General features: G+C 51.7%; 17 protein-coding genes across 33 annotated transcripts in view; 9 read left to right on the forward strand and 8 right to left on the reverse strand.

The window, feature by feature from the left end:
• Nucleotides 1–32,849: 32,849 nt before the first annotated feature.
• Nucleotides 32,850–39,430, forward strand: CSF3R (colony stimulating factor 3 receptor). Of its 4 annotated transcripts, XM_030464532.1 has the most exons (17): nt 32,931–32,942; nt 33,115–33,201; nt 33,736–33,831; nt 34,123–34,422; nt 34,565–34,688; nt 34,812–34,981; nt 35,917–36,071; nt 36,174–36,327; nt 36,441–36,523; nt 36,609–36,822; nt 37,020–37,208; nt 37,432–37,533; nt 37,825–37,971; nt 38,146–38,286; nt 38,414–38,504; nt 38,689–38,770; nt 38,935–39,430. In XM_030464532.1, the coding sequence occupies exons 2-17, from the start codon at nt 33,159–33,161 to the stop codon at nt 39,379–39,381; spliced, it is 2,538 nt and encodes an 845-aa protein (XP_030320392.1). In that variant the 5' UTR covers nt 32,931–32,942; nt 33,115–33,158; the 3' UTR covers nt 39,382–39,430. The 4 variants fall into 4 exon arrangements, with proteins under 4 accessions (XP_030320393.1, XP_030320395.1, XP_030320394.1 ...); XM_030464533.1 differs by lacking the exon at nt 33,115–33,201 and having other exon boundaries at nt 32,850–32,942; nt 33,641–33,831; XM_030464535.1 differs by lacking the exon at nt 33,115–33,201 and having other exon boundaries at nt 32,851–32,942.
• Nucleotides 39,431–39,602: 172 nt separating this feature from the next.
• On the forward strand, nt 39,603–44,168 carry MRPS15 (mitochondrial ribosomal protein S15). Its single transcript, XM_030464536.1, has 8 exons — nt 39,603–39,795; nt 40,375–40,437; nt 40,925–41,000; nt 41,825–41,873; nt 42,379–42,463; nt 42,989–43,047; nt 43,582–43,773; nt 44,001–44,168. The coding sequence occupies exons 1-8, from the start codon at nt 39,708–39,710 to the stop codon at nt 44,121–44,123; spliced, it is 735 nt and encodes a 244-aa protein (XP_030320396.1). The 5' UTR covers nt 39,603–39,707; the 3' UTR covers nt 44,124–44,168.
• A 671-nt stretch (nt 44,169–44,839) lies between these two features.
• OSCP1 (organic solute carrier partner 1) lies at nt 44,840–55,350 on the forward strand. The gene is made up of 12 exons (XM_030464578.1): nt 44,840–45,016; nt 46,462–46,491; nt 49,786–49,940; nt 50,789–50,956; nt 51,561–51,641; nt 51,998–52,101; nt 52,447–52,575; nt 53,112–53,181; nt 53,844–53,983; nt 54,394–54,457; nt 54,867–55,011; nt 55,320–55,350. Exons 1-11 carry the CDS (start codon nt 44,905–44,907, stop codon nt 54,981–54,983), a joined length of 1,170 nt encoding a protein of 389 aa, XP_030320438.1. The 5' UTR covers nt 44,840–44,904; the 3' UTR covers nt 54,984–55,011; nt 55,320–55,350.
• On the forward strand, nt 54,992–55,873 carry LSM10 (LSM10, U7 small nuclear RNA associated). 3 transcript variants are annotated; one of them, XM_030464577.1, is made up of 2 exons: nt 54,992–55,011; nt 55,320–55,873. In XM_030464577.1, exon 2 carries the CDS (start codon nt 55,327–55,329, stop codon nt 55,696–55,698), a length of 372 nt encoding a protein of 123 aa, XP_030320437.1. In that variant the 5' UTR covers nt 54,992–55,011; nt 55,320–55,326; the 3' UTR covers nt 55,699–55,873. The 3 variants fall into 3 exon arrangements, with proteins under 3 accessions (XP_030320437.1, XP_030320435.1, XP_030320436.1); XM_030464575.1 differs by lacking the exon at nt 54,992–55,011 and adding an exon at nt 55,087–55,115; XM_030464576.1 differs by lacking the exon at nt 54,992–55,011 and adding an exon at nt 55,088–55,108.
• Nucleotides 55,874–56,973: 1,100 nt separating this feature from the next.
• On the forward strand, nt 56,974–75,451 carry STK40 (serine/threonine kinase 40). 2 transcript variants are annotated; one of them, XM_030464362.1, is made up of 12 exons: nt 56,974–57,048; nt 62,318–62,430; nt 63,842–63,961; nt 64,925–65,010; nt 65,405–65,548; nt 66,432–66,659; nt 67,378–67,430; nt 69,836–69,951; nt 71,796–71,940; nt 72,041–72,160; nt 72,583–72,667; nt 73,412–75,451. In XM_030464362.1, exons 3-12 carry the CDS (start codon nt 63,850–63,852, stop codon nt 73,628–73,630), a joined length of 1,308 nt encoding a protein of 435 aa, XP_030320222.1. In that variant the 5' UTR covers nt 56,974–57,048; nt 62,318–62,430; nt 63,842–63,849; the 3' UTR covers nt 73,631–75,451. The 2 variants fall into 2 exon arrangements, with proteins under 2 accessions (XP_030320222.1, XP_008491083.2); XM_008492861.2 differs by lacking the exons at nt 56,974–57,048; nt 62,318–62,430 and adding an exon at nt 63,120–63,134.
• A 546-nt stretch (nt 75,452–75,997) lies between these two features.
• On the forward strand, nt 75,998–80,435 carry EVA1B (eva-1 homolog B). The gene is made up of 3 exons (XM_008492859.2): nt 75,998–76,319; nt 77,616–77,722; nt 77,834–80,435. Exons 2-3 carry the CDS (start codon nt 77,656–77,658, stop codon nt 78,235–78,237), a joined length of 471 nt encoding a protein of 156 aa, XP_008491081.1. The 5' UTR covers nt 75,998–76,319; nt 77,616–77,655; the 3' UTR covers nt 78,238–80,435.
• A 5-nt stretch (nt 80,436–80,440) lies between these two features.
• On the reverse strand, nt 80,441–106,614 carry THRAP3 (thyroid hormone receptor associated protein 3). Of its 3 annotated transcripts, none has more exons than XM_030464589.1 (13): nt 106,539–106,614; nt 101,840–101,905; nt 99,494–99,579; nt 94,610–94,771; nt 90,599–91,513; nt 88,616–89,356; nt 87,566–87,738; nt 87,341–87,452; nt 87,078–87,162; nt 84,551–84,735; nt 83,845–84,037; nt 82,812–82,961; nt 80,441–81,944 (listed from the first exon to the last, which is right to left on the reverse strand). In XM_030464589.1, the coding sequence occupies exons 4-13, from the start codon at nt 94,744–94,746 to the stop codon at nt 81,723–81,725; spliced, it is 2,913 nt and encodes a 970-aa protein (XP_030320449.1). In that variant the 5' UTR covers nt 94,747–94,771; nt 99,494–99,579; nt 101,840–101,905; nt 106,539–106,614; the 3' UTR covers nt 80,441–81,722. The 3 variants fall into 3 exon arrangements, with proteins under 3 accessions (XP_030320449.1, XP_030320450.1, XP_008491080.1); XM_030464590.1 differs by lacking the exon at nt 106,539–106,614 and adding an exon at nt 105,662–106,054 and having other exon boundaries at nt 81,723–81,944; XM_008492858.2 differs by lacking the exon at nt 106,539–106,614 and adding an exon at nt 102,051–102,075 and having other exon boundaries at nt 81,723–81,944.
• A 1,561-nt stretch (nt 106,615–108,175) lies between these two features.
• On the reverse strand, nt 108,176–119,997 carry MAP7D1 (MAP7 domain containing 1). Its single transcript, XM_030464360.1, has 15 exons — nt 119,829–119,997; nt 114,884–115,609; nt 114,697–114,765; nt 113,873–114,036; nt 113,475–113,589; nt 111,827–111,937; nt 110,388–110,510; nt 110,114–110,262; nt 109,854–109,987; nt 109,502–109,761; nt 109,216–109,426; nt 108,990–109,149; nt 108,713–108,817; nt 108,387–108,587; nt 108,176–108,266 (listed from the first exon to the last, which is right to left on the reverse strand). Exons 1-14 carry the CDS (start codon nt 119,980–119,982, stop codon nt 108,420–108,422), a joined length of 2,649 nt encoding a protein of 882 aa, XP_030320220.1. The 5' UTR covers nt 119,983–119,997; the 3' UTR covers nt 108,176–108,266; nt 108,387–108,419.
• A 4,769-nt stretch (nt 119,998–124,766) lies between these two features.
• Nucleotides 124,767–128,870, reverse strand: LOC103527671 (beta-xylosidase/alpha-L-arabinofuranosidase 2). Its single transcript, XM_008492907.2, has 14 exons — nt 128,524–128,870; nt 128,296–128,456; nt 127,841–128,000; nt 127,539–127,709; nt 127,360–127,451; nt 127,103–127,260; nt 126,919–127,022; nt 126,600–126,824; nt 126,398–126,483; nt 126,147–126,283; nt 125,906–125,995; nt 125,547–125,755; nt 125,219–125,425; nt 124,767–125,139 (listed from the first exon to the last, which is right to left on the reverse strand). The coding sequence occupies exons 1-14, from the start codon at nt 128,752–128,754 to the stop codon at nt 124,852–124,854; spliced, it is 2,319 nt and encodes a 772-aa protein (XP_008491129.2). The 5' UTR covers nt 128,755–128,870; the 3' UTR covers nt 124,767–124,851.
• Nucleotides 128,871–131,113: 2,243 nt separating this feature from the next.
• On the forward strand, nt 131,114–136,495 carry TRAPPC3 (trafficking protein particle complex 3). Its single transcript, XM_030464475.1, has 5 exons — nt 131,114–131,206; nt 133,976–134,073; nt 134,171–134,270; nt 134,515–134,697; nt 134,939–136,495. The coding sequence occupies exons 1-5, from the start codon at nt 131,165–131,167 to the stop codon at nt 135,056–135,058; spliced, it is 543 nt and encodes a 180-aa protein (XP_030320335.1). The 5' UTR covers nt 131,114–131,164; the 3' UTR covers nt 135,059–136,495.
• A 12,460-nt stretch (nt 136,496–148,955) lies between these two features.
• On the forward strand, nt 148,956–173,477 carry COL8A2 (collagen type VIII alpha 2 chain). Its single transcript, XM_030464369.1, has 3 exons — nt 148,956–148,997; nt 165,335–165,514; nt 169,840–173,477. Exons 2-3 carry the CDS (start codon nt 165,352–165,354, stop codon nt 171,759–171,761), a joined length of 2,085 nt encoding a protein of 694 aa, XP_030320229.1. The 5' UTR covers nt 148,956–148,997; nt 165,335–165,351; the 3' UTR covers nt 171,762–173,477.
• Nucleotides 173,478–174,272: 795 nt separating this feature from the next.
• On the reverse strand, nt 174,273–180,690 carry ADPRHL2 (ADP-ribosylhydrolase like 2). 2 transcript variants are annotated; one of them, XM_030464373.1, is made up of 7 exons: nt 180,620–180,651; nt 180,413–180,517; nt 179,748–179,844; nt 178,696–178,903; nt 178,081–178,265; nt 177,895–177,995; nt 174,273–177,413 (listed from the first exon to the last, which is right to left on the reverse strand). In XM_030464373.1, exons 1-7 carry the CDS (start codon nt 180,633–180,635, stop codon nt 177,121–177,123), a joined length of 1,005 nt encoding a protein of 334 aa, XP_030320233.1. In that variant the 5' UTR covers nt 180,636–180,651; the 3' UTR covers nt 174,273–177,120. The 2 variants fall into 2 exon arrangements, with proteins under 2 accessions (XP_030320233.1, XP_030320230.1); XM_030464370.1 differs by having other exon boundaries at nt 180,413–180,690.
• Nucleotides 180,691–180,951: 261 nt separating this feature from the next.
• TEKT2 (tektin 2) lies at nt 180,952–185,773 on the reverse strand. Its single transcript, XM_008492854.2, has 9 exons — nt 185,589–185,773; nt 185,147–185,272; nt 184,369–184,574; nt 183,672–183,815; nt 183,031–183,145; nt 182,591–182,698; nt 182,111–182,254; nt 181,796–181,875; nt 180,952–181,320 (listed from the first exon to the last, which is right to left on the reverse strand). The coding sequence occupies exons 1-9, from the start codon at nt 185,742–185,744 to the stop codon at nt 181,107–181,109; spliced, it is 1,293 nt and encodes a 430-aa protein (XP_008491076.1). The 5' UTR covers nt 185,745–185,773; the 3' UTR covers nt 180,952–181,106.
• Nucleotides 185,774–200,083: 14,310 nt separating this feature from the next.
• LOC103527617 (argonaute RISC catalytic component 3) lies at nt 200,084–221,862 on the reverse strand. 2 transcript variants are annotated; one of them, XM_030464264.1, is made up of 19 exons: nt 221,786–221,862; nt 215,387–215,558; nt 212,633–212,753; nt 212,116–212,324; nt 210,810–210,946; nt 208,363–208,497; nt 206,663–206,750; nt 206,373–206,520; nt 205,955–206,074; nt 205,416–205,538; nt 205,092–205,225; nt 204,455–204,639; nt 204,114–204,273; nt 203,483–203,573; nt 202,996–203,190; nt 202,518–202,652; nt 201,790–201,891; nt 201,082–201,281; nt 200,084–200,475 (listed from the first exon to the last, which is right to left on the reverse strand). In XM_030464264.1, exons 1-19 carry the CDS (start codon nt 221,802–221,804, stop codon nt 200,367–200,369), a joined length of 2,583 nt encoding a protein of 860 aa, XP_030320124.1. In that variant the 5' UTR covers nt 221,805–221,862; the 3' UTR covers nt 200,084–200,366. The 2 variants fall into 2 exon arrangements, with proteins under 2 accessions (XP_030320124.1, XP_030320125.1); XM_030464265.1 differs by lacking the exon at nt 221,786–221,862 and adding an exon at nt 220,466–220,482.
• Nucleotides 221,863–225,468: 3,606 nt separating this feature from the next.
• Nucleotides 225,469–246,266, reverse strand: LOC103527615 (argonaute RISC component 1). Of its 3 annotated transcripts, XM_030464267.1 has the most exons (20): nt 246,134–246,214; nt 242,301–242,390; nt 240,838–241,021; nt 240,156–240,276; nt 239,858–240,039; nt 239,459–239,595; nt 239,191–239,325; nt 238,882–238,969; nt 237,095–237,242; nt 236,824–236,943; nt 236,362–236,484; nt 235,784–235,917; nt 234,336–234,520; nt 234,002–234,161; nt 233,641–233,731; nt 232,247–232,441; nt 232,022–232,156; nt 231,051–231,152; nt 230,054–230,253; nt 225,469–229,651 (listed from the first exon to the last, which is right to left on the reverse strand). In XM_030464267.1, exons 2-20 carry the CDS (start codon nt 242,311–242,313, stop codon nt 229,543–229,545), a joined length of 2,562 nt encoding a protein of 853 aa, XP_030320127.1. In that variant the 5' UTR covers nt 242,314–242,390; nt 246,134–246,214; the 3' UTR covers nt 225,469–229,542. The 3 variants fall into 3 exon arrangements, with proteins under 3 accessions (XP_030320127.1, XP_030320126.1, XP_030320129.1); XM_030464266.1 differs by lacking the exon at nt 242,301–242,390 and having other exon boundaries at nt 246,134–246,266; XM_030464269.1 differs by lacking the exons at nt 242,301–242,390; nt 246,134–246,214 and having other exon boundaries at nt 240,833–240,947.
• A 1,178-nt stretch (nt 246,267–247,444) lies between these two features.
• Nucleotides 247,445–264,069, reverse strand: AGO4 (argonaute RISC component 4). 5 transcript variants are annotated; one of them, XR_003988500.1, is made up of 19 exons: nt 261,981–262,052; nt 259,309–259,474; nt 258,729–258,849; nt 257,601–257,782; nt 257,055–257,191; nt 256,840–256,974; nt 256,583–256,670; nt 256,012–256,159; nt 255,814–255,933; nt 255,459–255,587; nt 255,169–255,302; nt 254,375–254,559; nt 253,946–254,105; nt 253,032–253,347; nt 252,633–252,767; nt 251,755–251,856; nt 251,341–251,540; nt 250,745–251,253; nt 247,445–248,310 (listed from the first exon to the last, which is right to left on the reverse strand). XR_003988500.1 is itself a non-coding variant. In XM_030464271.1 (19 exons), the coding sequence occupies exons 2-19, from the start codon at nt 261,997–261,999 to the stop codon at nt 251,145–251,147; spliced, it is 2,586 nt and encodes an 861-aa protein (XP_030320131.1). In that variant the 5' UTR covers nt 262,000–262,006; nt 262,087–262,262; the 3' UTR covers nt 250,374–251,144. The 5 variants fall into 5 exon arrangements, 4 of the variants coding, with proteins under 4 accessions (XP_030320131.1, XP_030320133.1, XP_030320130.1 ...); XM_030464271.1 differs by lacking the exon at nt 247,445–248,310 and adding an exon at nt 262,087–262,262 and having other exon boundaries at nt 250,374–251,253; nt 261,981–262,006; XM_030464273.1 differs by lacking the exons at nt 247,445–248,310; nt 261,981–262,052 and adding an exon at nt 263,992–264,069 and having other exon boundaries at nt 250,374–251,253.
• Nucleotides 264,070–264,538: 469 nt separating this feature from the next.
• The window catches only part of CLSPN (claspin), a 12,577-nt gene continuing 3,036 nt past the window's right edge, over nt 264,539–274,079 (forward strand). Inside the window, exons 1-17 of the mRNA XM_030464244.1 lie at nt 264,539–264,571; nt 265,324–265,453; nt 266,497–266,960; nt 267,108–267,272; nt 267,624–267,713; nt 267,937–268,009; nt 268,182–268,290; nt 268,913–269,460; nt 269,851–270,042; nt 270,630–270,814; nt 271,018–271,220; nt 271,516–271,580; nt 272,009–272,214; nt 272,438–272,598; nt 272,695–272,921; nt 273,157–273,271; nt 273,945–274,026. Coding sequence (XP_030320104.1) covers nt 264,539–264,571; nt 265,324–265,453; nt 266,497–266,960; nt 267,108–267,272; nt 267,624–267,713; nt 267,937–268,009; nt 268,182–268,290; nt 268,913–269,460; nt 269,851–270,042; nt 270,630–270,814; nt 271,018–271,220; nt 271,516–271,580; nt 272,009–272,214; nt 272,438–272,598; nt 272,695–272,921; nt 273,157–273,271; nt 273,945–274,026 — 3,048 coding nt within the window. The remainder of the gene's footprint in view (nt 264,572–265,323; nt 265,454–266,496; nt 266,961–267,107; nt 267,273–267,623; nt 267,714–267,936; nt 268,010–268,181; nt 268,291–268,912; nt 269,461–269,850; nt 270,043–270,629; nt 270,815–271,017; nt 271,221–271,515; nt 271,581–272,008; nt 272,215–272,437; nt 272,599–272,694; nt 272,922–273,156; nt 273,272–273,944; nt 274,027–274,079) is intronic.

Here is a 274,079-nt window from a genome sequence, read left to right on the forward strand (position 1 = left end):
AATCTGCAGGCAGTGCAAAGCTGGACCCCCTGCCCTTCCCTGAACTGCCCCAGAGCCTCAGGACAGGGCACAGAGGTGAGCAGGGCAATCAGCCTTTCTCTGCCCCTGCAGAACCACTTTAAGGGGGCTAAGCTCAAAGCTTCATTAACATTCAGATAATGAATCATTTCCAAAGCTTCCTCCTGCCTCCCTCCTCCCTTCTTCTAGTTCCTCACAGACAGATGTGCCAGATTATCACTTGTGACAATGATGAACCAGATATTTAGATAATCACTTTCCAGGAGGGACTTTTCCTGACACCCTGACTGACTTCAGAACCTGAACCTTAAACATCCTGCCCTCCAGTCACCCACCTACCAGCAAGCTTTGGGCAAAGCTGGGGCACGATTTGTCCTGTATTTAAAAGGAATTATTAAAACTATCACATTTGGAGTCAAAATCTAGGAAAGATATTCTCCACAGCAGGTTGACCAGCAATAAATATCCAGAATTCTGGAACTTGCTTTGTAGCAGTAAGTATTTGCTGCAGACCTCCGTAAAATAAAATTTAAAAAAGCTCATTTTCCAGTGAAACTGTCACAGTAATATTCTAACCAGCCCAAACCCTGAGCCTCAGAGAAAGAACAGCAGGATGGGAGGCAGCAAGGGATGGGCTGGGGTGACCCTTCCCAGCCATATGTGCAGAATCATGAAGGAGATGCAGAAAAGGCCAAATTTGGCTGGGGAGCTGCATGCTCCTGGCCTTGCCAGCTGGGGAAAACATTTGTTATGCCTCCTAAAGCTCCCACCTTTGCAGAAAAGTCTTCCCAATCCACACAGGGGTTGGGCAGAGGGGAGAAGTCCTGCTTCTATTTCTGAGGCAGGATCTGTCGTGCTGCTTCCCCTGGTTGGTACCAATCTGCTCAGCTCCACTTGCTGAAAGCAGATGCCATGCCCAGATTTTTTCTGCTGTTGAATCTCAGCTGTAGTTTGGCAGCTCCACATTGATTTAGTGTTTCTCTCTCTCTCTCTGTCATGCCATCCCTCCTCTAAGGTGAGCTGGCCACATTTTCCATCAGCTGTTCACTCACCCTGATGTTTGCATTCCTGTCTCCTTCCAAAGCACCACAAATCTTCCTCCTCCTGCAAGCATCATCCTCCCAAGGGGAGAGGGAAAGATGCACAAAAGCATCCTGGAGAAGGAATTTCAGTTTTCTGCCTGCTTCAAAAAGAAATAATTCTAAAATAGGGAAATCTCTCACGATATTCATCAATTATTTGAATATTTGCTGTGCTTGAAGCACTAACTTGCTTTTCAGGAAATATCACAGGGATTTTGACTGAGGAAAGGGCACACGCACCCCCCCACCACCCCACGTTCCCCCCAGCTACTGACGGCTCCCAGTGCTGGTGCTGGCCAGGCATTCCTACCCTGGCAAATGACTGCAATATTTTAAAAGCTGGGGAGCTGCATTGTGTGTCAGAAGTGGTCAAATTAAGTTAATTTGACCTTTAAACTCCATTTTTTAATCCCTTGCTTTGGCATCGGGTATGATTTGCATTCCGCTACACTGACACTCAGACTAACAAATGACTTTCTTTCCCAACTGCCTTTGAAGTAGCTGAACTTAATGGACTATAACATTTATGAACATCTGAGTTCTTCTCTCAGCAGCTGCACTGGGTTATTGATGATCTAATTGAAATGCTGGCAAATATATCCCAGCAGTGTATGGGGAGCAACAGAGTCCTCGGCAAGACCCAAGAGTCCTGGGAGCGTCAGGTTTTCAGGCTCTTCAGTAGAAGCAGGCAGGATATTTCTAGCTCTGTAAAAACAACAACAAAGAGCAGAGTAAAGACACCAGAAGAAGAAAAAAAAATCCTCAGGCAAGAAGGATAAAATCTGCTGGTCCTCTGTGGCTCCCTTGGCAGCTGGGCTCAGCCTTCACCAGTTGGGTGCCTTGTGGAACCTGTGCTTTAGGTACAGCAAGTAGCTAAGGGCAGCTCAAGTAATTCAGGGTATGGTCACCTTCCTCCCTGCATGGTGTAAAAGTACATTGAAAAGCTGAAAACAAGAGAACTGGGTACCAAAAAAGTGTCTTTTCTTGTTACTAGGTCCAAAAACCTTCGTCCTCTCTTCTAAGCTCCATGGGGCTTTATCTAAGATGGAAATGTCCTAATTGGACATGGGAGCCCTTAAGCTGCCTCTGTTGCTCTGCAGAAAGACTGCTGGCACATGATTCCCCTGAGAGTTAAATAATGTGAAGTTTGGAAATGCCCATTTGCTCAGTAATGTCTGATCTCATTGCACTCAGTGTTTATCCAGCACCCAGCTGATAGCTCTGCTTTGCTCTATGCTGATTGGCACATAATTAAGCAAGGGAAAGAAAGTTGTAATGTTTAGCAGCAGCATCACTTGAGTATTCAACAATAACAGGAAAGATATGAACAGTACACTGCTGAAAACAAATAGCAAATGTCTTATTAGGAGGTGTATTTAGTTCCCATGCAGTGAATAGCTTCAGGCAGTCCATTCCCTTCCATTTCATTTGATTTGATAGCATCCCGTTTACACCAGGGATAAAAGGGGAAGAAAAAGGGATATTGAAAAAGAAAAAAAAATTTAACATGAAAATAAAGATGAGGGGAAATAAAATTTGTATCTTCGAGCAGATGGAGGCTGAGCAGCTCTTGGCACCATCCACACAGCTGGATTCCCTCTCCTGGTCCAGGCTGGCTAAAGGATAGTGATAAAAATGAAAAATGCAAATGAATTCTCTACACCTTACTGGACATACAGAAATGGAGGGTGCCACTCAAAAGGCAATCTCCCCAAAACATTTAAAAACATTGTGCAATTTATATCTTGTGCTTGACGGAGCATCCAAAAGTAATTTCAACACTTGTGTAGCAGTGGCACAGCTCTCTGCCGAGGTGCCAGTCACTGCTGTGGCTCTGGAGCTGCTGGATAATTTCCCTTTCCTCTCCAAGCTGCAGTGCTTTAAAATGTATTTCGAGTTGGCTGCTGGCCACTCATTTCTGCTGGAAAATCTGGCTGTGCCAGCATGTGTAAGGTCAACAGCACAAAGCCTGCTTATTAGCTGGAAATTTGGGGGAGTCTGGGCCAGGAAAATGGCTTTCAGCCTTTGTGAAAAAGAATAAAGGGGTTTCAGGGCAGTGGTTTGCTACAGAGGAATATCAGGCTTGAGCATATTTCATTGACTGCCCACTGCATATATTTGCCTCTCTTCCAGAGTATCAGGAATTATGACTTATCCTCCTGGGATGCTCAATTAGGCCTTTTTAATCCAAGCATAAAGCTCTTCCCACTCCCATTACATTACCCAAAATCTTAGCAACTGAGCTGCAATCCAGGAAGGTTTGTAAGTGCATCCCAAACACAGGAGCATGGTTACCTCCCCTGGATGTCACAGTGACACTCGGGGGCTCAGGTTTCTTATCCACAAGCCCTGGGAATCTCACTTTTGGATGAGAGGGGTTAAAAGCAATAAGGTTTTCAGTGTGAAAGCTGGATGGAAATGGTCCCACCTGTTCACCATTTTAGTTTGAAACTTGTTTTAAGAAAGAGGTAGAAATGAGTGCTAACATGGTGTTGTAGTCTGGTGCACAAAAAAAAAAATTAAAAAAATCTTAGTTTCTCCATCATTGGAGCAGACATTGGGTTTGGGTGGATGCAGAGTCAGGGTTAGGCCTTGGATTTCTCTGCACTCACCCAGCAGATCCAGATGGTTTAAGCAGCAGGAGAAGACAACCAGTGGTTTGTCTGACACAGATGTATGAGCAGCTTTCTAAGGCTAAAAATGCCTCATTTTTTTTAAATATATGGATTTTTTCACCTGCTCCTGCTGCAGTGATGTTTTGGGATACAGACAAAAGTTCACAAAATTAATTTTTCCAGTTCCCAGCAGAAGGAAAGGATTTACACTTTTGATGGCAAGAAAAGGGCATTAAAGCAACAGTATTCCACTCATTTGGCAGAGATTTTGGATAGAAAGATTAACATTCCTACTCCTGGCTAATGTATCATGTAAATTCTCTTGGTAACAAAGTCCCCCTCTCTCTTGAGCTGTTAAATGATTTCCTGAAGCTCCTACAAAATTCAGGCTTCATTTAAATCCCCTCTCTTCTCTCCCAAATAATGAACGCCAGAATCATTCCCTGTATTTGTGACTTAAAATTTCTATTAAGAAAGGGAGTTTTATGTTAAAAGCATAAGAATCTGGGGGCAGTAAGCACAGGCAAGCACTTGGTTGGTTCTGTTGCCATTCTAAGGAGTTACTGAGACTTTCAGCATAATTAACTTCCCTTTGTGAGAAGAGGGGCTGGAAACAAAAGCATCCTCTGATCAGGGATTTGGATGCATTTGGGCAAGGAAATGAGCAGACTGAAGAGATAAGGCAGATGAATAATGCTGAGGGATTTCTGCAGACCCTTCTGTCAGTCTCACTTTGCACGTTTCTGTGGGCTGAAATTTTATTCTGATTTGAAGTTATGCAAAAACTGAATGGTATAAATCACGGTCTAAATCAACCGATGGAGCTCTGTCTAGGTCAAAGCCAGAGGGAGCCTGGGAGCCTGGCTTCTTTCCAAACATATAAATCATCCTAAAGAGATTCCAAACTTGCTGGGATGCTTTGTGAAACTTGGGGATGTTTCCAGCAGATCCAGCCTAGAGTAAAAGTTCCTTGAAATTAGATAGATTTCACCTGAAATTTCACCTGGTTTAAGGTTTTACCTACAAACTTGTTGACCACATCTGAGTATGGCACAGCATCCAGCTAGAAAAGGGCAGAAATAATACAAATTCCAGTTTTCCTCACCAAGGTAGAACCCCAGAACCTCCAGCAGCATCTCCAGCTGCTTCCAAGGAGCCCGTCACTGCTCCAGGGGTTACATTCTGGTTTCATGTACTGGTGGATCAGACAATTTTTTTTTTTTTACAACGTTTTTTCGTTCCTAAGTGAACACAGCATGTTTTCTGATCTGCATTTGCCTGCTTTGATCATCTGTTCTGCAGATCAGTTTTCATGTTTAGAGGTACAGCAGGATATGTAATGAATGCAAATGGAATGCGTTCAGAGATAAATGTCTAGACTTCAGAGCCTAATCTTCACAAATCTCACACCCTGATACAATGTTTTCATATTTAATACATTCTGAGGGATTTCACTTTTATAAATAATGAACTAATCTCATCTTCAAGGCATCACTTTGCAGTTTAGGTGTATTAAAAAAAAAAAAAAAAAAAAAAGCGCAATACCCCATGCTCAGAAAAATCTATTTTAACCAATATTAACTGATATCTCCCCTCAGATAAAGGCTTTTTGCTGGTTTGGAAGGTAATTCTCTTTTGAATGGAAGTGAACTGGAAAAAATTGCATTGCAGGGGGCCAGGGCAAGAGTTGGGGTAAGGAGGCAGCAGGGAGGAGGTGGTGTCTGCAGGCAGGGATCCCAAAGCTCAGCCCTGGTGGAGGGTTTGTACCCTGCCACCCTGGGATGGAGAAAAGGGGCACAGGCAGGCAGGAGCCATGGGTTGGTTTCCAGAATGTCCCAAATGTCAGGTGCCTCGGCAGGAAAATGTCCTTATTTACCCTCATTAGAGTGAACATGTGCAGAACTGCTCTGGAAACCACAGTGACCCCAAGACAAAGCCTTGGGGGATGTGCTGATGTCCTGGGCAGCCAGGGAAAGGCACAACTCCCAGGAATATCCAGCTTTCCACAGGGAATAGAGCTGCCCCCACTGCAGGAGCCATGTGGAGGAGTTGTCCTGAATTATTCCATAATCATGTGCTGTCTGCCGTGTTGCAATGGCTCATAATTAGCAGCCCTAAACTTAATGCTGGAATCATCACACAGGTTGCAAAAGAAATGAGGCAGAAAGTGGCCTTGATTGTTCAAGACCAGATGGCTCTGCACACCACAGAACCAGGAGAAGGTGCAGGGAGGAGGATGGGTGGTGTGGGAAACCACCAGCATCCCCTCTGCTCCTGTGGGACCAGGCAGGCACAGACACCAACACACTGTGAGCAGAATTATTCCAGCAAGTGTGTCCATGAGCTCTGCCTCCCAGCCCTGACAGAGCCCCTCTGTTTCCCTTGGATAATGGGATGGATTTTCCTGCTTTCTGTTGAAAGAGGAAGACAGTGTTCTGGAAGGTGTGTGCAAGTGATTCCTGGAGATGTGCCCTTGTTCTGCCTTTCTAAAAGAAACCCAAAAATTAACATTTAGCAATGGAGTTCTGGTGATTTCCCTTGGTGGAAGGAAGCAGAGAGCATCACAGTGTCCTGTGTGACTCCTCTTGGTCCCTCACTCTCCCCACTGTGGCCTCAAGGTGTCCAAGCAGCAGTGAATGCCACTCCTGGTGAAAACCTTTGCCCTCCCCAGCCTCCCTTGAATCCTTGAATCCTTTTCTACTTCCCATCAGCACAAACATGCAAATTCCTGAAAACTTAAGAATGAACTAATTTAAATATTTTTTGTTCAACAAGGAAAGAGCAGCATTAATATTGTTTAGAAGGCATCTTTGCATAATATTTTAAATTTATGAATATGTTGTAATTAGTTTTTCCAGGGAGCCTGAATCCCAGGGCTGGATGTTTTGTTCCAGGTTTTTACATTTCCTCCAAGCTTAATGGCATTTCAGTGATTCACAAGAAATGGGAGGCACTGAGCCTGCATTGCAATGAGGATGAGAACTCCCTGCAGGGGGCACACAGGACCCTGGGTACCCCCCAAGTTTGGGGGAGCCCTCTCTGCCAGGGGCACAGGGCAGAGACAGCCCTGAGCAAACTCAGGAGCAAAAATTTTTTAAAAAAATGCATCTTTTGGAAGACAAATGTCTCATTTAGTGTTTGTCATCCAGGTGGCAGGAACACAAGGTTCCCTTTCTCACAGGGAGCCCCCAAATCTATCTACAGCTGTGGAGAGGAGAGTTGGAAGTGGGAATGTTTGTGGAGAAACTGCTGGGAGCAGAATCACTGCAATTCCATCCCTGCACAGAGATCCCACCTAATGGCATCCCCAGAGAGGAGCAGGGACCTGTGGCTTCCCCCAGCAGCTCCTGCTCCTGCCAGCTCCTTGAGCAGAGCACAGCCCGTGGAGAGGATTTAAAATTGACCATGGCAAGAGAATGTTTTTAAATTGGGAGCAGAAGTAAACCTGGGTTGTTTCCAGGTCAGAGAGAAAAACAGGTTTCTCCCAAGCATGGATCTGCTTTTCTTCCAAGATCTTCTCCTGCTGCCTCTGGAGAGAGGACCAGCTCCACCACCACATCCTTGGCCACTCAGACCATGAGAACAGGGTCTGAGTGAAGGTGGAGGAGGGAGAAGGGCAGCTGGGTGCTCCTGAGGAGTGGGGCAGCTCTGAGACCAGCCAGACATTGGAGCCTGGTCACTCCATCCCTGGAGCAAGGCAGAAGGTGCCAGCTGAAGGAAAAAGGGTGGGCTGGGCAGGCAGTGGTACAGAGTCTACGGTGATACCTATTCTACCAGATCACTAGAAAAACAAGGTGCCTTGTCCTGTTCTTACTCTGTTCTTCTGCTGGTGGCCTCAGGTGAGGCCAATCAATTAGCTGATAAGAGGGCTGCACCCAGCCCTGCCGAGACACATATAAAGGGCTGGAAGAGCTGCCTCATCTTGTGCTGGTGGCCTCAGGTGAGGTGAATCAATTAGCTGATTGATAAGGGAGTGGCACCCAGCCCTGCCCAGAGGGATAGAAAGGGCTGTGAGGAGCATGGTGAACAGGCGCAGGCAAACAGGGAGGTGTCATGGCAGTTCGGGAGGCAGTTCAGGCAAGCAGGAGGGCACAGCCACCTCCCAGCTCTCTTGAAGGAGCAATGGTCTCCAAAAAGGCAAACCTGGTGCTGTTAAGACGCAGGGTGTGTTCACACAGATGGAACCCCTGAAGAGGGACAGCAAGAGGGACATAGCTGTTCAGGCCTCAGGGTGTGTGGAGTGTCTGAGCCTGGTGTGAGCACCAGAGCACAGTGTGAGTGGGGTCTGTGTGTGGTGCCAGCAGGTGAAGGACTTGCTGTGCCTGGTGGCAGAGCTCAGGGAGGAGGTGGAGAGACTAAGAAGTATTAGGGACAGTGAATGGGAAATTGACTGGTGGAGTCACACCCTTTCTAACCCAAAAGAAGCCCAGAAGGAGATGGTGAAGCCCTGCCCCTCCTGCCATCAGGAGGGGAGCATCAGTTGGAGCAAACCAGGTGGATGGGAGGGAATGGAAACAGATCCCTCACTGGAGAGGCAAAAGAATCCCCTCCCAACCCCCACCATCCCGCCGGGTGCCCTTCGAGAACAGAGATGAGGCCCTGGACTCAGAGAATCAGGCAGAGGACAGACAAGGGGAAGATCTGTCTGGAAGGTCTCCTGTTCACCCCCCATCTACCAGATGGGTTAAACTACAGCAACAAAGAAGAAAAGAAGGGTAGTTGTAGTTGGTAACTCCCTTCTGAGGGGAACTGAGGGTGGGCCCAGTTCTGTTTAGTATCTTTATTCATGATTTAGATGAGGGGATTGAGACCATCATCAGCAAATTCACAGATGACACCAAGCTGGGGGGGAGTGTGGATCAGCTGGAAGGCAGGAGGGCTCTGCAGAGGGACCTGGAGAGACTGGCGAGTTGGGATGATTCCAACGGGATGAGGTTCAACATTCCAAGTGCCGGGTCCTGCACTTTGGCCACAACAACCCCATGGGGAGCTCCAGGCTGGGCACAGAGTGGCAGAAAGGGAGCTGGGAGTCTGGATTGCCAGGAAGCTGAACAGGAGCCAGCAGTGTGCTCAGGTGGCCAAGAAGGCCAATGGCATCCTGGGCTGGCTCAGGAACAGCGTGGCCAGCAGGTCCAGGGAAGGGATTCTGCCCCTGTGCTCAGCCCTGGTGAGGCCACAGCTTGAGTCCTGTGTCCAGTTCTGGGCCCCTCAGCTCAGGAAGGAGATTGAGGTGCTGGAGCAGGTCCAGAGAAGAGCAAGGAGGCTGTGAAGGGATCCAGCAGAATTCCTGTGAGGAGAGGCTGAGGGAGCTGGGGGTGTTGAGGCTGGAGAAGAGGAGGCTCAGGGGAGACCTCATCACTCTCTCCAACTCCCTGAAAGGAGGTTGGAGCCAGGGGGGGTTGGGCTCTTTTCCCAGGCAACTCTCAGCAAGACAAGAGGGCAGGGTCTCAAGTTGTGCCAGGGGAGGTTTAGGTTGGAGATTAGAAAGAATTTCTTTCTGGAGAGGGTGATCAGGCATTGGAATGGGCTGCCCAGGGAAGTAGTGGATTCTCCGTGTCTGGAGAGATTTCCAAAGAGCCTGGATGTGGCACTGAGTGCCATGGGCTGGGAACCACGGGGGGAGTGGATCAAGGGTTGGACTTGATGATCTCTGAGGTCCCTTCCAACCCACCCAATTCTATTGATTCTATGGTTCCATTATTCTATGATACTCCAGAGCTCTTTGGTGGCAAGACAACAGGAGAAACCAAGGCTCTGAAAATGTGGGTCCCTTCCAGGGATTGCTGGGTCTCTTGGCAGCCAACCAGGATCCCTGCAAGTGCAAACTCCCCAGTAGGCACCCATCAGAAACCCCAGCATCCTCTTTTCTGGGCTTCAATGTGCTCTTCAACAGCATTCAACAAATGGAGTTCAAAGGCACCGAGGCTCCTATTTAAGTGCTTTCCTGTGTGGAAGAGTGCTAACACACATTACTCCTGAGCAGCCCCCTGCACTCTGCCAGGCTGCTCCCAGGAGTCACTGTTTGCACAGTTAAGCCATAATTACTTTCTCCTCTTTCTCCAGTCAGCCTCCAAGCACTTCTTTGCCAGGGGAGTTGCTATTCCCTTGTCAGGAGATGGGATGCTGCTGTAATTGAGAGAGCAGCAGCCTCAGCCTCTGACCGAGGCCCCTTCCTCCCCCCTGCCTCCCACTCACTATTGTATGGGAGGGAGAAGCCCTCAAGATATGCTGGACAGACTCTTGGAAATAACCTTTTTCATCTCAAAGATCCTGCTGAATTTTAGATTAAAAAGGAAGCTTTTCTTCCAATAATGTATTTCCCCCTTGGCTTCCTGGCTATCAAGTAACTTTCCCTGAACAGAAAGCTCAAAAGTTGAAGCTTCCCAAATTCAGATTCATTAACTGAATTTTTTCCCTCCCAGAAGCCTGGCTGGAGATACCAAAGGCAATCAGGGCATGAATTTCGTATTAAGAATAATAAATAAAGCAGAACCTCTTTTATTTCATTCCTTCTGCCCGTGCAGGTGAGGTGAGTTTATTAACCATCATTTTAAATTAGCACCTCTGGCAGTGGAGTCTCACCCAGCCCCAGAGCTGCTGCCTCCTCCTGTGGACAGGATTCCTGAGCCCCCAGCCCACCAGGAGGGGCTTAAAATACAGCACTGTGGGGCCAAACAAATAATTTGTGTGATCCTGCCCTTTGGCAGTGCCCTTTCTACACTTTAAATCTTTGAAGAGCCCTGGCTGGAGTGGTTGGGCTGAGCCAGCCCATCCCAAGGGTTTTGATCCAAACATCCCTGGCAACAAAGGAGACTCCACACCCCATCCAACAGGTAGAGGGCAAAATGTCCCTGAGAACTCCTGGAAGAGCTTCACAAGATAGGAAACTATGAAGAATTTTTCCAAAAGTGGAGCTCTTCACAGTCATCACTTTCAGGAGGAAATTCCAGGCTGTTCTGGGGAATCCTGGCTGTCACTCACAGGAGCTGAGCAGGGAGGACAATGGTCCCGTGGGTCACCTTGGCAACGGCACAAATCCTGCCCAAAGCCCACTCCAGACCTTTTCTGAGACACTGTGGGTTTGCTTGTTGTATTTCTCAGGCTGAATATTGTACAAGCACCTTGAAAACTCCTTCTGCAGCTGCTGGGGCACTGGGGCTGCACCCGAGAGTCTGCAGGCAGGGTGTGCAGGTCTGTGTGTGTGTGTCTGGGTGTGTGTCTGTGTTTGGGTGTGTGTGTCTGTGTGTGTGTGTGTGTGTGTGTGAGTTTGTGTGTTTGTGTTTGTGTCTGTGTCTGTGTTTGTGTGTGTTTGTGTGTCTGTGTGTGTGTGTTTGCGTGTGTCTGTGTTTGTGTTTGTATGTGTCTGTGTGTGTGTGTTTGTCTGTGTTTCTGTGTGTGTGTCTGTTTGTGTGTGTCTGTGTCTGCGTGTCTGTGTGTTTGTGTGTCTGTGTGTGCCTGTGTTTGTGTGTCTGTGTGTGTTTCTGTGTCTGTGTGTGTGTGTCTATGTGTGTGTCTGTGTTTGTCTGTGTGTGCACGTGGGGCACCAGGACACACGCCTCTCGTGGGGCAGCTGCACCATGGGAAATGTACAATAAAATAAAACCTCCTCAGAATAAATTAATTGCTCCGAGCTGCCTCTCAGTGAATGATTTAGCATCCTAACCATAGCCCCAGCGTGTTACTCAGCCCTCTCATGACTAAGTGCATCCAGTGTGGGCTGAACTGAATTAGAATCGAAGCCTTTAATGAGCCAAGTGCTACATGGTTGTGACAGGGACCTTTCCTGCATAAACAGATTTATCCCAGCTAAAGTGTGCTGCTTCCAGCAGGTACTAAAGGTGGGTGTTTTTTTTTTCTTAGGACACATTACTTCTATGGCATTGTATTTGTGTTTGTTCATAATTCTTTTTGACTGCCTAGATGACTCCCTGGGTGACCCCAGCCGTGCTGCCACCCTGAGCCGTGGGGACATCTTCCACCCGACAGATCCAGGACTTGTGTCTGCTCCAGCCATCCCATCCCTTGCCATGTGCCCAAGCACAAAGCTTCCTGTGAGCCATGAGCAGCCCAGGGCTTGCCTGGGATCTGCTGTCAATTGTGAAGTGCCTGGAAATCCCACCCAGGCTTAAAGCCTCGGGTCAGGCTGCAAGACAACGAGTGGCACCGGGGCTAATGATGGCAGCGCTCAGCTGAACCCATTCCTGCTGTAATTCCCCCAGGAACTATTGTTTTGTTTTGGTTTTTTCCTATCGTTACAGCTGTGTAATGATTACCTGTGAACCACAAGTAACACCCCAGCCTTTTATTTCCCTGTTAACAGCATCCAGGTAGCAGTGGCAGTCTCAGGAAGAACTAGCAGGACTCTCTTTCTGGACTCAGGAATAATGGGAAGCTCCTGGGGTGCTGATCCAACCTGCAATAAGGAGCTCCAGCAGCACGGACACCCGCAGAGAATATTGATGGCTTGATCTCATTTCAGGGGCTGTATTCCTGCACTTGGACACAGGTAACAAAAAGGCTGTGATCAATAGATGCCTCGGAGGTTGGTTTCCAGGGCACTAATAGAGTATTCAGGGCTTGTCTTCAGACTATGTTAACATGCAAGCATGCTGATGGCTTTGTTTTTACAAGCAGAAAAAAAAAAAAAAATAAAAAAACCAGATAATCCCTTTTGCTTTTCATACTGCCTAACCCTAAAGTGTCCAGACTTCATCTGCGGAGGGCAGACTATACAGACAAAAATCATGTTTCATTCTTGGCACAGTGTATTTTTGACATAATGGCAGCAGCTGACAATTTGCAACTCCATAAACTGAATGCATGATTCTAATTTATGTATAGAGTTAATGGATCGTTGCTCCTGTAATAAACTGCTCAGAGTGGGTAGGATTTATCAGCAAGCGGGTTGCCCTTTACACATTTTTATTTAATTTTGCCTTTTTCCATGAGGTGCCAAGTCAACAAATGATTAAATATGAGCAAATATTTCTCCACTGGAGTTTTATCAAGTTACCTAATCCAGTTAAGAGATGGAATGTAATTGCTTCGGGAAGCAAAGCTTGTTTTCCACCAGGGTTCTCAATTAAAATAAATAAATAAATAAAGGTCTTTCCCTCTGAGGAAAACAGGAGGCTCTGTGGAGTATTGTGGCTGGAAAACACATGGAAGATTTGTTGAGATAATGGAGGCTGTGGATGGGATCTCCCATGCCTTTATCCTCACAGCTGATGGGTTTTTACCCTTCCCAAGCACAGGAATCTGCCCCTGCCTGTTGCTGTTCCCCCCCGTGGGATAGGGATTGGAGACCCTGCTCCCCCAGAGCATCTCCTCGGCCCCTTTGCCCCCTGAGAAGCTCGTGGAGCTGGAGAGCATCCTCACCAGTCTGGCAGGATCTGCTCCAGCACAGCCACTGCTGGGCCACGGTTCTGCACCACGATGCCATAACTGGAAAAGTGCTGCCGAGCAGCCCATTGCCTGCCCAGCTGCCCTTCTCCGTAGTTTTCCCCAGCAGAAGGGCAGCAAGAACAAGAAAACATCGCAGAAAGGGTGGGGACAGGGGACAGGGGGTCTCATTGGGGGACACAAAGCATCCCAAGCTCTGCTAGCAGCACCAGGCAGTTCACTGAGTGCTCCCCGGAGCCAGGCAGGAGGTGAAAGGATTTCAGCTGGATTGTGTGATTTATGGGTTCAGGTTCAGCGGGGTGAATCACAAACGATGTTTGAGTTACCAGGGGTCTCTATAAACACCGGAGGTGGGAGAGCTTGGGAAAACCGATCCCGGAGAGCTCCCCATCTCCCTCTGGTCTCACCCTCTGTGCAGCTGCCAGCCATCTCACCCAGTGCTGCCTCTTGGCAGGAATTCGGGCGATAAAACCTTCCGGGGGGGAGGCAGAGACCCAGCCCTGGGGGTGCAGATGGGTGGGTGCCGGGCCCCGCCGTGGAGGGCAGCTCTGCTCCGGTGGTACAGCCACAGCGAGGGAAGAGCTTGTGCTGGGATTACCGAGATGATATTTTCTGTTGTATTTTGTGTATTAATTATCTCAGTAAACCCAGCGGAGGAGCTGCAGCCTCTGGCTCGTCAATGCTGCCATCTACGGACTGCAGCTCGCTCCGGGCCAGCGCCGCGGTGGGGACACCGCGGGGATGTCCCCATCGAGGGGCAGAGGCACCTGAGGAGCCTCCAGGGAGGATGTACCAGGAATTTCAGAGACAGGAGTGATCCTGAGGCCCTGCTCCTTCGTCCCATCACTCTGAAGGCAGAGCTCACCCTCCCCACCCGCCTGGCCCGGAGCACCGGGATGCCCTCGGGAATTCGGCAGGAAGAAAGCAGAGGTCAGTCCCTGGGGAGAGACAGAAAGAAACAAGAGGAAAACTCATCCTGAGCAAGGAGTGGGCTGCCGGGGGTCAGCAGAGAGGGGAGGTGGATCCGTGGGGGTGAGGAGAGTGGCTGCACTGGGATGGAACCGGCATCCTCTGAGCTCAGACTGAGCCAGGGATGGGGAAGTCCTGGGGGTCTCTGTACTTCTGCTCCTTCCTCCCGGGGCCATCTCTGCTGCACACTGCTGGCACTGGAGCTACCAGACATCATGTGCTCCTCTCAGATTTACAGCACATGCAGAGCAGCCCATAAATATTGTAGCTTTTTTTTATTTTAATTTGAAGCTGTCTTACAAACTGAGCTATCTAATCCTTGGAACATCTGCTCGGAGCAGGCAGCAATCTCTTAAATGCCATTGTGCACTAAAGAACTTCTCCTCTTCTCTGTGGGAGCCCCTGAAAGAATTTCATTGCTATAAGGCACCTCCCACAGCTCAGGCTAATGATCACAATACAAATGGCATTTGCATGCTATGATATTCCTTTTGTGCAGAAGACAACCTGCACACTAACAGCTATTCATGCCTGACAGCTTGTTTGCCCTCCCTCTGACAAGGGGTCACAGCCAGACTCTGATCACACCCAGCCCCAGGGGATGCCCAAACCCCCTCTGCCCCTCAGCTTCCTTCCCAGGGAGGATTCTGGGGACACCTTTTGGGGAGGAACATTGTGCAGTGGTCCCATGCCAGGGCCAGACAATGGGAATGGGTGTTCCCCAGGGCCGTGGTGATGCTGGCACCAAGACCAGGCCCATCCTGACCCAAACTGCTGGTGCTGAGCTGCTGCCAGGCACCACCAAAACCTGGGGAAAGGGAGAGGCATCAGAGCTGCTCTGGAGCTTCCTGCCATGGTCCTCGGTGGCATTAGCAGCTCTCTTCAGTCTGTGCCTTTCTCCCTAATATTTTTCCACTCTTAATTTTAATTGATTGGACACTCCTGTGGTGTAACAGCTTATTGAAAAGGAAGGCCATTCAGACACTAAAAAAAAACCCCAGCACTAATATTTACTCATTTGCCTTGCAGCTCCACTGCCCCAATCCTTAATGACAGAAACCAATATGTTCAAGCTATTGAAGTCCAAGTGACTCAAAATCAATGGCATGATATTGGAATTCCGGAAGACTTTGTTAAATATTTCGTTTCTTATTGTTTGCTCGCTGAAAATCCAGACAGTCTCACCAGAGCTAAACCCAGTTAATGAATTAAAAGCTCCCAGCCGACAGCAGCTTGATAATGGCATTAACACTGTAAAATGCATCATTAGGTCAGTGTCTGTCAGCATTACAAGGCACGGGGGAGGTGAGCAGAATGGCAGAAAGTCAGGCTGATGCTTAGAGGCAGATTTAGGAAAAAAGTTTTAAAAGGCTGCATTTTCTTGACTCCTCCGTGTCCCACTGCTCCTGAGATGCTTCTGAAGCAGCTCAGAGGTGGCTCCTTTCCCCTCAGTGTCCTCTCAGGTGGTTTCAAACAGTTCAGGTGCCAGCAGGTGGGTCCCCTCCAGCATCACTGCAGGGAGCATTGCTGCAAAAAGTGGTTTGTTTTTTAATCCTGGAAGAATAACTTCTGGTATCTCCTTCTGGAAAATAAACTGCTCCCACAGAGATAAAAACTGAGAGAATTCCAGGTCAGTTTGGGTTTGTACTCCACCAGGCAGGGTCTGGAACTGTTACCCTGTTCCCTTTGTATTTAGGGGCTGTGCTTTGGGTTTCAGAGCACCCACAGTTTGGGGATATTACCACAGGTCCTGGGGGTGCAGGGAGCTCAGCAGTGGCAGGAGGGCTTTGGCAGGAGCAGGATGGATCCCCCATCACACACACATTCCCAACAGCCCTTTTATCTTCTCAGGAAAATCCACATCTTGTTTTACAGAAGGGACTAAACACAGTAACACTCCTTTAATTTTGCAGCTCTCTCTGACCTCAGAACTGCAGTGAGAGCAGGAATCTTTCTTTTCCTCTTGTTTACTCAAAGAAATGAAAGAAAATACAACAGAAGTAGCTTAGAAATAGCAACGGGTTAACTGGCTTTGAGTCAGGACAGACCTTCAGAAGAGAAATACCTGAAATTCCTCTCCCCTGCCTGCCACTGCTGGGTTCTCACAAAGCAGCCAACAAGACAGATTTTAATGTGACTTACAACTAGGAAGACAAAAGGAGGGAAAAATGGAGAAACTGAATTAAAAATGCTTCCAGAGCTGAGACGCCAGACAAGATAAATTGGGATCATCATTCCTCCTCTAAGGGAAGGTGCTGCCACAGCGCTATTCACCTGATGAAGGCAAAGCCAAAATTAATGCTGGTTAGGGGATTAATGCCACTTACTCCCTGTCCCATTTGTCTCCTGCCACCCGGGCTCCAGGCACAGACCCAACACCTCCCTGTGCTGCTGGCAGCTTTGCCAGATGGGATTTTGCTCTCTGCTCCTTCTCAGCCTTTGCTGCTGGATCCAGAACCCTGGGAGAGGCACGGTGAGAATGGCCAAAATCCTTCCCCCCAGCTGCCCCTTGTGTCCTTCTGCAGAGAGTCCTCCAAGTGACATTTCAGGAGACCTGGGAGCTGTGAAATTTAAGCATGGGGAGCTCAATCCATTAGCATCCTGACGAGCTTTTCAGAGATTTACAATAGGTTTTACCATCTGCTGGAGGTGCGGAAACAAATTTCCATCTCTAACTCCTTCTTGGAGGAAGATTTACAGCTGCCATCAGCCCCGTGCTGTCAGTCAGTCCCTTCCAGCCAGGTGGGGAAAGGTCACTTTTTAGAGACAGAAATGATAAGGCTGTGACCAAGCCACCTGCTCCCATCCCAGCTCTTGGCCCCCAGACCTGCATTCAGCCTCTGTCCCCAGAGGAGAAACAATCACCAAAACTTCATCTGAGGGGACAGTGAGCTCCTGCACACCATGAGATACTTTCAGAAACTCGGGGGGGTTGTGCCACTGTTTGCACCTTCCAGGGGCTCCCTCATCCACCAAGGGAGGAATCACCTCCTGCCAGCTTCCCACACTCTGCAATTGATCAGTTCTGCCCAGATATTACAATTGCAGCACAACAGCCCTGGGCTTTAGAAACCCCTTGTGGCTCCCCCTGTTATCACATTTCCCTGCTGTTTGGTGTAAATCCCATCTCTTCATTTCCCTCTCTTCCTCCTTCAGATAAATCTCTTCCCCTCCTTCGTGCCCACTCCTTTCCAGGAGCTGCCAGGAGGAATTGCATCCTCCCTTTACACACTGTTCTTTTTTTTTTTTTTTTTTTTCTTTTTGGATGCTAAAGTAGAACACACTTACCCCCAGAAAATAAAATAAACCTTTTCATAACTTACAAGAACAGCAATTGAACATGAGTGGGAGTTTATAAAAAGGAAAGAAATAAAAGATGAATTTCCTCCTTCTATTTTGCACTGCCACATTTCATATTTGGCAGTGGTGATTCCTGTTGCCTTCGGAGTAGCTAAGCAGTAGTAAACAACCTTCCCTGTACACAGTGTACCCTGTGCAGGGAGCTGGAGTGGCTTGGAAACTCAGGGGCCACTGACATTACCTCTAACCCAACATAAAATCACAGCCCTTGACAATAGCAGGGGGGGAGGAAGGAAAGTGCAGACACCCCAGTTTTTTCCTTCGCTTGCACCAAATGGATTCAGTGCAGGTGATGGGCAGCAGGAGGAATTCAGACCCCAAAGTGTCTCTGTGTGTTCCTGGACATGCCAAGTCATGGGTTTGGTTGCCCAGCTGATGGGAGGTGTCCTCTGTGCCCCTGCTTGGGGCTGCCAGGGCAGGAGGCACTGAGGGCTGTGCCAGCAAGGCAAAGTCTGGACACTCAGCCTGCCTGGATGCCCCATCCATCTTCCCATGGGATTTTGGGCTCCTTTCCCTCCTGTCTCCACCACTCCAGTGTTACCCACAGCAGCAATGCGTGAAAAATGCTGAGGGAGGTGATTTGTGCATTGACACTGTCCTTCTAATGCACGTGGGGAAATTAACTTAAAGCCTGGGTTATGAAGAGAGCTAATTAGTTAATCCATGTAAAGTGCTTTAAGACTCTCAGATGAGGAGAAAGAATAGCTAATGGGGAGCTCAGACAGGGCTCTCTTGATGCAAAGTGAATTTCAGACAAGAAATCCTTACTTGTACAGAAAGAAATTAAATTCAAGGGCTTGTCTAAAAGACAAACCTCAGAATTGATCACATCCCAGTGAATAAAGACAGTCCATCAGGTCAAGGGCATCTTACACGGATATCCATGGCCACTAATTATTCTGCTTGAAACCAGCCTTGCTGGCAGATTCCCAGAGTCGATGCATTGAGGACCTCAGTGTCAACATCAGCTGTACAGCAGACGGATAATTGGTGGTAAGTACCCAGAACTGGACTGCACTGGACAACATAATGGCAAAAATTAAATTCTTGCAACAAAACAGCTATTTGCAAGCACACTCAGGCAAAAAAACAGGCTTCAGAGAGAGCTACTCTGCAGAGGCAGAACAATTACAGAACAATTAGAGGGGTGAACTTTACCATCTCACCTGCTCAACACCGATTTTCGTCTCTGCAATCCTCTCTGTCAAAGCTTCAGACATTTCCTTTGTTCCCCACACTGGTCTCATGCTGAATTTCCCTTGGTGAGAAGGCTGCACAGCCAGCAGGAACAGGAATGGTGTCTCCTGTCCCACCTAATGCTCCCACCAACCCATTTCTGGGTGAACCCTGCACACTTCACCCCCTCAGGCTGCCCCATTGCTTCCCAGGGAACAGAAAATCATCTTTCCCCTGCGCTGGGCACTGCCGGCCCTGAAAAACTGGGATAAAATCTCTCCATATTTATTTTAACACTTTTCCTCCTTCCCCTTGGCTCTCACTGGGCTTTAGATGGTGATGACCAAGATGCCATCACTGTGGACAAGGAGCTGCTGCCCTGATGCTGTCCCTGTCACCATGCTGGACTGTGCCATGCCATGCCATGCCAAACCATGCCAAACAATGCCAAACCATGCCAAACCATGCCATGCCATGCCATGTCATGCCAAACAATGTCAAACCATGCCATGCCATGCCATGCCTTACTGTGCAAGGCCCACTGGCTGGCCCTGGCCCTAAGTGGCCTGGGAAGAGGAGGTGACAATGTCACAAACATTGGGGTCACCCCGGCTGTGCTGTCTCAGGAGCAGCATAAATTGGGTGATGTTGGGAAGTTTCCTGTGAGGGCAGCCTGGCTGCTGGAGTGGCATTTCCATATTCTGCCGAGCAACCCACATGCCCATAAAATCTGATAAGTTTTCTCGGTCATCACTTTGTGTGTTTTTATGAGTCTATTAAAATGTGATTTACATTTTTTCAATTTCCCCCCACCCCCTTTTCCCTTCCATATGCCCAAGGGACAGGTGAATTAGATTGGTGGGAGCCCAGAACCATATGGCCAATTGGATTAGGCTCTCCTAAGTGTTCAGCAGAAAGCAATAGGGGTTTTAAAGCTGTATCCCAAAGTCCACATGCCTGGTTTGTCTCAAGTGACAAACAGCTCCATTTTTTAAGGCTCTGGCAGAGTGCTGAAGCCAGCAGCATGGTGCCAGGGGTGCCCAAGCTCTGTCCTGCCAACCCACCCAGTGCCAAAGACCTCGTGCTGGTCCCAGCATCAGTCAAGGCACCTGGCTTCAGCTCCAGAGGGCTCAGCCACCTCCACCCCCCTTTTTTCCAAGTCTGAAATTAATTACCAGATCGTTGTTGTTCGTTTTTAGTCAGAAAGAATTCTTTCTGTTCGAGGCAGCAGAAGCATCAGTTATGCTTCCTGCATGCTGAAGGCAAATGCTGCAGCATTCCCAGGACAGGAGCACAAAGGAGCTGCCAGTGCTGCTGGGTGAAAACTCGCTTTCAGATTCGAGAGAATATTTGTAGAAATTCCTTTCTCTGCTATTTGCTCAATTCTGCTAACAACGGGTTGCCAGCCAGGTTCAAGGACAGATGAGCAAGTGGGCCTCTGAGCAGCCTCTGTAATTCTCTTTTCTCTGAAGAGTCTGAGGGAGATTAATAGAAAAAGGGGCAGCAGGAGGATTTGTCAAGAAAAATAATCATTTTCAGATCAAGGAGGCATGTTATCCTGTAGTGAGCAAATGGCAGGAGCAAAAGGACTCCTGAGCCTGCTCCCTGTTACCCAAAGAAGCAAATTAAGGCAATTGCAGTCAAACACTAAACTAACATTTGGCTTCCTTCCTCCTTCTCTCCTCCTCTTCCTCCTGAGGCCCCCCATCCCCAGTGCCAGGAGCCATTTTGCAGCCCGGGTTTTGCACCCTCAGGGCCAGAAGCAGCAGCAGCAGAGTTTGGTTCCAGTCTCACGGAGCTGCTGCGGGAGGAGCGGTGGGAATGGGGGGGATCCGGGGAAGGGGAGGGAGGCCCCGGCAGGGTTGGTACCAGGGGATAAGGGGGATCGGGCAGGGGAGGAGAGGGAGGACCCGGCAGGGTTGGTACCAGGAGATGAGGGGGATCGGGCAGGGGAGGAGAGAGAGGACCCGGCAGGGTTGGTACCAGGACACGGCGAGATGGGCAAAGAGGCAGCACAGGGGAGATGCTCCGGGTTCGGTCAGCCACGGCCCCCTCCTCTCCATCGCCCAGGGACCAATTTACACTGATTAAGAGGCGAAACCAAAGCGGGTTCGGTTCCACCTCCGTGTGCACAACATGCGGCTGCAGTTTGTTTGTTTTGCTTCTCCAGCAGCCTTTGTATCCCCTGACAGTTTACTCATTGTAAACAGTCGAGGATCACATTCCCTCTGTGGAAAACAAGGTCGGCAAAAACCTGAAATCCGCTTTTTCTTTTTTTCCCCTTTTCTCGCAGCCGTGCTGCAGTTTCAATTAACATATGCCTTGGTTTGCCCCCGGGGACTGGCGGTGAGAAGATGAGGAATAGGGGAAGTGTGGCAGGTAATGAAAGACATGTACTCATTTCTGCTCCAGCAGATAGTGCAAGCGCCCATTAAATGCGGGAATTAATTGTTTAAATTGTTCTGAGCAGCATTTACAAAAATCGCCTTGTCGGTGCAGCTGGGCATTTGGTTTCTAAAGCTCTCCCCGTGCTATCTGCATCTGAGTGCTCTCACTTCAGGCTTCTTCACCACAAACTAATTTGTTCTACACACATTTATTTTCTCCCTGCACAACACTTACAAAAATACGTGGAAAAATGCAGATAATTTTTTTTTCCTCTTGTTCTCATGCAGTTCCAGAGACAAATCCCTCCAATCCAACATCCCAAGCTGAGTTCCTCTCCCACCCTGCTCAGGGTGTGAGGGAAAATACCTGAGCTGGAAGTGAGAGCAGCTCCATAGTCCATCCCAGAGCCATTCTCCTCTCTGGTTTTTTATGAACTGCAGCTATCAGTGAGCTCCTCAGACCAGCCCACCAACTTTATTCACATTATCCTCATTTTCAGTGCTGTGTTTGCTGCTCCGTGTGCTGGGAGGCTCCCAGATCCACATCTCAGGAGGGGGCTTGGTCCTTTCTACCACCCCAGGGAAAGGGCAGGAACCCTCTGGCACCCCCAGGGGGGGACTGAGCACCCTGTGCTGAGCCTGTCCAGATTTTGCGTCTCAACCTTGTCTTGCGTGGGCTGACTTTGGGCATGAAGCTTGCAGCCAAGAGGAGCTTTGCAGGGATGATGTCTCCTCCCAGGCAATGCCTCTGCCCCAGAGGTGGCAGTGAAGCTCTACTCTGCTCCAGGTGTCCAACACTGGAGCTGTTCACCCACTGCACCAATGCAGCCATCTCAGAGGGGACACGGAATCACTGATGTGACCATGAATATTGTATAGCTGCTTAGAAATTAAAATGAATTTTGAGCTGTGTAGCGTTTATATGCACTCCTAATGTCTATTTGAACAGCAGAGGAACTCGAAATCCAGGCTTAATTTTTATCTTTATTATCCTTAGAGCTTAGTGAATAATTAATTCTTTTTCTTTCTACTTTTTGTTGGCTTTGAAGCAAAATTAATTCAACCAAGGCTTTGTTGTCGTTGACTTTCAGGAGGCTGTGGATATCCCCAGGCAGCTGAGGCCACAAAATGAGATGAGTATGGGGACAAAGAACTTGATCCCCTGCAAGGAGGAGCTGGGGGAGCAGGCAGGAGCTCAGCATGGGGTGGGAGATTTGGGGGAGCCCGGGGCTCCCTGCCCATGGAGGGACTTTCTCCTCCTGCTGCTGGGGTAGTTCAAGATGAAGGATTTTCCTGCTCACCCCAAACCCTCGGGCAGATTTTAGTTCAATTCTACTTTTCATGCTGATACATGCGCAAAAATTTCCTACCACTGCTCAGGCAGAAAGACTTTGAGGCTGTTAATTGAAAATTAACCAGGAAAATAAGTGTGTGATAGCCAGGCAGGCGTGCAGGCCGGGAAGAGGTGGACAGGATTAGGAAGGGAAATTGGGCTTGTCGGGTTTTATAGCAACGAGCACACTCCCAGACAGTGAAACCTCCACCACAAACCCCAGTCAGGTTGACACAGCCCAGGCTCTGGTGAGAGAGGGGTCCCCCAGCCCTGGGGGCTCTGTCCTGGTCTCCCCCTGGCACCAGGGACCCCCAGTAGCCCCCAGGCACTGCCGGGCTTGCCCATGTCCAGCTGCTGCAGTGAAAAGTGTGCTGGCTCCTCAAGGTGTGGCTGCACAGGAATTAAAGTGGAAAAAATATGGGGTTTGTTGTGTCAGTGGGAGGAAGAGCCTGTGCCCTCGGCAGCAACCCTTCACACCAAGAATCGATGGTCACAAACTAAACAGGGTGCTTCAGGGGGCTGCTTGGTGTCAGTGCAGCAGCCAGAGGGTCTCTGATCCATCTGAGTGAACCCAACACTTCCCTTGGGCAGGGCAATGCCCTCTGCCAGCTGCCTGGCATTTTTCTTCTAACAACTGCCTTGTTTCCTGGTTTTCCAGTGTTTTGTTGGTTTCTCTCCAAGCCAGGTACCTTCACCTGCCTTACCAGCACCCAGGGCCTGACTCTGCCCCATCCTCTCCTGTCTCAGGGGTGTCCCTGGATGTGTTTCTGTGTTTTGGTATCAGGGTTGATGCATTCCCTCCTGTGAAGCATGGGCCAAAATCCCTCTGCCAGCACTGCCATCTCTCGTGGGTTTACTGCAACTGTTGGAGGTTTTTGTGTTTTCTTTGGTGTCTCAGAGCCTGGGTAGAAGGAGAACCCCGGGTCTGGGATGGCTCCAATGCCACGGCTCACAGAAAATGGAGGGAAATGTCCTGCACCCCCCCTGCCCTGAGATAACTTCTCCTGATACCAGACTTCCAAGAGTTATTTAGAGGAGGGAGTCAAGCTGGCTGTATCTCAGCATTGATTTTCTGCCAGCTGCTGAACTTTCTGTAGTGCAAATGTGACTGATCCCCCCCCAACCTCTCCCCTGGGCTGGGGGCTCCCTGGCTGCGGGGCCAGGACCACTCCAGGTGCTCCTAACACAGAGACTGAGGAGCTTAAGCACTGACACCAGGCAAAAAAAAAATGTTTAAACAGGAAGATTTTCGAAGTTTTTTCTAAGAGCTTTGGAGTCTTTTCAAACAACTTTATCTCCTAATTCAAAAGTCTGTTTGAATAACCCAAAATGAGATCAGTGTGAAGGACTGGGAGATCATCTCTTTACTGCTAACAAAGAGCAGCAATCCCTCCCCATGCAGCTCAATTATCCCTGGCTCAGGCTTGGGGAAAGGGCCACGATTCCCTTTCTGCCAGCTCTTGGCTGGCAAATTAATAACATCGAGCCCTGTGCTTGATGGATTTTGCAATTACTCATGGAGAATTTCCCTGGGACGGGCTGGGAAGGGGCACGGGGTTGTCAGGAGGTGAGATGCCTTCTCCTGCACCCTCCTTTTCCCTGGGACACTGCTCGAGCCCTCCTTTATTCCCAGTATGGGGCTGTGGCTGTGCCAGCAGGACACTGTCCCCTGCTCAGGCACCAGATCCCCTCAAATCCAGACCAGGAACAGGGGAGGGGGTACGGGACCACCAACCACCTGGGTCTGGAGCCACTTGGGGCAGCTCTGCCCACAGCTCCTGCAGTCCCAGCTCTGGTTCCATCCCCTGCTGGAGGTCAGCAGGCAGACACCTGGGGTATCAGCTGGGGGAGCTAAATAAATTAACAGATAAAATAAAATCAAGAGAGAAATGTAAATAAACAAATTAGGCAATGGATAGGAACATGTAAACAAACAATTAAATGAACAAATAAACCGTAAGTGTCAGTGTAAGGAGTGTTTCTGGCTTCCCTGACTGCTGGGGAAGGGGCAGCCCAGACCAAGAGCTCCCAGGCCCCAAGGCAAGGGACAAGGCAAGGGTTACAGGTTCAGCTGGGACCCAAGGCTGCCACTGCAGAGCCACATTGTCACCATGGGCACCACGACCACCGTGAGGGAGTTCTGCTTCATCCACTGCAGCCCAGGGTTCTCACCACGTACTTCAGAGGAGCAAGCCCAAACCCATGGGGTTTGCAGCTCCCTTTGCCCACCAGTTTCAAAGCAATGCCCAGTACAACCTGCCATGGCTGTGTCAGTGTGACAGGGACCCCAGCAGCAGGATGCTCACTTCCAGCCATCAGTTTTTCACATGTGTGTGGAGCTGTGGCTCTCACCACTGAAATACCCAAATGGATGGGAGGGTAAAACCCTTAAATCAGCCCCTGAGGAGCAGAGGGTTTCTCTCCTGCTCTGCTGGTTGCTGCCTCCTCTTCCTCCTCCCCCTGGGAGCTGCCAGCCCCTTCCAAGGGTGTCCAACAACGCTGGGACCAGGAGGTTCCTCCCGAGGTAGGTGCCTGGGTTGGGGTCTGTCGGGAGCTCCCTCCTTGCCCCCTCCCCTGGCACTGGCAGTGACTGCTCAGAGCTGGTACCTTTTAATTCCCGAAATTATTAACTTGCCGCGGATTAGAGCTGGAATGGCCATTTAATTAACAGACACGTCAAGCTTGCTTCTGAGTCATTAAAAAAAAAAAAAAAAAAAAAAAAAAAAAAAAAAAAAAAAACCACCCCAGTGATCGACTTCTTCATACGGAAGAAATCAATTAGATTAATTTTCTTTCCCCTCCTCTGAATTTTTTGGCCCCAGGCAAATGGATGGAGGGAGAAAAGGAACTGGTTGGAGGCAGGATCAGTTCAGCCCGGGGGCTACACTGATTTTTGGGAAGAAAAGAAAGCGTGGGGGTGATCAGGGGGGCTGCAAAAAGGGGCTGGGGGTGACTTCGGTGCCGGGGGCAGGGGCAGCAGCACCGGGGCGGTGCTCGGAGGAGGTTCAGGGGTTTTCCTGCATCTCACTGGTGCCGAGGGGTGTCCGGGCAGCAGCCCCAAGGAGTTCAACGCCGTTCTTGTACTGAGTTACAGGTTGCTGTCTGCAGAGTCTGACTTTCTGCCCATAAACTCTGATTGCACGAGTTGTAGATTGCCTCTTGACATTAATTATTATGTAAATCGGGCAGATTAACGTTGTCAGCTGATAAGTGGCAAGTTTCACTCGCAGCCAGTCTCCCAGGAGCTCGGCTGTTGCAGAAGTTGCCATAGCAATTTTATTTATTTTTTTTTTCCCCTCTTGGAAAAACGATCAAACCAAAACAAACCGGTGCTCCCACCCAGCTCTGGAGCTTCCCCTGCTGCCTCCAGGTTCCTCGGTCAGATCCCGTTGGAGCAGATGAAGTTGCAGTTTTGACCAGTCAGTGGATTTAAAGCTCTTTTAAGTGCTTGTCTGGCTCTTCTTTGCATAAATGACGATGATGGGGAAGCTCATCCCCGCTCGGCACAGGGCAGAGCCCGGGTCCTGCTCTCTCGGGGTCACGGAGGGCGATCCACGCGGTGATTTGGGGTAGAAGAGCTGTGGCTGCCTCTCTGTCCTCTTGGGGAGGAGTTTGGAATTTGTTGTCTCGGTCTCTGAAACCAAACAGAAAAGAGAAATGAAAAGGAAAAAAAAAAAAAAAAAAAAAAAAAAAAAAAAAAAAAAAAGTTCATTTTTCACTTGGGATTAAAGATGCATGAGCAGAATTAAGCAGGGCTGCTGGCTGCAGAATTGAGAGGCTTTGAAGGTGAGTTACAGAGCTCACTAAATAAATTGATAAACTGCCTCTGAACTCGGGTCAGCTGCAGAACAGGCAGACAGCTCCAAAACTTACTAAATCTGAGGGTTTGATTTGAACTAACCCCGAGCTCTGTGCCCCTGGCATGTGTCAGGCAGGTCCTGGTACTCTGAGCTGTGTTCGTGCTGGTCCGAGATGCCCACAGCAGGGCTCCCAGTGTGCCCTCCCATGGGGTAACCAGTCCCTTGGGGACTGAAGTGGGGATGTGAAAGGGGGGGTACTGGGATCAGGGACCTCCAGACCCGGAGCCTTGTCCCCATGTCCTGGCTGAGGGGTGGTGGGCACCAACCCTGGTGGCACCTGGTGTCCCCTGCGAGCTTCTGACCCCTTGAGCAACATCTTTGGGGCCACGGACCTCCCTGGGGAGCAACAGGGCTGTTTCAGCCCTGACTCCAGCATCACCTGGACCTCTCCAGAGATTCCTCCTCTTCTGGGCCCAGAGATCTTTCCCTGCCAGGGATGGAGCCCAGGGCCTCTTCCTGGGGCTGGGTGAGTTCTGCAGCACCGGTCACCTCCCTGTTCCCTGAGGCATATCGTAGGACAGAGGTGGATTATTGCCTTTGAAAGGCAAGAATCTGCTTATCATCCATGTCATACTTCTAAAAATACCCAAAGCGTCTCCCCGGCTTTCCTCTTGTGCGCTAATGACAGCTGAGGAGCGACATCTGTATCCTAATAGACGAGAAACAAATTCCTCCTCACCCCCAGAGCAGGCTGATTATTTTACTGGCAAGACACATTAAAAAAAATGCCTTGTGACACAAAGTAACATTAATGTCAGGAAACTGCAGCGCGGAGCCTCCGGGGAGTCCCGCTCCTGTCACCCTGATTAAATTAGAGTGTGTCTGCCCCCCCCCCGGCATTATTCATTCCGGAGCCGCTCCTGGGGCTGCTGCTGCCAGGCAGAGGCTGTCGCTGCTTGGTTGCGGTGATAAAAATCGTTCTCAGCTCCGGGTGCGGGAGCAGAACCGGGGGGGCTGCAGGAAGAGGAGCGGGAGCAGCCCGGGCTCTAGCCTCGGGGCGGGGATGCTGCCGGGTCCGCGCTCCGCAGGGGACTCCTGCTCCAAAACCAGCTTGCAGGGTGGGCTGAAAAGATGCCAGACCCCATAGGGCTGATTCTGCCTGCCCCAAAGCCCGGGGGAATTCTCTGGAGATCTCTGGCTGGAGCTGGAATCTGCCTACCCTGTGCCCGAGGTTCCCGTCTGGGGCGAGGCGATGATTCTGCTCTGCTGGGGGTTGCAAAATCCAGACCTATAAATTTCGCTCAGGGAAGGAGGTTCTGTCACTCAGAAAATGCCGAAAGGCCGGGAAGAGCCTTGTCCCCATCAACCAGTGTCCCAGGTGACCCCAGCTCCATCCTGGAGTTAGGTCTTACTTGCAAGAGGGTGAAGTAACATTTTATTTCAGGGTTTTCCCCATTCCGTGCAAGCCTCCCTCTAGGTCAGTGCTGTTCTGGAGATTTATCTAGGCTGGCAACATGTTCAAGATGCAGTGCACTGGTTTCCAGACTGGTGTTGCCCCTAATTCCTATCAGCCCCCCCAGCTCAGGGTGGGTCAGCTCCCACCAGCCCAGCGGTCAGAGTAGTTAACAGCCTTTTTAAAGATTAACTCCCCGGGAACATGTTTTTGCAGGATTCCAGCCATTAAGAGCTTGTTAATATTTATGAAATAATTAATTGATGCACCTATGTTCTTTAATAACTCGTTTAAAATTGTGCTTGGAAGGAGATGTAGTCCAGAGGTGGTGATGGGTGCTGAGCACGGAGTGCAGCACCAGAGGGGCTGTTAATTATGTATTAAACACACACACACACACACACACATATATATATATTACACAAAGTTATGAAAAAAATACAGGCATTTAATTTAAGAAATAACGAGGCTAATTCTGCTGCCTGCAGACTTGTTTTTAAACAGCCAACCAGCTTTGGAGCTTTGTTCAAAGGGGGATCTGGCCCTGTGGCCGTGGGGTTTTTCTTGTGGGTGGGCTCAGCGTCGTTGGGAGGGCAGGCATGGCTGAGGCTGCTGCTGTGGTTCACTCACAGGAAGCTTTTAGGGACCTTTTCCAGTCTCTGCTCTCCTTTGCTGGCCCGAGATGCTGCTTTGCTGCAGGCCCCAGGTGCAGCCATCCCCACGCATGAGTTGGGGGGCTCAGGACCCTGGTGTCGGGCTGGGGGCACCAGCAGGGAGCACACCCACCCTCCTACCCACACAGTGATCTTTATTTTCAATTTTCCAGTAGATTGTTTTCATCTCAAAAGACGTCGTCTCTTGCTTTCTGATCAGAATGAAATGAAATATCATAGAATTCAGATTAAATCTCTGCCTGCATTAATCTTACACGGATGGAGCCTTCTCTGGGGTTCCATGAGCTGCAGCAGGAGTGGAACTGGTACCACCTGTCCCAGCTCTGGCCTCCTTCACTGGCTGGAGAGGGAGAAATTGGATTCAGAGGCAGCAAATGCAGCTCCCCAGAATGGATGTACATTTTCATTATACTTATACGCTGAGTAATTGGAGCTAATACAAGAGATATGGGCAGTATCATTATAGACCAGGCTGTGCTGGAGATGTATTATCATCATCTGTCATTATCTGGGCTTCCTTGTGGCTGCTAAAATTGTAGAACATGATTTTAATAACCCTGGAAGGCAAGAATCATTTTTCTTTTGTCACTTAACAACTTGGCCTCATTCACTGATACCTTTAAATATGAAGGGGAAGGAAGAGGGGGGGGGGGGGAAGAATTAATTTCTAGTGGGGCAAATGCAAACCTGGTTGTTTTCTTCTCTCTTCATTTGCAAACGTGCCCCAGCAAAGCCTGAAAGCTTTCAAGGAAATTGCAGATAATGGGGAGAGGACGGCAGTGATGTGCAGGAGGAGCCCCCCGGGAGGTTTTCCTGGAGATCCGCCCTTCCCCAGCCCAGAGACAGCTCCATCCCGCAGCCTGGAGCTGGGAATCGGTGTCAGAGCCCCCGTGTGCTGACCCCCCGGGGACCACCAGCAAAGGAAGGGGCGAGAACGCTGAGGGCTGCAGGGAAACCGACCCTAAATCACCTGCACCGCAGCCTCAGAGGATCGAAGGGGAAAGACCTTCATCTATCTCGCCAGGAAAACCTAGGGAGATGAATTGGAATTCGCAGAGAAGAAGCCAGCCCGGGATCGCTATCCCAGAGGTGAGGTCCCTGGGATGCTGCTCCCGGGACACGGCCCTGCCTGTCCCCTGCCTGGTTTGGAGCTCTGGGCTCTGTCTTTGTGCCCGGAGCACTCGGCTGTGGTGACAAGGAAAGGGTGACACCCCCTGCCAGGGGTTGTGTTCCCTCTACGAGGGCACAAAAAGCCACTTTTTGGGAGCAGGAGGAGCCGCATCCCTCCTGACCCACGTGGACACCATCACAAGTTTGAGGGCCTTTAATTTGTTTCCTCTCAGCCATGGAAAAAGCCAGCAGCAGGAGAGGGACAAATCAAATTACAAGCAGCTAATGAAAATAATGGGGAACAAAGTACTTTTGGAGGCCGCTTGGTTGGATTCCTATTTCCATGTGTCACTGGATTTAAATCGGTGATGTTTATAGCCCTCGAAAAGCAGTCATTTAATTGCCCTTTGTGATTAGCTGCAATGCAATTGACCATGAATTTCTTGCTCTCACAGCAGCTCTGTGCTGGGCTCCAGCCCCCAGTTGCTCCCACCCCCATGGCTGGGGACCCCAAAGGGGTCTGGGCCTTGCTTCTCATCCTAGGGTAAAAGGGATTGGGGGTGCTGAGGGTCCTCCTGTGTTCCAGACCCTGTATTTATTTGGTGGAGGTCTGCTGGGGAGGGTTTTGCCCTGTTTCCATGCAATGGTCTGACAGTAAGCAGCTGTCAGTGCCCGCCTGGGCTGACAGCCTCTGTTTGCAGCTATTGACTCTGAGTAAATAATCTCCAGATATTTTTTTCTTTTTCTCCCGATAAAAGCTGATTTTTTTTCTATTATTGTCCAGGGTGTTTATTAGAGCAGAAAAAGAATAGCGCTGTGCTTGCAGCCTGATTGCCAGGAAGGGTCAGAATTCAGTAGTGCAGCCCTGGCAGCTGGGATCAAATGTGCTGCCTGGCACCATGGGCATAGGGGATGAGGGTGCAGGAGGGCACAAAAATCCCCCTGCCCGGCTGGTTTGAGTGGCAACACCAAAGGGAAATTTCTTTCCAGCAATGGCAGAGGCAGAAGATGTTTTGTGTGTCTGAGCTCTGGAGTGTCCCAGCAAAACAGGGAGTTCCAGGAGCCTCAAGGGATAAGGGGCTGGCATGGGGCTCGGCCATCAGACATGGGGACATTCCTCTGCCATGGATGGGTGGGCAGCAGAGCCAGGGGATAAGGGGTGTGCAGCATCGAGGGGTGCTGTGGCAGGTCTCTCCCCCAGCCTTTGGGCATCTTGCAGATGAGAGAATGAACGATGGCAGCAGTGCTCAGCCCTCGCCCCATCCTCCCCCCTGCCCACTACGGACTCTCAGATCCCTGCCACGCAGAAAATTAATCCCCCTGCCTCATTAATTACAGTAATGTGTCAGGAGCCTTGTTCAAGGTCTCCCTCTCTGCCCCCCTGTAATCAATCCTCTGGCTGTGCTTGGGAGGAGCTGAGCAGTGGCAAGGGGGGGGGACAAGCACCATGGGTGTCCCCCCAGCTTGGGGATTGGGTACCCAGAGCCTGCAGACACAGGAGGGTCCTGCCTGGGCTCCCCCCACACTCAGGGCAGGTCTGGCCCCTTGTGTCCCCCCGTGCTGCTGTCCCAAGGCAAGGGTCTCCTCCCTGCCACCTCCACAGGGGTTTGGCCAGGAGGCCTCTGCTCCATCCCTGTTGCTGGCAGCTGAACAGGGTGATTTGCTTGAATTAATTGTGCTGGGTTCTGCACGTAGGTCCTGAATCTTACATGACTGGCAATGTTTTAATTTTTTAGGGAATGAAAAGAAGAAAAGGAAAATCTCTTTAGGGAGGCTGGTTCTTGCTGACAGCTGAGCTGATACAAGCTGGTAACGTTCTTTGCTCTGCTTAATAGCCATGATCCACCCAGCAGGGAATAAACCAGAGGCACTGGTACCAGGCCCAAGGAACAGAGGCAGCTGCCAGCACCTCCCCTGGGGGGAGCACGATGCTGGCTGGCAGGAATCGTGGCTCCAACAGGCACACTGCCTCCTGTCCCTCTGCCCCATCCCTGGGACAGGAGCCCTGGGCTCGTGAGAGTGACTCAGAGTCAAAGAGGAACCGAGAGCAGCATCTGAGGAAACGTCTCAGACTGCAGCCCCGGGCACAGGGAGTTCTGATGGAAGCTGAGCCCTGACAGGCTGGCACTCCTGGAGCTTTCCTGGGAAGAAATCCTTCCCTGCAGAGCATGGGGGAGGAGAGCCCAGGGGCAGGGATGTGCTGGGTGGGATGCATGGACCCTCAGGAGGGCACAGCAGGACATGGGGAGGGAATTGTGTCCAGCCAAGTGTTTATGGGTCTTTGTGTGTCCAGCTGGGTGTCTGTGTGTCCAGCTGGGTGTTTGCAGCTCTGCTCACCCTCTGGTTCCCACAGAGATGCCCAGGTCACCATGGATACCTGTGGATATTCCTGCTCAGGTTGGTAAACAACCTGTGAGCTGCTCACTTCTGTCCCCAGACACTGGGGTTGCTACACACCAGGGAAATGTTGCAAGGGCCACGGCTGCAGGACTTAACCTGGGCAGCCACCCCCCCATCACCCCTGCCAGCAGCCCAGCCTGCTCTGGGTGGGAAATTTGAGGGGAAAAAAGCCTTTTCTTGGACTGCTGGGGCTGGCTGCAGCCCTGAGCCACCTCCCTGTGGCCAGCGTTCCCCCAGACTGCCTCCCCCAGGCCACCCTCCCTCTGGGGACATTGGGGGACATGGGGGTGGGAGCTGTGCTGCCCTCCCCCTTGTTTGCAGCGTGGGTGATGGTGCTGCTGGGGTGCAACGTGTGGTACGAATCTCGTAGTAAACAGCAGTTTGCACAACAGCCACCCCATTGCGCAGGCAGTGAGTGTTGCGGGTTGGGCAATCCCCTGTTTGTCCCAGGGCCCTGGTCCCATCCCACAGGACAGGGATCCCTATCCCAGGGGTGATGCCAGCCCAGAGTGGGTGGGCAGAGCTGCCCCAAGTCCAGCAATGAGACCCCCTGGGGTGAGCACAGCCCTGCGAGGGAGCAGGGGAAAAAAAAACATTAAATGGTCAACGTGGGGAGGCAGCAGTGGGTTGGTTGGGTCTTGGCTTGTTTTTGGGGCATCTCATAGGTTCCCTCACTCTGAAGTGAGCTGGACTGGGTGGTGGGAATATGGACAACGTGGGTCAAATGGTCTTCATAGGACCTCTCCCTGGGACCAGGCAGAGGGATGGGATCTGTGCTGGCAGCCATAGCTTTGCCTCCTGCCCCCTGAGTCCCATGCCCCCTGCCTTGTCCCCAGGACACCCACAGTAAGGCTCTGGCTGTGCCCTGTCCTGGGTGGCTGGGTGGGAGTCTGGGTGCTGCTCCTGGATGTGTGTGTGTTGCGGGGCTTTTCCTTCCTGCAGCCAGTGGGGCGGTCACAGCCTTCAGGGAAGTGTTTTGCAATCACCTTTTTCAGAGAGTCACAGCAATTAACGGCGCTGGGTTTGAGGAACTATCGGTGAAAGCAGCATGAGAGGGAGCAGGCAGAGCACGGGGAGCAGCCAGCAGCCCGGGGCTGGAGCGTGAAGCAGGCAGTGAGCAGCAGACAGACAGACAGACAGAAAGAGACCCCAGGCACCGAGAGGTAGGGATGGAGAGGAGGTGGGATGGGGCACAGGGTGCTTGGGTCCAGCTGAGGACCGTGCCTGTGGCTGCACGAGCTGCTCTGCCCTGTCCCCTGCCTGGCACTGCAGGGTGCTGGGGGGTGGCTGCTCCCTCTACCCACATTTGGGTCCTTTGTCTCCCTTGGACATCAGCTGGGGGAGGAAAGTGGCAGCTGGCACCCAGAGGTGGGAGCAGCATGGGCAGACCCCTGGGGACAAGTGCCTGGCACCACCAAGGAGGTGATGGGGACTGAGGTGGGACAGAGGGTAACTGGTGGCTGGGCAGAGGCAGCTGCTGCTTGGGGCTGGGTGCTGGGGGGTGTTCAGGAAGGACCCTGGGGCCCCACTGCTCTGCCCAGCCCCGCTGTGCTGGGTGCTGCTGCCATTCGTTTCCCTCTCTCAGCTTATCAGCCCCCTGGGATCACAAATCTCTGCCCAGCCCAGTCAGAAGGTACCTGAGATACCATCAGCCTGTGGCCAGGTGTGGGGTGTCACACCCCAGAATGGGGTGTCAGACCCTGGGATTGGGTACATGTGGCCAAGTGCTGTGGTGGGCTGTGGCAGAGGGACCCTCCCCACCATGTTTCTCTGTGCTGGCACCTGCCAAGGCTGGGGCAGAGGGGTCACCAGGGCTGCTGGCAGAGGCTGCCCCTGATGGCACAAGAACATTGTTCTCCAGGAAGCCTCAGTGATGGTGCCAACACTGCTCTTCCAGCCTGCCTCGTCCCCAGCCCTTTCCTAACCCACCAGGACAAGCTGCCCTCCCCGTTTCAGGTGATGCCAAAGCCACGGAGGAGCCCATGGCCAGGCAAGGTGCTGGGACACTCTTTCTGCTGTGGCTCTCCCTGCTCCAGCCTGTCTACCCCAGTGGTGAGTGGGGTCTGTCTATCTGTCCCATCCCACAGCCATGTGCCCCATCCTCCCCCGTGCATCCTGTCCCAGTCCTGACTGGCTGCCTGGCCGGTGGCCCAGTGGGCACGGGCAGGATGGGGCCCGGTGGTGCTGGCAGCCTTGCCCAACGCCCAGCTCTTCCTCTCCAGCAGCTGGGGGGCCCGTCGAAGGGAAGAGGCATCCGTCCCTCTGTCCTGCCTGGGCACTGAGGAGCTGACATGGCTTCATCATAGCCATTCTCTGAATGTGAGGTGTTTTTCCTGCCTCCAGGGACCCTGCACTGTGCCTCAGTGGCCGTAGACCCACCTGTGGTGGCCCTGGGCTCAGCTGTCACAGCATCCTGCACCATCCGGAGGGAGCTCTGCCACGGCTTGGAGCAGGGGAAGGTCCGGATCACCTGGATGCTGGACAATGAGCCTGTGACTGGGAACCAGCATCGGGACCCGGAGGGGATGGATGTGTCCACCCTCACCCTGCCCCAGTTCAACCGCACGCAGGCCAAGCTGTGGTGCTGGCTGGAGTGGAACGGGGCCAAGCAGCGCGTGGGCATGGCCGAGATCAGGGCGGGCTGTAAGTCTGCTGCCACCACGGGCCACTCCTGTGTCCCCACGGCAGAGGTGCAGCCTGGCATGAGGGCTCGCTGGTGGCACGGCAGTGGGGGCTCTGTGCAGCTCTGTGCTCAGGCTCTGCCTCTGCTGACCCTCTCTTCCAGACCCTCCATCCAAGCCCTTCAACCTCAGCTGCATCCTGAACCTCAGTGACTATGGGCTGACCTGCCGGTGGGAGCAGGGTGCTGACAGCCTCCTGCCCACCAATGTCACCCTCCAGTGCTCCCAGTAAGCCTCGGGGGCTGAGGGCCCACAACCGCCTCCCCTGGCCCTCACCCCCCACCAAACCACACGGCAAGGCTCGTCCTCAGCTGGAGGCTCCCCCCGAGCCCACCCCTCTCCCTGCCGCAGGAACAGAGCCCGGGAGGTGACGGGCTGCATCCCGCAAGGTCCCCGCAGCCACTGCACGGTGCCGCGGCGGCTGCTGCAGCTCTACGGGCAGATGGAGCTCTGGGTGACGGCCACAAACGCGCTGGGCAGCACCGAGTCCCAGCGGCTCCGCATCGACCCCATGGATGTGGGTGAGTGAGGGATGGAGAGCTCCTGGGCAGGGAGAGGAGAGGGAGAGGGAGAGGGAGAGGGAGATGAGGGAGATGAGGGGAAGAGGAGAGGGAGGAGGAAAGGGAGAGGGAGAGGGAGAGAAGGGGGAGAGGAGGGGGAGAAGAGGAGAGGGAGGAGGAGAAGAGAGAGGAGAGGAGAGGAGAGGAGAGGAGAGGAGAGGAGAGGAGAGGAGAGGAGAGGAGAGGAGAGGAGAGGAGAGGAGAGGAGAGGAGAGGAGAGGAGAGGAGAGGAGAGGAGAGGAGAGGAGAGGAGAGGAGAGGAGCAGCAGTGCCTGAGGGGTCGTGCTCCCGGGGCAGAACCCTGTGACAAACGGGCTGTGGAGATGGGTGGGTGCCAGAGTTATGTTACAGACTGAGCAGCAGGTTATGAGCTGCCGATTGACCCGCTGCACTCTACAACTCTGCAGCAATTGATTACCCATTTGTTCAGGAGGTCTATTAATAATATATCCAGCGCCCATAAACTATTTATAAAAAGAACCTTCCCAGACAGTCCAGCTTCTCCTCCTGCTCTGCAGTCAGGGAAGGGCTGCCCATGAACTCCCCAAGCCCTCCCACAGCCCCTCTAGCCTCCAGCCCCCTGGAGACCCAAACATGCAGCTTGGATCCTGTTGGATATGTTTTTCTTGTGTTGGTGTTAATTCTACCTGGAGCCCCAGCTGCAGACCAATGCAGGTTCTGTGCTCCAGAACATCATCCTGGCCAAGGGCAAGCAGTGACACCCATCCCATGCCACAAGCTGTTCTCATTAAGGTTTCAGGGTGGTTTCTCACCATCCTCACCCTTGGAGTCTTGGCTGCACCTCATGGCATCAACAGCAGCCCCATGGGAGGCCATGGCCCCGTGCAGTGCCTGTTGTGGCATTGCTCCAGCTCTCTCCCTGGCTCTTCCTCCAGCCAAGCCAGACCCACCTGCCCTGCAGAGCATCCAGTCCATCCCTTCCCAGACCGACTGTGTCACCCTGGCCTGGGAGGTGGCTCGCAGCACTGCACACATGGAGCTGGAGTGTGAGCTGCGCTACCGGGCACCCGAGGATCCCACCTGGGCTCTGGTGAGTGACACCGGGACCAGGGAGGGTGAGACAGCAGAGTCCCTGTGCTCTGAGCTCTGCCAGGCTTCCTCCCCACACAGCCCTCACTCTGGCTGCCAACAGGTCCATGGCATTGCTGGGCAGCCCAGCACCCTGCAGAGCTGTGGGTTCCTCTTCGGCACCCGGTACCACTTCCAGATGCGGTGCCGGCGGAGCTCGGCACAGAGCTACTGGAGTGTGTGGAGCCCGGGCAGGAACTACACCACCCATGAGAAAGGTGGGTGTGGAGCCCCCCCCGAGGGTCCCCTCTGCACAGCCAGGTGGCACAGCTGTGGTGGCACAGCCATGCTGTCCCCTCTCAGCTCTGTGCCCACCCTTCTCCTATCACAGCCCCCACAGGGAAGCTGAGCGTGTGGTGGAGCACCCGGCTGGATGGGGCAGGGGGGCAGCTGGAGGTGCAGCTGCACTGGAAGGTGAGCAGGGGGTGGGTGGTGGGGACACGGGAGCTGCCAGGGCATCACCTTGGGCACTGAGCACCCCCAAAAACCCTGAACCCAGGCCCTGCACCCGAGGGAGGCAAACGGGCAAGTGCTGGGGTACCATGTCACCCTGAGCCCCAGGAGGAAGGGCAGGGACCCCCACACTGTCTGCAACACCACCCACACCCAGTGCAACTTCTCTGCTCCGGGGGGGACCCGCAGGATCTACCTCTCAGCCTACAATGCTGCTGGCGAGTCAGCAGCCACCGAGGTTGCCCTCCTGGAGAGGAAAGGTGAGGGCAAAGCAAACTCCCTGCCCTCCAAAACCTCTGTCTGCCCCCCCTGAGATCCTCCCAACACAAACACCTCCCCCAAACACCCCGGTAGTGTCTGTCTGGGGGTCCCAGAACTGTCTGGAGCCTGGGACAGGGCTGGGGGCACAGGGGGGTGACGGGGCAGGGATGTTCCCTGGTTGGTTGTCCCCATGCAGGTCAGCCCCTGGCCAGGCTGTGGGCCGTGCCTGAGGGTGAACGCAGCCTCCGGATGCGCTGGGAGGTCCCACCAGCTCCCCCCGCTGCCTACATCCTGGAGTGGCACCGGGTGTCCTCGGAGCCTGGGGAATGCAGCCCCTGCTGGAAGATGGAGCGGAACGGGACGGCCACCACCACCCTCATCCAGGGTAAACTGGAGGGTCCCTGCCCTCCTGATACAGGGGGGGTGTGCCAGGGGGCTGGCACCCCTTTCGTGCCCACTGTCAGAGCTTACAGACCCCAAGTTCTGCCCCATGCCGAGCCCACGCCTTCCCTCCTTGCTTTGGGCACAGCATGGGGCAGGGGGGCTGGCACGGCGGGGCAGAAGGGCTCAGCAACAAACCCCTCAGCCTCCCCTGCTCTCTGTTGCAGAGGGTATTGAGCCTTTACAGAGGTACAACATCTCAGTGTACCCCCTCTACAAGGATGCTGTAGGTGTGCCCATCCACACTGCAGCCTACTCCAAGCAGAAGGGTACGTCTGCCCTTGGGGCCAGGGCCTCACCCCACACCACCAAGCCTTTGCCTTTCAAAAGGGAACAACCCTCCCTACCTCATGCCCATAATCTGGGGACTGCACAGAGGAGCTCAGCCCACTGGGCTGGGTCTCTGCTCACCTCTGAAATGCTCTCAGCTGGCCTGAGCCCCACGGGAGCACAATGTGGGGCAGGGCTGGACACCCACACCTCAGGAGTGCGACTTGCCCCCCAGTACATCCCCACGCCCTGAGGCTGCACAGCACCAGGTCTCTCCTGCCCTTTTTCAGCACCATCCCGTGCCCCAAAGCTCCACCTGAAGAGTATCAGCAAGTCCAGTGCTGAGCTTTGCTGGGACCCAGTGCCAGTTGAGATGCAGAATGGCTTCATCACCAGCTACACCATCTTCTGGGCCAGCAGCAACGCAGAAGTGGCCAGTGAGTCCTGCCTGCATCCCCACCAGCCCTGCCCTCCACCCATCCCCATCTGTCTGTGGCCTCATCAGAGAAGGCTGGGGGGAGCGTGGGTTCTGCAGAGACCCGAGGGGCCATGCAGGTGAGGGGCACCCCCAGAACAGCCCTCACCACACTGATCCCCCCGTGTTTCCCCAGGTGCTGCTGTGAATCCCACTCTCAGCTCCTTTGTCATCCAGGAGCTGAAGCCATCGACCCTGTATAAAGTGCACATCATGGCATCCACCACTGCGGGCAGCACCAACAGCACCAGCCTGACCCTGGTGACCATGGTGCTTGGTGAGGGGGTGTGGGGACAGGAGGGGACCCACCAGACCCCGTGTCCTGCCCCAGCCTGGTGGCACAGTGTGGCCAGAGGGGCCCCACCACGGTTCCCCTGTGATTCTCTGCCCTGCCCTCTTTCCAGATGACACTGAAATCCAGTTCCTTTTCCTGACCCTGGGGCTGATCTTTGTCCTGCTCATACTTCTGCTCATCTGCTTGCAGAAGAACGGGCGGTGAGTACCGAGAGCCCACACAGGCTGGGCTGGGCTACCCTGGCAGTCCCTGTGGTGGCCACAGCCTGTGAACACGGGGAGTGGACACAGAGTGGACACAGGGAACAGTGACAGGAGCAAGGCCAGCCCAAAGGCCACTGCTTCCAGGCCTCCTGGCTGAGTCCCCTCATCCTGTGGTCACCAGAGTGAAGCAGCAGTTCTGGCCCAGTGTTCCCGACCCTGCCAACAGCAGCCTGGGCAAGTGGGTGCCAGCGGAGCTGCAGCAGGTGAGACCCTGGAGCTCCCCACCCGGGCACCACTCGTGGGGGCAGCCCCAGGTTTCCGAGGGCATGGAGGCCACGCTGGGGTGGGCAGCAGGGATGCAGGAGCATCCCAAAATGGGGCAAAAATGGGAATGTTGCCTGCAAACCATCCCTGAACATTCTCCCAGGAGCCTCCTCCCGTCCCCGGCGTGAAGGACCCCGGCCCGGCCACCATCTCTACTGTCACCGTGCTCGAAAGGGTGGTGGGGAAGCAGCCCTCCGCCGAGACCACCGTGCCCGTCGTGCCCCAGCCCTACGTGCGGCAGGAAAGCCTCGGCAAACCGGGCCAGAGCTGGGCAGCCCCGGAACCGCATCGGGGCCCCGGGGACACCGTGCAGTACGCGCGGGTGATGGGCGAGGGGTACAAGGGGCAGCAGCAGGGCCCGCCCCGCCTCTACCTGCGCTCCAGCTCCACGCAGCCCCTGCTCGCCGACCACAGCCCCGAACCCTACGGGAACCTCTGGTTCCACCGGGGGGACCGGGGCTGCCCCGAGGAACCTCCCGCCACCTTCCCCCTGCTGCAGGGCCTGCGCATCAGCGGGGCCGAGGAGCTCCACGACTGCGGGATGTTTTAGTGTCGGGGCCCGGGCAGCACCGGCGGACCCAGCCCCGGGTCCCGGCTCTCTCCGCCGGTGCTGTGTGCGTGTCCTCCCGCCCCTCCTCTCCCCTCCCGCAATAAACGGGGACGCGCTGAACACAGCCCGGGACACGTCTGGGACGGGACGGGGAGTACGGAGCCTCCGCTGCGATGGGGCCGGGACCAGAACCGGGTCCGGGTCCGGGTCCGGGATAGGGGCGGGGCAGCCCGGGCCATCGAGGCGCTCGGCGCTCGTCTGGGGGTGCCTGGGCAAGATGGCGCCGCCCGTGTCTGTGGGGCGCTGAGGCGGGAGCGGGGCGGGCGATGCTGGCGCTGCCGAGGGCTCTGGGCCGCTCCCTGGCGGGGCCGCTCCGCTGCGGGACCGCGGTCCTGGGCAGCGGCGGAGGGGCCGGTGAGGCGGGAGGGGGGAGGAGAGGGCAGGGGAGTGCGGGCGGGGGCCGCGGAGGGGACGGAACGGGACAATGTCGGGGCGTGAGGAGGGGGAAGGAGCCTGAGGAGGTTCTGAGGGTCTTGGGGGGGGCAGGGGCGGCCCGGGGGTCCCTCTAAGGGCCGGGGTGGCGGGGCTGAGCCCCCCGTGTGTGGCGGGCAGGGGAAGGGCCGGGCCAGGCCCGTCTGGTTTACCCCTGAGGAAACGGAATTAGCTGAAGGGTTTGAAGCTTTCAGACGGACACAGCTCGGCTGAGGAGCCCCGGTGCTCCCTGCTCGGGCTCTGGGATCTGCTCTCAGCTTTTGGGTGCAGAACACCCCGCAGCAGCACAGCCTCCCCGGGGGTTTTAACACCCATGTGAGAGCCACACCAAAGCTGTTCCTCATTTGGGACAAAAAACCTGGCTGGCCACTGCTCCCTTGGAGTCCAAGTGCTTTGACCAGTTTTCTTGTACAGTCCGAGCAGTATTTAGTACATATATTTAGTACATGTAAGGTTGTAAGTGTCCATAAATCTGATAAATCTGTGTTTTCTTCCATCAAGCTCGCAGCCCCTTTGTTCAGACAGCCAGATGTTACGCCACGCCTGTGAGAAGGAAGAGGAAAGGTACATCAGGACTAATGGGGCCACGGGCAAGATGTTTTACTGTTAACAGGGTTGTTACTATAATGCCACAGGAAGAGAAGGTATTTGCAGAAATTAATGGGTTTCACTGTAAAGATGCAGAGTTTGTCATGAGGAGAGGAAATATAATCCTTACTGTAGGATTCTAGAGTCCTGTAGCTTCTAGAAATAATTCCTTGAAGAGTCAGGAGTTATTCAGAAAGTTCAGCAGCTCATTAATGCATGGGAAATGAGCAATTGTCATCAGCAAGAGATTGCTGATCTAGGTGGACTCAGCACTGTGTGGTAGCTCCAGAGTGCTGGAGGCAAGAGGCTGGAGCTGATTTTATTCCCTCAGCTCCTGCCATCTCAGTTTGATCTCTTAAGCTCTTGTTTGGAGCATACAGTCTATTTTCTTTGCAGTTTGTTTCCTTTGCAAGTGTGTTCAGAGCTCTGACACCTTCCTCACACGTTCACCTTCTCTTCTTAGACATCCCCAGCCAGCTGGATGATCTCCCTCCCACAGTGCTGAAGAAAGACTATGCTGATGTCCCCATAATGGATAGGTATGGGACTGGGAAAGGGACTGAGTGTTCTCCTCAGAGTTTTGTATCTTGCACACACACAACCACAATTCATGGAAGCTCAGGCATCAGTAATGCTCTGTGGGCACTGCTGTGCAATTTAGCACAGAAACTACAAGGTCATTTCAAAAGTCAAATTACAAAAGCAGCACTGATCAGGGTTGTGTGAGGGTTTATTTTGTTAAGACAAGATGAATCGCTGGTCTGTGGACTTTGTAGCCCATAGAAAAAGAAAATAATCTTGAAATACTAGAAATAATCATCTCAGAAATAGTCTGTCTTGAACCCAGGTGCCAGGAGTGTGTAGTTAAACAACTCCCAATGAGTGGCTGCTGCTGACAGCTGGAGCTGCAGTCAGGAGCTGTCATGCTCTGGTTCCAGAAATGCTCAAATGTGGTGCATGGAGAGCCTCCAGTGGTGTAACAGAGACTTTCACAGATCTCTGAACCAGCTGGTCTTAAAATTAATTATTTTGTCCTTGTGCACTTACTTGGAGGTTAATCTTCAGCACCCAGTTTGCATGTAATGTTTTTGGAATTGAAAAGACTTAATTGTGACTTGAATTCACCATGCTGCCCACAGCAGCAAAACTGCTCAATGCTTCTGTAATCTCAGCCATGATTTTTCTTTGGAATTTAAGGAACAGTTTTTGGCTAACAGGTCTGGGAGGGGAGGAGAACTGCTGTAAATTTGTAGAGTAAATTCAAAGCTGAGAAAAGTCAACTTGTTCTGAAAACCCCTCCTGGTATCTGTTGTGAAATATACTTTGTTTCTAGCTTGTAAACTGATCTGTGGTCTCTTTGCAGTGTTGATGATGTGGTGAGAAGGCTTTTGTCACTGGAGATGGCAAGCCAGGTGAGTTCCATTCTGCTGGCATAAAAAACTAGAAGATGTGGTGAGCACATTTGTGTAAGACATGTCTGTGGTGTTAAATGCCCTTCACTTACTCTATTTTTAAGTGTTCCTCTGTGACTGCAAATGTGGGGCTATTAAATACATGAAAGTGATCAGTCTTGTATGCCCTTAAAAGTTGTTGTGCATTCTTCTTTATGGTAATGATTGTTCACTAAAATGAGAGAAGATGTTAGACAGTCCCAGGGGAGCTGAGCTGTCTTGTGTTACTGCTGGTGGTTGGCTTCTGTTCCAGAAAATAGTGCACAGGACACCAGATGTTCTTCAAATTACTTTGACATCTTGCATGCCCAGGTAGCACAAAGCTCTTTCCATTTCTACATGTTTTGTGATGGCCATTGAGTAAAGCTGTTAATTATACAGTCTTTGGGCACAGGGGAGCAGACTGGGGCATCTCAGACCTTTAGTGTTCCTGAGCAAGCAACAAGCTCTTTTCCATTATCTGCAGAAGGAGAAGATGAAAGTAAAGACTCAGCAGCTGGTGGAGAAGGTCAGGAGGTCTCCCAATGACAACGGCTCCTTTGAGGTGCAGGGTAAGTTAAAAAAGTAGGATATTGTTGTCAGATGATAATTCAGCTGTTCCCACCCCAGCCCTCTGAGGCCACACTGCCACTGACCAAGTCAAACCCCTTTATCACTGATAAAATCTCTCAGTGTCTCAGGATGCCACCAACCTCTCTGCAAAGCCTGCAGTCACCCAGGGCTGGCTGCTGCTTACAAAGAATTTGTGTCTGTTCCTCCAGAACTTAAACCAAGTGAAGGGAAATGAATGTCAAATCACCAGTAACTGAGCGAGAGGTGTTTTACAGATAATTCATATCACCAGCTGCTAAAACTTTAACTTGTAATGAATCAGCTTCATGACAGGACTGGTTCTGACTCACAGGCTGTATTTTTGGTGGTGTGCTTTGTGCTGATTCCAAGGGCTGTGCCGTGGTGCAGTGGGTACCCATGAGAACAGCAGTCCTCAGCTGGCAGTTTGAAGGGAATGCAGATGATGCTGCCTTTTCCTGGGAAGCTGCTGCTCTCACATGGTTTCTCATGTCTCTTTTTTCCAGTTGCTATATTGACTGCCAAGATCCGCAGCTACGAGGAACATCTCCAGAAGCATCCCAAGGTAACCATCAGTAATCCAAGCCCACACGTCTGGGGTAGCAGCTGTTCAGCTTGTTTTCTCAGTTTAGAACAAAAGCATTTTAATTCTGAGGATTATGGCCTTACTAAGAAGGTTTATAAAATAGTTTGAAGTGTTCCCTGCTGCCAGGCTGGGAAACTGCTGGCTCAGTCCTAGTGACATTGCTGCTGACTGACTGACAGGTGTTGTTCTTATCGCTGGCTTGCTGGAAATGGCTGAGCAGATACCTTTGAACACCATGTAGCCAAATTGATTCTTGCTGCAGGTGTGCCTTTGCCACTGTGTTTTCAATGTCATTACTGCTGGCACTTCAGCAGCTGGGCTCTCTTTCTTCTGCCTGTGGAAATGTTCAGTGGAGGGCACATGGCAGAGTGACACTTCCCAGCGCGGGCTCAGAGCCAAATGCAAAGGATACTGTGTTTAACCTGACTGTTCTCTTTTAGCCCTAATCTGTTGCAATTTATTGGGGTGGAAGGCTGCTTGCCTGCAGCCTGGTGAGCTCTCAGTCCTTTGCAGGACAAGGACAACCGCCGGCGCATGCTGATGGACATGGACCGACGCAAGAAGCTCCTCTCCTACCTGCGCCGCGTCCGCTACGACACCTTTGAGAACACCTGCAAGCAGCTCAACATCCAGTACACCCTGCCACCCCCCTACACCCGCAGGGTCACCAAACGCTGGATGGTGAAGAAGGCTTTCTGCCTGAAGGTATGGCCTGGGCTGCAGGGAGACAGGTTCCCCGGGGTAGGGACGAATCCCCTGGGAGAAGGGCAGAGCTGTGACTGTGAGGGAGGAGCAACAGGGCAGCACTTGGGCTTTGAGGAGGTTGTGTTTGTAGAGGAGTGGCAAAGAGCTCCACTGAAGGTTGTTGTGTAGTGGAGAAGCTCAGCTCCAGCTCTTCTCATCTCTCACCTCCTCATCCTCCCCCTCTGCAGGTTTTCCAGGAGGCACAGAAGCTGAAAAAAGCAGAGAGGCTGAAGCAGCGCAGAGAGTGGAGCCAGAGCCAGAGCTGCCAGGGAGAAGGAGGCACAAAGGGGACAGAGGGGACACCCGTGTAGCTGTGACACAGCCCTGCTCCTCAGCAATAAAGAACTACCTAGAGACCTGCTGCCTCTGCCTGGTCCGTGCCGTGGAAGGGTGCAGGCAGTCAATTAATGGTTTAATAAGTTTAATTGGAGGGTGGTGTATGGGATCACACTGTGAGCAGTTGGATCTGTGGGAGAGGGCAGGGCAGGGCAAGGCAGGGGTGGGCATCTCTGAGCTGTGTCCCTGGGCAGCCATCACCCAGCCAGTCCCTGGAGTTGTGCTGCCCGGTGGGATGGCAAAGGGAGAGAGAGAATGGGGCAAAACGCTGCTTGTTTGGCACCTCAAAGCAGGAAAATGGGGGTGGATCGGGAGCTCTGCAGCTGTGGGAATCACGTTAACTGAGCCTGTGATTTCCAGAGCATTTTTCAGGTTCCACATGAGCATTCCCTCTGTGGCAGTCGCCCCTCTGTCGCTCTCAAACTTGGCGATTCGGTGTTTTGCACCCAGAATCCGCTGAGAGTGATGAGAAGAACCGGGGGGGTCCCGGGGGCGCCCGTTCACCCCTTCCCTCTGCCCCCGGACCCTCGCTCCCTCTCCGCTCCCCACTGCGGTCCTTCCCACGGGACCGGTCCGGTTCCTCTCACCCACTGTGCGGGATCTCCCGGTGCGGGACCCCGCGGGGACACCCTCCACTCTGCGCACGCGTCCTTGCCCCTACCCGCCAAGAAGACGCCTTCCGATTGGCCCCGCGGTTGCCCGGCAACGGCAGCGGTCTGTCTGTCTGTCTGTCTGTCTCTCTGTCTGTCGGTCGCAATGTCGCTGCGGTCGCTGCCGCTGCTCTTCCTCAACCTGGGCGGGGAGATGCTCTACATCCTGGACCAGCGGCTCCGCGCCCAGAGCATCCCCAGCGAGAAGGCCCGAAAAGGTGAGCGGGAGCGCTCGGGGTCCCGCGGAAGGCCCGGGGGATCGGAGTGCCGGGGGGACGGGGACCCTTTGGGTCGGGTTCTGCTGTCCCGCGGGCACCGGACCCCTCGCTGCGTCCCCCGAGGTGTGGCAGGGATGGAGGTGGCGGTGCCGCCCCGGGCCGGGTGACGGGCGGGACAGCGGCTGCCGGGAGAGCCCTCCCTATCCCGGTTAACAGCCCCGTGTCGTTACCGTGTGTGTGTTTCTTGTCACATCCCCGGGGGGTTCTCAGCTCTCCTGGGGTGTCTGTGGCTGCCCGGAGCTGCTGCTGAGGCTGATTCGTACCCACCCTGCAGAGAAGGTGGAACCTGGGATGCTTTGCGGTGTTTCCGGGCTTGTCTCAGAGGTTAGCTGTTGGGAATAGCCTTTTGGAATAAAAAAAATAGTTGGAATTTGGGCGTCTCGGTCCAGGTCCTGAGTTGTTGTTTCAGGGAGATGGGATTGCTTTGCAATCAGAAGTAATTTCCAGGGATAATGCTGCAAAGCCCACGCAGAAGTGTGCACAATTAAGAAAAACTTCAAGTCACTTACACATGGCTCCTGAAACCCCTGTCTGGCTCTTATACAAATCTGTCAGCCTAAAAGTTTGTCAAAATTACTGTAAAATAGAGCCCTGTGCATTCATATGCCTGCACTGAGGCTCCAGCTCAGGGCTCAGCTCCTCCGTGTTTGCCACTTGTAAATTAAAACTGCTTTGCTTTTAGAAATTCTCGCAGCATCCTGTCCTGGGATGAGGAATGCTCCCCGGGAAGCTTCGTTATTTTGTAATAAAAAATCAACTCAATATTAAGGCAGCAATGAAGAGGTTGTTACGGGTTTTTCTTTCTCTTGCCTACCCCATCTGCAGAAGGGCAGAGCCAAGGTGTCCCCACAGGGGCTGAGTTGCTCATTTGTGTCTTCGGACACTTTTGTGTTACAAAGTTTAGAGCTTAAATGAAATTAGCTGTACTTGGTGGAATGTCTCAGCAGGAGAACTAGAGCTGAACTCCTTTATCCACACATATATTTTACCTTCCAAAAACCAGGCATTAATTTTACTGAGAGGTGATTTCATCCGTTTTGTTATCACTTAGAAGTGTTCACTCAAATATTGTTTACTTGTAAGTGCAAAGAAAACCAACTGAAATTTTTCCAAGATAAATGCAAAACATGCTGAGAGTCCATCAAGGGTAAAGTTTTATCTCTGTTGAGGCAACAATGGATTTTTTCCAAAGTTTCCTCCACTGTCTGCTTGTTTGGTGAAAGATCCACTCACGGCCAAGCCAAGTGCTGAGTGCTGATGAGAGACACCAAAATCCATTAGTTAGGTTTTTTTTATTTTTAGTTCAGTTTATTTCTTTTATTCTCCTTGAAGCTCTTGTTCTTACTTCTTGAACTGATGTTTTTTGTTTTATATGCTTCGTGTAGATGAATGGACAGATGGGGACAGGAAACGAGGTACAGTAATCTGCTGCATGCAGTAGACAACACCACTACATGCACACATGAGGCTCATCGTATGTGAACACACCCTGCACTCTGCCTGCAGCCTTCTAGTCATAGTGTCACAGATGAAAAAACAATATCCACATGTTCATTAAAATGTACTTTATAGATTTGGGGAAAAAAACCCAAGCAATCTCTCAAAATCCCACGGCTTCAAAAATCCATTGCTAATTTATCCAAGGCTGTAAAGAGATTAAAGGTTTTTATCATAGTCCTTCTAGCCAAAATTATATTTGTATTTCTCTAGTGTCGTATTAATGCAAGCATATAATCATGTGAGCATTGTCAAGGTTGTTTTTCTGCTTAAATTCAGGATTATGTATGTTGCATTTTTCTAGTTGATCACTTAGGGTTTGGACAGGTGAACTCCAGGAAAGATTTAATCTCTCAAACTGTCTCAGGTTTGTTGCTAGGTGAACAGGAGTAGAACTTCCAGTGTCTTTTTGAGCAGCTCTCTTTTAAGATCAGGGTTATGGTTCAGGGTTTTTTCAAAATAAGCATAATTTGTAGGCTATGAGTATTTGAAAGTAAATACTGATATCCTAGCATTTTGTTTTTTGGTTTGGTTTGGTTTTGTTTTTTTACTATTGCAGACTTCTGCAGGTTTAAGTATCTCAGAAGCCTAAAAGATTCCATATTCCTCTCTTATTACATCCCAATGATGACAGTTGCATGAGATCCCACTCTATCATGTTCAGATGTAGTGGCACAGATGCAGACCCCACGCTGACCGAGCAGCTTCTCTGGTGAGAGAAAAAAGTTCCCCTGTGAGCAGTGCCTTTGGGGCCATCTCAGATGGGTTACACAGAGTCACCAGCCACGAAGCCATCACCATGGGCTTCTCCTGCCCTTCACCTTCTTACAGATGATAAATCTGCTGCCAGGAAAACGTGTGACTTGTCTGGGACTCGTAACATTCCCTCTGCTGCCTTGAATGTCCTCTGAGAAGCATGGGCATAATCCAGGCACAAAGCCTCGTGGCATGCACCCCAGCCATGTGACATGACACACAGCAGATGTTGGGACACGTCTGTCACCAGTGACATGGCACGTGTAGGCAAAACCCACTGTAAATCCTCAGCTTCTCTTCTGTCCATCCCATCGTCTACACTCGGTTTCCCTCTCCTCATCCCAGTTGATGAAACCCCTCTCTGCTAAACTGCTTTGGTGCTCTGTTGCTTGGCGTGCCATTTTCCCTGAGCTAATGCTCCTTCCTTTGTTATTTTCTGTTGTTAGAATGGTGTCAGTGCCTCCCCAGGGACTCCCTGTGCCCTGAGATCTCTTTGCTGTGTCATTATCAAACATACTGTGTGAGATTTGCCCTTTGCCGTGAGTTTTTTAATGTCTTTCTCAGTTCTTTTTATAGCCAGTTCAAGAGGTTTTAATTTCAGAAGATAATTTATGTAAGGTTGGGTGTGTGCTTACCACAGATCTGCTGATTCCATGTGAATATCTGCCTGCTACAGTCAGTACACTGGGACACTGGCTGTCTCCTGACAGTCCTGGTTATCAGTGACTCTCCAGGGATGCAGAAGAAGCTTTTGTGCAGACAACAAACACAATCAACTTTAAAATATTTTTCTTGATAGCAATATAGAGCAAAAGTTCTTATTTTTGCCCTAATTAATTACTTACAAAATTAAATATACACTAATACACTGCATTTGATTTTTCTCCACTGAAAAAATAAAAAAAGAGGATTTTTGCCTGCAAGCCAGGATTGTTCTAAGGGCAGTTTGTCTGAAAAGAAGCAAGGAAGAGGAAGGATTGATTTATTATTTATTTTTCCCTCATTTGCAATTGCAAAATGTATTTGTAATCTGTGCTGCACAGAACCTGAGCTGAGACCTCTCTGTGTTTTTTTGGTACTTACACCAGGAAAGAGTGAGCCCTGTTAGGAAATGTGTGTGTCACCAGGGGGGGAGAAAACCTCCCAGCACAGAGTTGTCCAGGCTCTGCCCAGCAGTGTTCCCACAGTTCCCAGTGTTCCCAGTGCTCCCAGACACAACTGGGACATGAACTTTCTTTGGGCTGTTTATGGAGCCTCAGAACCCCAGCTGAGAAAAGCCAGGTTTTTACCCACCAATGAGTAGTTACTTCAAGGAGTTCTGATCCCTGCCTCTAGCTTTAGAGTCACTTTTTGTTTGTTTGTTTATTTATTTTTTTTACTACCACTTTTTTTTGTTTTGGTTTGGTTTTTTTTGTTTTTGTTTACTACCACTGATTTTTTCCTAATCTGTAAGAATCTGGCATTATGAGTAGCAGTCATCTGCTAAGGAAAATTCCTCCATCTATGAGTTGGAATTTCTATTAAACATTTTTTAAATAGAGAAATGAATGCTTGTTTATAATAAATCTGTAGAATATATCAGGCATGTGGTAAAAGCCTCATATCCAGCACAAAACCTAAGATATCCTGAATTTGCTTGAGCCAATGCAGAACATTTTCTTTGCATTAAAAGCTTGGTAAGCAGAGCACAGCCCTGATCAGCACCCCTGATCTCTACGTTCTCATGAGGAAGTCACAGAACAATTCCATGTCTAAACTTATGCATAAAATCCTGAAGCACAAGTGAGGAAATTGAGAGTTCTGCACTTTTGGAGTGCTCCTGTGTCAGCAAATGTTGCTGTGGGAGAGCCCTGGATAGCCTGACATAGATCCCAGCCTGACAAACACTTCCTTAAATACTTGTCAAGTGTTAATCCCTTTAACACAAATACTGCAAGCAGCCTGGAATCATTCAGGAGCTTCTGTTTAGAAGGAAAAACAGACTAATAGTGTCAAAGGCTAAGGAGAGAGAGCAGGCAGACAGCTGGCTATAGCTGCAAAACCCAGAGTGATGCACAATATGCTTCTTGGGAAACATAGCTTTAGCTTTTACAGATAAAACATGCCAGAGCAGCCTATAAAAACTTATTTTTAAAGGGGAAAAGTGCTAACCACTGCTGTAAAAAACCAGGCAACAACAATTCAGTCTTATTCCCACTGGCAAGGAGGGTTTGTTGTCTGCAGCTCAAGCAGTGTTGCTGCCCCTGGGGACAGGCAGTGGGCTCAAGCTGCTCACTTGGACCACTGTGGGCTTGAGGAAAGTGCTGGTGTGAGGCAGTGAGGTTCCTCCTCTGGGTTGGTTTCCTGGCTGTAGCTGGATCTGACAGCTCAGTGTGCATGGCAGCCCTCACCACTGGCAGTGTGAAGGTGAATGTGCTGTTTCTGAAGCAAAAACCAGAGACTCTTTGTCTTTGCAGTTATGAATGACATCATCACAACCATGTTCAATAAAAAATTCATGGAAGAGCTGTTTAAACCACAGGAACTCTACTCCAAGAAAGCTCTGAGGACGGTGTACGACCGGCTGGCTCATGCTTCCATCATGAGACTCAACCAGGCCAGCATGGACAAGGTAAAGGAATTCCTGGTGGGCACTGGGACCCCCTGCAGCTGCTCACAAGTGTCTGGTGACAAGAATTAGTACAAGGCTTTACACAAGTGCAGTTGTGAAGCATTCACAGCCCTCTTCCCATTTGCTTTCTTTGTTAAAACGCTTCTCAGCCAAGGAAGCTTTGGGGAAATCCATGGTAGTATCAGACACAACTAAATATTTCTGCTTTAATAATTAAAAATTCTAAGTATGTTTAAGAGGTTGGATAAGCTTTCTTTAAGCTTATTGGATTTTGTAATATGTATTAAAAATATATACCTATGTGGCATGTATAAATACATATATTTCTGTAGGGACACTCACTGCTTTGCAGTTCTGGTTTTAGGGTTTTTTGCCTGCACCAGGATAACCAGCAGACACTTTAGGAACTGGGCTACCTGGGAGAGCTCTGCCAGAGCTGTTGGTGTGGTTGGAATTGGGAGTTTTCAAGTCAGCAGGAGAGCAGACAGTGTGATTGCAGAGGATTTATTTTCTTAGGAAAGAAAGCTAAAATGGTTCTCTTGACCCAGGCAGCTGCTGGCCTGAGTGTCCAGAGCCCTTTTCTACATCAACATGAGATGATCTTCTTTACAGAGAGAGTGATCAGCCATTGGAATGGGCTGCCCAGGGAAGTAGTGGAGATATTTCCAAAGAGCCTGGATGTGGCACTGAGTGCCATGGGCTGGGAACCACGGGGGGAGTGGATCAAGGGTTGGACTTGATGATCTCTGAGGTCCCTTCCAACCCAGCCAGTTCTATGATTCTATGATCTGAGCCACGTTGCTCTTAGTGCTGTGACAGAACCAAGATTCCCCTGTGTTGCTTTGCAGCTGTATGACCTCATGACTATGGCTTTCAAATACCAAGTGCTGCTGTGCCCCCGGCCCAAGGACATCCTGCTGGTCACCTTCAACCACCTGGATGCAATCAAGGATTTTGTACACGATGCTCCTGGCATCCTGAACCAGGTGGATGAAACTGTCCGACAGCTGATTGAAGTAAGAATCCTCTAGGAAAACGGTGGGACACACTGTGGGTTAAGGTTTTTTACATTTGTTTCAAGATAATTGGGGAGACTCAACGTGGTACCAGTAAGTGCCATGTTAGGTGTGGATATTGAAACATTCAGAGATCCATCCAAACTTTTTTTGGATCCATCCATTCTTTTTAACCTGAGGGGGGAAAATTACCCCCATTAGCAGCTTTTGCTCGTGTAACTCCTGTAGTTCCCTGGAGTGTCCCAGTGGAAGGGAAGCAGTTCCATAAAATGTTAGAAAGCCTGGGAAGCCACAAAATGTTTCCAGAGGATTTATGTGTACAAGCCAAGTGTTATTTTTCTACTGGCCCAGTTTAAATGGATACATTGCTTTTTCAGCCTGGGCAAGGTCACCACTGACTTCAGCACAGAAATTAAATCAGTCTCTTAGTCATGGATGATAATTACTGGTAATGACCTGCAGCCTGCCTGTATCATTTCCCCTCCCCCTGCCATGCAGGTACCAGTTTTGCCCAGCAGCACTCTGATGTTCTTGTTTCCCCGTTGACCTGGGAGGGACGTGTTCTGCTTGCAGAGCCTCATGTGATGGTTTTTTTCTTTTCCAGACATACAGCTCGCTCTCTGCTGGTGAATTTCAGCTCATCAGGCAAACACTCCTCATTTTTTTTCAAGACATGCACATAAGGGTAAGCAGCTCTTGTAAGCATGAAAGGGAGTTTGTGGCTAGAATATGTCGGTGTCTCATTATCATTACATTTAGGTTTGGGTTTGGTACTTGTGCTTTTCAGTCATCTTGCTGTGCTTGTGATTTCATTCTTCAAAATTTCACAGATTTGAGCAGATGTACTAAAGTAATACTCAACAACTCTAAAATGTTATGAAAAAAAAGGAAGCCTACGAGTATGGGTTTGATAGTTGATAAATACAGCTCTAGGAAACCAATCCCAGTGTAGGTGGAAGACTGCAAGGTCAGATGTCAAAGAATTTGGATCAGGAGATGCATAATTGATTTTTTTTTTAGAGGTGGAATATTCTTTTGCAGGTCTCTATCTTTCTGAAGGATAAAGTGCAGAACTCCAATGGTCGCTTTGTGCTGCCAATATCAGGCCCTGTTCCTTGGGGTACTGAAGTTCCAGGACTCATCAGGTGAGTTCTGACCCACTCTGACACTCTTTGCAGTGCCCTGGGGCTGTGGTGCTCACCAGGAAGGGTCCATCCTGGAGGTCTGATGAGAGTCAAGCTGAGGCTGATGCTCAGGTGGCTGAACCACCAGTGGGTGCTATTGAAAAGGCAGAAGTCACCCAACAGTGAAATACTAAGCTGTTTGTTCTAGTAAACCAACTATTAATAATTTATCCTTTAAAATAGGCATTTCTCAACATAAAGGATAGGGATTTATTCCCTTTTTCTTATGCAGTAAGCAGAGGAATTCAGTACTGAAAATCATTACTAGAACTACTAAATACGTTTCCATAATGACTTCTTTTTAAGGATGTTTAATCACAATGGAGATGAAGTTAAAAGAATTGAGTTCACCACTGAAGGAAATTATTTTACTCCACAAAGGGAGGGATCTTTTGATCTTTATGGAGACAGAGTCCTCAAACTTGGAACAAATATGTAAGTAATTTTTTGTCCTACACAGAAACATGGAGTAAATGTCAATGGTTATGGATGTGTTCAGAAGCACCTCTTCAGCCTTGTGCATTTTTGCCTCTTTCACTATTACCAGCCTGACTTAGTTTATGAAGTGATGTCCTGAAGCAGAACGTGTGGGGGCTGATGTGTATAAAGAGCTGTGGGAAAGAGCAAATTTTGATTTAGGTCTGCAGGAAAGACTGTTTTGACCTGGTGCTGCATACTCTGTGAAAGTGACTGTAACTGCATTCAAGAAATCCTTTCTTTTCTCCATGTTTGTCTGAATGTAACTTTTCCATTCACAGAACGAGGCAGGGCAGTGTTCTTCATCACAGCTTTGTCACTCATGTATTTTAATTCCTTAACACGCCATAAAACTGAACTGCAGCTTCTTTCAGTTACTTACAGTCATCAGAAAAATATCCTAAAATCCTATTTAGATCCTGTGTGGCTTCCTCCTGTTCCTGTATCTCCCACAAGTGACAGGTTGCTCTTCCTCATGGGTTTTTTTCTTTTAGGTACAGTGTTAGTCGGCCAGTGGAGACCCACATGTCAGGATCATCCAAAAACCTGGCATCCCATGCAAAGGTCAGTGGTTACCTGCCTAACCAGTCTGTGTCAGCAAGTCCTGCAGCCACCACTTGTGCTTTCCTCTCAGCAGCTTCACCACATTCACCAGATTTTCCACTCTGCATCCCTTGTCTCCTCACAGATGGGGTCACTGAAGGAGATTCCCACATCTCCAAATCCTTTACTCTGCAGCTGCATAATCTTCCCCTTTCTTCAGCTCCTTTCCCAGGGAAACAGTGACCACTTTCCCAGTCTGCAGTTACAGACTTCAGGGGAACCTCTTGTGTTGTTCTCCTCAGAGCCCTCTCCAAGTCTCCACAGTCCCTTCTGAGCCAGGGGAAGGAAATTTTCCCAAAAAAATCTTACACACAGGCTTATGCTGGGGGGTACTTTCTTCCTATTTTAATCCTTCCAGAAAGCAGAAATCTGGTTTTATAGATTTCCCAGCTGTTCAATTTAGCTGGAAAATTATCTTGTCCTGAGCCTATAAATTCAAGCAACCATTGTAAACATATTGCTGATAATTACTAGTTATCTGCACAATCTGTACCAATAACAATACAGAAATGTATTTATATCACTCTGAGGAACATCTGGGTCACATCAGAAAACACAAAAGATTATTGCAGCCCTCATCTCCCCAGCCACCTGATCCACAAAGCCACGGGTGTTTTCTACAGGAGAACAGAACCCCAAACCCTCTTGCTAAAGAAGAACTCAACTTTCTGGCCAGGCTGCTGGGAGGTATGGACATCAAGAAACCTGCTGGGAGTGAAACGGGATTTCGGCTGAACTTGTTCACAAACGACGAGGAGGAAGAGTATGGTCTGGTTGTTTGGGGTTTGGGGGGTATGAGCAGCCCTGGAGATGAGAGCTGACCCTTCAGAGCCTCAGGGACAGAACAGCAAGGATGAGACTTTTTTGTTTCTGCTGGATGTTTTTACCTGCTTTTAATCTCAGCTACAGAAGTCTACCCACTGATCTGCACTTAGCTTAAAAAAAAAAATCTTTAGACAGGGTGAAGTCTCCAGATTGGGTCAATGGCAATGACTAATGGCATTAATCAATGGATTCAATAGTCATTAATTAATGGCATTAATCAATGGCATTAATTTGCCTAGTAGGAGTAGGGACATTGCCCCAGCTACAGGGGGCTCATGAAATCTGATTTTTATAATTTACTTGGGTGCCTTTATGAGATTAAGCATTTTTTTCATGTTTTTCCCCAAGACATGCTGCACTGACCAGACCAGAGGAGTTATCCTACAAGGTTGTTGACATAGAAGCCACACAGGTATGTCCAATCTTTCAGATCTTTGACTTCTCACTTCTGCCTCCCCGAGCTTCACCCAGAGCAGCAGCTTAAAAACCCCTCAACTATTGCCCATTTCAGTTAAACTCACAAATAACCCACGGCAGTGTTTTCTGCTAAGCCCAGGGATTTGGTGACCATTTCATAAGAGAACTCGAAACCTGACAAATACCAGAGCAGGATTTTAGCTGCAGAGGAGGGAGTTCTGTTACCGACCGTCTGCCTGCTGCGGGGCACAGCCCGGGGTGCGGGGGTCTGCGGGCATCAGGAGGCAGCCGGGCACGGCCCGGTACAGCCCAGGTTATCGGGGAGGGGGGGAACGGGACGCACATTCCCGTCCCTCCCAGTAAAGCCGGGTTTGTCCGGGGCCTGACCGCGGTGTCTCCCGCAGGAGCCGGGCCGGCAGGCCGAGCTCTCACGCATCCTGGGGGAGCTGGAGGTGGCGGAGCCGAGCACGGAGAGCGCGGAGAAGGGCGAGGACCTGCTGGCGCTGATGGACGGGCTCTGAGCCGGGCACGGACAGACTGCGGGGCGGGGTCGGGCTCCGGCACCGGGGCGGGACCGGGGCGGGACCGGGGCGGGTGGGCTCAGTGCGCAGGCGGGGCCGCCCCTTCCTGCCGGCGGCGAGTGCGGGTGCGCGGTGAGCGTGCGTGAGTGTGCGGGTGTGAGTGTGCGCGGGGAGAGGTGCTTTGCACACGCGTGCAAAGGGGGCACGTGGAGGACGCGAGTGGGTGGTAGGGGAGGTTGTTGTGGAAGGGGAAGGGGCAGCGATCCCCCCCAGTGTGCGTGGGGCGGTACCTGAGCACGGGAGCGTGCGGGGTGAGGCGGGGTGTCCCTGCCGCAGCCTTGCCATGGAGGTCAGCCACTCGCTGAAGGAACGCACCATCGCGGAGAACAGCCTGGTCATCCTGCTGCAGGGCCTGCGCGGCCGCGTCACCACCGTGGACCTCCGCGACGAGAGCACGGCCACGGGGCGCGTCACCAGCGTGGACGCTTTCATGAACGTGCGGCTGTCCGAGGTGAGCTTCACGGACAGGCAGGGCACGGTGTCCCGGCTGGAGGAGCTCTTCGTGACCGGCAGGAACATCCGATACGTCCACATCCCCGACGAGGTGGACATCAGGGCCACCATCGAGCAGCAGCTGCAAGCCATCCACAGGGTCCGCTACTTCGGGGGCCGTGACAAGGGCAGGAGGGAGTTCCCTTGCACCAAGCACAAGTGACAAGTGACCAGCACTGCCCGCAGCTGGGCCAGGACAGAACCCCCCCTCTGACCCAACTGCTGAGCCGTGTCCTCACCTTACCCTGGACACCCAACCCCAGGACTGGGGGCTCTGCTGCTCCCCTGCAATGCCCAAGGGGGTGGAGGGTTGGGGTTTTGTAATTAATAACCCCATTTTAAAGACTCTCTGATCTCTTGGCTCATTTAACGTCTTGTTGGCAGCTGCTCATGTCCCTCCTCGGATGGCCACACAATCCCTGCTCAGCCCAAGCCACAGCTCTCCTGCTGCTGCAGCTTTGCCTTCTGCTCACCATGTCCTGGCCCCTGCTGCTGCCTGACACAGGCAGGTCCTGGTCCTGGTCCTAGTCCTGGTCCTGGTCCATCCAACCTGTCAGCTTCCTGCTGGACGGCCACCATTCTGCAAGTGGGCAGAGGAGCAGCTGAAGATCCATCCAGAGCGGAGCGTGGAGGGGACAGAGCAGCACCGTGTGCTCTGCCCGGGACATGGGGAGCGCTGCTGCTGTCAGCTGCTCTGCTGCCCCTCTCCTCTGTCCCCTCTGTCCCCTCCGAGCTCCGCAGCAGATCCTCAGCCCGTGCACCCAGGAGGTGACTCGATGCAGCTCGGTGCCTCTGCCCTGGGAGCCGCGCTGTCCCCGCCGGGTCCTTCCGGGGGCTGAGGTGATTTCGGGAGCTGCTGTGGTGCGTGGAGAGGAACCACGCGTCCCTCCCGCAGCCGGGGCGGCTCGGGGTGCCACGGGCGCTGGGTGACACCGAGCCCCGGGGGTGCTGCGCGGGCCGGGGTTTCACAGAGCCCGTCCTGCTCTCGCTTCCCGCAGGGGTGCGGAGCGCGGGGTCGCTGTGCGGCGGGATCGGTACCGGGGTGCGGGCAGGTGGGGGGGCCCCGGGTTGGGGGCGGAGCTTAGCCGGACCGCGCCCGCCTCTCCGCCAATCGGCGCGTTCGAATCTCCCGCGTGCCCCCCAACCCCTTTCCCGTCCAGTGCCGGCCCGAGCGGGAGCCAATCAGCGGCGGAGTCGTCGTTCCTCAGCCAATCAGCTGTCGTTCCTGCCTCCCTCTCCTCTACGCGCCTCAACCAATCAGACGCTGCCGCAAACCTCCCCTCCCGTCCTCCGCACTCTCCACCAATCACAGCCGGCGCTGCCTCTGCCGGCCAATCAGCGCCGCCCGTTCCCCGCAGCGGCCGCCAGGAGGCGGATGACGGCGGCGGCGGCGGGGGGCGGTGGCGCGTGCGTCACTTCCGCTGTCAGGTGGCCGCCGCGGAGCGGAGCGGAGGCCGCGCCGGGCGTGGGGCTGCGGGAGGCGGCGGCGGCCGCGCCGGCCCCGGGGCCATGGGTGAGCGGGGACGGGACGGACCGGGCGCGTCCGGATGTGTGCGGGTGGTACGGGCGGTACGGGAGGCATTACCGGCGGCATTACTGGCGGCATTACCGACAGCCCCGGCCGAGCCGGGTCGGGCGCTGTGGGAAGCGGCGTCGTTCTGCGCCGGGTCCGGTGTAGGCTTGGCCGCCACGTCCCGGCCCGGCAATCTCGGGACCTCCGGGGCAGCGTCCTCCCGGCAGCCTGTCCTCCCGGTGGGGCCCGCACGCTGCCGGCCGGTGGGGAGGGGCCCGGCCGAGGCCTCCGGAGGTCCCTGTGGTGCCCTCCCGGCCGGTCGGGGAAGCCTTGCCCGGGAGCGGCCCGGGCGGTGTCGGTGGTGCCGGGGATGTCACCGGGTCCGGCGGGATTGTGCAGCGGGGTTTAAACGCATCCCCGAGAAGAAGCGCGGGGTGTGCGGGGGTCCGGGCTGTGCTGTGCTGGGCTGGCAGCGCCCCAGGCTCCTTGGGTGCTGATCTCGCTGTCAGCCTGGGCAGGAGTTTCCTAATGTGGGGATTCGGGAGCTCCGATCCGAGGAGGAGCCCCGGGTGTCTCAGCGGGGAGGGAGCAGCCGAGGCCGAACCTCTCCGGGAGGGTGAGTAAACCCCCGAGCCATCCCAGCTGCTCCAGAACCGGCACCGTCCTTCCCGCCGAGCTCACCGGGAGGAGATCAGGAGGCAGCCGGGGGGTGCCCTGCACTCCCATCCTCTTCCTGTCCCCTCCTTTGGCCGTGGCCTTCGGGAGCTTCCCTGCTGCCACCCGTGAGAGTGTGAAAGGTTCTGGTGCTGGTCCAGCCCCGGGTGGTGGGGGGTGCTGGGCACCTCGGGCTCCATCCTGGGGCTGGCACCCCGTGAATTGAGGGAGATGCTGGAGGAGAGGGCAGTGGGGGGGTCAGCTGGGGCCCTGGGGGGCAGAAGGGACAGAGAGGGGTACAGGGGGTGGTGGGAAGGTGGCTGGGTCGGGGCAGGGTCAGGATGTGTTCCCCCAGCCCCAAAGCTTCATCCCTGTGTTGTTTGTCTGTCACCTTTGGGCTCTTTTAAATCTCAGCCATGTGGGACCCCACTTGCTGCTTATTTGCCCTCTGCTCACCATGTGTGAGGGGGAAATCCTTGTGCAGTGATCCTCTGTGTATTCTGTGCCATTTGCTGAAGTTTCTCTGTTCAAGTCCAGATGCAGATGGTCTGGTCACATATTTATGAGTTAAATGCACCCTCCTCTTCAGCTGCTTTCATCCTCGGGCTGTTACAGAATCCTCTCCTTCTGCAGCCACACAGAGGGAAGCCTCACCAGCACTTAGCTGCTCTTTGATTAAGGACAACCCCATTGATTTTGCCTCAAAGTTCCCACTGTGCTTAGCCCAGAGAAGGGCTGTTAGCTGTCTGCAGAGGCTCTGGGCTCCTACAGTGTGTGTTGGGAGCTCTCCAGCTGGGAGCACTTGCTAGACTGGAGGAGGTTCTGTGCCCATCCATGTTTTCTGTGTGAAAAAGTATTTTTTTTTGCCACTCAGATACCCATTTGTGAACAGGCAGTGCCTGTCTGTGTGTGCTTTCATGTCACAGAGCTCAGAAGGTTAGAGTGGCAGTGCCCACAGATAACTTAAATGTGTTTCTTTCTATCTAGTTAGGGCTAGAGGAGCTGATCATTGTTAAAAACGGCAGCCACACCTCACTGTAAAGAAAGTGTCAGCACGTGTGTGAGTCATGAGATAATCTCTGTGCGCATGAGGAAAGTCCTTCTGTGGTGGATTTATGGAATATTAAGTGTGCACAGTAACAGAAGCTGTAAGGAAGAAATAAAAACCCTGTCAGGTGATACACATCTCACCTGGTGGGGGCTTTACAGGTAGTGACCATGGGGGAACCATCACGCTGCTGGGGGAGTGAGGTGATTTCAGGTGCTGTCCCTGGATTTCCAGGCTCTTTTCCTGCCCCATTCCCTGCTGCAGGAGCCCCTGCTGTGGGGATGTTGGGCTGGAGCTGGGATGTTTTTTCCCTGTGGATGTGGCCTGTGTTTCAGCGTGAAGGAGTTAAGCTGAAGTTGGTATTTATGTAACCAAGGAGGGAACTCCCAGAGATGAGTCCTTGGATATCTCACGTGTTGATGCATCAGAAGGGTTTAAAGAAAGCCCAGCTTGTTGCTTGCTTGCACTGTAATTATGTTTCTGGAATCCTGTGCTTCACAGTTTCCTCGGCTGCCTGGAGGGGGCTAGGAAGGAATTTGCTTTCCCTGATGTCTGACTTGGACATTTTTGTCCCTGAGAAGTTGGAGTTTGGCCACAGCTGCATGTGGGACATCTGCAAGGTATACTGGGGTGCCTCTCAGCCTCTGCAGTGCTGCTGGGCCCTGCTCACATAAACCAGGGGTTAACCTAACAGGCAGGTTGGGCTGAGGAAGGAGATTTTCTGGTGGGTGGGTTCAGCAGGAGCTGTTTCTGTCCTGTGGCTCCCTTGCTGAGTTTTGTGCTTTACCTGGTGCCTTCTGACAACCCCAGTGCCCCGGGGTTCTTCCTTCCCTTTTGTCCAGAGGAACCCTGTGCCTGGTTTTGAGCAAACTTCTGACTTAGGGAAGAAGATTGAATGATTCTCCCTGCGTTTCCAAGAAATCTCTGAGTCAGGGCTCTGCTGTTTCTGGAGGTTTCCCTTCCCGGAAGGGCTCACGCAGCGGTACATGGGTTGCAGTGGTGGCTCTGAGTCATCTGATGGGCATTTCTTTTTTTATTGTGTGTGTGTGTGTGTAGTTACTTCTCTTACAGAACAGTTAAAATTCCAGAGCTTTTGCTAAAGTTGATTTTCCTGTATTGTGAATCTGCCCCTGGTGCTTTGCAGCATGAGGGGACCTCACCCTGGGGGCTGCTCCTTGCTTGGCTTGGGATCTGCCTGGCAAATGTTCCCTCTCATCCCCCAGCCAGGATTCCTCAGCTGATCCCAACTCTGCCTCTTCTCGGGGAACCTTTTCCAATGGGAATTGGGCCTCTGTCCCTGGGAGTGCTGATGACTCGGGTCTGAGCTGTCCCCAGCTGGGTTTGCCCAGGGAAGGTGTGTGGCAACACTTTGGGATTGCTGCTCCTCACAGCAACACCAACCTGCTTGTTCCTCTGCTGGGAGCAGAACCATGCTCCAGGTTTTCCTCATTTAATGGTAGCATTTATGTAGATTTTCAGGTCAGGTCCAACATTGCTTCTCAAGAACTGGAATTTGCCGTGAGCCAGGCTCAGATGTGAACTTTGATCCATCATCACTGATCAATACTGCCCAGTGTGCCATTTAGGTGGTGCAGGGTGCAGCCTGGCAGTGCTCGTTTTTGCAAATGCTGAGGAGAGTGGGACAGAAACCTTTGGATGGGCTCCCCAGCTTCACCCCAAATGCTGCAGCCAGTGTTTGGCTCCCAGAAGAGCAGTGCTGCTGGGATGGGTGGCAGCTCCTCTGCTTCTTGGGGTGGGAGGTGGGGAACTGAGGAGTACTGAGCCCCCCAGCCTGCCCACGGTGCTGCCTCTGGTGCTGCCACTGCACCGTGGGGGTGTTGAGATGGAGGAGGTGATCTGCAGCCTGCCTGCCACCCCCACCCAGCCCCAGCTCCTTCCCACCCAGGTTGGGAGCCACGGGCAGGTTTCAGGTGCCCGGAGCTGCTCCTGCCATGTCCAGGCTCCCAGGGGCAGATTGGCTTTAGCTCCCTGAAGGAGCTGATCCTCCCCGGCCATCAGCTCCAGCAGGCACTGGTGGGCTCCATCATCTCCAGCTGGCTCCCAGCTCATCCCACTGATATCAGGGATCAGCTCCTTGTGGCAGGAGGAGGTCAGACACCTCCGGGGTTGCCCTGGGAAGTGTAAATACCAACTAACCCATCCCCCTCCTGCTGCAAGATAAAGCAACAGAAAGTGTTGTGGAGGTTGTATCAGCTGCTCCAGTGTCTTAACCAGTTTCTGTGCTGCTGAGTAATCCTGTTAACGCCCCAGAGGTACTTTCTGGTTCCTGCTCCAGCTATTAGGACCTGCTGCTTCTTTAATCAGAGATGAAAAGCTCTGTTTCCTCCTCTCTTGCTTTCCTTTGCTCTTGTGCTGGGCACTGGAACATCATGTGGTAATTTGGGAATTGGACAGTTTCCTTAAGCTGCATAATTAAAAGACATTACATCCAGGTCTCCAAATTATGGTATTAATAATTCTGTTAAAACCAGAGCTAGCACAGGAAGAAGCTTCAGACACTTCACCAGTCAGATGTTGGATATATCACATGCATTGCATTAAAATGTTAAATAATTAATATTTTTGCTAGACTTGGAAGTTTTTCTGTGAGAGAGACCATTTTTGTTACAGATGGTAGGACAAGGAGTGGGGGTGGTTTGATTCACTTTTTACAGTCTGCTTTTAGGAGGAGGGGGTGGTGGTGAACCCAGCACATCAATATCTAATGGTCCTGTCCCTAGGATGGAGTGTTTTAAGGGATGAGTGGTTTTATTCTGGTTCCTTGCTGATTGCCTTCTCTTCAGACTGATCCTGCTGGTAAAATGATTTTATTTTTTTTCAGAAATGATTTTATTTTTTTTCAGTCTTGAGCACTGGGCAGTCTTGGCTGTCTGCTGGGCTGCCTGTGGGCAGAGGCTTTGCTGCAGGGGCTGGGGGATGCTCTGTGCATCTCAGAGCCTCTCATGGGAATGTCCTAGATTCACCTCTGGGCTCTTTTAAATCTCAGCCATGTGGGACCCCACTTGCTGCTTGTTTGCCCTCTGCTCACCATGTGTGAGGGGGAAATCCTTGGGCATTGATCCTCTGTGTATTCTTTTGTGCCATTTGCTGAAATTTCTGTGTTCAGGTCCAGACTTGGAGCATTAACTCTTACGGTGATAAAAAACTAGCTTCCAGTCCTGAAGGTTCTGTTGTGGCACTGTGGTTAACTTGGGTGTATTTACACTGCTGTTGAAAAGAGGCAGGCTGGTTCTGTGTGGGGGAGGTTGATGTGCAGAAGGTGTTGCTTCTGCTCTGAAGTCTGTCTCCCACCACAAAATGCCTTTGGAGATTGGTGACACTTTTATTTGTCTGGCTGTGCAGGACTCATGCTCCTGTGACCCTTTGGGGGCCGAATTCCAGGAGCCCTTTTAATCTCTCACCTGATATCCTGAGCTTTTGGGCCTTTCCTAAACCAAACCAAGCACAGAAGTTGTCAAACCACCCAGGTCCTGGTGCGTCCCACGTTATCGGAATCAAGAATAATCCAGAACCACAGCATCAAGTGTGTCTCATTTCACATTACAGAGTCCTCGACCTTTCGACCATCCAGCCTTCTCCAAGGTGATGACTCCTGTCTCCTGAGACGTTGGAAAACCTAGTTTGGAAGAAGAGTAAAGATACAGTTGATGCTGAACTACGTGAGTCCTCAGATTGTTTTGTTTACGATAACGCCGTTGGCACCAGTGAGCCCAGTGATCCCAGTGAGCCCTCTCCTGCTTGATTGCACAAAGGGCATTATCTCAGAGTTTCTGTGCAGTGGGGTTTCTCCAGTGGAAGTCTTACTCATACATTTCCAGCAGGGAGAGTGATAATGATGTTGCAAGGAGGGGAGGATTTTAGAATCCAGTGTTAGGTCAGGAATTAGCAGAACAAGGATCAGGACTTGATTCTGTTCATCTGTCAGAGCTGGAAGTCAGCAGTGCAGGGATGCAAAGGCTGCTGTAAGGCTTCTCACCTTATCTCTTTTGCTATCTCTGATCTTGGTGACAGGTACTGTTGGATGAATTAATGCAATGAGATCACTCTTGTGTCCACAGAAAGGGTGGGACTGCCAGAGGGTGAACTTCATTCAGAGAGTGGTGATTTATCAGTCTCTAACCTGGTGAAACACTGGGACTTTCTGAAAACAAATAAGTACAACCAAAAAAGGTTTTCCCAGTCTGCTGTCATAACCTCTGGGGGAAGGCTGCTGGGGCTCAGTTTTGACTTGCTCAAACTAAAAAAATGGATTGTGCTTCATTACTCCTCTCTCCCACCCCTCTCAAAAAAGTCAAAACCTCTGCAATGCTAGAGCATGATAGCCTGGATAGTTATGAAAGTCTCTGAAACTGTTTTCCAAGAAGTGAAGACAAGGAGGAGGTGTCCTGGGAACAAACCAGCAGCTTGATGGAGCTGTCTGTGTTTGCAGGTGGAGCTGGCCTGGCAGCAGTGCCAGAGGGGCTTTTCCTGCCCTGCTGAAACCAGACTTTCCTTTGGGGAAGTAGTGTTTTAGTCACAGAGGTTGAGTTTATTTGATTCTGCAATGCCACCCCAGATTCTCTTTCGTTTTTATGATCAGTTTTGTGCATTTTTGGCTGTTTGAGGAACAGAATTGAGCCTTTGGAGTTACTTGGTCAGTCGTGCTGGGTGTGAAGTCCCCAGTGAAGGAAGCCCCAGCAGTTCATAGACTGAACCAGAAGTAGATGCTCATACAGGGAGATAATTTTGGCATTTCCTTACAGAATTTTTTGGAATAGGTTAATTTGAAAACTTGTTTTTGCTGTAAAACAAGCTTTAATTATTTTGACTTGTTCCCACTGTGTCTCTCAAACAACTGTTGTAGGAAATGTTGCTTTGAATAATGAGGCTGATTTATGCCTTCAAAAATGCACTGAGCCTCCAACCCACAAGTGGTCTATCAGTAATGAGCCAGAGCTTTTTCTGCAGAAACACAAGTAGGCAGAGACATGAGTGCGTCAGGAGGTGAAAGCCTTCCAGTGCAAAATAAGGGAAGAGCATAAGAAATGAACTCAGTTGCTCATCAGATGTGATTTTTCTTTCTCTTTCAAGAGCCAAGGATGAAGCGACGAGCATCAGACAGAGGAGCTGGGGAAACATCCACCAAGGCAAAAGCTCTTTGTGCAGGGATTTCTGGAAATAATGCCAAGCGAGCAGGCCCTTTTATTCTAGGTAAGCAGGGAGGGTTTTCTTTTTCAGTTTTCAAGGTAGCTGCTGATTGCAAAACCAAAATAAAAGGTGCTATAAAGGGAGGAAAAGCAGGTGTGTAATTTAGTGTCCTGCCTCAGAATGTAATTCCTTTGCTGTAGCAGAGCAGGAGCCTTTTGCAGCTAGCCAAGCTGAGGAGCCCTGTGATACTAACCCAGCAAGGCAGGCATGGCATTTAAGAAAACTGTGTACCTTTTAATTTAATCTTCTTTCTTATAACTCTATTCTTAAACTTTGTTAAAGAACAAACTCTTTCAGGGGAGAAGTTCAGCCCTGCTTGCCTGAAATTCACTGTGAAATCAGCACGTGGTTACTTAGCAGTGCAGTTGTGGTCATGATGAGCAGTGTGTACCAGAGCAGGACCACTCTGCTACCACCTGGGGGATGCTAGAACAGTTCTTATTTCTGAACTAGTTACCTAAACTGTCAAAACCATAATGGACTTCACATGGAAGCCAATGGATACTCAGTTGGAAGCTGATTGATTTAAAAGAGTGGAGGCTACATGTTACCTGGAAATTTGGGCTGCTCTGCATACCTGAGCCATCCCTGCCGAGGTGGCAGTTGGGTTCAGAGGTGTGGTAATAGCAGTTGCCATGGGTGTTGCTAGTAAATGTAAAAGCTGTGTGGTTCAGGCATGCAGAAATTTGAATTTCTGAAATCAGCTGTGCCATGTGTGGGCTTTTGTTAAACGTTTCTCCAGTGAACAAATGAAATATTGTCCAAAAAGGCTTCAGAGTTCAGGATCTTTTTTTTTTTTTCTTTAGGTTGTAATTTGTGGAAACACATTTAGTCTCCTGGAAAAAAAAAAAAAAGGAACTTAGTTTAAACTAATGTAAACTGCATGACACTTGCACACTGATGTAACCCTGAATTAGTCATTGCTGCTTAGAGGAAAACAAGTCTGTTTTTGCTTTGTGCTGTTAGGTCCACGTTTAGGTAACTCCCCTGTGCCAAGTATTGTTCAGTGTTTGGCAAGAAAGGATGGGACAGATGACTTTTATCAGCTAAAGGTAAGCAAACTTCAGGGCTTCCAGGTCTTCAGAGCTCTTCAGCTGTCAGGATATGAAGGTGCTTGTGGTTGTGGAGGTGCTTGTGGAGCTTCTCCTCAGCAGCACTGCTTCCAGGCACAGATCTGGTGTTAAGATTAGCCCCATGGCAAAGCATCTCCTTCTGCCTGAAGTGGAGGTGGCTCCAGTGGGGACAAATCACTTGGGATAAGAGCAGAAAGCTGCCTGAGCTGCTCTTTGGTCTTCATCAAACACGTGCTGTGCTCTGCTAGGGCAAGTTTGCAAACACTGGCACAGTTACATCAGCTGTGAAACACGTGTGAATGCCTCAAATGTAAAGTTTGGGGGCCTTTGGGTTTTTCTGGGAGCTGTAAAGATCTTTTCCCTTTTCCTGAAGATTCTCACCTTAGAAGAAAGGGGTGATAAAGGAATAGAAACCCAGGAGGAGCGCCAGGGCAAGATGCTGCTGCACACAGAGTATTCTCTCCTTTCCCTGCTCCACAACCAGGAGGGAGTGGTTCATCACCACGGGCTCTTCCAGGTACTGCTGGTCACCATCCAGGTTGGAGTGCCAGTAATTGCCATTGGCTTGAGCTGCTTTTGTTTAATGTCCCATTGCTCTGTGTGTGCAGGATTCCCAGCACACTGCTGAGGTTAACCACTGCTGGGGCTTTTGGGAGTTATGTGGGGCTTGGGATTTGGGAAATGGGAGAACATGCAAAATGGGACAGGTACTCAGTAGTGTCCTCAAGTGGGAACAGAGCTGCTCCACTGGCTAATTAATCTGTGCCCACAGAGCACCCTCTAGAACTGAACTCGTGCTTTCCTCTCTGTGCTGTTTTGTGATGACTTGTAAGAGGGGACAAATTGCCAAGAAATGATTTCAGCAAGTCCAACTAGTCAGTGTGCTGCTTGGTGTCTCTGTGAGTGAGCTGTGTTGCTGTTAACACCATCAGAGCTCTTCACAGATGTGATGGGTGAGAGAATTTACTTGGTTTGGGTGTTGGTGTTTCTGTGCTTGCTGGTCAGATTTTGTGAACAGACTTTTTGACTTGAGGCTGTCTGTGCTCTACCTTAAATAAGCCAAATGTCCAACTGTGTCCTGTGGAATGCTACAGAAGAACTGCTACTTGTGTCATAAGATTTCTGCTCTCATTAATAATGTGTGTGGGACCCCTCCTAATTCTGTGCCCCGGTGGAGTTTTTCTAGGCTGTGTCTGTGAACAGCACAGGCTCCCTCTGGCCTCTTTAAGCAGAGATCATGTATTGTCTTTTTGAAATCTCAGCTAGGGCAAAGATCAAGCACAGTGCTTGCATTTGCTTATTTTGGGATCACCAGGGAGTTATTTATTCTCTAGTGCTCTGCATGGGAGTCCATATCCCCAGGTAGCTTCCCTTGAACTCCTTGGTTTGCCTCCCTGTAGGACCGAGCTTGTGAAATCATAGAAGATCTGGAAGCCAACAGAATGGTCAGAAAAATGAAGAAGCGTATTTGTCTTGTGTTGGACTGCCTCTGTGCTCATGATTTCAGTGACAAAACAGCAGATTTGATCAATCTGCAGCATTATGTCATTAAGGAGAAGAGACTCAGTGAGCGGGAGACAGTTGTGATATTTTATGATGTGGTACGAGTGGTGGAAGCATTACATAAGGTAAGATCTTTGTTATCCCTTCAGTGCTGGGAGGCTTGGCTTTCCCATCTGTGTGTAATAGGTGCTTTAAACCTTAGGTGGTGACAAGGTGACAGAGGATGGGTGTTTCAGCTATTTCCCTGTAACAGTGTCCTGTGCCCCGAACCATAAAAGAGCATTCCCTGCCTCTCCCCTCCAGTTTCTTGATGATAACAAAGTGTTTGTTGACTGTGGAGCAGGGCCAGCTGGACTGGCTGCAGATCAGGTGAAGGGCAGTGTCAGGAACCTCAGAGAGGGGAGGTGGAAGAGGGGAGCAGAGGCTAAGCAAATGCAGGAAACACTTCAGGCTGTTTCCTGTTGAAGCAAAATAAATCACAGTGTAAGAATTGATTTCTGAGATCAGAACCTCAGGCTACAAGCTTGAGATCAATGAGCTAGAAATTATTTTAACAAAAATAGACTCTGCCAATGTAACAGAGGGCACCCATCCTTCCTTGGCAGGGCAGGGAAACATGGATCCTTTGAGGGAATGTTTATCATATTGGTCTGTCCAGAATGGCAAAAGAAGTGCCCAAGGCACCCGGGGTGCAGCCTGACTTTGAAACCTTGATCAAGGTTATTTCTGAGAATGAAGTTGACAGAATTTCAAAAGATACTTACTGCTTTTGTCCAAGGATCAGTTTTATGTTACTATAACAAATACACTTCTGCTCATGTTATATTATTATATATTTTACAGAAAAATATAGTGCACAGAGACTTGAAACTAGGAAACATGGTGCTAAACAAAAGGTAAGTGTGCTGGAAAGCTGCTGTTCTGGCAGTTGTCTCATGTTTCTTCCCCATGCAGATTTCTATTAAAAACACAATCAAAGGCAGCACTTGGTGAGAGTGCTCTCATGTGAGAAGGGAGGGGGAAGTGGAAGCAGGCTGAGCAAAAATACAAATCTAGTTCAAAGTTACATGAGTTCATCTCCAAAACTGAACTGAGCCCAGCCCTGATAGTTCACTCTTCCACCAAGCTTCGTGACCCCTTGTCTGCACTTCTGTTTTTTTGGATTCTAACTACTGAAAACCGAGTTCTGTAGTAATTCAGAAACCTGCTAGAGAAATACTGCATTTAGTGATTCAGTTCACATTCACTTTCCAATGTGCTAAAGGAATTCCCAGCACTGCAGTCTGTACTATAATCCCAGCAGTGTTAAATCTTTGACTGTTGCACTGCTGTGTTTTCACTAGCAGTAAAATATTTACTTATCTAAACAAAAGTTCTTCTGTCTAGTCTATGTTTGTGCTTGAAATAGCTTCCTTGTTCCCATGAGCTGGTTTGATGGAAGCCTCTGTTCACAAGGCCCTGATGTCCCCTGTGCCATGGGGGCTGTGCAGGAAGGGGGGGTGGGAGCAGAGTCAGCAGCAGCCCTGGGGCCCGAGCACCACTCGAGCCAAGAGCAGCTGGAGCAGTGTGTGCTGTGCTTGGTGGCTCCTTGGAGCTGCTTTGTTGTCCTGTGTTATGCAGTGATTTAGTTGGCAAGCTAATTCCAGTCCAGATACTCTGCTCTTGTCCTGCAGTGTTACATTACTGGCTAAATATTTTGTACTGACTTTAAGAATGAGTGGAATTTGTTCTTTTCACACTGTCTGGTTTTCTGTGGAATGAATAAAGAACTGGAAGGCTTTAGGTCTGCAGGCTTCCAGAGTCTGTACAGTGCACACTTGCAGTCACAGCTTGCTTTTTTCTCCTCCCTAACACTGTTTGAAAGCAAATGGATTTTACCTGCTGAGGCTGAATGCCTTGGTTCCCCACACACAGCAGCTGGTGCATTTCAGGGCCACCTGTAAATTGCTTTAAGTCATTTCTATAGGGCTGCTTGAAGATAAATCTGTTCTGTTTGCTTCTTTGACTCGCCTCACAATGAAGGGGCAGACAAAGATTATTGCCTTAAAGGATCCACCCTGAGCTTCCCTTCTGTTTTGGGCAAAGTGTGCAGTGGAGCATCCCACTGCTCCTGCTGCACACAGGGGCCCTGCTCACAGGAAGGGGGAGGCATTGGAAGCTTTGTGAACACCTCCTGCCAAAGTCATTCTTTGCATTACATGCTGTGTTTTTGCTTTCTACTAGCAGAGACCATCAGCTTGAGTGAGGAAAAGCTGTAGCCTCTAGAGCAGTGAGTCATCTGAAAGGGTGGGTGAGGTGTAAGAATAGATCACCATGGAGAGGAGCAGTCACTTGGGCTGATCAGAAATGTTTGTTCTGTTCCAGCCGTGCTACAGAGGAGCCAGGTCCTATCCCTGCAGGGTCCTGGTCTGGCCTGTGACACCCTGGGCTAATGAAGGTCCCTCTTACCTTGTCCCCTGCAAGATGTGGATGTTAAAGCCTCTCAAGTTTTCCAGTTAAGCAGTGCAGTGGTTGGGTGATTACAGATTAGATCAAATTTCAGTGACTAAATAAAACCAAGCAATCCTGAATGTCTGAGTGTCCTTTAGAACATCCAGTCTTTTAAATCCTTAACAAATCCTGCAGATTGTTACTCAGCCAGGGAGGTCTCTTGACAGTTGAAGCTAACACTTGTTAAACACAAGCCTGTCTTTCTTAATAATCAACTCTCCATTGCCAACCCACACTTGGTTTAATTTCACTTGTCTCTTAGACTTGCTGGAAATATTTGCTGGGTATTGTGACTGACTGAATTCATTCTCTCAGGCTATACTTGGGTAATACTTCTCAAGAATATAGAAATCTTCTAGACAGTGTTTCTCTACTAAGTCCTTTAAGTTGTACATTAAAATTCAAATTATCTGAGTGACATGGAGGATTTCATGTAATAGTAGTTTTGCACTGAGCTCATTTTCCCTGGAAAAAAATCCTCAATTGGAGCTGGCAGTAGTGTAGGGAAGTAAGAGCTATCTCACTGGAGAAACTGCCAGAACTGCAGGTACCTGCCTTTTCTGTAGGAGGTTTTTTTGGATGTTGATTAAACTTTCTCTGTTCCACTTGTGAAGAGCAGTCCTGCAGATTAGGGAAAACTGAAAACACAAAAGTGGTTGTACAGAACCTGTATCCCCTCTGCTGGCCACACAGAAGCAAGAGGTGCAGGGGGACAGGCATGGGACTGTCCTGCTGGGGGGTGGGGACACTGTGCCATCAGGCTCATGCACTGTGGTCCTATGGTTCACTGCTGCCTTCTGATCCTTCCCAGGACTCACCGGATAACCATAACAAACTTCTGTCTGGGGAAGCACCTGGTGAGTGAGGATGACCTGCTGAAGGACCAGCGGGGGAGCCCAGCCTACATCAGCCCCGACGTGCTCAGCGGTAGGAACCCCCCCAGCACCAGCTCACAGCCCCCCAGCTGGCACCCACTTCCTTTATCTGTGCCTCCTGATAACAGATGAGAGGCATGGGTGTTACCTGCCCTCTGTCACAGCCTCATCAGTAGGGTCCAACTCTGAGACTTTGTTTTTCCAAGTGAGCAAATACGGAGGGAAAGAGCAAGAGTAACTTTTCTTAAGGCTGGTCTGAACTTCAAAGTGGATTAAAAATTCCCTGTCTGTTCCTGAGTAAGTCCAACTGCAGACAAGATGTTCCGTTTCCCAGGACTGAATCTTGTTCCTGAGGCTTTGCTTCAGCTGTGGGTTAATCCCTGGGTCTAAGAGGCCATTGGTCCAAATCCCACCGTGATGTCAATTTACAGGCAGCAGCGCTTCCGATGGGATCTGCCAGGCAGGTTGGAGGCTGCTTCCCTCCTGGGCAGGACTGAGCCAGGAAGGAGCAGAGGCAGGCAGGGAGGTGGAACGTGTGTTTTTTGCAGGCCTTTCCTGTTCTGCAGGATATCCTGAGGCCTCTGGAACCAGATGGATGATACGAGCCAAGTGCTCGGCAGGAGCTCTGAGCAGTTGCAGCACAAGTGGCTGCTGTCTGGGAGAGGTTGTCTAGAGCTGCTCATCTAGGTGCTGCTCTGTCCTGGATTTCAGCCCTGTCACCCCCCTGCCAGCAGAGCTGCCAGCCCCTGCATTTCCTCTGATGTCTGGGTTGAGTGGACACACACAGCAAGCTGCCTGCTGACCTCCCTGACAGCTGAGCCTGCTCAGGACCCTGCGCGGGCCTTCGTAAATACCAACTCTGTGTCTCACGACCTGGCCTGACCCTCGGGTGTAATCACCCTGCACTCGAGCATCCCTGTGGAGAGCACTTCCCCACAGCCTGTGCTTCTGAAAAGGCTGTTCCAAAGTGGCTCAGTCTGCAGCTCTCCCCAGGCATCCAGGGAAAAGTTACTTGAGGACGTTGGAGGCTTCACCGCCCCCCCAGCCCCTGAGCCCCTCCGTCTGTGCTGCCAGAGGAAGCTGAAACGCCTGAAGAATTAATCATTGTTTTAGGTCTCCAGGAGAAGCTGTCTTCTGCTAGGAGATGCCTTGTGTTTTATGGCTGCTGAAATGTCACCGCAGGAAAAGCTGGAGGAGGGAGGGAGAGGTGCCTTTTTTTGAGCATATAAAGCAAAGAATAATTAGTCCAAATAACAAATGCTGCAGCCATGACTCACTGTGTGAGTCAGAGGAAGTCATTCCCTCAGTCCTGTGCTGTGCTACAAGTGTTGGAATTGAGTTTCTTGACCCTCATGCACTCTGCTGTCTGCTGATTTACTGTGTGACCGAGGGGGCTCTGCAGCCCCAATCCCCCCAGTGGGTCCTGGGTGTGCTGGGGACACCTGGCTGGTGAGGCTGGTGCTGATCATGGCCACTCTGCACCTGAGAAGCACTCTTCTCAGACTTCCTTCCCTGCCTCCCTGTGCTCGATGGGCCTGATGTTCCCTTCTCCTTTGTCCTGGATTTGCAGCATCCTTGGAGCCCTTGAGATTCAGGGATTCTGCTGGGACAGCGAAGGGGATTGAGGGGGGACTTCCAGCAGTGCTCAGGGTTTCTGGTCCATGGATGTCAGATCACATCAAGGCTGTTGGGCAGGGAAGGACATCTGTGTGGAGCTGAACAATTTGCTTTTTGTCAGATGTGCTTTTGGAGGTTCTTGGTGTCTCACCATAGGAAGCCTTGAGTGTTCTGGTGAACGCTGAGGTAAAAAGAGTCCCATGCAGAGGTTATCTCGGTGCCTTTGAGGTGAGCTGTGTTGCAAAGCCTCTTGCTTTTGTGTCTCCTTGCTCCCTGCAGGACGGCCGTACCGTGGCAAACCCAGTGACATGTGGGCTCTGGGTGTGGTGCTTTTCACCATGCTCTATGGGCAGTTCCCCTTCTACGACAGCATACCTCAGGAGCTCTTCCGAAAAATCAAGGCTGCCGAGTACACCATCCCCGAGTGAGTACAGAGCTGGGCAGGGCCTTGGTGGCTCCTCCAGTCCCTGATGGCTGCTCCCAGCAGCTGTCCTGCACAGGACTCACCACCTTCTCTCTGCCAGGGATGGACGGGTCTCAGAGAACACTGTGTGCTTGATCAGAAAACTGTTGGTCCTGGACCCGCAGCAGCGCCTGACAGCTTCTGAAGTGCTGGATTCTCTCAGCTCCATCATCGCATCCTGGTAGGTGTGAGGAGAGAAGGGAACGTGGTGTCTCTGGGCACGGGCTGTGCTATCCCAGCTCTGGCCAGCAGGAGACCAGAGGAAGGGCTCCTGGGAACTGTAAAAAGTCTTTAAATCCCATCGTGTCTCAGCCATCGGTGTCTGCTGATGGGTACAGCCGGGGTGGCCTGTATGATGCTGATTGTTGTGCCCAAGGCTGGAGTCTGTAAAGCCACAACACTGCATGACAGACCCGGGGGGCAGCAGGGCCTTTGCTGCTGGGCCCCCCTTGTGCTCCCCAGATCTGATTTTTTTGGTTTTTTTTTTTTTTAAAGGAGGTCTACTGGTCAGGGGTCTCTTACATGCACAAACAGATGCAGCCAAATGCAGACACTGCCTGCAGGGCTGTGCTCCCTGTCCCTAACACTCTGCTCTCCCCCCAGGCAGTCCATGTCCTCACTGAGTGGCCCTTTGCAAGTGGTGCCAGACATAGACGACCAAGTGGCAAATCCTGAAAACCCCCAGGAGGTGGGTGTTCCCCCTGCCCTTCTCACACAACCCCTCTCCTGGGTCTGCCTGTGATGGAACGAGGGGGCAGCCCCCAAACTGGGGATGGTGATGAGGTCCTGGCTGTGCCTGTCACAGTCCTGTGCAGTGGGAGGGAGGATGGTGCTGCGGGGCTGGGGGTCCATCCAGCTGGCTCAGGGGGAGCTGGCAGCCCCCTCCTCCTCCTGAGCAATGCTCCCACCCTCACACAGCTGGGGGAGCAGGGAAGAGGCTCAGGCTCTTGGGTGAGCTCTGCCATGGCAGCAAATGTCCTGTTTTCTTGCCAGTTTATTATTGTGTTGGAAGTGGCAGTGAGGTCACTCACTGCTGGGGACAGCCTCCTAGAAGCCTTTGCCTGTGAGCCCTGTCCAGTGCTGCTGTCACAAATCCCTCTGCTGGGCTGGGAGGGTGTGAGGATGGGGGTCAGGCAGCTGCAGCCTCAGAATATCTGGCAGGGTGGGCTGAGCTGTGTCAGGGCAGAGCTGCTGAGGTTTCCATCCCTCTGGATGTTCCTGGTGGCACTGGTGGCTCGGGGACTGTCCTGCAGCAGGTCCAGTCCCTGTGTCAGGGCTCTGGTTATCCTGAGGTGGCACTGGTGGCTCAGGGACTGTCCTGCAGCAGGTCCTGTCCCTGTGTCAGGGCTCTGGTTATCCTGAGGCAGCACGGGGCCATCAGAGGGGTGTAGTGGGACTGTTGCTGTGTCTCTGATGGGTGGTTCTCCTGCAGGTGAAGGTGACAGAGGAGTGCTCACAGTACGAGTTTGAGAACTACATGAGGCAGCAGCTGCTCTTGGCTGAGGAGAAGAACACCTTGCATGAGGCCAAGAGCTTCCTACAGAAGAGGCAGTTTGGGAACATCCCCCCAGTGCGACGCTTGGGCCACGATGCTCAGCCCATGAACCCTTTGGATGCAGCTATCCTGGCCCAGAGGTACCTTCGGAAGTAGCTTCCCACCCACGGAGAGCACAAGCACCACCCTGCAGTCTGCCTTTCACATCGCCTACTACAGCTCAACAGCAATACTGGTGTCCCATGATGGAGAATAATGTAGCAATTCTTCTGAGCTCTGTTCAGGGACACACACTCACACTCGCTCTGGAGGGAGAAGACTTTTTGACAAAGATAGTTTTGGAAGCAGCAACCTCTTGGCATCTTCTGGAATCTGGTTTTTTTTTTTTTTTTTTTTTTGGTGGTTTTTTTTTTTTAAATCGAAGCCTAGATGACTAATCTGCTTTTAATCATGACTGTAATCTACCTCTCTTGTCTTTTTAACCATGCTGTTCTCTGGATCGAGCAAAGCCTGTGGGAAAGGAGAAGACTACCCAGGGTGAAGCTGGTTTGCTGGCACAAGAGTGGCAGCTGTGCAGCTCAGAGTCGGCTGCCCGCGTTCGCTCCACACGGTTTGAATAAGCTTGGATTTATGGGGGACAGGGGGTTTGGCAAGGAAGAATTCCTGGAAACCTCCCACTTCATCTGCATCAAATCTTTTTCTGTCCTTAATGTGCCACCTGGTTTGGCTCTTGTCTGACCCTGGGTGGCCGTGCTGGGGCTGCAGTGTCCCGAGGAGCCGGGGGTGTGAGCAGAGCCCGGTGCCTCCGCAGGGATTGATCCCGGGATTGCTCCCTGCAGGTGATCCGTGGATCCTGTCTGTAATTCAGAGGTTTTGCAGGACTTGGGCCCAGCGTGGCCTCAGACCTCTTTCCCACCTTTCACTGGTTCTTTTAGTTTCATAAGGGTATATGATTTAATCTTATTTTTCAGTAGCAGTTAAAGTTGCATTAATTCTGACTTAGCGTTTTTCACACTTCAGTTGTGGTACAGATATAATATATGAGTTACAATGTGAAAAAGCTTCCCAAAATAATCTGCCTAGAATTAGGAAGGGGCTGGCTGAAGTCTCTACTGTATTTGTTCCCCAGTTTATCTTGCCATCCCAGCCTCACCACGCAGACCCAGGGCGCTGAGGCAGGGGAAGGACGTCCTGATTTGTCACAGAGTGCCACTGGAGGAGCCATGTCCTGTGCTGAGAACAGGAACGATTGTTTCTGAGCCTCATTTCCTGAACTGGATGCCTGTCTTGCCAGATGAACTGTTCTCACACAGAGATCCAGGGCTCCCTCTGCCTCCTGCCCCTGCTCCATCACCCTCCCCTGCCAACCTCGGGCCGGGCACAGGGAGCTGTGTGAGCAGGGATGGGAAAAGCTGCTGTGGGCTCAGCTCAGAGATGCCCAGGTGAGCAGGGGCAGGGGGTGTGCAGTGGAGCTGTGTGTAGTGTGTTGCCTTCTCTTGCCTGGGCTGGGGATGGGGACAGTGTCTAGCCTGGGCCAACCTCCAGGTGTCTTTGTGGGGACATAGGGATTGACCTGAAACTTCTTGGCAGCGTTGGGCATTATCTCATGCCTGGGAACTCGCCGAAACCGTGTGGCAGCAGCGAGCAGGCAGGGAATTGTGAACACTAACACAGCCCAGAGCAGTCACGCCCACCCCAGCCAGCTGAGCCAGTAGCCTGAAGTCTTTGCCTTATTTATTGTTACCATGGTTGGTCTGTCCTGGCACCTCTGGCGTGTGCCCATCACCCCCTGTGCCACCAGCACCAGAGCAGGGACCCCCCTCCCCTCAGTCCTGAGCATCCCTGGGGCCCTGACCCCCCAGCCCCTGCGGCCCTGCTCTCTCTATCTGGATTTTTTTCACCTCTTTATTTTGTTTTTCCCCAAAGTTAAAGCAATATTGTGGGGACTCTGCAAGGCTGTATCATACCCTGTATTCCTGTGCCCTGGTCATCACCAGTAAATCACACTTGTATTAAAGCAAACTGGAAGAGGGGGTGGTGCAGGGAGGGCTGGAGCAGCGGGGGGTGCGGGCAGAGGGGCAGCACTGTGGGAAAGAGCCTGTTGTAAGGAGAAAAAAAAAAAAAAAAAAAAAAAAAAGGAAAAAAAATTTGTATAAAGACATTATTTTTGTACTACATCAAAACTACTCCTGCATGTCGGCAATAAAACTTCATACCCAGAGCTCAGTGCTCAGCGACCCTGCAGGGAGAGGGATGGGGAGGGGGGGGGAGTGGGAGTGGGATGGAGGACTGGGGGGGGACGGGGATGGAGGACTTGGGGGGCTGCTGGGCTGGGGAGGTGGGTGACAGGGTGCAGGAGGGGCCAGCCCAGAGTTGCCATGAATGTCCCCATGGGGATGTGGTGCCGAGTCCAGGACTGGAGCAGTTCCCTGGGGGTCAGAGCTTCAGGTTCTGGGCTTCCCCAGCAACAACTGAGGCTTCTCCCAGGTGAGGCCACAGCCCAGCTCTGCCAGCCCAGGGTCCGGCACTGCCGAGCAGCCTGGGTGCAGGGAGGCTCCATCTGATCCCGCCGGGACGGTGCTGGAGCTTCCCGCGGCCCCGCACCCCACTCCAGGGCGGCTCCGCAGCTGTGTCCAACGCAGCGTCCCGGGGGAGCGGGATGAACCCCGGCCCCGCGCCCCTCTCGGCGTTGGGACGGGGCTGCCATTGGCTCCAGCGCAGCGCTGACCGCCACCCGCCTCCAAACTATTTCCTGTTGCTGCAGCGCTAATGCTGAACAGACCTCGCTCCCATTCCCGCTCCCAACCGGAGTGCACCGGGCTCCTGCCGCCGATCCCCGCAACCCGTGAGTACCAGCGCCCCGGCACCGGGCTTAGGGCCACAGGGGACCAGGGGATGGATGGGGCATCCCAAGGGACCTCAGCACCCCGCGGCCACATCATCGGGGATGGCCACAGAGGGTGTCACGGATCTGTCCCCTGCTCGAGGTGTTCGGGTGTTGTGCTGGGGGTCGTGGGGCTTGGGGACGCGGGGCCCAGTCCCTGAGGACAGGGGGTTTGGGGTGTGAAGCTCTCTGCTTGGGGATGAAGAGTTCGGGGCTTGGGGACGCAGTGGGTGGGGATGCAGGGGTGGGTGCTTGGGGATTTGGGGACGCAAAACTTGGGACTCATGGATACAGGGCTCAGGGATGCAGAGCTTAGAGCTTGGGGATGCAGGGCTTGGGGACACAGAGCTCGGCTCCCGGGTGCCCACCGTGGGCTCTGTCTCTCCAGCCCCACAGTGGGGCTGTGCAGCTCCCAGCCGGCCCATTGCCAGGCAGGGGCTTGTAGTGGGGCTGCTCCACAAGGGAGGCATAGGGGCCCTCCTGGTGATGCTGGTGGCCACGTTTTGGGGTGTCCCATTGTGAGGGGCTGCCCAGTCCTGGGACGTGCAGCAGCCCCGCGGTACTGGACTGTCCGGGACAGTTCTGCTGATGTGTCACATTTTCTGCATTTCTTTCCTCATTCCTCTCTCCCTGGAGCCGTTTCTGGGAAATGAGCTCGTCCCCTGCCAGGTCCTGCCTGCTCCTCTGCCCCACTCCTTGGGGTCCCACAGCACCCCACAGCACCCCACAGCTGTGGGTGACCTGGGCCCCATGGAGGGCAGTGGGGACAGGCTGCTGGGGCTGGTGTTGGGCTGCTTGGGGCCAGGCGGGTCCCAGGGCACAAGAGGTGGGTGCTGACCCCAACACCCTTGTGAGGCTCGTGGACCCTGACCCCCCGGGGCTGTCATGGAGGAGATGGCACAGGGCATCCATGTCCCCTTCTCAGGTCCCAGGGCAGGTTCCAGTGGGACCCAGGGCTGGCTCTGCTGTCAGGGCACAGGCAGATTTTCTCCCTACAGAGGGGCAAGCACCTCCCCCAGGGACACAGCAGGAACTTGGAGGGTGTGTGAGGGGTGTTAGCCCGAGCTCAGTGTGTTCCCTGCAGACCCAGTGGCCTTTGCACCATGTCCTGGTCCTTGTCCCCGTGACCTGGGGCCCTGTGGCAAAGAGCTGAGCTGCCCTGGCTCGAGGCTTGGTCACAGGCAGGAATAACACCAGAGGGGACAGGGGGCTTTGTGGGTGGGGTCTGCCCTAGCAGCACCTTGCTGTGTCCCACAGATGTGTAGCACGTGCTGTCCCCAGGGGCTCTGAGCACAGGATGGAGAGCCGCAAGCGGGACATGGAGCTGCTGAGCAACAGCATGGCTGCCTACGCACACATCCGAGGTGAGCCCACGGCAGGGACGTGGTCCCCCCACGGGGGGGACCCTGGGGACACCACAGTCCCCACAGCAGCCACGGCGAGCCAGTCCTTCATCCCCTCTTCTCTCCCTGCAGCCAACCCCGAAAGCTTCGGGCTCTACTTTGTGCTGGGAGTCTGCTTTGGGCTGCTGCTGACCCTGTGCCTCTTGGTGCTGCGGCTCTCCTGCCAGAGCCCCGCACGACCCCTGCCCCGCCCACGGGACCTCAGTGAGGACGAGGAGGATGAAGACGAGGATGATGAAGAGGAGGACACTGTTGACCGTGCAGCATCAGAGTCATTGCTGCCAGTGACCGAGATCCCTCTGGAGAGCCACAGCCCCGGGGACGGGGCCTTGGCCGTCAATGTCTTCACCTCAGCGGAGGAGCTGGAGCGGGCGCAGCGGCTGGAGGAGCGGGAACGAATCATCCGCGAGATCTGGCGCAACGGGCAGCCTGACCTCCTGGGCACCGGCACCATGGGCCGCGTCCACTACTACTGAGCCCCAGCACGGGGGCAGCTGCCCCAGAACTCTGCCTGCCTGCCCCCAACAGCTCAGTGATACCGTGACACCTTCAGGAGCTGCCTGGGATGAGGAGATGGGGGGCTGCTGGCTGCCCCTGGGGTGGAGGAGCTGCCCCAAAGCATCTCTGCACCACTGCCAGCTGGACCTGGTGCTGTGGGTCCAGCCTTGCCCCCCCCACTTTGGGTCATGATGCACTTTGAGCCATTGGTACGACTGCTGGCCCAGCCCCGGGACCCTGCAGAGACAAGGACAGGGCAGAACATGCCGGGCTCAGGGCTGGAGGGAGGCCGGTTCTGTTGGGCTCCAGTGGGGCTGTAGGTTCGTGTAAGCTGTGGGGTTCCTGCCCCAGAAACATGGTGCTGTCAGACACTACCTAGAGCCTGCATGGAGGGGCCCTGTGTGTTGGGCACAAGATGTGCTGGGGCAGGGAAGGTCCGGAGGAGCAGCTTCCCAGGCCAATTCCTTCCCTTCGGCCCCACTAAAATTAGCCGGGTCCTTTCCGGCACCGCCCAGCTCTGACCCGGCGGGGCCGGGGCCGGGCCGCGTGTTTCCCATCGGGCTCTCGGGGCGGTGGGAGCTCCCCAGGGACCCCAGGCTGCTCCCCGCAGGGCTGAGCCACATCCTGACCACGCTCCTGGCACCAGCACAGCCTCGCGGGGCGTGGGGACCCTGCTGTCCCTTCCCCAGCCCCCTCCTCGGAAGTTTTATAAAAATAGCTCCTTCCCAGGCCGTTTTCCCGTGCCAGCAGGATCCAGATGTTTTCCAGATGTTTCCCCACGCCTGTGGCTTGAGGCCAGGATGTGCTGGGGCTGGGCTGGGAAATGATGCGGAGGAGGAGGAGGAGGATGCAGCACTGCCCCAGCCTCACCGTGAGCCCCGGCTGAGAAAAGGGGCACAGGATGGTGAGGGGCACTTGCTCACCCTGGGACCAAATGGCAGAGGCTGCAGCCAGACCTGTGACTGCCACCACCTCATCCTGGCCCCTGGAGCTGAGCATCACGGGCTCCTCCACGGGGCAACCTTGCTTCTGCACTGAGCCAGCTCTGCTGGGACCCCCTGTGCAATAACGGGACCCCCTGTGCCCAGTGGGACCAACCCAGCCCTGCCCAACCCAAGGGGAGGTGGCAGCTCACTGCAGAGCACGAAGCTGTACCCAAAATAGTTTATTTTAAACATTTACACACCCACAGGCTGTCACATAGCCTTGGGGTGACACGGGAGGGCAGGGAGCAGTGCCCAAGGGATGGGGGGTTGTGACCAGGTTGGTGCAGACCCCAGCTGGGGGGAAGGGGGGTGGCACTGGTACAGTTCATCAGCCAGAACTGCAGCCAGCAGGGGTGTGGGGATGAGGGTGCCTCACTAGCCCCTGCTCCTCCTCAGCTTCCCCACCTCCCAGGAGCAGCACAGCCCTGAGCAGGTGCTGGACCTGGGACTATCTCCAGGTGTGGGACCCCCATGGTCAGTCACTCCATCCTACCTGCCCACAAGGCTGCCCACGAGGCTGTGGTGCTGTGCCAGGCTCCTCTGCCACCGACCCTCACCATGCAGGTGGCACTGGAGGAAACCATCTCCGTGCTGGGAAGAAGTCAAAGCTGAGCACATCTCTCATGCACACTCCACCCTTGCACCACACAGGGCTCCTCCTGACCCCTGACTGGGCCCAGCCCTGGGTCCCTAAACCACCACACCCACCCATGGGGTCACCTGTGGCCAGTGCCTACTCTGACAGCACTGAGGCTCCTTCAGAGCAACTGCATGGGATGTGGTGACACCAAACCCCAGATGGAGCAGAGGATCCACGCGGGGCAGACGAGGCTGAATTCACCCAGGAACAAACTGCCTTTGAGGGGCAGCAATGGAAAAGCATTTACTGCCTGGCACTAGCAAGGGACACAGACCCTTGTCTGGGTGGCAGCTGACTGGTGGAAAACCCCCTGGAGCCATGACCCTCAGCAAGGAGCTGAGGATGGAGCTGGGCATGGATGGAGCTGGGTGACTCAATCCCTACAGCAGCAGTGCTGGGGCTCTTCCCCCAACACTACAATTACAGGGAACACAAAGGGGCTCAAAGTAACACCAGCACCCCCACTGCCTGGTTCCCTGCTCACCCACTGCTTCAGCAGGCAAGTGTCTCCCCAGCTCAGAACACCAAACAAAGCAGAGTTACACCTACTACTTCTTTTATTCTATTTTATTTGCATAAACAAACTTCAGGGCTTTGCTAAACAGGAATTGTTCAAGTCAAAACAAACCAAACTCTAGTTGGTGTGTGTGGGGAAACAGCGCAGCAATCCTGGGGAGGGGGAGGCGGGAGAGAGGTGTCTGTACAGCGCCTGCACACGGAGCTGCTCCTGCTGGGGGGGCTCAGCCCAAGAACCACCTGCAAACTGCTTCAGAATGTTGGAAAGTAGAAGATAAAAGATAAGAAGAAACACATCATAGCGGCTGTCCTTAACCAGCACAGGAGGGATTTGCCTTTTTGTTTTTATAAAAAGATTAATAAAAAATATTGAAAAATTCTCGTCTCCTTTTTTATATTTTAACCTAGAAGAATTCTGAAGTTTCTTAGAAAACTATGTTACCTTGGAAAGAGCACTCAAGTTCACAACCAGCTGCACAGAAGATACACAAAATGCCTACAAGCAGTTTGGGACTCCAGCACACACCAGGCCTAACACTGTACACACACAGTGGTGAGAAGTAGGGTGGTTGTTTTTGTTTTTGTTTTTAACCATGCTAATTTTGTTAACTTTCAACATAAAAGGAAAACAATTTTTAAAAGGCCCTAAACTCAACTGTTACATAAAAAAAAAGTTCTTTAAAAAATAATAATCATAGCAGTTTGGTCCCAATGAGTTAACATTTAGATGTTTATTCACATGCTTCATTGCCTTCTTATTTATAAGAACCAAAAACAGTTTCCAAAATTATCATTTAATTGATGTTACTACATACGTAAAGGCCTAAAATAAGCAGAATATGAATTTAAAAAATTGAATACACAATAGGGGAGAAAAAACTTGAACTGGCGAGTTAGTCCCGACCTTTACTATTTCAAATTATAAAAGAGAAACAAAAATATCAAGACTACCAGGTTCAGAGGGGGGCACAAACCAAAATCCACATTGTCTTCAAAGCCTGTTACCAAAAAAAAATAACCGACCATTCAATAAGGTCACAGACAAGAGAAAATCTAGCATCTCACCCTTTCCTTGACCTCACTCAGTCCAGAAGGTGAGTCTTTGGGAAGATGAACTCCATGAGCGGATCCAAGCATAAATGATTGATCAGTTCTAGTCCACGCTGAGGGAGGCTGTGCTCTGGAAATGCAGTTGAGTTGGGGCTGTTCCAGAAACTCCTCTCTGGGGCTCTGCTCAGCACTTGGGGATCACCCTGACAATCTCCAGCACCAGCCTGGTGCTGGACCCCTTCCCCCTGCCAGGGACTCGGCGGCACGGCGGCTACTCGGCTGTCGTCTGCATGGTGTCCTTCTCCTCTCTGTTCTCTGCTCCGCTTTCGTCATCCTCGATTTCTCCTTCTTCTCCACTGAATTTGTCATGGGCCCACTTGGGGCTGGTGCTCGACTTCCTGAACATGAAACGACCCCTTCCCCGGGGGAAGGCACCCCGGCCCCGGCCTCTGCTCACCCACTTCTCCGCACCTTCGCCCTCCCGGTCGTCGTGCTGCACGGGAGGAACCAAGGACAGAGGTGACACAGACTTACAGGAGAGCTGGAAACCTGACTGGTGGCAGGCAGCCCTGCAGCACCAACCAGGATGCTGCCTCTGCTGCCATCTAAAGAGTAACACTGCCTGGCTCCGGGGAGGAGCAGCAGCAGATGCAGAACACACACCCACTGCACGGACTCCTCCTGGCTAACAGAGTACTGAGGGGACAGATGCCAAGGCCTGCAGCACCAGTGCTGGTTCTGAAGCTCCACAACTTAAGATATTCTACACATTTCCCCTTTATTTTCTTGCCACTCAAACCACTAGGGCAGCTTCAGTTCTTACTGCTGGGTACTCAGTTTACTAACACGTGCTGCTTTGCGTGAGCTACAGCAGATGCATCTGGTGCATGGACCATGTCACTAGGCCCAAACTGATCCAGTTCTGCACCTAAAGTGAAGCATAGAGCCTGGATACCCCCAAAAAATGACAATTCTGACTGCAATAAGATCAGAGAAAAATGCAGTAAAATAAATAAACTAGGCTTTCTTGTTTGAGGTACAAGGCTGAACTACTGGATTACTTAACAAGAAGACTGGGGAACTCAAGTACCTCAAATCAGAAAAAACAAATTGTCTGTTTAAAATTCCTCTTCTTCACAGAGGGCAGTAAATCACCCAGGACTCTCCTAGATTAATGCCTGCTAGCACAGCAAACTTTCACCAGAAAGAAAACAGAACAGCAATAACCTGCCCAAGGAGCAGGGTGCTCCACAGGGGCTAGAAGAACCAAGAAATGCAAACTACAACACAGACTAACACTTTTAGTCCATGTTTTCAAGACACAGGGGTGCAGACATATTTCAGCACTTCACACACATACCAAGTAGTACTTCTTGCTCTTGGGTGTGTACTCTGGATCCCACTCCTCATCTCTGGTTCGCTTCTGGAAGTCATTGTTGCCACCACTGTTGCTGTTATTGTTGCCTGAAAAGTTGCCTCTGCCCCATCCTCTCCCTCTTGCTCTGAACTGCTGCAATAGCAAAACAGGGGAGAAAATTAAAATTGTTGCAGTGGCATTGCCCTCCCACCCCGGACAGCTTCCAGAGGATGTAAGATCACTTCCCTAATTATCCAGCACCTTTAACCTACCATGAAAACAACAGCTCAGTACACTTTAGAGTGAGCTGATCACAACCCAGTTTCTCTACAGCTGTTTAAGAACATCCAGAGGCACTTCAGGAGCACCCAGACCTGACAAACACCATGTGCACATAAGACATCTCTGTAACTAAGGCACAACAACTGCAAACAGTAAGTGTGGTTGTGACCAGATGAGTCACTTTGGTGGCCTAACCCAAGCTGACTGACACACAGCACACTGCCCATAGAATCATAGAATCATAGAATTAGCCGGGTTGGAAGGGACCTCAGAGATCATCTAGTCCAACCCTTGACCCACCGGAGCAGTTGCTAGACCATGGCACTGAGTGCCACATCCAGTCTTTTTTTAAATGTCTCCAGGGACGGAGAATCTACCACCTCACCGGGCAGTCCATTCCATAGCCTGATCACCCTCTCCGTGAAGAAATTCTATTTAATATCTAACCTAAACCTCCCCTGGCACAACTTAAGACTGTGTCCTCTTGTCTTGTTGAAGGTCGTCTGTGAAAAGCCATCGGGGTGGCTCAGCAACTGCTGAAGCACAAAAGCTTCCAGGCTTGGTTCTGCTCCACACATCTGGAGTTCAACTGCCCAGAATGTTTTCTCAGCACCCTGGTTTGTGCTCCAGATCTGGCTCATCATCCACACCCAATGTCTTTGGGGTTTCTCCTTTACATCATGCTTTCACTGGGAAAGAGCAACACACAGCGGCCACTTCAGGACCTGCCAGGCTGGGGGAGAAGAACACTTACAAAAGTCCCTCTAGCTCTTCCTCTCTCGTTTGGACCAGTGAATTCTTTAGTCCCAAGTCGGGACTTGTCAAAGCCTGTGTTGCTTTCCTCCCTCTCCTCAGTCTCCTCTGGATACTCCTCTGCTTTGGCTGAATGAGAAGACCGTGAAGATGATGAACTGGATCTGGATCTCTCACGCACCCTTCGGTGTTTCCTGTTTCAGTGAGAGGAAAGGGAGGTGAGGGGGACAGCAACAGGTTAACAGCTCAGCTGTGAATTGTTTGCATAGTTAGAGCTTGTGATCAGCAACCACATGCAGATATAGCACAGGTCCCAAGCCTTCTCCAGAAAGACCTTGTTGCTTCTTTCTAAGGTGTTTACATCCTCTTCTATGAGATAAGGATGTACCTACAGAGTTTCAGCCAAACAGAAAATTAAGCTAAGAGAAAAGAATTATCATTAAAAGTCATTACAACATGGCTGCTCTCTAGTACACAACAGGAACAAGAAGGAAAGGTGACTCACCCATTCTGACACATGGAGCCTTCTCATTTACCTTTAACAATTATTTAGTGTTTCAGATATAATGCTATCAAGAAGACACGCAGAGGAATAACTGATGCCACTGGAGCTGTCCTGTACAACTCTGTGTACACGATGTCACCTCCAGCCTTAACAGCAGAAACATGAAAGGCAGAAGGAAATGGCTATTAGGTTTCCTACATACTTTTTCTTTGAGCTTTTGTGACTTTTTTCCGTTTTCTCAGTCGATCTTTCCCTTGAGTGGCTTGAATCCCTTGAGTCCACGGATTCTCTGGATTTATCACGTTTAAGATCTCTTTCCTTATGTTTTTTACGGCGTTCAATATCAAGGCGCAGGTCAACAGGGTCCTCTTTATATTTTCCCTCAGCCTACAAATGCAGCAAAGAGGGGGAGAGTTCAACACCCATGTTTACAGGGCACCAGTTCAGCACCATTACTTTCCTACTCACTGCACAGACTTCTGGGGAACAGAAGCTGATCTGAATGCTAATCAATGATCCATTTTAAGATGTATAATAATACGCTATTAAAATAAGGGTTTATTTGTCAAAATTCAATTTTCCTACTGCTTTTTAAGATCACTGCTTCTTAACTTTTATTCTCCTCTCTTAAACAGCACTAGAATAAACAGCCTGGTAATAGGGGAGGGAGAAACACGGAAGCAGACACTTATTGTACAACACAGCCAGTGAGAGATGATAACAGCGTGGAAATCCAGTCCCACTGATCATGTTTCAGAACTACAGCATGCCAGAAACATCCAACAGCCCGTGGAGGTTTGTTACTGAGCAGCAGCATGCTTGCTATCTAGCTGACAGGCATCAGCTAGCAGGCTGGAGGAATTTTAAGCACCAGGTCTGAAAAAAGCACTTAAGGAGAAGCAGCTTGTAGCTGTTCAATGCTTGGAGCTACCCAAGATAGTGATGACTGATGAAAGAGATGGAGGCCATAGAAATGCAGCAATCAAGTGCCTCTGGGAGAATGCCAACATCCCACTGGTATGTGGCCTTTCAGACATCTGGAAAGATTTACTCTGTGGCAGACGTCACCTACAGCACCCTTTCCCCCTCTGTGTGAAAGGTGCCAAGAAGTGGCCACAGACTGAAGAATATGTTCCTCCTTCTGATGCTGCTAGTGCAAGCTGAGCCCCATTTCACAAAGCAAAACCCAACCAGCTATATGGAAAACACTCAAAGACTAACCTTCTTTTGTTTGTTTGTTAATTTAAAAAATTTCTGTATCTAGTAATGCTTTAGTTTTATTTAAATTACTACTTAACTAACAAAAATGAGGTAGTTCTTTGGAAAAGGGGAACTTGTGTTACCTGTGTATGCTTTAAGACCAGTGGTACCTGGATGAGGTTCTGCTGACTGCACACAGAGCAGCAGCTAAGTGACAGTGGCTGTGACAAACAGTGACCTGAGCAGCAGTATGTCTGTGGGGAGCCTGTACACCATGTTTCTAGCAACAACACAGCCTCCACGGCTACTTTATTTACACAATCCTAACCTTGGGCACTGCATGACTTGGTATGCAACATACATCATATTAATCGTCTTGAATTAAATACAAAAGGATTAGTAATTCTCTAGCTGTTAAATTTTTTACTTACATGAGTTTCTAACCACTTTTTTTGTTTAAATAAATATGTCAAATAACGCAGGAGTGAGAGCGGGCGTTTTGTTTTTGGTATTTTGCTCTTCTACTTTCCCCAGGCAAAGAGCTTTAATTTCTACTCTGAGAATAAAACTGCTCCCAACACGATGGATGACAGATAAGTGACAAAATCAGCAGCAGCTCCCTTATGTGGTACAGCAAACACCTATTTGGGTTTGTGAGGGCACGTCTGTTTCACGGAAGGCTGGCGAGCTGTTTGGAAACCACGTTTATAATACACTCTGCCAAGCTGATGCTCAGAGTTCAGGCCCATCAAATCCATCTCACCATCGTCCATGTCAAGCCACAAGTGTGTTTGGAAAAAATCGGAAACAAATATGAAACAAGTAAGGTTTCAGCAGGACTGTTTTAAAATCTCTTCAACGTTCAAACGTAAATATGTATGAAGGTGAATAAACAAAGGTTAAAACCCCAAACATTTTAAGCTAAGCCATTTTTATGATTGTTTACAGTGAGTGCAATGGCTTAACACTCGTCTACTCAGAAAAGCTAAAACACTAAATTCCAAATGGTCTGGATCTACTAAAACAAGTGCTGAATGTTAAAGTAACAGCAATCAACAGAAACGGTACAGTAAGTTGTTAGAGCAAAATTTATCATCTGCTTAATAGTGTATTTGGTTTAGATAAGTATTTAGTTTTACTTTCCTCTTTTTGACATGCATGTCTTTTTGAAAACATGGTTGGAAATATTGCACGTATACAATTGATTTAATCATACTTACAAGCAGAAAAATATCACAAAAAGTCTCTTCTCTCATCATGGGCACTTGTTCCAAAAATCCTCTCTTTTTTCTCAAGCTCACCTCAATTGACTTTGGGGTCATTTACCATAGTCTAACCACTTCACAAAGGTTGTTGATACATTTTTTTAATAAAAATTAACCCTTTGTAGTTCATTTTTAGAATTATGCCCATCCTTAAAAGAAAAACACAAACTTAAGTAGAGAGTAATTTAAACAAAAACATCACTGTTAAGTTCATGCCCAATACACTCATTTTGCAGAATTAAACTAATCAGAGTAACAGTTCACCTTGAAGCCAGGATCTCTGGAACTTTTTGTTTCCTCTTGAGAGAATCCATGTTTTCTAAAAGTACTGGGAGATATATCAATCCTCCTAAAAGTAAAGAAAGTACACAGATATAATCTTGCTCATAAGAAGAATCTGAAGGTTTTAGATCATAAAGCAGATCAATATTTCCAAAGGTACTTGGAATTCTGGAATTACTTCAGAGTTTACAAGGAGGAAATCTGAAATACACCCAAAATGCCAGACAGCATCTAACAGCACCAACCTGTGGATTTCAGGGCTCTTTTTGTTTTTAGCTGCATCTTGTTCCATTCCTTTCTTTAGATATTTGGTAAAGCGTTCATTCAGTGTCATTCCTGAAGACCCAAAGTGATGCTCTGTTGGGGGTTTGAGGAAACAAAGCCGAAATATTAACAACATTTTGCTAAAAAGGCACAGCCCATCAGTGCTCCAGCTTGGTCAAACTCAGATGAGGGCAGACCTGACCTACCTCTTACATGATGGACTATAGTCACTATGTGTTGAGCAAAGAGTTCTGAGGGACTTCGTTGTGACTGAGCAGACTGAATGTGATGGAAAATGGAACGGAATTCTTGCTCCTTTTTGTTGCTGTGCACAAGGTCACGACACAGCTTGCGTTCCTGAGCCAGTATGCCACTTGGACTAGAAAAAAACAGCACATGAAACAGAGGAACAGGGTGAAGGGAAGGAGTTTAAAGATCACCAGTGTTTCAGAAGGTGGAAACTAACTGTATTTCTGTAGCATTATTAAGAAGGCACCAAAGAACACTCAATGGCATGAGCAGGACATTTGTTTCAGCATCTCAAATACACTGATCTGTGTTGCTGTATTAATTTAAGTATCTGGAGGGCTGTGCAGGTATTAAACCCTGACACTTTCCTGTTCTTACATCATTCACTGCCTGTGATCTTCTGCTACTGCTCCTAAACTCTGAATGAACCTGTAACATCCCACAGAAGGTGTTAACACTTACTGGCTACTGCTGTACAATGTATCTGCTGGAATAACTTTTTACCGTTTAAAGATTTCTTGAAGCAATGCAGAAGTGACTCTCAGAGCTTCCTAGAGGTTCAGTAATGCTACGTTGAGAATAAGAGTAGTTAAATACACTCCAGAGAATCAAATGTCATTTAAACACCACTGTAACTATACAGTACCACTGAAAAGTGAGCAGCAAGAAGCCATGGAGCCCAGTGTAGCCTGGAACCTGATGCAGAAGCATTTACATTCTGAACTATTCTTACATCTAGTCATAGAAAAAGATTAAGAAAAGTTATTTAACCTTTGTGCTGTGCTTTCATCATCTGCAAACTGGAAACACCTCTAGCCTCCCACCACAAAGAACACAGTCACACAAGTATTGCAATGCCAGAAAAAATGTAAACCCCATCTCTAAAAAAAATGCAACTTGTGATGTATTATTTAGCCTTCTGCAACCTTGGCAAGCTCATGAGGATCTCATGAAGAGGAAGAAGCAAAAAACACTACTTAGATTTCTCAAAAAAGGTAAATATTTACCGTGCAAGATCTTCATCAAAGGAATCCATTCGGATATTGACCTGGGCCTCACGAGTAATGGAAAAGGAGGATTTGCCAGGAGCTATCCCCTCTCCTTTGGTGCCTGGTTTCTCCTTTACCTCAGAAGTCTTCCTTGGTGGGGGGGAAGAACTTTTTTCCTGGCTTGATTTATAAGCGGTCACTCTGAAATTTTTTTCAGGAACAAACCCCCTGTGACCTGGCTCAGCTCTCTTGGAAGTTGGTCTCTCTTCTTTTTTTGACCTTTCAGAATAGCTTTCCTCCTCCATTTCATCAGATTTCCTTTGTTTCTCTTTTCCAGGTGGCAAGAACACCACGCCTTCCCACTTTCCTGATCTATCCTCTTCTTGACTTTTACTTGAAGTTGCTATGACTTTAGACATGAATTTGGGCTCATCATCAAACTCGGAATCCTTACGGCCCTTTGCCTTGTCTTTCTTTTCCTGCTCATCTGTTTCCTCTTTGACATAATGACTTTCCTTGTGGAATTCTGGCACCTTTAACTTGTCAAAGTCATCCCGGAACTTGTAGCGCTTGGGTGACTGGCTGCCACGATATCCCTTCTCCGAGTCAGCTTTGGGTGTATAGGTCTCAGATTTTGCCTTTCCATCTGTTGATCCCAGCTCAGAGAAATTCCCTTTTTCTTTATTTTTTTCTTTTTCAACATTTGTTACTTTCTGTTCTTTGTCTTTCCCATTCTCAGGCTTCTGCTCTTCCAGGTACCTATTTGTAAGGCAGACATTACAGGGGTTCTCTTATTAAAAACCAAAGATGTTAATAATTCAGCTGAAAGCAGTTGTGTTTTTGAGAATACTAAGCTATGTATGCACAGAAAGCTGTCCCTAAGCCCTAAAATACTTTACATGTAAAGCAGATTACTCAGCCTGGCTTTGAACTTTTAGTTCTCAATAGATTCAGCAAATGTAGAAGAAAATGGATATGCAGAACTGATGAAATGAGGTTTAAGAACAAATGAAAAACAACTTACCCACAGATTTGTGTTAAGGAAAATAGTAACATCTTACCCAGTTGGTTTATTTACTTACAAACCTGGTTCAGGAGAACAACACATCAAAACTTTCAAACTGGGCTGTTCTGCTTTAAACAACACACTGGAAATAAAAGCCTCAAAAGCTACTTCAAATTTTGGATGCAAGTTTCATAGGTAAGCTAAATATTTCATGACCGACTGTGAATACAAATAAAAGCAAAAAGGTTAACAGAGGAGAATATTTATTGTGCTGGGAGAAGAGAAAATACTTCTAGTGAGAACAACAATTTATGGTAACCTAGTTTAAAGCATCAGCACTAAGCATTCATTAAGCAAAACTCAGCAGCAAAGCCTAAGGACATTAGTTCAGTGCTTTGAAAAGCTCAAACAAAATTTACAGCTTTTTCAGTTTTCCTTTTAAATTTTCAGACATCCTTGATATAGAATCATAAATAGCAGATAAATAATAAAAAGCAGATTTAAAATCAGAATGAAGAATGTCTTCATTTTAGTGATGATGTAGGTGTTTTAAGTTTCTCATACTACCCACATACATAGGCACTGTGACCACACCTGCCTGAGGCTGCTTGCAGCAGGACATGCAAGAAGCTTTAATTAAAATTTCCTAACTTGTAATACCTAATATAATTCCGGAATGCAATATTTAAAAGTGTCTTTAACTGGCAAGTAACTAACTTGGAACTGCAATCTCCTGGTGTGTCAGTCAATCTCATCAGGTACATCTTCACTGCAAAGTGTCTACCCAAGTTTTATTGCAGGGAATCTACACAAAATTTAGAACTCTCCTAGTCAGAAAACTACCTCCAGCCTCCTGCAAGGCAAGCCAGGCATGCCTTTTGGCCAGTTCTGGCCCCAAACAGCTAGCTAGCATGTCAGGCAGCACCCACTGAGAGCCCCTTCACCCCCACCCTGCTGTGTCAAGGTACTGCAGCTCAGGGGAACACAGCACTTGCCTTTTTGAGAAGGTTCCTCCTCCTCCTCCAGGAGCTGGTGTTTCCTCTTTCTGAGATGCCCCATACATGGAACTGACTGGTGTTGGACTTTTGCACACAGGGCTCTTCCTGGTTGGGCTCATCCCTGCCGGGCCGTGGTCGAAGGGGCTCTGGTGGGAGCCGGCGGGGAAGGAGGCGGTGCCGCTGCTCTGGGCGGCGGAGCTGATGGGAGAGGGGCTGGAGAGTGGGGGGCTCGACTTCTGCAAGGGGCTGGGCCGAGGGGAACGTCTCCGGACCACCACTGACTGCAGAGGGCTCTTCAGGGCCGGGCTGCGCTCCCGGGGGCTGAGCTCAGACACAGAAGCTCTGGATGCTGAACTCGTGCCATAGGTGCCCATCTCTTGCCACAGTTTTGATCCCTCGGAAGCTTTGACCTCTGGAGCCGCCGTTCCCGAGAACGGTTGCTCCTTAGACTCATCTCCTTGGTTCTCTCCTGCAGCCTGGGATGGCCGGGTATCCTTGGAAGATGACTTTTTCTCCTTTCCAGATTTACGTTTGGAAGACTCAACTCGGCTGTGATTTGAGGAAGACCGGGACGAGGAAGATCTCCTTGACCGATCAGAAGATGATTTATCGGAATTTCTAGAATGGCTCCTAGACCTTGGGGAAGGAGACCTCCTCTTGGGTGAACGAGAGCGTGACCTCCCCCTCCGAGGGCTGTAGGCCTGGCGGTAATTCTGCCAGTTTGACCTGTAATTCCCATAGCCCCCACGGTTGTACTGGCCCCAGGGGTAAAAACCTCGATTTCGGCCACGAAAATAATAGGGTCTCCTGTATCCCCTGTTATGGCCTCTGAAATCCCGGTTCTGATAGACTCTGGGATGGTTCCTTTCTCTGTTATGAGATGGGGAATAAGATCTTGAACGAGATCTAGAACTGATAAAATAAAAAAAAAAAAAATCACACAAATATTATAAACTTTATCTTCTGTCACAACTTTAACCAAAGCCTTATAAAAAAAGGAACAGAAAATTAATTTCTAAGCTTTTAAAAGTAATTTCTCTGGTTTCCCCAGTCCAACTGAGGTACTTCACTATGCCCTCACACTGCAATAGAAATAACTTCTGCCTGTGATACTGCCAAACAAATATTTGACTTCATGATCAATGCAGAGGCCATGGTAAGTCCACACTGCTCTTCATTTTTCTACCATGAATGTGGCTGCTGTCCAGCTTCAGGAAACAAGGACAACCTCAAGGACAAGGTTATATCTCACCTTGGATCTCTTTAACAAACAAGTATTTTTTCATGCAGGTCATGCTCCCATTATTGGAACAGATTAAAAAAAACAAATCTTCCTGTCTTGTCCCTCAGTTATCTCATGTGCCTTTGAAATTCTGGTAAGATAAAATCCCACTCCTTTGCCAGGTGAGTTAATAAATTGCTAGACCTCAAGCAGAGCAGTGCTGGGTGAACAGAACACTGCTCTGGAGAGCTGGAGCTCCACCATCCAGGCAGGAAAACATAGGGATGTGCTTGCTGCCTGGCCTGAGACCACGAGATGGCACTGCTCAGAGTGTGTCCCTCACTGCTCAGTGTGTGTCCCTCATCTGCTCAGTGTCCCTCAGCTCCCTCCACCCACCCAAGAACACCAGAGGGAAGAGGATATATATATATATATATATATATATTATTATATTATTATATATATAAGCCTGTAAGGATACAGAGTTAAGTATCCTTACACAGTCCCTTCCCATTACACTACTGGAGATGCAGTTGTTTAAAAGCCCCACTGCAGCACAGGATTAAACACCAACTTTATTTACAGTAAGTGTTTAATGGCTGTTGGAAAACACAAACTACCAATGAAAGTCAGAGATTTTAACAATTTTGCATCAGTAAAACAGATGAAGTGTCCAAACTAGTAAGGGTATACAGGAAGGAGATTTTTCCAAATGGAATTTTAGTGAGTTATATTAAAACCAATCCCACAGTCCCTTCTTACATTGAGATAGAACCAGTTGGCTCCAAAACACTCCTGGGCTGTACTCTAACAGACACCAACTTCTTTCACACACCTCCCTGCTGCCCCTCTCTGCTCACACCTCAACCCTCATTACACCCAAGCAGACAAAAACTTTAGTTCTGTTTTTACTTTTCCCACCTGTCAAGCACATCACAGTTTAGGAGGAAACTAACTGCTCATACTGTAGTCATTGCTAGCAAACAGATTAATAACAACTTTAACACATGCTTCATTCTTTACAGACAACCAAAAAAACCTACACAACTTATCTAAAACATTCCCTCATTCAAAGGAGGAGAAGGCAGAGCACAGAGGCAGAAGGCAAGAATTAAGTTGTAAGGAGCCCCCAACAAAAGAACCAAGAACACATTTTCAGACTGCTGCATTTGTGATCAATTACCATTTCTTTTTAGAAAAAACACAGTAAACTTTATGCAACAGAATGACCAGAAGTAATAAAACTCCCAATGACACCCCCCTGGTAGCTAGCTAGCTAACACACACTGCTCTAGTTCCAGAGCATCTACCATTTTACAACAGGCAAAAATGAAAAATAAAGTCATAAGGAAAGCAAGAAGTATCAGGCAGACTCCAACGTGGCAACACAACCATTCTGTGGTGCATGCTGAAGCACACAGTGCTGGATTTATATGTGAAGGCACCATGAGACCTACCTCACAGAATATCCTAATGCCATACAAGATGGTCTGTCTGGACTAATCTCCATTTTCATTCTTTTTTTTTTTTCAAAAGGAGTTATTTACAAAGCACAGGTAGATTCAGCAGCAGCACAGAAGAAAGGATCATGTTTGCAGAGAGTGCTTTTGTTTTCAGCTGTCAAAGTCCCTTCACAGCTAGGTAGATATTCCCAAATGACCAAGTATCTTCCAGCATTCCAGGTTCCTTCTGCAAAGAACTCTGTTTGACTCAAGTCTCCAGCTGTACATTTATTGGAATCTCTGCCTTTTAAAAATCTCTTTGTTACCAGTTGCATGTGTTCATTGCCTGATGATTTTCAGAATATGTGTTATTAATTTAAGATCAGCAAAAAAGCAGATGAACATCATTATTCTCAGTCCAAATGGAATGTATTTGCCAGATACAAAATGCTTGGCCAAAAGAAAATGAAACTGCAATGAAATTAACTTTATCTATTTTATCCACCCAGAACTATTTTGTCTGTTCCCTGTTGAGGGCAGGGAAACAACCATAAAAATTGTCCCTACCTTTCACTGCAGTATCTTACACTGACATTAAAACTTAAGTTCATTTTTAGAGAGGAAGAGCATGCAACATCTGCAAAGGCTGCTGAAGTCTGGGATCAATTAAATGAAAAGCTTCAAGAAAGCCAAAGATGCTTAACAAACCAAAGCAGGACATTTTGCTATGGACCTTCCCCACTCTACAGAGCATGCACTGATCTTTCACTTATGGCCATAAAGCAAATGTCTGATCAAAAGCATTTCCAATCTTACCAAATTATCTCAGGTCAGGATGAAAAAACCTTCCTTTTTTTTTTTCCCCTCTTTGTCCTGCTTTGGCAATTTCAAACACCATCATTAACCATGAGTACCTTTAGTACAGGAAACTGGATCTGAGAGCTGGGGTGTAGTTAGCACTAGGAGAAGCACAACAGGCTATCTTGTTACAGGCAGCAGCAATTAACAACTGCAGAACGCGGGGGAAAAAAACCACACACATTTTGAGGTGCTTCTATTAATAATTTGAGGAAAAATAAAGCAGAGAGGTCTCCTCTACGAGCCCAGTCTAAAAAAGCTGTAAGAAATCTCTTGACAATACTGAGAAACTCACAATTTATTCTCCTAGCTCATTGGAAATGCTTCAGAACAGCTCAGGTTGGCAGGAAACAGCCTCAGACAAAGGTTCCTATCTGCCTTAGAATCTAACCGAAGCCTTTCCCTGGAAAAGAGCTAAGTGACAAACCATCTGAACAAGCCAGAGAGGAAAAACCCAGCTACACCCTTTGGCTTCAGAACACTTACCTAAGTCTGCGTTTCCTTGACCGTGAGATGGATCGGGACCGGGAACGGGATTTGGAGAAGGAGCGGGAGCGGGACCTGGAACCCGACCTGGAGCGGGAGGAACGGGACCCAGACTTGGATTTGTTGGTTTTAGACATCTCTGCAAACACCTGTCAGTTGTACCTGAAGAAAACAGGGAATGAAAAGCATCTGAGGAATGAAGTCATGTGGCAGATGTAAGCGAATGGGCCACACCTGGCAGGCTGACAAAGGACAGAGTGACACCAAGGGAAGGGGAGCAGGAACGTCTGGAGTGGCTGTCTAATAACAGAGACAGGGTGCTGGGCTGGGGACAGAAGGATTGTTTCAGTCAAGGAACAAGTCTGCAGAAAGAATAAATGGCTTTCAAGCCAGAGCAGTTCCAAAGTTGAGTGCTAGAGCTGAAAGCAGCAAGTTAATGCAAACCCCAGGCCCAGGCAGGGGCCGTGCTGGCAGCTGGAGCAAGAATTGATTTCAAGAGAGAAACCAGTTCAGACACTGCCAGCTCCCACCAGTTTAAAAAAAGGCTGACCACCAAACCAAACCCCACCCCCTAATGTCTTCTCTACATTTTCAGAAGGACACGTGAACAAAAAATGATAATCCAAGATACAAGACTTATATAAGCCCATTTGCAGAGCTCTGCTTTGCCATGAATGCTCAAGGGTAGGTCCTGGAGGGCCCTGTCCTGTCTGCTGTGCAGTTGCTGTGATCAGTTACAAGCATGTGGCACCCAGTGAGGAGCTCTGCTCCAGCCAAAATAATCCACATGTCCTTCCAAACACAGAGTCACTCAAATGCCAAAGACAGAAAAGATTACACCGCAGCATTAAATGAGGCAGAATATCTGTAATAATGAACTGCCTGGGCTGTTTTTGGGTAAAGACTCCCTAAAAGATGCTTCAGGAAATATATTCTGAACAAATAACTCTTTCACTTAGACCACTAACTGATCTGTTCTCTTGTAAGCATCAACTCTGTATCAGTGAGCAAGATTTTCTGAAGGATTTTCACTAATATTTAGGAATATTAATTTAAGAGGGGAATGTCACATTTACCTTTGAAGTTGTAACTTATTTGAGCAGAAAAAAAATAAAAATACAAGCGACCTGGTAGATTTACAGTTCTGTTTGCACTTAGGCATACTGACCAGCAAAACTCTAGTTATGGAAAAGTCTCTTGCCCTACTGACTCACCACTCCACATGGATCTGTACACAGTGTAACTGATGTTTTGGGATTTTACATAAAATGACACTATAAGCAGAGAACAGGCCAGCCACATGGGTTCCAGATTACAGCTGAATATATTGTTTACTTGTCAATGTTAGGCTCAGTGTTAGCTAACAAGAACACTGGAACAATATTCCTAATTCTGCAGAGCTTCTTTCAGAGCTGGAAAGGTTTCAGTGCAGCCTGGATTGGGGCTGATGGATTTCTCTGCAGTTCTGTCCATTTGCACTCAGAACCCTCAGGCAATGCACTGTGAGCAGACCTGACCTTCACTGTCACCAGGGCACTGAGAAGGCAACTTGCTATTATATTCTTTTATCCTCTTATTCAGGATTTGTGGACCTCACCCACATCCTTCCCAAAACATCACTGACAAGTCACTAAGACTTCTGTAACACGAATCACTGGCCTGCTGCATCATCTTGGATTTTCCCAAACACCCACCACTAAGTTGTCCCAGCTCCAGGCAGAGATGGCATGCCCAGAAATACTTCAGATTTGATTTTGTGTTTCCAGGGACACGTCCAGGGACTCCAGAAAGAGAATTTCAGGTGCTTCCAGTCAAGGAAGACACTTCAGCTGTAGTGGTGTTAATAAAAACCTGTTTCTGGATAAACACAGCCTGAGCATTTTTAACAAAGAGCTGGGTTTTTATTAATGTCTATTTATTTCTACTTTGTAATCATCAGCTACTCTCTCTCAAGTTACTTAAGCTAAAAATACATAAGGGCCACAAAGGACCATACAGTAAAAAACTGATTAATGTTTTTAACATATACATCAGCCTGCAACTGTCTGTGGCTTTGAGACCCTGTAAGAATCTGCTCTAGTTAGGAAAGCCAAGTCCTGAGAAGAGTGAGCAGCAGTAATTGCTGTGATGGTCCAGAGATTACATACTGTAAGTTATCTTAATTATTTAAATGGCAAGAAAAGCTTCTCACATCCTGAAATGAACAGAGGCATTCTGATGACAAACTGCCAAAACCTGAGTGCCTGTGAAACAAACACTCTGCAATGGTCACCAGACACATTCTAGGGGAAGAGGGAACAAAGATTGCTCTTGGAATTAGGAAAAGGATTGCAGAGACAAAAATCTGCATGAACTGAGTATTGCATAAAAGTTAGCAACAAACTTTTCATCAGAAGTGACAAATGAGTAAGAGCCAGAATGAAAAAGAAGGAACTACATTAGCACAAGCTTATCTTTTTTCCACCTACTGAATAAAAATAGAGACATTTCAGTATATAAACACAGCCAACTGAGTACTGCTGCTGCTGTGTCCATTTTAAGCAAATTCCAGCAGGCTCAGTTGCAACGTCTTCACTTTCAGTTGCTCTCCAAAGCCAAATTACATATATGGTTACCAAATATTCCAGCTAGTGCCAGGGCAATTTCAGGAACAGCACAACACTGTCACAGGAGCAACTGCTGGGAAAGTGGGTCAGTCTTCATCAGGAGAGCTGGTATTTTCCAGAAATGGGAAGCTGGGTTTGATTTTAAAAATTCTGTTCCTGTTCTTCCCTTTCACTACACTAAAGTTGCTGTATCAATTCAATTGAAGTACTTCAATATATTCCACATTAGAAATGATGTAAGGAAGAAAGTTTTTAAGGTTTTTAATTCTACTAAGAAAAAATAAACCACAGCAGGGATGAAAATCAAAAAGCATTACCACTGAAAAAGCAAACTTTATTCTTATGCATTGTCCTTTAATAGGAAAGAATGTATGAAAGAACATTTATACAAGTATGGTATTAGGAGCTACTAGAAGATACAGGAAGATGATCTAAATTGCCTGTCCTGAGGGGCAGGCACTACCACCTGGAAGATCCCTTCATTAACACTGAACTCTATACAGACCAAAATAGTTTAAAACAATTAGAACATCTTCCACCACAGCTCTTCTGCTGTGTCTCTCCTCAAATAATAATTTTCAAATAAAACCACACAGCTGACTGACCAAGTAGAGGTAAAAGTGGCAGGAACTCTCAGTAAGCCCTGAGAAGGTTCAAAACAAGATTTTAAAAGTGCCACTTGCTTTGAGCTGTTTAAGAGTCTTTGTATTTTACTATGATCCACAGCACTTATGGCCAGACATGAGACTGGTATGTGTGATGTGTGCCAAAACCTCTCTCCTCTTAGCAGGCTTTTTTATCTTTGTCAATATTTTTGAAGTTGATTCATTCCTAACATGTGAGGTAACTCCTCCTAGAATAGCAACCAAGTTGCTATGCTCTGTCAGCACTCAAAAGGTTAAACAAACTCAGGATGGGAGTCATTTCAGCTCCCTGGTGTTAAGACTGAAGTTGTAAACTTACTGCAATATACATGTAATTGTCCTCAGAACTCAGGTCTGACTCAGAAAAAATGGGTTCAGCTGGTAAGCACAAAGAGCTGGTCTGAAGGAATCTGTTCTTAGAAAAGGATTACTCTGATTTTAAAGGAGATGCCAGTAAACAAAGCAAAGGCAGACAGTGGCAGCAGTGCTGGCTGCTCACTTCCTCCTCATTTAGATTTTGATGCCCCAAAGCCCACACAGGCACACAGCTCATGGGGGAGTGCTGCTGCTTTTGAAACACTGCAAGGTAAAACATGAGTGGGGTCAGCAGCAGAAACATTTACACACTGCCATGGAGACCTCTTAGAAATCTGCCCTACCAGAGCTCCCATCTCCCTCCTGCTGACAGCTACACAGCTGCCTCCCCACCACTGTTCTACCCCTTTCTTGTGAAGGTTGGTCAGTCCTGCATCTGGTTTGAGTAACTTTTATACAAGCTACTTCACTCTGGAAGTTCCTAAGCTGCTTTAACACTTTTTGGTTTGGTTTTTTTGTTGTTTTTTTGCCACCATACAAACGTGTCATTCAGAAAGGCAAGACTCTTGCAAAGAAAGCCAGCAATGTAGAGAGTGAGTCAAGAACTACAGTACTTTTGTCTCTACAAAACAGTTGTGAATCTTTAACCTCTACAAAGGGACAGCAATAACAGCCTGGTCTCTAAGGATCTTATCCAAACAGGACCCACACTGGGAACTGTGGGCACCTCAAGTATTCTACCAAGTGAAGACAAAAGTCTGACAAGCCCACGTGGAAAGTTCCCATCCTGCCAACACATTCACCCATCTACACTCTAACCTTAACCCAGGTCATGACAGAGGTTACAAACCTTCTGTTTTACAAGAATATTTTTAATCTGAACCAACTCTGTGCACCCATTCATACAAATCCTGCTGAGAAATAAGAGAGGGGTTGAGATGGAAAACCAACAGCCTGCAAGCCTCTCACTCTCAAAATACTTTGGAGGTTATTTCAAGAAGCAAAGTTTGCCTTCTCCATTTCCAAACCCTCATGGCAATCCATGTACCACTCAGGGGGGTGAAAACAATGGCAGTGAATGCTCCCACTAAGCCACCACAATGGACTTTGTCCAGAAGACAAACTTTTGCCATGACACAGTGACAGCAAAGTTAATATTTTACTTGTTTGAAGCCTCCTGACAGAACTCAATGAAAAAAGAATCCAACTGACACAATTTACCTTGCAGCATGCCCAGCACAGAGGGGACAGAAGGTATATTACAAATCCCAGGGCAGTTTTAACCCTCCTGAAGATGTTATTTCCTACAGTGTGCCTACCTGCTTCAGCAGGTCCACACCTGGCACTCTTCAGCAGTCAGATCTCACTGTCTCAGCTCTGTAAATTAGGAAATCAGGAAATGAACCTGAAATGAGAAGAAAACACCTTGAAGCATCTTTGTGTGTGAACTGTTGTACCTACAGCAACCAGTGAGCACCAGAACAACCCACTGCACACAGGTGTCACCCCAATCAAAAGCTGGCTGAGTGCTCTTCTGTAGGAGAATGCTGCTTCTGAATTTAGAGCACAGCTACAAAAAAAAAAAAATACACATATATATATATATATATATATATATAAAATGAACCAAGACAACACACAACAAGCAAGAACAGCCAACCTCTGTTCCAGATATGGAAAGGAAAGTGGGAAATATGCTCAACACTCTGTGCTGGAGCAAAAATTACAGTCCAGGAGTTCTGTATTCCAGAACACTGCAAAGAACATTCTATATGCCAAGATAAGGGTCAAATGAAGAACATGTCTAGTTTCACAATGCCTTTTCCCAGGAATGTTTCACTATTTCCAACTGGCCCATATTACTTTAATGACCACCTCTTTCCATCCTCCATCTCTCTAAGTCTTTCAAGCAGTACTTGTTATTTCACAGATGTTGAAGCAAAACAGAACCAGCAGGGCCCATCACAGAAAAACCATCTAACCAAATGTTACAGCTGAAATCACTCCAGCTCAACATGTCACTGAGGACTGCTACACCACGTAGCACCACAATTTCCCATCTTAGAGAGGAAACCACAGCAGATATGTCCCTACCAAAAACACAGTTTATTTATCTCCATCTGTCTGTAACACACTGAGAATAAACAGGATGAACATTTGGAAACAAGTGAAAGAGTTTATGTCCAAAACAAGTGAAATAGTTTATGTACAAACCTTCAAAGCTACACAGATGCAAAACTTGTTAAAATAGTTGCCAGTTGCTGCACAGACTTTACAAAACATTAACCTGCAAATACTAAATATGTTGCAAAAGAATTTGTAGAAAGCTCTATGTAATTGTGGTAGGAAAACAAAAACTTACTTGTTCCTTTCTGGAAAGCATTTAATGAAACTGCTATGGTTTACTTGACTGCAGGACCCGAAGTAAAAGGTAGCACCTCATTAGAGAAATCATTTCTGCCTGGGTGTCCTGTCATGCATTTAGTGTTTGCTAGCACAAACATCCCTTTTGGGAAGAAATAGCTGAATTGCTACTTTATTTGCCATCATTATAAGGAAACAAAAAAATTCATCTCCTTCAGCAAACTGCCATTCATAGCTCCAAAACCCAAAGAAGATTACTTAATTCTTAAAAAAAAACAAAACCAGAATGTCTTAGGAAGTACATTCTGGTTTATTACAAAGGCACAGCAATCACTACAGAAACATATTTATAGAGTCACAGAACTAGATGGTAAAATAAGAGAGATTAATCTCTCACAAAACAAGCTTTTCAGCACTTGGATAAGATACCCAAAAGGCTTCCAGCTATTTGAATTGTGGCAGCCTTTGTCCCAGCCAAGCTCCCAGATCGATCACTTTTACCAAGAGGGAATCACAATATTGCCTGCAGCAGTGACTGTCACAAATTCCTCTGTTAGATTAAAAATGTGGCAACAATACTCTTAAAGCAGTGAGGTCTGACAGCCGCCAGCATGCTGCAGTGAACTGAAGCTCCTCTTCTGAACCAGCAGCCCAGAGTGTGACCAATTAACCTTGCTGTGCATGACAGATGTGTAAAATCTACTTCCCATCAAGCTTGGTGCTGCAGCTGCACCACATTTTGCAGTGAACTTGAAGTGGAGCAAAAGTTGCATCTCTCTCCATGTCAGAGCAGCCCTAGAGAGCCAGCAGTAACACAGAGAGCACAGGGAGCACACACAGGCTTGGCTGGGTCAGAAATAAATCTCACCATCTCACTTTCTATTTGATTCTTCTTTTCCAAGCACCAAAAATTAAACAGACTCCTGGTATCAACAGACCACCTCAGGGGAAGAAACAGGAGCCACCTACAAAGCTCCTACTGCCAATTAAAATGTTATTTCTATTAATCCAGTTCAAGTTTTATTTGGTTAACAAAAAGCAGAACAATTCCTCTCTCTAGAAGAAGCATCCAGCGTATGTTTTTCAGGAGGTTAATGACACAAGTTCAGCTAGAGCCTACAACTACACTGACCAACCTCCTCAACAAAAACTTTTCCTGGACAACACTGCTAAGACCAAAACCAACCAAAAACCCAGTCCAAACCAGGCTATGCAACAGAACAAATGCTTGTCGACAGGAGTTTTGTATGTATGCAATAAACTCATTAAAACAGATAGTTTTCAGTGCTGCATTTACATACCTTGTATAAGTCTCCCATCAATTATGTTTCTGAATACTGTTTTATCTGAAGTGATGAAGCTCTCACCTGTGTAAAAAAAGGGAAAACCATATTTAAACCAATCAAGATACTGGCACACCCTCACATTTTACAAGCAGAGGAAAGGATTCTGATTTTAGCCATTCATCCCAGCACAATTCCCCAGTAAAAACAGACTGCCAGAATTACTTACTCCCATCAGAGTGTGCATACACAGATTCCCACCTCAAGGAAACCGATCCCAGCCACAGCCCTACAGGAGCAATTACCTGTAATAATTTACCCAGGCACTGTGTAAATGACCTGATCTACTCAGGTACACAACCCACACAAACGAGTGTGTGTACAGCCCTCTGTTAGGGCACAATCAGTAGTACTGAGCCAAATTCCCTTGAGTACAGAATTTCAGCTGAACGTCCCCCAACACCCCCTCCCCCCAAGCCACCACCTCCTGTGCTCTCAGAGCACAGAAACCCAAGGAGTCACTGCCTGGGTTTTCCTTTCCCTCCACCCGGGATGGAAGTGCGCAGCGTACAGCACCCCCGGGATGACAGCAGGAGCTTTTCTGGGGTTTTTACCTTACACTGTAAATCATGAGAGGCTAAAAATGGCTGGATGACGAATTTGGAGATTAACTTATGGTCAGTCTACTCGCTGTCCTACCAAAGGAGTAGCTGTGAGCAGGGCACACAGAGAGGCCTCATTCTCACTCAGGTGCAACAGGGGGGAAACATACGAACTACTTTGTTAAGTGACAGGAAAAAAGGGCACTGACAGAACACTCTTCCTTGGGTAGGAAACTCTACACCCCTTTGACCGGGACCTAGCAGCCCAGTGACCCCTCAGCCAGGCTTGGTGACATCTCTGTGTGCCATTATTATTTTTTTTACTGGAGGCAGCAGCTTCCGGTTACCATGGAGTGCAGCGGCGCAAACACCGTTCTCAGTTGGCATGAAACATAATCCCGTGATTTTACTATTCATAGCTCTGACACAATAAAGCTAAATTAAGCAGGAACTCTTTAACTTTCTCAAACCTAATAGGAGTAGTTTACCCTCTGCTAATGCTCTGTCTGACTGGGGAGAGGGAAGCAGAGGATATTTCCCTTTGCAGCGAGAGAGACTCCAGGCCCGGCCCACCCGGTACAAAATGGCACCGACTCCAGCAGGAACACAGCAGACAAGAAGAGTTCTTGTGCCAAATCCAACACCTTCTCCTCATCCTAGGACCCATCACAGAAACCAGCCAGGCTCCCCACTGTGCCCAGTAGTGTTTGCTGAACAAGAGCCACCTAACCAGGGAAGGGGGTGGTCAGCCCAAGCACCCCCAGTGCCCCCCGCAGCTGCTGCACAGCCCGGCAGAGCCCCCAGGGAGCCAGAGCAGCTTTACAGGTAACAGCTTTGTTCCTCTCTCTCTCAATGCCCACGGCTTAAACTCTTCAGCTGCAGATCCAGCAGGAATCCCACCACTCAGGGAAGTCTCTGTACATTCACAGTTCTGAGGAAGCCACAGGAGCCAAAGCCCACGTCACGCAGCCATTACACACAGCTCACTGCACTGGCAAGGTTTCCAGATATGGAAAAAAGTTCAAGGGCCACGAGGCTGCTGAAACAATTAGCAAGTTTTGTACAATGAGAAATGTCATTTTGTAAAGAGAAAGCCCAGTGAGATACAAGAAAAAAAAAAAAAAAGGTAATAAAATCAAGCTTCAGGCAAAACTTCACTGTGATTTTAAGAAGCCTGGGACACAACCACAAAGGGAACACCAGAATTTACCAATGAGGAGCATCAACCACTCCACCTCTGTGCTGCCAAGGCCTCTCAGCAAGATTTCCTTCCTAGTAACGAAAGCAGGAGCAAAAACTGAAATTTAGATCTGCTGACTTGCAGGGATTCTCACCTATTTTATACCTTGGTGGTCATACATGTAATAATTTTGCTTTCTAAGGGCAACAACCATGTCAGAAAGCACCCACCAGCTTTTCTGCAGTGTGCCAGTCTCCAACACCTCACCCATGAGACCAGAGGACATGGGCTTAGCTTGACCCAAATGAGCCTAGCTTGACCCAAATGACTCTTTTCTTTAATAGCTTACAAAGACTCCTGGAGCAACCAGCAGACTGCTAAATTACATTCTCACAACCCTAACAGCAGAACATCTGTTTATTTTACAAAACACCTAACAAAATTCTACTTCTGTTGAAGCAGAACTGGAAGTTCAGTTCCGGCCAGAGACACAAGGATCCCAGCACACAGGGAAAATGTTTCTGCACAGCACTGAGTGAAGCTCTAGGAGCAGAACTGCAGGCAAAGGAGGAGGAGATGCAGAACATGAGCAGGGATCCATCACCAGGGCCTCCTGGCACTGCCCAGACACAAGGAAACACAGTGGGGCAGAGAGCTGATGCTCCAGGTGGGCTCCTCACAGCCAACAGCCAGGTGAAAGGTTTCACCTCTAGATCCCTGGGTGAAAAAGGATGAAAAACATGGGCACTGGAGCTGGCAGGCACCCTGCCCTCTGCCTGCCCACCCCCCAGGAATCCCTGCAGATGGGGAGCAGTGCGATGCTGCAGCTGTGTCCTCTGCAGCCCCCATGCTGAGGGCACTGCTTACAGCTCACACACCCTCATGGACCATTAGCACCAGTTCTGAAGTGGTCTGAGAACACCAGGGCCTCAGGAGCAGTGTTTGGAACCAGCAGTGTCAGCTTCCAAAGGAGTTCAGAGAGAACTCTGCAACTGACTGATCACTCGTGCCCCTCCCTGCTCCTGCTGAAATGGGAGCTAAGTCACAGCAGGGATGATGTGAAACAAAAACATACAGCAAGGTCCAGAGAAAACTGAGATATAATCACAGGGCCCCAGACTTTACAGAGGCTCCTGCTTCACAAGAATGTGTATTTCAGACAGCTCTTTACAACGACTGACTTATTTTATCTCCTTAGCTGCTGCTGGATTTTGCAACCAACAATGCAATCCACAAAGTCTGCCTCTTCCTCACTCTGTGCTGGGCACCTGCAAAGTGCCAGGAAAAGTGCACAATCCCCTGACTGCCCCAGGAGAAGGCACTGCTGTGTCCAGACTCTGCCTTTTTCTGCCTGCACAATGCACTCCCTTCCAGGCAACCTGAGAGAGCCTCAGCTCCAGAACCTCTCTGCAAAGGAATGGGCACTGGCTATGCAATGCAAACCCAAGGCTCAGCCACAGCACCCGAGGGCACCCCTGCACAAAAGGCACATTAAAAACACACCTAAAAGGTCCCAGCAGCCTCACCATAAACACTGACATCACCACCAGCCTCCACTCCCAGGGGGAAGGGATGCTGCAGGATCCTTTGCAGAGGATAATTGGATGATTTAATGGTCTGTGAGACTCGAAAAAAGCACCCTGGAAATGTCCATTTGCTGATGTGACCCTGCAGCCTCCTGCCCAGGCACCGTGTGCTGACTCTGCCACAGAGCAGCAGGTAAAGGCTCCTCTCTGTCCATCCCTCAGCTGTAACACAACCTACAATGTTTTCCAAACAGTTTTGCAGGTTTTTTACTTCGATGATCAAACCTGTCCCTGTGCCACGACATCGGACACATCACTCAAACAAACAAGGAGATAAATCCTGAGGAAAAGCTGCTGCTTTTCCCACCTCACCCACCCCCCAGCTGCTGAGTCCTCAGAGAGGAGCAGACAGAAGGAATCTGCACTTCCACGACTCCTACACGGAGCACTGCTTATTCCAAACTCAGCACTTCAACTTCTGGTACATATATGCACTCCAATAGCTACTCAGGAGGCAATTAGTGACAATTACCTTGTGGAGACTTTGAAATGCATTCACAGAACCCTCAAACACACGAATCTCCTCTAAAAGCAAGAACTGGGGAAACAAAAGCACGGCCAGCCTGATGAAAATGAAGATCCAGGGCTCACACCTATCTCTGGGGCACAGAAAAGCCCATTCCACTGCACACAGCAGCCTCTACAGAACTTCCCCTTTCAACAAGCAGCTGCAGAGCGGGAACCGCGAGTGAACGAATCCGTCCTGCTGCAGAGACACGCACGGTGCTGAGCGCCGGTGCTGGACCCCCGTGAAAGCCATACAGGGCCGGGGATCACCCCCGTTCTCGGTGTGACCCTACGGGAACCCAGGCAGCGCCCCAAGTACCGCACGAGCATGGGGGGCCCGGCACAGAGACCTCCGGGGACAGGCCCAAGGCCCAAAGCTGGGAAGAGGGGGGAGCTCTCCGGGGACGGGGCCCTGACGCCTGGGCGGAGGAAGGGAATCCCCGGGAAGGGACTGGGCCGGGGTGTGAGTCTCCGGGGCAAGCCGGGACACGGGCGGCCTCCGGGGAGAGGCCTGGGCCGGCCCCAAACGGACACGGGGCCGCGAGGAGGCGGCGCGAGGCCCGGCCCGGCCCAGCCACGAGGCCCCACTCGGGCCGGGACCTGAGAACGTCCCGAGCCCCATCCGATCCCTCCCGGGGGTCCGCGGGGCCACGCCCGGCACGTGGCGGCCGCCGGGGATGGGGGGAGGGATAGCGCCGCGCCGAGGCACAAGGAGGGGGCGCAAGGCTCGGGCGGGGCGGACGGCGAGGCCACGAAGGGCCCTCGGTACGAGCCGGGAGGAGGGAAGGGGAAAGGGGAAGCGGCCGGAGGCGGAGGGCCGGGCCGGGCCTGCTCGCACTCACCGGACCCCGCTCCGCCGCGGCCTCCTCAGCAGCCCGCGGCCTCCACCTCCTCCTGACGCACTTCCGCTTCGCGCCCGCCCGCTGCCCGCCCGCGGGGGCTGCCGGGAGCCGCAGTCCCGGCCCCACCGCGCTCTTTGACTGCCGGCGCCTGGCGAACTACTACTCCCAGCGGCCTCAGCGGTGGGATTTACGTCATTTCCGCTTCCTCTCTGGCACTGGGCAGAGGGTGCGGCTACCGGCGGGGCGGGCGACCAGAAAATGGCGGCGGAGGCGGGGAGAGCTGCGACGGGCGGGGATCGGGCGGGGCTGGGATCAGGGCGGGGCTTAGGGCGGGGCTTAGGGCGGGGCTTAGGGCGGGGCTTAGGGCGGGGCTTAGGGCGGGTCTGGATCCCACCCCGCCGCTCACTGGCGGGGTCCCGGAGCCCTCAGCAACCGGAGACCCCGCTCTTCCCCGCTCTTCCCCCCTCTTCCATGGGCGGGGCGGTTGGAGCTCCGGCGGCCGCCCCCTGCCCCGAGACCGGGAGGGAGCGGGCAGCTGGCAGAGCAATGGTGTCGGGGCCGAGCCCTGCTGTAGGGGCACAGCTGCCCCAGCAGCCAGGAGAGCTGCCCGCAGTGCCGAGCCGTTCCCGCCCCCCTTCCCTGGACACAGAGAGGCGAGGTGAGGGCAGTTGTCCGCTTTTATTGTTCGCCAAGGTTGTCCGGATGCATAACACTGTCACAACGGCACGGGGAGCAGCGTGGTGCCAGCCCGGGGGCACCCAGTGCACACACGAGAGGTGCACGGGGAGGTGAGGACGGGGGGTGCCCTGCCCTCCTCCTTGCAGCCCCGCAGCCCCCCGCCCACAGCGTCCCCCGTGCCTGGCCGAGCTCTATTTACAGTATTCACATACATTGTACCCAGCAAGTTAAATAACTACATTATTACACCACACGTCTGGGGCGGCTCCGGCAGGCTGCTAGGGTGAGGGTGTCAGTCTGATAAGGTGCGTATTTTAAAAATAAAACGAAATAAAAACAAGAACGAAGAGAGAAACCAGGCGTCCCCACGGTGGGCAGGGGGCTGGTGATCACCTCGCTGGGGTCCCACGCTGCCCGGGCCCCCCCACAGCAGGGCTGGGCACACGTGGCAGGCAGGGGGGAGCAGCGAGGTTTTTCTGACAACAGCTACAGTTCTGCGTGGGCGCCCAGAGTCAGGACGTGTGCGGTGACCCCGTGGGGACATCTGCCAGGGCCTGGCCCTCACAGCACCTCTGCGGGAGGAGAGAGGGTGTGGGGGTGAGCCAGGCAGCCGTGGCATTGCTGTGGCCCCCTGTGCACCCCCTGACTCTCACCTGTCACCTGGGGGGGCTTGACCACGGCCTGCTTGAGGAAAGGCTCTTTGTCACCAAAGGGGATGATGCTGCCAGGGCTGCTGCCATGGTGAGAGAGCTCCAGCAGCTCCTGTGACCCTTCCGTGCCTGAGAAGCCGTTCTCATGCTTGCCTGGCTGCACACCGTTCACCAGGGATGCCGGAGATGCTACCTCCTTGGCTGGGGAGCTGTGGGGAGGGAGGGCTGGGGTCAGCCAGGGCCCCCTTGTCCCCCAGCCCCCTAGGATGCCCCCGCGTTCACCTTGGCTGCAGCCCTTCGCCTGTCAGGCCCTTCGTCCCCCCTGGAGTCCCTGCACTCAATGTCTCTGTCTCGGGGAGTTCCTCCTCCTTTGGCATCGGCCCCGCACGCTTCTCCCGGCCTGGGGGTGTCAGCAGAGCCCCCGCTCAGCCATGGTCCTGGGCAGGAGCACGGCAAGGGGGGGACAGGAAGAAGTGGGAGTTCTGCAGAGTGCAGCAGGCTGTGGGAAGGGACCACATACCTGGAGCATCCTCCTGCTCAGCTGCTTTCCCATTCACCACCTTCTTGTCTTCTTTTTTCTGCATGGAGATGAGAGGTGTGAAGAGGTTTGGAGGCTGTGGGCAAGAGTGTCCCCCATGTCCACAGAGGACAGAGGACAGGCACCCACCTTGGCATCCGCTGTGTCTGATTTCCGTGTCCTCTTCATGATCTCCTCCAGGCGCTGTGGAGCAGAGAGCAGCTTGTACACAGCCCTTGTCAGCAGCACCTGCCCTGGGTGCTGGGCAGGACCCCTTGCAGGGGAAGCCCCTGCAGTGCCACCCAACCAGGGGTGCTCCCTGTCCTCACCTTCTTCCTCTCCAGCCGCTCCTGCTCCTCACGCTGGAAGTGCTTCTCCCGCTCCAGGCGCTGCCTCTCAGCCTCCTCGCGCGCCTTCGCCTCAGCCTCTTCCCTCTGCGGCACAGCAGGGATGGATCGGGCAGGGACAGGGACAGGGAGGACAGGCTGCCCAGTCAGCTCAGCACAGCCCTGCCCCAAATCTCCTCCCTCCATCCTGGCAGCACAGGAGAGCATCCCAGCCTTCCTCCCACCCCCCACCTTCCCTGCAGCCCCTCAGCCCCCAGACCTGTCTCTGCAGCCGCTCCGTCTCCTCACGCTCAGCCCGTGCTCTCTCCTGAGCTTCCCGCTCCTCCTGCAGCCTCCGTTCCTCCTCCTGCTGCCGTGCCAGGGCCTCCCTGCGGGATTGCTCCTCCGCTGCCCGCTGTGCCCGCTCCTCCTGCAGCCGCCTGTGGGGAGAGGGCCCTCAGCAAGGTGGGGGGGCTGGGCCCGGGGGCCAGGGGGGCAGCACCCACCTCTCCCGCTCCTCCTGCTCCCGGCGTTCCCGCTCCTCACGCTCCCGCTGCTCACGGGCCTGGCGCCGCTTCTCCGCCAGCAGCCGAGAAGCCTCCTCCCGGTCCGTGGTGCCAGCTGGGGGTCTGCTTGGGGGGGTGGCTGGCACAGGGGTGGGGGCTGCAGGGGCTGAGGGAGCTGCAGGGACCAAGGGGGCTGCAGGGGCTGAGGGGGCTGCAAGGTAAACGCAGTGTAAGGGCTGCTGCCGCTCCTCCCAGCCCCTCTGCCCCTCAGGCCCCCATTACTCACCTGCTGTTGGCTCTGCAGGCACCCTGGGGGGCTCGGGGAGGGCCGGGGGGGCCGGACCCCGCTCCTCCTCCTTCTTCTCGCGTGTCTTTGCCTGTCCCTCCTGCCCCCCCTGCTCCTCCCGAGCCCTGGCCCGCACCTTGGGTGAGGAGTGGGCGCTGCGGGGCAGGGGCGGCTTGTGAGGAGAGCCGAGGGCCAGGCTGGGGGACGCCGGGCGGGGTTTTGGGGTGGCAGGGGATGAGGGACGGGTCTTGGGGCCCGGGCTGCAAAGGGAGCAAGAGATGGTGTTACCAGGGCCGGGGCAGCCTCCATGGTGGCACGGAGGGTCCAGTCAGCCCCCACGGCAGTTCCTGACCTGCTGTCCGCTGCGGGCCGGAGCCGGGGCTGTGCCGCTGGCAGTGACGGACGCTTCTTGAGGCTGCGCTCGCGGGACATGGCGCTGCGCTCCTTGGCGTTCTCCCGCTCCTTCTCCTTCTTCTCCTTCTTCTTCTGCTCCAGGCAGGGAAAGAGAGAAACAGCATCAGCACCAGGGGCTCTGGCCTGGCCAGGAGCTGAGCAGTGAGTGCCCCACAGCCACCCTGGCACCCAGGGGTCCCCAGAGGAGGTCGCACTCACAGGCGAGGACTCAGTCCTGCGGCGCGGCGTCACATCGGGGCTGCTGGTGGCCCCGGCTCCCTTCCGCCTCTCCCAGCAGCGGTGTGGCAGGCGGTGGTTGTGGCAAGGGCTGAGGGGGCTGACGGAGGCTGAGCGGGGGCACACAGGCACTGGGGGTAGGGGTGACCACACCGTCAGGACAGAGCCATCATGGCACCAGCACTCTGCTGACTTCATGCTCTCTCACCCCAGTCCCAGGAGCCATATGGCCCCATCCCCGCCCTCGGGTGCTCACCCTGCTCCTTTCCATTCCCAGCCAGTGTCACGGCACTCCGGCTGCGTGCCAGGAAGGACAGGGTGGGTGTCATCAGCCGGTCCACAATGCTGCTCTCCCACGGGCTCAGCTGCAAGCTCCGGTCTGTGGAGGGGGAGAGGAGCCCTTAGTGCACCCCAAGCCCCAGGCATCAGCCCCAGTCCCGTGGCTGCCCACTGGGATGGAACAGCCTGCGGCAAGGCTGGGGCAAGTGTCTGGCCCCGGGTGAACCCAAAGCTGTGGTGGGAGCTCCCCGCTGCCTGACATGTCCACATGACAACAGCTTGTGTAGGTACAGGTGGGCACCCACAGGACAGGACTGGCACAATGACAATGCTGTCCCCGTGCCACATAGACACCCCAGCTGTGGCACACCTGCAGCACCTAGGTGCCATTCCGCTGAGAGCAGCCCCTTCCATCCCAGCCCCCTCCTCACATCCAGCATGGGCCTGCACCATCCCTGTGTCTCTGCACCAATGCGAGTGAGCTGCAGGGACACTGCAGAGTGCCCTTGCCCTGAGGGAGAAGTACCAAAGTCATCAGGCACATTGTGGGAGCCAGGCCAGGCTCACAGCACCAGAAGAACACAGTCCCCAGCCACACTGGGCACTGGGCTGCCACTGGCTGCCCTCCAGTTCAGGCCTCCAGCACCCAACACCCCACAGGGACCACCCATTGCGACAGGGCCTCTCGGCCCCCCTCCACTGGGACCACCAGCAGCAGGAGGTAATAAAACAACCACAGGAGCAGCATAGGGACAGGGTGCTGGGTCAGGCACCATCCCAGGGAGATGCTGCTCTTCCCAAGTGGTGCTGACAGCCCCTGGGTGCCTCTCCCCAGGCTGAGCCCCCGGTGTGGGGCCGGAGGGAGCCGCCTGTGTCAGCTGCTCTGGTTATTTATACCCCTGCGGGAAGGCGCGCGCTCATCACCAAGCAACCTCGAAACACAACAGCAGCCCCAGTGCTGGACGCACCCCTCCAGCATGGGCAGCTCGCCCGGGGCCAGGACAACCTGGCAGCCCCTGATGCTGCACTGTGCCCGCCCGGCTCCAGGTGTCCGTGGGGACAAGGCAGCAGAAACACTGTGCCCAGATCCACAGACGAGCAGACCCACTCTGCGGCTGCATCTGCACCCACTGGAGCTGCCTCGGGGAGCCAGGGCTCCCACTCCCTGTCCTGGTGCCCCAAGGGTCTCCTCCTCCTCCTCTCCTCCTTCTCCTCTCAGCAGGGGAAGCCTCAGGGAGCTGCCAGCCAGCTCCAGCCTCCTCCCACAAACAACAGCAAACGGCTTCTCCTCTCTCCGCGGGCACCGTGCTGCAAGGCAGGGCCTGGGGATGGGGGACCCTGTCCTCGGGGGTCCCCAGCGCTGGGCAGGGGCTGGGCTGTGCCCCCTGCGCTGGGGAAAAGGCAAAGGACTCTTACTTCTACTGGGAGAGTTCCAGAGGGTGGCGGAGGATTTGGAGAGCCGCTTGTTGATTATAGAGTCGACGTGTTTGGGGAGGTTTACAGCGGACACTGAGCAGCGGCTCGCACCTGGAGGAGGGAAAAGACACAAGGGCATTAAAGTCCCGGGGCAGGGGCTGAGCCCCCACATGCAGCATGCACGGTTGTGCTGGGGCACTGGGGCAGGAGGACACGGCACAGAGAGTGGGACCAGGAGATGCTGGTGTTTGGGGGCATGACGCAGGATTCTGGCATCCGGCACGGCATGGTGCCCAAGCCCTGAGGAGTCATGCTGGGATCATGCAGGGATCTGATCCTTGAGGAGAGAGGTCGGCTCCCAGGCCTCGCCATGCCAGTGTCCCCATGGGCAGTCCTGGGAACAGAGAGCTATGTGGCTGGGGACCTCAGCAGCTCTGGGCGAGCACCCAGCCTGGGGGAGAGGGCAGCAGGGCCAGACAGACACGAGACAAGGCTCAAACAAGTGTCAGGTCACTACTGCAGAGCAGGAGGGTGCTGGTGGCTGGTAGCACCTCCAGCAGGTGCTGGGATCCCTCCAGCCCAGCCAGACTCCTCTGGAGAAGCTGGTGGCAGCTCCGGCAGCACGTCCCTGCCAGAAGTGGCAGAGGAAGGTGTCCCCTTGTCTGACCCTGCCAGGTGTTGCACCATGGCCACACAGTCTGTCCCTAAGAGTGCCGCAAGGCACAGCCAGACACATGGCACCCGGACACACAGCCCAGACCGGTGTAACCAGAACATGGTACCTGCACACACAGCCCAGCCAACACCACACGGTGCCCTACAATCACTACTGGGCACACACGGTGCCAGTACAACCGGCCGGGCACCCACACACAAGACCAGCCAGGCACAGCCAGGGCTGCCACAGCCACCTCACAGCACAAGTGGGGCAGACCCAGGTCCCAGCAGTGCCCCCCGTGCCATGGCCTGCCAAATGTGCCAGGCAGTGCCAGTGCTGCCAGCACAGCCCTGTCCCCTTGGTGGTCATGGGACGAGGGAGACCTCCACATGCCCAATCCCAGTGCCAAACCCTGTAGGGGTCCCTGAGGACCCCCCAAAGAGAGACACCAGCTGGACTCAGTGCTCCAGCTGTGGGGCAGTGGGCACAGCAAGGCACAGCACAGCCATGCACAACCAGGAACAACACATAGACACGGTCACCCCCATCTTGGAGCTGGAGGGGCCAAGCTTTGCCCTCACCCAGCTAGGGGACAAGGACACAGACCCCAACAAGAGCCAGTAACACCCTGGAACAGCTCCACACCACACGCCCGACTCCTGCCAGCTGAGGGACACCTGGGCAGCATGGACACGGCATCCCAGCAGCCAGCCAGGACTGTCCCCAAGAACATCCCTGCACAGAATGGCGACTGCAACACAGCCTCCTGTTTACATCCACCTCCAGCAGAGCAGGAAAAAGCTGGGGGACCCCATCGGGCTCCAGCACAGCCTGGAGTGATGGCAGCACGACCCTAGAGTACAGTTGGGCTGAGCTGGGTCAGTGGGGTCTCACTCTCCTTGCACAGAGCACGGCAGAGCCATGTCCAGCTGTCCCCACCACCAGCAGAGCTGGGAGTCCCCAGGTGCCCTCTCCCAGCCCGACACTCACCATCCTTGTGCCCAGGGGAGCCGTGGTGCAGGGCCCCAGCCCAGGACCACCGCTGCTGCCGGATCTCTGCCCACGTCTTCTTGGCTGACCGCTGGATTGCTGCCTCATAACGCTCCTGCCCGAGGGAGAGGGACAGGGTGAGGCTGGTGGATGGGAGCAGCCAGAGCCTTCCGGCATGAGGCTGTCAGGGTGACAGGGATGGCTGGAGGGGGACGGGGCAGTGACACCCACCCCGGCCAGGGCACGTGTGCCCAGAGCACTGTGGGGGCTTCCACACCACGCAGGAGGATGGACACTGCAGAGGACGGGCAGAGTGGAAAGCTCCAGAAGAGGTTCTGGAGTCACAATGAGTATCCCTGGCCTGCCACCCCAGCCCATGATCCCCCTCCCATCCTCACCTTGTTCTTCTCCAGCTTCTGCCTCTGCCGCTCCTCCAGGACCGCGCGGCGTTTCTCCGCCTTCAGCCGCTGCTCCTCCAGGCGCTTGCGTCGCTCCTCCAGCTGCTTCTCCCGCAGCAGCCTGGCCTTCTCCTCCTTCTCCAGCCACAGCACCCGCTTGGCGGCTGCAGGAGGGAGCAGGGGCCGTGGGGTCACACCCGAGGCACAGCACCAGCCCCCGTGGGCCCTGCCACCAGGATGTGTGCCCACAGCAGTGTCCCAGTGCTGAGGGACGGCTCCGGCCAGGGCACGCGGCCGGGCTCCCCGGGCAGGCAGCATTGCGGCTGGCCAGCGAGGGAGGGGTTTGGGCAAGGACAAAAGGGAGGCCGGGAGCCCGCCGAGCCGCGCCGGTGAACAATGGGGGAATGAGGGTGGAAAGAGCGCGGGGATGAGGAGGCCCCATGCGCGGGCAGGGGCCCCGCTTGCCCGCTGCCCCAAGCTGCTGCCTGCACATGAGAGAGCGCCGGGCACAGGGCTGGTGGCACCTGACCAGCTGGGGTCACCCATACATAGACAGTGGGGAGCAGCAGGGGCAGTGGCACACTGGGGGTCAGTGACATGCTAGGAGCTGGTGACATGCTGGGGGGGCAGTGATATGCTGGGGGGGCAGAGCTGCCGACACAGCAGGTCCTGCCCAGGCTCAGCTCATGGCAGCTAATGGGATTGGATTGCCCATGACCCAGCAAAGCTCCTTAGCTCCTTCCTCACCCCCATTCACTTTCCCTCCCGGTGTTCACCCATGGGCTCATCAGACCCGCATCCCCCCAGCTCCCCCAGCCCCATACCCAGGTACTTGGCCCGCTCCTCGCGCCGCTCCTTCGCCTGCCTGTGCCTTGCTTGGGCTTTCTGGGCATCTGCAGTGGGGAGAAACCATCAGAGCAGCACCCAGACCCCAGCACCAGCACCAGCCAGGCATGGCACCTGTGGGGTGCCAACAGCCCTGAAGCATCCCCAGGCCTCCCAGGCACCCACCTTGCTTGGGCCTGGGGCTGGCAGCAGAAGCCGGGGAGGCTGCAGCCTGGGTGGTGCGGTCACTTCGGGGAGGCACATCCTTGGAGGGCCTGGCTGTGCCACCCAGGGGGCTCTTGGCATTGGAGGGAGCCTCCTCGCTGGCAGCTGGGGCTGGGAGATCGCTCCCATGGGGCAATGTCTCTGCTGGGCAAGGGGCAGCAGCAGCGGGGACAGGGACCAGCTGGCTGGAAGCATGTGGAGATGCCTCTTCTTTGGGGTGCTCCTTTGCAGGGAGCTTGGGGGGCCCAGGAGCAGACTGGTCACACTGTGGGGGGATGCTCTCTGCCGAGGGAGCCACAGCTGTAGGGGTGGGGGGGACAGGCTGTCCCGATGGTGTCACGGCTGGAAGGATGGGTCGGTCATGCTGTGGGGTGCTGCTCTTAGGGGTGAGTGTCATGAGCAGGGGTCTGGGGCAGACGGGCTGTCCAGAAGGGGTGACAGCTGCAGGGATGGGTGAGATGGTCTTTTCCGAGGGGGTGACTACTGGAGGGATGGATGAGATGGGCTGTCCGGAGGGGGTGATGGCTGGGGGTCCAGGGCAGACAGGCTTTCTGGAAGGGGTGATGGCTGCAGGGACAGGCTGGTCCTGCTGCAGGGGAGTGTGCCCTCCCTGCTGGGCATCCCCAGGCAAGGGGGGTGGCAAGGTAGTGGGTGGCACGCTGTCTCCCATCGGGGTGGGTGGCTTCCCTGCAATGCAAGCAGAGCAGAATGGGTGGTCACTCAGTAGCCCTGTCCCCCTCAAGGAGCCCTCAGGAGCAAGGCTCTCCCTGGCCACTGGAGATGGTTCCCAGGACCCCCAGGGAAGGCAGCGGGACCCCCTGCCCAAGGCCCTATCTTGGGGTGCCCCACGCCAGTGCCAGGCACTGCCTGCACAATTCACAGAGGGACCATCCAGGGCTCCGCCAGGCACTGCCACCACAAAGCCACCCTTCTTCCTGCCTCAGCTGCCACCCGGGAACACGGGGACAGACCCCCTGCAGCCACAGGGACCCCCTGGAGGACACGGGGCCGCTTCCGCCGGCAGTCGCTCGCAGCAGGGCCGGAGGCAGGATGGGCGCGGACCCTGCGGCCTGACGTCACTGCTCCGGCCATGTCCCCCAGAGCCGCCGTTCCTGCGCAGCCATGAACTCATGGCCCAGGAATGCACACGAGGCCTGCACAGAGAGCAAACAGCCCCCTCCCCACAAGCAGCCCCCTCCCCATGGTAGGCCCAGCCTCACGCTGTGGGGTGGGCAGGGGACACAGTGCCTGCTCTGTGCCATTCCAGGGGATCGCCCCTCATCTCTGCCAGCCCCAGAGGAGCCCGGCAGTGGGGTTTCTGGGGACAGAGAGGCAATGCCAGCCAGCCTGCAAAGCCACAGGACATGTCCTCAGCAAAAGTGGATGCACTGGGACTGCTGATGGTGACCAGCAGTGGTGACCAGCAGTAGTGACCCTCCTGCCCCCACCATCCAGTCCTTTGCACAGGAGCCTTCAGGCACATGCTGGGATCACACAGGGGCAGCACCCTCCTTCCCACCCGGGAACGATGCCTGCTCCATGCTGTGGCAGTGGGCATGGGCTCCATCTCCCTGGGAGCTGCTGCAGCTCATGGCCCCAACTCCGGTGAGGTGGGATGGTGGGGGGATGCCTGCAAACAGCTCTTGCTGTGGGGTGATGTCACGCACTGAGCTCGGCTGTGTTTGTAGAGCTCTCCACAATCTTTGGCGAGGGGCAAAGTGTGGGCTCTGCAAACACGGCCGGCGCCACTCTTCCACCCCACGCCAGAGCCCGCCAAGCCCAAGGAGGGCTCTGCCAGCCCCCCCTGTGCTGTGGGGATGGGTGTCCCCCAGGTCCCATGGTCCCCTAGCAGCATCCACCTGCCCAGGGAGGGACTGGGGGTCCTGCTGTAGCACCTCAGCAGGGCTGGTGCCAGCAGAGTTCACCCACCCGGGCTCCTTCGGGGACACAGCCCTCCCCAGCCCCCCCTGCAGACCTGTGCAGCCTTCCGGGTATTTTCTGCCTCAGGAAGCCAGCCCATCCCCTGGCCCCGATCCTACACATCCCACATCCCCCATCGCTGCGCCCCACCAGCCGGAGGGACGGCAGCACCCATGGCCAGGGCAGGGCCACCAGACACAGCCAAAGCCCCTGCACACAGCCAGGGCCAGCCCTGCTGCCATCTGTCCCTGTCGCTGCTCCAGCACAGCAGCTGCCCTGAAACCCAACGCTGGCTGCACCCAGGCGGTGCGGGCGTCCCCTCTCCCCCAGCCGGGGCATTCCGCAGGGGATTAGCTTCCCCGGCCCCCCAGACGTGGCTCCCTCCAGCCCCCAGTCCGGACCAGCCTGCGCGGCACCGCTGTTGGCACCGGGATGGCGCTGAGACGGGCTGCGGGGCGAGGTTCTGCCGCTCGACGCCAGGGTCATCTGGCACATGCCACCTCCTCTGGTGGATCCATGTGGCACCAGCGCCCGCGCCCGGCCCTGCACGGTGCAGCGCTGCCCCGCACATGGCACACGGCTGGGGATGCTCAGTCAGGCAGAGGCAAATTCCCCGGTGCCGTGAAGCGAGAGCACATCAAGGCCCCGCGGGTGCTCCGGTCGAAGGGCTGTCGTTAACCATCCGCCCTGCATCCCCGCGGGGCACTTCCCACGCGGGCGGGGGGCACCCGCCGTGCTTTAACCTCAGCTCCCCCCGTCAGCCCTATCCTCACGTACCCGCTCTGCTGCACGGCCGGGGCTGCTCCACGGGCAGTGCCCACCCGGGGCTGAGGGCACGCAGGGGCTGACCCCTACCCTAGGAGAAGAGAAGGGCTGGCAGAAGCAGCAGGGCCCCCTTGGTGGCCACTGCAAAGCCACCTAAAGGTGTCTGATGCCAGTGGGCCCCATTCACCCTGCACAAGCACCCAAAATGCCCAGGGATGAGGTTCCAAGGGGCATCTAAGCCCTGAGAGCCATCGCTGGATCTTCAACCACTGGTTGGCTTTCAGTTGCTGCCTCCCCTGCCTTGATGGCAGCCCCGTGGTCGTGCCAGAGGACAGGGAAGGACAGGTCCCACTGCCTCTCCCCATTGCCAACAGGTCCCGGTGCTGAGTGGGGAGGCAGCTGTGGCCCTGGGGCTGGGATTGCTCTGGAGTGTCCTGGGGGTGTTGGGAGCACTGGCACTGCCCCCACTCCCACCCCACCTCACCATGGCTCAGATGTGCTTTGAAGCCAAGCCCTGACAGCTCCTGGGATTTCCCTGCTCTGCAGCACCCTTCACAGCTGGGTGACAGGGAGAGTGAGCAAGCATCCCCAGCATGTCCCTTGCACGTCCCTGGCATGTTCCAACTATGGGCACAGCACTGACACACACCTCAGCCCTGGCTCACGGGCAATGCACAGAACAAGCACCATCAGTCCCAGTGACACTCTGGCAGCTGCCTAAGGCAGTGACACCTCATCCTCCATGGGGGGTCCTGTGGTGCTTCTGCCCACGATCATCCACACCCTGGCCCTGGGCTGTGCAGGTGCCAGCTCCTCTCCCCAGAGCCAGCCCAACACAGCTGGCAGTGCCAGGGCAGGTCAGGCACTGTCCCATGGTGCCCCACAGCCCCACTTTGGTGACAGGCCTTCAGGGCCTGGCAGGAGCAGGGCAGGAGGAGTGCAGGCAGAGAGGATGGCACAGCAGGGCATTGCCCACCCTGCTGGGGCCATGTAGCCTTTGCACCCACTGGTTTGGGAAGGCACTATACCCACTGCCCAGCCCCCTCCCCAGAACCTAGGACCAACTTCTAGGGGTCCATACCCCTCATCCCCAAGGAACCAGGACATGGGGGCAGACACGAGGGCACTGTACCAACCCCTGGCAGAGGCCACCAAGGCACCCAGCTGGCAGTGATGTGCCAAGTCAGAGAGCTACAAGGGAAACTTGGGAGATAGGATCTCCTGGCCAGACTGGGGCCAGAGCTGGGGGGTTTCCAGGGTTTAAAATACACATGGATGAAAGAGCCTGAGTTGCTGCTGCACCCCAGCACCCCCACAGTAAACTTTCCATTTGGCTGTGGTGACAGCACAGCCCCCAGCAGACAGAGGGCAGGGGCAGGCAGCACCTGCCTGCCATCCATCTGGGCAGCACCAGCAGTGGTGACAGGAGGTGCCCTCGTCCTTGGGGTGACCCACGCAGCAACACCAATGCCAAGGCCAGGCTGCCCAGCCATGCACCCAAAAACCCATCTGCTACAGCATCACCCTGGGAAAACAGAAACCTGTCTGGAAGGCTCTGCACAGAGCTCTGCACCTGCTGGGATATGGCCTCTTGGGGGGCAGGTACTCAGCACCTCCAAAAAAGGGGTCCTGAGCCTCACAACGCGGATGTGGGCACCTACCTGGGCTGGGGCCGTGCAGGATGCGGCTCTGCTCCCTGCAGGCTGCCTGTCCTGCTGCTCGTCCCTGTTCCCAGCCCTCCGATGAGCGAGAGCTGTGATAACTATTTTGGTCACAGCACCACGGGACTGTCACATCACTACTCTGCACATCGCATCATGTTGCTGTGACGGTTTCGCAGCAGTCGCCCTGTTGGCGTCCCCGTGCTGGGAGAGCTCCCGAGCTGCCTGCTCCCAAACACAGGCCCTGGCTGGCAACCAGCTCGCCCTGCACCCTCCCTCTCCACCATGCCAAAGGGAGAAGGGCTGGAGAAATCAGAGGACAAGAACTCCTGCCTGCACCCTGCCCCAGTCCTTGCCCTTTTGCCCACCCCAGGGGCAGCATCCCACCCGAGCAGCTCCACTGGGCCACATCCATCCCCACCTGCCCTCTGCTAGCTCCTGCCTCCCCCAGTGCCACCAGCTGCCACACACCGCAGCAGGTCCCAGCTGCTGGAGTGCAACCCCGGCCCCCCTGCAGCCAGGACATTGCACACCGAGAGGGTGGGGGCTCCAGCCCCTACCGGTAGCAGCCTGGGCTGCCTGGCCACGCGGGTCGCCCAAACGAGGAGGATCAGGGACGGTCCCAGGAGCGGGACCAGCTGCAGATCTACTGGAGCTCCCCCGGGGCTGCCGCCATCCTCCCGCACTGGCAGCGGAGCAAGTGCGTCCCTGCATCGGGGAAACCGGGAGGCCGCAGGATAGGCCAGGGGGGCTGGGAGCAGCTCTCCCCTTCCCCGGGCAGCAACAGCATCGAAAGGGAAGGCCAGGCCGGGCTGGCGGCCCAGCGGGGCGGGCGGGAAAGCTGCGGAGGCGAGGAGCGGGACACAGACAATATGTCTGCAGCGCAGGACGCGCCGTTCGGGCAGCGCGGCCGGGGGGGGTCCGAGGGGACCCGCCGCCCGTTTGCTCGGGAGCCGCCGATGAAGGGCGAGCTGCATTTAGGCCGTGGCTAGGAGGCAGCAGCTCCCCCCTGGGGCTGCCAGGGCCCGGCCCCGGTGATGAATCACGGCGGGCACGGGGGGACAGGGGGGAGGGGAGCAGCCGCTCCTCTTCCTCCATCGGTGGGAAGCGGCCCCGCCACCGAGCCCTGCTTAGTCACAGTCCCGCGCCCAGGGCGAGAGCCCGCCGGGACCGAAGAGGTCTTGGCTGGAGACGAAGCAGGGAAGTGCCAAACCCAGCCCTCGCCCCGAGCCTCGGCCCCGCCGGCCGCCGCCCTCCCGGTTCCCCGAGCCGAGGCCGGCGGCAGAGTTCATCCCGGGGCAGCGCCGAGACCCGCCTGGCCGGGACCCCGAGTCCCTGCAGAGAGGTCGAGCCCCGGGGCAGGTGAGGTGCAACGTCTGCACCCACTGACCCGCCCGGCAGTGCCCTCCGCCATGTCACCCCCGGGGTGACACGACCAGGCTGTGGCGGTGACCCCGGCACAACCGGGGCGCAGACCCCGGGGACCCCGGGGCCCCACCGCAGGAGTGGGGCTGCCCCAGCAGGCAGAACTCCCCCAGGACATCCCGATCCGGTACCACACGCAGCAGCGAAGCCCTCTCCGCCGGGACCCCCACGGCATCGCCCCCAACTGCCGGGGAAGAGCCAGCGCAGGCGCGGGCGCCGCCGCCCAGGACCCCCCACCCGCCATGGCGAGGCCGCCCCCGGGAGGGCTCCCCAAGGGCAGCTTCCTCCGCAACACCCGGCGGCGGGGCTGGGGGTTGCGCGGCTCCGTCCCACCCCAAGATGGAGGGGCCGTGCCCGGGCTTTGTCGTGTGTGTCGTCCCCCCCTCTCCCCCGGTTTCCCTCCGCGCGTCCTCCCAGCTCCTCCACCGCCTCTCCCGGGCGTTCCGCGGGCGGTCCCTCCGCATCCTACGAGCCGGATCCCGCTCACCCCGGCCCGCTCCCCCCTCCCCCCCCAGGCTGCATCCAGCCCCCTACTCCACCTCACCGGATCTCGCTTCCCCCGGGCCGCCTCCCCCTCCCCCCGCCGCATCCAGCTCATCCCCACCCGGCCCCCGCCTCTCCCATGGCCGCATCCTGCACCCCTGCTCCGGTGCGGCCCCCGAAGGGGTCCCGGTCCCCCCGCGAAACCTTACCCTGAGCCGGCTGGGGCTGGGGCCGGGGCTCCCGCCCGGCGCCGTTCTTCTCCATGGCGTGGCGGGGAGGTGCAGGGGGCTGGCCCAGCCGTGCCGAGCCGCGCCGAGCCCCGCCGCACCGCCCCGCTCCCCCCGGCCCGCCGGGGGAGGACGCTCGGAGCTCCCCGCCCCGGCCCCGCCGCCCGAGCTGGGGGGAGCGGGCGGGCAGGGGATGCTCTACCCGGACTGGCCTCTCCCGGGCACCACTCAGTGTTCCCCCCCCCTGGGGGGGGGGGGGGGTCTTGACCGCCCTCCCGCAGCTAGAGCTGGGACCCCGCGCCCGTCACCCCGGCCGCAGGCCTACCCCTCCCCTGCCCAGCATCCCCCAGCTCAACTCCAGCCCCTCCCCTCCCATATTTCGTAGCTCACACCCAGCCTTCCCACTCCTCACGTTTTACGATGATGGCCCTGCCGCAGGCACCCCGTGAGTCCTCCCCGCCCCCTCGCCACAGTCAGCCCCCCCCCCTCGGATCAGCTGTACGGCTTCCAGGCACCCAAAGGTACAGATTTTCCATCGTGGAGCCCCCACCTCGTCTGCTTGTGAGGCCTCTCAGCTGCTTCCCCACCACCCACCCACCCACCACATGTGAGCTTTAGTCACAGCTGGGGGCGAGGGCTTTGCAGCCCCTCCGCCGCCAGGACGGGCAGATCAGGAGAGGCCTCCCCGGCTGCCTGCACAGGAGCAGAGGCGTCAGCTCATCTCCTCTCGGGGCAAAAATTCCTCTTGGCCTCGCAAGAAGCCGGGGTTGGCCCTGGTCGCTGCCCCACGCAGCATCCCAGAGCAAAGGACCCCCGGGTACAGGTGACAGCTTGCTGCAGCAGCACCTGTAAGGGCAGGGGACACATGGGCAGCAGTGCAGGGTTTGGCAGGAGCCAGGGACACGTCCCGTTCACCGCTTGTCCAGCCCGGTCAGGGCATCCCGCAAAGCACTCGTCTGGGCACGTGTTGATCGACAGAATCATTTCTCGGCAGGCAGCGCCCATCAGAGATGCCTGTTTTGGGGATGATGTCACCACAGGGCCAGGAGATCCCCCACCACTCATCCTCCCTCACCTACCAGGCAAACAGGTTTCCCTAAATCCCAGCCCTCTCCTCCAGAACCACGTTCCTCTGACTCAGAGGCTGGGGCGCAGGCAGGAGGGCTCCCCGGCAGACGGGGCTGTGCCCCTGCAAGGGTGGCTGTACACCCCAAAACACCCCAGAGCCCCAGAGCCCAGCCCACAGCCGCTGAGCTGTCACTTCCCCCCAGTCCCTGGCCACACCACCTTCGGCTGCTCGCCCAGCCCAGCCAGAGCAGAGGCTTCCCTGAAACTGCCCACAGCCTCATCCTCTGGCTGACTCCTTGGCCGGGGAATGCTGAGCAGCCCGGCCGGGCCCCGGAAACTGTGCAGCCCCGGGGGGACAACAAGAGGGCACACAAACACAGGGGACATCCCAGGACAGGGAAGGAGAGCAGCCCTGCTCACACACCTGTATGGCTGAGCCTCTGAGAGGGCTGTGGCAGCCCCATGTCCATCACTTCAACCACACACAAGGGACCAAGCAGAGCAGGGCCAGGGCCACCCCATGACCTGCTCCAAGGTGCTGGCAGGTGGCTCTGAAGCTCCTTTGCCTGACAGCACTGTGGCCCTGTGGGTCCCCGTGAGGATGGGAAGGGCCCAGCAGAGCATCACCCAGAGCAAATGTGCATCCTGGTGCTCTGGGACAGCCTGGCATCAGGTTTGGCCATTCCTGGGGTTCATCACCACACTAGTGCCCAGCATGGGCAGCAGTTCCAAAGGCTCCTGGCTGCCCCACTAGCACGAGTCAATGGATTACACAACCAGCAGGTCATTGATCCATGACTTGGCTGCAGGCAGAGCCCTGCTGTGTTGGGGTCCCTGGGCCCAGCCCCCCCCCCCGGTCCCACAGTGCTGGGAGCAGCCATCTTCCTCACACTGATGGAAAATCCAATGAGCTCATGATGAGCGTGTCACCCGGTCCTGGCAGTCGCACACCCCCCAGCTCCCCATGTTCCTCAGACCCTGGGTGCAGGGTGCAATCCTGCCGCAGCTCCCTCAGGCAGACCTGGGGAGGGGGCCACATGCAGCAGGCTGGGGCTTGGCCACAGCTTAGCCCCCATGGTGTGCCCAGAGCCCTGCTGGTCTCCATGCTGCCTGTGAGGAACCAACAGGGAGCCAAACACCCCAAAATCAAAGGACAACCACAGCTGTGGCTCAGCTGCTGCCCTGCCAGTGTGTGCTGCTCTGCAGGAGCTGGGGTGCAAACAGGGATGAGGATGGCAAACAAACCCCACTGACATCTTGGGGCAAAGTACCATGGGGGACACCCCATCCCACTTGTTCACCTCCCTCCTCTAGCCCCAGGACTTTGCCCTGTCCCAGGGTGCCTTCATCCACTTTGCTGCTCCACACAGGGGCTTTGGTGGCCACGCAAGGCCAGTGCTAAGCACAGTACCATGGCCAGGAGAGCTGATCTGAACCCTTGCCCCCAACATGTTCTCCCTGATCCCCACTAGCCATGGGGCAGTGACCCAGCAGGAAGCCAGGGGTGAGGGTCTGTCCCTATATCCTGCCTCAGAGCTCATGGGTGCTGTGCCAGCTCATCGCCAGTGCTGTCCCAGGGTAGCCACCAGCCGAAGAGCATCTTGCCATAGGGCTGGCATTGTGACTGTCCACAAAGCCCCACTGTCATAAGACAGTCCCCTGTGGGTACAGGTGACAAATGGGCCAGCAATGGGCTGAGCCTTGCCCCGCCCTGCTGCAACCCTCATCTGCTCTGTAATTATCCTGAGCCGCATCTGTAATTAGTGTCCTGATGTCATGGTGTCAGGCCTGGGCAGCCCCACACACTCCCTGACAGCCCCACCTTGGACCCCGGGGCTGAAGGAGATCCCAGCCTATCCTGAGGACCAGCTGCCTGGCTTCAGCCCCTCACCAGCATCACTCCTGGACCCCTACACTGTCCCTGCCCCGCAGCACCTGAGCTCCATAGAGCTGGATCTGGGGAGTGCAGGGCTTGGCTGCTCCCACTGCCAGCATCCTAGTGATGGATGGGCAGGAGAGGGGGGCAGCCACTGCCCTCCCAAGCCCCCTGGGGATGAAGGTGCCCTACATCACCAGAGAATGCAGTGGAGTGGCCTCAGCAGCTAAAAACAGAGCAGGAGGCATAGGCATCTGTTGGCAGGGGCACACGTGTCTGAGCAGCCACTGCCCCTCGGCCAGCATCAGGCAAGGTGAGGCTGAAGGGTGGGACAGGCACGGGGAGGAGGGTGAAAGCCCCTCTGTTGGACTCTGTCCATCTTATACTGGGGAGCCCACAGTTGTACACAACACTACAGATGTGGTCCCACTTTATTGCGAGGCAGCCTACCCACCACACCCCCTGCCCAGCACCAGCACCAGCACCGTGGGCTGCCGGGTGCCTCTAGCACCCACGCAAGGGCCGGGCTGTGCCGGTGATGGTGAACTGGGAGCTCAGGACCTCTGAGGGTGCCCGTGTCTGCTGGCCCGGCTGCTGCCCACCAGCAAAGAGGGTGAAGGTGCCAGGTTCAAGGTGCCAGTCCTGTGCCCAGACAGCACGCTGCTCGGCTGTCACCTGGAAGGACAGCTTGGTCTCCTGGCCGGCTGGTATGGCCACACGGCGGAAAGCCACCAGCTGCCAGCGCGGCACTGGCACCGACGACTGCTCCCACCTCAGGTAGAGCTGCACCACCTGCCCAGAGGGATGGGAGTCAGTGCCCACAGGACCTTCCAGATACCCCCCAGCCACATCCATACCCCACTGTGCTCACCTCCTCACCATCCCGCTGCCCCGTGTTTTCCAACACCACAGACACGGAGAGGTTGGCACAGAGGGGCAGTGATGGGGGGCTTAGCACCAGGTCCCGGTACTGGAAGGTGGTGTAGGACAGCCCGTACCCAAAGGGGTAGAGTGGGGCCTCCTGCCCATAGTACCGGTATGTCCGCCCCTCCATGGTGTAGTTCTCCATGGGTGGCACCTGCAGGATGTGGGACTCATGGAGCAAGGCAGGGCTGGGCAGCATGGGCAAGCATCAGCCCTGCATCCCATGGCTCTTGGCAGGGAAGGGGTATCGGTGCCACCGTCTGTCCCAGCCTTACCTGGTGCATGCCCATGGGCCATGTGGCTGGCAGCCTGCCGGCTGGGTTGGCCCCCATCTCACCCAACAGGACCCTGGTGATGGCCAGGCCAGCGGCCTGAGCAGGGAAGAAGCAGGCCAGGATGGCCCCCACACCCTCATGTGCCTGTGCCCAGCTCACGTCCAGGGGCCCAGCGTTGAAGAGCAGCAGGATGACAGGGCGGCCAGCAGCTAAAGAGAGACCCTGGTCACCCAGAGCCCTGTGCCAGCACTGCTCAGGTGACCCTGGTGTGCCTCAGGGATGAGGAAAGCCTGGGAGGTTGTGACAGCCTCAACCCCCAGAACCCCAACCAGCCCCGCCCAAGCCCACAGAGCCCTTACCCGCCCGCACAGCACCCTGCAGCAGCTCCAGCTGGTGGCCTGGCAGCAACAGGTCGCTCCGGTCCTTTGCCTCTGTCTCCAGATCCACCCCTGCATGGGGACAGCCAAAGAATAGCCCCTTACACCCTGCCCGGGCACCGGGAGCAGCGGGGCACCAACTGCCTTGAGGGGCCAAAGGGGCCCCAATCCTCTCCTCCTCCCCAGGCTGAGCCCACCCAGCACCCTCCCCACTCCCACCTACCTGTTCCCAGGCAAACCACCACCACGTCAGCAGCCCCCGCTGCACCCACCACCTCTGCCGGGTGGTACCGCTGGCACCGCGGCTCGGGGCAGCCTGCTGCAAAGCTGACATTGACCTGCAGCATCTCCAGCCCTCTCCTGCAACAGAGAGGAGCAGAGGGCACCTTGGGTTTGGGGCACCTTGGGGACACTTGCCATGTCCCAGGGAAGGGATGAATAGCAGCACCGGGGAGGCTCACCGGGGAGTCTCACCGGGGAGTGTAGATGTACCGCGGCTCCGGCACTGGAGCGTAGTCCCCAAACAGCACCCGATGGTTGTCAGCAAAGGGACCCACCACCTGTGAAAGGCAGAGGGTGAGGGTGGACACTGGCAGTCCTGTGCCATGCAGCTCTCCCAGGGAGGGAACACCTGCACGCCCAGGGCACCCTGCCCACCTCCCGTGTCCGTGCTCACCGCCAGGCGCTTGCCAAGCAAGTCTGGAGCCTTGAGGGGCAGCGTCCCCCGTATGTTCTTCAGCAGCACGAAGCTCTTGACAGCAGCTTCCAGTGAGAGGTTCTGGTGCTCCGGGGTCTGCACGGCACTCAGGTCCAGGGCACTGTAGGGGTTCATGGCCGGGGGGTCGAATTCCCCCAGCCGCATCCGTGTGTAGAAGAGGGGCCGGACCCGGTCACGCAGCATCTGTGAAGACCCCGACACCGAAACCTCGGCTGTGCTTGGTGGGGGCAGCCCTGGCTCCCTGCCCACACCCCCAGCCCTGCTCCCCTTGGCTCACCTGCAGTGTGATGTTGCCCGTCTCCAAAGCCTGGGGGATGTGCATGAAGACGTTTCTCCTCAAGCCATAGGAGACCTCCAGGTTGCAGCCGGCGTTCATGGAGGCTGCCGTGCAGGTGAGCAGGGAAACCACTCATCATGGCTGCACGATGGCCGGGGACCCTGCACCCATCCCGTGAGCTCACCAACTGCTGCCTCCAGGAAGGTTCGTGTGTAGTGGTGCCCCAGCACGATGAGCTCCAGGGCCCCCTCATCGCTCACTACATAGCCCTTGAACCCCCACTCTCCACGCAGGATGTCCGTCAGCAGCTTCTTGTTGGCACAGGCAGGAATGCCATTGATCCTGTGGGAGAAGGAATGGGGAAGCCTGGAGGGATGGACACTTGGGCACCCCATGGGCCATGGGCAGCCCGGCCCGTGCAGCCCCTGCTACAGTCAGTACCGATTGTAGCTGCACATGAAGCTGTAGGAACCAGCACGCACACACGCCTGGAACTGGGGCAGGAAGGTGGTGTGCCAGTCTCTCTCCAGCACCTGTGAGTGCCACAGCAAAGGGGTCAGCACCATGGGGGCTGCCCACCACCCCACAGCCCCACTGTCCCGTGGTCCTGCTGCAGGCACCTTGGCATCAAAGCTGAGCCTGGAGACGGGGATGTTCTCAGGTCCTCCGTGCACACTGAAGTGCTTGCAGCCAGCGCTGGCCTTGATGTAGCGGGGATGCTGACCCTGCAGTCCCTGCACGAAGCTGTGGGCCAGCTCTCCACTGAGGAATGGGTCCTCCCCGTAGGTCTCCTGGGTGAGGTGCAGGTGGGACATTGCTGGGACCTCACGCTCCTGCAGCAAGCACTCCGAGGAGCTGCTGCCACGCTCCAGCCACTCAGCCACAATCCTGTGTGGCTGGATCCCTCACCCCCTGCTCACACCTGGTTCCTGCCCCACAGTGGGTGCCGCATGATGTTGAGGACAGGGCTGAAGCAGCTGAGCCCAGTGTGGTCATCGTAGCGCCCGGTGGCAGCAAATGTGTTGTGCTTGGCTCTGACCTCTGTAGCAGTGGCATTGGCTACTCGGTAGATGAGCTCAGGGCTGTGGGAGAACACGGAGGTGTCAGGAGGAAAGGATAACGGAGGGGAACACATTTCACAGAGCCATATCCCACATCCCCAAGGGCACTGTATCCTGTGGCAGTCTCACAGGTGGATACAGGCTGCCCCATCCCATGGCAGATGTCCCAGGTGGGTCCCCAGCCCCCTGTTCCACATGACCCTACAGGTGGGTAGCCCATCCCACGGGATCCCCCCGGGTGGATCCCCAATCCCACGACCCATGTAAACCACCTCATGGACTCCATCCCCGGTGCCCCCCAGCCCAGTGCCGGTACCTGAAGGTGGCAGCCAGCCCCAGGGCCTGGGGAAAGGCTGTGGCCCAGCCGGGTGCCTCCGCATCCCCCCGCAGACACTCCGTGTTCCAGTTGTAGGGCCCGATTCCCAGCCGCGGGATGGGGGGTGCGGGGCCGTTGCCCATCGCTCCCCCCCTCGCCACCTGCGGGCCAGCGGCGCTGAGCAGGGGGGTCCTGGGGCTGCCCCCGCTGCTCCCCACCGCCCCTCACCTGCAGCACCAGCTCGTCGGGGCTCAGACGGCCCATCAGGTCGTCGAGGCGGCGTTGCCACGGCAGGGCCGGGTCCTGGAAGGGGAAGAGGGGGGTTGCGGGGGACGGCTCTGCCCGCCCCGTCCCGGCAGCCAGCGCCGCGCACAGCAGCAGGGCCCGGACCCCTGGTACGGCCGGTCCCGGGGCCGCCGCGCTCCACCGGGCGGGCGGGGACACGGCTGGGGGCGTCATAGCTCGGTTTGGCTGCCCGGGATGGGCCCGGTGCTCCGAGGCCACGGACGGTGGGCGCAGCGCGGCAGAGCGAGGGGCGTTGCGGAGCGGCTGCCCGGCCTTACGCCCACTCGACGGGGCGGATCAGGGCGGGACCGGGGTGGGGGATGCCGGGGCGGGAGGTGTCGGTGGTTGGTCGGGTCGGGTCGGGTCCTGCTGGTTGGAAATCTTGGAGTGCGGGTCTCGAGGCGAGGGATGCCAGTGTCGGGGGACCTCGGGAAAAAGGGAACCTTCGAGACCCTCCCGGTGCAGGCACGGCGGTGAGCGGGAACTGGCGGAGCCAAATCGGCTCCTGTGACCCCCCGGCAGCAGCGGGACTGGCACGGCCGCCCCCTGCTCGGGGTTCGGGAGCACTCAGCGCCCCACAGGCTCTCCTGGCCTGGCCTCGGGACCCGGGGAAGCAAAGGGAAGGGCCTTCATTAGCACGCTGTGATTTAACGAGAGCCACGGAGCCACGCGGTGACTGGGGACAGGGCACCCACACACCGTGTGCTGCAGGGTCTCCAGCCTTTGCTGTGGTTTTCTATCCAGGAGATGCTTGGGGGAAGCAGAGAGCACAGAATGGCCCCTTACCCACCCCTAGTGGGATGGGGCCGGGCGACGAGGGAACACGGCCATCCCATCACCTCGCTGGCGACGTGTCCCACTCCTGCCAGGGATGGAGGGGACCTTGGCAGTTCCCCAGCCCGAGCTGACCATGCCAAGAGCTGGTATCAGGCGCTGGGACCGGCAGCCGCCAGCTCGGCTGCGCTGTCGGGGGACGCAGCCATGTAAGGCAATGCCAGCGGGTCAGCCCTGCTGCTCCGTGGGGACAGGGATCCATGGCCCAGCTGTTGGATTCCTCAGCAGCTGCGGGGAGAGAGGTCCCGCTGGCAGCTCCCGCAGCATGTCCTCCCCCCCGGCACACAGCCCCCATCACACTGCCCGGAGCAGGAGACCTACCCAAAGTTACACACAAATAACCACCAGCTTCCCCTGAGAGCTGGGGCTGGGGAGGCTCAGGAGGAGCCCCAAGCCAGGCTGGTTTTGGGGACACCCCCGTCCTCTGCCACATTTCCACACAGCCATGTCCATTCCCACTCGTGTGTGGTGTGGAAGCCCAGCACCAGCTCTGTTCCCATACATTCTGTGGGCCGGGGCTCTGGTCCTTCTCTGACCCACTAGCTCGCTGCTGGGTTCGGCTGTTCTCACCCCAGAGACCGGTGGCTCTGCCAGGTCCAGTGATTTCCAGCACCGTGTGACCCAGAGCAGCCCTGGGCACACGGCCACGCTCACTCCGGGGCTTTCACACGCGGGAACGGTGAGAGCCGAGCCCCGGCTCAGCCCCCGCCAGCCCCACGACTCCATGTGCTCAGCTTCACCCCAACACACCCAGCACAGGCCCGGGGAACCCAACCCCCCCCGGCCAGGCCCTTGCTCTGGCGATGGCTCCTTCCAGCAGGAGGAACCCTCCAGAACCATCCACGGCCACCACTGCGATCGGAGCGGCCACGCAGCACCCGGGGACCCGGCTGCTGGCTGGGCTGGGCTGGGCGGTGCGGGTGTGGATGCGGGTGCAGTGTGGGTGAGGGAACAGGTGCGGGTGTGGGGCGGGTGCAGTGCGGATGAGGGAGCGGGTGCGGGCTTGGTTGCGGGTGCGGGTTTGGGTGCGGGATTGGGCTGGGTTTGGGTGCGGGGCTGGGTGCGTTTCGGGTTCGGGTGCGTTTCGGGTCTGGGTGCGGGTTTGGGTGCGTTTCGGGTCTGGGTGCGGGTTTGGGTGCGTTGCGGGTCTGGGTTTGGGTTCGGATCTGGGTGCGGGTTCGGGTTCGGGTGCGTTTCGGGTCTGGGTGCGGGTTTGGGTGCGTTTCAGGTCTGGGTGCGGGTTTGGGTGTGGGTTCGGGTGCGTTTCAGGTCTGGGTGCGCGTTTGGGTGCGGGTTCGGGTGCGTTTCGGGTCTGGGTGCGGGTTTGGGTGCGGGTCTGGGTGCGTTTCGGGTCTGGGTTCGGGTTCGGGTGCGTTTCGGGTCTGGGTGCGGGTTTGGGTGCGGGTCTGGGTGCGTTTCGGGTCTGGGTTCGGGTTCGGGTGCGTTTCGGGTCTGGTTGCGGGTTCGGGTGCGTTTCGGGTCTGGGTGCGGGTTCGGGGTTCGGGTGCGTTTCGGGTCTGGTTGCGGGTTCGGGTGCGTTTCGGGTCTGGGTGCGCAGGGAGCGCGGTCCAGGGCGCTCCCTGGCGGCTGCTCCGGGCCCCGCCGGGATTTTCCGCCTCTGCCGTTACACGGCGCAGGGCATGCCGGGAAGGCCCCGGGGCATTCTGGGGCGCGTAGTTCGTTGGGGCGGGGAGGCCTGCGAGTCCCATGGTGCCCCGCGGCGGGCCCGGTGAGGCGGCGGCCCGGCAGGATGTCGCGACAGGGAGGCCGCGGAACCGAGAGCAAGAAAATGGTAACGGCGGGACCACGAGCCTCAGGAGCAGGGCAGACCCCGGCAGGACCGGGCCTGTGGGCCCTGGGGCAGGGGAGGGGATGGGGGAGGCGAGGCCCGGCCCGGCTGTGCGGTCGGGGCCTGTGGCGCTGCCCTCCCGCCCGCCGGGCCTTGTGGGGAGCTCGGGGGATCGGCCCGTCCTGCCCTGCCCCGGTCCGTGGTACTGAGGGGAGCTCGAATGCTGCTCAAACCAGCCCATTAATTGTGGTTTGGTGCCGTGTCGGTGTCTGAACAGTGACCACGAACCGCGGCTGCGCGGCTCTCGGGGGTGGCTCTGTCTCCCCGCAGGCTCCCGCCTGCTTCTGCCCCTCTGCACTGCCAGGGCTTCAGCTCCTCCTTAAAAGCGACGGGTTTTACTTAAAGAGCTGGCGGAACTTAATCGGAATTGTGGCGTTTTTGTAGCCCCCGAAGGGTTCCGCATCGCTGAGACCTCAAGGTGGAAAAACGGAAATAATGGGAAAATCGTTGTGTGCTCTGATGGCATCAGAGGGGCTGGAAATGAAGAATTCATTTGCAGATGCAGATTTAGGAGTTTGCCGTGTTCTAATGCAGTAAAGAATAGCAACTTACTATAGAAATAACTCATAAAAAGAACTGACCAGCCCTGGGTTTGCACACCTGGGGACTGGTAACGGGAGGTAACAGAGTTGTGGCTTTCCAGTCAATGACAGCAGCCTGGTACCAGCTGGATTTCTGCCATCCATTCACCCCCTCTTGCTCCAGCTGCCAAGCCTCAGCTTTACACTACTTTGGAGGATTTCAGTAATTTTAGTAGCCTTTTTTTGCATGCCTGAAATTCTCTGCCAAGTGTCTTGACTCTGCTAAGGGAGATTTCCACCTTGTCTGAGTGATGGGAACTTGCAGGACTTTTCCAAGAAGAAAGCAGAATTGTGAGTAAAACAAAAAATAATTAAAAAAACCCCAAAACTAAGAATGTGGCAGTTCTTTAGACTGCAAACCTGCCAGCACCAAGGAGCCTGACTGGTCCTTTTCAGGTGCCTGCAGCATTTTGGTAGTGACAAGGTGGAATTCCCCATCTCTTCTAACAAACCCAATTTTCATTCACTGAGTGTTGCCCTGGGGGAATTTTTCCTCCTGGTGTTTGTCTTGGCTTTGTGTATCTTGTTCAGGATGAAGTGTGATCTGTGCTAACTCTGATGTTGTCTCTTTTCCCTTCCTTTCTGCCCACCTGCTGCTTTCATTCTCTAGTATTGGTATTTGCCATTCATTTCACCTTCTGCATCTTTGCATCTCATGGTAGGTGAGAGGCTTTTAATCCAAGATTAGACTCTGTGATGTTTCTGAATGCTAACACTGAAAAGCAGGAAATAAATGATGGTTTTTTATCTCTTCCTAGAAACACTTCCTTGGGTTCTGTGAAAAGCTGGAGCCTGTTGGAGCTTTTTGCTTTGCAGCCTGAAGTGACTTTGTTAATCACTGGTCTGGCTTAATGGCTCCAGAGGAAATGCACTTTGCTTCAGGCTGAGGAGGGGTGAGGGGGCTCCTCCCTTGGGGTTTTCTGCAGTGAACTGTGGTACCCCAGCCAGGCACAGGAAGCACCACACAGACCTGAGCTGACCCCAAATCATCCTCACTGTGCCTTGTCTGGCTCTGAGGAGCTGATTCTTGTGTGTGAAGCAAATTATGTGTCTGGATAACCTTCCAGGGATCAGATAAGTCTTGGGGTTTTTTTTCTTGGTAGCAGAATGCAATAAATCTGTGGGTCACTGAGTGGTTTTTGTCCTCTGGGAAGAGCCTCACAAACCAGACCAAGGTCTGAGCCAGGTCTCACCTCCAGGTCAGTGGCTGAAACAAATTCAGGTCCCTGGCAGCTGCAGGTTGAGCATTCCAGGAGGGGGTGGGTGGCACTCAGAGCAGCCTGGAGGTGTCATTCCAGGATGTGCCCATTAAAGCAGAGATGCTAATTGGCAGCTAAGAGCTCAGCCAGGTCAGGCTCAGGACACATTTATGGGAAGTACTCAGCTCTGGTGAGGCCACAGCTTGAGTCCTGTGTCCAGTTCTGGGCCCCTCAGGAAGGAGATTGAGGTGCTGGAGCAGGTCCAGAGAAGAGCAAGGAGGCTGTGAAGGGATCCAGCAGAATTCCTGTGAGGGAGCTGGGGGTGTTGAGGCTGGAGAAGAGGAGGCTCAGGGGAGACCTCATCACTCTCTCCAACTCCCTGAAAGGAGGTTGGAGCCAGGGGGGGGTTGGTCTCTTTTCCCAGGCAACTCTCAGCAAGACAAGAGGGCAGGGTCTCAAGTTGTGCCAGGGGAGGTTTAGGTTGGAGATGAGAAAGAATTTCTTTCTGGAGAGGGTGATCAGGCATTGGAATGGGCTGCCCAGGGAAGTAGTGGATTCTCCGTGTCTGGAGAGATTTCCAAAGAGCCTGGATGTGGCACTGAGTGCCATGGGCTGGGAACCATGGGGGGAGTGGATCAAGGGTTGGACTTGATGATCTCTGAGGTCCCTTCCAACCCAGCCCATTCTATGAAGTGCTCTGTGTATGGAGAGGCAGAAAAAGAAAGTTCTGGATTGTTCCTGCTCAGGGTTTCTCTTTCCAGTTGCCTTCCAGAATACCAACAGGGATCTCCTGATGAAGCAGCAAATCCCTTTGAGGCAGCAGGTTTCTGTGCCCCCTCTCCAGGCCCAGGGAAGCAGCTCTGGACACAGCTGCAGCAGTGCTCAGTTTGTTTTCTTTTTGACTCGTGCTAAATCTTGTTGTTTCTGCCCAGAACTCAGAGCTCTTCACACTGACCTACGGGGCGTTGGTCACCCAGCTCTGCAAGGACTATGAGAACGATGAGGATGTCAACAAACAGCTTGACAAGATGTGAGTGGCTCTGCTGCAGCCAAAGAGCCTCGTGGGGTTCTCAAAGCCTGGCAGATGGAGTTTTGTTTAATACAAAATATCTTTGGTCTCTTCACAGGGGTTACAACATTGGGGTGAGGCTAATAGAAGACTTTCTGGCCCGGTCCAATGTTGGGAGATGCCATGATTTCCGTGAAACTGCAGATGTTATTGCCAAGGTAAATGGTCAAAGCTTGGCTCTGACAGGTTGTGGCTCTGTTTTGCATATGAGGATGGAGTATTTGTTGTTTCTGGGACTGTTCTGAGGGTTGACTTAGATTTTGGAGAGATTAAAAAAAAAAAAAAAGAGATATCAGATCCCTGAGTACTTCTCAGGGTGGGAATTGGGAGATAGGGGTGAGGTTTTCAAAACTTCAGTAATTTTACAGTCATCTCTTGTTCACCCTCTGTTTGACATAACAGATAGCATTTAAGATGTACCTGGGCATCACTCCGAGCATCACCAACTGGAGCCCTGGAGGTGATGAGTTCTCCTTGATCTTGGAAAATAATCCCTTGGTGGACTTTGTTGAGCTCCCTGACAACCACTCCTCTCTCATCTATTCCAACTTGTTGTGTGGAGTGCTGCGAGGGGCCCTGGAAATGGTGAGTGAACAAACATCTTTCTTCCAGTGATACCCATGAGGGTGCTGCCCAAGACTCTCCCTCTTATCACCCAAATTCAGTCACTGGGGACGTGTGGCCCTGAGTGGGGAGGTTAATGGGGCTCTGAACCACCTGGCATGTCCTGCCCTCAGCATCCTCCAGCTGGTGCTTCACAGTAGGACACTTTAGAGAAACTGATGTTCTAAAGAGGTGACAACAGCTCCTCTTTTCCTCCCCCCAGGTCCAGATGGCTGTGGATGTCAAGTTTGTCCAGGACACACTGAAGGGTGACAGTGTCACAGAGATAAGGATGAAGTTCCTCCGGAGGATTGAAGACAATCTTCCAGCTGGGGAAGAGTGAATTGCAGCTCAGTCTCCCGTGGGGCTGGAGGGGACCAGCGGGTTTGGGCCATTAGCTTTTGTCACAGATCCATAGGGATGTAGGGATCTAGTGCTCCTGCACATTCAGACTGACTCACTGACTGTTTAAAACGTTGTTATATTCTTCTACTGTCAATTCCATCTCCTGTAGAAGACGATTGTCTGGTTGCTGTTTATTTCATGAATCCATTCTGAAGCTTTTTCATAAGGTGATGTCTTTTTTGTATTCCCCTGGGGACTCTTTCTACACAGTTTCTGATGGTGACGTTTGGTTGTGTGAGAACTGCTGCTCAGAGCCTGGGAGAGCTCCAGCCTGCTGGAATCCCAGTCTGCTTTACTGCCAGGATTGGAAAGAGAGCTCTCAGAGCCACTGATGTACTCTCCAATGCTGTCCTTAAAAAGAGGTGTTTAAAAGTCCTTTGGAGATAAGTGCATGGTATTCCCACAGCTCAAACTGGCTTCCTGTGTTTGATTCTGTAGTTGTAGTAAAATAGAGGCTTGGTGAGGGCTGGGAGAGCCCTTTGAGTGCTGGCATCTCCTCAGGGTGACTCTGGTGACAGAGCAGTGGCAGGGTCGCTGTGGCTGCTGTGCAGTTTCTCATCCCCAGCAGCCTCCTGACTCCCCTCTTGGGGAGGAGCTGATCCAAGCCATGGAGCAGCAGTCACCATTTTAAATGGAGAAAATGGAAGTGGCTGCAGTGCCACCCGTGGCACCCATGGCACATGGTTCCACAGAACAGGACCCACAGCTCTGGTCAGTGTCTGGGAGGCATTGGGTGCCTCCCACAGGTAAAACCCCTGCAGGGGTGGAGCTGTGGTGGTTTCTCACTGATGTTTAGGACACAGCAGTTTCCCTGTTACTTGGTGAACCTCGGCAGCCTGCGGCACCTGGTGGTCTGTAAAATAAATGCAGAAAGGAGTGATGCAGCTCAAAAAGCAAAGACATTGAGCCCTCGGCTTCCTCTGCCATCCTGTTCAGCAAGAAAACACAGCCAGAGGTTCTGTTCTACCACTTTACCTACCATGAAGGTGCAGACCCACAGAGGTGAGCGGGAGCTCATGGAGTTTATTCACTTCCATGGGTGTCCAGACACCTCAGCAGGTCTATACCTGAGTGTAGGGTGAGGGAGGGAAAGTTGCTGCTCCTGCTGCCTTCCTTTGGGTTCTCTGCATGAATATTGGTCATCTGGACAACTCAGCTTGTCCCTTTTTATTCCTCAAATGAGCGAGCCCTTTTTGGTGGGAGGGTTTGGATACCCCAGGTGGGAGCAGTTGGAGGAGCTGTGGGGGGGTTGGAGGTGCTGTGTGGTCACACTGCAGAGGTGAAAAAAGAGCAGCCATTTCTCATCCTTGAGTGTTCTAAGTCACTTTAAAGCTACATTTTAAAAGCAACTGCATTAAAAGAATCCCAGTGTCAACTTTTTGGTTTCCTTTTTGGCTTTTTTTCTTTTTTTTTTGGTGGTGCTGGTGAGGAGCAGCGGCCGCGCGGGGCTGGCAGGGTGACGGCAGAGCTGCACCAGGAATGTCTGGTGTGAAAGCTGCTGCCTGAAGGAACCTGCCCGATATTCAGAGCACGGAGGGACTTGTGGCTGGGGAGTGGGGCTGAGGGACTGATGGGGAAACCAGACAGTCAATGTTTGCTTGTTTGAGGACTGGCCTTTCTCTGCCCCGGGAATGCCCGTGTGTGAGCAGGGACGCACCGCTGCCAGCCCGCAGCGAGGCCCCGTGTCCCTGCTGACATCCCAGCTCAGGGGGGGAGAATTTTCCAGCAGAGAGTGAGCTCCAGGTCCCTTTCCCTCTGGCGAGCAAGGGAATGTACTCACCCACCCCCACGGGAAGGGGTCCCAGCCAGGGAACCACAGAATTGAGGGAGAAATCTGCTGGGATGACTGGGTGAAAACCAGCCCCGACCCTCTGGAAGAAGAAAACCCAAAAAAAGTGCATTTAAGCAAATTAAAACTGTCTACTACCGAGTAGCTCATTGTAGACAAGGGGGAGAATATGCAAAAAGCTCTGTTTGAAACCTACTAAATATTCCCATGTGCTGTTTATAGGAAACAAATGGTGAAAGGCACGCTGCCTCCATAAAACCCTGCGCATGGCTGGGCTTGGAGCGACGCCGCTCCCCGGCTCGGGGTTATTGAATCCCCACCACTTTCATGTTGTGCCAGGCCTGACCCCTGGACACATACCATGGAGGGGAAAGTTGTCTTGTGGAAATAATCGACATTCCTAGGGAACGATTTAACCTAGCAGGAAAAGAGGCAGCTTCCAGCCTTTCGCATCTCTGGGTGATGTTAGGGATGACAATAGCAACAAGTGGAGGGAGGGGGAGGGACATGGAACATGAGCAAGGCTGCAGGGCCTGGGGGGTGTCCAGGTCCAGCCACCCACTCTGCCCAGCCCCCTGCTGCTCACCCACCCCTTGATGACAGCAAGTGGATCCTGCTTCACCCAGACACCATGTCCTGACCTCATCCCTGACTCCCAGAGTGATGGTTGTGGGAGCAGTGGCAGTCACAGAGGGGCTTTGCCAGCCCTTGCCCTCCACAAGTGCCATCTCCTGTGGGGGGCTGGGTCCTTCTCCCCTGGCTGGTGGGAGCAGAGCTCCCAGCCCCACTTCTGCCACCCAACCCAGGGCAGGCAGCATCCCCAGGCAGCATCCCAGCACTGCCAGCACCCACTGATGGAGCTGGGACAGTGCTGGGAGCAGAGCCCGGACAGGATGGGGAATCTCTCTGGGAGGGGAGCATTTCCAGACTGGTGTCCTCACTGCCGGGGTTGCTCCCCCAGCTTTCAGCCAGATGTGCTTGGCCAGGGTGCTGGGTGCTCTCTGGGGCCATGAGAAAGATATTTCACAGGGGATGGCAGCTCCTTAGCTGAGGAGCAGGCAGTGCTGGTGGGGACAGGCTGGCTCAAATGTCCCCCAAACCCCACATGTGTGGGACATGCAGCCCCCAGTGCCTGCTGCAGCCAAGTGTTACAAAGCTTGGCTGGTGGTGGCACTGAGGCCAGGCAAGGAGCTGCTGGGGGAACTTGCTCCATCCAGACATGGATCCATCCCTGCCCCAGGACTCCCAGCTCCCAGTGAGCATCTCTCCATGCTGGGTGCCCCAGAAGTACCAACGGACCCAGCATCTGCTCAGTGACACTCTGGCAAGTTTGGGTCTGTGGATGCTGTTACAAACCCTCCCAGGAAGCCTGACCAGCTTGCAGAATCCTCCCTCAAGGCACAGCCACGCAGAAAAAAATCACTATCCTGCCCCAAACGTGGTTTCCAAAGCTGGGACCACTGGCTGGCAGCTGCATTGGACCAGGGCAGCCCATCAGTGATGCTCCTGGCACCTGCCCTCCTGTAGCATCCCTCACCGGGGCTGAGGAAGAGAAGGAGGAGGAGAAAGAAGTGGTATCTGCACTTCCTCATCCCAGGCAGGAGGCACAAGCCCAGCGCCAGCCACACTGCTCAGAGCTCTGCCACGTTTTGGTGGTGTTTGGTATTTTTGGGTGAAGGGAAGGAGGCTCCATTGTTCCTTTTCCATTGTTTTGTGTTTCCTAGGCGGGACAGCCCCCTCCTCCCACACTCTGCCGGGCTGTGGAGCTCATCCAACCCTTTGAAAGCCAACTCTGCAGTGAAGTTTTCCTCTGCTGGGAAATGCCCTGAGATGCATCCCCTCTCCCAGGCACGAGCTGGCACCCGCACCACGTGCGGGGACGAGGGGAGATCCAGGGCAGGGTCCCTGCTCACCTCTGTGTCCCCAGGATGCTCCCAAATCCCTGCACCCCGCTTTCCTTCCCTACAGGGCCATCCCTGCCAAGCTGTGACGGGAAGGGACAGCCCCGAGCAGCAGCGTGACAGTCGCAGGGAAGCAGCTTGATCCCCACTGCTGCCCCCACGCCGTGACCCGCCGAGGACACGGGTGTCCTCCGGCCACGGGAGGGTCCGACCACGCCCCGCACACCCCCAGGCAGACCGGGACCGTCCTTTCCGCCTTTCTCCCTGCGGTTTCCCTGCTCTCGGTTTCTCGTTCCGCTCCACACAACTAAACCCCGATAATTAAAACCACAGCAGCCTCTGTCCTGCCGGCGGCAGCACCGGGACCCTCCGGGAGGTGCTCTCTGCCCGTGCGGGACGGGGGCACAAACATCGCCCCCAGCCCTTTGCACAGCAAACACCGAAGCCATTATCTCACTACCATCCCCCCAAAACAGATCCCGGGAGCGCAGCTTTTCTGATTTCATGGAAATAGTGCAAAATTTCCAAGGACTGATTAGCAAAGGCAACCGAAACTCTGGGAGTCCAGCGCGGGTGGATTTGCCCGGAGGCAGCTCGGAAAGCTGCTGGTGTTGAGCAGTCTTGGCCCAGGACAGGACCTTCAGCTGCAGGCCAGCAGCAGACAGGCATTCTGATGAGAAATGTTTGTTTGCTTTTAAAATAGTTCTAATTGTGGTTTCCAGGGAAGGGAGCTGCTGAAATGGTCTGTTTTATCCCGAGCTGCAGCAAGGGCATCTCACCCATCTGCTGTCCCAGGCAGGAGCAGCATGCCAGGGACAGGGTGGGAGCAAATGCCTGGATGACAGGGACTGGGCTGTGGCCGAGGCTTCCAAGCAGCTGTTAACAGAGAAAGGGGCAAAATTATTTGAAAATTTAAAACCAATCCCATCTCTGAATGTAGCAAAGCCCCAGACTTTCATCTCAGCCCCAGGATCCTGCTGGCTTCTCCCTGCCCATCATGTGTAGGCAGCCTAGACACGGGATCTCAATCAGGGGAAAGTGCTTGCCAGAACAATGTCTCTTTCTCCAGCACAAAAATATTGATTTTCTTTTAATTACTGCTAGCACTGACATTCAAGAGCCCGGAGAGAAGCTGCCAGGCACAGGGCCGGCTCTGCACCAGGCTGAAGCTCCACATCCCTGTCCCACCTGGGGGCAGGGAGCTCCCCCCAGCCACCCCCTGCCCCCGCTGGAGCCAGCATCTGCCCCGGGACCAGTGCTGGCACCACAGCCTCTTGCCCAAGCTCCCAGCCCAACCATTATTGCTCCCCCAGGCCCCGAGTGGTGAGCCATTGCTGGGAAGCACTTGAGCAAGATGCCACAGAGGAGCTGGAGGGATGTCCCCTACATGGAGGGAAGAAACCCAGTGGCTTCCTTGAGCACAGAGCACCAAAACAACCCAGTGGGACCTCTGCTGCCTGGCATGGAATGGACTGGGGGGAGGGAGCAAATAGGGAATGAGGGATACTCTGGGCTCCAGCAGAGTATCCCCAGACTCCAGCATCCCCTGCCCTCCTGCATCCCCCAGGCTCCAGCTCCCAGGCAGGCAGGGTGCTGGGAGCCATGCTGTGGGTGCTGGCTGGGCAGGAGCTGGGGAACAGAGCGTTAACCGGGTCAGCCAGGCTGGGGAGAGGAGCCCAAGGAATGAGGAAGCTGAGGAGAGGGTACCCGTAGTGGAAAGGGCTTGGCACAGGCTGTGGAAAACGGAGGCCTAGAGAGATGTGACAGCAGGCTGGCCTGGCTGGGAGCACCACACAGGCGTGTTTAAGCCTTCAAGCCTGCCATTGTTCTCCCCTAATTATTCCCACTCCCTGAGTATTACACCCCATAATTCAGGAAAGCTGAGTAATGGAAGAAACAACAGCAATTTTAATCTCTCAGTACCGGTGGTCTCCACCAAAAAAATGCTTTCAAGAGCTCTGCGGTTGTGACTTCCTCAGTTTGGTGGGCAGCAGCGGGGAGGGAGAGCATGGCCACTGGTGCTCAGCTGGGACCAGGGGTGAGGAGGGGAGTGGGGCCAGGACCTTCTTCTGGGTGAGGGAAGAGGAGTAGAAGGAACATGCAGGGTGCTGGGAGCATCCCCACCACTGGAAGACCCAAGGGGGCTTTGAGGTGATGCTGGCCAGGGACAAGGGGGAAGCCCCTCACCCACTGCACAGTGGTTGGCACAAGGAAGGACCAGAGCCAGGCACAGCACCAGCCCCACAATGTCTGCCCCATCCTCTGCTCTCTGCTAGACCACACGAGAGAGCTGGCCATCAGATTTTGGTCAAAACATGTTTTCCTAAACAGGAACTGTTTTTAAGAAAAGGAAATTCTGCTCTCCCTAGAAATGCCTTTCAACAAAAGCCACCACAGGTTTGTTCCCCAAGCAGCAAGCATTGGGTAAACACAATCCCAGCACCCAGACCTGCCAGCCTCCCAGGAGCTGCTGGAATGGCCACAACTTCCATCCCTCCTCAGCTCCCAGTCCAGCAAAAACACCAGAACAAGCCCAGGTCTGCCCTACCCCAGCATGCTGCAGAGCCAACAAGTCACACCAACCAGTGCCCTCCCACTGGGGATGCTCAGCAATGCTAAGGGCAAACAAACAGTGAAGGAGGTCACAGAGCTGGGCAGTGACAGGGACATGGCACAGGGGTCATGCTAGGACCAAAGGGGACAGACCCAGCAGTTCTCAGACATGGTTTAGCATCACTTCCCATCAGCTGATCTGTAATTTCAACTACTCGATGCTCAGCTCCCCATTCTGCTTAGCAAAGCTTTGTTTGAGGTTGAATCCTTGTCCCAGGTACAAGCTAGGGTGACAGCTCTGCCCAAAGCATCCTCAGAGCCACAGGACAAGCCACCAGCCCTGGGGGACAGGACACCCTGCAGCCACCATTAGCATCACCCCTAATGACACAGCTCAACCTGCTGCTGCCTCCAGTGCTGCCCTTTGGCATGTCCCAAATGTCCCTAAGGTCCCTGAGGGTGACAGGGGAGGTGGGATGGGGTGGCCTGGAGGTGGCTGTGCTGGCGGCAGTGGGGCGAGCAGCCTCTGTGTGGTCTGCAGCCATCTGGATGTACTTACGGCAATACTGCAGCAATTGCGAAAAGATCAAAAATCTTCAGGCCAACCTTGATTCCCATTGCATTTTTTGCATTTTTGAGGACTCGAGTCTAAAACCTGACAGTGGGGAGGGGTGTTGCCTGCACAGCACTGCAGGACTGACAGCCGGGCTGCCCCAGCATTGCTGGGAGACACCAGGACTGCTCTGTTGGGCTCTTGGTACCTGGCACATGGATCCAGCCCCGTTTCTGAGGGAAGGGTCCAGATCCTTACTGCACCCCCGGGCCTCTCACTACCAGCAACAGGAGGAAGCATTTCAGGTCTTCCCATCCTTGAGGCCAAGGAAGATTCCAAGAAGCCATCAACAGCCACGCCTGCCCCCAGAAATGCCCTGCTCCTGGCCAGCTGCAACCCCCAGGGCTCTGATCCCCTCCAAAGTTCAGCTGGAAACATATGCCAGCCATCCTCATCCTGCCTGGCCGGGGGATGTCCTGGCAGGGGCCAAATGGTGCTGATTGCCTGCCCAGGAGCCGCCTGTGCTGGAGAGTTCTGAGGTTTGGACATCTGGGAGTCAGGCGCCCTGTGGCACAGCCAGACCCGCTCCCACAGAGCCCTTCATTCATCCCTGCATCCCGGGGGGGCTCCAACTCACCCCAGCCAAATGTTTCCCCACAGCTCCTGTCCCCTCCAGCCCCTCTCAGTAAAGGGGGAAGAAAGTAACTGCACGGCCAGCACCCACCTGTGTCTGTAGAGTACATCCAGCCCTGGGTGCTCCAGCAGCCGTGTCCCTGCACCCGCTCTGTGAAGAGGAAAGGACACGTGTCAGGGTTCTGGTTTCAGAAGAACCTCCCGTCTGTAGCAGCAGAAAGTCATTACCAACCCCCATTAATTGGGCAAGGCTGGGGCGGGCGCATCCTGCTCAGGCTGAGCCCCAGCTGAGCCCCAGCCACCGGGTGCTGCAGCCCAGCCCAGGCAGCCAGCGGGCTCCCGGCTTTGTCGTTGCACCAGCAGATGAAGGATGAGACCCTTCTTCACCCCACAGCTCCCCCACCCGGCCCCAGGTGCCTGCAGAAGTCTCCATGTTCATTTTGGGCTGGGATAACAGTTGAGCTACTCCAGCTGCACGTAATTTACCTCCCTGGGCACGGGAAGGGTTAAACCTCCTCCTCTTCCTCCCCAGTGCTCACCTGGGGTTCCAGTCCCAGCCTGACCAAGTGCTGGTGGTGTTTCCAGCCTGACCCCCCAGCGGCAGCCTGTCCCTCGCCGTGGTGGCACCGTGGCACTGGGACACGGTGCCACCACGGCACGGGGCTGTGGCTCTGGCTGCGCCCACCCGTGCCGGACCCGCTGGCACTGCCCTCCACACAGCCTCGGCACTGTCGCCCTGCACGACAGCTGCTCAGGGATGTGCACCCCAGGAATTAATGGGTACCCATGGCAAGGGGACACACACACACACAGGCACCCTCTCTGCTGCCAGCCCTGCCCGTGCTGCCTGAGCAGTTCAGTCATTAACGGGAGTGGGGCTCGTTTGCCTTTTCCCTTGCGCCTCCTGGAAAGGGGCCGCGGAGTGTTTTACAACTAAAATAACAAATTATTTCATAGCGGCTGGAGCTGCCGGCAGCGCTCGGAGCCGTCCCCTGCATCCCCTCCCCAGCGCTGGCACCACCGGCTGCACCCTGCCCGGCACCGGCAAAGGGGGCAGGGGTGATGGAGGAGGGGGAGCCCCAGGGGAGGGGATGACATGTCCCCACAGCTGCCTGTCCCCCTTGATGCTCACCCCCCTGAGGAGCCCCCATCCCCGGGCGGTGCCCCGGGACCCCCAGCCCCGCGGCTCCGGGCACCGGCAATGCCATGTCCCCGAGCACGACTCTGCGGTGTCCCGGTTTCCTCTCTCTGGGGACGGGATGGGAACCGGTCCAGGTCCCCATTCCCTCTGGATTGGCTCACACACCGTCTGGCCTCTGGGGGTGCCACAGCTGGTGACCACTGAGAGGGTCCCAGCACCGCCGACCTGCTGACAGCCCTAACAATAGCGTGGTTATGATAAACACCATAAAGCAACAAGTGCACTTCCCCATCCTGGTGAGCCCAGCCAGGGGGTGCTGGGAGCCTGGAGCCCACCAGGACCTGGGCTCCATGCCTCTGCTCCACTGGCTGGACCTCCACAGGGAATGACCCCATAAAATGAAGTGGCAGCTCTTTGGTGGATAATAAAACATTATTTTTCCCCCCTCTTTTACAACTAGTTTACTGCATAACCATTCCAGCAGCACAGCAGAGCACCAGGAGCAGTAACACAACCCCACTTCATGCTGCTGTGTGCTCCAGGTGGGCTGCAGGAGCCCTTGGGCAGCTCCCAGATGGGCTGTGGGACCCGTGGGAGCAGTACCCACCCCTGGTGCAGAATGGTGAGAGGAGAAGTGATGCAAACCAAGAGGGTGACAACAGCCAGGCCAGTCTGCTCCTCACAGCTCCTCCCTTGAACCCCTCAGTCACCCCTGGGAACAACCCCTGGGACAAAAGGACACTGTTCACCCCCAGCTTGAGGAGCAGATTTACCAGCTCGCAGCCAGGGGTGTTTATGGTGGGTTTAACTCTCAGCTCCTCTGTGGCTGTGCCTTTTTTGGAGGGAGGTCTCAGGCCATCAGCTCCCACCTGGGCTGGCTGGGCAGGAAAGGAGCTGTGGAAATGGTAGGTGAGTGCAGTTTTTCCATGCATATGTATATAGGAGCTGAGTCTGCTGCCAAAGTAAATACAACCCTTCCCTTTCCAAAAATGTCCTCCAGGAATTGTAAAGGATCCTGAAGCAAGAATTCTGTCTCAGATCCTTTACACTTTCTATGGGGGGAAGAGTATAAGCCCTCTTCTTTTCAACTCTAGAGAAGCTGATGTGCTGAATGTTTTGGGTTTTTTTTAATGACATGCACTGAGGGTGCTGGGAGTCAGAGCCCCGGCCATGTGTACCCCGGGTAGGGCTTACACAGAAAAACAATCCCAGTAAAGAGCTTTACAGCCACCGAGGAATGTGGAACCTTCACCATCCCAGCCGAGGCTTGCAAAGCTAATTGCTTTGGGATTTACTCTTTGGGGGGGTCGAGTCTCCGTGGTTGCTGCCTTGGAGGGTCCCAGCTGCCCTTGCGGTTCATTAGGATGCTGAACAGGGAACCAGAGATGCTTTTAGGAGGCTGCAGTGGTTGTGGGGCAAAAGCAGGAGCCCCACAGTTCCCAGCTGCCTTCTCCCCTTACAGCTGGGAGACCCTTCCTGCCCCACCAGGCTCCAGCTTGGGGTTGTAGTGGGACAGGTGACCATGGCATCGTCACAGCAAGCTGTCCCCTGCAAGCTGAGCACCTGGGACCTGTCCCCAGCCTGGCCTGGTTGAATGCCCAGGGCAGACATGCAGGGGATGCTTTAGATGGCTGATGCATCCTCGTGTCTTGCAGCCATCTGTAAGAAGGCTGTGGTGGCTGCTGGAACTGGCATCTTGGCCACTCTGGGTGCTGCATGCACACCCACTCCCTGCCAGGCCCCGGCTGGCAGCCCTGTTTTCTTTACGGATCTTTTCTTGCTCATTTAAGTGACTTTAGAAAATGGGATTTTGGCTCTTAAATCGTTCAGGGGCTTTTGAAAATTTGAGTCTAAATACTTTCCGAAGTGCATTTGTATGAAGTAATTCTCTCCAACCTCCCACAGTGGTAGTCAGATTGCATTTAATCCATCACTGAATGTTCTCGAAGGCTGGGATCTGGCACCACACTCCACACGGAGCCTCAGCTCGCCCCGCTCTGGGCCGGCACCACTTCTCCCTGCCCAGCTTCCTCCCACCCAGGGCACCTTGCACCTGCTTGTCACTGCCAGCAAAACCAGGATGATACACCCTGCACCCTGCCCTCGGCACAACTTGGCCAGAAAACCAGGCAAGCATGGCAACACACCCCGGCACACACGGCTCAGCCTCCCCTGCCATGGGCACACCGATGGACATGGGCACCAGCAGAATGGGGCTCAGCTCAGAAGAAGCTGCAGGTCCTTGGCCAGCCCGGACCCTGGCCCTGTCCCACCCCCACAGCAGATTTTCCCCACCAAGGAATGGTTTTCAAGGCACAGTTATGCGACTTATGGAAACGATATTCCAGTGCACAGGGCTGATTCGATTACATCCGTGACCCACCAAAATTAAGTTACAGCATTTTTCAGGCCTAGATTGAATTATTTCTCCTCCATCTCCTTCGTTCCTCTGGTGTGGAGCAGCAGGATGGCTGGGATGGGGACTGGGGGGTGGGCAGTGAACCTGGGCCTGATGAGCAGCCCCTGAGTGCAGCAGACCCCACTTACCCAGGCAGGGGACATCACCAGCTCACTCCCAGCTGCTGGCACTGCAAGCCTGATGCTGGCCTTTGAGGCAGTGTCTCTTGTGCCTCTGGGGAGTTGGGGCAACCACGGAGCCCTGGCAGTCCAGGCGGGTGCAGAGCTGCCAGGGGTTGGAGGCAGCAGAGCTGCTAAATCCCACACTAAGCCCAGCTTCCCTCTCCGGCCAGGAAGGAGATCCTGCAGCAGCAGACTGGGACTGACAGTGCCCATCACCATGCTGTGGAGCTGTGTCTGGGGCTGTGATACATCTGGGGTGTCAGAGCCACCAGCAGCTCCTCAGGCACGCTTGTCCCCAGAGCTGCACGTGCAGCATTTGGGATGGCACCATGGGGACACTGCTAAGGATGGGCAGAGGGAGGGAGCTGGTGTGTGTCCAGGTGGGGTAGGGCAGGGCAGCATGGCTGGGGTGGCAAGGGGACAGCACCCCAGGCTCTGTCCCATCGAAGGGGCAGGCACAGAGGAGTGATCAGCAGGACAGTGGGGAGAGGACGGGACGGTGAGAGTCCATGGGATTGAGTAATGTCTGTGCTGTCTCCGGGGGCTGCGAGCAGAGGAAATGCTTTGCCCGTGAGAGCTGCGGATAGACGAGGCCGGGTGGTTTCTGTCGGAGGCCCTTCCATGCTCTGCCTCACCCCGGGGGCTGCAGGTGGGACCAGGGTGAAGGCAGGAGAGGTGGCACTGGCAGGGCACGGCCGAGGTGCAGGCAGAGCAGTTTCTGGGGCTGCGGTCCCCGACCAGTCACCGGGCTCAGAAGTGTCCGGGAGCAGCCTCAGGGCTGCTCGAACCTGCTGACAGTGGCCTGTGACAAGGACCGGCTCTGGTGGCCCCCCCAAGCCCCATCTCCCCGGGCGGGGCAGAGCACATCAGCATTCCTGGGAGCAGGGTCCGGCCCCGCGCTGAGGGGAGGCATTGAGGGGGGATTAGCTGTCTGACGCCCCCCCCCCCCCCCCCTTGCTCAGGCGCTTAATACAGAAAACAAACACCCTTGTGCGCCCCGCCGGCCTCGATCCAGACGGGCTTTCTCCGTGCCCGTTGCCTGAGCAACCCTAATCTGCCTCTCGGGGCACAGTGGGGCCCTGCACCCCGGCCCGTGCCCCCCAGCAGTGTGGCAGTGCCAGAGGGGTCCCGGCCGTGCCAGGCACGCGGCTGCCAGCGGGACAGCATCGCTCCTCTGCCCGGGAATGGGCAACACAGGGGGCTGGGAAAAGCTGGAAGGGGGGATGCTCTCCAGCCTCCAGCTCCTGCAGAACCAGGGCAGTTCTGTCCCACTGTAGGATTTGAACCAGGAGGTAGCAGGGCCTGGCTTCACACATTTCCCTACTTTCCCGCTCAAGGCAGCAGGACTTTTGGGGTGCTGAGATCCCTCTGACAGAGCAACAGGTTAAGCAAATCCTGCTAGGACTGGTCCTGTGCCCTCGGAAGTGAACAGGCAGTGGGTTTGGAGGAGCAGGGCCTGGGCTGCCAGATGGCCCAAGAAGGGGGTAAGAAGGTTGAACCCCAACTCACTCTTCCCAGGGCAGTTTTGGAGGCCGGCAGCACTCATCTGTGGGGCCTTTCAAGACCAAAGTGGCTCTTTTGGTACCACTGGGTCTGATGTTGCTGCCATCATCATCACCAGGGCACCGGGCAGAATGGGCCCAGGGATGCAGGCCCCGGGGTGCGGGTGGTGCCAGTGGGCTGGAGGGGAGGGGGCCGAGTGCCCGCTGGTCCCACCACATAGGGGCCGGGGGGGCCGAACTTTTATTGATGTATTTTGCGCGCAGTCTCCCTCCTCCGCCGGAGGAACGGTGAAGTGCTGCCTGGCCGGGACCTCCGCGCAGGAAGGGAAAAAAAAGAAAAAAAAAAAGAAAGAAAGAAAGAAAGAAAGAAGAAAGAAAGAAAGAAAGAAAGAAGAAAGAAAGAAAGAAAGAAAGAAAGAAAGAAAGAAAAGAAAGAAAGAAAGAAAAGAAAGAAAGAAAGAAGAAAGAAAGAAAGAAGAAAGAAAGAAGAAAGAAAGAAAGAAAGAAAGAAAGAAAGAAAGAAAGAAAGAAAAGAGAGAAAGAAAGAAAGAAAGAAAGAAAGAAAGAAAGAAAGAAAGAAAGAGAGAAAGAAAGAAAGAAAGAGAGAAAGAAAGAAAGAAAGAAAGAAAGAAAGAAAGAAAGAAAGAAAGAAAGAAAGAAAGAAAGAGAGAAAGAAAGAGAGAAAGAAAGAGAAAGAAAGAAAGAAAGAAAGAAAGAAAGAAAGAAAGAAAGAAAGAAAGAAAGAAAGAAAGAAAGAAAGAAAGAAAGAAAGAAAGAAAGAAAGAAAGAAAGAAAGAAAGAAAGAAAGAAGAAAGAAAGAAAGAAAGAAAGAAAGAAAGAAAGAAAGAAAGAAAGAAAGAAAGAAAGAAAGAAAGAAAGAAAGAAAGAAAGAAAGAAAGAAAGAAAGAAAGAAAGAAAGAAAGAAAGAAAGAAAGAAAGAAAGAAAGAAAGAAAGAAAGAAAGAAAGAAAGAAAAGATTGAAAAAAGGAGGAAAACGGAGGAAAACACAGCAGCCGGCCCGGCTCCGCGCTGCCCGCTCCGCATCTCCCCGCACCTCGATCCGCTCCGCACCGCCCCGCCGGGCTCCGCCCCGCACCGGCCCGCCCCTCCCCGCCCCGCACCGGGGGTGCCCGTCCCGTCCCGTCCGTCCCGTCCCGTCCCGCCGCTCCGCCGCCAGCCCCTGCCCGCCCCAGCCGCCCTCCGCCGGGATCCGCGCTCCGCCGAGGTAAGGGCTCCGCCGGGGTCCCCGCGCCCTGCTCCCCCCTGGTGTCCCCGGTCACCCGGGTCGCCCCGCTCACCTGGCCTCTTCCCGCGGGTCGCGTCGGGCTCGGACGGGAGAAAATCGCTTTAATTTCCCAATCATGAGTCCAGGTAATTCTGATTATTTTTCCCCATGCAGAAGGGAATATTGCCCGGGCGCTTCCAAGCGCCTCTTTCCGGGCGAGCTCCGAGCCCGCATGCTTCTCTTGAGCTCTTTTTCCCTTTTGTCATCCCTTCTTTTTCCCTTGACCCACTTTAATCGCCTGTCGTTCCCCAGGAACCCGACCGAGAGGCTTTTCCGTGGTCGGGAACCAGACAGACCGAGCAGCATCTGAATGGTTCCCCCTTTCTTTCCACTGTTACAAAATAAGTTTGTGAGAACAAAAGTGTTTTGGGGAAAGTGCTATGACCTTTGGGACAGCCACTGCTGGCACGCTGGCGCGGCACGATGCCCTGGGTCTTGCTGGGACCTTGTTCCCTCCCGTGGCTGCAAACATCTGCACCCATCCCAGGCACCCACAGGAGCAGGGCAGCTCCTTCCACAAACACCTTGGGAAATTCAAGGTGATTATTTTAATTATTTGTTGATTTTTTCTTGATTTTTTGAGAGTATTGGCATTAGTTGTCTCCTGATCTACCAGGGTCCCCAGCTTTGACTGTCCCCAATAATCCAGGAAAGATCCCCCCCTGTATGGTAGCCCCAGGCAAGGCAATAACCTACCGGAGATATTTTTCTCATCTATGGGCAGCTTTGCTATAAGAAACATGTTTAATAAATCATAAGGCCGGTGAATTCCTGGGATTTTTATTGCTTCTGTAAAAATGCATTTTGATCTGTCTGCGAGGGACACTGGGAAACAAAGCTGCTCCTTTCAGAGCTGGATCCTGCAAATTTAGGACATGGAGCTGGCAGCAGGGCTGGTGGCTGTGACCCCTCTCCGGGCAGTTGGAGTCGGGGGCTCTGGGACCATCTCTGGCCATGTTTGGGTTTTCTGGCTCAGCTCTGTGGGGGAATGGAGCAGACCCCAGGTGCCCCCAGCCCTGTCTTGGCTTCTGTTGTGCTGCCAGGCTGCGGACATGACCAAATGCTCAGAGCAGAGGCAGTGATGCCAGGGGAAACATCCCCCTGGAAACCCAGCCAGGCTCTGCCAGGCTTCCCATTACATTTTTCCTCGTCTCCCTCTTGACTTGGAAGGGAAAAAGAAGCAGCGAAAACCAAACTGCTAAAAACTGGTAGGCTTTGGCAGGAAGAATTGCCCAGTTTCCATCAGCCAGGCTGACCCCATCCCCCTGGCAGCGAGGCAGCCAGTTGTCCCGGCATGCCTGGGCAGAGGAATGGCAATAAAGTGATTTTCTTTATTTGCTTCTTCCAATCTGCACATGGGCATTTAGGGCTGGGAGCTGAGCCGAAACATGAAAGGCACACGGAGACATGAACCTGGGAGCTGTCAGGACCTCAGCAGGATTTTGGAAAACATGAGTGCCATGGCCAGGAGAATAGGTTTAGGTTGAAGTGGTGGAGGGCCCAGCTCTGCCTGGCTTGCACTGAGCCTTCTCTGCCCCTGCCACCCAGCTGCCCTGCAGAAGCAGTGGTTTGGTGACTGGGATTTGTCCCCATCTCCTGCCATGCCTTTGTTTTAGGCTGCGCAGAGCCTGGCTGCAAGAGCAGAGGCGGGGAGGGAGCTTTTCTTTGTACGGGGAAGCATTTAAATTCTTTACAGTGATTCATATATTCCATTCATATGAAACACAGCTCCGTAGAGTGTGAATGGGGACTGCTGGGGGATTTTTTTAAGGCAATAAGCCCTAGAAGTGTCAAAAGTTATTCACACCTTGGTGAAATCAAGGATATTTCTGTCCGTGGCTCTTGGCAGGGGCTCAGCACATCTCGCCTTGCGTCGGGTTTTTGGTTTCCCACTCGGATACGGGGTGCAGGGAGCATGGGGGCAGCCTCACACTCCCACTGCCCAATGCTGGAAGTGTTTGTTGGTGTTTTCTCTGTGGCTGGAAGGACCTGGTGTGGATGTGCCAGGGGGTGGGAGGGTGGCCCCAGTTCTCAGCACCAAAAGGGTTTGGACTCTCACAGGCCCAGAAAGCCACATGGGAAGGTGAAGTGGTGGGTGGGGGGTGAGATGCTGCCCCTCATGTTTCACCTCTCCTGGGGCTGTCACCAAGGCTCAGACCAAAGCTGCTGGCTGTGCTCAACAGGGCCCTGTCCCCTCTGCCCCCTGTCCCCAGGCCACATGCCAGCACAGAGAAGGGCTGGGCTGTGCCAGCATCACGCTGCCAGAGGGTTCCCCTCCACTGGCTGCTCTGAGGCTGATTTGCCCATTTCACTGTGGAGAAACCCCCTCCCCCTCTGGGTGCTGCTCAGCCCAGCCAGGCTGGGACCCCTGCAAGAGGCTCCAGGGGTCAGGCACAGCCCTGGGGAGCTGCCAAGTCCCTTGAGGAGCCTTAAGTTTGGGGGGATACCAAGTGGAGCAGCTGGGAGCTGCAAGGTGCAGGGGCATTGCCCCCTGCCAGGGTACTTCCAGGTATGGGGCCAGCAGCCCCAGAGGGCTCTGATGCCCACCAGACATTCTGGGATGGTTTGAGTGGCTGTAAATCCTCTCCGAAGAACTGGAGAGACAGTTTTATAGCTGCTGAGGAGGAAGATTAGCAGGGTGTTGTTTTCAGAACTGATCCATCACGGGATGTGGGCGCTGCGTGGTGCATCCCAGCGCGGGGCTGCTGGCAGGCATTGCAGTCTTTCCTGGGAAGGTGGAGATAAAAAACGCCTGGATTTAAAGTTCTGGCTCCTCTTGGGATCCGAGATGTGAGTGACAAAACCACCTGTGCCTGGGCCTCAAGTCTCATCTGTCCTCCCTCTGTCCCTGCAGCATCGGGCTCCTCCTGGGGGGATGATGGACTGAGGGGTTCAGACAATGGCACCTGTGAAAGGCATTAGCCCTGGTGGAGAGGGCTGCAGGGCCATCCCAGCACCACACACTCCCTGCCCTTCTCTCCTATTTCAGTTTGTCCACAGCTCGGGAAGGAACAGAGTTTCCATTCCCTTCCTCTAAAGAAAATTCCTGTAACAATAAAATCTGATAGTTCAGGGGGGAGGGATAAAAAGACACTGAACTGTCTCCCTCTCAGCCCCTTCCTTTAGTTCTGCTGGGCATGTGCTGGCTCTGAGCCTCCCCAGTCCCCCATGTTTTCAGTCACTGGCTAATTAAAGAGCCTAATTAACTGCCTTAACAAAGGCAAAGGGGGACACTGGCTCGTGCCCACTCCCTCCTTCACCCACAGGGGTTCCCTGTGCTGCACACTCTGGGGAGAGGAGCTGTGTCCCCAGAGGGACTCTGGCTGTGTCCCTAGCACTCCTGTGGGAGCAGAGCTGGCAGGTGAAGCCAGGGTGACACCCCTCATCCTGGCTGTCCTGGGCTGTCCCCTCCTGATCAGGGCTCAGCTGCCTGGCCACCTGGGCTGGGGCACAGACACCATAAACTGTTTTCCCTTTTCCTTTTGTCCCCAAAGCCACATCCCTGCCTGCCTGGTGGCTACAGGGGGGTTCCTGCTGAATCCCCAGACCCATCTTGCAGGGCACTCCTGTGGCCCAGTCCCAGTGTCAGCTGAGTTCATGGAGCAGAGCTGCACATCACAGGCAGACACTGCAGCCAAAATCTGCAGAGCAGCCGAGTCCCATCGCCTCAGCCTTCCCTGGGGCTGAGCCTGTCCCTCTGGGCCATCTGGAGATGTTTGTCCTCAAAGGCTCTTCCAGACGCCTCTGTCCAGGACAGGGCTTGGCAAGAAGCATCCAGGGAGGAGGAGAAGAGTGTCCATGTCCATCTGCTGTGGGTGCAGAGCAGTGGGACCAGGGCTTTCCCAGCCTGGGGATGCTTCACCAAAGGACAGAGTCCCCATTTCATGCATGGAAGTGCAGCATTCCCAGCACAAACTCTGCTTTCCCCAGGCAGGATGCAGCCTCAGGAGTTCCCCAAACCCATAGAAAGTTCTGCAAACCTGAGCAGCTCAGAAGTGCTGGACCCCTGGGATCTGGCAGTGCTGCCCTGCAGATCTCTCCGGCCGTTGCCGAGAGTCTCCTCATTGTTTGTGCTGAGGGTTTTGTTTCACTGCTGCCTTCCAAGTTCCCAGGGATCTAAATTCTAAAGCAGGGTCTCGTAAAGAGCCCTGTCCAGATGGATGAGATGATATTGCTGGTATCGGATGAGATCTGTCCCCTGTCTTTATCCACAGACAATGCAGCAGTGGGAGCAAACAAGGATACAGCCTTTCTTCGGAGGCACATTAGCCAAATAAGAGCCTGCTCTTTGTTTTGTACCGAAACCCAAGACCCTGTGGCCAGACCACCTCACATAACTGCCCCGATGCCCACAGCCAGGTGAGGATTTACCCCTTCTGCTGCAAAACCCCAGGCAGGGATGGCTGCAGGCAGAGTGGGGAGGTGGGTCCTGTGTTCCCAGGCAGGTCCCAGTGCTCCCTCAGGGATGGAGAAGTGCTCGGGGCACAAGTGACATGAACCTCTCACCTGCAGGACATGGAAGTTGTTTTGGTTGTGCTCCATCTTTAAGGAAGAGCTGAGCCCCTTCAGCCAAGGCTCGGGGTCATCCAGGGCATCCGAGGCTGCTCTGTGCACGATGCTCACAGAGATGCTGAAAGCCTGCGGCCAATTCACCTGCTTTCTGATTTCATTACAAGTCCTAAAATTCAGCCCAGGTTTGTTTTAAGAAGTTACCAGAGGCTGAGAGAGCCTGGGACTGATTTATGGCTTCCCATCAAAATCATGTGGTTTTACCACAAAACTTGGAAGCTCTGGCTGCATTTTTTCTTTGGAGATTTTGGCTTCGCTCCAGGCTCAGCTCCAAGGGGCAAGAGCCTCAATCCAGGGTGTGCATCAGGGTTGGAGTGATGGGGTGCTGCAAGTGACACAGAGGAGATGGGGATGGCTGCAGGGAGAGTATTTGGTGTCAGGACAACACAGGCACCTTTCCAGGGAAACGCTGATAAGGAACTGGGAGGCTTGGCACCGAGGGGAGCTGCAGCAGCTCCTTTGCTTTCCCTGTGGCTTTAATTTCAACACTTGCCACTTATCATCCCCACGTCCTGCTCAGGCTCAGTGGCAGCCAGGTCCCTGCCTGTGTGCCTGAGGAGGCTGTGGAGCCCTGGGCTCTGCTCTGGCACCCTCGGGGTGAACTGCTGCCACCCACCGGGGTTAAACATGTGGGTGTTTGCCAGACAAGCATATTTCCAGCCTCAAACATGCGTTGTCAATGACTGCAGGAAGGTATTTCTCAGCTGCTCCAGTGTCCTGTAAGCCAGCCAGCCACCCCAGAGAAACAAGCTACTTTTATTGCTATTTCTTCATATTTCCTGATATTGCCAGTCTGGCACTCACAGCCCACAGGCAGATCCCTGCAGGTCCCGGCTTTGGATTACAGCAGCGATACTTTTGTCTTTTCTTTGCCTTTTATTTCAGAGGCTTTGGGCTCTGAAGGGGTCAGGCTGAAACCAGCCAGGCAGGCCAAGTCCACAGCCTGTGGGGTGAGCAGCCCCCAAACCGCACCAAGGAGGGTGATGCAGGGCTGGGGCATCCCCCTTGCCTTGTGGCAGCACGAGGGTTTGTGAGCCCATGGACCTCTGAGGGTCATGCTGAGGGATCCTGGGCTGCTGTCTTGTGGATGATGCATGAACAGATGAGGATGCTGCTTTGCATTACATAAATAACAAGGTCAGAGCAGCTGCGAGTGCTCCGGCCATGAGCGAGAGCTGCTCCCTGGCACAGGGGCTGGCAGGACAGCAGAGTGTTGCCTCAGGGTTTGGGCAGCTTCGTGGTTTTAATTTACTGGCTTTATAAAGTAAAGATGAAAGGGAGAAGCAGGCAGCACCGCAGCAGAACCACCCCTGGCTTCCAAAGGAATCAGCTGGGGCTGCACTGAACACTGACAGCTCCGCACCCGCTTCTCCAACCTCCACTCACTCCTTCCCTCTCCTGGTACAGAAATATCTGTGTCACACCTACACTTTGGCTGTGCCATGCTGTGCCATGGTGGCTGGGAAGTGGATGTGGCAGGGCCCTGGTGTGAGATGTGGTGGTGGTGGTGTCCATCTCCGCTCCTGTGCCCGGTCACATCTGCCCGTGCTTTGTTCTGTTACGCATCCTCCCGTCTCTGTCTCTTGAAGACCACGACTGATGTTACCACCAAACAGAAGCCAGAGCAAGGGTGAGAACCCAGAGCTCCTCCAAGCAGTTGTAAGCAGGGCTGGACAATCAGTTTGTAATTGTTTTATACCAAGCTTGGTATTTTCCTGCCCCCAGAGAGCAGGAGCAGGCCAGTGCCAAACCGTGCCCAGGCAGCACTTTTATGAAATCTTGGGTCTGTAAGAATTAATTTCATTTAAAACATTCTTTTCGTTTTTCATAAAGCACAGCAAATCCGTGGTACTTAGGGCAGGAATGCAGGGAGAGCATGTCCCACGGCAGCCGAGCTGTGAGGATGGGAGCTCCGCTGGCCCTGGCTCTGGGCAAGCACCCGGCTGGGAGATGCTGGGGTCAACCCTCCTGCCCACAGCTGGGTGTGGGGCTCTGGCAGCCACCCCCTTGCATCCTGTGCTCCCAGGGGATGTGGGAGCTCAGGCCTTTCTGTCCTCAAAAGGTCAGGAAAATGCCAGCGTGGCTGTGTCCCAGACTGGCGCCCATGTTCTGTGAGGTTCTGCATGGGGGGGAGGTACAGGGTGACATAAACTCTCTGTCTGAGTCCCCTGGCTGGTGGCAGCTGGTCCAGGGATGAGACTTGGCCTGAGACCCAAGCAGACTTGCTGAGGTGTCAGGTTGGAAATAACTGATGTGAGTTTGGGAGTTAGGGGCACCTGGCAGGGCTGGGTGCTAGGGGCTGGTCAGGGTTTGGCAGCTGGTGCTCCTGCCCTGCATGTGAAGGTGTGAAGACAAAGGCTGTGAGAGAAACAAACCTCTGTGAACCTTCTTGTGGGGCTGCTGGAGGCATGGCAGGGTCCCCTTCCCAACAGCAAAACCCCTCTGGGGCCAGCTGCCACTGGGGCTCCCAGCATGGAGTGAGGTTTGCTCCCTGGGGTCCAAATATCCCCTTTAGAGGGCAGCCCCACTGGGAAGGGTCTTTTTAAGTCCCCTCCCTTCAGCCATTTCCCCTCTTGTCACCTCCCAGGACAGCACCCAGCTGGGCACCTCCAGCAACTCCTCCTCTTAGGGTGCAAATGGGCACCTGTGACCTTGGGCACTTCCCTGGTGACCTCAGAGGTCCAGCTAGCAGCAGAGGAGTGGGACATGGGAGTTAAAAACAGGAGGAAGACAATGGATCCTTTTGGCTGAGATCTGGGATGGGTCCCTGCAGCACACACCAGTGCCGCCAGCAAGGTTTGTGTGCTGGAAATCCATCTCCCCCTGGCTGGTGGGCTCTGAGCCCGCTGGAGAGCTGCTGGGGATGAGTGGAGGAGGATTAGAGGGTTTAGCAGGTGTCAAACATCATCTTTCATCCCGCTGTGGGGAAGTCCATGGCTCACTCTTCCCCACTCCTGCACAAGCCCTGATGGAGCCAGAGCTGCCCTTCCCCTCTCAGTGTGTGGAGTTTTGGTGGCACCAGAGCAGGAGAGGTCAGCAGCTCCATGGCAGAGGTGGGGTTGGGGGATGCCCAGGGAGCTGCCAGATGGGCTGGTGGGTTTGATAGGGCGAGTGTGAGAGCCCAGGGCTGGGTGTGCTGCTTATTTTGGTTAAATTGATTTTTTTCTGGGAAATTGGGGAGTGCAAGGGGGCCTCCAGACAAGGGGCTTTTGTGAGCTGGGCTGCAAGCCCATCCCCTTTTTGTGGTTTGGCTTTTTTGGATGATACAATTTGTTATTCCAAGAACAACCCAGCAAATGGACCCCATTAGCTGAGTCCCTGAAGTGACTGGAGCTGGTGGTGCCTCTGTCTGCGCCCACCTTGGGCCGTGTCACTGCAGCCTTTGTCCCCAGAGGGTGCCTGGAGATGACAGGGAGCTGGGGGGCAGGGAGCTGCTGTGCCCCTGCGCAGGCTGTGGCCATGCTGATGGGGTATCTTAGGGGATTAGCTGGGGCTGGGACAGCTGGTGGGACAGGCAAAAAGCTCTGGGGTCATTGGGTTCCCAGCACACTCATGTCCCCATCAGCCTGCTGACAATAACCTGATTGTTGCTGTGCTGCTGGAGGATGGAGCCAGTGCCAAGGGGGGGAGCCCGTCTGTGGGGCAGCCCCTTTGTCCCCTCGGATGGGGCTGGACTGTCACCATCACCTCCTGCCACCCAAACTCGTGGGAGCTGCAGGATTTTCATCCCTCCCAGCCCCTGGGCACGAGGGCTCTGGGCCCAGCTGGTATTTAAGGTATTCCCCCCTCCAGTACCAGCTGGGGAGCCAGGGTGGGGAGCTGGGGGCAGCTGCAGCATCAGGGCTTCCCACAGTGGCTCTGCAGCACCCAGAGTGGGACGTGGGTGCTTCTGTGCCACACACGTGGGTCCCTGCCACGGGACCGGTGCTGGGGGCAGCACAGGGGGTCCCACTGGCAGCCCCCAGCAGCTGCAGCACACACAGGACCACCCAGGGCAGTTGTGCAGGCAATGCTGCAGCCTCGTGCTGTGGCCGGCCCGGTACCGGTGCCGGTCCCGGAGCCGTGGTGCCGGGCTGAGCCGTCCCGCCGGGCAGCCCAGGGCCGGGCGGTTCCGCTGGAGCATCCTTGGCCTGCTCGGCGCTACCTCCTGCCGTGCGAGGATGCTGCTGGCTCTGTTTGTCTTGGCTCCGTTGGGCTTTTCCCTCCATGCAGCCGGCTGGAGCTGGACGAGAGCCAGGGGGTTTATAAATAAAAGCGTCGGACACCTCTCTGGGTGGTGCTGAAAGCTCCCAAAATAGCCACCGCGCGTGGCCAGGATGTTGGCAGAGGCAGCCCAGAGGCTGGGTGGGGAACAGAGACCCCCCCTCTCGACTCCCATCCCTAACCCCCCATGCACCCAGTGTTCCCGCAGCACCGGGATGGGCTGACCCGGACAGCCGGGATGTGTCCCTGCTCCCTCCAGCATCCTCATGGATGTGTCCTCTGGGGCTGACTGTCCCCCTGCAAGGAGGGGTGGCCCGGAAGGGCACCGACCATGCCAGGGCTGGTTCTGTCCATCCCTGTGGGCTCCATCCCTTCCTCCAGCAAATGTGTCCCCAGAAGACTGGGGGGACACGGGGACAGTCCTGAGTGCCACTGCCTGTGGGCTGGCACCTCCAACAGAAATAGGTTCCACTAACAAAATATTCTGCATATTCTTCACTGATTACCACCGGTGTTTGAACCCCAGAACCCCCCAGCAGGTCCAGCACCAGTCTGGGCAGGAGGTGGGGGAGGAGGTGACCAGGGTCTGTGGGCACCAGGGTCCAGCCAGGGCAGGGGGTCTGTAGCCCCAGACAGTAGATTAATTAAATGCAGTACTTGATTGCTCTGGAAACTGGGAGCCTGGTAATAAGATTGTGGCTGCAGGCAGCTGCACGTTGGCATTGCTGGGGGCTGGAAGCTCTGTTTATGAGAGATGGGACATGTGGGAAGGGTGAGCAGCTCCCTGTGCCCCCCCGGGAGACAGCACCCGTCTGCAGGACTCGCTGCCGCCTCGGCCACAGGGCTCACAGGGGAAGGGGCTCTGGCGTCATCCCCAGGAACGCCAGGCTGCTGGAATTCCCTGAGAGGCTTTCGGCTCCGAGACAAAGGAAATGTGGAAACTAACAAAAAACCAACCAACCAAACAACAACAACAAAAAACCAACAAAAATTTTGAATTGAAAAATCAAAACAGCTGATTCAGCGATGTTGAAACATCTTGTGATGGCGCCGGGCAAATTTTTTCCAAATGAAATTCTGAGGGGAAAAAAAAAAAGGAATCAGCCTGATTTTTACCCAACCCGCATCCGCCCCGACGGGAAGGCACGTGTTGGAGCAGTGCTGGGATGGGGACCCGGAGCCCGGGGACCGCAGCTGCGCGGCAGCTCCGCACCCACGACGGCGCCGGCCCCGCCGAATCCCTCATCATGGAGCACGGGGAAAACCTGAAACCCAAGCCGGCAGCGCGGGGCCAGCGCCGGCCCGGCGGCGGGAGCGTGGTTTATGGAAGCGTCTTGTCAGAGTTTCCACTGAACACCTCAGGCTCGCTGGGATCTCGCATCAGCTCACATAAATTAAATTAAATTAAATTAAATAGCATAAACTAAAATGCTGCCTGACAAGCGCCATGCTCCAGCCCTCGACGGGGCATGGATATGTGTGTGCAGCTCCCTGCCAGCAAAGCTGGTGCAAAGCTTCAGGGTGGGATGGGATGGGATGGGATGGGATGGGATGGGATGGGCAGAGGGATGGAGAGGATTCTGGCTGTGGCAGACAAGGGTCTTGCGGGGTCAGCAAGCACCCGGGGTGGGAAGTGCTGGGGGTCACTGTCCCTGTGCTGCCCCGAGAGGTGTTGGTGGGAAGCGCCGGGCTCCCCGTCTGCCCTGCGGTGTGGGTCAGGGTGCAGCCGGTACCGCCCAGCCCAGGGCAGCTTTTGGAGCAGCACCGTCCCGGCAGGTAACTCTATCCCTGCACCCCCTCCCACTCGCCGGGAGGGATGCAGCCGAGGCTCCTGCTCCTGAAATTTATTTTAATGTAAACCTAGCTCTAAGGCAGCTTTTTCTCATTTTTAAACTATTTCATATCAATCCTTGGCCTGACATTTGTTTTCTTTGAGTGTGGTGGGGAGCGTGGTCAGCATTGCTGAGGATATCTCCTCAGGAATCTTGGCAGAGGCGGCTCCCTATCTTTGAAGAAACGGCAAATGCAAAACAGAAGGCAGATATTAGAGAAGCATAAACAATATTTTTCCCGCTGCTAACCCCAGAAGCAGCGAGCGACTGGCTCAGGGGACCCTGTGCCTGGAGCCCATTGGTGGCACAGCACCTGCCTGGGGCACTGGTCCCTGTCACCTGTGGCCACTGTGACCACTGTGCATGTGGCCAGCCCAGTCCCCAGGGGCTGTGGCTGACCCACTGGGATGGGGAGAGGTGGCAGCTGAGGACAATGGAAGGGTTTGCAGGGGATGGGGGGAGGCTGGTGCAGCCCGGGGTGACCCTACTGGGGTTCTTGCCCTGTGACCCACCAAATGTTGAAGTCTTGCTCCAAGGATGGAGCTGGTTTGGTGTGTGTGGGATGTGCATGGGAAGGGTGTGCGGGGCAGCTGCTGGGGCAGGGGCTGCCCGTCTGGGCAGGCTGTGGGCAGAGGGTGAGCAGGAGCCAGGAGCAGGCAGGCTCACCTGGGTTTTTTTAAAAAGCTGGAAGAGGAGAGGAAATGGAGATCAAAAGACCAGCAAAACCAGGGAGACAGAATTTCAACCCCTGACGTTAAAATAAAATGACTGTTAGGATAAACAGTTTCCCATCCCGGGCAGCCAGGCTCGCTGGCGGGGGTGGGGGCTGGGGTTATGTTCCTTGGCGTTTCACACTTGAGAAGAAGTTTTTGCAGCAGCTCACAAATTTGCCGTCATATATGGGCAGCAGAGAGAGCAGCCGAGAGCAGTGGAGGGTGGATGGATGACCAGATGCTGAGCAAGGGGACAAAACCACTGCTGTGCTTGCCATGGGGCCTTGGATAGGAGGAGGAGGTGGCACCCTAGGACAGGGGGAGCTCAAAGCCACTGCAGCTCCCACTGCTCCTCGATCACTCATTCCCCCTTCATCTGTGGTTGATGGCCACTTGTCTGCCCACTCCCTGAGATGCTCTCTGCAGGTCCCCCCAGGCTCAGCAGATTCCTTTGCATGATGCCCTTTGGGATATAAAATGCTATTTCTGCACAGGAGCCACAGGGGTAAAGCAGCATCTGGGCCACGGACCCTGAAGGGGTGAACAGCATCCACTTCCCAGCAGAACTTCCTGCACAGAGGAGAGGGCTCTGGACCCTGCCTGGTAGCTGCTGGGGTGGGGAAGGGGACAGGATCCTATGGCCCCACTGTCCTTACTGTGTGCCCTCACTCCTGCCCTTGCTCTGCTCCAGCTTTTGGCTATTGGGATGGTGTTGCTGCTGGCCCCTGGGCAAGCCACCCTCCCGTTGGGAGGAGGAGAAGGAGGAGAAGGAGAGGGGAAGAAGAAGGGAAGAAATAAAATGAATCCCCACAAAAATGTCTTCATAACAGGAAACGTCTCATAAAATACCTGTGGTTTGGCGTGTGTGATCCGGCTGGTCAAACTATGCACCTGGCAGGCAACCCTGCTATTAGTGCTGCACGGTCTGGTATGCTGGGGGGACTGAGGCTGGCAGGGGGAGGAAGATGGGACTGGGGAGCTGGGGGTACACAAACCCTCTGTGGGGGCCAGGGTGAGGGGTGGGACATGTCCTGTGGGTCCCTTTGGCCTCCATGTGTGCCCAAGGGAATTCCCAAATGTGTTTTGGCAAGAGGACCCTGGGGATGGGGTGAGCCAGGCTGAGCCACACACCCTGGGGCTGGTCTGAGGCTTCAGGCTGTGGTTTTCTACCCAAATCCAGGTCTGAGCCAGTGGTGACCCAGAGGTTTCCATCCAGGTCTCTTAAATGGTTTGGTGGCCACCAAACCCCAGGGACAGCTTCACTAGAGCTGATCCTTGACCCCATGGCCGTGGGAGCGAGCCAGTAGCACCAACCTTGCTGTCACCATTGCCACCAGACCTCAGCTCCTTGTCTGTGGGCAGTGTGTGCCACGGGCAGTGTGTGCCATGGGCAACATGTGCCATGGGCATCATGTGCCATGCCATGCTGTGCCATGCCATGCCATGCTGTTCTGTGCCACACCACACCGTGCTGTGCCAGGGCTGGGTGTGGGCGCTGCAGGGGTGGGGGGCGGCTGCCTGCTGATGGGGTGGGGTGTTTTTCTTTCGTCAAGGAAAATGTTTTCTTGTTCCCTCTGCTGAGGGCGGGCGAGGCTGGGGCCGTGCAGCGTGTACAGCAGCTTTGGATGGGATCAGGTGTCGCGCATATAAGGCCGGGCGGGTGCCAAGACTCTCCCCGTGCTCGGGTGCTGCTTGGCCGGGCTGCTGCCTGATGCCTTTGGCTCTGGCAGCCCAGCCTACGGAAACAACGTGCTCACTCTGCCTTTCAATAGCTCGCTTTTCGTTTTTGACTCCTTTTATTATTATTTTTAAGGCATGTGTAGTGCAAACGAAATCATCTACCTCTCACTGGAGCCAGTCCAGCCCCGTGTTGGGCTTGGAAAAACTCCCTGCTTTATTTTTTATTGTCAATGACCGGAGGATGGAGCAGCTCGATGGGACACGGAGGCGTCCAAGTCTGCGCTGCTCCAGCCCACCCATGCACCCTGGCTGCTTTCTCAGAGCTTTCTCTTTGCAGCATCCACCTGGGCCACGCAAGCCTGCGAGGTGCCAGCGGGATGAGCTCCTGATACCCCTCCCAGAGGTGCTGCCCGTGTCCCCTGCTCCCAGGGACAGGGATGAGGCAAACCAGCGAGCCCATTCGTGCGGTTCAAGTGTGAAGCCCCGTCCTGGCTTGTCCTGGTGACCCTGCAAACCCCCGTGGGGGCTGCCGTGGCCCTGGGTGTGATTTGGGGACAGAGCTGGGGCGCGGGCCAGCGAGCAGCACACCGCACCCAGCACCGGCTGCGCTTTTACTGCCGCGTTTAAACAAGTTCTGCGTTTTACTGACCTTCAACCACAATCGCTGATCCCCCGTGGATCACATATATTGACTTAAAAAATAATTAGCCTTGAAGGGAGCAGGCACGGTGCCTGCCTGCCAGGCTCATAATTAATATTTAAATAACAGGGGCCATAAATCAGCTGCAGCTCAGCGGACAAGCCCAGGCTGTGCGTGCAGGGCAGCGCACGGGTGTGCTGCTCATGGGACAGTCATCCACCCTGCATGGGGCTGAGCCCCACAGATGGTGCTGGGAGAGGGTGAAGATGTGGGGAGAGGTGGATGGCAGTAGCCCCCCAGCCCCTGGGAACATTCAGGAGCTCACTTGGGTGACCAGCACAAGCCACAGACTGTTTCTGGAGCAACGGGGCCAGCGTGGGCTGGAGCCTCCGTGCCTCTGCAAGAACAAGGTGACATTTCTTGTCTCCTTTCTCATGCTTTAAGTGTGAGATTTTTTTCCCCTCTGCCGGAGCTTTCATTGCGTGCCAGGGGTTTTTAACACGTCTGCTCACCGGCTGCCAGGGGAGCAGACACTTGCTCTGAAGCCCTGCCAAGGGTCTCTGAGCTGCTGCACTGGCTGCTCCCTCTGGGGACGAGCGATGCTGCCGAGCACCATCCCTGCTCCAGCATCCCTGGAGAGCAGCACTGTAAGGCCAGGGCAGGAGGGGACACGCTCAGGAGCCCCCAGAGCATCTTCCCTGCTCCAGGCAGGAGGAAAGTGATTCCTCATGGGATTTCTGCCGGCTGTACCACAGAGGTCCCAGCCCCGTGGGACAGGCAGGTGACACCTGCTGTAGCCACCATGTCCATGGCCACACCATGAACCAGCCACCGTTTGCAACCTGCCCTGGGAGATTAGGACATCTTACATCCACACATTGTGATTAATAATAATTTCATAATGCAGGAGATTTCAGGCATGAAAGAGCCTCTTCACAGGCGTGTTGTGCACACTTGATCCATCATATGAGACTCCAGATGTTTCCATTTTATTCTTATTAAATCACTGCCTGGAGAGCCTGGGTAATGTGAGGCCTGCCCTGGTGCTGGGTACTGCTGCAGGCGACAGCAAAGCACCAGAGACCCCTTTTGCTCATGGAACAGAGACGTGTGCCTGGGGGGCTCAGGCCAGACTCCCCTTGCTGCCCCATAACCCCAAGGGAGAGCCAGGGCAGGTGGGACAACCCATACAGACCTGGGGAGAAAGAACAGGAGCTGAGCTGGAGATGCTGGGTCACACATGGGCACCTTGGTGCAGGGTGGGGGGATTGGATTTCACATCCAGGGCACAATGAAACCATGTCCAGAGCCAAAGCAGAAGGATAACCTTGTCCTCCCTTGCCCTGTCCTCTTGGGTTCCCCTAGTCCTTTGTCCCTCCAAGAGCTGAGGTTGGACCAACCAACAGCATCCCCTGAAAATGGTTAAGGGGGGAATAAAGCCCAGGTGGGAGGAAAGAGCTGGGGAGGGAGGGAGTGAGAGACAGAGACACCGGGGTCACACCAGGTAAGGAAAACAAATAAATAGCTGATTCAGGGGTTTGTTCTCCTCTTTTATTTAACAGAAACTGTATTTTTACAGCTGCAATCCCTTAAAAGAGGATTCTTTTTCCCTTAAACAAATCCTTGTAAAATAATGCTTCATAAAAATAAGCGTTCCTCTTCTCGACCCCGAAGACAGAAAAACAATAACGCTGGCGAGGCTCTGCCCACTCTCAGTGGCTGTCACGTGTGTCCCCTGGGCTTTGCTCTGGTGGGCACAACACAGACAGGACAGGCAGAGCTGAGCATCTCCCAGCATCTGTCACGGCCACCTGCAGCCACACAGGGCCCTCCGTGCCACCAGTGGCAGAGCTGTCCCTGTCCCCACCAACCTCATCCCCAGGGACACTGGGCAGGGGAGCAGCAGCAGCTGTGGCTGCCTCGGCACTGAAGACCCCCATAAACCTGCCAAGCAATCCCACGCCAGGGGTCCCCCTCAGCCTTTACTTAATTTGCTTTAATATGGGGGCTTTTTAGGTTTTTTCCTCCCGTCTACAGCGTGGGTTGTTTTTTTTTTTCTTCACTGCTGCTTCAGCAAAAGCAATTCAGGAAATTCCGATCAAATCCCAGAGCACAGCAGCCCTGCCCCTGTTCCACAGCGGGAGAGGCAGAGAGATTAATTCTCATTAATAACCACCACCGGTCAGTTATTGTGAGAAGAGAGAGAAACAGCAGAGGTCTTTGGTATCACGTGCTATTTAAGCTTCCAAAAATAAATGTTCTTTGCAGATCAATCTGTTTGCAGCTCCACGCGTGGAGCTGGCGCAGAAAAAGTTGTTTAAGTATATTTGTATAGAGTATTTATTTTAAATAAACAGGCACTTAAGGCAGAGGGTGAGACACTTGAGAGATTTCCTCCCCTGAGCTTCCCTGTGTGAGACACTTGGGAGCTTTCCTCCCCAAGGGCTCCCGTGTGCATCTCCCACTGGTGCGTGTTGGGAACGGTAACACGTTCCATACAGCTGTGATCCAGAAAAAAAGGCAAATCTGGGGGAGTCCTTCTTTCACACGGATCCTTCCCTGGGTCTTGGCTAATCCTCACGGGACAGAGGGTGCAGACAGGGCCGTGGGTGCCCGCTCTGACTGTCACTTTGTCCGCAGGAGCAGTGGGGAGCAGGATGGTGCCGGACGCTGCGGTGCTGGTGGTGCTGGTGCTGGTGGTCGGCCTCCGCTCGGCGGCAGGAGGAGGCGTGGGGGGCTATGCCCAAGTGAAGTACATGCAGCCCATGGTGAAGGGACCCCTGGGACCCCCCTTCCGTGAAGGCAAAGGGCAGTACCTGGGTAAGGGACGTGCTCTGCGGGGGGTGGGAGGACACGGGGCCACGGCTGCCAGGGAGAAGCCGCCATCCCCTGCTGCAGCTAAACTTGAGCCATCCCGGTGAGGCTTTTTCCATTCCTCCACCTACTCCATTTCCCCTGTCTGCATTTCACACCCGCTGGGAAAGGAAAGAGGTCAAGACTGGAGCTGAGCTCCAGCCTATTGAGAGGAGAGCAGGAGAGACATTCCCTCCCTTGGAGAGCAGCCACCAGGAACCCCACACGCGGTAAATCACTCCCCACCCAGCAACATGTGCTCTGTGCAGCATTGCCAGCCCAGCCAGAGACCTTTCCTCGACACCCAAAGCAGCACTCCCCAAGGTTTTTCCCAGCACCAGCCCCTGCCGTGCTGGGGTTCAGGTGCCCGAACCCATTGGGTTGGTTCTTGATCCTTGGGAAGAGGCACCAGAGCCCTCCCCGCAGGTTCACACAGACACAGACCCTCCCGGGAGCTGAAGTCTTGGCTCTGCGAGGAGAAACTGGAGAAGCTTTGGCTGCCAGCAGCTGATTTACTGCTGGGCTGAATGGCTTATCAGGAGTTCAGCTCAGCACATATGTCAGAAAACACACAGCAAAACCTGGAGCTGAAGCATGCTACAAGCCCCCCCACCTCCCTGCCCCCTTCCCAGCTGTTGCAAAGCTGCTCCCTGAATCCCAGCCAGAGACAAAACCTTCCAGCGTAGCACGGGAACGTTTCAGCTGCTGGTGGGACAGGATTCAAATATCTCCCTGCTGGTTTTCCTTCTTTTTTCTCCCTTCTTCCCATGCACTGGAAGCAGCACCACCTGCTAACCCTGGTGGAGAGAGAAGTGGGTGTGCTGGGTGCTTTGCAAGGTGCAGTTTGGGTGTGAGCTTTGCCAGGTAAGACAGGGCATGGGTGTAGAGACACTGAGGCAGAGGAGAGCACAGAAGGCCCCTGAGATCAGGAGAAGACAGGCAGGGAGATGGGAACAGGAGGATGCAGGCAGTGGGGCAGTTGCAGCCTGACCCACCGGCTGCAGGGCTGTGTCTGGGGAAGTCAGTGCCTCCTGAATCCCACCCGAGCTCCCATCTCTGCTTAACCTCTAATTTGGCAAGGAAAATCCCTGCTGGCTTTCTGCCCTGCTCAGGGAGCTCAGCTGACTCACCGCGACAGCACAGGCCGTGCCGTGCCCCTCTGGGTTACCCCGAGTTGGCAGAGAGCTGGGAGGGCTCCCCCCTTACTGCCCCGGGGTTGGGACCCCTCCCTGGGGGTCAGGCCAGGCCCTGGGGGTGTCACGGTTTAACCAAACCAGGCCCAAACCAGGACAGGGGGCTGCCATCAGGCCTTGGGAGCCATGTAGTGAGAGACAGGGTCAGCTCCCTTGGGGTGCCAGACACCTTTTCTGACCCAAACCCAGACTCCCTGGGTGCATGGAGGCAGCTCTGGGCAGGAGACGCTGCTAAATGCTACAGTGCTGAGAGCCTAGCAGCAGGTACTTGCACACTGGGATTTAGTTTGGCTTGGTTAGAACCATGTCAGTGCAGTTTGCAGCCAGGTAAAACCACCGCTGGGTCCCTGCTGATTGCTGCGTGTGGCCAAGAGGCCTCCATGTCCCTTAGCTCCTGCTGATGGGGAAACTTTGTTTTCCAGTTCCAGGCTGCTTCCTGCAGCCCCATCCCCTCTCCCAGCAGCTCCAGCAGTCCGGGATGCAGCTGAGCCCCAGCAGCCGCGGGAGATGGGGACAGAGCTGCAGTAGCGCTGCTCCCCAGCAAGGGCCGTGTCAGCCTCTGGATCTCACTCTCACGAGACAGAGCTTGGCAGCAGTGCTGGAAGGAGCTGAGCCCAGCTCTGCCATGGAGCAGCCAACCTCTCCTTCCTGCAGTGTCATCCGACGGCTCTGGCCAGACCCCGCTGCTCGTGGCCAGGAACCGCTTCCCATCTTGCTGGATCATTCCTCTGCTGGCCGGTCCGGGCTGCTGGGTCTCTCCTGCAGATGTGCAGGGGTCCTTAGTGGGACAAACGCGGCTCCAGAGGGGCTGCAGGATCCACCCGGCCATGCCCATACCCCTCAGGAGGAGAAAAGCTCCGTGGTGCCCACTCGAGAGCTTGCGAGGGCCGTGTCTGCTCCTTCCCCTTCCCACTGCCCCAGCTGGCTCCCCGCATCAGCATTCACGGCAGCTTTGTTCATGCTTCGAGGGGAACACATAACCCCATGCTGCTGCTGTGAAACGCAGGGCCCTGAGACATGCGTCTGTGGTAAGACATGGTCTTTTGAAATCGGATACTGCTGGGGCTGCAATGTCCCAGTTTCTCTCTCCTAACGTCCCCGGTTTGGTTTTCCCGTCTGCTTTTTGGCCGCCTGCGAGCTGGCAGCCCCCGCCTGGCGTTTCTCTCCGCTGCCTTGTGTGAGAGTTGTGTGTGTGCTTTTTCCTTCCTTCGTGGGCTCAGCTGTAGATCCTTGTTCTGATTCCATGCAAAATGTCCTAGAAAACTAATTCTTTTCAAACCATTGCAAGAAGAAACAAAAAAACCAAAAAAACCAACCAACCAGAAAAAAAAAAAAAAAAAAAAAAAAAAAAAGGAGGGACCACATTGAAATGATTTTCTGAACAAAAATTTTTCCAGAATTCAAACCCCAGAAATCTGCTTTAGTGCAAAACTTTGCATCCCCCTCACCTTCTTTCCCACACCATTTTCTGGGGCGAGGAGTAGGAGCTTTGCAGAAATCCAGTGGCAATGTCGTGTCAGACAAGTTTCCCTTAATTTCCAAAGGCAAGTGACCTCTGCTACAGCCTCGGATGCAGGCCAGGATTTGATATGTCGATAAGCTCTGAAAATGTTTCCATTCCCAAAAGAAAAACAAGCAGGCACCAGGCTTGGAAGTGGCCTCAGCTAATTGCTGAGGTAAAAGGTAAAGCTGCCTGGTGCTCCGGAGCTGTGCCTGTTGCTGCTGCAGTTATTCTGTTCACGTGTCCCAAATCTCCCCTAATCTTTTCCCATCCACTGAGAAAATGTCTGTGATGGCAGCTCCAGAGCTCCTGTGTCCATGCTCCCCAGGCCTGGCTCAGTGCACTGGATGCCCATGCTGGGGGCTGGGCAGACCTTGGGGACCCCCTGTCCCTTCCTCAGTGCCATGCCGGGGCTCACTGCCTCCTGCTCTGCTTTTGCCCCAGATGGGATCCATTCCCATCCCAGAAGCTTTCCTGTAGATCTGTTCCCAACTGAAACATTCAACAGTTTTACCCAAGCATCCAACAGTTTTAACCAAATCTGCCCAAGCTGTCCAGACCCTCTCTCCTCTGCCTTTCACATTTAGAATTGTAGTCCCATGGACATGCCACTGACAAATATTTCTTTCATTTCAAGCTTCCCAAAAACTTGTCAGATTTATCCTCTCACCCATTCCCAGTGTCATGTGAGAAGTGACACCCTGCCTGGGCTGGCCCCGAGGATTTATTTATGCTCACGTCTGTGCTTTAAGCACTGAGCTGTGGTGGGCATGTAATCTGGCTCTCCTCAGCTTTGTAGTCTCTCAGCCCATTAGTTTCTTTCTTATATCCGTTTGCAAAAGACCTCTATAAATTCTTTAAATGTCAAGTGGTTACAGTCTATTCCCAGCTGGGCTGACTCATTTGGACCTAACTGAGGTTGCGTTTCCCTCGCAGCTATTGGCTTTTCCTCCATCCTCAGCCCTTTTTTTTTCTTTTTGGGGAGTTTTTCTCTGCCTTGCTGGACACAGGAGCTGAGCCAACCATTGCTGCAGGCATGTCTTATCCCATGCACGAATCACCTCTTCAGTGTCTTGAAGTACATGTCCAAGAGTTTTCTTTTTAATCCAAAAGGATTAAAGGTCTCCTGAGGCCCTGGACTCGAGGGATGGGATGGAGGGATTATCTCTGTCTTTGCTCTCTGTTGCCATCCCCTTGGCTGAACCCAGGCAGGAGCAGCCAAATCCCACGGTGCTTTCGAGGCTGCTGAGAAATGAGGCAGCAGGAGGTTTAAATCCAGCTCCTAAAACCCCCCACAGTAGGGCATCAGCAACCAACACTGCCAGAGCCACTGGCAATCGCTGGCCTTGCTGACATTCTCCACGGAGGAATGGATGAGTAAGACTTTAATTTGTACCTTGGGCTCTGGCCAAGGTCTTGCCTCAACAGAGTCCCACGGATGAAGCCACTGCGGCCATTTTTAAATGAAACCATTTCTAAAGCAGGGCACAGTTCCAAGGGCAGACCCCTGGCTTTAACACCCCGAGGCCATCACGCACTAGCCACGCTCCTCCCTCCACTGCCACGCCACTAAAGCTTCGTGTCCCTTCTCTCCACAGATATGCCACCGCTGCTGCCCATGGACCTCAAAGGGGAGCCAGGACCCCCAGGGAAGCCCGGCCCACGCGGACCTCCCGGGCCCCCCGGATACCCAGGAAAACCGGGCACAGGGAAGCCAGGAATGCACGGCCAGCCTGGGCCTGCTGGGCCCCCTGGCTTCTCGGGCATTGGGAAACCCGGCATCCCAGGACTCCCTGGAAAGGCGGGTATGAAAGGGATGCCCGGAGCCAAGGGTGAACCTGGCATGCGAGGAGAACAAGGGCCAAGAGGGCTGCCCGGACCCCCAGGGCTCCCGGGGCCAGCTGGGATCTCAGTCAATGGGAAGCCGGGCCCCCAGGGTGGCCCAGGACTGCCTGGGTTTCGGGGTGAGCCCGGCCCAAAGGGAGAGCCTGGTCCCCGGGGAGAAAGGGGGATGAAGGGTGAGAACGGTGTGGGGAAACCAGGGCTCCCAGGGCCCCGGGGGAATGGGGGTCCTCCTGGCCCTGCAGGGCCGCCAGGGCCCATCGGCATCGGAAAACCCGGCATTGACGGCCTGCCGGGAGCACCAGGGGAGAAGGGGGACATGGGCCCCCCCGGCGGGCCCGGCATCAGTGGGGAGCCTGGCCCCATGGGGCCCCGAGGGCCCCCGGGAATTGATGGGATTGGTGTCCCAGGTGCTGCGGGGGTGCCGGGGATACAGGGCCCCATGGGGCCAAAGGGAGAGCCTGGGATCCGCGGCCTCCCTGGTTTGCCGGGCCCGACGGGATATGGGAAGCCAGGTTTGCCTGGACTAAAAGGAGACCGTGGGCAACCTGGGGCACCAGGAGCCATCGGTGATAAGGGGGAACCCGGCATTGATGGGGAGCCAGGTGAGCCAGGTCCCGCTGGCATCATTGGCCCACCGGGCCCCCCGGGGTCCATGGGTCTGCCAGGCAAGCACGGGCTGCCCGGCTCCAAAGGTGACATCGGGCCAAGTGGGCCCCCAGGAATGCCAGGGATGCGTGGGGACCAGGGCCTGAACGGCTTTGCGGGGAAGCCAGGGGTGCCAGGAGAAAGGGGCCTGCCTGGGACGCAGGGACCTCCCGGCCCAATGGGCCCCAAAGGAGAACCAGGGTTCATTGGCCTCCCTGGGGTGCCAGGATTAACGGGTGGCCCCGGGCCAAAAGGGGACGGGGGGATCCCCGGGCAGCCGGGGCTGAGGGGCCCCTCTGGCATCCCAGGCTTGCAAGGACCTGCAGGTCCCATGGGGCCTCAGGGGTTACCAGGACTGAAAGGGGAGCCAGGACTCCCCGGGGTTCCTGGCAAGGGGAAAATGGGGGAACCCGGCATGGCTGGACCCATCGGTCCCCCGGGAATGCCGGGAACACCGGGGCTGAACGGGCCGCCGGGCCCACCGGGGCCACCTGGGCCACCAGGAGCACCGGGGGTGTTCGACGAGACGGGGATTGCGGGGCTGCACCTGCCGGACGGTGGCGTGGAGGGAGCCGTGCTGGGGAACGGCAAACCGGGAAAACCGCAGTACGGCCGTGGGGAGATCTCCGCCAGGATCGCGCCCGCGTTCACCGCCATCCTCACCTCCCCCTTCCCCGCCTCGGGCATGCCGGTCAAGTTTGACCGGACTTTGTACAACGGGCACAACGCCTACAACCCCGTCACTGGGATATTCACCTGCCCCGTATCCGGCATCTACTACTTTGCCTACCACGTGCACGTCAAAGGGACAAACGTTTGGGTGGCCCTGTACAAGAACAACGTGCCCGCCACCTACACCTACGATGAGTACAAAAAGGGCTACCTGGACCAGGCCTCAGGCAGCGCCGTGCTTGAACTCAAGGAGAACGACCAAGTCTGGGTACAAATGCCCTCGGACCAAGCCAACGGGTTGTACTCCACGGAATACATCCACTCCTCCTTCTCTGGATTCCTGCTCTGCCCCACATAACAGCTGTTGGGCGTGTTTCCTTTTCATCCACTTTAGCCATAAACTGTCTTTTGGGTTTTTTTTTGATAACAAAGTTTTTTAAAATTGATACGAAAGAAGAAAAATCACTGGGAAGAACGAGCAAGCCGTTGTCGTGGGACCTTGCTTCATGCTGTTTGATCCTTGAGTCAAGAGGGTGATTGGAAAGGAGAGATCTTTCTCTCTTTCTTTCTTGGGGGAGGGAGAGGGGTCACTTCCTCAGCAAAGCATATTTGGAATAAATTTTACCCTAGTGACTGTACATCAAACGCAGGAAAGTGCTTGGGATGGCAAGGATCTGGCTCTGCAGTAAACTGCTCTGTGACCCAGAGAGGTTCGTCTGGAAGATCAGACCCTTCTGGTCTATAATCCAGTGCCCTTGTTTCCCATTTTGAGTACTAGTCAAATAAATTCAGCTGTTGTAATGGGTGGTATATTTGCTAACCAGCACAGGGGTCCCAGGCACTTAACCCAATCCTGTACAGCAGCAGAGATCCACGATGGGTTGAGAAATTCCCTTCCCAAACCATCCTATGCCCAAGCTCCAGTCTCGCTGATGCCTATTTTTTTCAGACTGTGCTTTGAGGCAGTCTCCCTGGTTCACTCTGGATTCAGTGTGGCTGGATTTATGATCATAAAAAGTGGAACATTTTGCATAAGCACCTTCTTATAAGAAGTAAATATTATTCCTAACCCTTGCCCCCAGCACCTTTAGGAATAAAAACCATCCAGGAGCTGGTATCTGGGAGGATGACAGACAGCCTGTGCCAAAGCCACTGAGGGAAGCTGGGACTCTGTGATGAACAAGGATCCTCTCTGGGGTTAATTCATCTGAAAAGTCCAAGGGGAAGTTCTGCCCTGCTTGCTTCCTTGCAGCCCAGAGACTTGCTTGGCCTCGGGAACATCTCATTCTTTGGCAGCACAAGGAGGGCACTGCAAGCCTGGCTTATGGTGCTTCCAGCCTGGTTTGACAGAAGGTTTAGTTTATGCTTTCTTGGAAGTGCCACTTAAGGACAACTTGCTTTTACTGTCTCACTATTTTGGGATGTGTAAACTCTCGCATTGGTATCACTCCTTTCTCTGGGGACCTTTTCATTAAGAAAAACAAAAAAAAATAGTGCTTGTTCTAACTTTCCATTCAGTCATTTTGCAACGGTGCTATTATCTACTTAACAATGTTATTTACAAGTCTAGTGCAATATGTACCTGTAACAGTGCACCACTGCAGGTGCCAGTCTGTGACCTAGGTTAAAAAAAAAGAGAAAAAGAAAAGAAAAAAAACAAACCCCACATCTGTCTGTTGTTACCACTTGTCTCACTAATGCTTGAAATGGTACTGACCTGAGTATGAGCTACAAGGTTCTGGGAAAGGTAGGCACAGACACTGACCACTTGGCTGCTCTGTCCTTTGCTCGAGGGAGCAACTGAACCTTATTGCTTTGCAGATTTTCTCATGGTAGAAAAATGATTGCACTTAGAGTAAAGTGATTCTTTTCATCCCAGGCAAGTAGCACGCTGCTGAAGTCAAGCCCCACGTGTTACACTGCATGTCCCTCTGCAAAGACACATCCCTGAGAAAAAAGAACAATTTGGTCACCAGATGAGCAACTATTACCCTTCAATTCTCCTAAAGCCTGTTCTATGGCCAAAGAAACGTATTAAGAATGGGACTTGGGGTTGCTCTGCAGATGGACTGTAACAGATATTTAAACACCTTTTCTTTTTCTGTTTCTGGTTTGTTTGTTTGTTTTCCTCCTTAAGCCTGTCCTGTGTTTCTGCCTCTTGCCATCCAGGGCTTCCCTTTACAAACACACCTATCCCTGAAATGAAGAAATGTCCACTTGGACAGCCAGTGCTCCAGCTACTGCCTGGCTAGGGCTGGGCTGGACTGTCCCCTCATGGGGATTCTCTTTACATAAAGCTGCAAGTTTCATATAAAAACAAAACCTTCTCAAGCTGAAAGGCTGCCCCAGGGCCTGATCCCAGCAAATGTTTTTAACTCCTGTCTGCTGGGGGCTTCAGGGCTGTTTTGGCTTTGATTGTAACAGGTGATTTCCCAGCAGGAACAGGAGTCATACAGAGAGTCCCTGAAATGAAACAGAGGCTCAGATGTGTTCTTCAACAGGCTTGGGAGGAGGGTGCTAGGTTGGGGCCTGGGTCTCCATTATTGTCAAAATATGTCAAATGAAGAACAGCAATGGACTCAAGCTGGTGCCAGGCAAGGCCCTGGCCAAGAGTGGGGTCTGGCTCCCACCGTGGGACTGCCGGTGGCACTGCTGGTGGCACAGAGCAGCAAGGCACCCAGACTACCTGCAGCAGGGCCAGGAGCTCCTCGCGTCCCGGTGACGCGCCAGGGCGGAAGCTTCACCCTGCTCCTCAGCAAAGCAACTTATTTATACTGTGTTCTAACCTCCACACCATCTCTTTTTGTTCTGTTTTACTCAAAACCTCTCGTTCTGGCTGGCAAAACAATGACACAAACACTCACCATAGCCGCAGCGAGACGCTGACTCCTTCAGCGCTGTAGATATTGTTTTGCAATCTCACTTTCCCTTCACGTGCAGAGCATAAACCATAATCAACCTTCTGCAGCTATATAACCTGTTACATTTACACAGTAATTGAAAGGCAAAGGTATTACATGCACATAGAGTTAGACTAGGAAAAAAAAAAAAAAAAAGAAAAAAAAAGAAGAAAAACGATGCACAGGATGAGGGAGGGGCTGTTCACTGAACCAGACACTGTCAGGAAGGATTTTTTTTTTTCTGGAGTGCTGAGTACCTGATATTCGCCAGCAGAAAGGATTATTTTCTGTCGTGTGTGTGAGTGCATGGGATTTTGGTTTCAATCACAATAATAAAAAAAGGTTGGGTTGGATGGAGTATGTCTATTTTTAATGGTGAAAACTGCATTACAATGTGCATTTTTATATACAAATTCTTACTATTTTTTTTAAATTTGCCTCTAGTATCTTCATTTCTAACCTAGTATATAGAGGTTTTTAGTTTTGTAAATACTTATTACATGCACTGTCTGTCATAGTAAAAGTTGGTTTAAAATGCACTCTTTGTGATCAGAAACTGGCCTTCTCTTCAGAACTAAAACTACAGTACTTGATTGTATTGACAAAACACCAATAAAACTTATTGTATAAAGGTGGGCTCAGCTGTGCCTTTGTCCTGCTATCAATGTCCTTCCTCCACCAGCCTGGTGACTCTTTCCTTTACAAATCCATCTTACTTGTTCCCTGCAGCCCAGCAGATTTGCTTACTGATCCATATCCTCCTGTAAGAGGTACTAAGTCAAAGTTCTGGGGATTCCCTTTCCCTTCTGTGCTTTATTTTCAGTATTATTTTTTTTGGCTACATTATACAACCTTGTCTGCAGCCCAGCTCTGTACCCTGAGCAGCTGAAGCTGGTCAGTCACCTAGAACCAGCACCAAACAACTTCCACTTTGCTTCCTACAGAAAGATTTCCAGAAATAGTTTCAGGTTGAGTCTTACAGTGGGGCAGGGGGTGAGGTGAGAGCCCAGCTGTTCCCACACAACTCCTCTTGTCTCCAATAGGGAAGTGCAGCTTCATGAGCTGAGTGAAAGATGGGAGCAAGGGTTAATTAACAAAGATAACTAAGTGATTTTATTTCTTTCCAAGGAAGCCAGAGCTTAGTGTTTTAGTTTACATTTAAATTCTGGCCTCACAAACAGGAGTACTTCTACTCTTTGTGAGTTCCAAACATTTACAATTATATCATTTACAATTATATAGCTGCTTTAGAAGAACCTGACATTTCACACCTCAGATCTGCAGCACAAGACATGGATACACAGCAGGCCAAAACTCCACATGTTCTCAGGACAAGAATTCATTTACACAAGGAAAACCCATTACAGCATCACACAGCAGACTGGCACTGGCAGGAAGCAGACTACAGGAAAAGCTGCAAGGAACTAGAGCAGCCAGACTGTCCCCATGTGCAGGCAGCTGGACACACAGCACCCTGTGCCAACACCATCAGAGAGGGAGCTGGGCTGAGCAGGACCAGCACTTCCCATGTCACAAGAAACAACAGAGAAATAACAAAGATTTATATTGCCACATTCAGATTTATAAACGTTTCCATATGATGTCTGCTTGCCTCTTCCTTTCTTTGGGTTTTTAACTGTTAGAAAGCTTTCCAGCCATGCCATAGCCCAGCTGTTAAATCCTTGCTTGACCAGCTCTGCTGGGCCAAGGTTTGAAATGTGAAATTCTGAACAACAAAGCTTTGCAAGGAGAGTCTTGGCCACCAGTACCAGCTTCAAATACACAAATCCTTTTAAGCTTTTAATCAAATTGTCCCCCAATTAACCTACTTTTTCCTTTATTTTCAGATGATCTTTACCAAGTACAGAGCAATTTTTGTCACTGACTGCAGCAGAACCAGGAATTCAGTCCCTGTGTCATGCTAGGTGTCACAACACCCTCCACCCACACATTTAAACAGCAATTTCACTTGGTGATCCAGACAACATTAAAAATGCAGGATGCATGGATCAGGGACAAGGGATTAGCTAGAGTGGCTGCAGCAAGGTGAAAATCAGCTATGTAAGGGAACACAAAGTGCAACAGATGAGGGCAGTGCCAGGTGGACTGCAGAGCAAAGGACACCAAGGGAGCAGTGATTGGTTACAGCCTCTGCCAGCACCACCAGCTGGGATTCTGTCTGCACACACCAAAGGCATTTCTCACAATGCCACCACCACTGCAAAACAAATCTCTTCTTCAGTCTCTGGCACTTTTAATTCTGCCTCTGAGGAAATCCTTAAGATCTGCCCTGCAGCACCCTCATCCCCAGCACAGGTGGAAATGCAAGCCACCACACAGGATGTCCTCCAGCCTGATGACTCCCATCTACATCCCTCAGCTGGTCACCACGAGTGACATTCTGGGAGGGCTGTGGAGCCTCTCAAAGCCACTGCAGGGTGAGCCACTGAAACAACAGGGCCCAGGAGAACAGTAAGACAGTCAAGGGGTTCAGACACCCACCAAAGAACTGTAACAACAAAATGGTACAATGATGGGCAAAGCAAGAAGCAGAAATCTTGTGAAAAATGAGACACTCCTGTACACTTCAGAGGAGAGGCACCCACCATCCAAAGGGCCACGTGCAGCCACTTCCCAGCTGACTCATAACTGAAGGATATGTCCCTCCTCTTCCCAACCAGCTCCTGGCTCCCTGCTCTGCTCCCAGAAGAGTTATCTCTCCAGTGGAAGCTCACCCAGGGGACGGACCCACCACCCCATTTCTGACTGGCCAGCAGAGGTGACCACCTGGCTTTACCTTCAGGCTCCCCCAGGGGCTCAGAGCCTCTGGCTGTACAGTTCATACAAGCTGTCTGCCAGTTTCTGTGTCTCTTGAAAAGCTTCACAGCTCTGCTCCCAGCTCGGGGGTATCTGTTCCTCACCATAATAAGCCCCTGCAATGGCTCCTGCCATGGTAGCAATGGTGTCTGTGTCTCCACCCAGGGAAATGCAGTAGATGATGGTTCTCTGCAGGCTGCTGTAGTGGTCAGGAATCTCTGGGACAGCTTCCATGCAGTGCAGGAAGGAGAAAATGGCAGTGGGGACAGAGCGCAGGGCAGCGATGCCGTTGCCTGTTAACACAGTGATGTCCTCAGTGCTGCAGGACACAGCTTCCTGCTGCCAGGAACCTGCCCTACCCACACCACTGATATCATCAAGGCAAGGTGCAGAAGTCACTTTGCAGCTCAAATCTTTCCCCAGCTTCCTAGTGCTGTTTGCCACCCAGAAGACCATCACACCAGTACAGCCTGACAACACCCACACACCCTTTCCCACCTGACATGAGCAGCCAGCCATTAAGACAAGAGACCTTAGAATATTAAAAAGCATTATTCATGCTAAGTTTTTCTTAGTTAAACTCTTTCTTCCCCACCCACAGAGAGAGGAAGTTGCTAGGTCAGGGCTGGGAGAGTCACTGCCTGGTGAACACAGTGCCAGCCCAGCCAGGGCCTGACAGGCAGCAGAGGTGGAGGAGGACACATCAGCCAGGCCTGCTGAGCTGCTCCTGCCTCCAGCTCTTTCCTAATACTTGTAAGTAGGTAAGGAACTTACCTAATTCAAACAATACATCTGCTTTGGGAACACTGCTGAGCTCCAAAAACTCCTTTATCTTCTTTAGACGCCTTGAAAATGGCAAATCTTCAAATCCCAGCCTGGAAACAAAGAGCAGAATGAACAAGAGAGGAGGCAAAGAGTTGGAATCACCTCCAGCAGGCAACGCTCCTCACAGCTACTCACGCTCGGGCATCAGTCAGAGATTTGTCATCTGCCTCTACATCCTCCATGTGGGTGATGAGCTGCTCCAGGAAGGTCTCCTTGCTGAGCTGTCCCTGCAGGGCAAGGTGCACGGCCAGGGCCTGCAGGATGGCCCCGTTGTAGCCCAGGGAGTTGGCGTGGGTCAGCTCTGCACTCAGCCTGGCAAACTGGGGGTGAGAACACAGCATCAGCCAACCCGGGAGGACAGGCAGGGACAGCACCTCCAGAGTACAAAGGATCCCAGAGCAGGGAAGTTCTGGGGAGCAGGGAGGTTGTGGGGAGCAGGGAGGTTGGGGAGAGCAGGGAGGTTCTGGGGAGCAGGGAGGTTCTGGGGAGCAGGGAGGTTCTGGGGACAGCGGGGAGGTTCTGGGGACAGCGGGGAGGTTCTGGGGACAGCGGGGAGGTTCTGGGGACAGTGGGGAGGTTCTAGGGAGCAGGGAGGTTCTGGGGACAGCGGGGAGGTTCTGGGGACAGCGGGGAGGTTCTGGGGACAGCAGGGAGGTTCTGGGGACAGCAGGGAGGTTCTGGGGAGCAGGGGGGTTGTGGGGAGCAGGGGGGTTGTGGGGAGCAGGGAGGTTGTGAGGAGCAGGGAGGTACCTTCTTAACATCCTGGACATCAGAATAGAGGAGTGGGATGCCTGCCACCCTCATGGCACCCCCGTTGCCATAGGAACCTTTCCCATTGAACTGGGCCCGTGCTGGTTCAAACACATCACTGCACTTGGGGCTCAGGAGCTTCTTGAAGACATTGACGACCCCCATCCCATAGCCCCTGTTGGGCTCCTTCTTGTACTCCTCAGCAAACCTGGAGCAGGGGAGAAAAACCAGAGAGGATATTTGGTGTGTGGCTGGGGTTGGTGAGGAGGCTGTGCACAGCCACTTGATGAAGTGAGTTAATTACACACAGGTAATTATTTCAGTCAGGGTTCAAGTGATTCAGTTCTGTAAGGAAAGAATCCAATTCCCCCAAAACTTGTATGAAAGGAGGGAAGGGTGCACAAACATCACCTTTCACAGCCCACTTGTCTCCCCTTCAGTTGTGCCTTGAAATAGAAACAAACTGGAAACATTTCTGTGGGTCACAACCACAAATAAAATCTTTTGTTCAAGTTCAATGGGAGAGTTTTCTAAACAAATAAATGTTCTCCCTTAAGTAGAACCAAATGCTACCCAGGCTGTGGATTCAAAAGGGAAACGGATCATAAACAAACCAAAGCTGACCTCACTAATACTTGCTAACTAAATTAAGGGAAGCACGAACATAAATAGCAACAAATAAACATGAAAGGGAATGCTTCTGCCATTGTTGTTTAACAGTCCCTTCCAACCCAAACTCCTCTGATTCCAGGGAAGGTGAATACACACACAGAGCTGCATGCCCCATCCTGCTTCATCTCAAAGCAGACTTTGAACCCACACAACAGCTCACACTCCTCCAGGTGCCAGCACTGTGCAATGCACACAATAAGTTACAGGATCAGCCACCACTTCTCTATCTTCTTTTGTCCTTCACAAATTAAAAATTACTTTACTTTCGCCTCTGTCCCCTTGCAAAGAAAATTACAGCAGTTACTGAACCATAACCAAGTTTTCCCTTCATTAGTCCCTGTCCCCAGCAGGGGACACACACAGCTGGCTGCAGCCCTTACCTCTTGGCCATATCAACTTCATCAAACTCTTGCTTGGCCAGCAGGGACTGCACCACCGACCTGCTCATGGCCGTGTCATCCGTGTATGAAAGTGTCTCTAAAACAGAAGGTCAAAACACAACGTGACCATCCAGGCACAAACTCTCCTCCACTGCCACTGCCTCCCTGCTCCCCCAGGACTGGTTATCTGTACAGCTGGAGCTAAAACATGACCAGAACTTCCCCAGCACTTAGAGTCATGGTCATCAGAGTGAGGAGGCCCAGAGCAACAGCGATGCAGCCACAGCAAGAACGAGACGGAAAGCATTTCAAGATCAGCAAGAGCCAGGAGAAAATGCCTGATATCCAGAGGACGAGTGACAGACAACCCTGGTTCCCAACTTTACATCACACACTGAAAAAAGCCAGCACAGATGCATTTCTGGAGAAGACCCCAGCCAAACCCCCTGGGGCTCAGATGCTGCTGGAGGCGTTCACAGGGTTCGCTGCACCAGAGGTGCCCCCAGAGAGCCCAGAGGCTGAGGGGACGAGGGGAGAAGTGGGCCTGGGGGGGGCTTGGGAGGGACACACACCCCCAAAAGCTCCACCATGGGCGTGTTGCACCCCCTGGGAGCAGGGACGAGGATGCTCTCCGGGTTCCCACCCCCGGGGGGTTTCTCGCCCACCTCTGCGGGCGCTGCCCGCCGCTTCCCCCGCCTCAGGCGGCTCAGCCGCCGGTTCCAGGCCTTGAAGGAAACGCAGCAGATCCGGCAGCTTCACGACGCTCTTGCCTTCGAACACAGCGCCCAAGCAGTCACCCAACAACGCTCCGACCAAACAACCCCGGAACCGGGCGGGTCCCGGGCGAGGCCGCCCCATTCCCGAGCACGAACCCGAAGCCGCCGCCATCTTGTGCACCGCCTTCGGGGCGTCCCAGCGGACAGCGCCCTCTGGCGGCCCGGAGGAGAGCGGGGAGGAGGTCCCGGAAACGGGCGCCTCGGTTTCCCCGTTTCCAGGAAAGGGAAGATTCGGTTTCGTTCACATCCCCCCAAATTAATAAAAAAAAATTAATTAAAACGAGTTTGAGACCGAGAACCCACGCTTTAAAAGGACTTAAAACCCGCCCGAGAACCCAGGTGGCTTTCATCAATGGGAAACCAACAGATGACAAGAGCTCTTAGGGACAGACTCTTTATTGTTTGTAACGCTCCTTGGAGTGCAGGAACCTAAAAACATCGTGGAAAGGGGCAGACAGTTATACAACAAACTCGGAAGAGGGAAGAGAATCCCATTATCCTAACACAACACAGATGTTTGCTTTCCCTGCTACGGAACTGAGTCACTGGCAGCTTTCTCCTCCTTGCACAAGGCTCTCGCACGCTAAGCCAGCTCCGCCTGCCCCTTCTCCCGTGGGGAGGGTGCACGGTTCGTGGTCCGGTTGAAAGTGTCAAATTCTGGGGTATATTTCTCAGCAGGGACCAGGAGCTTCCTCCGGCAGTCCATGCACTTCTTGTCCAGCGAGAGGGAATTGACTTTGTAACCAATATCTGTCTGAATGCGGTGAAGTTGTCTGTGAAGAGCATTCCAAGCATCCCTGGGAATGGGCAGAAGAGAGAAGAGTTGGGTTCAAGGGCTGCATTCACTTCCCAAGTTGGACAGGAAACACCCAACTTCCCACTTGTTGGCAGCAGCAGTCGCTGCCTCTGCCTTTGGATGAGGAACAAACCCGTGGGGTGTTTCTTGGTGCGTGGCAGCTGCATTGTTTGGGCTGTGAATAGCAAGCCCACACAATGCTCCTGGAGCACAGCAGAGCTGTGCACCCTGACACCAGCACTTCTGGTTCTTCCTTCACTTTACACCCATTTTTTTTTTCCTCTTTTAGAACTATCTCTGCCTGGTTGGAGTCAAGCAGGGACCGTGGGAACTCCACCACCCTCAGCATCTCCTGCTGCCCAGACCAGCTCCCACCAAGCCCAAGGATTGTTTCCACTCCTGATCTGAGCAGAAAAGCTTCCAAAATGCCACCTCCCTCTCATGGACTCTGCTGTGTCACAGAGCAGGAAACTTACTGTGCCTCTGCAAGCTTCAGCCTGAGTGCCCGGATGCTTCCCTCCAGCTGATGGACCTCATCTGTCAGCCCATACTGGACCTGCAAAGTGAGGCAGAAGGACACAACAATTAATGGGGCTCAAATTTTTGTTTCAAAGCCCATCACGATTCTCTGCTTCCCCTTCCAGCCCAGCTGTAATGTTAATTCTCTTCCTCTGCTACACGACTGTAGGATTCATTGTTCATTCCCATTTTTCAGACCCCTACAAGCCCCATCCTGGTGGGTTCCCCCCCCGATCCCTCCTGGCAGGGAGTGTGCCAGGTGAGGCTGGTACCTGGTCCCGGCACAGATCCATCCCAGGCCGATAGGTTCTGGTCTCCAGGCGGGTGTGTGCCACTTTCAGGTCTTGCATTTTCCTTCGAAGATCTTCCTCCAAGCACCGGATGTCCTCCTCCACCTCAGCAATTTCTTCCAAAGTCTAAGGATAAAGACACGTATCATGAGGCACAGCCAGGATATAGCCTGGAAATCCATCCCCCTGCATCCTGGTATTGTGCTGGGAATGGGTTTCAAGCAAGAGCTGGTGGGGTTCTGAGTACTGAACCCCACTGCTCAGAGACTGGGCTTTCCACATGGCCCAGGCAGGGTTCTTCTCTTTTATGGCCACAGCATTGAGACCAGGGGTGAAATTAAAAGGCCACTTAATAGCTCTCATGTGAAAACCACGCTGAGGCTGAGAAGCATATGACAATCACCCTTTTGGGTGCAGTTCCCACCCAAGGTCGTGGTCAATAACCAAAGAAGCAAGATTTACATTCTGCTCCTGCCACTGGAGCTCATCATAGGCTCTTTCCATGTCTCTGATCCTCTTGCGCAAGGCGAACTCCGTGGCCACACGCTGAGCCTCCAGCTCGTTGTTGGTCTGAAGGGAGAACAGGTTCCAGTCACACATCTAGAAGGTGCATGACTGTCACAGGAGGTGACCTGGGAGGCTGGGACAAGCCCGTAGCAAAACCAGCTGGGTCTTGGCAGCTGCCACGTGTGCAGCCAAAGGCAGGGAAGGAGAGGCAGGAACAGGGCTTCCAGGTGGCTGAGGCTGCTGCGAGCTCCTCTTTGACACCAGGAGGGAAGCTGCCCTCAGAGCTGTCTTTCCAAAGCCTCCTTTCCCTGGCCATGGCACGTGCCAGCCCATTCTCCCACCCTGGATCCACAGAACTTCTGTGCCACCAAGTTACAGCTGCAGGGCTGGTTCACCTGGGCAATGGTAAGCATCGTTGCTTCTCGGAGCCCAGTGGAGGCTTTCATCTCTGCCTCAGCATGCTCCTTGTTGGACCGGCTGTTCTGTTCCCACTCATCAAGTGTAGTTGATCTGCAAGCAAACCAGCAGTTAAAAAAATAAGTTGGGTGTTTGCAGGACAGTTCAAAAGCAACCACCTGCTGCAGGCCAAAGGTAGCTTTGTGCAGTGCTAAATGAGCCAGGAATTCTGGAGGCCACATCCTGTCTGATCTCACTGCACCCTGTGGCTCCTGCACTGAGCCCAACATCTGCTCAAACCAGGGACACATCCAAACCCTGCTATGAAATGTGAAAATGTGCAGCATCTCCCCCACAAGCTGTGCTAAAGGCTGGTACCATCCTGGTTACTGCGTGTCACCTGCAGTCAGGAGGCAGGGCAGGCACCTTCTCTCTGTGTGGTGACAGTTGAGAGAAATCCCCAAAGCCTGATGCTTCACAGTTCAAGAGCCACAACGAATCCCAGCAGCCAACTCCTGGTCTGATCTCCCTCCAAAACTGCACCCATCAAGCCAGGAAATAACACAGAAGGAAGAAAAGGAAGAAACCCCCAATGGGTTTCTTCAAGATTTGGCCAGACAAGGGCAGATTCTTTCCTTACCCAACTGGGATCCGTGTTGGGTTGACCTTGAAGGAGATGTTGGGACAGTTCACATCGAGGGATAAGCACCCACGATCTATTTCCAAGGTTTCTGTCTTGCACCGGTGGTCAAGGCTGAGCTGCTGGCGAGCTTCTTGTAGGTGGCTGCAGGAAACAGGGATGGAGTGAGAAGGGGCACGTGGAGGGCAGAGGCAGCTCAGAGGGTCCAGAGCTTTCAGCACCCTGTCAGTCATCTTTCTAAAACGAGCAATGTGCTCCTGCCCTCCTGGTGAGCAGGGCCCACCCTGGTGGAGCAGCACACCCGTGTTACTGCTGCCTGGCTGCCCCAGGCTCTGCTCTGGCATTGCCACCTGCCCTCCCACGAGGGATCAGTGCCCCCCACAGCTGGGCAGTAACCCACGAGGGATCAGTGCCTAGAGCTTCAACACCTCCAGGTCACTGATTGATGAACCAGGGCAGGTGGCACAATGCATCTGTCTAGGACAGAATTTTCCCAGGATGCACATGAAGCCTCCCTTGATGTGCTCTCCCCTACAAGCCCCAAAACTTCACAGGCCTCAACAACCACCAAAGGCTCCTCTGACCCTCCCAGGGAACCCCCTCTGCCCATCTCATAGTGGCACAAGAGGCACATCACACTGCTGGGGCCAAGCAAGGAAAGCAGAGCCCAGTCAAAAAGCTTTGTCATTCCTCTCACCAGAGCTGGTCGAAGGCTTCATGCACTTTGTGCTGCAGGTCTCTCTTGGCTTTCTCTATCACCTTCACCTCCTTGTGCAGCTCCTCCTCCACAGGGTCCTGCACCACATCAATGGCACGGCGGCTCTCGCGGAGCGTCAGGCACTCGATGGAAACATCCAGAGCCAAGTTCTTGGCCTGGAGGGCACGTTCTGCTTCTTCCTTCACCTGGAGGAAAATAAGACAGCTGGGTGTGGAGAGAGTTTCCTTCAGGGATGGGAGGAAGAAAGGAAGGGGAAACCACCAACACCCTTGCTAAGAGGGACCTGAACTGTCTTTGCAGTTTTGAAACCTTTTTGCAAGTCTGGAATGAAGACACATCAGCTGTTCACATCTGTGGTTTGCTTTGGGAGTCACACCCAGCTAAAGCCCAACAATTCCAGAGCAGCAGCCTCCAGATTGAGGCCTAATAGGATCAGAGAGATGTCCCACTGAAATGCTCCATTTTTAGAAACAAACATTTTGGGATGATGGTGTTAAAAAAATTCTCATCCTTAGAGCCTTAAAGAAAAAGACAAAAAAGCAAAAAGAACACAACAAAAACCACCCAAAACCATGAGCATGGGATGCTCAGCTCCATAAAACAGCTTGGGTCAGCCAAGAACACAGTGGCTTGCCTGACCTAAGCCCCTCCTTGACCTCCACATGGGCCTGTCCATTGCAGAAGACAAGCCCCAGTTATTTAACATCCCATGTTGAAAGTGTAAGTTGATTTCCAGCCATCTGTCTTCCCAACATACTTTGCCTAAGGCTTCCATTTCTGCATCTACGTCTGCAATGCATTTGTCCAGGGTCTCCTTCCATCTGTTCACACTGCTGATACGTTCAGACAGGCGGGTTCGGGTGTCGTGCTCATCCCACTTTGCCTGGAATTAGAGGAGAAATGCCATTACTCTTTTTTAAACTGCAGTTGTCAACGTTGGTGAAGATCTCCCCTGTTTGCAGGACTGACCGACCCTTCAGCAGGAGTACAACACCCTGACACTTCATCTCATGGACATCTGAACAAACACGGAGAGCACGGAAAACAAAACCAAGCTGCAAAGGATGGGAGAATCCACCCTGGGAATTCACGGAAGTCCACGGGGGTTTGGAGGAAGCAAACGTGGGTATTTAGCATGTTCTGGAGAGGCAACACCTCCTCCCTTGATTCCCATCCTGTCCAGCCTGCCAGAGCCTCACCTGGTTGTTGGTTTCGTTGCGGAGAGCTCGGGCTTCCTGCCGGACCTGGTGGGAAGCAGAGCGCTGGCGTTCGGCATCAGCGGAGATGAAGCGGGAGTTGGTGTGCCAGTCGGGCACGCTGAAACGCTGCCCGGGCTTCACACTCAGCGTGGCCATCCTGAGGGGCAAGGGGGCTACCAGGGGGTGGGAGATTCCCGTGTCTGTTCACAGCAACACAAACACAAACAGAGAGGTGTCCACGGGCTGGAAAGCTCTTCGGGAGCCAAGCTGCGGCTTTGCTTACCCAGCAACTCGGCCACACACCTGGGAACCATCGGGACCACCCCCTAACCCTGGGACAGGGCGAAAGCTCTGCCCGCCTGCCCCCCACCTCAGTCCCCAGCTCGGGGGGCATAGACAGCTCTGCCCGGGCTGCCCCGGTTCCTCCGTGCCCGGTCCCAGCACCTCTCCGGGACCCAGCACCGCTCCCGCTCCCCTCACCCCCGGTCCCTCTTTCTCCTTCCCCTCCCGGTCCCTTTTTCCCTTCCCCTCCCGGTCCCTTTTTCCCTTCCCGGTCCCTCTCCTCTTCTCCCCTCACCGCCGGTCCCTCCCGGACCCTCCCCGCTCGCCACCGCCTCAGGGCCGGTTGCCAGGCACGCGCGGGCCGGTTGCCAGGCGCGCGCAGCCGGTGGCCCATCCCCGTTCTTTATAAAAAAAGAAAAGAACCCCCCCCGTACCCTCCCCCCCCCTCCCCCGAACCGATGGGACAGTGCCGGGGGTCCCGGTGTCACGATACCACCACAACCCCTCCGGCCCCACCCACCCACCGCGGCCATAGCGTTACCGGGGCATTAGGAGGGGCTGTGCCACCCCCCCCAGCACTGCAGGAAGTTCTTTCCCGGCATATAAAAAAAAGGAAAAAAAAAGAAATAAGGGGAAAATGGTGAAAGCCGGATGGTTTCTGGCCCAGGAGTGCAGCCAGGCCCAGCACCTGCCCCCCAGGCACAAGTCCCCAGTGCTGCTCAGACCGTTGTGGATATGGCTTTGGGGAGGAATTAACACGATGCAATCATTAAAAAAAAATAAATAAAAAAAGAAATTTAAAAGTGTCACATGTGCATTTCGAAAAAAAAAAATTTATTTGTCAAATGAATACGGTTGGTTTACAATACACCCAGCTCGATGGGATCTAAAGCCAGCAGAGATCTGGTGACCGTCGTGTACTATACACATTGTACAGAGGTTACAGATGCCTACGAGAGGGAAGGAACAGTGAAAGAAGTTGACAATTTTACTGTGCTGGAAAGAAAGCAACTCTTGCAACAGGTAGAAAATTTTGGCAAGAACAATTGGTCTGGAAAGGGAGAATGTGCAGAGGACACTGCTTCTGCTTAGCAAATAACATCTCAAAACACCAACACATGGGTCCCCTCCCACCCGCATGGTTGCAGCCCACATCCGCGATACAAATAGGCACACATGGTCAAGATGGGTAAGTAAAAATAAAGGCTTTTACCAGTTTGTTTGCCATCCGTCTACAATCTATTTGTGCAATGTCTCAGGCCACAGCTCTACTTTATTCTTGAAACAATTCCCTTTTGCTTTGAAACCCCCCCAGCAGCTTCATGGTGTGAACACACCCCAGTTCCTGCTGAAGCAACGCTGACACCAGAGCCAGAGGGGAGCAGTGACCAGCATACAAGAAAGAGCAAGGCATACACAAGGGAATCTCAACCCACTGGACTGATTTATTAGAATTTTATTCTGAAAAGGAATCCCAAACAGCACAATTTATTCTTTTTCTCAATTTAAACATAGGGCATGAAATACGCAAAAAGTCATACGCACGACATTGCTTCCAGAGGGCTCCTAAACAAATACAGCTTGATCACGAGCAATGTTTATGGCACACACCATGCCACACAAGCCACCTTCTCCTGAAGATACTTTAAAACTCATGTTGGCTCATAACCAAGCACTACCAGTTACCATGAATGCTGTCAAGTTATACCTGCTGACCGACAAGGCTCTTAGCTCTGATCACACCACCAGACCATGTAAACAGCCCCGTTTCTCCCCATGACAAGCAACACCACTGCTCATCCACCAATGGGCCACCTGGAGAAGCTGAGTTGCTTACACCAAGGGAAGAAACAAGAATGCAGCAGACAGGAGGATCAGTACCCTGCAAGCCCAAAGCGTGTCCACCCAGCCTGGGAAATGCAGCTCCAAATATAAGTGTCACTGGTCATGGCAGTAGGGGCTGGGCAACAAGCCTGTAAAACCAACATTTCAGACAAAAATCTCCTGTTGTCAACTCTTATTGCTGTGCTGAGGCTTTTAGAAACCGCCTGCAAAACAGACACAAAATGCAACTTTCTAGAAGCAGGTTTTTTTCTACAGGAAAACAACATTGAAGTTGACTGAAGGCTCAATTCAACACTGAGAACTGCAGAAGTGAGAACGTTTTGATGAAGAATAAAGTCCAAAGAAAACTAAAAACTACAGCCATAGGAGGAAAGTGATGTACAAAACCGAGTACCTAAAAGCTGTTCTTCACTGCAGAGAGTTGAAAAAAGCAGTAACACAAACTTTGTTTTCATCATTCCTCCACTCAGTGAGTTTTTTTGGTGTTCTATTTTCCTCACCAGTTAAAGAGCACTCCTCACGTTTCCACTTTGCTGGCACTCCATCACAGTCAAAACCTTGTAAAGGTTCTTTAGATTTAGCATTGCTCCAGTGGGTATTGCTTTGTTACTATGTCTGAGTGGACACTACCTGGCAAGGCTTGGATTTTCTATCAAAGAAACTGGTTTTTAATATATTTAAGGTACCTGCAAGTGTAAGCATAGTGGAAATTACTATATTTATAGCTAATTCTTGCACACTTGTATTCAAATGGGTTGTAGACCTATGATTTATGGGCTAGCACAGCCCTAAACTCACCATAGTCATATTTGTCTGTATTGCTAGATAGTATCACAGTAGGTATTCATTTTCTAACTGCCAAACGTGTTTGAAAGACCTGTATAATTCTTAGCTATGAAGAAACCACTTTAATTTAAATAAACCTGCCCTCTTACAGTCTGTTTTGCAACAAAGGGAATATCTTTAAAGAAAGCAAGAGGTAAAGATCATGAGAGCAATCCCCATGGCCTTGCTTGGGCAGAGCCACAGGGTAAGAGCAGGGGCTCCAAACATAGCTGTAGCAATTGAAGATGACAACTTCCAAGTTGGGGTACAGGTTCATATCAAGGTTTTATCACTTCCACAACATGGTTCATCCTCAGAACACCTCACAGTCAGCTCTCATAAGGCCATGTGAATCATCGTAGACATTTTCTAGGTAGGGTAAAAAATGAGGCAGAATCATTTACCCAAGGTCAGAGAGGGGATTCATTTCAGAGCCAGCCTTGATACCAGAGCTCCTGGCTGGGTAACCCATCAATATCTGCATAAACTATAACCCAGCTGAAAAGCTCTTTCATTTCCATCCAAATATCCACTTTTTCAGCAGCTTTAAGCCCCAACTAGCACCTAAGGACACAGACACCTGCTTTTGCTCAGCATGTGGTTTACAAAAGCCTCCCCTCTCCTGGCACCTCAGTATCTGAGGAGGGGGGGGGATCCTCTTCTCCCCTCCTGTCACTCCTTGCTAACCCTTTCCATATCCAAGAGACCACACAATTCTGCATGCAGACACCAGTACTCCCAGCTGCTGGCAAACTGGTTCAGGAAATGTGTGTGATGTTTATTCTTCACCTCCACGTTCCCACTCGGCCAGACCTCTGCACTGCTCCCTGACATTCACTGGACAACATTCTCCATGTCCTTACAGCCACCAAACCAAAGAGGTAGGGGGGAAGCAGCAAGGGGGTGTAAGGGAAGCTGCAGGAGCACAGTAACAACTGAAGACATTACTGGACAGGCAACATTCAAATCAAGGCAGAATTAATTCTCCTTAGATAGAGAAGCATATCAAGGTTAAATTTTATTTAAAAAATTGCAAGTCTACCAGGAATTGTGTTTATTTGATGACATTACTCTCCAGAAACCACTTATTTAAAAAAACTTCTCCTCTGGGTAGTTCTCATTCACAAATAATTCAGGGCTCACTTTAAGTAACTAATTGAACACAAAACCAACTCCATTCTGACCAAGGACTTCAAGCTTTAAAAACATTTCAAGAAAAATATTAACCATACTACAAAGCAAACATGAGTTTTTCCAGCTTCTGCTCTTGGTCAGAAAAAGGCACATGCTTGCTCTCAGTGAGTTCAAGTCTGACACAAACATTTTTCAGGACACCAAAACTACTGTTTGACATTCCCACCAATTTCCCTGAAGGGCTGGAGCTGACCACAGCTCCCCTGACATCCATCCACCCAGCTCCTGGAGAGATCTTTTCTTCCCATGGGCACCTTTCACCACCACCAGCCCTCACACCCAGAGCCCACTCACCTTCCACACAGCCCCAGTGTCCTCAGCATGGCTAAATCTGCAGAGGCCATGGAGGGAGAGCATCCTGCTCAGGGGACAGGGAGGTAGGTAAGAGCTGAGGAGGAGCAGAACAACTATAGAGATACAGCAGATGAACCCTACAACTGCCCTGCTGCTCTTTCTCTTGGCAGCCAGGCACATCAGGGCATGAACTGTGTGAAATCTGCAACCAGAAATCTCTCAGAGCATCTCTGTTTTATGGAGGGCTCAGATCTTGCTCCCAAAACGCCCTTGGTTCTCTTGGTTCTAATAGCACCGATCTACTGGAACTTGGATCTCTTTCAAACCCAGTCAGGTGGCTTCAAGGTCCAGCCACAAAACACAGTTTAACTCTACAGCTGCTGCAGGCACTGCTGCCTGCTCCTCAGCACGGTCACTCCAGGAGGTGAAGAGGCACTCTTAAAAAAAAAAATACAGGAAAATGCTTTTCCCCTCATGTATTATTCTGAAGTAGTCATCTGAGGTCTTGTTGGGTAAACTGTGGGTGCACAGATGCTCACAAGGCTCTAGCAGCACAAGATTTTTTTCAGTATATTCAGCTTTTTCAATATGAAGTTTCCTCCTCACATTTTTTAGAGCTTTCTATGGTTGGTTTAATAGCACAGTCACCACCATGCCTCCTCTTCAGAAAACATATTGCTGAGCCAGTTCAGTTTTAGGATTAATCCCAGCATGATTTACTGAGTGGGATCAAGTACAGCAAATCTTCAGTCTCAACCTTTTCCAGGAGAGAAGATGAATTAAAACAATCCATGTGCAGTAGGTTGTTGGCATCTTTTAGTTTGGTTTATTGTTTGAGCTTTTTTTGTTACTTGATTTGTTTTGGCTTTTTTTTTTTTTTAATTTGAAGTTTATTAATAGAACAGCCACATCTTCATCAGTTTATCAGCTTGTATATAAAGTGGGTACTTTAAAACACTGTGCACCCTCCAACTAATGCAACAGAACCATACAGAACTTTTCTGCTGTAATGGAACCAGTGTGTGCTGCTGCTCATCACCACCAAGGCAAGACTTCTAGGAAAAGCTCTGTGCCCCATGAAACCAGCAGCACCAGCTGCCAGACCATGTCTTTAGACAGGAAGAGGAGGCAGTAGCTTCCTTCTGACTCTCAACAGGTTCAGTATCAGCTAAATGTAGATAGAAAATAAACTGACTGATAGGCAAGGGAAGAGTTGGAGAGTATTGCTGCAAACAAGCTGATGGTGTGTGAGGCTTTTCACCCTTTTTAGTCTACAAGATAAAAATGCCTACTACTAAAAGGGATTGAAGACACAGTTTTGGCTCAGAATTTAGACTGAAAAAACCCCACTTTCTAAATCCTAGCCTAGTAACATTAAGAAATTGGGAATACAAAATAATTTAGTATCATTGCAAGCTTAAACACCAACACAGCTGCATCGGGTGCTGCAGTAAGACAAGAAAGTTGGTAACAAACTACAAGAAAGTTCATTTCTCTAACTTGAACCAGAAGAAATCTGCACAGCAAGAAGATCTTTGATTCATAGTAGTCTCTGTGGGCAGCGGGAGTGTTCCGTGTGTGTCTCCAGCAGTGTCCTTTCAACACAGAGGTGTGGGCAACCCTGAGCAGGGCCACTGCCCCACTCTGGGGCCAAATACCCAGAATATTTCATTAATCACATCCAAATGAACAGATGTCAAAAAGCTCTGCTTACTCCTAGAAAAAAAGCTGGCCAAAAAACATATTCCTGCAAAGATACCACTTGCAATTAAAGTGGGAGTTTTGCACTTAAGCTCCTGATATTCAAAAATATCCTGACATCAAGTTATTCTACATCTGAAATGCCCAATACTCTATGAACAACAATAAAACGAGCACAAGCTCATTTTAGGTTTAAACTTAATGAAACAAGGTACCAACTGAAGCAGCCTGTCTATTGATCCATTTCATTCTGTCTCCTCTCAAACACAACTTAAGTTAGGCTGACTTCAGAGAAGAAACTTCTCCCAGGTAAAAAAATAAGTGTTAAAAGCAACATACAGACCTGACACACAAACCTAAGAGCTGCACACAGATTACCAATAAATATACAGAAACACCACAATAAAGGACAAGGTTCCTCATAAAAGAAAAAAGTCTGGTGACTGCTATTAAGACCATTACAAAAATGAAAGTGTGTATTTTTTTTTTTTTTTTGCAGGCATGTGCAAGCACATTACAGTGTAATCAAAGCAGAACTTTGCTATTATTATTACTTTATGCAGCATTACAAGGTTACTGAGGTGCAGTGTTTAATAGTCTAGTCTACAGTTTTCCTGACTGGAGGAATGCTCACCAAACTCACCATGGACCCACACTCCTCAGCCATCACAACGGGGCAGCCTCCTCACCCCACCACCAGAGCACCAAGACACCCAGCTGGGAGCCCCATCAGTACACACATCACTCCTTTAACACACAAACCATGCCAGCTCTGCTCCCAGCAGCTCTGGCCACCTCCTGAGTCTCTCAGTTTGCCCACTTCACCTTTTTGGAGCTCGCTGCCCTACGAGCCCAGAGTCCCTCAGCAGCTCTGGATTCCCCTGCAGCACCAACACCATTGCCCCAGGAGTCCCAACACTGCTCTTCCCCTACATCCCCCCACCCAGACACCCCCTCAACACGAAGGGGAATATTGCATTGACTAAATCAAAACTGATTCTATCCTACCAGCTGAATTTGGTGATCGCTCCTCAATGCCTCTGCCTCCAAATGAAAACACCTTCCAGGTTATTCTTGGTCCTGACTCAGAGAAGCTGATGCTTGAAAGTACCTGAAAGATACCATCAAACACTTGGCATTTTCAACGATTTATCTTAAATTTTCAGCCACGTACAACTGGAAAATAAAAATCTACAGCACCGTCTTCTAAAAAGGCACTTTCTGAGGACTGTCTTGCTTAAAAAAAAAAAGAAAAAAAAAAATCACTCCAAGTTTCAAGCAGTGGAACTGCTTTGTTTTAAAAGGACCCTACATAAACTACCCGTGTTAGGCAAAGGGGTGCCTCAGAGAGGGCTGGAAAAGACCAGGGCAGGCAGGATGGAACGTGGATGGACTCTCTCCATCAGCACCCTTGTTCTGTTTAGCTGATGCCTATTTTCCCTCACAAAGCTCTCCCTTGCAATTCCTCCCCCTCCAGATGTGCCTCTGCCTACCTGGGGACAAGGATTTGGTTTAGTGTTACAGAGATCAGGGTTCTCAAGACTCTGCTAGGGAGGTAAAGTGTAGGATCCTGGACCCACCTTGGTCATACCTCAACTACCAAAAGTACAAATGTTCTACCAGCAGAAAGCATCAGTTAGCTCAAGCTCTAACCATGATTTTTTCAGGTTTACAATAAACTGTGAGTGAATTGGCTAAGTGAAGATTGATTTAAACATGTGCAGAAACAAAAATGATAACCTAAAACTCCATTTTGATCTAAAGTACCATCTTTGGGTAGAAAAGAAAGACAGGAATCTTTCCCTTTGACATCCCTAGGATTTTCACCCAGTAGCAGCCACAAAGCTCCACAAGCATTGAAAGGAACAAGTATCTGCCTGGCGTGACCAGAGACTGAGATGGCCATTTAGAAATAATGATCTCTGAAAACTGAATTTTTAGTTTCAATGTACATAATCTCAGCATTTGCTGCCTTGGTTATAAAAGTGCTTTGAATAAGGTTCTAAAGCCTCCGTTCACAAAACTAGGAAAATATCTAAAGTGGACAAGATATGAAGGAAGTGTTAAAAAAAAAGGCTTTTTTAAGGATAGGTTGAGCTTGGAGTTTCACCAAAGTGAACCTCAAGACTAGCAGAAAAGCAGTATTGGTAGCTGGAGTTTGTACAATAGAAGATGAGCTGGTATCTCATGTTGAGCATCTTATAGGACAAAAATGAAGTGAAAATAGTTTAGGACCAATAACAGCATCTTGAAATAATCTGACTGACAACTTCCAGAAACCCATTTGACTCCTGAAAAATAATTTCTATGGCCAAACAAAATTCCAGAAGGATGCCAGAATGAACCCTATAAAAATAACTTTTGGACGTGTTTAAGAGATCACACATTGAACAGTAACACAGATCCTGAGTAAAATGGCCACGGCTGAAGTGCCCTACAACAGAAAAAAAAAAAGCTACTTACAGTGGAGTCAGTCATTAGCAGATGTTCTGTGTTTAACACCTCAACTACAAAGCACTCTACATCTCTCCAAATCTGGATCTACTGGTCACCAGCTGGCAGGTTTCAGCAAGGCAGGAGAAGCACTGCTACTGCCCCAGGAGCTCAGCCCCAGGACCCAAAGCTCAGCCCCAGGACCCAGAGCTCAACGCCGGGTCCCAGAGCTCAGCCCCGGGACCCAGAGCTCAGCCCTGGGACCCAGAGCTCAACCCTGGGACCCAGAGCTCAACCCTGGGACCCAGAGCTCAACCCCGGGAGCCAGAACTCAGCCCCGGGACCCAGAGCTCAGCCCCGGGACCCAGAGCTCAGCCCCGGGACCCAGAGCTCAGCCCCGGGACCCAGAGCTCAACCCTGGGACCCAGAGCTCAACCCTGGGACCCAGAGCTCAACCACTGGACCCAGAGCTCAGCCCCGGGAGCCAGAACTCAGCCCCGGGAGCCAGAACTCAGCCCCGGGACCCAGAGCTCAGCCCCGGGACCCAGAGCTCAGCCCTGGGACCCAGAGCTCAACCACTGGACCCAGAACTCAGCCCCGGGACCCAGAGCTCAGCCCCGGGACCCAGAGCTCAGCCCCGGGACCCAGAGCTCAACCCTGGGACCCAGAGCTCAACCACTGGACCCAGAGCTCAGCCCCGGGAGCCAGAGCTCAGCCCCGGGACCCAGAGCTCAGCCCCGGGACCCAGAGCTCAGCCCAGGGACCCAGAGCTCAACCACTGGACCCAGAGCTCAGCCCCGGGAGCCAGAACTCAGCCCCGGGACCCAGAGCTCAGCCCCGGGACCCAGAGCTCAGCCCCAGGACGCAGAACTGAGCCTCAGGACCCAAAGCTCAGCCCCGGGACCCAAAGCTCAGCCCCGGGACCCAGAGCTCAGCCCCGGGACCCAGAGCTCAGCCCCGGGACCCAGAGCTCAGCCCCGGGACCCAAAGCTCAGCCCCGGGACCCAGAGCTCAGCCCCGGGACCCAGAGCTCAACCCTGGGACCCAGAGCTCAACCACTGGACCCAGAACTCAGCCCCGGGACCCAGAGCTCAGCCCCGGGACCCAGAGCTCAGCCCTGGGACCCAGAGCTCAACCCCAGGACCCAGAGCTCAGCCCCAGGACCCAGAGCTCAGCCCCAGGACGCAGAACTGTGCCTCAGGACCCAAAGCTCAGCCCCGGGACCCAGAGCTCAGCCCCGGGACCCAGAGCTCAGCCCCGGGACCCAGAGCTCAACCCTGGGACCCAGAGCTCAACCACTGGACCCAGAGCTCAGCCCCGGGAGCCAGAACTCAGCCCCGGGAGCCAGAACTCAGCCCCGGGAGCCAGAACTCAGCCCCGGGACCCAGAGCTCAGCCCCGGGACCCAGAGCTCAGCCCTGGGACCCAGAGCTCAACCACTGGACCCAGAACTCAGCCCCGGGACCCAGAGCTCAGCCCCGGGACCCAGAGCTCAGCCCCGGGACCCAGAGCTCAGCCCCGGGACCCAGAGCTCAACCCTGGGACCCAGAGCTCAACCACTGGACCCAGAGCTCAGCCCCGGGAGCCAGAGCTCAGCCCCGGGACCCAGAGCTCAGCCCCGGGACCCAGAGCTCAGCCCCGGGACCCAGAGCTCAACCACTGGACCCAGAGCTCAGCCCCGGGAGCCAGAACTCAGCCCCGGGACCCAGAGCTCAGCCCCGGGACCCAGAGCTCAGCCCCAGGACGCAGAACTGAGCCTCAGGACCCAAAGCTCAGCCCCGGGACCCAAAGCTCAGCCCCGGGACCCAGAGCTCAGCCCCGGGACCCAGAGCTCAGCCCCGGGACCCAGAGCTCAGCCCCGGGACCCAAAGCTCAGCCCCGGGACCCAGAGCTCAGCCCCGGGACCCAGAGCTCAACCCTGGGACCCAGAGCTCAACCACTGGACCCAGAACTCAGCCCCGGGACCCAGAGCTCAGCCCCGGGACCCAGAGCTCAGCCCTGGGACCCAGAGCTCAACCCCAGGACCCAGAGCTCAGCCCCAGGACCCAGAGCTCAGCCCCAGGACGCAGAACTGTGCCTCAGGACCCAAAGCTCAGCCCCGGGACCCAGAGCTCAGCCCCGGGACCCAGAGCTCAGCCCCGGGACCCAGAGCTCAGCCCCGGGACCCAGAGCTCAGCCCCGGGACCCAGAGCTCAACCACTGGACCCAGAGCTCAACCACTGGACCCAGAACTCAGCCCCGGGAGCCAGAACTCAGCCCCGGGACCCAGAGCTCAGCCCCGGGACCCAGAGCTCAGCCCCGGGACCCAGAGCTCAACCCTGGGACCCAGAGCTCAACCACTGGACCCAGAACTCAGCCCCGGGACCCAGAGCTCAGCCCCGGGACCCAAAGCTCAGCCCCGGGACCCAGAGCTCAGCCCCGGGACCCAGAGCTCAACCCTGGGACCCAGAGCTCAACCACTGGACCCAGAACTCAGCCCCGGGACCCAGAGCTCAGCCCCGGGACCCAAAGCTCAGCCCCGGGACCCAGAGCTCAGCCCGGTGCTGGGGCCCTGTGTGTGCTCCCAGCCCGGGAGCAATCAGTGGCACTTGTTGGGTACAAGTGAGGTCTTGGTGCAGTCAAGTGGTGCAGAGTCCTACAGGAGACAGGAACTGTTTCCCTAGCCAGGTGTACAAAGGAGGCCAGATGTCTGCACAGTAAGGAAAACTGTCAGCCTTTGCCCACTTTGCCCATTTTGGACTAATACATACAGCCAGCTCCCAAGTCAGGGAGGGGGGGGATCTGGTACCCCACTCAAGATTTCCCCAAACAGCACATAAAATTCGAGAATTTTTTTTTTTTCTTTTCTTTTTAAAGGAGAGCAGGTACAAAAATAAAAGAAATCCATATACTCTGAAAATATACTGGAAACTGCCACCACAGATGAGGTACCATTTATCCTGAACCCCCACCCCCAAACTGCAAACATCAAAATATATATGTCTTTAAACAAAAGAAGAATATCTGGCTATTTAATCTCAGTTAAAATGACAGCACCTTTTGTTACACTTGATATTTCACACCATTAATTCTCTTTTGAAAAAAAAAACAACAACCAAGATAGCTAACTAACCTTGATTCCTTGCTTTTCTCCTCATTCCTTAGTGCAGTAATTGTCCATCTCCATTTAAATAAATATAGCAGCTACAGCATCATAAATGTGTGGCCCTCACAACGCCAGTAACTTGATATTGTAATACAAAGAAGTATCGGCACTTTACGTAGATATTTGCAAAACCAAGAAGAGAGATTAAAACTTCCAAATACTCTTCACATGAAAACCAGGTACAACGCTAGCTCTGCAAGTAATTTAAGTCATTTTTCCAATGAAGTTCCTTTCATTTGTTTTTTGGTGAAAGTATCAAGCAAAAAAGCTTCCCAAATCAATGTTGCTAAGCATGGGGAGGGTGAGAAGTGTACAGTATCTCTGAAAGGAGTGTTAGAAGACTGTTTTAAAAAAAAAGAAATTTTCATCTAAATGCCAGAAATCCACAAGTAGTCTTTGTAAAACGTGGGTTTTTTGTGTTTTTTTTTTTTTTTTTTAAAAAAAAAAAAGTTCTCCGTTTTAAAACCATTTGCTGTTAAAAGCCTAACCTGAACCTTTAACAAACAGAACTACCAGCTGGAGTGCTTCTGAGAGAGAGAACCAACAGGTCACAGACCAAGAAAAACATTGCAAAGACTTCCCTGGAAACCACCTTGCTGGATTTATGTTGTGGCACCCACCTCCCTGCAGGTGCAGTGAGAAGTCAAAGACTTTGGTTGTGCCAGTCCTGGGCTGGGGACACAGCTGAGAACCCTGCTGGGGTCTGCTGAGCTTCCACAATCACCCTGATTGTCCCTGAAGGTGGGATTCAGGGACCCCCCAAACCACCACCATCATGACTAAGTTCCAGTGCAATGTGAGCTTTGCAAAGTTAGGTTTTTGTTTGTTTGTTTGTTTTTTAAATTATCTTCCTCAGGACTGGGAGATAAAATCTGTATATACACTGTTTAGTAAAGCTCCTTGAGACAGTGTTGTGAACAGCACTACGTACATATCAATACAATAGATAAATGCACAAAATACAGTACTTTGTTTTCTGGCAGAAAAAAAAAAAATGGTGGAGATTCATACCTGTCGAAGCAAAATGGGCTCAGATTTTAGGCTCAAAATACAGTATATTGGCAAACAGTGGATTTTGTGAGGATGAGAGGAGATAAGTTGCTAATATCAACCCACTGGTTTTCATGTGGAGAGCAGGTGGAGGTCAGAAGGGCTGGGATAACAGCAATGCCCATACAAATGATCTGCAGTATATATACTATGAACCAGTGCAAATAAAAACAGTCAAAAATGCAGTTCACGAGTTTACAAAGTGCAAAACTCCCCAGTCCCTTCACTGAAAAAAAATGCTCATCTCTGATATCTTAAGTATTGTTTTACCTTTAAAGTGGAATGAAAAAGTCCCATTAATTTGTTTCACATTTCAGTGATTTGACATGTTAGAACTATCCCAGCCCTCTTTATTTGCAAAGTGAAATGAAGTTACCAAGAACTTAATTTTAAAAGGAAAGTCATTATCAAAGAGGAAAAAAGCCTAAAAACTTATTAATTCCTGACATTTTACTGATGTCAAATAGCTTCAACTAAGCATGTAAAAACTTAGATCTTAATAAAAAACCCTTTCCATTTAACTCAAATATCCTCCACGTTCCAAAGCCAAAAATATGGCCAATTCCTTTGTTAAATCAAAATACTGCAGTGACAAGTAAAGCTTGCAGAATTTTAGAAGCATTTTTGCTATTTTTTGATTTAAAAAAGGAAAATTCAAGATTCCTTCTGACTATAAAACTTTCCTTTCAAAATTAAGGCTTTTACTTTGTCCTTTTAAAATCATGGAGGTGTCCATTCTTCCACAGTTAGTGGTACAAACACTGCTTAACACAGCTCAATGGACACAGTTTTCCTTTAGAACGCTTATTGCACTAAAAGATAGCAAAACAAGTTGTCAGTTTTTTTAAAAATAAACATGGTTACGTTTCTAAAAAATAAAAGTTGATGTTGACCATATGTTCTGTAATAATTAAATTAAAGCATTATTATTACTCTAATAAATATAAAAGAAACAAAAGGAAGCTAAACTTCAAAAACACATACATATGAAATCACATTAAGGTGTGAGAGGCAGCAAGTAAACTAGCTTTTTCTTTTTTCCAAAAAGACCTTAGCTCTAAAGATTCAGTTCTGGTGTTTACTATATGTAATCCCATAAAACTTGGGATGTCTGATCTCACGTGAAGCTTCAACATATTTGACTTGCCAGATAGAAAATAATTGAAACTTTTGGACTAGGTAAAACAGCAGCTTTAGTAAACTCACCAGGGAGCAAGAAGAGTTTGGGTCACTACTGCCTGCACACAATACACTAGCTTCTTTGCTTTTTAAAAAAGGAACTATTGGAGCTGAGAACTCCAAAGCTGTGAAGAAAGATAAAGGCAGCAGTTGGCTAAATTAGGTTCAAATTATTGGATTAGTGTGCAAAAGATTCTTCCCCCCTTCAATTTGTTCTAGCTGGATTTTTTCTTAACTGGATATATTCACATTTGAATGTTTGATGGCAATAAAGACTCCTCCATGCAGTGGGGTAAAAAAACTTAATTTTGGGTTTGTTGTTTTTTTTTTTTGCACACTTCTCTCCTCCAAACAATACTTGTGATTAATCCTGTGTAGGTGGTTTGCTTTTTTTTTTAACTACACCATCAATTCTTAAGTTTTATTATTATTTTCTTTTTGCAAAGATAGTTGTGCTGCCGAGCAACTTGAGGTAAAGGCATAAGAGGGTTAAACTACAAGAAATAATAAAATAAAAAAAAAAAAAAAAAAAAAAAAAAAAAAAAAAAAACCCAAAACAAAATAAACAACCCACGATGGCGGCGCTTCCTACGGGAGACCGCGCCAATAAAGCAGTTGGCTGGTTTCATATTGCATAATAGTGCTGTGTTCCTCGATGAAGTAAACAATCCTCCTTGTGTCAATTTAAGGGTTAGCCTCTTGCCCCTGCACAGTGTCAGCTTCAGCACGATGGGAGGCACAGCCCATAAACCAACCCCATGGGAACATACATTGTATGTGGCTTAGGTTTTCAGTTCTTCCTCTCGGCACGTGCGCTCCCGGGTCGTCGACTTAAGCGAAGTACATGGTGCGTAAGGTGTCTTGGTGAATCTGTACAGCCTTTGCCAGGGCCTGTGGGTCTCTCCCGTTGCTCTGTCCTGAAACATGGCTTCCTTCAGCACTGCAAGACAGACACAAGCAGGGCTGTAAATCACCTTAGTTCGCATTAAAAAAAAAAATTTAAAAAATGCTTTCCCGTCTCTGCGGCACTCAGGAGAGCAACAGGAACTCAGAAAAGTCAGCTTGGTACTCACTTGGCAACCTCGAGGCTTTTGACAAAGCCCTTTACCTCAGCTGCTCAGTTTGTTCATCTAAAAATAAGCCTGTAACAAACATATTGATGGCTTGAAGGTTACAAAACACTTCTGACGTACGGAGCAGAGTCAGGTAAGTGGAAAGCACTTAACATTTCCTTCATTCAAGACTACTCCAGTTCTACAGCAAAAATCTAAATGCGTGGCTTGATTCCCTCAGACCACGTCAAAGTAATAACAGAATCCTTTACTGAACTAAACTTAACTCTTTCAATCTGAGTATTACTCACTAGAACCCACCAACCACTCTTGTCCAATCCTGAGCAGCAGCTGTCAGCGATGCTTAGTTTAAGACTAGTCCCAGAGGTAACAAAAATTCCCTGCCAGAGGAGCAGCAATTACCTTCAGTCAGGTGGCTTTCTGCCTGACCAGAGCAAAGACCAACGAGGACAGAAACATAAGCACACATTTACCTGTCATGTTCTTTGTCCACAAGATGGTACCGTGCTCTGAATGCTACCAGGTGAGCATAATAGGCTGGTGCAGGGATAGAAACCGACCGCGTGCAGCGCACGTATGTGTGGCAGAGCTGGTAAGTCAGCAGCTGGAGTTCATCTGCAGTAAAACAGTTATCATCCCACAAAACATGATAGTGTGAGGGACGGCTGGTACCCTGAGAAAAAGGGAACAGCAATTCACTTAGCTGCCTTTTCCAGACAATCAAGACAGAGTTTTAAAGTGATCAGCCTAACCTGATGGCTGTGGCATTGCCACAACCTTGCTGGATTTAATTCCCATAGATTGGAATTGTAGCAAGTAAACAAACATTGCCTTCAGACTTTCAGTTTACATTTGGAAACTTGATTCAATCTTATATTTGTTAATGGCTATAAGTCACCAATGTAGCAAGTTTTATTTGAATAAAAAAAAGTACAAAATAGAGTCACCTCCTCAAAAGACTTTCAGAAACACCACTTAACACCAAGGCAAGTTTTAAAGGTGCAGCAGAGAGCACTTCTTATGCAAATAACACTATTAGTCCCACAATGATGTGATAGCTCAGATAACAGCAAGATAAAAGACATTCCCTACTAAATAACTGTTTGTAAACACAAGTGTCACAAAATGGGGAAAACCAACATGCTTTAAGTTCACATTTACTTACAGTGAAACAATCATACCTGTATTCCAGCGTGGCTACAGAGGTAAAAATCAAACTCATATGGATGTGTAATGTCTGTATCTACTGTTGTTCCAGCTGGAATATTGCCACTTCGCCCAACCTAGAGAAAAGGTTTTGTTAAACAGTGCAGCTAAGAACAGTTTATGTAGCTCAACTGTAAATAAAAATACAAGTTTCTATTAAACACATGCAAGGTTTCAGCAAATGAACTGCCTCAGTTCTGCCTGGAATGCAGCAATACAGCAGCCAGGGATGTCTGACAAGGACACTGCATGGCTCTACCATCTCACCAAGGAGCCTACAGCATTTAGGAACTTTAAATCTCCAAGACAGAAGAGCTGCACATACATTTATATTTAGAATTGTAAGCTTGAGTCTGGATGGACTCTGGAGAAATGAAAACTTGTGGGTTACATCATTTTGTATTTTCTTCTGTTACAATTGCTATGGACTCACTCCTAGTTAGTTATTTGAGTACTAACTAGTTCTCAGACAAGGACTGGTATCAGTGTGCAACATGACAAAGTTAGAGGGGGATTTTTATTTCTTTTTTAACGTACTTAAGGTAAATAATTTTCCAGCTTGGGGCCACATTTTGCTCTTATCAATTCAACATCTTCCCTGAATACAAAGCCAATCAGACTATGTTCATATTTCCACCAGGAGCATAAGAGCTTGACATGAAGTTTTTCCCACCAGGCTGCTACAGGAGGGGACAAGGATTACCCTTTCTGTTCTGTCAGCACAGAACAATCGTGTATGATGTCGCTTCTGCACCACAATATAGGTTATTCCAGGCTGGTAATCCTTCTCCAGACTGATGCAGGCTTCTCTGATGGCTAGCAGTTCATAATACAAAACCTACAAGCACAAGAACAGAATAGTTGAGGTTCTTCTTCCACTGTATTCTCCACACAGCACCTAATAACGGTTTGTAGTTACCACTATGTGCAACTTTACCACACAATTACTCATCTTATTATTATTATTTCCCAATTTCTAAGACTGCTCCTTCCCAGACAGGAAAGAACTTGCAACCTTCTTTACTCAACATGCTTAAGAAAGTCTCTCCTTAAAAGTCTCAATTATTTTGTGGTATTTTGGTGTAAATGTAAGCAAGTCAAACAGCAGAGCTTCTGAAATGCAGGAACTGGAGTTGTTGTGTAGTAAAAAGGTCCTTGAAGAAACCCACAACTGAACCAACCTGTCGGAACTGCCCTTCAGAGACCCCATCCCTGTAGAAGATGATTCGTGTGGGCTTGAACCGTGTTGATTTGTAGAACTGGATGAGAAGTTCTCTCACCATGGAGGCCAAATCCTGGATGATTTCCTGCCGGGGTCGCTGAACTCTCACCGTGGCACAGTACCGGCTCGGGTGAGCATCCATACTACCTACAACCTGCAGGAGAATATTACATGGGTAGAGACTTGATCAAATCTATACAAAAAGAAAACTTTAAACAGCAAAAAAGAAGCCAAGCAGAGCAGTTTTCAAGTAAAAATGCTATGAAAACAGTCTGAAACCTAAAGCAGGGCCTTTTTTTTAAGAAATGATTTTTACTAACATTAGAAATGGGTACAAACAACTGGCATAAGCCCTGAAAATACCCAGCACAGACATAGTTTATAATCTGCATTTACTATTCTAACACTTAAAGATGAAAAACCAATGCTGATTTAATAGAACTTACAGCAGCTATGGAAGGCTTCTTTCCATCTCCAGCAGGAGGGTGAGTGACATCGGCTCCCAAAAAGATCACTGGCTGCTGGAACACAGAAGGTCTTCAAAAAGAAAAAAGTGCTAAGTCACACTTGCAGATGAACAGCTGGCTCAAGGTTATTGTTCAATGTAGATTTTTGTTTCTACTTCATCTGAAAGCCTGAAAGCTTCCAGAGAAGCCTTCTTATCTGGCCAACCCCAAACAATGAAATCTTTGTGCACATGATGTGAACTTCAAAACCACCACAGGACAAAACATGCTGCTGTTGAACTGTGGCATCTTTTTGGTGGAAAAAAAGCCACAGAGCTGTGCCTCACAGCACAGACAGCTCCTCACAGAAACCATTCTGCAGGTTGATTACATCTCAGCACCACTTTGATATTGCATCAGCCATGCAACAAGTGGCTGGGTGCAGAAGCACACACATTATCCTGGCTTCCAAGAATTCAGCAGACAGATGCTCTCCTAGCTTTGAGTCCAAGCTCTCAGGAAGTCTCAGGAAAGAATGCTTCAGACTTGCACTCCAAAAGAACACGCACACAAACAGAGCAGAGAAGAGCCACACAAAGAACAATCAATCAGTCTCCATAGAGATTCTTACCGTTGATGAGGTACAAGGATGTTGTTGATTCCTCCTAGTTTGACATTAATCTTCAGGCACAGGTTTGATAGGGTCTGTGGGGATGTTTTAATGACGTTCTTCACTTGCACACACTGTGTGGCCATTCCCAGCAGTGTATCTCCCACACGCTTCACCTCAGCTGAGAAGTAAATATTAGGATACAAAATATGAAATACTTGCTAATTGAATATTTTCATCTCAGCTTAATTAACAATGACTTATACATACATACTCTGCAAATTAGCTTTTGAACATATGGTAGGCAGCAAATTTCTCAGAACAATGCTTGACCAAAGAGGCAAAGGCAGGTATTCCCTTACCATACACGGGTGTTTTCCCTGGCAGGATGACAATGATGAGCTGAAGCCCCGAGTAGGTGTTCTTAAGATGTCTAAACATGGGCTCCACACTGTCTGCCCCCTGGGCATATTTGCAGAAGCAGGGCTGGCCTTGGATGGGCATCCCTGCATCCTTGGAGATCTTGCGTAGCTGGTCTGTGAAACCCCTACGGAGGAGAAGTTGTTTGAATTTCTGCAGTAGCAATTGGCACACAACCAGCAAAGAAAAAAGAGACACATGAATTCTGTTACTCAAAGGAAGATGATTCCCAATAGTTTTTAAAGCAGTGTTTAAAAACACATTCATTACGTGGAGGCTGAAACATCACAGGCCAGATTGAGGGGAAAAAAGGAACAGTTTAGATGCCTTTAGTACTTCAGTCAGGATGCCAGTAGGGACTTTACACAAAGCAGCACAGGACCAAAACTTCATGCTCTATCCAGGTCCAGTGTTTTGACTGTTGCTTCCAGCAAGGAAGCAAAACAGCTGGGATTCTCTCCCTGACATCTCAGATGACTAAAACCAGGTAAGCACTCAAGAGAAATCCTACATTCATGTTCCCTCTAAGATGGCTTCACCAAGAGAACAGTCTAAAGCCTGAACCATGACATGCCTTACTTCAGTATTTCTTCTCTGCATTGTCTCTGTGTTGCAAAGCAAGCTATAGCCCACATTTTGATTTCAACACCAGTGTGAAACTGCTTCCCTCTCATGTCCCATACTCCATGGCTCGGGGTCGCCACCGTTCGATTCTGTGGAAACAAAACCACCACAGAAATTGAACCAAAAGCCTCTGCTCTTTACAGCTGCAAGATAACACAAAGTTCACCATTCCAACTCTGATCTGGGCATTGCCTGATGCAACTGAACCGAGATCAACAGTTGGTGTGTTGGAAAACCCTGTTCAGAACCAAAAAGAGGAGGAAAAAGGCAAAACCTCACCCGTCCTCCGTACTGCAGCATGGGAGCTGGGAGCACACGCCCCGTCACGTGGGCCATCTCATCCCGGACTTTGAATTGAAATTCTTGAACAAACGGATCTGCATCGTAATTTGCACTCCTCACCTTGAATAAGAGTTTCTCCGTGTTACAGAAGTATCTGATTATAATTCACACAGCAAACAAAAGACTAGCAGGAACGGTGCAGAAGTCTTCTGCAGCTCCCCTTGTCACTGCAAAAGGCTGATTTAAGTGCTCAGCACCAACAACCCATCCCCAGTGAAAACAATTAATACAATGAGATATATTGGATGAGGTTTTTTTGTTCCCTTGCTTTTTTTCCATACTGATGAGTGCTGAACTTATACTATTATTACAAGCTACTGTAAATAAAAAAATCAGCTAACATCTATCAAGCTAAGGGGTTAGAAGGAAGGAATAAAAATATTAGGTTAGTCATATAAGAAGCTTTTGCATTAACATGGTCGAGCCCAGCGTTGTTGACTGAGTAGTCTCACAATTAACTGAAATAAAGAACTAACCAATCTGCTTATCTCCTCTTGCCTATCTGGAGCAGATCTGGCTGTAGCCTTTATCATAGTGGATGTCTGATTGTCTGTTAGCTTCTTGATACACCGCTGGCCAGCCACAATGTTACAGACCTGTAAGGAAAATGAGAAGCATCAATTCACAACAGGAGCACCTAAAAGAACCCCAACACGCTGTATGTACACAGCACTGCAAAACACAACCCCAACGTGTCTACACAACTGCATATTCTCTTCTCACAGTTCCCAATTTCAAAGCACTGCTAAAAATATGGACTGTTTTTAGTGAAATAACAGGATAATGAACATCTAAATAAGCATTCTTGTACTGCAAAGTGCACTGCTTCTTAATGCTCTGCAGACTGATACAGCCTACCAACAACAAGCTGAATTACCACAATAAATTCAGTACCTCTAAAGGCAGGTAGGTGTGTTTCTGTTCTTGTCCCACTTGTAGGCAAGGAAGATGAGGATACTTCAGCTGGAGGTTGTATTTCTCTCTGAAATACTGTGCAACTGTTCTCTCCACAGTTTGGCCATTTTCTAACTGTAAGGGAAACCTGAAAGGACATATGTTCAACTAAAATGTACAGAAACCTTAGCCAGCAAGTATTAAAATCCCCCAAATCAATAAAACCTTGTCCTGTTACATATTTAGCATGAAGCTATCACATATTTTAGCTGTGACATAAAGCATCTTACGTTTGATGACTTGCAGGCCTCCTCGTTACGTTACAAACACGGTATTTCCTCCTCATCGTCCCACAGTGAGTCACTTCTACCTTCAGACCTGCACAAAAGCACCAAAACCCCTGATGTCACAACTACACAAAATTTTGCACAGGAGACACGTGGTTCCTTACAACAGAACGTGTTCTAATCCAGCAGCTTTGAAGGTCAAACTGCCCCAACCTAAGAAAATATTGTTCACCGAACGTTTTTTCATTATTACTTGATTTGTGACTAATCAGGTATTATCCTCAAAACCAAATCATAGCATGTAAGACTTAATGTTCAATGTCATCTGGATTTCTTGCAGCACTTTCATTTAAAAGGCATGTGACTAATCTCAGACAGACGGCTGTTTTCACCATTCTTTTGTTCTCATTCCCAGCACTCCACTCCTCTTAAACCCAGCAGTTCCCAAGTTACTGAAAGCCAATGGGCAAAACTAGATTTTTACCCTATTGCTCAAAATAATTTCCCCCCTAGCTCTGCGCCCACATTCAGCCTGTAATTTTCTTTAATTTCACTGACCAAGTTTAACTTTAGATTTTGAGCAGCTGAAGGCTTAGGCCAAAAGCACCCAGCCAAACACCACAGGCTCAGCAGCCTGGGCTCTACCCCAGCAATGACAACGAGGGCAGCATCAGGAGGTTCTCTGTGGCTCTGTAACTGTGCTCACACATTGATTGAACAGCTACTGAAGTACTGAGCTTATCACACCACTGCCCCACAGCACCAGCAAAGTTGTGTCTTTCCCCAGCCCCATGGAACAGAATTGTTGAAAACCCAAAAGATTCAACCTCCAGTCTGCTAGGAAAGGCTTCTGAGAAAGCAGATGGTTGACTTCTCCTCTTGAGGCTCATGTGGATTATGGACTCAACACCCATCAGCTCCCCAAATACCAAACAGTGGACTCTGTGTTCAGTTTACCAGGGACACAGACATCCCAGAGAAGTAGCAACTGTGCTTCAGTGATTCCTGACAACACTAATTGCAACATTAACATCTGTACTACTTAGAAGAAGGCACAATCAAAACCAAATTACCAGTGCCCTCACACAGCATTAAGAAGAAATACAAAAAGAAACACGAAGCACTGGGGGCAGGCAGGAGAGGGCTGTGAACACAGAGGTACCTGGAATCTGTTCACTGCTTTGTCATTTATCTGCTGTGACATTACAGAAGGTACTACCCTCCAGATTGCTGCTTAGGCTACCAATTCTTTAATACAGAGTTCGTCTCATCATACATGATCGAAACATCTTGGCTGGAGTTCCCAGAAGCAAAAATAAATATTTACAGCAAAAGTAACCTTCAAATATTGTCTGACTATGATAGCAAAGTGTTTGCAGACTCCAAGATCAAGCAGAAGCAGCCCCTTATTCTCCAGTTACCTGGAGAATGCCTTCCAGAATGAAGACAGACTGGCAGATGTAAATAAAGACATGTTACACCTACTACAAAATAATTCCTTTAAGTGTTTTTTTCCCCTAATGAGTACCCTGTGAACACATCAGTTTACAACTATAGTTCAAATTTGCTTTTTGGCTGCCCAGTATTTCCACAGAGCCAAACCTTGCATCAAGTAACACGAGTGTTACAGAGCTTTGAAGAGCTGAGCTTTTTCTAGGCAGACAGACACACTTCTGGGACAGAACAGATACACTTCTACTCACCCTTTATCTCTTTGGTGAATTTTACCCGATGAGAATCAGTCAGAGGTCTTGGTTGCTCATCAATATTATGAATGTCAAGAACTTCACACATAAACTGAATTACAGGTTGTGCTTTGTAGAAGGCAGTGGCAGAAACTAAACAGAGAAAAACATTAAGTGCAAAAAAACCCAAGTCAGAATGTTGTGAAGCAGCAGATAAATTAATGCTTTCCAAAATTCCACATAACCCTCAAAGCAAATGTGGTGCAGCACATTTTTAAAAACAAATTAGCAAGCCTTGCAACAGCTAAGTATACAAGAGCCAGCACAGAACCCAGCAGTCATGCTGCAACTTCAGAGACTTGAAAGGGTTTTTTCCCCAGATAACATTTATTTCTAGAGAGCTGTACTGTCCCCAAGAGACATTCTCCTTTGACTCTGTACAGAGCTGCAAGCAGAGGCAGTATTAGTATCTCTCTACTGAGGATTTTTTTTTTTAAACATGATAAGCTAAGATTATTCAATATGCAATATAATGCTGTCAATCAGACTTTATGTTCAGCTACTGAAACAGTATTTGGTACCAACATGAGCACTCTATTATTTTGACTATACACAAATTATCACAGTGTAGTGGTGTGTGCAACTGCTCACCTACCAAAATCTCTTCCCCTCCCTGCATACTAATGCCACAATCCCATGAAGTGACAATACTCTGCTTTTAAACAGGATAGCTGACTCATTCCAGGGAAGGCAGACCATGAGCAACATACTTGAAGAAGTTACAAGCCATCAAAAAGAGCACCTTTTAGTAAGAAAGGTGAGGTGGCAGTAGATACAGCTCAAGCACAAGCAAACTACTCCACACATTGTAAACTTGGCATGGCAACAACAGAAAATAAATCCTTGACAAGCACTTTATTCATTTTCCAGATCTCATGCACCAAACTCTCCCCATCTCTCTGCTAACACAAGGAAACATTCTTCAGCCATGCGTCACCCAGCAGGCTGCCAGCCTGAGGTGACGCAGCGGGGCCACCACCTCCGGATGTCAACTCCTGAATGAACACAAACAGCTCCCACCCCCTGTGCCCTTCCTCTCCCACAGCAACACGGGGAGAAACACATTTTGTGGAGAAACTCAAAAGAGTTGAACAACTAAACAGAATCCAGTCTCAAACCACAACGTAAGGAGATTGCCCTGTCAACAGTCGCTCACAAAGCTCTGAAGTTTCTCATTCACAGAAAGATTTCTACTGCAAGAATTACTACTTTGCTTTCTAATGCTGCTATGAAAAACTTGCTTCACAGAAATAGCACAGTAAATCATAAACTGGTGTCAATTAATGCTCTTGCCCCACCTGGATTGTAACTATCTCACTACCCAGCACACAGACTGGTGATTTCTTAGACATGGAAGATTCTTGCATTCGTTTTTCAGACAACAGCTCCACAACAGCTGCTGCTTGAGAGGCAGTTTTACAAGAACAAATCCATCTGAAGTCACATGGCTACCATCCACAATGTAGGTAAACCAGAGAACATGCAAATTTTCACTGTGAAAGCTCAGTATCAGCTGCAAAGTTTTATTATGCTCCAAGACACAATCTGACTTAAGAGTGTTTAACTTAGTGCAAAGACAATAGACTATTTACCTTGGTTTTGTAAAGCATTTCAAACACTGAGAACTGAATGGGAATTAGAAAAAACTTCAGGCAGCACCTGCATCTCAAACACTGACATTTTTCAATAGGGATTTAACAACTAAATAGACTTGGAGTGCTTACAGAACCAGGGAGTCTGACACATGAACCGGTTGATCTCGGATGCATTCATCTGGGAATTAATAAAGTGGTGCAAAGCAGATCTGATTTTGCATAAGAAAGCCCATCTCAATTAGCCCTATTCAGAAGAGTTTGTGATGTATTTTACAGAGTTTTCTTGGAAGTATTGAACACCACCTACTCTGGACAGCTGCAGAGAGATGCATCTGTATCACTGCCTGTATTACTGTGGATGTACCAATACAGAAATTAAATAGGAAAATGAGCTGTGCTGGGGTTTTCTTTCCTATATAGGATTTTCTTTTTCATATGGCAGGTAAATTTATCCCCACACACTGACATGATAACAAACCCAGAAAAAAAACCCCTGGATTTATAGGTAGCCTTTGCCAAATATTCAGGTGAAAACCCTTATCTATAAAGCAACAGAAGTCTGCAAGTTTTATTATTGTGCTGTAAACCTAGCAAAACACCTCAGGGTACTTCAACTCTATTATTTACAATCTGAATTAAGAAATCAGTGTACAAGATGGCTTCTGATTACTAAATCCCTCTGCAGAAATGGCACTAATGTGGTACCACAAACTCAAGCACGTGACAATAAAATGACCGAATGGTGACAAGTTTTATTCTTAGAGGCATGTCTGTTATTATCTTTGTTCTTAAACCTGAATCCCAACTTACCATCAATATTGAGCATCATCTTCCACATGGCAGGTCGAACAGACTGATGGAATCCAAACCAGACCTCCCTACCCCCACCCAAGGGGTGATCATAGCCTTCTGGAGCTGAGAAAAAGGAACGGCCCACAGGGGTGTACCTGATGACAAAGAAAACCACACGTTTATGCTATTGCTTTCCAAATAAAAAAACCTGTAATAAAGATAACAACTCACAGCATTATTATGTTTTTCAGTTTTGGGCACCAGGAATCTGTGCCTAGAGACAAATGTAAACACCACACTCCCAGTGCTGCCATTCCCACTGCAGAGTTTTTAAATTTAGACAAAGCTTTGCTAGTTTTAGCAAGGCACAACCACTTTGTACAACAGAGAACTAAGTTAAATTGATTTTTCTGATAATCCTCTGAAGGAAAGTCTAGTCTCTGTCAGAGCAGATTCTGCACAACAGCTCTGTACATACTGGGCTGACCCTCAGATGTAATTTTGCTTTACTAGTGCACATTTGAATACAATGAACACAGAGAAGGAGTAACTGTGGTGGGAACAAAGAACTAGAGGAACAAAAGCTGCTCACAAACCTCTACACATCCTCACATTTGTAAAGGACAGACATTAGTACAGAGGTTAACATCCTCCCTGGGGTAGCTGGTATAAACCACAAGTAATTTTTTATTTATTTACATGTCAGTTACACCTAATGAAAAACACCAATGCAAAGCCATCCCACTGCCCAGAGCCAGCAATCAAACTTTACAAGTGACTTTCACAACCAAATAATTAAAACTTAAAGCAAAATTAAGCTGGCCTTCTCTAATGTCTCAGGGCTCTGTGATAAAGAATAACAGGCTTTGTTAGGACAGGCCTCCAGGCCCAGCTGTGTATTTAACACATGAGAAGCATGCACCATCGATGGGTCTAGCAAGGAATTAAAAGGATTTGTGCTTTTAGACAATTACCACCATCAAGTGTGTGATGCTCAGCTTGAGCAGGAAACATGAAAGCAGTGCCACAGCACACTGTAGTCTCTCAGTATTGCAATTAAGGCCTCTTGTAAGTCTCTCCTGTTTCCTGATTTTTTCAGACAAATACATCACCTGCTCTGGAGTTTAAATTTCTACAGAAACACACACTTTGCATCATTATCTCCAGTCTCCCCAGTTCAGCTAACCAGCTGCACTGCAGAAGGGGAATGATCTTTTTTCTTTTTTATTATTTTATTTTTTTCACCTGTGAACAAACAGGGATGAAGGTCTCCCAGTGGGGATACTTCAGGGAAAGACAGACTGCAGGAAGACAGTGAACCTACTTCATGGAGGGTAGGTGTCGTAGCACCACATCGACAGCATGAACAGGGTTAGTGCTGATAGGTTTGTCTAGTTCCAGAGGCTCAGGCAAGGTTCTTCCTGTCAAAACTTCATGCAGCAAGTGCCAGCTCACCCGAGAAACAAACTTTATTGACACTTTGAAGGGACGATCTTTTCCACCTTCTCCTGGTAATGTCACATCCAGATCCACCTGGGTGGGAGACAGGAAAACAAAGCATCTGTTGATAAGCTCAAGGCTGGTAGCCTTGAGCTTCCACTCCTTCCCATAACTGGAACAGAGTTTCAAGAACTCAGCTATTTAGGACACAGCACATTTGATAAAAGTACACTATCAAATGCACAAAAAAAGAAAATTGGGTTCTCACTAAGCAGAAGAGGATCATGTAACATTTTATCTTGAATCAGAAAGTGCTGCATTCCAGAGAAACTGTGGTTAGGTTTTTTTCTTTTTAATAGTACAAATTGTTACAAATACCATTTTATCTCCACTTTTCTTACCCCAGTAGTGGCCACAGGAAGTGGATTGGCTGTATAGAGGCTTCTCTTCCCATCATAAACTGGTCTACGGTCCCCAAATATTGTCACTTTAAAATGCTGCACCATTGAGTCCACCACCTCCCTAGAAAAATTGATATTTACATTGAAGGTGTTTTCAACAAAATCTCAGCCTGGAACTGGCTCCCACACCCTGTATTTTGCTGAAGCAGTTTCAACAAATGCATTACTCAAGTGAATTACAGAACTCCCACTGATACTCCAATGAGGTGCTTCATATACTTCAACTAAAATAACAGATAAACACCAAAGCACAGAATCAGAATCGATGCAAATGCTCCAATACTGGTACAGAAAGTTCTAGAAATGACTGAAGCCTTTGCATAACCTTTATTACACAAAGCAAGGACACTCTTACCTTGGAAGAAACCCACAAGCCAGTATTACAAACATCAGTACAAGCAGTTAAATCACACTTGAAAAAAACACCATCAAATTGTCATCTTATATAAAGAAGGCTTCTTGATACAATTAGCAGATGTATCAGATCCAACAGGAGTCTCTTGCAATACCTCTAACTGAAACGTGACTTCAGGATCTGAATTCTTCAGGGGTTCTTTGTGTTAAATGGCACAAGCTGCATCTTCCTTGGTACATCACAATCCCACAGAAACAAAACTCTTTTTCTGCCTAAGCATGTGCAAACCAGCATTTCTGCAAAGCAGAAGCTTATGAGTAAACCATTTCCTGACCAGGCAATATTAACTTCAGGAAGATGATAAATATTGACTTCCTCTTCAAGCAGAATTAGTAGCAGTACTTTCACCTCTCCCTTGGGGAAAGAGGAGAAAAATTAATTTCACAGTTCTTCATGTTACTGAACTCCCAGAATCCAAACTCTTTCACTTTCTAGAAGCACATCAATATACTTCAGCAAATTCAAAATATCTACTCAGTACTCAGCAGTGCTCCTACTTGAGCCCATCTTATCCTGAAACTCCTCTGTACTGGAGCACTCTTCCCTGGCACTACTATGGATGTGCAAAAAGCTCCATTTCTGGTGCCACATTATCTGTGACAAAAGCAGGGGAACAAAAGCGAGTGCTGAAAAACAGGAGCAGGAAGGAGAAAGCAAGAAGCTCTGGGAAACAAATCCCATTTTGGAGCCCACATGTCCAGGGAAAGCAGAGCTCACCTCCTGCCTTCCAGGCTACAACACAGAAGAAACAAGTGTGAACAACATCAAGGAAAGGGGAAACAGAAGAGACCTGAGCTTTGAAAGCCTCCCTACAGCTAAAAGCTAATAAAGCTGCAGGTGAATTTCAAAAAACCCAGCAAGTATTCAAGAAATAAACTCTGTGTTTATTCCAAATACAAGCATGCAGACAGGGTGTTAATCAGAAACTATTTCAGACTAGCTGAGCCTATGTAAATCCACTGACTTGAGAAATAATTGTCACAGCATGCAGGAGAAAAAGAAGTTTCTAAGGAAAATTTTTCAAAGCAGGTATTTGAGCATCCTGATTTCAGTTTAGCCTAATGAAAGCCATTCTTCCCTGGGCAATCCACAGCACACAAGTCAAATTTATTTATTCAGCAGATAGTACAGCTTTTTATTGGGCTCATTTACACAAGCTCTGGCAGTTTTTAGCTAACATCTGCCACATTTTTACACACATGAAAGTTGGTAAAGCTGTAGTATTTTTAAATAACCAATTTCATGGTTCCCTACTTGGAAAAATATAATATGCATGCAAGATTTACACTCAGCTTCCAGCATTTAAACTACAGCTTATACTGGGATTCATAATTTACATAGTGTATCTACTGGCAAATTTGAAAACAAATGTAGTCTTTCATTTGAAAATATTTGACTACTAAAGCAGCTCATTAGGCTTGCTGCCTGTGCTCAATTATCTTTCTGTATTTACCTTGATAAAAACCAGACACCACTTCTACCAGTTAGTAACACAAAAAAAACCCAAACCAAAACAAAAAAGGCAGTGCCTTTACTGGCAGAATAGAACACTGATAACAGTTACATGTGCATTTTAACTACATCTATACTACAACTAAATTTATGAATGAGAAACATCAAGAAGCAGTAACTCCAGACTATAAGAAGCCTTTCTGGAAAACAATCAGCCCATACACAAAGTCAAAAGCCATGGTTAGATACTCAGACTGAGACTGGCAAAGGAATGAGAAGTTGTCTCAGCTGCAAGCATGCTCCTCAGGAAAATGTAATTATTATGTAAGCAAAAATATTGATCACCTACCACAGATATTTCACAAACTCCAACCAAATGCTTTTCTCTCTCCACATGACCTGAAGACACAGCATTTCTCTAAAGCATAACCAACTAAAACAAGCTGGGAAAACCATTTTGGTTTTGGATGCAAGCTTGGCATTATCCTACAAGCAGGACCTTGAAAGGGATTTTTTTTTTCTTGTAAACAAAACTAAGTTGCTATTTTATAACAACTTAATTCAAATCCCCTATGTTCAAGCATCTGTAGTTTCTCCTACTGTTAGGGAAACAATTAACTACACAATCACAGACTGCCTAGAGCTACACCAAATCCACACTGCCCTGAAGAATGGAGGTTGATGTTTGTGTGAACTTGCACACCAGTCTCCACAGCACAACAGTCATATTTAAGCTACAGAGAGACTGTATTTACTTCAGCATGTTGCTCTCTTGCTTATAAAATTCAGTATCAATGCAATTTATGAGAAAAAGTTCAGCTTCTTACCTGTTCACCCTCCGAGGACACTTATCTGGTTTGATATCCACCTCATAGAGGTAGACATCAATCTTTGGGATTTCAACTTGGAAGCAGTTGGCCAGCAGTTTAATGGGTTTGCCCATGGTGCCATAGCCAGGACGTCTGGGCACCATGAGCAGGGGCTGTGCCCCGACGGGTCCTGCAGAAACAGAAAACATCTCATTTAGCAGATGAGCTCAGCAGACAAACTGGGTTGCAAAGGTACCAACTGCTTCGTGGCAGCAGCCTGAAAGCCACGTAAGGCTCCCTGCATTTGCATTTGTCTCCCAGTGAGGCTTCCTGACATCCTCCTGTTTTCAGTCCTGGGCAACTCCCTGAGCCAAGGGATGCTCAGGCAGACACCAAGCCATCAGCAAACCTGTTGTACCCAAAACCACCCAGCAATAGTCTGGTCAGCTATTCCATGACAAGCAAACACCTGCCAATTTTCCTCCTTGAGTCTCCACCCACATCTAGGCTGCTTTCTTACTGAGGAGTTTCAGCTGCTGTGATTAGCATAAATAAAAAGATTTTATATCTTTAATTTACTTTGCATCATTTAGATGAGGATCCTCAGCTCAAGTCTGGGTTGCTCATGCCTTACAAAAACAAACACAGCCTTCAAGATACTGTGATTATTTTTTTACTTTTATTTCTTTTTTTTTTTTTTTTTTTAAAACTAGGGCTACAAAGCATGTTGGCTTGTTGTTCTTTCTTGACTGGTATTTTCACTTGAAAATATATCTTTCCAGTCAAGAAAGAACAACAAGCCAACATGCTTTGTAGCCCTAGTTTTAAAAAAAAATTACTCATCATACAAATGTCATGATTTACAGAGCATTTGATGAAGTTGGTTAAAAGTTCTCCCCTTTACTCCTACTCAGTGACGTAGACTGTGATTCCAGCCCACTCATTTTCATAGAAGAGTTAAAATGTCACGGGCTGGTTAAAAAATCCCTTATTTGCCTTTTGATTAATCTCCACCATTCCTGGAAAAAAAAAAAAATAATCACAGTATCTTGAAGGAAACTTTGTATTGAGAATATGTGAGCCTCAAAGCAAAGTTCCAAGTGTGACATTTGTCGAGTTCTACCCAGAAACCTACCAAAAATTTTTGAGTGGGTTTGGCTTTGATCCCTAAGATAAAACAAAAACAGAAAACAAAAAGCACCGTTTAAAACATGTAGAGAGACATTGTCAACCAGGTGCCTCGAATTGCCAGTGAGTGGGTGTGAGTCCACCTGTGCCTGATTAGGACAGGCCCCTATTGGGCATGAGCAAGGCCAGGGGGCCAATAAAGGTGGGACACACACCCACAGAGAAAACCTCAGCTCACTCTGGTGCGAGGCATGGAGAGGCCAGCAGCTCGTTGAGCCTCTGGAGCAAGAAAGGCTCTTCCCGCTACACTTCTACCCTAGAAGCGCTGTGTGGTGGCTGGAGTCCTGGGAGAGACCAGCAGCTCGTTGAGCTTCAGGAGCAAGAATGGCTCCTCCCGCTACAAAAACACTCACAGATTATGCTTATGCAAAACGTATTCCAAGCATCTGTTCTCTTCAACTTTTTCTCCATTTTAATACTGTCATAAAGTCAAAGCAGCCCTACAATTTACTCTAGATGTATTTTCAGACTATAAGCATATGTAAAAAACTACTACTAAACAGCTGAGTGACATAAATTACCCAATAGCTTATTTCAATATTACAAAGACATAAATACCATATTTTATATTTAGTTTGCATCTGTAGGAAATGCTACAACAAAACTGCTGAAATAAGGAGAACATTTAAAAGGTTCCTACAGTCAGATTCACCCTGTCTTCCTCCACCTTGTTTTCTTAAATCCTCTTAAAATCCATAAGCATAGAAGAAAGAGAGAGTGTGAAGACAACCTTCATCAAGGCTGGGTAAACTGAGGCAGTGCACTGGTCAGGGAAATAAGAGAATGACTGAAATCTTTGTCTTCTCTGGAAGTTGCACGAAGTTGAATTTGTTAAACTGAGCACTGCTCCTAAGAGGGAATGCTGTCCTGGGGTTACCTTTTTGCTTAGAGGAACAGAATCCCAACCATCAGGGGCAAAAATCCAGAACAAAGGCATTGTAATCAGTGACCAACATGAAGCAGGGTGCACTTTGAAACCTTTGGGTGAGAAAAGAAAGGCTCAACCCCAAGGCAGGCAGGGCTCCAGATTTGTCCCCCCACAAAGCAAGGGGAACAAAACAAATAAACATCCATGGTGGGACAAAGGCTTCCTCTGCTCAGCTGAACCACACACAGCCCCCCAGGACACAGCTCACCCTGCAACACCTTAGAACTCAGCTTTTGGCAAAGAGGAACTAAGTGACCACTAAATGAATAAGCACACTGCTCAGGAACCGTCCTGTGCGACCCACACGGTTCCCTGGACCGGGAGTGTTCTGACATCAACTCTGCCCAACCACACCAGCACCCACTGGTGCATCCAAATACCCTGTTTCCAAAACACACTGAACTGCCAGATTGCACGTGGGGAAAGTCTGTGTCACTGGCTGCAAACCTGTGACTCAAACCCCAACAAACCATCAGTACCAACTGATGAGCTCTGAGGACAGCTCCGTCCTATCAGTGACTCACCCAGCCCCATGCCTGAGCCCTGTGTCAGGAGAGTGGAAATAAACTCACCAACCAAAAATACTGTAAGTAGTATTATTCTAAACAGCCATGACTGGCAGAACGATTCCCTCACGTTATTTAACCATTGCTAGAACCAAAGTTTCAAAAAGCTTTGCAGAAGGAAGCACAGCCTGGCCCTGCAGCCAGGGAGGAACCTCCAGCCTCCAGCAGAAGACCTCATTGGGGAAAGTCATGTTCCAAAACATCACAGAAAAAATAGCTAAAATTCATAATAGTGGCTTAAATGAGCTCTGAATCAGAATATTCTCTTCTGTGGAATTGCAGATGTTATAATAAAGATCAAGCACAACAAAACTGGACTGTAATTTCTGCAGCATTGCAGCCAGCAGCAGAGACCACGGCTGATGTGCATCCAAGCACTGCCTTGAGCCTACCTAGCAACCAAACCAAGCCCTCATCAGAATAAAGCTGAACAGAAAGAGCACAAACACAGAAACCTGTAAATACTTTCAAGGAACCATTTCACAGAAAATTGAAGCTTTTGGCACGCAATGTGGTTTTACAGGACGAAGCAAAGCACTGATTTCTAGCAAGGTGCTAATAGAAAATACAGATTTTTTTCCCTTTTCTTACCTCAATACTAAGCTTCCAGCAAGAAATTATTCTCTTTCCTACTGTGGGCTTCAGCATTATGAACCCAAAATCTATTAGCAGATTATTAAAGAGTTTTATTTCTGTTTATAAAACAGTTCTAAATCTCTAATTGAATGGGTAAGTGAACAGCGTAAAACACACACTAGAGGACTTAACAGGTAAAATATTATTTAAACTCTGGTTCAGTAACACAAGGCAGATTCTGTCCTCAGGCTGGAGCCTGCACACCAGAGAATGCTCTCCATGGAAGGGGAAGAGGATAAAAAACATTCCCTTTCAGAGGGCCCCTGGCTTCTGGTCTCGGAGGCCCAGCCTGTGGAGCTCAAAGAAAATCCTATCAGTACTGAAAAATAAGTTAATTCTAGATTTAAGAGAAAAAAAAAAAAAAAAAAGGAAGATTATATTTAAATGTTGGTTTCAACAATCAAGCTCCTTCCTTCTGCCAGAAATCATGAATTGCCTTATTTCTGCAGCAGCAGCCTCGCTGGGTGGTATTACATTATTTATGAGTAATGCAATCCACATTTGCTAAACATTCCTACTCCAATTTAGGCTTGTGGGGTTTTTTTTGGGGTTGGCTCACTTTATTTTTTTTTTTAAGGCTTCAGATAGTGAGTTGTGTTAAAACTCATCAAAAACCAACACTTGGACACCATGCTCAGTGGTCACCAACTGCACAAGTAAATACTTTGTGTGGGGGGTGTGCTGACTTGTTCCATGCCAGGAGAGCTACAGAAAATACAGTGGAGTGTTTTGGAAACATTTACAAGATAATAAATGCTTCTGAATACCTAAACATGAACTTCCAAGCTCAAAAAGAAGATGTAAGTAGTTCCCCTTTGGAAGAAGGGGGCAGTTTGGTGTCTGAAAAATACCTAAAAGCAGAACAGTAAGACCTGAGACACATGGTTGAATTACTCAAGTTGAGAACCTAGCTATGAGAAAGCCCCTTGCAAAATAAAATACTGTTTAAAGAACTTCAGTTTAATAACCATTGAAACTGAAATTTACTTTGCATTCTAACAATTTTGCATGTGAACAAAACTAGAAGTGGTTCATTTGTGGCAGATGTTCTCCTTTTCAGAAAAACACATTAGAGCACAAAGAAATGAGAAACTATGACTGTGAACATTAAGAACAAAACTGACCTGCAGCCAGCTACAGCATTTGCTTTAATTAAAGAGGAAAGTGCTTTGCATGATGGCCTCATCTAATGAGAAAGAAAAATCACTTATCAAGAGCTCTCTGATCACTCAGGGAGTCCCTCTGCTCACTGGGACTTCTCACTCCAAACTCAACACAGGTCTCAGGACCACCAGCTGGATTTTCAGAGCCCAGCTGCAGGCAGACTCCAGCCTTGGCACAGAGGGAGGCAGCACTTCCATCAGAGTGGTGTTAAAACACACCTCAGATGCTTTGGGAGCCACGCAAAGCTTTGCATCTTGCCCATTTCTATAAACTTCTACTGGAAGCCAGCTCAGGAAAACACCCCACACCTTCACCACTAAGGACATAAAGCTGTGAGGATGAAACAATCTGTAAAGTTCATCTTGTGAGTCAAACAGCTCCCACTGAAACCCCAGAGGAAAAGTCCCAGTCCCTCCCATCCATCCCACGTGTCCTGGAGCAGAGTAACTTTTGAGGGCACTTCTGATTCATTCCTCTTCCCTCCTTTACCCCAGCCACAAAAATGTGACTTGTAATGGTCCTCCCAAATCACTCCTCTCAACACAGAAAGAGAAAAGCAGAGTCTGGGAATCTTATCTGCCCAAAGTTTGTACAGACGAGCAAACAGAAGATTACAGATGTCTGCAGGGCTTCATCAGACACACAGCAGCTTCCAGGCAGCCCGGTCTGACACTCACCACAAAACGCAGTGAACTCGGGACTGCTCAGTTCATGAAATGCAAATGAAGACAAACCCAGCACTCTGATGTGACTCTCACCAAGCAAAACCTGAGAGATGTGCATGCTGCTCCTGAAAGTGCATTTTGTGTCAGTGAGACAAGCAGAACTGTACCAGGTTATAATTAAGGAGTATTTAACAGCTACAGACCAGCTGAGTGCCACCAGACTGCTGAAATCCAGCACCTTTCCAAAATGCTTTCAACCCCACCAAACACCTAAGGAAGGACATTGCTGAGGCAGTGAGATTTCCCAGCCAAAACCATCCCTAACTTACATCTCGGGATCAGTTCCAGAGACACACCAAGAGCTGAAAACTCATTTTTGTGCACAAACTCAGGTTTTGCACTGACACCTTCAGCCTCACATCTTCACTGACCATGCCACCACCCCCTGAAGTGACAGAAAGGGACCTCCAGGCTGCTCGGACATTCCCTTTGCCATCCAGCTGCCTCAGGAACTAAACCTGACCAAACCTGGACCCTCTTTCCACTTTTCTGCCAGACCTGAAGATAAATTCCTTGGATACCCTGAGGCACAACTTCCTTCTCCGACTCTCACCGCACATTCCCAGCAGTTTATAAACACTCCCTGTGCCTTCCCCACAGGAACAACCCCAAGGGGCTGGGGCTGGCAGCAGCATTCCCACAGCCGCCTCTAAGGAGCCTTAAAATCCCAGCTCCCGGCTGCGGAGCGGTTCGGAGCCTCACCGGTACCCGGCGGGAGAGGCCGCCCCGGGCACTGCCGGTACCAACCCCCCCCCCCCCTCCTCCCGGGCCGGGCGGGATCTCCCAGGCACCGCCGCAGTTACCGATTATGCAAGGCGGCCTGCAGCCGCTGCCTGGGAAACACCGGTTATGAAATGCGAGGAATTCATCCTCTCCAACACAGCGAAACGGGCAGCGGAGCGGACGCCCAGCCCGGCTCTCCCGGTTACCGGAGCGGTACCACAGGGGGCTCCCGGGACTCCCCCCGCCCGGACAGCGGGGCAGAGCTCCTCCCGGCCCGGCTCACCCACCCGCCGAACCCGCTCGGCTCAACCCCGCCGCAGGCGGGAACGGGGGGAAAAACGCGCGGCGAGCCCCGGGCTGCGGCCAAACGGCATCGGGCGGGGGCGCGGGCAGGGCCGGCCCCGTTCCCCCCCCCCCCATGCCCCTCACCCGCCCCTCCGTAGGGCCCTCATCCCGCCCCGGCCCCTCCGCCGCCGCCCGCGCTCACCTGCGCTGCCGATTTCCATTCATGGAGCTGGGCGCAGCCGCTCGGGGCTGCGGGCTCCGCCGTGCGCCGGGCCCGGCCCGGCTGGGGGCTGCGCTGGGTTGCGCTGGGCGGCGGCCCGGCCCGCTCCCCGCAGGCCCCGCCGCGTGGCCTCGGCCGCCCGCAGGTCCGGTCCCGTCCGGTCCCGTCCGGTCCCGTCCCGCCCGCTCCGCTCCCGTCCCGTCCCCTCAGGCGGCGGCGGCACCGGAGCCCCCGGCCGGAAGTTGCGTGGCCGCCCCGCAGCCCCGGCTCGCGCTGCCGCTCTGCCCCGCCGCGCCGCGCGCGCGCACCCGCCCGCCCGCCCCAACCGCCGGAAGCCCCGCCCACGCGCGCCGGGACGCGCGCCACTTTTCCGGGGGCGGGGCTTCCGGGACCGCGCGCGGGCGGGAGGGAAGGGAAGGGGGCGGGGCCGGGCGTGACCGGCGGCGCGCGGCGGAGGCGCGAAGCGTTGCCTTGGCAACGGGGCGGGGGCGGGAACGGGAGCGGGAGCGGGAATGGGAACGGAGCTGGAGCGGGAGCGGGGCAGGAGCGGGACGGAAGCGGGGCCGTCCCGGCAGGCACGGTCCGTGCCCCCCAGTGTCGGTGCGCAGAGCGCGGGGCTGTCAGGGCACCGGTCCCGCTCCCGCCGCCGTCGCCAGCGGGGCAGAGCACGGGCAGGAGCCGCTGGTGAAGCCCCATCTGAAGCTGCGGTTCCCCCCGCTGGCTCGGGGGATTTCCAGCAGAAAAACCCGGTGACCGCGCGGGATCTTTCGGTATTCCCCCGGTATCCCAACCGCTGCCGTCGGGCCCGGGAATATTTTTCCGGTTTGCAGAGGAGCTCTGAGGTTTTGGCAGCGTTTTTATCGGTGTTCAGCACCGCTTTGTTACGGTTTGGTGCAGAAACTGACCTAGCGAGCAGAGGGGGAGAGCAGCAAAGCGATCGTGTCCCGGGGGGGAAGCGATCCCGGTGCCGGGAGCTGAGCAGGGGGCTGTGCAGCTCCGCTCTGCTTCGTGTTCCCCCAAGAGATCCCTGTTGGGAAGAGCATTATCCTGAGTCCTGTCCCAGCAGGTTGGAGCCTGCTGCTCCTGATGAAGGAATGATCTCACTTCCAAAGCCCTGGAACTTCAGGAGTTTGAGGTTCAGATGTCAGCATGACCAGACTGGAGACTGCCAGCTGAATGAGTCTTGAAAAAAAATGTCAATTTAGTTACCAGGAAAGCGACAATGAAAGGATTCTAAACCCGTGTGAATTAAAAGTACTAGAATATTTCCCTAACTGAAATCTTAGAATCACAGAATTGGCTGGGTTGGAAGGGACCTCAGAGATCATCAAGTCCAACCCTTGATCCACTCCCCCCGTGGTTCCCAGCCCATGGCACTCAGTGCCACATCCAGGCTCTTTGGAAATCTCTCCAGACACGGAGAATCCACTACTTCCCTGGGCAGCCCATTCCAATGCCTGATCACCCTCTCCAGAAAGAAATTCTTTCTAATCTCCAACCTAAACCTCCCCTGGCACAACTTGAGACCCTGCCCTCTTGTCTTGCTGAGAGTTGCCTGGGAAAAGAGCCCAACCCCCCCCTGGCTCCAACCTCCTTTCAGGGAGTTGGAGAGAGTGATGAGGTCTCCCCTGAGCCTCCTCTTCTCCAGCCTCAACACCCCCAGCTCCCTCAGCCCTTCCTCACAGGAATTCTGCTGGATCCCTTCACAGCCTCCTTGCTCTTCTCTGGACCTGCTCCAGCACCTCAATCTCCTTCCTGAGGGGCTGAGGGGCCCAGAACTGGACACAGGACTCAAGCTGTGGCCTCACCAGAGCTGAGCACAGGGGAAATCTTGAGAGGGAAGGGGAAATGTGATCACCAAGATGGAGAAGATAAGGTGGAGGAATGCATCCTTGCAGGGTGCCCACCCTGGAGACAGGCACTGCTGGCTCTGCCGCCTGGCCCACTGTAACCAGAACCAGAGCCAGGGCTCAAATGCCAATCCAGCAGTTGAAACCGAGGAGCCCCACCTGTTTTCCAGGACTTCAAACCCAGCTGCACAAGGCACAATTTTCTGTTAAACCTCTCCCACCAAAACAGCCCCCTTGGGACTGCAAAAGCAAGAGGATTTAAATAAAAGGGGATATTGAAACCAGGAGGACACGTGCAGAACCTCTACAGATGCTCAGTTCAGTACAGCACGTGCTGCAGTTAAAGGAAATTAGTGAGGACATGGATGCCATAGCCAAGAGCTTCCTTAAAATGGCTTCACATTTTTCAAAAACCCAGAGTTACAGCTCAGCTGCTCAATAATTCATTTTCTATATGACACTAAGCTGGGAGGAGTGGCTGACACACCGGAAGGCCGTGCTGCCATTCAGAGAGACTTAGACAGGCTGGAGAGTTGGGCAGAGAGAAACATGATGAAGTTCAACAAGGGGAAGTGTAAAGTTTTGCATTTGGGGAAGAACAACACGATGTCCCAGTATAGGTTGGGGGCTGACCTGCTGGAGAGCAGTGTAGGTGATAGAGACCTGGGGGTCCTGGTAGACAAGAGGATGACCATGAGCCAGCAATGTGCCCTTGTGGCCAAGAAGGCCAATGGCATCCTGGGGTGCATTAGAAAGGGTGTGGTTAGTAGGTCAAGAGAGGTTCTCCTCCCCCTCTATTCTGCATTGGTGAGGCCGCACCTGGAGTATTGTGTCCAGTTCTGGGCCCCTCAGTTCAAGAAGGACAGGGAAGTGCTTGAAAGAGTCCAGCGCAGAGCTACTAAGATGATTAAGGGAGTGGAACATCTCCCTTATGAGGAAAGGCTGAGGGAGCTGGGTCTCTTTAGTTTGGAGAAAAGGAGACTGAGGGGTGACCTCATCAATGTTTTCAAATATGTAAGGAGTGAGTGTCAGGGAGATGGAGTTAGGCTTTTCTCAGTGATGACCAGTGATAGGACAAGGGGTAATGGGTGTAAATTGGAGCACAGGAGGTTCAAGTTGAATATTCGAAAACATTTTTTTCCTGTAAGGGTGACAGAGCCCTGGAACAGGCTGCCCAGGGGGGTCGTGGAGTCTCCTTCACTGGAGACATTCAAAACCCGCCTGGACATGTTCCTATGCGAAGTGCTCTAGGTGGCCCTGCTCTGGCAGGGGGGGTTGGACTAGATGATCTTTCGAGGTCCCTTCTAACCCCTAGGATTCTATGATTCTATGATTCTATGTTTGTGAGGTAAAGCACAAGCAGACCCAAAGAACCTCCAGTGCTGGGTCCCCAGGACACAACCACAAACTGTAGGATATTGACAAGGAATTCCAAGGCTGGGAAATGTCAAACAAAACGCAGCACAGAACCACCAGAGGATCAAGTTTAACCCCAGTCCAGAAGGACCCAAAATCTGTCCTCAAAGCACCTTGAGCCAAGGGCCTTTTGCAGGCCCTGAAGCAGAAAGGTTGCTGGAGAAGCAGCAGATTTTGGTGTATGCTTCTGACACCAAATAACCTCAGTTTTCAGGTGGCATTTTAACAAAAAGTGGCACTGGCTGCTGGATTCCAGGCAGCTTTAAGCACACAGTTGTTCACTTCAGTATTTCATTAACCTGAAAGTTGGATCCTCCAGGTGGATCTTGCACAGCTCAGCTCCAGCCAGCACCTCACTGCTGCCCCTTCCCCAAACAATCTGACTCAGGAGTGTCACCCCAAGGTGTTCACATTGCTTTTATTTAGCTCTTCTGCCAACAGTTACAGGGTAACAGACACTTGGGACTGCAAAGTCAAAAGTTGCAAGCAAAAATCAGGACCAAGGCAAAAAAAAAAAAAAAGAAATAATAAAAAAAACAAATCCACAAAGGCAATCAAATCAAATAAAATATAAATACAATGTTCTGGAGCTCTTTAATCATACCGGTTTCTTTAATAAAGAGGTGGTTATGATCTTACAGTATTTTCTTTTGGCCTAATCCAAGGATTTTGTTACTCTTCACCAGTCTTAATTCCACGCATACAAAAAAAAAATTGATATTCAACCTTTAAAATATAAGCCATATTTTCTTAATAAAATAAGTTTTGTGCTGCTGCTTGTTCAGTAAGTACTGTACATCAATGTTCACGTCTATTTAACAAACGGACCACACAGTTCAAGCTAAAGCAAAAATAACAACCCAGAGTGTCTTGTAAACACCCCATGTACAGCTCAACACTTGCTCATATCAAGGAGGTACGAAAGGGGCTAGAAACTGAACACAAAAGCACTGGAGTCCCATAGATTTTCTTTCACAACTATTGAAGTGCAAATCACTCAGGCAAGATATGAGTTTATTCACTTGTTTATTGCTGTCCTGCTGTCTGGCTTCCCTTCCTGAAACAATCACATTCTTTTATTTCACACTGATTTTCCAAGAAGAAAACTTTCCTGCGAGGCAACGTTGAACACTTGGGCTCTTCTGACACCGAGACATCAGCTCGAGGGCACCAGAACACCCCGACCACCCCGGGAGAGGGGGCTCTGCCCCACGGCCCCCCATCACCTTCAGATATGGGATCAGGGAAACAAAGAGCGTTCAACAACAGATGGGTGAACAGAAAGGACTCCTCTTCCCCCAGCACCACGTGCACCCTGCCACGTTTCCAGCTGCAGGAGGGACACGTGGGCATGGAGGGGGCAGAGACTCCGGGGATGTCCCTGTGGGGTTTGTGGCTAACTACAGATCCTGATATGTTAACACCTATCTGCTATGGGGAGCAAGACACACAGCACCTCGACATGCACTTACTCATTTGCATCTCGGCCAGGAAAAGGGTGAAAAATGGTGAATGCTGGAGCTGAGTTGAAGGTACAGTACATAGTCCATGATACAAAACATGCAGGTAACTCAAACCCCTTCTGAACGTCTTCAAAATAGAAATGGGGCTTAAAGGGCACAGCAGCTACTGAGTTTGGCTTTTTTTGTTTATTCAAAACCATGAAAACCCAACGCAGAGGGTGAAATAAGGGCAGAACACAATCTGCAAGTCAACAGCTGAGAGTTTCGGAAGCTGTGAAGCTTTTGTGTAGTTAAAATTGCTGTTAAAAGTAGGTGCTACATCAGCAAGTCTTCATTCATAGTTTTCTATGAACAGCCACCTTACAAATGAGTGCAAATCTTAAAGGTCCATTTTACATTTCAAGTCTCAAGGTTAAAAAAAATTGTTACAGAGCAACAAGCTGTTTCTGTAAATGCCCACACTATCTCTTTTCAAATGGTTAAAAATGGCACGTGCTATGCCATAGCTACTAAAAGACATCTCAGAATTCTAGACCCAACTAAAACACTAAAATAAAAACTATAAACCAAAATACCTTTGCCCCTTGCTGCAGAAGGGCAGCCAGGTGCTTTCCATTGTAATGCTGGTGAACAAACTGATTTGCAGAGAGAACTTTGACTGCAACCCCAATTGTATTCTTACTGAGGGGCTTTCTAACACAAGGTGAGCAGGAGCAGCCCCCCCTCTGAGATCATTTTGCTTTCAATGAACACAAGCCAGAGTTCTGAGGATGAGATGGAGAGGTGCTGGATTTGTGTCACTATGCAGGCACTTGTGTAGAGGAATGTAGGCTTCTCTGTTGACACTGTTGATGCATTCCCTACTCTCTAAAAGCCTTTCTAGGAGGTCACTACCCTACTGACCACCAACAGCTCCTGGTCTCCTCCCCATCATCACCTTGCAGGTAATACAGCAGTGGAGGTTGACACAAGGTGCAAAGTAGAATATGAACCAAATACTGTAGTCTTGAGGAAAAATAGGACTGTGCTAAACGTAGGATCTTCACGAAATGTGACATCAGTGGGCTCAGCACTTAGTTTGCATAGCATTGTGATGTCTTCATTTTTCACAAACACGTTGCCCAAAAAGAAAAGGGGTAGAGTGAATTCCTGGTGCTAGGATAGATCAAGGGGCCAACATGACCAAGGTGGGCTTCATGAAGGCAAGGCAAGATTAAACATCAGAAAGTACAAAACAAAAAAAGTGTGCTTCTGTCCAGATGTGCTGACCAGGGGCAGTGTCTGGGGGGGATCTGCCTGGGGAATGCCTTTGTGTTAGGCAGTAAAATGACAATGGAGCTCTTCCCTGAAAGAGCTGGGCAGGAGTGTGCATGTAATTCTTTCTTTTGTAGGAAGTGCTGTGCACACTTTGATAGAAAAAAATGGATGATCTGCCTGCATGATATCAGTAATGAGTTGCTACGACTGCCCTGCTGTGCAGCACAGTCATTCTGTGCAGCAAAACGAGTCTGAGAAGCAATCACTATGTCACTGTTGGGGAAAAAGGCTTTTTTCCTGTTACAAACACAAATCAGTGGGAGTTTGCCCCATGACAACAACAAGGATTTCATCATTCTGGGTAAGGAAAGAATCTGGTGTGCTTTTTAGAATTAAAAAAAAAAAAACCAAAACAAAACCAACCCTGTGCATGAGATCAGTGATACCATGACACAAAGAGCAGCAAAACCTAGCAGCAGAGAGGGTGACAGTTTAGAGGGACTGGAGCTGGGGTATGTGGTGCTCCAGAATGCAAACGAGTGCTGGACACACACGGGAGGCGGGCGCTGAGGAGCCCATGGAGGGCAACACTCAGCAAAGAGGGAACCTTAGAAATCTCTGGCATGAGAGCACGGTGATGTAAACTCTGTGTTAATGACTTGTGTATTTTGGCAACAGACTCAGTATCGTATAAAAATAATGTTTAGTAAAAAAATCCCGGTGTCCATCATAAAAATTCAGGAAAAAAAGAAAAAAAAAGAAAAAAGAAAAAACAAACCCAAAAAACCGATAGCGATTTCTGTCCTCATGGGATGAAGACACCCCCATTTGTCAGAAACAGTTTTAAATAACAAGTAGTACATTGGAAACAAAAATGGGTCAGCAGCCATTAAACGTGTCCTATATGAAAGTGCACATCTTTCAATGGAGTTTAACCACCATGAGGTCATGAGCTAACACAAACTGCAACTGAGGACCATAGAAATTAATTCCTTCCGATGGAAATATGGACCACCATCAAGACAAGATTACTATTTTCCTTACAAGATTAAAAACATTGAAATTTTGCAGCATCATAGTAAGGCACTCACCCATGGAAAAGTCTGTGACTGTTGCTTCAAACGGCAGCAGCTAACTAGCTTGTAACACAAGGAAGACAGTTTTCAGTTCTGAGCTAAGTGCTAGGGTGCCTTACGTTAAATGGGGGGAACCATGAGGGGGTGGGGAACTGTTAGTGTCAGAATTCTCCTATAAACTAGATGTTTTTCCCCTTAACCCATTAAAGCATCTCATATTCTAAAATATTAGTTTTATAAATCTAGTCTTCTGTTTTAAGGCTCTAAAAATCCCCTCCCCCCAACCCCCACAAAAATACCTACCAGCGCCTGGTGGGCAACGGAGGACCAAATCCGCCAGTTCACAGTCAGGAGTCTATAGTATTGCATCTTAAAAATGAAAACCTGCTTCCGCCTCCTGGGAGTTTTATCCCTTCCTTGAATGCCTTCATGTGTTTGGTCAGGTCAAAATTTTGCAAAGCCAGAAAAAATTAAAAAAATAATCAGTCTCTTCCAATCCTACAAAGGTGTTGGATCTTTCTGTCCCGTGGTGCTGGTCTCCTGCCTCGAATCGACGCTGCCTGCCCTGCAGTGATTTCTCATTGGAAAAAAAAAACAAGGTATCCCAATGCTTCCTTTTTTGTATGGCTCCTACAAATCTGAAAGCTTTCTTGAGTGAGGTAACAAAAGTTAGGCTTTCAAGCAAAGTACATGGTACGTAAAGTGTCCTGATGAACCTGCACAGCCTTCGCCAAGGCCTGGGGGTCTCTGCCGTTGCTCTGTCCAGATATATGGCTGCCCTCGCCACTGCAAATCAAGGAAATCACTGCGTAATTATTTCATATTTCCCCCAGGGATGGTGAGGAAACCCCACGGAGATCAGGTCCCATGGGTGCTGGCAGCACAGAGAGGCACCTCAGTGCTGAGAATGCCAGTGACTCTGCCTGGCACTGCAGAGATTCCAGCACTTCGAGGTGGCCAGTGAAAGCTCCAACACCCCTGGGGTGCTCTCCCAGGCTGAGAAAGACCTCAGGATGGATTTAAACCTCTTTTACCCCCCTGTTAGAGGGGGGGGGCAGCTATGTGCAGTTCTACCCCCTTGGAGAGGGTCTCTGCAGCACTGTGCTGACACAGGCACTTCCAAGGCTCTCATGCCCCCCACCCATCCCTGAGTTCTGCCCTCCGGGGGGGTCTTCCAAGTCCCCTCACCTGTCGTGCTCCTTGTCCACCAGATGGTACCGTGCTCGGAATGCCACCAGCCGGGCGTAGTAGGCAGGGGCCGGGATGGAGACGGAGCGGGTGCAGCGCACGTAGGTGTGGCACAGCTGGTAGGTGAGGATCTGCAGCTCATCCGCAGTGAACCGGTTGTCATCCCAGAGCACGTAGTAATGGGATGGCCGGCTCGTGCCCTGGGAAGCAGAGGGGAGAGTGTGAAAGGTGCTGCCTGCACACAGACACAGGCAGCTGCCTGACACCCTCATCACCTGATCCCGAGGATTCAGCAGACAGCCCGGGCAGGAGAGATGCCTGTGCTTCCCGAATCTGGAAACCCCACCTGTGCCCAGGTACCAGGGTACAAACCCCCAACACCACTGCCCTGTGCCCAGGCACTGCCACCCCCAGCTGTCCCCAGCCCACACTGTGTCTCACACCAACCCCCACAGAACGGGCCAGCTCCCTGGGGTTCTTGTGGGGGCAGAGGGGGAGCAAAAAAACCTCCCCTGTGGAAGCAGCTGTAGATTAAATGAGAGCAATTTTTTCAGTACAGTTTCTGACTAATCTTGGCTGCCCAAAGAAAGGCAGCTGCAGAGCAAGCTGCCTGCTCCAGGGAGGGCTGGCCCTAGCTCTGCCGCCCACGGCCAGACAACAGGTCCCTGCTGACAACCAGGCGCCCCAGCGAGGCCGGCATGCTCAGACACCAGCTGACAAGCTGCTGAATTGGCTGCTCGGGAGGAAGAAAATCTCAGAGAGTTCCTTGGCTCCAAGAGAGAAACCGAGTACATGCCACGTAAGGCAGCAGCAGCAGTGCCCTCCCAGCATCTGCTCGGCAAACGCCCCAGTGGAAGCTTGGACCCAAGTGCCCACATGGCAGCCAGTGGCAGGAGGAGGCTGTGAGAGGGACAGGTCAGAGGCACAAGGGTGCAATCTGCAGCAAGGGGCAAATAAACCCCACAGCACCCCAAGAGCCAGCTCTGCAGCACTGTACCTGAATGCCTGCATGGCTGCACAGGTAGAAGTCAAACTCAAAGGGGTGGGTGATGTTTGTATCCACTGTTGTTCCTGCTGGGATGTTCCCACTCTTCCCAATCTATAGGGAACAGAAAGAGAAATCCAAGCACTGCAGTTTGGTGACTTCCAGCTGCCTAGAGTACCACCTTGTATCTACAACACACTTGCCCTGCACCAGGGCCATGGTGCAGGGTTTCCAACTCAGCACCTCAGTCTGAGAGGACTGTGCAGAGCTGCTCCCCAAGCACTCATAAAGGAGGAACAGAAACAGCTTATCCTGCCCTGCCCCCTGCCAGAACAGACTTGCTGGCATCTTCTGCAAGCATCAACACCAGGCATGACACGGAGATAAAGGAAACAGATTCAGAAGCAAGGCAGGGTGAGGGCTGGGCACTGGCCCATCCTACTGCAGCAATGAGGCTTAAGTGAGTGAAACTCCAGGAATTACTGCAGAGTGCACACTAGAGTCTGTGCCACAAGGTACTGGAGCTTGTTCACAAGATTATCTCTTCATGCTCAGGTAAAGCCAGAGTCTGGTTAGACTAGATCTAACCAGTACATTTAGATCAAGTCTAGGAAAAGCAGCAGCAATGGATGTGACTGCATGGCACACACGAACGAGCAGTGAGAAGCAAGGGGTTATTCATCTGTCACGTCAGTGGCTGCAGCTATCACCAAAACAACAGATGTTTTCAAGCTGACAGAGGCTATTTCAAGAGAGCCACCAGGATCATCAGCACTCGGTAACTCATCATAACAGCAAACAGCTGTCTGGGTTTCTAGAAGCAGCCTCATGTGCAGGAGGCAACCCAGCAGTACGTTTCATTCAAGAAGGAGCTCTCTGCCTGCCAGCACTGAGCTCTCCCCTTGAGCAAAGTCAGGCTTGGCTCTTCCCAAAGGACAGGGATGAATCAGCCACCTCCATCCCCGGCACCCCGAAGCACTCACCCTCTCGTTCTTGTCTGCACAGAAGAGACGGGTGTGATGTCTCTTCTGGACAACGATGTAGGTGATGCCAGGCTGGTAATCCTTCTCCAGTTTGATGCAGGCATCTCGGATTGCCAGGAGCTCGTAGTGAAGGATCTGGAGGGACAAGGGAAGGCAGAGTGAGGGGACACGCCAGCACACAGCTGTCCCCCTGTGCCCCCCACCCGAGGACCCCAGTGTCCTCACCTGCGGGAGCTGCCCCTCGGGAACGCCGTCGCGGTAGAAGATGATCCTGGTGGGTTTGAAGCGGGTGGATTTGTAGAACTGGATGAGGAGCTCCCTCACCATGTAGGACAAATCCTCGATGATCTCCTGGCGAGGACGCTGCACGCGCACCGTGGCACAGTACCGGCTGGGGTGGGCGTCCATGCTGCCCACAACCTGCAGAGACAGAGACAGGCCAGGCCCCCGTGTTACAGTGGGAAGGGTGGGAGGGATATGGGACATTCCCAGCCTCTGCTGTCCTCCAGCACCCACAGCTGGCAGTGGGCAGAGCACCCTGAGCTCGCAGACCAGGAGATGGGAGGGTTCATCCTGTAAGGGCAGGCAGACCCAAAAAGGACACCCCTGGTGCAGACCAAGTCCTGGAGGGAAAGCACCACAGCCCCAAAGCCTGAGCAGTGCTGAGCTTCCTGCCCCTGCCCTCAGCACCCATTTCACTTTGGCTTCACAAACAGAGCTCCTGGGTCTGGGCTTCATCAGCAGAGTCGATGGGCTCAGGAACTGTTTCCTTTGGCCTCAGCCCCAGACCCCCTTCCACTGTCTAATTAACAACAGACCAAGGACAAGGTCAAGGTCATCTGACCCTTTTCCTCCCCTGCAGCTTCAAAGAAGCTTTTATAAAAATTAAGACAAAAAGCCCCACAGTGGCCCTGCACAAAAAACCCACAGAGAATGTTTTTGGAGTGGAAGCACTGCCGCCAGGAAACAGACTGTTCTGTCCCACCCACACACCTACAGCAAACAGCCAAAAGCATTTCCCAACCCCTTCTAATTAAGAAAAAAACACTCCTCCAAAGACGCATTTGCATGTCAAGGAAAACCTGAGCTATGAGTCCTGGAAAGTTAAGAACTTAATAGGAAAATGCTGACATGCTTAATTAAAACAGACGCTACAAGAACCTGACACTCTTCCTTCCCTGCACCCAGCACCAGGTGATGTCTCAGAGCCCCACGAGGGGCACGAGCTGCCCCCCAGCCAACAGCACTCACTGGGTGGGTGCTCACGATTCATTTGGGGTGAAGGGAAATCCTCCTCCACAAAAGGCTCAGAAGCAGCCCAGTCACTCCACCTCCAAACCCCAGCTGCTCTCCCACATGGGGAAGGTCCCTCCCAGGGAGTCCCCCACCACCCCACATGCCCCATCCAGCAGCACCCACGGGGTCCAGCACACCACGAGCCCCATCTGCTGGCAGCTGCCAGCTCTCCAGCAGCTCCCCAAAAACCACAGCTCCTCTGCAGACAGACAGGTGGGGATTGGGGACCCACCACCCCTGTATGGACACATGAGCCCCAGCCCAGCCCCTGTGCCCCTGCAGGGCTCTCGGGCACACAGCCAGGCCCAGGACAGGGCACTTACAGCTGTTATGGAGGGTTTCTTCCCATCTCCTGCAGGTGGGTGAGTGACATCGGCTCCGAGGAAGATCACCGGCTGCTGAAAGACGGCAGAGCTGGTGGGAGAGAAGAGGAAGGAGCAGTCAGCATTTTGGGGCCACGTCAGGGCAGTGCACACCCAATGGTGGGGAGCAGATGGCACAGAGAACATCTCCTGACCTCTGGGCTCTGGCCTGGGCACATCAACAGCTTGTTACAAGGTGAGACAGGATGCAAACCTTTCAGTTACCTTACACAGCCACCCACAGCCCCTTCCTCCCCAGGGAAAGCCAGGCAGGACTGGGGAAACAAAGCCCAAAAACATGAGAGACATCAGCTGTACAAACCGCTGGTGAGGCACAAGGATGTTGTTGATCCCGCCAAGTTTGACGTTGATCTTGAGGCAGAGGTTGGACAGGGTCTGTGGGGAGGTTTTCACCACGTTCTTGACCTGGACACACTGCGTGGCCATTCCCAGGAGGGTGTCCCCAACACGCTTCACCTCGGCTGAGGGCAGAGCAGGCAGGTTAACAGAGAGGCCACCAGCAACACACCACTTCCAGCAACACCCTCTGGAATGGGGGGTGAAATCCCAGCGGGATGAGCAGGGATGGCCCTGATGAGCCAAAGCAAAGCCCCTCTCCTGTCTCCAACACCCACCCACCCCTGCCCCAGACTCACCATACACGGGTGTTTTCCCTGGCAGGATTACAATGATGAGCTGAAGCCCTGAATAGGTGTTCTTGAGGTGTCTAAACATGGGCTCCACACTGTCTGCCCCCTGGGCATATTTGCAGAAGCAGGGCTGGCCTTGGATGGGCATCCCTGCATCCTTGGAGATCTTGCGTAGCTGGTCTGTGAAGTTCCTGTGCCCAGGAGGAGAAGCGTTCAGCCCAGAGCCCTTCCCCATGGCAGCTCTGCCACACACCCTGGCCATCAGCAAGAAGGGACCCAGAGCCAGAGTGCCAGGCACAGAACAGAGAAGGGGACATCACATCACATCACATCTGTGGTTTTACAGCATCCAGCACACGCACGGCGTGGGGAATGGAAGATCAACACATGTCAGAGCTGAGCCATCCCCTCTTGGCACCCTCATACCCAGGTCCTGACTCCTCCTGCAGAGTGATGGAGCCACAAGCTGCTCTCCATTAGAAAGCTGGAGAAGGAGGGAGCAGACCTGCTTCATCTCCAGGTGATTTGCAAAGCTGGTGCAAGCCTTCACTTACCAAACCAGACAAAATGCTCAGCCAACGCTCTGGATTTTCGCATTGCCAAGAATAAATCTGATGCAGGGAGAGCCAACAGGGAGCAAGAGGCTCCCAGCTCTGCCCCAAAGAGGTCACACAAGAGGAGTGCAGTGTCACTCCCACCTCTCCCAGGTACTGCAGATGTGGAGACTTTGAGCTGCTCCAAACCATTGCAAACAGTCACTGCACCAGACACCCAGAGGAGGGACACAAAACCCTCACCTCAGTGCATCCACTCTCACTCAGGAGAAACCAGAGTCACCAGCAGAATCCAAAATTAAGGTGGCCATTCCTTTAAGTCAAAACTGTCCCCTCTCTGTGTCCCCCTTGCTACCAAACCAGGCTCTCTAAGCTACCAAAGCTCTTCAGAAAGCCCAAAACTTCTCTCTCTGTAATAAAAACGCGTGGGGAGTTAGGATGCTTCCTATGTTAATCATATAATTTCAGAAAGGGCACTGGGGAAACTTTCAATTTAATATCCCTCACAACCCCAGCCCTCTGTGGAGATGCAGCTGAGGAGAGCAAACACAGCTTTAGGCCTGGCAGCATCAGATCACGACGCTGCAGCTGCCTGGTGTACAGGGAGAGCCGGGGGAGCCTGACTGTCAGCTCCCATCAGCCAGCATGCCTGGCAGGCTCTGCGATGGCTCAGGGACTGTCTGCAGCCAGGATAAACAGGAAGACACTCTGGATAAACCAAGAGAAACAGCCTCAACACCCAGCCTCAACCTGGATCAGGTTTGTACTGTGAGTTGTCACTCAGATCTGGGGGCAATGCCGAAGGACATGCAGCCCCTGGCTGGCAGCAGTGGGGTGGCCACCCTGTTCCCCACATCTGCCCCACGCCACCCCACCCACGTGGGCTGCCCCTTTCCTTACTTCAGCACCTCCTCTCGACACTGCTTCTGCGGGGCAAAGCAAGCAATGGCCCAGACTTTGATCTCAATGCCGTTGTAGAACTGCTTCCCTCGCATGTCCCACACGCCTTGGTTGGGGGTTGCAATGGCCCGGTTCTGCAAGGCAAACAGAGGGTCAGAGCCCCAGCAGCACCCACGGGTGCCTGGTGCTCCCCAGCACTGAGCTCCACACCCTCACCAGCCCCACACACTGCCAGGGGCTGCTGCCGTGCTGGGTGATGGGTGAGCAGAACCTCAGCAGTGATGGAAAATCCACCTCAGCTGCCTTGCCCTGAGCATCCTTCTCTCCTTCAGCCCACTGTTTTAGTCACCAAATGACTCTTGGCTACACTTTCACATTTTCAGAACAATTATATTGCCAAAAAACCCAAACCAAACCAAACCAAAAACCTCCAAAACCGAAACCCAAGGTGCTCTGATTAAATAAAAAAAAAAAAAGCACAACAAAAAGATCACAGGTCTAACCTACAAACCTGAAGGTAGCACAAGAGAAACAGCATTTTCTGGTGTGAAATCACCTCCCAATAGAGCCTGCCTTACCCTGCCTCCATACTGCAGGATGGGTGCTGGCAGCACCCTGCCTGTCACCTCCGTCATGTCATCCTTCACCTTGATCCCAAACTCCTGGATATATGGATCCAGGTTGTAGCTGGCATTCTTCATCTGCAGAGAGAAGAAAGTGCCATGGGAGGGAGTGAGACCAACTGCTGCAGACTGCACAGCTTCAGCTGGCTGGGAGACATGGGCACCTAAATTCAAGAGCTGAGGGCAATGCTTTAGTACCAAGGGCCAAACCCTCTCATGACTCAGGCATCTCTGACCAGGGATTCAGTGAAAAGAGGGGGATAAAACCAACCCATTGAGCCCACACCACCATCTTCTGAGCAGGTCACAGCTCTCCAGTGTAGAGCTTTTGAAGAGCAGGACCACAAGGCTCATCACAGACATGACCCCATAACCTGCACCCCAACACCATCCTTCCCGTGGCCTCGTGCCACGTACCAGGCGACTGATTTCCTCCTGCCTGTCTGGAGCAGACCTGGCTGTTGCTTTTATCATGGTGGATGTCTGATTGTCTGTGAGCTTCTTGATGCACCGCTGGCCTGCCACGATGTTGCACACCTGTACGGGACAAGGGACAGCAACCCAGGGTTAGGGACACCCAGGAGAGACACAGGGGAGCAGAGCTGAGCTGCCCTATGGCACGGCCCCAAAACAGAGATGCCAAGCCTGCAGCATCAGGGGAACAGCACCCAGAAGAGCTGACACTCACCTCCAAGGGCAGGTACGTGTGCTTCTGCTCCTGGCCAACTTGGAGACAGGGTAGGTGGGGGTATTTCAGCTGCAGGTTGTATTTCTGCTTGAAGTACTGAGCCACTGTGCACTCCACGGTCTGACCACTCTCCAGCTGCAAGGGGAACCTGGCAGAGGCAGAACATGAAGGATACACCCCCTCCAAACAGACACTTCCAGGGTGTCTACTACACTACTACACTACTTGCTCTGTCTGGGAAGAGAGGGAGCTGGCAGGTTCCCACCCCCAGCTACCATGAAAGAAAATCAAAAGCAGAAGAGTGGTATTTTCAGAAATTGAGTCAGGAATACTGAGATCCCAGTGTGGGACTGAGGTCCCTAAATAAAGCTCTCCCTCACTAATCCAGCTAATCAGGACAAGTGTTTATTGCAGGACATGCTGTGCATGCCACTGTCAGGTACAGAACACAGCACAATGGCACTCAGGAGGACCTCAGTGCTTGATGCCCTCCCTGGGAGCTGAGCTCCAGGCCTCTCCCTGCCTCTCCCAGCACAGGGCAGCAGCTCCGGGGTGGGTTGAACATGGGGGGCAGGAAGGGTGCATCTCCCTCCAAAAACATGGGGGAAAATCACCCTTCCCATGGCAGGGTGGAGGGGTACCATGCTGCCCCTAGCCTGAGTGTGTGACACCCAAACTCACGCAGCACCAGCAGTTCCCAGCTCCACCAAGAGCTCCATGAAAATTAAAAACTGCCTTGATATTCTTTATGGAGCCAGAATTAGACAGGCAAGGCAGCCCAGCACCCTGGCACAGCATCACATTCCTCCCGTGCTCGCCAAGCCCCAGGGTTGGGAACTGAGGATGCTGGAGCCCAGGGGCCAGGGGTGCACGCAGCAACAGGCAGACAAACCCAGCCAGATACACCCCAAGTCAGGGCTGTGGTGAGGGAGGGGACCCCTTCAGGGGGCTCTGCAGCCTGACAGCGCCAGCCTCAGTGGGCACTGCTGCTTTGGGAACAGGCAAAAACCAGGAGATTTTCTGCCAGAGTTTGGGTTTGCGCAGCATGAGCCAACATGTCCTGCATTTTTCTCTTTTTTTTTTTTTCTCTTTTTCCTACTGTTGGCAAAATTATCTGGAAACATTGCAGAAACTTGAGGGGCTGACAGCCTGAAAACCATCCTACCCCCTCCAGCTGCACTCAGCAGCCCCCTGTAGAGGGCTGCTTGCACGGGGGGTCTGAAGGGGCTGTCTGCTCCCCCCAGCCTCTGCCTCAAGCCCCGTTCTATTTCCAAGCCTCACTGGGGGCAATTCCTGGGGCAAACACCTGGGACCACCATGGGCTGTAGCACCTGACAGCTCAGTGCTGAGGACACCACTCCGTGATGCTGTCCCCATTGCTGGGTGACAGGGCAGTCCCCCTAACACAGAGGGGTGCCCAGGCCTGCTCGCTCCCAGGCACATGCCAATAATTTCAAGGCAGAAAAATCACTTTATCCCTTGACAAAGCTTCTGCTTTGGCAGTGTCTATTTTAAGAAGGAAGAAAACCAAACTTGGAGGTAAAATCTAGGACAATTCCTGGCATGTCCGCTCCCGCCCGCTGCCTGCCAGACAGAACATCATCTGCTTCCCACCACCTCCTGCATCCCGCCCGCCTCCACCACACACTACACAGAGCTGCACCCCGAGCACATCTCCCTGTGCCACCCCAGGCTGGAGTTTCCCCTCCAGCTCTCCCTAACAACCACAGCAGCTGCTAAAAGGGAGAACACTGATTTTCCCAGGGCATCTTCCCCCCCACCCTTACGTCTGGTGGCTGGCTGGCCGCCGGGTGACGTTGCACACGCGGTATTTCCTCTTCATCTGCCCGCAGTGGGTGACCTCCACTTTCAGACCTGACATGAGACAGGGACACCAGGGAGTCACTGGCAAAGGTGGGAGCCATTCCCATCCCCCCTGGCTTCCCCGGGACACCACCACCATCCTCCTCACACAGTGAACCATCTGTGCAGGGCAGGAGGAAGGCAACGTGCACCCCCACCCTGCTGCAGGGGTGGCAGCAGACACACCACACCAGTGCCTGGGGTCAGGTCCCCAGTGCTCCCCAGGGCTCTACCTTTGATCTCCTTGGTGAAACGCACTCTCTGTGAGTCCGTCAGGGGCTTGGGCTGCTCGTCAATGTTCCGGATGTCCAGCACCTCACACATGAACTCGATTACAGGCTGGGCTTTGTAGAAGGCAGTGGCCGACACTGCGGGACAGACACCACGATGCCTCTCTGATCTCTCCCATCTGACAGACCTGGCCAAGAGCCGGCCGGATCCGACCTCCCCAGACACACCCAGCCCCACTGCTGCAGTTCCCCAGAGTGAAAAATACATCACCATCAATGTTGAGCATCATCTTCCACATGGCAGGTCGGACCGACTGGTGGAAACCGAACCAGACCTCCCTGCCACCCCCCAAGGGGTGATAGTAACCTTCAGGGGGGGAGAAGAAGGAGCGACCCACAGGAGTGTACCTGCAAACCAAGGCAAATGTCATCAAACAGCACATGCCAGCCCCATCAGCAGTGCCCATGAAGCACCCCCAGGCTCCCTGAGCTGCATCCCCCATTTACTGCTATTGCAGGAACACCCACAGTGATCACACCAAGCAGTGCCACCTCCTCCCAAAGACCATCAAGGCCATTCCCAACCATGACAGCCTGTCAAGGGCAGCTGGTTCCCTTCCTGGCACACTGGGTGCTCACAAAACAGCCCCTGATACCCCAGCACAGGTACCTCATGGAAGCCAGGTGCCTCATGGCAACATCCAGCGCCTGGACAGACTCCAGGGGAACAGGGATCTGCCCGCTGACCAGGGCCTCGTGCAGCATGCGCCAGCTCACGATAGCCATCCATTTGATGGAGACCTTAAATATCCTGTCCTTGCCTTCCCCCGGGATAGTCACCTCAAAGTCAACCTAGGTGCAGAAGGGATGGAAGAGATGGTGGCTTTGCCACAGACACGAGGGGGAGGTTGTTTTCAGCACGAGGCAGCTGGTGCTGGCCTGCATGGTGCCTGTGGCCCTGCTCTTACCCGCTCATTTCCAATGGGCAAGGCTGTGACAGTGTAGATGTTCTTCTTCCCATCATAGACTGGCTTTCGGTCACCAAAGATCTGTGGTTTGAAGTGCTGTACCATGTACTCCACGACTTCCCTGCACAGGTGAATGGGACAAGAGAAAGGGGCAGGGGCAAAGAAGAGAAGGACAAGGTTTGTTTTACCATTTCCTTTACAGCCTGACACCTTCTGCAACCTGCCCAGCCCCGACCCTCAGAGCTGCAGAACACCCCAGAGCAGAGCTGGGTCACCCTGAGCAGGACAGACCCCAGACACACAGCATCTGCTCACTGGCCATCAGGGCACAGAGCTACCCAGGCTGCTGGGGCAGGAGGGGAGAAGCAACGAGTAGGATGTCAAAAAAAACCAACAAAGAAAAGTACATGATGGCCTGAGGTCTGGGCCTGCTATTTTTACATATGGGATTGTTGCCAAAATTGCACAGCTGCTGTGAAGAGGCAGGGGACTGTGAGGGCATTCAGGACCTCCAAGGCTCTCGGGGGCAGGAACCAGCACTGGCTCTGGGCAGCACTGTGACCCTGCCACCACCTCACCCTGATGGCTTCCACTGGGGAAGACAGAGACAGGCACTTACGGAGCCCCTGCAAGGAAACTGGAAGCCAAGAACTAGTGCCAAAACCTCTAATACTTGCCTTACCTGTTGACTCTGCGTGGGCATTTGTCAGGCTTGATATCCACTTCATAGTGATACACATCAATCTTGGGAATGTCCACTTCAAAGTAGTTGGCCAAGAGCTTGATGGGCTTCCCAACAGTTCCTATCCCAGGCCGACGTGGTGCTTGAAATACCTGCTGCAAGGGTGGCAGGTATGCACCTGCAGCTGCGGGAGGGACAGCGGGTCAGGAGGGCTGGGAGAACCCCCCCGTCCAGACAGACAGACAGACAGACACACACACAGTGCTCTCCATCATCACATCCTGACCCAGGAGGTCCTCCGTGACTCACACTCCTGGCAGAACGTGATGGTGGCAGAATTGAGACCAACACAGCTGGAAGCAGCTTCCCCGGGCACCGTCTGGCAAACGCTGGCGCCAGCGTCCAAGGGCAGAGCCAAGCCCTCTGCTCTGCTGTGCCACCAGCTGTGCAGATGTCAGACCAGCTCCCTGGCTGCAAGCTGATGCATTTTTAAATCATGGTTCATGATCAAAGACTTATTTGCCACCACAGACTCCAGTCCCTGCTCCATCTTTTGAACAAAAAGCTGCTCAGCCAGGTTCCACAACCTGCTGAAGGACAGCAGCTCTCCTCTGCCTTCCCTGCAACCACATCACAGCCAGCACCTGAAGTGTCTTCTCTCCTGGACTTTCTCATCCCTGAGACAATCCCAGCAGCCGTGCATGAGCAGCACAGCACCTCCACGTGTTCACAGCATCCCCATGGATGCAGGGGGACACAAGGCAGCAGCCACAGCTTAGCAGCTGCCTGGTGGCACTCTGGCAGTGGAGAGGAGCTGGAGGTTTGGGGCTGCTGTAGAGGGGTGACCAAAGGTCCCATACCTATCCCACAACCCTGGCATTCCACCCGTCAGCCCCAGAACAATGCTTTGCCATCCAAACGCTCTCCCCAGAGGATCACCAAATGCTTTATGAACACAAAGCCTCACAATTAGGATCATGAATCACAGATGAAGGAGTCAGCCTCCAGCAACACGAAAGTTGGCTCAAGAGTTTGATGTGAGACAGGAGATATTGCAAAGCCAAAGTAAGATAACCGGGCAGCCTGGCTGAAGGGACAGCGCCGCAATGGTGGGGAGATGCTCTGCAAAGACCAGGGCAGGACACAAGATCCACATTGAGGATGAGGAAGCTCATCCCAGGGCTGACTCAGTTTTGGCAACTGCAGACACATTGTCCTCGAATGTGATGAGCTGGAGCAGCCACCCCTTTGGTGGGCACACAGGCTGGGCCACCCCTTCCCATGCCACAGCCCTGCCCTGGGGAGGCTCAGGGTCCCCCCACCATTTGCCTCAGTGCCGCCTGGGAGGAAGCTGTGCCGGGAACCTGGAGCAGCAGCAAAGGGGCCAGCAATGAAAAAACGTGCTGGTTCCCCTTCGGTAGAAGCCTCGTTAAAAAGCCAGGGACAGGGGGGCTTCTGCATACCTCGACTCTCCATGGCGAAGCTGCGCAGGCTCCCACTTTGTCATGTAAATGCGGGCGCCGGGGCCGGGGGCTGGAGGGCGAGTGTTGTTCCTGCAGCACAATGCGGCCAGTGAGCGGGATGAAATCCGCCTGCCATTATAAATTCAGCGGCCCGGAGGAATCACAGACTTGGGCACACAAAAGCCATGCCCTGGGGACGTGCCGGCGGAGGAACCATCGCTGCCACCGCCACCTCTTTGCCGGGTGCGTGTGTGAAGCGCTGGCGGGCAGCGAGGGCGACGATGGCAGCGCCGGGAAGGTGAAAGTCCGTTTGGGGTAATTAGTGCAGGAATAAGCTCTGTTATTCTATTATTTATCGTAACAGCTGGGGAACACGACCCGCTGCCCAACAGCTGCCTGCGCCCGGGCAAAGCCGCCGGTGGGACGGCATGAAATTACCATGTCATTTAAATCCTCCCCAGCGCCGCATTCAGCCGAGGGGCCGCGGGAACGGGGCCCAGACAAAAGGGAGTTTTATTGCGGCGGCGGCGGGTCCGTGACGGCCCCCTCCCCACACACCCAGCCCCGCCAAAACACAGCTGGGAATCCGAGTGGGACGAGTGGGCCTGTGGCACTCCAAACATCACCAGACACGCGGCGTGGCCCATCCTCACCTGAGCCATCGCCCACCCTAAACAAGGCCCAGAAAACCCACAGAGAGTGAAATCCCCGTCGGGAGGCAAAGCAAGCTGCCTTCCCACTCTCCAGGTTCAACATCTTCAAACCCTACAGCTCTGAGCAGCGACCGAGGCCGTCACACAAAGCCCAGACTTCAAAAAGCACCGTCCAGACACCGCACCCCTGCTCCTTCCCCAGGCACCACGGGCACCACTGGGGTCACGCAGCTGCAGCAGCTTTTTGGTTCGACACTAAACTGAGTTCAGTAGATGGCCCCAGAGCAGAAGGCTCCTCCTGCAGCATTAAACCCATCCCGGGAAGCAGAACCCATCTTCCCAGGGAAAGTCTGAGCTTCTCAAGTGTGGTGGCTGCATCCAAGTGCACCAAAACAGGCTCCAACCTGCTTTACCACCCTGTTCACTTCCGAAAGCAGTTTAGGTCTTTGTGTCCTTGCCACTGAGCACCGAGCACAGCAAAGGGCATCACTGTGCTCTGTCAATCATCTTCCCACTTGGAAATCACAGGTGATAAACTCGAAACCATCAAGCTAAAAATCTGCCCCCGCATCCCGGGCGTGCTGGGCCAGAGAGGGAAACCTGTGGGTGCTGTGTTGGAGCATCCCAAACATCCAGCTGAGCATCACCACCTCCATCACACCTGGGCATGGGAGCTGCCAACCCATGCACAGACACTGCATGACCCACAGTGGCAGAAACAGCCCCACGAGGGTCTTGCAGAGCCAGTTCTGGCTGCCCAGCAGCTCTGTGTCCCCCTTTTCACTCCCTCTGATGGGGTGTGACAAACACCCAGCACCACAAGTGCCACCACCTCCACCAAATGCACTGTGTGGCTCATCCAGACTGTGTGACCCCACACATTGACCCCGAGGTCCCCATTAACAGTGTCTGGACCCAGCAAAGGCTGCCACTCCTCTGGGTCTCACCACGCTCCCACAGACCAACCTGCCAGCAGCCAGGGACACGCAGAGCTGGGAGCAGCAGACAAAGGCAGCCCTGGTACTGAATGAGAAAGGAAAAAGGTGACCCCAGTTCCTCTTCATGTCCCTCCATGTCCCCCCTGCACTGCACCAGGGGCAGCCCCTGTGCTCCCAGTGAGGAAGTGGAACCCACATGCAGCTCGGCCAGAGATCACCCTCCCAAAAGAGCCACACTTTTCTGCCTCATTTGGCTTCTTTTTAGTGTCTGCCCTCTTAATACTTGTGCCTATTTTGTTCTTCCTGGGGTTCAGAGAGAGGCTGCAGAAAGTGGTTAGAGATAAACACTACATGCTAGGTCTCCAGGCAAGGTGTTTCTCCCAGCTTTGTTTCTTGGTACAACCCTGTCCCAGAAACAGACACATGTGATTTCATGTTTCCTGAAGATAAAGAGATTCAAGAGACAGAGCAGCTTTGGGGTTTTTGCAGGGTTTAGCACAGGAAGAAAACAGTTAAGATAAACGGCGCTTAGGAAGTTTGTACAGGATAAAGAAAACTAAAAGCTGGGGGGGAACTGACTTCAGTTTTTAAAACCACTGTGTTCATGTGTCTCCCTCAGCAGTGCCTGTGGGGCAGATGATGTCCCAGGTTCCCCCATCACCTTTCCAGGCATTTTCACGTTGGGCACATCCTGGCACACACCAAGTTTCTGCTTTGTGACCCTGAGACGTTGCAGCTCAGCTTTCTCAGAGCTTGATCACCAGGCTCAACCCCACGCTTGGGCTGCCTTGTGGGGCAAAGGGGTGCTAAGGCAAGGTCAGATCTGGGTGAAGGGAGGTGTCACAGGAGGTGGCAGGAGGGAGGTGACACCAGGTCAATGTCTGCCCTGCGGGCAGGGTGGCATGGGCACCTCCAGCCAGATTTGGGGAGAAAAGGGGAAGCTCTCAAGCAGGCAGCATCAGAGCCCTGCACCCAGCGCAGCCCCCACCACCCCAGAGACCCCCGCGCTGTCAGCAGGACCCAAACCTTTCCCCATTCCACCCAAGAGAACCTGTTAAAGCGCCTTGACAGGGTTGGTTAGGGCTGTCGGGAGGAGGGTGCAGGCACCCGGCAGCGTTATCTGCGTCGCTCCAAGGCCCCGGCGCAGCCGCCAAATCACGGCTCCCAGAGCCCAATAAATCACCCTCAAACACAAAGCGCCGGCAGCCAGAAGGTAAGGAAGACACGAAGAGATCTCCACGCCACACTTAAATAAAAAATACCACAAGGACGGGCCAAAGTTTGATCGCAAACGTGCGGCAGTTTCGTGGCACAAACCTCACCCCATCATCGCAGCCCCGCGGGCAGCAAACGTGCCGGCACAAACCCCGCGGTCCCCATCCCTCCCTCTCCTCCTCCTGCCTTAATTTTAGGCACCAAAACTGGGGAGATTAGAGCAGCACGAGCTCGGGATGCTCCCATCGGGCGCGGATCTGCTGCCGCCACAGCCGAGTTTTGGGGATCGTCTCTCCCATCCCCCGCGGAGTATCCCGGTGCGAAGGAGTCGGGACCAACAGCACCGTCAGCAGCCCCCAACTCCAGCTGGGGGTGCGGAGGCTGCGGTGGGGGGGACACGGGGCGGGGGGGATGGAACTCAGCCCCTGCAGCCCCTCGCCGGTGCCGGCCATGCTCAGCCCCGGCTCCGCGCATGCCCCGCCGCTCCGCGCTGTCAGGGCGCTCGGCACCGCCGGCCCCGCGCCAGCTCCGGAACACCGCACCGGGGGCAGGAGGGACGGGAGAGGGCTGGGGGGGCTGCGGCTGCTGCTCCCCCGGGCAGACCGGGCCCTTTGCGCAGGGCTCGCATCTGGTTTTGCCCCCCCTCCCGGTTCTCTGCTCCCTCCTCTCGCATCGCTGCTCCGCCCCAGGGCACCCCGGGGGGTCAAGCCGCCGCTCCCCCATTCTGCCCCCAACACCGACGCCTCCAGCCCCCCCTAGGTGGGCTGCAGGCCCAGACCGGAGCCTTCCCCGCACCGCCCCTCACCCACCATCGGCACAGACCCCCCCCCTCCGCACACCCCGAGACCTTCCCGTATTCCACGGCACGGCCCCCCCGCGCCCCTCGCCTCCCTCCTCCCCATCGCAGACCCCTTCAGCCGCCACCGCGGGGCTCCCCGGTTCCCATTGTGCAGCCCCCCCCTTCCTCCCCCGCCGCACTCTCCTGCCCCCCCGCCGCGCAGCCCCCTTGCTCCCCGCGGGTTGCTACCTGCTCCCGAGGGTCCTGCTTCCATCCCATACACGCGGGCACCGCTCCGAGCCGTGGGCCGGGGCCGGGCAGGGCCGGGCAGGGCCGGGGCCGGGGCTGCTCCGCCGCCCGCCGCAGCCGCCTCTCGCCGCGACACCTCCGCGCAGGCGCCGCCGCCGCCGCCCGGCCCCGCCACCAACAAAGGCGGCGCCCGCCGCCCCCGCCGCCATCTTGGGCCCGAGCGGGGCTGCTCCCGGCGGGACTGGGGACAGCGGCGGGACCGGGGGTCAATGGGGGACAACGGAGGGACCGAGGGGGCAGCCCGAGCCGGTGCCCGGGAGCGGCGCAGCATCCAACTCTCCGAGCTCAGGCCTGCGCTGTGCTCGCTGCCGCTGACATTTGTTAAATTTGGGGCTTTCCCTTTTTTTTTTTTTTTTTTTTTTTTTTTTTTTTTTTTTTTAAATATTTGCCGATGCCAAGTAGCGGCGGAGGGACCAGTTCCGTGCTGGAAGTTTGTGTCCCCAAGCAGAGGGGCAGAAAGGTCCCGGTTTCCACCATCGGTACCAAACCGAGACGCGAGAGCGCTGCCCCCCGGCACAAGTCGGACACCGAACCAGCTCAGGGGTGGAATCCCAGTCTGGATCCTGCGAGGTAATGGAAGAAAACCACAGAAACGCCAATTAATACAGCACTTGCACATCTTCCTGCACCGCCTGGTCTCATCCCTGGACTCGGGGGGCATCCCCAGGTTCCAATCCAAGTCACCTTGACAGTATTTTTGGAAGGCACCAGGATAAAGTTATCCTCTGCTTTCTAGCTCCTCAGGCTTGCCCACTCAGACGGTGTTCATTCCCTAAACCCATAGGATTTCTGCAGAAAACCGCCCTGGAAACATTAAACCCCAGCAGCAGGGGGGTGCAGGTGATGGGGGTTATTTTAAGCACTCACAGCCCAAGCTCATTAGAGCTGTCATATCCTGGCCTCATCCAAAAGCTTTTTCTGTCCCTGCCACAGTATTTTTAGTGAAGTACAGTTGTCCAAGGAAACAAGCCCTCACCTAAAATAGAGAAGATGAATAAGCAAACAGCTCTTTCATTTATTAATTTCCAAGTCTCTCATAGAGTGCCACTTCTCCAGGCAGATAGTCTGCTAACACTGGATGAAAGGGACTCTGTTCTGCACATCCTCTCTGCACACAGGCCAGCAAAACTCTCTGGGCAGGGTCACTCATGCACACTTACACTGGTTCTTAAGTCCTAACCCCTCATAAATAAATATGTTGTGGCAACGAGCTCCACAGGTTACACATTGTGTACAAGTTTTAATTGAAAGTTAAATAATTTAAGACATTTGTTTACAGGCAACAGTAGCGGTTGCTCACTCTGTACATTGCATTTATTAGACATCAACAAGGAAAAACAGAACATTTGGCACAAGAATGCCAATTTTTTTTTTTTTATTATTATTATTTTTGGACACATGAACACAAAATATCCCTGCAGGCTAAAAAAAATAAAATACATTGCAAGTTGTACACGACCAGCATCTTACCGCAACATGGGGCTGCTAACCCGCCCATAACAGTTTAGAAAGAGTACCTCGTATTGCTATAGACATACATCCAGTCCAAATTTAATAAAATACAATTTTAAACATTACAAGTCTAACAATATAGAAACCAAAAATTACATCATAAGTCAAAATGAACAAATGCAAACATTTTACATTGAAGTTTCAGCCTCTAGACATAGAAATATGAAAATGTCAATAGCAAGGTATAAGAAAACCTGTAAGTGATATTACAAGATCTTTCCTCCAATGCACAAGGAAAAAACCTTGTAGTTGAAACAGTATTGATACAATGCCCTCCAAACCCTGCCTTCCAAAAATGAAAGCAGAGTTACTCCCTTGCTATTGAGCAAGAAAAATCCTACAGCACATCCACAAAGGTAGTTTGGGGGGTGGGTTTTGTCAAACACTGGATCTGAACAGAGGTGCCCTTCCCCAGGGAAGGGCAAAGCTGCTGATGGAGGTTAAATAACTCTGAGGCTGGTGTTGGGGCAGGAGCCTGCACACCATGCCTGGAGGATGCAGCTACAGGCACCACACAAAGCTGTGGGACTCACAACAAGAAGCCAGGCTGTTCACAGGCTGCAGACAGGCTAACTAGTGATTGCCAGAGCTTGTTCAGAGTTCAGCTGGTCACAAAGCAAGCAGAACAGGTTTTTAAAAAAAATGAGATTTCTGCCTTTTTTTTTCTTTTTTTTTTCTTTTTTTTTTTTTTTTATGACAACCACCCCCTTCCCCAACTCTTTTAAACTTTGCTACATTTAAAATCTTCCACACCACATAGCTAAACAGTGGCCAACAGGCTTTATTTATATATAAAAAATAAACGAAACAAAACCAAAACCAACCCAAGAACCAGAAAAACAAACCCAAAACCCAAAACAAAAAACACCCTAAGAACTACATCTACAGAATGCACATCTTCCCATTGATTGACACATGCATCACGATTCAGTCAGTCCCAAGGGGTTCATCTGGATCACCTCCAGACTTGGACTCAGACCTGGGTAGGGCAGCACTGCCAAAGCTTCCATCTCCCCAACATCCTCAGCTCCTGTGCTCTCCTTCCACAGCACTCTGCCTCCCGAGGGGTTTCTCTACAGTGCTGGAGGGGAGATGGAGGTCAGGCTCTCACCCTGCAGCTGGGGTCAGCCAAGGTCTGACAGTCCAGAGTTTAAATACTCAGTCCAGTCACAGGCAAACAAAGGAGAGGCTCTCTCTTCACTCAGTCGGATCTAGGAGTGCTTGGCACTGGACAGCTAACTGGTAATAAAATTATTTCCTATGCACCCTGGAGTAAACCAGTCACATTTTTGCCTAGTGCACACAACTCGAAATAGCAATCTTTGATCCTACAACCTAAAAAGGGTGCTCAGTTTCTTTTCAAGGTGCCAAAGTTCTCCTTGTGTGTTGGGTCAGAGTTCATGCTAAGAAGGGGTTTTTTGTGTTCTCCCTGAACGAGTACTGAGAAAAGCAGCCATCTAGCTGAAGCAGCGGTCAGTCTCCCATCCACGTCCTGATTTTATTACACAAGTGAGGTATTCTTTAAAAAAAATAATTAAAAAAACCTAAAAATAATGCTTTTTTTTTTTTTCCAATCTAAACCTGTCCACAGTACATGCCAGGAGCAGAGTTTGCTTCAGTCCTATTTTCAACACAAAATAAAATTTAAAGATCAAACTTAGTTTAATGAGACATAACTACTTGAAAGAAGGTTGTAAAACTTTCTGAAGACTAAGTTCAGTGTACTCTGGTACAACTGAAAAAAAAAACCCCAGCATTTAGAAATGTAAACTTTAATTTATTTACAAGCTTAAAGACTGAAGGAATCAGCATTTCATATTGCTGAAATTCTGAGGGGGCTGGTTCCTAAGCTTTGGAACAGCAGACAACTTAGCAGCAAACCCCACACGAGTATCAGAGACCACAGTGCAATTGTTGGACTTCTCAACTTTATCAAAATAGTGGTGTTGGCTCTACTCAGGTTAGGAATAAGCTTTTAATCTCTGCTAACTCAGGTTAGCACTAAGAGGAACCTCATCTCAATGAACTGTGTTTGTGGATTCAAAGAGTACTCAGTGAAACCAAGCCCCTCTTTTTTATTACAGGTTGCAGCTGCAAAAAGCCAAGCAGATTAAAAACCCCTAATTTTTAGGCTGGGACAGAATCAGATGAAGAGGCTCACCCTGGTTAAACATGCTGTTAAATGCAGTTGTGTGTGCAACCTAGATTCCCAGGGAAAAAGAATTTTAAAATGCTGGTACAAGTCCTTAGGTTGCCTGTCACACAATACATTTAGACTGTACAGACTGGCAAGCCTTTCCTACACAGAACACCCAGTTTCCAAGCTTATAAAAAATGTTGTAGACAGGACACCAACAGTGAATATAAAACAGTTAAAAATAACCCTTAAAAAAAGCATGGAAGTGTGTCTTTTCCAATTAGTTTCAGGAACTGCCAAATTGTGTGTTCAGAAAACGACACGAGAATGTTGGTTGAACTCATGCACAATCCTCAGCTAGAAAATTACACTGTTGGGGGCTTAAAAAACAAATATTTATTGCCAAAGTTAAACCTTCTATGAGAAAAAAGTTGTAAAATCACTTAGATTTATCAAACCACACAGCAGCATAAAGTGGGCACTTTTGTAAAAGTTTGCAAAATACCTAAAAGCTAATTTTTTTTTTGTTGTTTTTATAATTTTTAGAGGGGGAAATGATGGTTCAGTACTTGTTACGATACCATGGCAGCATTCTTTGTAACCATTATAATTAAAATCTACTGACAGGCATCACTATCTGGTTATATTACACATTCACAGAACAAGAACCACCTATTTGAACTCGCAGTATAGTGCAATTGCTTTGCAGCCGAAGTCTGCAGAGATTAAAAAGATAATTAGTAAAACTGACAAAAAACTGCAATACCTGTGAAAGTTATGTCTGTTAAAAGGCATTTACAGTAGTGAAGTCTAAAATCTCCATTAAAAAATCTATGGCCCCACACGATAGAACAATTACATTTAACTGGAGTAAAACATTTTGCCATAATATGCATACTCACTAAGCAGTGCCTGGAGAGAGGGAATCAGTCGTCATGATAAGCTCATGGGATGAGAAGAGAACTTAAAAACGACAGCTAGCAAAATATTCAATAGAAACCTTTCGTGCCAAGTCCTTTAAAAACTTCAGGATGATCAGCCTTTTGCGCTTTGAGGTAAAAATTCAGTCCAATGCATCAGAAAAGACAGTCTATGGATTTCTATGACATAAAACAAGGAAACAAATGGCTCAATTGTGTTGGTGCATCAGACATTGCTGTGAAGCACAGATTCAGTGCGACTGTTCAGAGCTGCTGGTAGTGGGCAGCCTGAAACAAACCGGGCCCTAGCTAGAGCAGTAGGCATTCAAACCAGTTCAGGACTGCACGGGTTGTTGGTTTGGCCTCATCTTCCCAGATGCTCTCAAGCAAAGTACATCGTGTGCTGAGTGTCGTGGTGGATCTGCACTGCCTTTGCCAGAGCCTGAGGATCACGGCCATTGCTCTGCCCTGACACGTGGCTGCCTTCAGCACTGTGAAAATGCAGATAGAGAGCCATGAAGGGCCAAGCAGAGTGTGATTATCTGGCTAACCAAGACAAGGCACACCCAGTTCCTCACCTGTCGTGATCCTTGTCCACGAGATGGTACCTGGCCCTAAAGGCTACCAGCCTGGCATAGTAGGCAGGGGCTGGAATAGAGACCGACCGCGTACACCGGACGTACGTGTGGCACAGCTGGTATGTCAACAGCTGCAGCTCATCAGCAGTGAAACAGTTGTCATCCCACAACACCTGGTAGTGGGAGGGCCGGCTGGTTCCCTGCAAAGAACAGAGGAGCATCAGCTGGAGAGCATCATCCCAACCAGCAGTGGTACCCGAAGGATGCACCTCCCGCCAGTGCAATGAGAGGAAACAGGCACCCAAGAGATGGGACCATGAGTCTGCCAAGGCTATGAACAGAAGCAACATTACCCACCAGGTCAGCTCTGATTTAATGTCCCACAGCCTGAGCAGAGCAGAGCTGCAAGGTTACCTGAATTCCTGCATGGCTACAGAGGTAAAAGTCAAATTCAGAAGGATGCGTGATGGTGCTGTCCACAGTAGTGCCTGCTGGTACGTTGCCGCTCTTGCCCACCTATTGTGGAAAGCTTATTATTAGCTCATGGATTTTTTTGGAAATGACCCAAAATACCTCCTAAGGTAGGCTCTACTTAAAGCTATTTGAGAATTTACTGCTCAAAAAGGTGGAAAAATATTAAGGTCATTTACACAGGAGGAATGAAAACGTTATCTGAGAGTTCATTTTCAGAAACTTCACTGAATCCAATTGGTGTGTCAGAGAAAAACAAAACACTTGCCACTACCATTAATTGCAGAGTATGATAGAGCCTACATGAGTAATTCAGGATCTGAAAACACAGGGGTTTTTTTGAATAAATTTCATACCCTTTTCTGCACTCACATCCCAGGGATCTCCATTTCTAAAGCAAAACTGAGATCAAGAACTTTCCTAAAACAGGTTCCTTAGCTGGCGTGTGGATTTGTGGCAGAGACAAATCTTACAGATGCAGAACAGGCAACAAACTGAACAATTAGTTCAGCTTACAGTTAGGAAGCCCTGACTATAAAAGCCAAGGCTACAGCACCAGAGACACAAATCCAGGGACACAAAACACGCCTACTCCAAAAGGGCCAGGAACAAGCTGTTCCATCTGACCACTTCATCTACAGTAATAAAAAAGGGGAGGAACTGGTTATTTTGGTAGAGGAAGCATGTTACTGAACAGAACTGCTCCTGCTTCATGCAGATTAATTCAGTTTTCTTGGGCAAGATACATACAGCCCACTCAACCAAGCAATCTTACTTTCCTGTCGTCATCACCTCCTTCTTATGTAGTCAACATTACTTGCCCTTTCAGTTTTGTCAGCACAGAATAGTCTGGTGTGATGCCTTTTCTGCACAACAATGTAGGTTATTCCTGGTCTATAATCTTCTTCCAAACTAATACAGGCCTTCCGGATTGCTATCAGTTCTGGCCAAGCTACCTAGAAGTAGAAGATTTCACTATTAGGTGCTGAATTCAGTATGTACTATTGTCATCTTTTTTTCACGTACAAACGTCACTTTGTCAGGACCACGATCAGACAGGATAACTGTACATCATGCTTGCCTGGGGTAACTTGATGAAACTGTTAATTGTCCCCATAAGAAATGCAACCCACATAAATAAATATATTTTCCAGGGCCAACCCCTTCTCCCAAGAAATCACCAACAATAACAACAACAACAAGAAATCACCAGACAATACCTGCTTCATCTGTCCTTCTGACACTCCCCCTCTGTAGTAAATGATCCTCGTGGGTTTGAAACGTGTGGATTTGTAAAACTGGATCAATAGTTCTCGCACCATGTTGGTCAGGTCCTGGATCACCTCCTGGCTGTAGAGCAGCTCCTGGGAGGTTTCCTGGCGGGAGGTCTGGACCCGCACGGTGGCACAGTACCGGCTGGGGTGCCCGTCCATGCTGCCCACCACTGCTGCTATGGAGGGCTTCTTCCCATCCCCAGCTGGAGGGTGAGTGACATCTGCTCCCAGAAAGATCACTGGCTGCTGGAACACTGAGGGCCTGTTGAATATGAATAAGCTTCATTAAAGAATAAATAATAAGAGTAAAAATGCACCGAAGGTGACTGAGGAAAGAAAAAAAAAACCTACACAGCAGCTGAGGAAGGTAGATCCAAACCACTGCACTGAGCTGAAACCAGATCAATCTTTAAGGTTAAAGTTCTCTGCCTCGAGCATCCAGCAAGATCAGAAAAGGAGAAGAAAGGACTAAAGGCAAAGTTACAAGCAGTTATCACAAGCCACTCTTCCTCGCTACTTCTTCTTTCAATTTGGAAGGACACACAGTATGCTTAAGGATGTGGGAAGAGGAAAAGGTAGACTGAGTGAACCCATAGACTTGAAAAAAAGTGACACTGGAAAAAAAACACCTTTGTGAGCTTGTTGTCACACACAACTGGACAGCTCTAACATGACATGTTCCCCAGCACAGGGCTCAGTAAGCAGAACCTGGACACAGAAGTATCCTTCTCTGACCGCTCCAGACTGTGGCTGTTTCTGAACTCCATCATATTTTGAAAGGCAACATTTCAGCAAAGAAAACTACACTGTGTTGGCTTGACAACCCAGACCCCAAAGGAGGGCTTTGGATTTAAACTCACCTTTGATGAGGTACAAGGACGTTGTTGATTCCTCCAAGCTTTGCATTTATCTTCAGACACAGGTTGGACAGCGTTTGTGGAGAGGTTTTTACCACGTTCTTTACTTGAACACACTGAGTGGCCATGCCCAGGAGAGTGTCACCAACCCTCTTCACTTCAGCTGTGAGAGAAAAATAGGTTAGTGGTTCCAATTACCTGAGCATTCAGTAGAGCCATCTGCTTTCCATTATTTTTTTTTCTTTCCCCAAATGTCATTGTAATTCAGATCCTTCACTAAGGTTCAGTTTATTCTCTGGTAACATACAAATACTCCAATCTCCAAAACCCCATTTAAACAGAATATATTTTCCTGCTCTGCCTCCTTCCCTCCACTGAAGCTCACAAGATGCCCACTTGCTGTACAACCAATTTACAGCCTCTTCTGCCTACCATACACAGGAGTCTTTCCAGGGAGAATCACCACGATCAGCTGCAGACCAACATAAGTCAGTTTTAAGTGTTTAAACATGGGCTCCACACTGTCTGCCCCCTGGGCATATTTGCAGAAGCAGGGCTGGCCTTGGATGGGCATCCCTGCATCCTTGGAGATCTTGCGTAGCTGGTCAGTAAAACTCCTGTAAGTGGAACAGAAAGGGGTTTGGTCTGGGCTGTCTCACTGTGCTTCAATTTGCTGTTCATTTTATCAGCAAAATTCAAACTGTTTCAAGCCTTTCACAGCACTTCCAATCTGACACAACAGTAATTAATTTTTTTTTTACCAATTTTATCACTGTCTATAACTGACAGCAGGATTCTAACCCCACGTGAGGACACTCCACAGCCTGTTTCTGTAACTTTAGAAGCCTTGGGGAAAGAAACGTACACTTGTATTGCACAGTGAGGCAGATTTCCAAACTAATACTGATGCTCTGGTGGGTTTCTTACTAATCCAAACTTATCTGACCATCACTGCAGCTCTGATTTTTGCCAAACATTCCAATGGTTCACACAACCTCTTGTCTTTAGGGTTCCATACAGTAATTTAATGGACAAGGGAAAAAAAAGGTGGCATATGCTACCTTGGAGGTAGTAAAACTTAAGAAAATAATTAATGTTTTAGACACTGCAGAACTATTAATTCCTCTTTGTACTATTAGATGCATTAAAATCAACTTATACTGCATATTACCTTTCATAAATTAAATCTTGAAACAGGTCTCCTGAATAAATATGAAAATACTTACTTTAGTAAGTCTTCCCTGCATTGTTTTTGAGGAGCAAAACAGGCAACAGCCCAAACTTTAATCTCAATGCCAGCATAGAACTGTTTCCCCCTCATGTCCCACACGCCTTGGTTTGGTGTGGCCACAGTCTTGTTCTAGGTAAAAACCAAAGAGAAATTAAAAATAAAAGAGTGCTTTGTTTTTACTGTAGCCAAACAGTGCTCAAAGGAAGCTTTTTGAGAAGATACAGGAAGCACACTGAATTCAAATAACCTCAGGACAAGGAATTGAACAAGGCATGGAAAACTCACCCTGCCTCCATATTGCAGCATTGGTGCTGGCAAAACTCTGCCTGTCAACTCAGTCATTTCATTATGGACAACAATACCAAACTCCTTCAGATAGGGATCAGGTCCACCAACCATGCTGTTACTTTTCACCTGGCAACAAGAAAAGGATTTATCTAACTACACCTGATGCTCTGGGTGGCTGTGTCCTCTTTGCCATGTAGCAGCTTTCTGTTTAAAAGGATTTGTATAAAGAAGTCTGATTCTTGAACTTCTGCAGCTCTTGGTCATTCTGCTGATCACTAGATATGCTACAATGCCTCTGGAAAATCCATCAGAAGTGACACCCAGGGACTGCTGAGCTAGAAAGAACACTCACAAGTCTGCTGATCTCCTCCTGTCTGTCTGGTGCAGACCTTGCAGTTGCTTTGATCATGGTGGAGGTCTGATTGTCTGTGAGCTTCTTGATGCACCTCTGGCCTGCCACGATGTTGCACACCTGCAGGGAAGGGGAGAGGTGCTGTGAGACCCTTCCACAGAGGATAAACCACGGTGCAAGTGGAAGTTTGGTTCTTACCTCAAGGGGTAAGTATGTGTGTTTCTGTTCTTGTCCTACTTGGAGACAGGGAAGGTGAGGATATTTTAGCTGCAGACTGTACTTCTGCTTAAAATACTGAGCTACTGTGCACTCCATAGCCTGCCCATTTTCCAGCTGCAGAGGAAACCTATGAAGGACATTTGTTCTGGTTAGACTTGATTTTTTAAATTTTTTTTATTTTCAAAGGAAAAAAGTGTATGGAAAAATCTATTCCAGACTAGCAATGCAGGAAACATTTTCCTTAGTTACCAGATCTCTTCTTTATGAAAAGATTTTATATATTACATACTGATTTTTTACTATTTTAAAAATCGTGGCCTCTGACAAATATTTTTAAAAACCAGGACACAGCTTCAACTTTCCTGTGTTGAAGGAAGTAAAGCAGTGGTCTAAACCCACACTACTGATCTGCCCCATTGGAGCTAAACATTCTTGTAAGCTTTACAGCTGCTTCACCTCCAGAATCAACTGTTTATGCATGAACAACACACTCAGTACATCCACTAGGTTCAATATTTATAATATTGTCAGAAAGTGCTCGTGTACATACGTCTGATGACTGGCTGGCCTCCGAGTGACATTGCAGACTCTGTATTTTCTCTTCATCTGGCCACAATGGGTAACCTCTACTTTTAGACCTGAAAACCCAACACAAAAGTCACTTAAATAAATTCAGTTGTAGGAGCCACCATTGAGGAGCGCAAAAAGGAACAACCTAGCTTCCCAAGAAGCTTGCAGAGTTTCATTACAATGTAATACAAGCAGGTTTGCAGTGTTTTGCTGCAGCAGCTTTAGAACAGCCTTTACCTCTGATTTCTTTGGTAAATTTGACACGCTGGGAGTCTGTAAGAGGCTTGGTTTGTTCATTGATGTTCTGAATGTCCAAGACCTCACACATGAACTCAATGATAGGCTGGGCACGATAGAAAGCAGTTGCTGACACTAAAATAAAGCAAAGAGGAAGTGTAATTTATAAGCAGCAAGAATTCTGTTACATTAGTGAGACAGAACTTCCTACTTACCATCAATGTTGAGCATCATGTTCCACATGGCAGGCCTGACTGACTGGTGAAAACCAAACCAGACCTCCCTGCCACCACCCAGAGGGTGGTAATAACCTTCAGGGGGGGAGAAGAAGGAGCGACCCACAGGAGTGTACCTGAAATCAGTAAGAATATTAATACTTTGATTGTTTCTTTCTAATACAGCTTTTTACATTTGTGCTTGCAGGGTTTAGAAGTACAGCAAGTTTCTACAGTATGTTAGATCTGTTAGAGCTAACTTAGGGCAAGAATACACAGCCTGTCCTGACAGTGCAGCTGGAAAGGCTACAGCAAATTCCTGTTAGAAACATGACCAGCAGATGCAGGTCCTGGGTTCAGATCACATTTCCCTATTCTAGTGCAAATTTGTAAGGCAGGGGTTGAATTACACAACTGCATCCCTCAGCCCTTCTCCTGTCAGTGAGTGTAATGGCAGCAGAATAGGAGCAAGTAATAATTAATACAATTAATCTGTTCAGACAGATACAAACTGAAGCCAGTCAGGAAGGCACCAAAGGTACCCACCTCATGGAGGGAAGGTGCCGTGTGATTACATCAAGTGCCTGCACAGAATCTTCAGGAACTTCATTCAGGTGCCCTGCCAGAGCTTCCAGCAGCAGCTGGAGGCTGACGACTGACACCCACTGAATGGACACCTTAAATGTCTGGTCCTTCCCTTCTCCTGGAAGTGTCACCTCCATATCCACCTGACAGAGCCAGAACAGAATTAAGCAGAAGCTTTTGTTATGGACTGCAGGCTATGACAACACTAATCAACATTACCTTCTTCTAGGTATCCTCTCAGATTAGTGTTTTAAAATATTAATATTACAGATGGTTTCCTTAGGATTTTGAAAGCTTGTAATTTAGTCATCTCAGAAAATGCATGGAGGTATCTTTAAGTGTAAATTTTAAGCAGTAATTAGTATGGTGACATCAAAGCTCTGGAGAACTGTGAGTCAGTTTTATTAAGTCAGCCAATTAATTTCAAGATGTCTTGCAAACCAAACGAGAAGGAAAGAAAACCTTCAGGTGAAAAAGAAACTCACTGGGAAACACAGAGCTCAGAGTCCTAGCAGAGGACTTGAGATTATTCTCACAAACCACCAGCCCCAAATGCAGCTGTGAACTCATTTTATGCTTTGCTCCTGGACTGTATTAACCAGATCCCCAGGGGAAGAGGAGACAGGTTATGTCTGTCATGAGTTAGCAGAGACCCTGATCAGGCAGTGCCAGGATGGGGAGCACAGCCCAGAACACAAAGTTCTTACAGAACAGGACATATCTCAGCAGTGCAGCCAGGCCAAACCAGCACACTTGTCATCTACAGCTACTTTATCAATTAGCAACAGAACAAGGGTTAGAACAGAGGAAAAGGAAGCTAATATCAGAGTGAAAAACAAAAAATATAATCTACTTGCAGCTGAAAGAGCACAACATACTAGTTTACTGTCAGATTCTCCAACTGAAGAGGTGGGAATTAGAAACCCAAAGAAGACAAACACCAGTAAACCACCAGGGAGTTCCCAGCCATCCCTGACTGGTGCTGTCTTTTCCAAATCTACACTAATACATCTGACAGCCTTCTTGGTTTTCAAGTGACACTGTAACAGTTTCCCACAGAAACTTACAACTGTTCAGAATAACACTTACTCTGTCCCTGCCAATCGGGAGGGGGTGGGCAGTGTACATGTTGCGTTTCCCATCATACCCGGGCTGCCGATCACCAAAGATCTGCATCTTGAAGTGCCTCACCATGGTATCCACCACCTCCCTACACAGGGATTCATGGAGTTAGGTTGGAGAACAGAACATCCAGCAACAGTCTTAAAAACAGTCTGATTTAAAGTGCAAAGAGTTTAAAATTCTGGAATTTGAGAAAACTGGATTAACAGTTTCAAATTCCTTTTTCATGTTTCCTGAAATGAGCAGGAGAACTAGCAATGCAGTGCAGCATGTGAGTCAACCCCAGGAGTTAAAAAGTCACCTCCAGATTAAGATACCCAAGTGTCACCTTACAGGTGTCTATAGGCAAGGCAGGTATCCAGACTCCAGGCCAATTGCAAAACATCTTAATAATAATAATAATGAGAATATTACATGCCAGTTCTCTGAGAAGCAGCTGCTAAGCACAGAGACTGCCTGGCAGCAGACGAAGCATACACAGCATCCACAGCTTTCCTAACTTGAGGTGTACACACTTGCAGGTTATTTGTTCCTGACCAACACATACCTGTTGACTCTTCGGGGGCGTTTCTCAGGTTTGATATCTACATCATAGTGATAAACATCAATCTTGGGGATCTGAACCTGGAAATGGTTGGCTAGGAGGCGGATGGGTTTCCCAACAGTTCCCAGGCCTGGGCGTCGGGGTGGCTGGAAGAGGCTTGCTGGGGGCCCTGGGGAAGGCAGATAAATATGCATGAGATGTAATCCATCACTCAGTGCAGGAGCCTCTCAGGTGTACTGCAGCTGAAACATCTTTCTGACAGGTCAGGAAGAAATCTCAAGTAGCTTTCTGAGGTTGCAAATGGAGGTGTTCCAAGTGGCTCAGCCTTCCAGCTGCTCAGAACTTCCAGGTAAAAATATGTGTTCCCTAAAGCATGTGTGTAAGGTAGGGCTATAATTCATTCTCATGATTTTAGTGACATTTATTCATGATTTTAGTTATGAACTTCACAGAGTTCTGGAAATTTACATATTTCTCAAACATTTACATATTATGTGTTTTTATTTAACATAAAGGTAAGTACATTCCTACCACCACTTCTAGAACCCACCAGCAGCCACACAAGCCACATTTTTTTCCTTGTTTTCATTACAGACTTAAAGTTCAGGTATTAATGACTGTCATTCTTGGCAAGCTTAGTATCCACATGCCCAGTTTTTCTCTGAAAACGTATATTACCTGGCAATGGGTAGGGAACATTTTTTATCCTAAACTCAAAACATACTTTCATGTTGGATCTGAGCTAAAACAGTTTTGTTGTTTGAAAACATCACTTCTGTTAATAGCAAAATACTTTCCCCCTAGAGCAGAATTTTATCCAGTTCAAAATCCCAGTACAAAGAAAGGAGCAGTGAAAGGCTTAGACTTTCTTCTAAAAGGAAAAGGGGAAAACACAAAGACAGGTACAGACTGACTGGATAACTCATGTGAACAAAAGCAAGAGCTTCAGCAACAGTTCTAACAAGGAGATGAGAGGCTCAAAAACATACTCACATTCGAGGTAGTTACTAGTTAAGTCTTTAGTTAACTTCCCCAAAGTGTTAAGATCCAAGTGACCATGTTAACAAGATTAAACAGTCTGGTTTTGAAACCTTTCACAGCCCCAGCTGACACTGCACATAAAGCAAACTGAAGTAGTCTATTTCCATGGGCACTGTCTACATCTGCCAACACTGAGTGTTATCAAAGTTCTCTTCCCTCGTTGTAGAGCAGCAAAGGAGGGGGGGAAAAGTATTACAGGAATAAATCACTCAGTATCAGGGTGGCTGTGGGGGCCACAGCCCTGGCTCTGCACCTGCCAGGTAACTGTGACCCTCCAGGAGCCCAGTGCTGGAGTGAGACCAATTGTGGGGTCCAGTCAGTGCTTTAAAAACCTTCAGCTGCCTGGCCAGGCATGAATCATCAAGGGCAATCAAAGTTTGCTGTGCTTATTTGGATACGAGAGAGATGATCCATTAATCCCATGCTAATTAGACGGAAGTAAGTGCAAGCACTGACCTCCCGCAAGAGATTAAATGACAACTATATTTACCCATTTTCCTCCCTCAGTATTGACAAGCTCTGCACACAGGCACGGCCACGCTGATCTCACTCGCTTTTGACCAAAGGAGATAACTTTCATTTTCTCTTTTCTAAAAGTTATTTCTCAAAGGATTACAGTGAGCAAGCCCAGAACTGTTTTCCCATTTGAATAAAGCCAGGCTGCCTGGTTGATTCCACCAGGATTTTTACCTGACTGGCCTGCCTAGAGTTATATGAGCTGTTGTTCTTGTAACTTCCTCTGCTCTGTGTCAGTCCCACACTGGGCACCCTCAGCCAAGTCTCTCCAGACAAGAAGAACAAAACTAAAAGAGGATCCACGTGTATGGCTGGGAGCCAGAAGGAACCAGCTACAGCTACAGGTCAGGCCCCCACTACCTCCAAACCTGGAATCCCCTGGAAGCACCCCTTGGTGTCAATAAACATTGATCAATATAAACATTGATTTGGTCAATAATCAGACCAAAATTAAGGCAGCTTCGACTGCAGCACCAGTTTGAATGGGAACTGGATGGGTAAGACGTGCAGACCACTTAGGTCAAGAAATACATCTTGCAGACATTTGACAGAAGAACAACCATGAAATGACACAAGCCGGAAAACACCCTATGCAACATAGCACCAATATTTAACCAAAGTTTGTTAAAAAATAAAAACGTGACAAAGTAGCACCTTAAATTATTAATTGCCGCCTCCACTCCCCCCACCTGAGACCCCCGGGAGCTCTCTTTTTCCCGCTGCCCCCGGCACAGCCCTGCCCGGGCACACGCACCCGAACCTACCCGCAAAGTTGCCGACCTGCCGCAGTTCCTCTTTACCGGGGAGAGCCCGGTGGCTGCCGAGCCCGCCCGCCTCTCAGCCCGCCCGCCTCTGGGGGTCACCGGGGCTCGCCGGGCCCGGCCTGCGGCGCACACCGGACCGCTTCCCCCAGGCCGCGGCTGCCGGCCCGGCCCTCAACGCCGGAGGACGGCGGGGGCAGCCCCGGGCCCGCCACCTCCCTCCCTCCCTCCCCCCTCTCCCCGCTGACAGGGCCCCGCCGGGCCCGCGCCTGACAGGGCCGGCGCTGACCGCGACCCTCCAGGCCTCGGCCGGCCGGGCCCCCCGCACCGCCCCCTCCGCGTCCCCGCGCTTCTCACCGGGTCCCAGAGCTTCCATGGCGGCGGCGGTGGCCTCGCTGCGGTCCCCCCCGGCCCCGACGACCGCCCCGGGCCCCGCCGCCGGCCCCGCCGCCGCCGCGTAGCGCTTGATCTCGGGAATATTGGCTGCGGGGTGGGGGCCCGGCGCAGGAACGGGGGAGCGGCGGCGGCGGGGCGGAGGAGGAAGGGGGACGGGGAACGGGGGGGTGCGGAGGGGGATCGGTCCCCTTGCAGCGCCGCAAACAATCCCCCCGCTGCGCCGCCGAGACCCGCACCGAGCCCGCGCGCGCCCCCGCCGCCAGCACGCGCCGGCTCCCCACGCGCGCGCGCTCGTCCCCGCCGCCGAGGAAGAGGAGGCCCCGCCCCCTCCGCGCTGCCCGGCCGCGCACGCGCACCCCTCCCTCCGTCGGGAGCGCGCACGCCGCCCGCACCCGCGCAAGGCCCCGCGCCTCAACAGGTGGTGGCGGGAGCGCGTTCCCGCGCCACAGGAGCCGCCTGAGGAGGCGGCCCAGCCCTAAGCCCCCCTCATCCTCCCCCGGTGCCCAGCGCCGCCCTCGGGGCTCATCAGGACCCGGAGCGCTCCCGCAGGCCCCGGAGAGCGGCTCGGCGGGTGAGGGCCCCGGCTGCGCCCCGAAACGGGGAACTGTCCCCGGCACAGCTCCTTCCCTCAGCGGCCCTCACCCCACTGAACACGCACAGAGACCTCAGCGCCTCTGTGAGACGCGGGGCACCTCAGGGATGGCACCGCGCCCAGCACGGCCCCGGAGCCTTTCTGAGGGCACCAGGTGGCCCCGGTGTGGCTTGCAAGGGCCAGGGATCGATGGCCACCCGGCAGCTGGCACAGGGACCCGCAGGACATCAGCCCAGAGCCACCAGGGAAGTGCAGGCACTGGGAACTATCATTGGCAAGGGAGCAGGCTCGAAAGCAAGAGATTTCTCTCTTTTTTTTTTTCCAGAAGCCAAGACATTTTGTAAATAATGAACACTGAGCCCATTTTATTTGCCTTTTTTTAACCTGCAAGGTTGGTATTTTTCCAAGCCGAAGCATCAAAAAATCTACTTTAAAAGAAAATGAAACCCGAGACTCTCAAATCATTGCCTGACACCAGTTAGCACTCAAAGGACACACCAGTTCTACAAGACCAGTAACAAAACCCCATGATGTCTGGCAGCATTTCCATGCTATTATTCAGCATATCTATTTATTAAAAAGCACACACTGGGCTATGCAAATAGTACTTAAAAAAAGACAAAGATACAATCTCTACCCCAAGGAATCTGTAATACAAAAGATTGGTCCTGTTAGGATGCTGAATACAACTCAACCCTATACTTAATGCATTATAAATTCCAAAAAGTCAACAAAGCAATTAACTTAATACATATTACGTATATATTGAGGCATCCTGACTGTCACAGTGGTTTGCAGTATTATTTTTCTCTTAACCCACCCTTATATTGAAGGCAGAGCTGTGTTCCCAGTGGTAAGACCTCACACAGCTGTGACAGGTTTCAGTTCTGAGGTTTGCTTCTCATCATCTCACCCTCCAGAAGGTGCACATGGACTATGTCATTCCATACCCATGGATTCAGAAATTAGCTATAAACAAATTAAACTTTAATAAGGTACTTTACACAGTGCAAAAAAAATTGGTCTAATTTAGTTTAAGATATCCTTAATAGCAAACCCTTACCAAAAGTTACCTGTCCTGTGGCCTGCCTGCGTATGCCAGCTGCACAGAACTGGGGACCAGGAATAATCTCATCTTTGTGCCACCTTTCTCTTGCCAGATGAATATTCTGTGTTTTTCCATGACTTCAGACAGACCTGGAGAAGGCTCTTGAGCATCAGGGTTGAGCTCAACCTGCCTCTCCCCATCCCTTTTGGCAGAACTGGGATGCTACAAACTACAGGCTCAGGGGAGTTACCTGGCTGGGCTTAGATGGGGCAGATGTAGAGAAACGACTCCAAGGGTGAGAATTATCTCTGCTGAAAGTCATCGGTACTCACCAGTCTCGATCACAAGGAGGTGGCTTGATGCACAGGACCAAGTCTGCAGCCTCCACAGGTGACACAGCACCAGGCTGCTGGAGACCACCCCGAGCCAGGGCCGGGCTGCCCTCACGGCACAGGCCCAGCTGAGCTCTGAGGGGTCTGCAGACCCCCGAGGCACCCAAGAAGTAGGACAGTGGGCACCAGAACACCGGGGATGGACACACGGCCCAAGACAGGCCCAGGCCCAGAGCCATCCCTCGCGGAGCCCCACAAGGCCACCAAGGTGATGCCTCCCCCCCTCAACACGACCACCGCCCACCCGCCTGCAGCACGGGCGCCCCCTCAGGGCGGCTTTATAAAGGGTGAGGGTGGCTTCGAAACGCGAGTTTTGATTGGCCCGGAGGGAGAGGGGTGGGGACAGGCGCTGAAATGAGCAGTAGAGGGGCGTGGCTTGGTGAGGAAGGGGGGCAGCCATTGGCTGTCTGCGGGGAGGGGCGGGGCTGGGGCAACGCGCGAAGACTCGAAGCGGTTCCGTGAGCGGCGGGAGCGCCGGGCGGAGGCCATGGCGGCAGCAGCGGCCCCGGGCCCCGCCGAGGTGAGTCCTGCCGCTCCGCTCCCTTCCGCACAACCGGCTGGCGGGGATGGCTGTGATCCGCGGCATTCCAGTCCCTTTGCGATTCCTTTGGCTGTGGCGCGGTGTAGGGCTGGGAGGGGTAGCGAGGGGCACAGAGCGCGGTAGCGGCTGCGGTGGCGGTGTCCCCTCCTCAGCTGCTCTCACGGCTCGGGGGTGGCGGGCTGGGTGGTGGCGGGCTGGGTGGTAGTGGGATGGGTGCAGGCCGGCAGCGGGCGGGAGCCGCTCAGCCTCCGCTTCCCCCCGGGCCCTTGCGGAGCGCGGGGAAGGCTGCGGCGGGCCCGGGGCATGCCGGGAAGGTGGCGGGCTGGGGAAAAGGGGGGGACAGGCGGGGTGGGGGGGTCCCGGGTCACAGGAGGGGACCCCAGAACGGGCTGGAGAACTTCCAAGGAATGCCCTGTTTAATGAGGGTTCCTGTTGAATGGGCTCAGGTGAAATGCGGAAGAGGGAGAATCAAGTTTTACTGTTCTCATTATTTTCAGCGTTTTAATTAATAATCAGTGATAAACCAGGGGGGTTTCTTTTATTTTTCTGTGCACAAGCTCGCCTTAGGCAAAAGTTGGCGTCGTGTAATCTCACTTCATGTAAATAGCACTGCTTAAAGCTTCACAACAGTACAAGTGTCCGTAACTGGGTGTCTCTGGGGCCAGCCAAGGTTTCAGAGTGGAGTTGGACCCCAAGAGTCACAATAAAGAAAATTTAATTTTGCTTTGCAGCTCCCATTAGAGGATTTGAGTTCAGGCTTGCAGGAAACCCCGGACACTGACTCAGATAGTGGGCAGGGCAGCTGTGAAACAGCCTCTCCAGGACCCTGCAGCACTGGGACAGCCTCTCTCCAGGATGGAGGTGTGTAGTGACTTTGATTTCATAGAATCCTAGAATTGGCTGGGTTGGAAGGGACCTCAGAGATCATCAAGTCCAACCCTTGATCCACTCCCCCCGTGGTTCCCAGCCCATGGCACTCAGTGCCACATCCAGGCTCTTTGGAAATCTCTCCAGACACGGAGAATCCACTACTTCCCTGGGCAGCCCATTCCAATGCCTGATCACCCTCTCCAGAAAGAAATTCTTTCTCATCTCCAACCTAAACCTCCCCTGGCACAACTTGAGACCCTGCCCTCTTGTCTTGCTGAGAGTTGCCTGGGAAAAGAGCCCAACCCCCCCTGGCTCCAACCTCCTTTCAGGGAGTTGGAGAGAGTGATGAGGTCTCCCCTGAGCCTCCTCTTCTCCAGCCTCAACACCCCCAGCTCCCTCAGCCCTTCCTCACAGCAATTCTGCTGGATCCCTTCACAGCCTCCTTGCTCTTCTCTGGACCTGCTCCAGCACCTCAATCTCCTTCCTGAGCTGAGGGGCCCAGAACTGGACACAGGACTCAAGCTGTGGCCTCACCAGGGCTGAGCACAGGGGCAGAATCCCTTCCCTGCACCTGCTGGCCACGCTGTTCCTGAGCCAGCCCAGGATGCCATTGGCCTTCTTGGCCACCTGGGCACACTGCTGGCTCCTGTTCAGCTTCCTGGCAATCCAGACTCCCAGGTCCCTTTCTGCCACTCTGTGCCCAGTCTGGAGCTCCCCATGGGGTTGTTGTGGCCAAAGTGCAGGACCCGGCACTTGGCCGTGTTAAACCTCATCCTGTTGGGATCATCCCAACTCTCCAGTCTGTCCAGGTTTATTTGTTAAAAACCTCTAACATCAATTTGGATCAGCTCTGTGATGTGCTACAAGATGTGGGATTTGAAATTTGAGTTAAAGCTGCTTTGCTGTAGGTGTTTACATCTATGGAATTTAACAGATAGGTAAATTCATGTTTAACTGATTGACTGGTAATCAGCTTGTGAAGTTTAACTTTCCATAGCATGCATAATTTATTTTCTTTTAATATATTTTGTCAGATTCAGAGGAAGAGATTTTTGTACGTAAAAAAGCAAAAAGCAAGAAGGTACTTCAGGACAGTGAGAGTGAAGATGGAGAGGATGATGGCTCCTTTGTGCAGAATGATGCTCTGGGTGGAGACAGGGAAAATGAAAAGGAAAAAGAGAATATTACTGCCCTGAGGAACAAGAAATCTCATCGAATTCTCCAAGGGCTGGTGGATAGTGATGACAGTGACACTGGTGACCAATTGCAGATTGAAAACCCTGAAGCAAGCAGAAAGTCTGGCTTATCTGAGAGTGAGTTGGAAGAGGAGAGACCTCTAAAATCAGGGAAAAAGTACAGAAAACCTAAACAGCATGAACATGATTTTGAAGAAGAAAGGGCAGAAAAAGCTGTTGGAAAATCAAAAAGAAGGAAGGAGAAGGAGAGAAGAATAGAGTGCATTAAACAGCTGAAAAAAGAAAGGAATCCTAGAGCAGAGGTATATTTGTCAGGAAATCTCAGATGTTTTTCTCCACTAAGTTAAATTTATCACTGCTGTGCTTCTTTTGATATTAATCTTAATGTCAAAGAACTGGGTTCTTTTCTGAAATGACTTACACAAATACTTCTTTCTTCTGGGAAGCAGGTAGATGGTGGTGAGAAGTATCCTTTAAATGACAGTGGGTGTCTCCTTGATGATAAAGAACTTTTTGATAATGGCTTGGAAGAGGAAAATGATTCCCCCCCAGAAGATGAAGAGTCTCTGGAATCCATACGAGCAGCAGTAAAAAACAAAATCAGAAAATACAAGGTAAACATTTGGTATGATAGAAGACTTGGTTATTTGTGGGGAGTTTTGTACCTGAGTGTGTGTTGGAACCCTTCTTGACAGTGGTGCCCTTCTGCTCCTGCCACAGAGGAGCGAACATCCTCTGCCCTTTTATCCCAAAGGGAATTGCCCTGGAAAGTTATAAAGATAATGCTGCAGCAGATGCTTTGAAATCTCTGTAAGTTGTGTGTAAGATTTGTGTTAGTTTAGGGGCATCTTTGCTGGTTTTGTTGAGCAGTGATGATTCTGTACACTTTTCACTCGTGACCTCTTTGCCCTTTGCAGTCTCTGTGTATCCCTACAAATAACTGAATCTCTCTTTCTGCACTGTAGAACAAAGAGGAGTTTTCTGAGGGTGAAGGCTACAAACATCTATTTGGTGATGAGAATGAGGAACCTGTATTAAAAGAGCCAAAAAAGAAGGTGAAGTATTGTTGGTTTTAAAGCTTTCCATTCTTGCAGTGACTCAAATGCTTTTTGTATGCAACTGTCCCATGGTTTGGTGATTTGCTGTTTCAATCTTTTATTAACTGGCTGCTCTATTCTGACTCCTTTATGCCTGGAAGAGAAGAATAAGCTATTTAGTATAGACAGCGACCAATATTTTGTTTTCTTGCTTCAGAAGTTTTTCTTTTCTTTGCTTAAGGAACGGAAAGCAGCGAGGTTAAGTAAAGAAGCAATTAAGCAGCTGCATAGTGAGACCCAACGACTTATTAGAGGTAAAACTTAAATTTTTTGGATGTAGAAGTGCATAAACTATTAAGAAAGTCAGGGGAGAAATTGAAAGAGTTTGCCTGAAAGGCTTGATCATTCTTTCACCTTGCATAAGTTATCCAGGGTTGCAGGGTGCAAGACAATTTTAAATTTTCTTTCTCCTCCTTTCTCTGGTAGAATCATCTGTGTCTCTCCCATATCACCTGCCTGAAGCCAAAAGCATTCATGAGTTCCTCAAGTGCAGACCTCGACCAGCATGCCAAGGAAATGCCATGGCATTGCTGAAGTAAGGACTTAAACTTTCCTCATGTTTTTCTCATAAATTTGGAGCATATCCTGACTTTGCTTTTGAGGGTAATCCCTTTGCAAGCTGTAGGTGTTGTTTGAGGTACAGACCTGCTCTGTGTGTGGACACAGCTTGCTGCTGGTTTGACTGGAGAGTTTTATTAAGAAATATTTTTAGTCTTCCTTAATTCTGTGAGCACCTGGGAATAAGGAGTGTGTCACTGTTAACAAAAGGCAATGGTACCACTGGAGTAATCAGAGCCTGGTAGTAACTCCAGATGAAGCAACGTTCTCATGCACAGTTACTTCAGTGTGGTTTAGACTGGACTCTGACATTTTACTTGGACTACTTCTGCTTTTGAGTTATCTGTAATAAAATATTTAAGGTCCCATAGTCTCAAGATCTCAGGAGTTTCATGCTGTGATGATGTAACAGGTACAAATGCTTTATTCTCCTTCCTTAGCTCCTCAAAATGAAATTTTCCAGGCCTCTGTCCTTCATCTCTTCCTACACATTAGTGACAAGAATGAGAAAATTCTTTCTTTCTCTCTGAGTTTGTCCTCAGCCTCTTCTCCCCTTTCACAACAGCCACAGGTGAAATATTTTTTTCTGCCTTTGTTAGGTCCAATAAATACCAACCATCCCTAGCTGAAGAACCTGCAAACACAAAGAACTTGAGCACGGGTTGCAAAGCTGGGCAAACAGAAGGTGATCAACCAGCAACTAATGAACCAGAAACCAGCCTTGACAGAGATGTTGATGCTACTGTGAGCAAACCTCCTGCAGATGTAGGGAACAACTTGAGAGAAGACTCTGCTGAAAAGCCCAGGCAGGACAGTGATGATTCCTGCATGGTTGGGTCTGCACCAGCAGACACAGAACAGCAGCACGGGAGCTCCCTGAGCACTGATTGTAGTGAAGAGAAAGAGAATGAGATTCCACTGGCAGCTGGAGAAGATGGCCTGGAGCAAAGAGACAAAATGGTACCAGACTCAGAATGTGAGAAAAGCACCCAGCAAGTGGGGCCTGGGCTGGTGGCACAGGCTGAAAAAGTGAGGAAGTCCAAGCTGGAAAAACTTCGTGAGCTGGGTATAGACCTGTCCATCAAGCCAAGGATCTGCTCTGACAATGAATCCTTTATAAATCTTGATGAGTCTGATTCAAATAAAGGTACCTCTTTTATTGTAATCCTGTCAGGTCTGTCCAAGTGAGCAGAGTTATCTGACTTGAGCTGGGAAATCTCTTGAGGTCAGGTGTGTTCTCTTACTAGTACAGATTCTTTGTCTAATGTTAATATCCATTTTCTTGTGGATAAGGTAATTTAATAGTAGCTAATATTAAGTGCAAGTTACAGCAAAAATATTTGGTAGTGGTTTATTGTTTTATTAATAAAATAGAATGGGTTTGCAAGTTTGTTACTGTTAAAGATTTAGAGTTTTTAAGTAACTTCTTTAACTTCTTCAAGACCCACTCTTGATACAGCTTTAACACCAAGTGCTTTTAAATGCCATCACATTAATTTAGTTTGCATTTTGACATTTCATTCACATGTATTTAAAGAATTGGAAGCCCTGAAAGCACGTTTCCTGAAGCATACTCTGCGAGCCTCAAAATCCAAAGCTGAACGGGCCATAAACATGACAATTATTAGGAAGGAGACCACATCTGAGGGAAAGGAAGAGCTGAAAGCAGATGTGGTACCAGCAGTGTTAGCTGCAGAGAGCCTGGATGAAACAGTCCACACAAAGCCAGGTTGGTTTGGGAGGAGATGTGATCATGACTTGACTGCAAAACACTTTGTCTATACTGCAGTTTCTAATAGCATTGTATATATTTGCAAACAAAAACATCTGTGGAATGTGATTCTCCCACTGTATCCATTTTAAAAGATGGATTGTTTGGCAGGTTCTGTGGGCTTGTGTTATTTTCAGCTGCTCTTCATCATTTCACATGCTGTGGCACATCTGCCCATGGCTATTGGGTGCTCTTGTTCCTGAGGGATGCAGCAGAGAGACAGACCCTGCTCTTGTTTGGAGTGCTGTGCCATGGCATTGATGGATAGTGAGGGATCTTGATGATTCCTGAGACTGTGAAATCTCATGATGGAGCTCACTGAAACTCATGGACATTGCTCTTAGAGCTGGCATGGAAAGATTCATGAAAAGATTTCAAACATGAAAAGATTCATGAAAGGATTTCAAGTCACGAAACGATTTCAAACCAAGTAATTTAATTCCCTTCTTATGTGTGCAGTTACCTTGGACTGAATGCTTGAAAGCAACAGAGCTCAGGATTTACTGCAGTACACCTGATGTGTTTATTTATTCATTTATGTCCAGGTGAAAAGCTGCAGGTGCTGAAGGCCAAACTGCAGGAGGCCATGAAGCTCCGCAGGACCGAGGAGCGTCAGAAGAGACAAGCACTCTACAAACTGGATAATGAGGAGATGCTGGAGGAAGAAGAGGAAGAGGAGGAGGAGGAAGAGATGACAGATGAATCTGAGGAAGAGGAAGAAGGCAATGAGGTATTTCCTTTATTTGTATAAACAATATTAAAAGCAAATATAGCACCTCTGTGTCAGCTGTATCAGAGTGGAAATAAGAACTGTGACTCACTCAGCTTCATCCTCCCTGTGCTGAAATGTTTTCTTGAAAAGTATGCAAGGGAGTTGATGGATCAAAGCAATTAATCACCACCTCTCTGCTGGGGTTGGGGATGTTTCTTTAGAACATGGAATTTGTGCTTGATGAAGCAGAGGAAGATAATGAAGACAGAGAAGAGAAACACGTTGAAGATGGAGATAAAGAAACTGACAAAGAATCAGTTGATGGAGAAAAGCTGGAGAAGTCTGTGCACTGTGATTCTGTTCCCAAACCACCTTCAACAGAGTCTACATTGATGCTTTTTAAGGACAGCTCCTCAAAAATGGGGTAAATAAACCAAGCTTTAAAAATGGCAATTGAAAAATTGATGAATACCCAGAGAAGTTTTGATTTGAAGTACTTTTTTTGCAAGTATTTTTTGTACCTTGTTCCACTATTTCTATGTATATTTATATGTATTTCCTTTTAAAAAACTTAATGACTGTGATTAAGAGAACATTGTTTCTTAAAGTGTCCTAGATGTATTTTTGTGTGCTGCCTTGCTTTTTGCAATTAGCTTTGGCAGACAACAGTGATTCATCTTGCATATGTTGGCAAATAGAGTTTATTTCATGAATTGCAGATATTGTCTTCATGATGAGAAACCTGAAATGGAAGAAGCTGCAGACAAAGGATCTGCCAAGTTAGGTAAAGTAGAACTATTCCTGCAGATTGCATTTTTCCATATGGTTCATGTAGAATTCTGTTTGAGATTGGTATTCAATATGTTTGTTATTTCATCACCTGTATTGCTTTGCAGTTTATAAAAGTTCAGACTGATGAAATAAAATGTGAGGGCTTGAAAAGAATAGAGGGAAAATAAAGTTCAAAGTGATACTGGAAAACATGCAGAAACAGAAATTGGTAAGATTAAATTCAGTAAAATAGTGCAATTTGGATCCTCTCTGAAGAAAGAAATCCAACAGAAGCACAAAACAATGAATTTTTAGCAAGGTGACAGTGTTCCAAAACCATATCTTGAGCTTTTACTGGATCACAAAAAGCCAAACCAAAACAAAAAAAGAAAAACCTAATAAAAATAAGTTAAGCATAGTATTTAACTATTTTTTTTTCAGAGGATGATGATTCCTTTTCTCTACCAACACTAGCAAAAGAGAACAGCCATAACAGCAGCTTTGAGTTGATTGGCTCCATGATCCCCTCTTACCAGCCCTGCAACAAACAGATGTCACGGGGAGGGAACTTTCTCTCTGCAGCAGGAGGTTTCAGGTCTCCTTCCCCAGGTTTTTTCAAAACAAGCCTTATCAGCTCTGCTTCCAAGGTAAGGCTCTCAGTCCTGTTCCCATCATGGGTAGGGAAGGAATTCATTTTATCCTGCTTGTCACATCTGTCAAATAATACCAGGAGAAGGCATATAGGAGCCAAATGCTTACTCTATGTGAGTAAGATTCAGAAAATCTATCCCTGGAGTTTAAGATGCCTTGCTTTTGAATTCTAGGCTTGTAAAACAAATAACTTGTGTATTTTTATACTCCTTTGACTAGAGCTCAGGAAAGATGTCCGAGCCCTCTCTTCCCATAGAAGATTCCCAGGATCTGTATAATGCCTCTCCTGAGCCCAAGAGTTTATTTCCAGGGGCTGGTGAGTCACAGTTGCAATTTTCTCTGGAAGATGACACGCAGAGCCAGCTGCTTGATGCAGATGGGTAAGTAGTGGGTGTAAAGGATGCTGTTCCGTGCCCTTTAACAGAAACAAGATGTACACAAGCAAGATTTTTTTCTAATTACAGACTTTCTTCCAGGTTCTTGAATGTTGGACAGCACAGGAATAAATACCAGTCCTCAAAGCACCCTCTGACTCTGGCGAGTATGGATGAGAACGCAATGGATGCCAACATGGATGAGTTACTGGACCTGTGCTCTGGCCAGTTCAGCACTCAAGCTGAGCATGTGCCAAGTACCAGCAGCAACAAAAAGCAGAACATGGAAGAACTGCTCAACCTTTGCTCTGGAAAATTTGTGTCTCAGAGTATGTCCTGAAATCTGGTTTTGGCTTTGCTGGTTACTCAATTTATAAGCTTTATGCTGAGGTCCTCTTTATTTCTGGTCACTAATGCAGAATGTAGAACTCCTGAGACTTCTGTGAGCTCTAAAAGTTTGTTGCCTTTGTGAGAACAAGCTAACTAACATCTAGGATGCTCTGTGACAGTTTGAGACTATAAATACATCTGTCTAATCAATTGCCATCTTACTACTTTTTGTAGCAGGTTCTCCCACCTGGGCATCTTCTGTATCTTCCAAGGCAGAAAAGGACAGTGACGTTGAAGATCCAATGGCAGAAGCTCTAGCTCTTTGTTCAGGCTCCTTTCCCACAGACAGGTTAGCATTGTTCTTCCTAAAATTACAGAAGTTTTTGGTGGCAGTTGTCTTGTTTCACTCTTACTGTGTTTTCTTGGTTGCCATTCACTCCAAATGCTGTAAGCAGAAGTGTGTTGTGTTGTGGAGGTGAGGAGAAGGAGCATTGCAAATCACTCAGCAATCTCCCTGACTACTGCTTCCTACAGCCACTGGGGAGGGAAATTCTTGTTTTTCACTGATAATCAAAGAAGTGTTGAAGAACTATCACCAAGCTGAGAAGACTGTTAGAATGTAGGACCTTGGGTTCCCTTCTGGGCTGCTGCCAAGCTACAGAAATGTCACAAAATGTTTGTACTTCCATGTTCTCCATTGGTTTAACTGGAAATGTGTTTGGCTGCCTGGCTGAAAGATAATGAATCTTAACAAATGGGAATGTCAGGGGTATCCCAGGGGAATTTTAGAGGGATACAAGCCCAGGATTTAATACTTGCCCCATGGTCTCTGCAAGTGAAGACCTGAGGTCTTAAAACATCAGTGTTCTTGGGGATTTGGAGCATTTAAAGCTCAATGCTCTCGAGAGATTGTAGCTCCTTGAGCAGCTGTCATGATGGTTGAAATCTTGCCTTGTATTATTGTGAGGCCATCATTGGAGATGAAATGAAAATGTGCATTTCTTTCATTTACTTTCCCATAGGGAAGAGGAAGATGAGGAAGAGCAAGAAGAACTTGCTGACTTTCGGCTCGTGACGGATGACAACGCCTTTGATAGTGAAGAGGTGGGGACTGAGGGAGCAAAGCAGCTGCAGCAGCACTCTGACTAAAAGAACCC

This window comes from Calypte anna, chromosome 23 (genome assembly GCF_003957555.1).
Source record: "Calypte anna isolate BGI_N300 chromosome 23, bCalAnn1_v1.p, whole genome shotgun sequence".
NCBI classification, from domain to species: Eukaryota; Metazoa; Chordata; class Aves; order Apodiformes; family Trochilidae; genus Calypte; species Calypte anna.

Excerpts from the sequence above, each read along its gene's own strand:
- CSF3R (XM_030464532.1), top strand. The coding sequence starts at position 33,159 with ATGGGCAGACCCCTGGGGACAAGTGCCTGGCACCACCAAGGAG. Across the intron at positions 34,423-34,564 it reads GGCCGAGATCAGGGCGGGCT|ACCCTCCATCCAAGCCCTTC; the intron begins GTAAGTCTGCTG and ends CCTCTCTTCCAG. Across the intron at positions 34,982-35,916 it reads CATCGACCCCATGGATGTGG|CCAAGCCAGACCCACCTGCC; the intron begins GTGAGTGAGGGA and ends CTCTTCCTCCAG.
- MRPS15 (XM_030464536.1), top strand. The coding sequence starts at position 39,708 with ATGCTGGCGCTGCCGAGGGCTCTGGGCCGCTCCCTGGCGGGGCCGCTC. Across the intron at positions 41,001-41,824 it reads GATGTCCCCATAATGGATAG|TGTTGATGATGTGGTGAGAA; the intron begins GTATGGGACTGG and ends GTCTCTTTGCAG. Across the intron at positions 42,464-42,988 it reads CGGCTCCTTTGAGGTGCAGG|TTGCTATATTGACTGCCAAG; the intron begins GTAAGTTAAAAA and ends TCTTTTTTCCAG.
- OSCP1 (XM_030464578.1), top strand. The coding sequence starts at position 44,905 with ATGTCGCTGCGGTCGCTGCCGCTGCTCTTCCTCAACCTGGGCGGGGAG. Across the intron at positions 50,957-51,560 it reads CTGTCCGACAGCTGATTGAA|ACATACAGCTCGCTCTCTGC; the intron begins GTAAGAATCCTC and ends TTTCTTTTCCAG. Across the intron at positions 53,984-54,393 it reads ACAAACGACGAGGAGGAAGA|ACATGCTGCACTGACCAGAC; the intron begins GTATGGTCTGGT and ends TTTTTCCCCAAG.
- LSM10 (XM_030464577.1), top strand. The coding sequence starts at position 55,327 with ATGGAGGTCAGCCACTCGCTGAAGGAACGCACCATCGCGGAGAACAGC.
- STK40 (XM_030464362.1), top strand. The coding sequence starts at position 63,850 with ATGAAGCGACGAGCATCAGACAGAGGAGCTGGGGAAACATCCACCAAG. Across the intron at positions 69,952-71,795 it reads CAGCCCCGACGTGCTCAGCG|GACGGCCGTACCGTGGCAAA; the intron begins GTAGGAACCCCC and ends TGCTCCCTGCAG. Across the intron at positions 71,941-72,040 it reads GCCGAGTACACCATCCCCGA|GGATGGACGGGTCTCAGAGA; the intron begins GTGAGTACAGAG and ends TCTCTCTGCCAG.
- EVA1B (XM_008492859.2), top strand. The coding sequence starts at position 77,656 with ATGGAGAGCCGCAAGCGGGACATGGAGCTGCTGAGCAACAGCATGGCT. Across the intron at positions 77,723-77,833 it reads TGCCTACGCACACATCCGAG|CCAACCCCGAAAGCTTCGGG; the intron begins GTGAGCCCACGG and ends CTCTCCCTGCAG.
- THRAP3 (XM_030464589.1), bottom strand. The coding sequence starts at position 94,746 with ATGTCTAAAACCAACAAATCCAAGTCTGGGTCCCGTTCCTCCCGCTCC. Across the intron at positions 84,736-87,077 it reads CCAGAGATCCTGGCTTCAAG|GCTGAGGGAAAATATAAAGA; the intron begins GTGAACTGTTAC and ends CTGCATTTGTAG. Across the intron at positions 82,962-83,844 it reads GAAGAGCTAGAGGGACTTTT|CAGTTCAGAGCAAGAGGGAG; the intron begins GTAAGTGTTCTT and ends TTGCTATTGCAG.
- MAP7D1 (XM_030464360.1), bottom strand. The coding sequence starts at position 119,982 with ATGCAGGGACGCACTTGCTCCGCTGCCAGTGCGGGAGGATGGCGGCAG. Across the intron at positions 114,766-114,883 it reads CAGCCCCAGGCCCAAGCAAG|ATGCCCAGAAAGCCCAAGCA; the intron begins GTGGGTGCCTGG and ends TCCCCACTGCAG. Across the intron at positions 111,938-113,474 it reads CTCCCCTGGGCACAAGGATG|GTGCGAGCCGCTGCTCAGTG; the intron begins GTGAGTGTCGGG and ends TCCCTCCTCCAG.
- LOC103527671 (XM_008492907.2), bottom strand. The coding sequence starts at position 128,754 with ATGACGCCCCCAGCCGTGTCCCCGCCCGCCCGGTGGAGCGCGGCGGCC. Across the intron at positions 126,825-126,918 it reads CGGGCAACATCACACTGCAG|ATGCTGCGTGACCGGGTCCG; the intron begins GTGAGCCAAGGG and ends GGGTCTTCACAG. Across the intron at positions 125,996-126,146 it reads GGTGGTTTGCCTGGGAACAG|GGGTGGATCTGGAGACAGAG; the intron begins GTAGGTGGGAGT and ends GTCCCCATGCAG.
- TRAPPC3 (XM_030464475.1), top strand. The coding sequence starts at position 131,165 with ATGTCGCGACAGGGAGGCCGCGGAACCGAGAGCAAGAAAATG. Across the intron at positions 134,074-134,170 it reads AACAAACAGCTTGACAAGAT|GGGTTACAACATTGGGGTGA; the intron begins GTGAGTGGCTCT and ends GTCTCTTCACAG. Across the intron at positions 134,271-134,514 it reads CTGCAGATGTTATTGCCAAG|ATAGCATTTAAGATGTACCT; the intron begins GTAAATGGTCAA and ends TTGACATAACAG.
- COL8A2 (XM_030464369.1), top strand. The coding sequence starts at position 165,352 with ATGGTGCCGGACGCTGCGGTGCTGGTGGTGCTGGTGCTGGTGGTCGGC. Across the intron at positions 165,515-169,839 it reads AGGCAAAGGGCAGTACCTGG|ATATGCCACCGCTGCTGCCC; the intron begins GTAAGGGACGTG and ends TTCTCTCCACAG.
- ADPRHL2 (XM_030464370.1), bottom strand. The coding sequence starts at position 180,635 with ATGGCGGCGGCTTCGGGTTCGTGCTCGGGAATGGGGCGGCCTCGCCCG. Across the intron at positions 179,845-180,412 it reads GGCGGGCAGCGCCCGCAGAG|AGACACTTTCATACACGGAT; the intron begins GTGGGCGAGAAA and ends CTTCTGTTTTAG. Across the intron at positions 177,414-177,894 it reads AGATGTATTGTTTGAATTAG|GCAACGGCATCGCTGCCCTG; the intron begins GTAAGTTCCTTA and ends CTGTGTTAACAG.
- TEKT2 (XM_008492854.2), bottom strand. The coding sequence starts at position 185,744 with ATGGCCACGCTGAGTGTGAAGCCCGGGCAGCGTTTCAGCGTGCCCGAC. Across the intron at positions 185,273-185,588 it reads GCAACGAAACCAACAACCAG|GCAAAGTGGGATGAGCACGA; the intron begins GTGAGGCTCTGG and ends CTCTAATTCCAG. Across the intron at positions 182,255-182,590 it reads TCCAGTGGCAGGAGCAGAAT|ACTTTGGAAGAAATTGCTGA; the intron begins GTAAATCTTGCT and ends CTTTATCCTTAG.
- LOC103527617 (XM_030464264.1), bottom strand. Across the intron at positions 212,754-215,386 it reads TGTCCTCGGAGGGTGAACAG|GGAGGTGGTGGACTCAATGG; the intron begins GTAAGAAGCTGA and ends CAATTTTTCTAG. Across the intron at positions 202,653-202,995 it reads CTGAAGGGCAGTTCCGACAG|GTTTTGTATTATGAACTGCT; the intron begins GTTGGTTCAGTT and ends TTGTGCTTGTAG.
- LOC103527615 (XM_030464266.1), bottom strand. The coding sequence starts at position 246,158 with ATGGAAGCAGGACCCTCGGGAGCAG. Across the intron at positions 234,162-234,335 it reads AGGGAAAACACCCGTGTATG|CCGAGGTGAAGCGTGTTGGG; the intron begins GTGAGTCTGGGG and ends CTCTGCCCTCAG. Across the intron at positions 233,732-234,001 it reads ATCCTTGTGCCTCACCAGCG|CTCTGCCGTCTTTCAGCAGC; the intron begins GTTTGTACAGCT and ends CTCTCCCACCAG.
- AGO4 (XM_030464270.1), bottom strand. Across the intron at positions 254,106-254,374 it reads TGGAAAGACTCCTGTGTATG|CTGAAGTGAAGAGGGTTGGT; the intron begins GTAGGCAGAAGA and ends TTTCTCTCACAG. Across the intron at positions 252,768-253,031 it reads CAGAAGGACAGATGAAGCAG|GTAGCTTGGCCAGAACTGAT; the intron begins GTATTGTCTGGT and ends TTCTACTTCTAG.